Source organism: Furipterus horrens, unplaced genomic scaffold (genome assembly GCF_987537825.1).
Source record: "Furipterus horrens unplaced genomic scaffold, mFurHor1.1.pri manual_scaffold_11, whole genome shotgun sequence".
Taxonomy (NCBI): Eukaryota; Metazoa; Chordata; class Mammalia; order Chiroptera; family Furipteridae; genus Furipterus; species Furipterus horrens.
Genome location: NW_028327181.1, coordinates 5,499,673 through 5,776,747, shown reverse-complemented (window position 1 = coordinate 5,776,747; position 277,075 = coordinate 5,499,673). Strand labels below are relative to the sequence as shown.

Sequence of the window (277,075 nt, the reverse complement as noted above, 5' to 3'; positions counted from 1 at the left end):
GAGGGCACCCCGCACTCCCCAAACCCTTGGCGCCCTGAGAGCCTCTCTTCCCGTGCCCTAGGAGAGCTCACACTTGCACACCCATCTTGCACACCCTGCGTGTGCACGCAGCATCCACTCCGTCGATAGCATTCCCCATCCCTGGCGGGGCACTGCCCCAACCGGCTGACCCGGGATCTTGAAAGTGCAGGGAGGAAAGGAGAGACAAGGTGACTGCCACCTCTGAGCTGGCTTCAGGAAGACCCATCGGCCCTGGATCTCCCCGTCCCCACATCTCTTCTGGAGCCCGTGGGCAAGGCACTCAGACCTGAAATTCCGGGGTCTGGGACCAGGCCAGATAACACGCCTGGACCTGGGCCTGTTTGGGCGAAAAAATACGCAAGTCTAATGGCTTCCACTCACTCATTCATTCATTCATTCTCTCCCGCTCGCTCTCTCTCTCTCTCTCTCTCTCTCATTCTCTCTCTCCCCACCCCCTCCCCTGCCCCTCAAGGCCACCTGGGCCCTAGCCCCAAGTCTGACAAAAGAAGCTGCCCAGAGCTGGGAGCTCCTTGAACTGCTCTGTCACAGCTCCAAGACGCAGACCCCAGGGACGCGCCGGGAGAGGGACTTCAATCTGGGCGGGCCAGGCTGGGAAAGAGAAGGCGGGTGGAGAGCGCGCTGCGGCCCTCCGGCAACTTCTGCAAGTTCTAGGGATGGCGAAGGGGGTAGGGGTCCCTCCCACACTAGGCCCAGGAATCCTGGCCCCCAAATACTTGTGAGGCGAGAGAGAGAGGAAAAGAGAAGCAGTTTTCAGATCGCGCGGCCCCCAGCCCCTAGCCCCCAACTGGACGGTAAATACTTACTTCGCCTCCGAACCAGGTACAAGCTAATACTCAACAATACTGATGCCTTGTTTTTTTTGCTCTGTCCGGACCGCAACGCTGTAGCCAATTTAGATATGCTATAAATTTAAGAGGTTGCCATGGCCACCGTGCACCTATTGGCCGATGGGCCCCCTACGTGCTGCGCCACGTCACCAAATCTGAATAAGGGTGCGCGAATTAGGCGGCGGCCAGACAAAGATGAGGATCTGGACCGCCTGAAAGTGGGGGAAAGTGCGGGCGCCTCCGCCACCGGGGAAAGCCGCTCAGCAGCGCCGAGGCCAGCAGCCACCCGAGACACCTGGGGGAGCTCGTAACAAGCGCTGGGGTGCGCGGCCCGGGGCATGAGGCTCTGAACGCCACCACTCCCCACCCCACCCCTGGCGGCCCAGCACCAGGCCAGCGATCACCCAAGGACTTGACCGGCTGAGTCTTGGTCGGGACCGGACTCGCTCGGCAGCGGCTCCGAGGAGAGGCGGAGCGCAGCGGCGGGGCCGGGAGGGCCCAAGGGCCGGGGGCCCAAAGGGAGGGTAAGGCGGCCCGAGCCGCCAGGACGCGGGGCTATGATGGTGCACTGTGCCGGCTGTGAGCGGCCCATCCTCGACCGCTTTCTGCTGAACGTGCTGGACCGCGCTTGGCATATCAAATGCGTTCAGTGCTGCGAGTGCAAGACCAACCTCTCGGAGAAGTGCTTCTCGCGCGAGGGCAAGCTCTATTGCAAAAATGACTTCTTCAGGTAAGAGGCCATGCAGCCTGTGCGCCCAACCTGCCGTGCGCTACTTTGGGGCGCCAGGGAAGGGGGAACCACGAAACCCATCCCAGCCTCCCAGGCTCACCAGCTCCAAAGGGGAGCGGGACAGCGCACTGCTCTCCCTGGTCCCTGGTCCCTGGTCAAGGAAAGGGCCTGAGCCCGGGCGGAGCAAAAAGCAAGCTGCTTCTCTGCCTCACGGAGCTCCTCCAGGCCGGCTTGGATGGGAGGTGCAGCCGGGGAGGTGGCCCCGACAAACTTGCTCCCCACCCATCTCTGCTCCTTCCCCGTGGCTGCAATTCCCGGGTGGGAGCTTCAAGCCCAGTTCTGAGAAAAGAAAGGTTTTTGCAAAGTTAGGGGTGGCTGGAGGCTTCTCCCACCAGTCGAGTACATTTGCCCAGAGGTGGCCCTTCTGACGGGGCAAGCTGGGTTCTCAGATTCCCCCCTGAACAAACAAAAAACTTCCCAACCCAGAGGGGGCTCAGCCAGGACTGTTTCCTCTGATGATACGCTGAAGGAACCTTTACCTCCTCATGCCCTTGCCCCAGCTCCTTAAATATTTTCTCCCATATTGAAAAGTAGCAACAAAATCCAGGCAGAGAATTAGGACCCCCGGGGTCTAGCCTAGGCTGCGTTACCTCCCCATGCTGCCCACGGGAGGCAGGCCAGGGATGATCCCTTCTCTGAGCCTCAGTTTCCCTGGATGAGAAATGCCGAAATGTGGCTGGGAAGGCTGAGGGCTTTTCAGCAGCTCAGCCCTGCCAGCTTCCACCCAGCACCAGAGAGCGGGCTTTGTGAGTGCGGATTCCGGCGGCGCCCAGGGAAGGGGGGCGTGATTAACACAGAGGAGCAAGGCTGCCCGCCTGCCCCAGCTGCTTGGCACGGGGGAATTTGAATAGGAGAAAATGTCAGCCGCGCCTCTACACGTGTAAACTCCCCGGCCCAGAGAACCGAGGCCCCTAATGTGGCGATGCTTGCAAAGCGCCTAATGGTTTTTGATAAGGTACATATGGCCAATTACGCTTGCCGGATAAGGCCAAAAGTGAGTTATGGCTTCTAATGCCCTCACTACATCAACGTCACCCAAATTTGCCCTGTTTAGATACCTGAGTGTGAGTAGATGAGGGACCCCAAAGTCCTGGGTGCTCTCCCTCCTCCAACCTGCGCCTTATCCGTATTAGTGCTCGGTCTGCACCAACCACTCCAGAGGAGGCTGGCCCTCTCCCTGCACTCAAGGAAAAAAAGAAAAGAATTTAGACCAGGAACATGGGGAGGGGGATTTGAGCGATCAGTGTGCTGGTCTTGTTGGTGTAAGATTGCTTTCTAGCCATATTTTCCCACTGCCTACCTGGGCCAGAGATTTGGGGAGGGCTGGAGACCCCGTCCAGTCCCTGTTCTGAGTCCACTGTTCTGAGGCCCTGCTGTCTGCAGGCTCCTGACTAGCTCCAGTGTGTCCCAAACTGGGGACTGAAAGCCTCCAGTGCTGGTGGTGCTGGGAATCAGCAGAAGGTTCCCCTCTTTCTATTCAGGTCCAGGTCTGGAAAGGGGCTCCCCGCCCCATTGCTAGAACCTGCCAGTTAGGTCGATTGGTCCTTCCTAGGCCCCAGCAGACTGGAAAGGATCCAGGAGGCAAAGCTAATAAGTGGTCCAAATCCTGCCTGCCTGGCTCAAAAGCCCTCGTGACCTGGAGAGGCGAGTTTGCCTTGAGCATCCCAGATGGATGTGGGGGTATGGGGAGCATCTTGGACTGCTCCAGGCCCTCTCCTTGGCTGAAGGTGGTGCTCATTGCTCTAAGCCCAGTGGGGTCCAAATAAACCTGAAAGAGGCATGATGGTCCCAGTGCCAAGAACAGCCCAGGACATTTGTCTCACTCGTGCCCAGCCAGGGAACACTGGGTTGGGGTCTCGGACAGATATGGACATGGAGACTTGTCAGAAGCTAGGGAGAATGGGAGGAGGTCAGGGGCTGGAGGGGATGGGACCTCAGGCTGCCCCAGGTGACAGGCTGTGCTGTGTCTGCAGGCGCTTTGGCACCAAGTGCGCGGGCTGTGCACAGGGCATCTCACCCAGCGACCTGGTGCGCAAGGCCCGCAGCAAAGTCTTCCACCTCAACTGCTTCACCTGCATGGTGTGCAACAAACAGCTGTCCACGGGCGAGGAGCTCTACGTCATCGACGAGAACAAGTTCGTGTGCAAGGACGACTACCTGAGCTCCCCCAGCCTCAAGGAGGGAAGCCTCAACTCAGGTAAGGGGCCTCCGCTCCTCCGCCCTGCCCAGCCCGGCGCTCTCTGCTGTGCCCCTGGGTGTTTTCTGTGCCCACTCAGGGCTCTCCACTCCGGATCACCCACCAGGCAGTCCTAGGGGAAGGACGGAGCGGGGTGCTGGGGGAGAGACACTGCGCTCCCAGCCAGTCCTACAGGACCCCGGGACACCAGCTCTTTCTCTGCGCTCCTCCAATTCGGGAGCCTTTTCCAAGTTGCCACCTTCCCTGACTTGGATCTGCGTGATTTGCCTTTCCTTCTCTTTTGAGCTCCTGGTCATTTCTACCTGCACGGGGAGGGCACTCATTGGAAGGAAAGAGGGGAAAGGAAGATTCGAGGCCCCGAGGGCTTCTGTATGCTCCTTCTGGCCCCTCTCGGAGAAGGCCGGGCTCTCCCGAGGGCGTGCCTCCTCTTACCCAGGCGATCAGGGTTGAGAAAGCCCCTCCGAATGCCCAGCCCGCCTGGAGGGAGTGGGCGGAGTGGGCGGGCCCCAGGCCCCTGGGGGAGGGGCTGTCGCCGGGTTTGGGAGGGAACCCAGCTGGGCTGGCGGCGGCCTGGGCCGGCTAGAACCGGCTACCGGACCGGAGAGGCCCGGGCTCGGCGCTCACGCTGCTATCCCCTTCCCGCTCCGTCCGCCTGCAGTGTCGTCCTGTACGGACCGCAGTTTGTCCCCGGACCTCCAGGACCCACTCCAGGACGACCCCAAGGAGACCGACAACTCGACGTCGTCGGACAAGGAGACCGCTAACAATGAGAACGAGGAGCAGAACTCGGGCACCAAGCGGCGCGGCCCGCGCACCACCATCAAAGCCAAGCAGCTGGAGACGCTCAAGGCCGCCTTCGCTGCCACGCCCAAGCCCACGCGCCACATCCGCGAGCAGCTGGCGCAGGAGACCGGTCTCAACATGCGGGTCATCCAGGTGCGGCCCAGCCTGGGTCCCGAGCCCCCTGCCCAGCCCCTCAGCGTCCTGGAGCTGGGACGCTCCGAGGAGGGACGCACGCCGACTTCCATTTCCGGGCAAAGGGCAGATGGTGCGCTCCAGGTCGCGGCAGCTGGTCCCACTCCCAGCCAAAGTCACTAGTCACTGCCCCTCTCTGAATCTCGCCCCTGCCCGTTCTCCAGGGGTTTTAAGCCTTGAGGGGGGACAGGCCCCTCCCTTCCTCTCATCTACCAAGCAGAGAAGGAGGCGGTGTTCCTCGAATGTCTCCTCCCTGCTCCCATGCTTGGGCAGACAGACAAACAGCCAGAGTCCGGCTGGGAAGCTAAGGGGCCCCAGTCCAGAGCCAGGCAGGGCGGGCAGGAGGGAGGCCTTTATGAAGCTGTCAGGCCTCGGGCCAGGAAGCCCAAGTCTTTATGAGTCGCCCCAAGGGTCCCGAAATCCTTCACCCTTGGCTGGTTCACGGAGGGCCCTCCCCGCCCCTCTGGCCTAATCCGCCCCCCCCCCACCCAGGGCAGTCTTCGAGGAGGAGGCGCTAGGACCCGCGGGGGTGGGGGCAGCCCAGGCAGGGAGAGGACACCCCCCAGCAGAGCTCACAGCCCCCTCCTCTGTCCCAGGTTTGGTTCCAGAACCGAAGGTCCAAAGAACGCAGGATGAAACAGCTGAGCGCACTGGGTGCCCGGAGACACGCCTTCTTCCGGAGTCCGAGACGCATGCGTCCCCTAGGTGGCCGCTTGGACGAGTCTGAAATGCTGGGGTCCACTCCATACACCTACTATGGAGGTAAGGGGCCCCAGGGTGCTCTGCCCTACACTGAAGCCCTCTCCCATTTTGGGGGCCGAGGACACAGGGCCCATCCCCAGCTCTTGGCTGCCCAGGGACCCGCTCCCTCCCTGCTACCCATGCAGGACAATCATGGACACACCTTAACAGACACACACCAACACACACCCACTCTCACCCACAGATACTTCCTGGATGCAAAATCAGACACATGGGTTCACTCACCCATACAGTCATACCCACTATCAACACATCAGACAAGCAGGAACACACACCCACACAGGACACATGGGCACCCTCCCTGGCACACACACTTGAGTTCAGAGACCTCAGAGACACACGTCTAGGCATAGGATCACACATGACCACACACAGGCATACTCCACCCTAGATACACTAACTGAGAAATACACCCAGAGAGACCCACAGGTGTACACACTCCCACCCATCGTACCAAGTTGGGGACTCACAAGTCCGCATGCACCCTGCTCCAGCCGGACACACGGCCTCCCTCGGCCCTCGCCCCAGCCCTGCTGTGCTTGACACTAGCAGGAACTCCGGCACTGGAGGGCAGTGCTGGCGGGAAGGCTGGAGGGATCAGGGGCTGTCCCCCCTCAGCCTGCTTGCTAGCTTCCAAGGCATTAACTGGGGTTCTGCGGCTGCCTGCGGGGTCTGTGCACAGGGCATCTGCCAGGGGTAGCCCAGATGCGGGCAGTTGCTCAGGGCAGGACTCAAGCCCACTCTCCAGCTCCAAGCAGACCAGCATTTAGTGGAGGCTCAAGGACTGGGCCAACCCGGTGATCCACTCTGTCTCTGCGGCCTGCACAGGCCGGTAGTGGGAGTTTGCAAAGAGCAATTCTGCGGTTAATGTTACCGGCTCAGGCCTGGGTGAACTTCCATCTTGGTCACCCCCTTCTCTTCTTCCATCCCTGTTTCCTCCTCCTCTCCTCCTCCCCACGCCTTCGTTTCCTCCTCCTTGCTTGGCGGAGACCCATTGCAGCTGCCCCGCCGAGGTTTTTGGAGACTCCCGGTGCGCTGGAGCCCTCCAGCATTTGCTCACCATCCTCCGCTTCCCAGACGTGTGAGCTCAAGGAAGGCATTGCCCCCTCTGTTCCTAGCCCTCTGAATTTGGGGAGCACTCAGGAGTGCCTATGCTGGGGTCTCTGCTCTGAGTTGCCCAGTGCCGCAGGCCTGCCTGGGTTGGGGGACTAGTGGCTCGATTTGGGAAGAGGCAAATTCTCGTAGAAAGTGGGTCTGATGGCAATATGGAGGAAGGCGAGGGCCAGGCGCCTGGTGTGCGCAGGCAGACCCAGGAAAGGAGATACCGGCTTTGGTACATTCGCAGGCCTGGGAGGTTAGATTTTCAAGTCTGGCCAGGGTCCCCAGAAATTGTGGACAAAATGCGTGACTGTGCTTTGGGGGAGAAACTCTGCGATGTCAGGGCCCAGGTTGGGGGGCCGCAGATGCCCAGGACAGCCCGGATGGTGGACTGTCCTGGAGTCTTCACTCAGGGGATCTTCTCCACCCAACTTTGTCTCCTTTCGTACAAAATCTCGGCAGGTGCAGGGAGCTGGTGGGGCGGTACCAGTCGCGAATTTTTCCCCGCCTGCGTAATTAACCAAGGCTTCCCGAGGACGGTGAGCCCCCACCCATCCTGCTGCCTCCTTTAACCTTGCTTCTGCTGGCTGGGATGGGGACGTGGACATGCGGGCTCCCTCTTCCCCTGGAATGAGGGGGGGAGGATCCCCCAGCCCCAGTGAGGCAGCCCCGCCTAATCCGCGCTGGGAGATCCCGGCGGCGGCGGCAGCGGGCGAGAAAGGGGCCGGGCAGCGGGCCGGCGGCTCCCCGTGGGAGCGCGGACAAAGCCCCAGCTGCGGCTTTTGTGCCCTTTTCAGACGGCGTTTGTTCCAATTACCTCCGGCCTGGCCGCCATATGGGCGGAGGCGGCGCGCTCTGTGCGGGGGCCGCAGTCCTCGCCGGCTGACCGGCTCGCTGCGGCCCCGGCCGGCCCCCATCCCAGTCCCTTAGGGGCCCCACAGTCGCGCTTCCAACCTTTTGCTTCAGTTTCTGCGAGAATGGAAGGAGTGGTTCTTGAGAAGTAATTGGCGACTGTTTTTAGCTGTTGCCTAAACCACCTCCAAGCATCACCTCTAGACACCTCCATTTGAACTGATTTCAGGGTTTGGTGGGGGTGTGGAGGGAGCATCCAGAACTCACTCGTGGACTGAGACCCCAAGAAAGAGCAAGGGTTGTGGGTTTGCTAAGCAGACTCCAGCCTCCGGGCGGGCTGGTTTTCCCGCCGTACAAAGCGGGTTATTGTCACTAGTGAGGGGCTACAAGGTGCTCTTTTTGTGGGGTCTCACACCCCAATCCTTCAGGGGCTGACCTGGGGGAAGGCGAGCAGGCTGTCCGGAAGGACCTGGGCGAGGGAGCATGGAGCGAAGGTCCGAAACGCTTTGTTGAGAATGGGCAGGCTCATAAGCTGGAGTCCCTGTGTGTCCTGACTTTGTGGGCAAAACGCATATTTGTGCATTTTTCTGGAGCGAGAACCCCAAACTATCACCAGCTTCTCAAAAGGGCTCAATGTGCCCCAATGCTTCAGAACTTGGGGGTCCTAGCCAACCCACCCCGGAGTGAGCCTGGAGGACCGGGCCTTTACCCCAGCGCACAGATGGAACTCTGGACGTAGTGACCCAGAGGGTGCTTGAGCCCTCCTCCTGGCGTCCCCAGTCACCAGGGCTCCACTTTCTGGGTTCCAGGCCAGGTGACAGTGGACAAGCAGTCAGACAACAGCATTCTCCCGGGCGGACACAGGGTTGGGGTGCTGGGCCAGCCCTTGCTAGTTCCAGCGGGTGCCCAGGTCCTGGCTTGTGCCCGGCCTGGTCGCTGCTGGGTCTCAACCACTGGGGGCCCCGGTCTCTGTCACCCCTGCATCCCCACCTTGCTCCTCCCCTCACCTCTCAGCCTCTGTGTGTCTAGCTGTCTCTCTGACACATCTCCCGGTCTCTGGGCGCATCTGTCTCTCCTGACCTTCTGCCCTGCTCACAGGTCTCTCTCACTGGGCTTTCCGCATGGGCTCTCGCCGCGGACCGTTCATTGGTTTCTCTTGGTAGCTGCTAGACTTCCTGTCTCCCTTGACCTCAGTCTCTCCGCGGCGCCCCTCTCTGGGTCTCTTTTCTTGTCCTGCACCCTGTCTCTCTGACGCTGGGGGCTCGCAGCTTGGTCCCCTCTTTGGTCCCCGTTCACTGTCCTCTGCTGATCGCTCACTGTCCCTGGCTCGCAGTTCCCGCATCTCCCACCCTCCGTGTACCTCTCACCAGCTCTAACACACTGTCTCTGCGCCGGGGCAGCCACGCCTCTGTCCATCTCTGCGAGTCAGGGAACTTCCCACCGAATTCCGCAGGCGCATCTCTGCGTCTCTCGTAGTTTAAGTCTCTCCCACGTCCAGAGTGTCTCATTCTCTGCCTCCCCAGCTTGTCTCTGGGTCGGTGTTGCCGAGGCTTCTGCGGGGACCCCCTCTCCGTTGGTCTCCACAGGCCTCCCCACGGGTCTCTAACCTCGAGGCAGTGTCTCGTTGTCCCCCATTAAGGTCCTCTCCAGGTGGCCCCAACCATGCGTCTCATGCGTCTCTGGCCCTTGTCCCCCGGGTCCCCTTCCCCACTCCCACAGCCCCTTCCCACCCTCACCATCTCTCACCTCTCCCCATCTCCGCCCGTCCCCTCCGCAGACTACCAAGGCGACTACTACGCGCCAGGAGGCAACTACGACTTCTTCGCGCACGGCCCGCCGTCACAGGCGCAGTCCCCGGCCGACTCGAGCTTCCTGGCCGCCTCGGGGCCCGGCTCGACGCCGCTGGGCGCCCTGGAGCCGCCGCTGGCCGGGCCGCACGCCGCCGACAACCCCAGGTTCACCGACATGATCTCACACCCGGACACGCCGAGTCCGGAACCGGGCCTGCCGGGTGCGCTGCACCCCCTGCCCGGCGAGGTGTTCAGTGGAGGACCCAGCCCGCCTTTCCCCATGAGCGGCGCCAGCGGCTACAGCGGACCCCTCTCGCACCCCAACCCCGAGCTCAACGAGGCCGCCGTGTGGTAAGGCCACCGGGCCGCCCCCTCCCACCCCGACGCAGCCTCCCCAAAGCAAAACGCCCAGTGTAGCTCGAGGCCTGGGGCTCTCTCTGGGCTCCGCACGCAGCCGGCTGCTCCCCGGCGGGGCAGCGGAGGGGACACGACCGCCATCGCCACCCCGCGGGCTCTGCTGGCCCACCAGCCCTCCGCCAGCGCTCTCCTGGCAGCCGCGAGCGATTTCGTGGGACCAAAGTCAATCCTGCAGAGAGTTGAGAGATCTCAAGCACGTTCTAGACTTCCCGCGACCCCCCTCCACCACCTCTTTGGACCAGGAGAGAGTTGAGGCCAAGGGGCGCAGACGAATCCCCCCACCCCTGCAAGCCAACTGGCGTTTTTTTTTTTTTTTTTCATCGCATTTCTCTGCTTTCCCCGTCTTTCAAACGGGGTGGTAAGAAAAAGAGAGATTGGAGAGAGAGGAAAGGAAGCAAAATGAGAAAGAGAGGAGAGACGGAGAGAGCGCGAGAAACACGCTTGAATGGGGGTGTCACTGGGAGGAAGACAAATCCACCTGCAAGCTGGCGCCCTCTAGTGGCCCACGTGGAGGCTCAAGGTCAGCTTTTCTAGGAAGAGGGGGCGATCTGAACGTTGGCTAGCTCTGGGCCAGACCACCCCTCCTTCCTTCCATTGACATTTACTTGGAGCCCGGGGGTCCAGGCCAGACTCGAGCACTCGCCCACCCTGCTCTCCCCCCGGGCAGGGCGCCAAGATTTCTGGGCTCCGGCCCACAGCCCCGCGGCCTGGAGGCTGGGTCGTCAGGATGTACAGTATTATACTTTTTTGGAAGTTGGACGCTTCTAGTTTCCTTATTTTGTATAAAGAAGAAACAAATAAAGTATGTTTTTGTGTTTACTGTTTATTTATTGTACTCTAGTTATCTGGGACTGGACATTTTTATATTTTTAAGAGGAGGGCGGGCAGAATGAGGGAGGGGAAGCAGAAAGTTTACCTAAAAAAAAATCACAAAAAAACAAAAAATCAACTTTTCTAAAAAGAAAGATTAATAAAAAAAATTCTTTTTTTCCCTCAGTGCCGTGTGGTTTTCTTTTCTTTTCTTTTCTTTTTTTTTTTTTTTTTCTTGTTCTGTCTTCAGAGTCACTCAGAGTGAATGGGAATTATTCTTTTCTCTAGTTCTTGTTTCTAACATAAAACAGACTTGATGGGTGCAAAGACCTCCCCTTGTCTAAATGAGTTCTTTTGGAAACCATCAGGTAATGAAAGGGGCTGCCATTTTTTTTGACAGGTACTGTGCGCCGGGCACAGCCCCCCTGTGCTTTCTGTGATACCCCAATCTCACAGACCTGCCTGGCACACAGTAAGCCTTCAAAATAAGTTGATGAATAAATAGATGTGTGATTTGTTTGTGCCCAGGATGTAAAAAAAAAAAAAATTCTAGCTTCACTCTTAATTATGCCCCATAAAATTCCAGGTGGCAAAAATAAATAAATAAAATTTTAAAAACACCACGCTGATAAGATGCTTGTTATCTGCAAGGCTGTATTGGGACAGACGTACCCCTCCCCCCAGAAGGTGAGGCTGGGATGCTCTGCCATTCTTATGCACTGTGCGCTGTCATGTATGTAAACCAGCATGCTAGGTGAGATTTAGGGGGCCTGGGGCCACTTCCTAAAGACAAGTCCCTCCCTCTTTGCCTCAGTTTCCCTACTCACAGAAGGGATCAGAAAGGGTGCTTCTTACGTTCCCTTCCAGCTTGGACACTGCTGACGAAGGTGATAAAACTAAGTGGGAGCAGGTCCCGCATTTGGATGCCTTTCCCCCCAGCTGGGGGAGCAGTCTTGCCCATTTTAGTGACGGCAGGGAAAAGAAGGGGGTGGGGAGACGGGAGAAGTGAACCCCCATGGAATGCGCACATGCTGAGAGCCCACTCTTCTGTTTCTGTTTTCTGTGGACTCACAGCAATAATGCGAGGCGGCCTGGCTTTCTGGGTTCTTCCCTTATGGTGCCTTCGTCTTTATCTGACACATGCTACTTGCTCATTGTGGAAAATTTAGAAATGTCAGGTAAACAAAAGGAAAGAAATGGAATCTCCCCAGACCTCAAGCAGCGTGGTAATGTAGTTGATGCACTCCCTTCCTGACTTCTGTTTTTTTTCATTTTAAAACAAGAGACGGTACGCCCACATACACGGAACGTATTTCTCCCAGACAACTTCAGTCTGGGAGAAATGCGGGGAGAAGCCCACTTGCGTGTCAGGGGACACTTGAACGATCCTGGGAGAGGGGACATAAGGTCTCAGAGAGTGGCTCCAGAAACCAGATTTCAGGAGGGATGCTCATTTCTGGGGTCATGATCAGTACGTGGGGCTAACACCCCATGGGCCCTGCCTGTGAGCAGTCACAAGGGAGAGCGGTTGGGAGCAGAAGTCACCTGGGAGGGGGTTGGTGGCAGAACAGAGCAGAGCCTTGGGGTCCAGGAGACCATCTAGCTGGCCACATCATCACCTTCCTGAGCTTTGGTCTGTGCCACTGTGAAATGGGGTCACAATGGCCTTTCACCCATAATTTAACCCGTGGCCAGGGTTCAGGAAATCTAGGTCCTGGGTTCAGTCCCCACTCCTATTGTCACCCAGACCCGTGTGTGCACATGTGCATGTGCGCACAAACACACACACACACACCAGTTTCCTTGAAGGATGACAAGGGAAGAGAGGGGGGACCCTTGTCAAAATCAGCTCAAACTCACCCCCATTCCTGTGAGCTCATTTCAACTTCTGAAGTGCCTCCTGGGCCCAGGGGCTCAGGGAGGGGCCAGCCCACCCCACCCCAGGGCAGCTGTCAGAGTCACTATGTCCAGTGCCCTAACCAAGGCTGAGTGGGGAAGGGTGCAGTCAGGAAGGGAGCTTTATCCCTCGAGGCCCAGAGCCAGCTCTCCAAGTGTAATCAGAGGAGGATTAAACACACATACCCCCAGGCCCCACAGCCCAGGGCTGGGATCGCTCTCTGGCGTGGTGCCAAGATGCTTCACATTGGTCAAGCCCCCCAGTTGATTCTGAAGCCTCCAGACTTGCAGGACCACTGCCCCACGGTTTTGTTCAGAGTCTAGTTCAACCCTCACAATGCCCCTTCAGGGTGAGTGTTGTTATTCCCATTTTGCAGATGAGAAGACTGAGGCCCAAGAGAGGAAGTAAGCTCCCTGGGGTCACAGAGCCGGGAGGAGCAGAGCCAGGTTTTAAATCAAGACCATCTGCTTCCAGGACCCACATTGTCCCTGGACCCAGGACAGAGCCTGGCACAGGTAAAGCCTCTTTCTGTGTCTAGTCACTACATAGATGAATGAATGACTGAATGAGAGGAATGAATGAATGAGAGGAATGCCCTCCCGCTGCCATGAAAGGAGATTGTTTAAGAAAGGGTCTAATGAATGCTAATTCTTACTGCCGGCACCTTCACTGGGTTTGTTTAAACCCCTTCCTGGGGGAAGCAAAGCCAGCCAGAAGGGCAAAGGGCCCAGTGAAAACGGTCAAGGTCAAAAGACACAGGACTTCCCCTTCTCCAGGCTCGCCCTTGTTTCTTTCTCTCTCCCCCCTCCTCACCCCTTTCCTCCACCGTTAATGTATCTGTTCACCTCTATCTCTTCATCGCCTGTATTTATTATCATTTAAAAATAAAAGATGCCGAGAGAAAAAAAAATACTTTGAAGCATGCAGGTAAGGAGGCTGGTCAGCCCCTGGCTCTGACCTCCGGCTCTGGGGAAAAGGGGACATTGCCTCCCCCTCCCTGCCCCTAGGTTGTAATTCTGACCAACCCTGGAGAGTTAAACCACATAATATTCTGCCGCCCCACCCCCCATCATGCATACTGTCCCCGTCCCCATTCCCGTCCTCATGTCCTGAAACAAACACCCCACAGAGCATGAGAGCTGACCCACTGTGCTTAGGACTAATATTTAAAATGCAGAATGGCTGTGGAGGGCCCCTGCTCCCAAGCCTTGTCGCGCAGTAAAAAGATATAAACAGAATAAATTACCTCTCCAGCTCGGATTATGAGAATACCCATCTCCTGACCAGAATTTTAAGTCCTGCCTCCCTCGTAGCTCCGCACACGGCTGATTTATGGAAACCCGAGCGCTGCTCTGCATATTTCTTCTGTTCAGCCAAGTGACCGAGTTTACCCTTCCTATGCCATTAGCGTTATTAACACCTGGGCAACCGATCATTGCAAATGGGCCATTTCTGTGATGAACGGGAACTCTCCTGCCGCTTCTCTCAGGCCGAGCCACCTCCGGCCTCCTCTTTTCTGCGTTTTGTGCCAGGGCTTGGGACCACCTCCGCTTCCCCCAGCACCTGCCCATGGGCTCCTGGGAGCTTTGGGAGGAAACCCCTTAGCCCAGCAGATGCCAGTGGCTCTCTGGCATGCACACAGAAAATGACAACTTCGCTCCTGTTTTTTATTCTTCAGAGAATGTTCCAGATGGAAGGCAATGAATGCCCCTATTGACCAAGGAAAGAAACTGGGAAGGCAAGAGACTGGTCTAAGGGGCCACAGGGAGTTTACTACGAAGCTGGGATCAGAATTCATATCTCCTAGCCCCTCGATACTCAGAAGTATGGCCCATGGACCAACGGCGGCGGCGGCAGCATCAGGAAGCTGGGCAGAAACGGACACGCACGGGCCCAGCCCAGAATTCAGCACCAGAATGCGCATGATCCCAGGGGACAGTGTGCACGTTGGGTTTTTGAAGCATTGGTTTAGAAACACACCCCAGATACTCAGCTACCCCTTTTTTTACTGAAGGAAAACCTTCTGGTATAAATTCACCGTAAGCAGCAGGGACCCCGAGTCCATGGTCAAACTAAATGAAGAAAAGCAGCCAGCCAAGCTCGCGATGCCTGCCTGGGCACCTGCACACTCCGTCCACTTCTTCCTCTGTCCTAACTCCTCAACCCTCGTTGGATCTCTGTCCCCATCTCCAAGCTGTGAGCAACCTCTCTGAGCCTCGTCTTTGCCATCTACAAAAAGGGCACAACAATATCTAATGGCAAGGGTCATCGGAAGGGTTAAATAATACCATATGTGAGTATGTCATAGTCTAAGTACAGTGCCTGGCACAAAGCAAGCTGTTGAGTAATCAACATCAAATTTAATAGTAATAATAATAATAATAATATAGCAATAATACCAATAACTATTTATTGGATGCTGTAATTATTATCAATATCCTATCTTCTTCGTTAAATCATTTTTTAAACTAAGACAAACTTCACAGCCTATTTAGACAGAAATGCAGCCTTATTACTTTCCAGAACATACATTAAAACATTTATATTGTCTAACGGAAAATTGCATGGCCTGTGAAGATAGACTGAGTCTGGCTAGAGCAGAAGGTCAGGGCCTGATGAAGAATATTTTGCTGATCTATTTTAAAAGAAATGCACCATCAATGAATGAGTGAATAACAAAATGTGGTACATCTATGAAACGGAATACTACTCAGCCCTAAAAAGGAATGAAGGGCTGATACATATGCTAAGATGTAGATTACTATCAAAAACGTGATGCTAAGTGAAAGAAACCAGTCACAAGAAGACCATGTATTGTCTGATTCCATGTATTGAATATGTGAAATGTCCAGAATAGTTTTAAATTCATAGACAGAAAGCAGATTGGTGGTTGCCGGGGCATCAGAGGAGGGAGAATGGAGAGTCACTGCTTAATAGGTACAGGGTCTCCTCCTTGGGAGAATGAATTGGAACTGGATGGAGGAGATAGTTGCATAACATTTTCAATACACTAAATACTCCTGAATTCACTTTAAAATGATTGATTTTGTTATGTTTCATCTCATTAAAACAAATATGAATGAAAAACTAATACAATTTCATTATAATCCAGAACCTGCAGAACACCCAAACCTAGCTATAAAATAAATCCCAGTGCCTAATGGGGTGTTAATGCAGGTGCTGTGGCTACAGCACCCCCCCCCCAGCAACCCCCACCCCCACCGCTGGCAGATACTGCTGAAGGAGGGGGGAGCTTGCCTCGAACACTTTGTGGGGTCCCTGAAGTCAAAGTCAGTACCACTGTGTGTTACTGCCAAGCCATTATTTAACCAAGGCAGGGATTCCCGCCATGTGGGACAGGGACCGCCGGAGGAGCTGGGGAAGTTCACAGGTGCCTGATTTCTCACGAGGAAGCCACTCTTTTCAGTTCTTTTTTAGCTCTTCTGATTGTGTTAGGAAGAGTCTCTGTGTGGCGCTGGTAAATGCCCCTTGAATGCTCGCAGATGAAGCATACAACAGGCAGGCTCGCAGACTCGGCCCCGCAGAAGCTGGGTATGAGGTAACGATGTCATTTTGTTTGTTCTTGTGCTGTATTTATCGCTACACTTATTATCTAATTCTGGGAAGCGATACTGTTTCCCCATTTAGAGTGGTGATAACATTTTCTTTCTCAAAAGCAGCTAAGGCTTCAAGAAACATATGAATTAGGTCCCAGTAAAGATGGTGGATGAACCTGGCACAACCCAAGGTAGCAATGAGTTTGGGGATGATACTTCAGGGGTGTGTGTGCCCTACAAGCCCCCTCTGGGGCACCAGAGACTTCTTGGTGCTTAACAGAACCTCAGGAGTTTCAGTGTGGGACCGCCTATGCTGTGGCTGTGCTGAGTGACTGTGACTAGGTTACTCACCCTCTCTGGTCCTCCGCCTCCTCAGCTGAAAAACGGGAGCAGGAGATAGACCAAAGACCCTGCAGCCAAGTCGTACAGAATTCTACCTGACTTTCTGAACATTCATTCATTCAGCAAATATTTGTTAAAGGTCTAGTGTGTACTGGGCACTTTTCTGGACTCTAGGTTACAGATGGGACTAGACTAGATTGGATGCCAACCCTCACAGGGTTAATGTATTTCTGGGAGAGACACAAGGAAGACATGATTGCTAATTTCCGTGAATGGCTGGGAAAGAGGGTGATAAGCTGCAGAGTCTCTGGCTGGTGAGAGAGACACTCAGCCAGGCTGGTCGAGGATAAGGTGCTCACTTTGGGTGCAAAAATTAAGGGGGAAGGAGCATCTAAAAAGCTCAGTAATCAAGATAAATAGCATTTTACTATAATATTTTATAAAATCAAAATTAATGCAAAATAATCTGTAATGAATAAAATGATGACTTTTTTTTAAAGACAGAATCTGATGGATTTGGAGTTCAGGTAAGGGTGAAATACACAAGGGCCAGGTGAGGTCTTATCTTTCTTTAAAATGTAGGTATTTTATTCATTACGAATTTCTTCTGCATTAATTTTAATTAAAAAATATTTGTATTACAATATTATTCATCTTGATTTCTGCATTACTGGGCATCCCTGACATTTGGCTCCCAAAGCCAGTGCCTCCCCCGCCTCCTCCTTGCCTGGTCCTGAGAGGCAGACTGTGAGCCAGGAGGGCTCTCTGGAGGAGGCAACATGGGAGCCAAGGCCTGAATAAGGAAATGTTGCCGGCTCTGCTGAGATGTGGGGGAAGAGGATGGCAGGCAAAGGGAACAGCACACACTATGGCCCTGAGGTGGAATCAAGCCTGGTGAGTTCTGGGAGGGGACAGAGGCTGGTGTGGCCTCATTTCAGGGAGTCTGGGCAGAGAGAAGGAACTGAAGCCCAAAAGGCAGGCAGAATCCAGATGATACAAGGCCCTGTCAGCCATGGTGAGGGGCGTGGGAGGGTTTAAGCAGGGGTTGGGAGGCAAGGACCTATCTTGGGCTTCATTCAAGGACACCCTGGCTGTTGAGTGCCAAACAGATTGGGGGTGGGAGTTGGGGGAAGCCTCCAGACTGGCAGCAAGGAGACCAGCGGGGAGGCTTCTAGTCACCCAGGCAGGGGTCCTCTGAGTTTGCTATTGCCTGTCTTCTCCCTGGAAGCCTTCAAGGGGTGCTTTGATTACAGGAGAGGAAATTAAGGCTCAGAAAGGTTAACTCACCTGCTCAGTGTTCCGGCGAGAAAGAAGCAGGGGTGGGGTTTGAACTCAGGTATTTGAATACCCAGCCAGGCCCACTTTTTGCCCACCTCCCTCAGAAAGAAAGGGCTTAGATCCTATAACTTGAGGTGAGCCTCAGTTTTCCTCATCTGGAATATGGGACGAACTGTAACCCTAGAGTCTGGGAGTCAAGGAAATGAACTACGCTGTGCTCCGAACCTTTTACCTTAAAAGGAAGGAAAAGGGCCCTTTTCCACCCACTTCTTCTGCCAGTTCTCCCCTAAAGAGGGAAACTTTGGTATTTGTTCTGCAAACATTTATTGTATTCTTTAGGGTTTTGGTTTTTGGGTTTTTGGGTTTTTTGTTTTTTCTCTTTTGGATGGGGGAGGATTGGTGAAGGTAATCAATTTTCAGCCTTAAGATAAAAAATCGCAGCAAAGGGTCTACTTGACTCTTTATAATTAATGGGGCGGCTTGTAATAGGATTCTCCTGCCCCTGGTGCTCCCGGGAAACACCTTTTTACATAAGATATTGCCCACGCTGGAGTGGCAGCGGGGTGATTTATGGGGTTCCTTGCTCCAGAAAACCTCTCCTGGGGTTGCCCAGCCAGTGGAATTTATCAGGGAGTTTGGAAGCCAGGCGAGAAACCTGCCCGTGACATTTTTGGTGGAGCTTAAAAAGGACAAACACAGGGGAAGGGAGAGGCCGGTGGGAAGGGGGAGGGGCAGAGGGTCCATACGGACTGGGTTGCCCCTCGGAGAGCCTGAGACGGGGATTCTTGGCTGGTGATTTCTTAAGGGAGGACGCGGAGCAGAGGGAGCAGTGAGCATTGGCAGTGGGGGGTAGGGTTTCGGGTGGAGTCTGGCCCCAGCCTGATCCCAGGGCAGCTCCGGACTTTGGGTGGTGCCACAGAGCTGCCCTGCCTTGAGGGTGCAAGGGTGTCTGACTCTTATACCCTGCTATCATCAGTCATTGGCTGTGGGCCACTGCAGGGGGGCAGGGGGCGTAACCTCCCCCCCCCCCGCAAAATTTAAGGGGGAGGGAGCATATAAAGGGTGTCTCTGGACACGGTGGCATCCATGGGGTCATCTCGTTAGCTTCCAGCACTCCCAGCAGCTGGCTTTGGCAGCACCCACCTGGTAAAGGGGACTTCAGTCAAGGTGGGGGCACCACTGCAGGGGCAAAGGTTTCTGGGGACAGGCGATTAAAACTATGGCTGGGGGTCAGGGCTAAGGGAGGCAAGCAGGGGGTATGTGGTCTGATGCTCCCCTCTCCCAGGGCCCTGCCTCATGCCCAGAATAAAAAATCAAAGTATTGACCACAGGAATTCAGCAGGCCCTCCACGATCCGGTGCCCCTCCCCTGAACCTACACACTCTTTACCACCCTGTTCATCTTCTACCATCTCCTACCACTCTCTCCCTCCCCCTGTCCCCTGCAGCCACCCGGGCCTCCTCAGATGATCTCACCTCAGGCCCTTTGCACATGCTGTTCCCACTGCTCTTCCCCACTAGCCCCACATGGCTAGCTCCTTCACTTCCTTCAGACCTCAGCTCAAATTTCCCCTTTTCAAGAAGGCCTTCTTGGACCATCCTTCCTCAACAAACCAATAGCTGAAGAGACTTAAGAATCAGACCAACCGCAAGCCACGTGAACACTTTGGATCCTGATTCCAACAAACCAGCTCTAACACCTGGGAAAAGGTGGATACAGACTGAATCCCTGGTTACTATTCAGGAAAGATTCGTTAATTGTGATGATGTGGGAATGGTATGGTGCTTACATTAAAAATGTTTCTCCTTATGTGTTAGGAATCCGTACTGACATGCTTCACAAGTAAAACAATACGACACCTAGGCTCTCTAACAAACTCCGGCACGGGCACGGGGCACACACAACCACACACAGACGGCTTGGTGCACAGCTGGCCCGGGCCGCCACCTCCCCCGACAGGAGGGTCAGCCCCCGCTGTGCAGGCACTGGGGCGTGTGCCCAGGCTGGGAGGGTGCAGCAGCAGAGGCCTGAGCCCGGTCCTGCTCCTCGCACCCCTACCTTGCCTGGGCCAGCGCTGGGGTAAGATCACCTCCTTTGCCAGCCAAGGGCTGGATTCCAAGCCTCTGTGTCACCCTGGCTTAAGGCCAGTGTGAAGGACTAGACGGAGTTGAGGCGTCTGGAGGCAGAGGTGGCAGAGTCAGCCTGGGGAGGGAACAAAGGAACCCTCAGCTACTAGTACCCACAGGAAGCCAAAGGAGCTCCCAGCCCCAGGACAGGGGCCCCAGCTAGGGTGGAGAAGCTGGGAGTATCTCAGGCAGGTACACACATGTGGCCCAGTATAAAGCACTCTCTGCACAGCCCCGGACCAACGCAAAGAAGTCCTGCTCCCAGAAGCCTCCTGGCAGGCTCCCTGTTTTCCCACTGAGCAGTCCGAGAGGACAGAGACAGAGTGGTGAGGCTCTGTGCCCAGCGCCCCGCTCACTGCATCAGGTTTCAGCACCCGGGGCCTCGGCTTCAATCATCCGCACCCTTGTTCTCTCCCTGTGCCTCCTCCCTGCCCTTGGCGTTCCTTGGGTGTCAACCAGGAAGGGCTAAAGCAAGGCAACTGATGTGCGGCGTTATCTGGACAGAGTCGACAGGCCCCTCAGCTTCTTATCTCCAGCTTGCCGAGAACAAGAGAGAAGCAAACAGCAGCTGACAAGCCTCCCAGGAGGGCAGCCAAGGGCGGAGGCCTGCTTGGGAGACAGAGCACCTGGAGGGTGTTGAGCTCTGCTCCTCACCTGGAGGAGCATGGGGTTGGGGAGACCGTTGCTGGCTGAAGCAATCCTGGAAGGCTTCAGGGAGGAGGGTGCCCTACAGTGGGCTTTGAAGGATGTGTAGGAGTTAGAATCGGATAGGGCATGGCAAGCAGAGGACACAGCTTAATAAAGGAAAAGAGGGGTGAGAGCCGTAGGGGGTAGATGCAGGAGCCTCGGATATATACATTACAGGGCTCCAGTCCGGCTGGTTAACTTGGATTAAGAAGCTCACCAGCTCTGTGCCTCAGTTTCCTCACTTGCAAAAATGGGGATAATAGTAGTATCTACCGTGTGAGTAATTGTGGGATTAAATGGAATGACTGCTAAGGCCCAGAGCACACAGTAAGTGCTCAATATATAAATGAATGCTAGTTCCTCCCCACCCACCCCTTGCTGCTGGGTAGGCATACTCAGGGGGTAGTAAGAACTAACATTTATTGAAAGACTACATGTGCCAGGTCCATAGTAATAACCCATAGACAGCCCATTTTATGGATCAGAACACTGAAGCACTGGAAGGGAACACCGTTTGCTCAAGGTCACCAGGCTAGCAAGTAGAAACAGAGTTCAGGTCCAGGTCTGTCTGAGTCTGCCTTGGCGACTCTCAGTGTCCCTTCTGTTGTGGGGAACTCACACAGCATGACCCCAAGGAAACGGGCTGAGTTCTGCTGGCTTCTGGAGGGGCACCCCTGGCACAAGGTCTACAGGCAAAGAGGGAACAAGACGAAGGCAGCAGGAGAAGCTAAGGGGGTCACTGCCACTCACAGACCTCCCTCTGGAGGGAAAGGAAGGGGCGCCTTGGGGAGGGCACAGCTTGGGCAAAGGAAAGGGAGTGGGAAGTGGCAGGTGGGGTTCCTCCAGCACGGAGGTGCAGCTTGAGGCTCAGAGAGGGGAGGACACTTGCCTAAGGTCACGCAGCCTTCATGAAGCAAGGGGGACTCAGTGGGACCGGGAGGTGGATTCTGCCAGGGGCTGTGGCGCTGGGTGGACCCCATATTCTCTGAGTCTTGTTCCCTGCAGGGCCATGAAGGGTTGGGTAGAGGTCCCCACGCCAAGACCTTGGGCCTCAGGCATCTCTGAGGCCTCAGCACCCTCCAGCTGGAGTGAAGGGTCCCATGAGGGCTAGAGCCGAGGAAGACCAGAGGGGCAGGGCAGCCTCCCCTGCCCGGGCCAGGAGTCCCCATTGGAGGCGCTTTGCTGCCCCCTGGTGGCTGCAAGGGATTCTAATTTCCCCTCCTGTTTTCTAAGACATCCAAGCGCGGAGGTGCCAATTCCGGACCAATACCCACCCTCCTTGTGACCCACAGGTGTGTCCAGACCCACCTGGAGATCCTACCTCCTTCCCCAATGTATCTCCACACAAAGAAGCCAAAGGTTCGAGAAATATAAAGTCCTATTGAAAATCACAGGGTCTTAACTTGACTGGGCTGCATTCCAGTTGTGTGACCTCGGCTGGGTTAAGTCAACTTCCCATGTCTCAGTTTCCCCAGATGTAGAGCAGGGACATTAATAATGGTTTTATTTCATAGTGCATTGTGAATGTCAGAGAGGACAATGTGTAGAAAGTTCTCAGAAGAGTTTCTGGCATATCACCAGCACCTGATAACACTGGCGATATTGTCCTCACCTGCCCATGCCTGAGACGTAACAGAGCACGTCCTCCTCTTCCTGTCCCCCAGGTGAGGGAAGCCCTATGAGGCCAGATTCCCTTACAGACCCGAGTTTTGAATTTTTGGCTTTGTTTCTCAAGCTGGAAAGAGTTGCTTCATCCCAGAGCTGGGCTCGAGGCTGCCGTGAGCCTTCTGTGAGCTCAGGGAGATGGAAAGACTGGAACCACCACAGTCACCAACTCAACTCAGAAAGGGTTTATTGGCCAGGGTTGCAGGGCAGCCCAAGGGAGCGGTTCAGGAGGGCTTCCTGCCGGAGGCAGCCAGCACAAAAGCACAGGGCAGCTTCCTCTGCCACCCGTGAGCACAGAGGCCCCTCAGCCAGCTGCAGGGGTGTCCGTGAGCCTCTTGGGGATCTGAGGGGTGCGGCTGGCCCTCCCAGGCCAGGAGGCCTCAGCTCTGGCCCAGCTTGGCTTTCAGAGCCCGCAGCTCTTGGCTATCAATGCTGCTGCCTCCACACACGATGACCACCACGGAGGCCAGGGAGGGGCGCAGGCGGCCCTCCGCCTGGAGCCTCCCCAGGACGCCTGAGTAGATGGCGGCTAAGGCAGCCCCGCAGGCAGGTTCCACCAGCATGCGCTCGTCATCTTCCCAGAGCAGGGGAATGAACGGGGTGAAGGAGAGAAGGGAGGGGCCGGTTAGTGCTCAGCAGGCCTGGGCCCTGCAGACCCCTGAGGCCAGTCGGTCAGCCGGCCAGCCCACGGGCTCTTTGTCTGACTCCCTCTCCATCCATCAATCTGACCGTCTCTCTCTCCGCCCATCCACCTTTCGTCTATCTGTCCATCCATCTACTCCTCTATCCATCATTAGACTCTGTCTGTCCATCTATTAGTGTAGCCATCAATCAACACATCCATCTATCCATCCATCCACCCTTTCATCCCCTATCCATCACTCGGCTGTCTGTGTGTCCATCCATCAATGTGTCCATCCATCTACTCATTTCTATGCCATTCATCAGTCCTTTGCCTCATCCATCCATGCACCCATTCATCTGTCCATTATCTACCTTTCACTTACACATTCATTCATTCATTCAACACACCTTTGCTGAGCGCCCACTCCCTGCCAGGCCCTGTGCTAGGAAGGTCCCAGGGACACAACTGTGAGCAAGACGCCCCAGCCCCTGCCCTCATTGAGGTCACAGTCTAGTGATGTAGACAGAAAAAAATCAGGAAGTTTATGAGATCAGTGGCATTGGTGCACAGGAAGTCGGGATGAGGGTGAGAGATCAAAGGAGGCTTCCCGGAGGAGGCACCGTGATGGCTGAGCGGCCTTTAGCCATGTGAAACTGATAGGGAGCAGGCCCAGGGATGGACAGCAAGAGGGAAGAAGAGCGCGTGCGAAGGTTTGGAAGCTAGAGACAGCACAACACGCCCCTTTTCTACCCCCACCCCTTCCATCACTCAGCCCACACTTCCTGCACAGTCACCGCACACCCAGCCCTGTGACAGGCGCTGGGGATGCAGGTGAGAGAATACGCTCTTGCTGAGGGGGTGCAGGGGCCCTGTAGGTTTCAGGGCCAGGTAGGGGACCGTGCACACTCACCCAGGAACCGCTGCACAGCATTCACAGCCTCACCGTCCTCCACCACCTCGGAGAAGATCTCAAACTCCTGCGCGCATGCCAGGGCCTGTGCCGCCACCGTCTTGGCACCCAGGCACCTGGCCACACTGCAGCAGGGGACAGGGGAGGCAGAGAGTCCAGGGGTGCAGGGAAGAACTGAAGGATCACGCGTCCTCCTCACACGGCCCCAGCCCTTCCCTGGCCCCGGCCCCCTCCCATCCTGCAACAAGCTGGTTCTTGGCATTGCAAGAGTCTGGAGCAGCGCCTGGCACAGAGGAGGGGCTCAAAATTGGGTCCCATAAGTGGCTGATGAAGGCACGTCACACCTTCTGACCCTACAGCCATGACTATGCCACTCTGTGCCCAGATGCCAGAAAGCCAGACATAGGAAAAGATTGTTTTTTAATTGTTTTCATGGATAGCCACATATCACGTCTATATTACAGCTAATATTTATGGCATATTTACAAGGTGCTGGATGCCTGGATTTTCTGTCTTAATCCCCACGGCCACCCTCTGAGTTAGAAACTTAGGAGCTCCACACCTTGCTGTCATTTGCCATTATATCCTAAGTCCCAGCCTCCGATGGGCATTCAACAAAATGTGGGCGGGCACTGATGGCATTGGTAGAGGGCTGAATAGTGCCCCCCACACCCATGTCCACCTAGAACCTCAGAATGTGACCTTTGGAAATAGGATCTTTGCAGGTGTAATTAGTTAAGTTGGTGTCACACTGGATTAGCGTGGGGCCCAAATACAATGACTGGTGTCCTTGCAAGAAGAGTATAGATACGCCGAGAAGAAGGCCAGGTGAGACACAGGCAGGTGATATGGCTGCAACCCAGGGAATGACAAAGGTTGCCAGCCATCACCAGGAGCTGGAAAAGGCAGGGAAGGGTCCTCGGGGCTTCAGAGGGCGCAGGGCCCTGCCCGGAGCCTGGTCTCACTCTTCTAGCTTCCAGGCTTGTGAAAGAACCTGTGTCTACTGTTTCAAGCCACCTGCAAGTAACTCGTGGTCGTCGCTATGGAAGCCCGTGATGACAGATGGGGGTGGCGGTGACGATGAAGAATATAAGCTGAGGTGGGGCCTGGGGACGACTGGACCACTCTCTGTTCATTAATTAGTTTATCAGAACTTCCCCTCGGTTGAATTAAGATCAGTTACGAAGTGTAACTGGGGGATGGGGATCCGGTCAAGATGGCGGCGTCGGTAGGCATGCCCCGCCTCTTCGCAAAACCACATCAAAATTACAACTAAAATGTAGAACAACCATCAGCCAGAATCGTCAGAAATCGAGTGGAATGGAAGTCTGACAAATACAGAATTAAAGAAACCACATCCATCCAGACGGGTAGCAGGAGCGCAGATATGGAACGGGCTGGTCCCACACCCTCGTGTGGTGGATAAAAATTTCGGAGGGATGACTCGGGAGTGAGGAGTCTCAGCCCCACACGAGGGCCCCCTACCCAGGGTTCCAATGCCAGGAAGATAAGTCCCCACAATCTCTGGCTGCAAAAACCAGCAGGGATTGAGTCAGTGGAAGAAAACTGCTGGAGCCCCAAGCAGTTCCTCTTAAAGAGCCCACACACGGCCTCCCTGTTCAGACTCCCTCCCTCTCAACTCCAGCACCTGGGAAGCAGCTTGAAAAGCACCAATAGCATCCAGGGAGAAACTGAAGTGTCTGACATCAAGGCGAGCAGAGGCCACTGTCCCTGCGCTAAACCCTCTCCCCACAGAACCAGCAAGCTGGTGCCATATCTGAGACTCCATCAACCTGGTTAACTTTGTTTCACCTGCCTGGGAAATCCCCAGAGACTCCACCCCACCCAATTTAAGGCCCCACCCACACTGCGTTTCCATAGGAATGGCTGGGCTGGGCTCCTGCTTCACAACTTCCTGAATCCTATCAAACAAGCAGCAGCTGGTCTCCATGAGCTCAAGACCCGGCACTACCAGCAGGCAGCCTAGCTTCCCAGCTTGGCTTCACCTGGGAATCTCCAAGCCCAGCAGAAGGAACAGCCATCTCAGGTTGTTCTACAGCTCAGGCCGGGTGCCCCCGGGCAGAACACAGGTGGGGGCTCACCTTGGCCTGCACCACCCAGGAAACCCCAGGGCCTGTGCACCCATTGGACAGCTACAGACCACGTCGGAGCACCAGCACCCTGACCTTGCACAGCTGATGCTCCACAGAGGGTGGAGGTAGGTGGTCAGTGGTCACAGCCAGTCCTTGCAGCTGACTGGCCTGGGTAAATCCCTCCCATTGATCTGCCAACAGCAACCGAGGCTCAACTACAAGAGGAAGGTGCACTCAGCCCACACGGACGGAGCACCTTGAGTACCGAGCTTGGGTGACAGGGGCGGCACTGCCACTGGACCCTACAGGACACCTACTCCATGAGGCCACACGACCCAGACACAGAGTCCAAGCAGCTCTACCTAACACACAGAAACAAACACAGGGAGGCTGCCAAAACGAGGAGACAAAGAAACATGGCCCAAATGAAAGAATAGAACAGAACTCCAAAAAAAGAGCTAAACAAAATGGAGATAAGCAATCTATCAGACACACAGTTCAAAACACTGGTTATAAGGATGCTCAAGGAGCTTAGTGAGGACCTGAGCAGCATAAAAAAAGATCCAGTCAGAAACAAAGAATACACTAATTGAAACAAAGGCCATGCCCTGGCTGGTGTGGCTGAGTGGATTGAGCGCTGGCCTGTGAACTGAAAGGTTGCTGGTTTGATTCCCAGTCAGGGCACATGCCTGGGTGGTGGGCCAGGTCCCTGGATGGGGGTGTGCCAGAGGCAAGCGGTTGATGTTTCCCTCACACATCAATGTTTCTCTCCCTTTCTTCCTCCCTCCCCCCCTCTCTGAAAACAAATAAATAAATAAAATCTTTTTAAAAAAGGAAATAAAGAACAATTTACAGGGAAACAACAGTAGAGTGGATGAAGCCGAGAACCAAATCAATGATTTGGAACACAAGGAAGCAAAAACAGCTGATCAGAACAATAAGAAAAAAAATCCAAAAAAATGAGGATAGGGTAAAGAGCCTCTGGGACAACTTCAAGCATTCAACATTTACATCATAGGGGTGCCAGAAGGGGAAGGGAAAGGGCAAGAAATTGGAATTCTATTTGAAAAAATAATGAAAGAAAAGAAACTTTGCAGGCAAGAAGGGACTGGCAAGAAGTGATGAAATGCAAGGACCTACAACCAAGATGACTCTATCCAGCAAAGCTATCCTTTAGAATGGAAGGGCAGATAAAGTGCTTCCCAGACAAGGTAAAGCTGAAGGAGTTCATCATCACCAAGCCATTATTACATGAAATATTAAAGGAACTTATTTAAGAAAAAGAAGATCAAAACTATGAACAGCAAAATGACAATAAACAACTATCAACAACTGAATCTAAAAAACAAAAACAAACTAAGCAAACAACCAGAATAGGAACAGAATCATAGGTATAGGGATCATTTGGAGGGTTATCAGCTGGGAGGAGGGTGGGGGAGAAATGGGGAGATGGTACAGGGATGAAGCATAATTGGTTGGTACAAAATAGACAGGGGGAAGTTAAGAATAATATAGGAAAGGGTGAAGCCAAAGAACTTATATACATGACCCATGGACTTGAACTAATGGAAGGATTGCTGGAGGGAAGGGGGGTACCAGTCAGGGGGGTGCAAAGGGAAAAAATTGGAACAACTGTAACAACATAATAAAATATACTTTAAAAATAAAACAAAGTGCAATGGGTAAAAAGTTATCTAATGATGTTGCAAATGAAAAAAAAAAACTACATTTATTTTATATAATGTGAATAGAAAAATAGAGGTTACAAACCTGTCTGAAGGCTGTAATCTCAACTTCGGTAAATATATAATTGATTCATTTGTTCATTTCACAAACGTTTACTGAGCACTTACTATGTGCTGAGCACACTTCACTTGTATGTAATGACACATGGATGGGGGTGGGGGGGACAAAAATTCGGAAAAATGCAACCCACTCTAAGCAACGTCCACCTTCGGTAGGTGGAATGGTGCCATTTGGTTTTCTGTTGCTTATTGCTTGCCTACACTTTTGAACTGTAACACATTTAAATTGCTTTGGCCATGATACAGACCAGCGAAGGCTTGTTTTATTAACGAATGAGGCTTAAATGATTTAGATCCTTCACCACTTTTTTCGGCACCCCCCTCTTATTTAGATCCACATTGCTGTGGTTGGAGCACACAACTACAGTGTCCCCACCTCCACTAGTTGGGGCTGGGAGGCCCCAGGGCAGCTACATCCTCACCCCCCAGCCCTGCCCAAATGCCCAGCCCGTGCCTACCTGGTGATGTCCGGCAGTGTGACCAGCCTGCCCGCCTCGATGGCTGCATTGAAAGAGTGTGCCCCTCGGGTCTCCACAGCGACAATGGGCACATGCTGCCAGCCCACCTCTGCGAGGCCTGCCGACACCCCGGCCAGGAGACCCCCACCCCCCACTGCCAGCACCAGGGCCCCTGGGGGCGTCCCCAGGGCTGCCTTCAGCTCCCGCACCAAGCTGGTGTGGCCTTCCCTGGTGAGTAGGGGAAGAGGGGGAAGGAGGAGCTGGGTGAGGGAGACAGCCCCAAAGGCTCACATATACAAACCACCCCCCATCACCATCCCCTCCTCACCCACAGCTAAGGGAGAGGAGACCCTGTAATGCTTTCATCACTAAATTTATTCACTCACTCATTTTCCTCCTTGGCCCCGATCAACCTCCCAGAACCAGTATATCACCTGGAATCAGCTCAACTCAAGTTCTGGGCCTGGGACCCAATGTCTCTGTCACTCACTAGCTGTGTGACCTCAGGCAAGTTGCCTGACCCCTTAGTGCCTCAGTTTCCTCACCTGTAAAGTGGGCATAAAACACCTACCTCTAGGGCTTCAAGAAGGATTCAGGGGATTAAATGTGCCCCAAAGTCCACATTCAATAAAGGGGATTTATTATTAGCATTTCCATGATACACATGTGAAAACTGAGGCACAAGGTAGTGATGTGTTTACAGAGTCACACAATTCTCAAAGGGGGGCAGAAGTGGGGTCAGAACCCCAGAGTGCCTGGAGTCTATGCCTCTTCTACTCTCTGGGTCTCAGTTTCCCCTTTTGTCCAGGGGAGGACCCCAACTCAATGAGGGTTTCTCAACTCTGAGCTGCATGGGGGGATGGGCACCAATCTTACCATATCAGGGGGTGGTCAAACGGGGGGACATTCACCCACCCATCCCTCTTGGCCAACTCCTGCGCCTTCAGGTTGGCCTCATCCCAGACCTGAAAAGACACGGAGCTCAGAGACCTGGGAGTCAGGTTGCTGCTGATGTTGTCCCAGAAACTGCTTCGGGGAACACAAATTAAGCATTTTGGAGCCCCACCCCCACCCCACCCCCGCCAAGCCAATCTCGATGATAACTAACAGTCTCCTGGCCTAAGGAAGGGGACCGTAATCCTGCTTACAGCCTGACGCAGAATCACCCAGCCCACTCACAAACCCATGAGCAAGAGAGATCATGTTTCTCTTAATTAAACCACTGCCATTGCGGGGCTGTTTGTTACACAGCGTTATCAAGCAGCAGTGCTGACTGAAACAATGGGCCTTCTCTGTTCCTCCCCAGTGTCCTCTGCTTTCTCCATCACAGCACACATCATGGTCTGTTACCATCATCCGGTCTCCTGCGTGTCTCCTCAACAATACTTTGAGCTTTGTAAGAGTAGAAATCATGGCTTATTATCTTTGTTTCCCTGACTCTGTCTAACATAGTGCAGGCGCAGAGTATGTGCTCAATGAAGATCTGTTGGAAGAAAGGAAAGAAGGAAGGAAGGAAAGAAGGGAGGAAAGGAAAAAGGAAGGAAACTCTATATGCTAAACATTTGGAAACCAGCTTTCGGGTACTGCAATATGTCTTTTAATTTAAATTTTGATGGTTTTTAAAAATTTGTTTTCCAGGGATGCATTTGTTTTTCTTTCCAGGGGGGTAGAAGGATTGCATGTTTGTGTCTCTGCTTGTTTGGTTTGGTTTGGTTTTGGTTTTGGTAACCAGGTAACCAGGTGACCAGCGATACCCTTGTCAGGGGGCCTCCCATCGGGGTGGCCTCAGAATGGGACCTGATGCCACCATCATTCTTTATACTTTTTGTATAAGAAAATATTAAAGTGGCCAATACCAGATGTTACTGAGGCTGCAGAGAGACAGGAATGCTCTTGGCAACTCCTGTCTCTTCCCATTCATTAGGGGGAAGTCTTCTCAGGGTGGGGAGAGGCAAGTGGAGAGATCGCCGCCCTCAATACCCAGCACTCCTCACTGCCACCCCTCAGCTCAGCCATCCAAAGGCAAGCCTGGGTCCCAGCCATAGTTCATCAAAAGGAAAAGGGGACGATCTCTTAGGGGGGAGGGAGAGTGAAAGGGGAACAGCCCACTCCTGCTGAGGTCCTTACCTTTCCAACCAGCTGAACCTCGGCCCCCTCACCCTGCAACCTCCTCACCACCTGCAGGGAGGCGCCCTCGGGGAGCACAACGGTCGCAGGGATGCCCAGCTTCCGAGCACAGTAAGCAGCCGCGATGCCCGCGTTGCCCCCTGCGGAGGCAGCAGAAGGGGGCGCAGTGGGCGGTGCCGCATTAGCCGGTTGACAAACCTTTCCCCCCTCCCACCCCATGTCCCTTTGCGAGTCACCTCTTCCCCATACTCACATGCCCCCAAACTGAGTCCTCTCCCTGGCCCCAGAGATGGACACGTGATCCAGACTGAGCCAATCAGAGAACTCAACCGCCCGGCCCATGACTGGTTCAGGGATGAGTACATGACCCAATTTGTGGATTGAGGGGAGCGGTTGGGAAGGGGCGCTCCCTTCACTGGAGTTGGCAGGATGGTAGAAAGCAAGCCTGAAACCTCCCAATGGCCCTCTTGCTACCATGAGGGCTGCATGGGAACAAAGCTAGTAGAGAGGACAGAAAAGCCAAGAGCGAGGAGAGATACAGATGCAAGCTTCTGGATTCAGCTGTGCCTGAAAGCCATTTATCCCAAGAATTTTCCAGTCTTGGAGCCTATCGCTTACACCTGTATGCACTGGGCCTCTGTCACTTCTACTATAGATCCTGAAGCATGGGAACAGGACTGGGAGGGGACATACAAAATGGCCATCTGACCGTGGCCTTGATGAGGCTGGACATTGAAGAGGAGGCCAAGCCCTGGGCATCTATTACTGCTGCAGCCAGTTTCTCCTCCCCCACACCCAGCCCTGAGGACCCCCACAAAGCAGAATGGGGTGGGTTCACCTGAGGAGCACACCAGGTGTCTGCATCCCTTCTTGGCCACCTGGGAAGAGAAGGAATGGGGTTGGGGGCCGGTCCCGGCAGGAGTCACGGAGTTAGAACCTCACCATCTCGATACAACACCCCTCCCCCCTCCCCTCCCTCCTGCACAACGTCGCTTCGCCCCTCCTGCCCTCAGCCCCTGCCAGCCTGCACCCCTCCCCCCTCCCCTCCCTCCTGCACAATCTCACTTCGCCCCTCCTGCCCAAGTACCCTCACCTCCTGGCAGAAATGCCCGATGCCCCGGATCTTGAAGGAGCCAGTCGGTTGCACATTCTCACACTTAAGGAAGACAGGCATGCCCGCCACCTGGGACAGTGCCCAGCTCTCCAGCAGAGGTGTGACCGTGTGGAAGTGCTCGCCATTGGCATGTTCTGCCAGAGACCTCTCCATCCCAGCAGCCACCGCGTGGGCCTGCACAAAGACATGGATGGCATGACTCAGGCAGCTCCAGTCAGGAGTCCCCTTCACCAGGACGGGAGAGGGGACAGTGCAGAAGCTCTTCAGCTTGGCTCCCTTAGCCCCCCATCTGGCGGCCAACCTGTGAGACTCCAGGCAAGTATCTGGGCCTCGGTTTCCCCATCAGGACAAGGAGGTTTGAGCAAGGGGTCCTTTGTTCTATAACCGTGGCTGCCCACGGTGTTGGGGACGTAAAACATGGCCAATACGAAGTGGTGAGTGGGTGAAAATGGGAGAATTCATTCATTCATCATTCATTCGTTCATCATTCATTCATTCAAAGAAACATCTATGGAGCACCCAATATGCGCCAGGTATGTCCATGTCTGGGGACCTGGACCAGACAAGTCAGAGGGCGCCCCTGCTTTGCCAGAGCTCACATTCTAGTCGGGGAAACAGAGCCACAGAATTTCAAACAGGAGTGACAGGGGAAGAAGGTGTATTTGGCAAGGGTGGTGGGGAAGGACCTCTCTCAGGAGAAAAAAATTTTTAAACTTTTATTATGGAAACTGTAGACACAGCAAGCGCATCAAGAACCGTATAACGAATCTCTGGTGCAGCCGTGTCTCCAGTGCGTCCGTCCTCAAATCGTTTCACCCACATCTGCACCACTCCCCCTTTATTTGCCCCTCCATTATTATTATTCGATTTTTCCTCTGTAATTTTCCATCTATAAACATTTCAACACGTAATCCTAAAAGTAAGGAGCCCTTTTATTCTGGCAAGATTTATTTTATTGTCCTTAAAAATCTTTTATTGCAATATAATTGACGTGTGAACACTATATTCGTTTCAGGTGTGCAACATAATGAGTCGATATTTGTATATATTGCAAAATAATCAGCACAATAAGTCTAGGTAACATCTGGCACCACACACAGTAACAGAATGTTCTTGTGTGATGAGAACTTCTAAGATTTACTCTCTTAGAAACTTGCAAATCTGCAACCCAGTGTTCTTAACTGCGTAGAGCCACCACACTGTACTTCCATCCCCAGGACTTATTTGTCTTTTAACTGAAAGTTTATACCTTTCCACCACCAAGCACTCTTTAAAAAGAAAAATGAAGTCGTGTCATTTTTCACAACAGTGTATCTATCTTCCCAAACTCACTGAATTGAATCTGGAGGGTTCATTTTATTTTAGGTAAATTATACTTCGATGATGCTAATTTTAAAATATAATCACGCTTGAAATATTAACAATTTCTTAATGTCAAATATCTGTTCAATGTTCCAATTTCCAGTTGTCTCGTTACATGTGCTGCGTGGTGGGTTTCGCGTGAGGTTTTTAACCGTCGGAAACAGGGTGCGTTTCGACCCTGCGCATTTTGCCTGGCTGAGAAATCTTTTAATTCATTTTTGATCTGCAAGTTCTCAAAGAGGGATCTCTGAGAGGCACGACAAGAAGAAAGCCTGATATGGACATGAGCTGGGGTGTTGCGGGTGCAGCGGAAGGATCGCGCGCGGAAGTACAAGAGGTGGGCGTGGCCGTGTGAAGGGCGTCCCAGCCCAAAGGGCGAACTTGGGATGTTATTCTGTTTGTACTTGCAGAGGGAAGCGATGGGGAGTGTTAAGCCAAGGCACGGGTGAATAATCGGTGAATGAACCCGTGGGTCAGGAGAGGCTGAAGAGAGGGAGGAAATGGGAGGGAGGAAAAATAGAAGGATTCCTTTTTTTTTTCAGGAGCAAACTCAGCCCCATTTTTGCCCTCTGGGGCAGAAAAGCAATAGGCGGCCCCCTGCAGTTACACTATTTGCCACTAAGAGGAGCACTGCCATCTGCACCACGAACCACGAGCCCGAGCTTCTTGTTCCCCATGAAGAATTCCAGGTCTGCCAGTCCTGCATTCGACCTGCCGGCCTTTGTTGAGATAGGCCTGGGATTCCCCAGGCAGGGCCATCTCCACCCACTTCCACCCAACATCCCCTAGCCTAGGCCTCATCTCAGCCCCAGAACCCAAGAATGAGGGCTTTGGGACCAGAGACCAAAGTTAGAGACGAGCTATGACTTCCTGGCTGTGCAACCCAGACAAGTGTCTCAACCTCTCTGTGCCTATTTCCCCTTCTGTAAAATATGAATAATAACAGTCCTTAACTCACAGGTTGTGGTGCATATTAATATAATTATAGCTATCTTTTGTTGAGTCCCTGTTATGTGCCAGACTAGGAACTGGGGATAACACAGGGAGCAAGACAGACATCTGCTCTTGAGGCTGGCTGACTTGTAGTCTGGTGGGGAGACCAGTATTCAACAAATAACTGTACAAACGAACTGCTAAGAGAGAAACATGTATATAGGGAGCCTTGGAGAGAAGAACAAGGGAACCTACCTTGGGTAGGGAGGTCAAGGAAGACCTCTGGGAGGAGGTGACCTTTACAGCTGAAACTGAAAAGTGAGAATGAACTAGCCACATGACAAACTGGGAGTAGAGCTTGTGTGTCACAGGACCGTTGTGGTGAGAAAGTGAGGCCACAGAGTAAAGGCATCACCTCTGTGCCTGGCATAGGACAATGGCTAATATCATGTGGTACTTACTGTAAGCCAGGCATCTGTCAAATGAACAAGCCCAGAGAATGCCCACAGCCCGATTGAGCCCAGATGCCCATAAAACCTGGGGCCAACCCCAGGCCTCCGCCTAGGGACATGTAGCTCTGACTGCGACTGTCAGCCGCTGGGACTGAGGTGGGAGCCCTGGGCCCCATGTACTGTGGAGCCATGCAGTGTGAAGCCCAGGACTTGGACTCAGGTCTCGGCCCGCATGGCCTTGGCCAAGTCACTTTCCTGCCCTGGGCCTCACCTGTCGCCTCCATAAATTGGGTAAAGACCAACTACCTTTTCTACCTCCCTGTCCCTTAGCTTTTTCCCCAGAGACCACTGGATGACCCTGCACAGCCAGATCCCTGGTGCCAGGGCCGGGGAACCTCAGATCGCCCCTGGCTGGCAGAATGCCCAGCCCTGCCCCTCTGGCAAGCAAAACCTGTTCCCCTTCTTTCCGCAAGGCAGGCTGGGCCCAGGGCACCCTGAGTTGAATCGATATTCTTGGGAGGGCTTAGGCCTCTGTCACCCTCTCTCACGTCCCAACCACTCAGCTGGGACTTGGCCCCAGAGCCCTTCACATGCGCACACAGAGCCCAGAGGCCCTATTTGGGCCCCAGGCCCCTCTTACCTTCCTGCTCAAGAGTCCCCGGACCGGCGTGGCCACAGCCTGCTGCCCACCAACCTAGCTGGGCACCAGCTCTGCCAAGCTTCCTCAGCCTCCTGTGGCCTTGGCCCCTCCTCCCCTGTTAAAGAGACAGCACCAGCTGGAGAGCGAAAGAAGAGGAAATCAACTCTCACCGCCTCCCTGTGCGCTGTCCGCGGCACATACGCTACCTGGTCCCATTTGACAGATGAAGAAACTGAGGCTCAGAGAGGGAAATTCACTCCCAGCCAGAGAAACAGCCTTTATCGCTCACCCTGGACCACCTCTTTCACGGCGTAGACATTTCCAAGCAAATGCTTGTCCTGAGAAAACAAGGACAAAGAAGCTATTGTTATCTGTCACATGAGAAAGGCGTATTTTCCTAAAGCACTTTGTCATCTCTGGTATTTCACACCCAGCACAGGAACCCAACAATTATTTACCTTTCAAATGAATGACTCTGGCAATTGATTCACTCATTCAACAAATATTTCCTGGACACCTACTATGTGCCACGTCCTGGGATCTTTAACCTCCCCCAAAACGTGTTCCCTGCCCTCTTGGAGCCCCCAAGGGCCACTGAGTGGTTACAATCGGTGCCACCAGGTACTGGCAGCGCTGTGGGTGCCCAGAGCAAGTACTTCACTTGGCCCCTAAGGGCCGGGAAGACTTCCTGGAGGAGGAGAAGGCTGAGCTCAGCCAGGAATCAGGAACATGGAGTACAAAGGTCTGGAATTAAAAAACATGGTGTGTTCCAGGAATGGAGAAGTGTCCAGTGGGACTGGAACAGAGAAGGCGGGGGTGGGGCAGCAGGCGGGTTTGAGGCCGGAGAGGTGGGCTGGGACCAGAGTCCACAAGGATGGCTGTGCCCAACCAGAGTCTAGACCTTACCTAAGGGCACTAGGGAGCCATGGAAGGTTGTGGCCTGGAGAATGACGTAATTAGATTCACAGCTTGTCTCTTCCACCGTCTTGCTGGGTGAACCTCAGCTAAGCACATCCATCTGGGCCTCAGTTTCCTTCTTTGTCAAATGGGAGGTGAGGTCCAGGAAAGACCTTGCAGCCCAGATATTCTGTACCCTTCTTGGACCTTGGGTGACCTCCTCAGGTTTGATGATTAACTCCCGGACACTTGGGGTCAAGTTGAGTTGCTTAGCCGTGATCCCCAATGAGAACACTGGCAGCTTCATCCCCGTCCACACATTAAACATGCACCATCATCTGATGGTCTGTCCTGAACTGGGCGCCAGGAACATAGGTGGTAAAACCCAGTTCATGCCCTCAGCTGGATCCCAGCCTGGAGGGGAGAAGAAGTCACCCAGTTCAGTGACAATTCTAACACCCCCTAGGAGGACAGAGAGCAGAAGATCCCCACAGGACAGCTGAGGGCAGGGTGGGATCAGGGAGGGCTTCCTGGAAGAGCAGGGCCTTAGCACGCAGCTCAAGCTTGGACAAGAAGCACAACTGCTGCATTTATTGCATGCCTACTATATACATGCCCTTTCGTGTTGACCAGCATATCCTAAAGGTTTTTTAGTAGTTGGGTATTTATTTGTGTGTGCAGAAGGAGATGCCAAACCCATAATTTCATGCATATTATTCTTTAAGAAGAAGTTAGGCAGGTATTAGAGTTTAAAAAGTCTGGTGTTTTTTTTAAAAAAAAAACAAACAAAACCTAATTAGGCAGTAGCAATAAGAATCAGTATAGTGAGAACAGAGGCTCCAGTACAAATAGATATCAGCTCTGCCACTCCCTGGCTGCGTGTCCTTGGCCAGCTACTTAACCTCCCGGCCTTGTTTCCTCAGCTGTAAGATGGGGATAAAATACTCCCCTAGTGGAACTGATGGGAAGATCAAATGAGTTACTGTACGTAAAACATTTAGAACAGTCCTTGCTGTTGCTGTTATTGTTCCTATCGTACAAGAGGTGAGAAAACACTGTGACAGAAAAGTCAGTGTCCGATGTTTGGGAACATGACATCATTCCATCACGGAATGTTTATGGCACTCTGGGGGAGGTGCGCATTGTAATGTGCGCCACATCGTGGAACCAGACTTGGTTCAGAAAGGTCAAGTCACTTGCCCAAGGTCACACAGCAGCAGCAGAGCCAGGCTCACACCCAGAGGAGCCAAGATCCAGAGCTCCTGGCTCGAAAGAGGATGGGGTAGGGAACGCCGGGTGGCTGCATCAGATGAGGTGGGAGAGATGGGCCAGGTCACTGACCTGTCCCCTCCCAGGGCCATCTTCGTCAGCCAGCCCCTGTCCCTGATACCTCTGGCCCTGGCCAGTCCCTTGGGTTATTCATTAAACCTTATTGCATCATCATCCCCCAGCCCCACTCAGCAGGGTTTCTTGTTTGCTGGGCGAGGGAACTACAGGGAGAAGAGGGAGGGTTTCTCGGACACAGGCAATTGGCCGCCCAGACTGGCAGGTGTAACTCTGGACTCAGGCCGTATGTTTTCCTCGCCACGAGGCTCTGTTCCATTCCACGGGTGAGAGAGCAGGGGTTCAGGCGGTCATGCAAGCAGCCTAGCTAGTGAGTAACCCAGCTGAGATTTGGACCTGGGTCCCCGAAGGCCCAATACACCCCAGGTAGCTTCTCAGACCCTTGCCAAGATGACAACCGCTCTGGAGCAGAGAGGGTCTCCAACTAAGGGGCCACATTTCTTTCTTCCTTTCTTTCTTTTTCTTTCTTTCTTCTTTTCTTTCTATTAAGATTTTATTTATTTATTTTTAGAGAGAGGGAAAGGGTGAGAGAAAGAGAGGGAGAGAAGCATTGATGTGAGAGAGAAACATTGATCGGTTGCCTCTCACATGTACCCCAACTGGGGACCAAACTCGAAACCCAGGCAGGTACCCTGACTGGGAATCGAACGAGTGACCTTTTGCTTTGCAGGATGATGCCCAACCAATGGAGCAGGCCTAGGTCAGGCCTAGGGAGCCACATTTCTGCTGGCTGGAGCCGGTGCACTCTGTCTTCTGTAGAGGGACTTGGCTGTCCATTTGTGACTGTCCCCACCTCTTCCTATTACGTTTTCAATACCCAACAGACCCCCTGCCTGTCCCTATAGATATTTGATGTTGAGACCCTTGAACAGAGGAACTCTCCCTCTCTTCTCTTGCCTCTGGAAAGAAAAGGAGTTGGGTATCAAGCAAGAAGCTGAGGCACAGAAAGGTTAAGTAACTTATCCCAGGTTGCCCAACAAAGAGGCCATGAGGCCAATAGTCGAGGGACCTCACATCCATCCTGGATGCTCTTGTCCTCAGAGACTTACAAACCCATAGTCACAGGGTCTGAGCTGAAAGAACCATCAAGGGCCATAGGATGTACCCTTTTGGTGGGTGAGGGAACTGAGGCCCACAGGATAAAAGGAGACAGTTTCACATCTGTCCTCAAGGCCAAGGGAAAATCCGGTCCAGGTGCACCAGACTTTCGGAATTAAGCCATTCATTTATTCCTTCAGCAAACATGACCCCAAACTACCAAAATCTAGGCCCTGTGAAAGGAGAGCTGGAGACCAGTGAGATTCATCCCCGGCCCTCGAGGGGCTGACAGTCAACATGCCAGGCAGTAAAGCACTGCAGGGCAGCAATGGAAAGATGCACATTTGAGCAACAGTAAAATGCCATTGTGTTAAAGCTCTTCGGCTGGTAAACAAATTTTTAGGGCTGGTGTGTAGGAAAGAGGCATCGCGTATGTTGCTGATGTGACCAGGCATTGCTATAGCCTTTTGGAAGACGAATCTGTCGATAGCTATTACAATTTGATAAATGCCTATTCCTTTAACATACAAATCTTAATTTGGGGGATTTATTCTAAAAAAAAGAAAAAGTATCAGCGAGTAAGAATAGGGGTATGAGAGTGTTCTCAGGCTGGTGTTTAGAGGAGCAGAAACAGACAAAAAAAAACCCACTGGCAGCTGGGATGCCCCTGAAGTGGGAAATGGTTGACTTGTCCTAATATACCCTAGCTGTGAATTGATGCAGCATCACCAAGAATCAATTAGATCTAAACCTAGCCACCCAAAGCGATAGTCACAGTGCATTTTAAGTGAGAAAAGGGGAAAAAAATATGGACAATGTGTCCTGACTTTTATTTAGAAAGAACAATGAGTAGCACTGGCGGACATGCGGGACTTTGATGGTGTACATGCCTGTAGGCTCGTGGGGAACAATGCTGATAACATGGGTTACCCTGGGGTGATGGGGGAGGTGGGGGAGGGGCGGGGGGAGGGAGCAGGGCGCCTGATGAGAATGCTTCCTAATCTGCGCTCTCCAATATGGCAGCCCCTCCCCCCACTTCCACCGTGGCTACTGAGCCCTGAGACTGAGGACTTGAACTGTAACTTTTATTTAATTTTTATCAATTTAAATAGCCAACAAGTGGCCAGTGGCTATGTATTGGACTGGTCGAGAGAATCTGTCTCGGAGGCCTTGTGGGTCCCACGTGAGCCCAATCAGGGGAGGGAAAACGTTAGTAAATCTTTGGGTTTGTGTAACGATTTCCCCATTCAATACAGATAGATCCGAGTGACATGCAGACAGAAAGACAATGAACAAACAGGGACAGTACATACCCCAAAATAAACAGTGGGTTCATGTTGTATACAGATGGACGCAACCTCCAAAAAAGCCCCCTCCCAGAAATAAGGAGGAACTTTGCAGGGGGACACCTGACAAACCCTACCTGGGCCAGGTGAGCAAGGTCAGCATCAACAGCGTAAGTCATGTCGGTGGTTGACGTGGACTTGACGTGACGTGAGGACGGTGGCGTTTCACCTCCATGGCCTTCTCCTCCCCGAACCCTCTAAGCCCAGTGTACTCATGAAAAGGAACATGAAATCTATGACCAGTGCGGTGCACGACAGTCAAGGTCATCTCTCACAGCCAGGAGCCCAAGGAGATGTGACAGCTAAATGCAATGTGGTGTCCTGGGGATCCTGGGACAGAAGAAGGACACTTGGTAAAAGCTAAAGAAATCTGAGGAATATATGGACTTCAGTGAATAATAATGTATTAATAATAGTTCAATAATTGGGACCAATGTATCATATTAATGAACTTGTTAATAATAAAGAAACTGGGAGGGGGTGCTGGGCACTTAATATGGCGCTATCTATGCGGTTTCAGATTTCCATGTCTGTAAATCTACAACTAGTCTAAAATTAAAAGTTTCTTTTTCACACCCCTGCCCCCAAATGGGTAAAAGCAGTGGGAAATAAAAATACCTCTTCTCATAAGATGATTCTTTGCTTTGCAGAAAGTTTCTCCTTAAGAGAGTACCTAAACGATGAGGCCTTCTTCATTCTCATTAAAACACAACTTAGTTGACCAAAGTCCTCTTTTCCAAAATGGAGAGAGAAACAGGCCCACTTCTTGGATATAGATGTTGAGAAGCTTGCGGTGGACAGAAAACGCTAGAAAAGAAATCGTCTGCAACTGCTCGCTCAAGAAGGATCAGGCCTCCATCCCTAACGCGCCCCGGGCTGCCCGGTAGCAGCTTTTCCCCCTTGGCCGTAATTGGTTGCCCGCCCAATCAGAGGTGAGGCCTGTGATGGAGGAAGAACACTTTGGGAGTTAATTTATCACTCCCTCCTCCTCATTTCCCTCCCTAGAGGAGAGGAGAGAGAGACAGACAGAGAGACAGAGACAGAAAGACGGGGAGAGAGAGAGGCTGAAATAAAGACAGAGAGGAGGAAGGCAGGGAGGAAGGGGGGCGAGGGCGGCCGGCCCAGATTTAGAGCCCGCGCTGATCATGTCAGCATTCCCGCGGCGGGCAGTTCCCAAAGGTTTACCCACCGGCTCCTAAACTTCCTGCAAATTCAACAGTTGGTAGGAGTCCCCTCCAGAACCCCATTGCTGGGGACCTGGGAGGCTTCCTACACAGGGTGCTCTTTGCCTCAGGGAATGGAGGGGAGAGCAGAATAAGGGAAAGAATTTATGGTAGTGGCCCGAACCCTGGGATGGTCACCACAGGCACAGACTACAGGGCGAGGACCCACGTGGCTGGGAATGAGAACGCCTCTGCGCAAGCTGGGGCGGGGGCACGGGGACAAACAGCAGAGAACCAGGCGGCCCGAATGCCCCGCCACCGCTGAGAGAAGAGGAAAACCCTCCTTGCCTCCAATGAATTGGCTGCTTGAAATGAAAACTAAGCCGAGTTAGGGAGAGGTCAAGAAGCCCTCATGCGCCGCCTGCCGAGTTTGTGGTCTGAGACAGAATCCTGCTGCAAACGTCTCTGTTTGGTCGATGAACTCTGGACAAAATCCCTCCTAGGCTGTTTGGTCCTCCCCAGCTCTTCCTGTCAAAGGTGAACCGATGGGTGATGACCCCCAGGGGGAGACCCAGCGTGGCCTGGGGTCCTGACCTTGGCCATGACCAGCTTTAGCCATCAAGGCCCACCGAGAGCCAGTGTGAGAAGCTGCATTTGGGGAAGCCGCAAAGCCGGAGGTGTCACTGTAGACAGCACCGTCACACGGGGGCTTCCACGAGGTCCGGACCCGAAGGAAGGGTGAAGCCAGGCGAAGGAAAGCGAGGAAGGCTGGCTGCCTCGTTCTAGAGCGAGGGCCAGAAAAGCTGAAAGCATTGATCCAGAAACAATGGAGACCTGGTCCCCTTGTATCAGTGTCACCAAGAAAAAAGATCTCCTCACTTCTCTGGGGGTTGATCAAATAGCAGTTGGACACAGAGCAACGGTTTCTTAGACCAGGACCTTTTGCCCACGTTGGGTTAAGTCCTGACTGACCTTGGCACCATTGACATTGGGGGCCAGATAATTCTTTGTTGTGAGGGGCTGGTAAACGGATGGAGGAGAGTGGGGGACCCAGCAGGGATGGGTCAGTACAGACCAGCCTCAGGCTGCTCGTGGCCCCCCTGGGGAGAGACTCCTGAGGCTGCCAGACTGCCAATCCCAGAGAGGCTCCAACCCAGACTTGCTGGGGAGGAAATGTGAATGAGGAACCAGGTCTGGAGGAAGGACCCAAGAAAAGAGGACTGAACGAGGTGGGAAAATCGTGGATAATAATAACTCTAAGACCAAAGATAATCATGAAGAGCAGCTACTTAGCACTGGTCTGCTGTTATCTCTAAGTCCTGCAATCCTCAGGAGCCATCGTCCCCATTTCTAGGGGCAGTTCACTGGAGCTAAGGAAAGTCAGGTGACTCCCCCGAGGTCACACAGCTCGGGGGTCAGTTTCAGCCAGGGTGCGATGGACTCAGGAGCTCGAGACCTTAACTAATCAGGAGTTCGGGGCTGGCTCCACCAGCCGAAGGGCAAACAGAGGCAAGTGCTGTCCTGAGCTGTGAAAACAAGCGTCCAGGGCTGTGAAAACAACCGTCAGAACCCCCACCTCCCGCAGCCAAGGACACTCCGATCTGGCCGCCCTCGGGGACGCTTCCCGGGAGGGTGTGATGTAACAGGGCTATCCACACCTGCCATCTGGAAACAGACACAGCTCGGGTGCTAGAGTCCCAGCAATGAACTGATGCCCCTGCGGTCACACACTGAAGTGGCCAGCCTTCCCCCTTGGCCATTTGACAGTGCTATCTACAGTGATGCCCTCCAGCAGGTGACTGGTGAGAAGGTCTCCATCGCATTGAGACTCCACCTGGTTCTGCTCCATTTCCTCCCCAGGGTGACCCTGGGTGAGGCCCCTGCCCCGTTAGGGTCCCGGATTTCTATCCATGTCATAGGGCACAGAACTACATATTTTTATATATTTTAAAATGAAGATACACCCAGATGGCACATATTTATCAATGGATGATTAGATAAATAAAATAAAGTCCATCCATACAATGGAGTACTATGCAGCCATAGAGGGGAACGAGGCACTGACATGTGACAACCTGGATGGACCTTAAAAATATGATACCAAGTAAGAGAAGCCAGACACAACATGTCACATGTTGTCTGATTCCACTTATATAAAATGTCCAGAATAGGTACATTCATAGAAACAGAAAGCAGACAGGTGACTGCCAGGGACAGGGAGGGGAGTGACTTCATGGGTGTGCGGTTTCTTTTCAGGGCGATGAAAATATCCTCAAACGGGTCCTCTGTGAATGGGTGAGTTGTATGCTAAGCAAACTATATCTCAGTAAAGTTATTATTCTGAAAAGGAAATGCCCGGCCCTGAACGGCGTGGCTCAGTAGGACTGATTCCCAGTCGGGGCACATGCCACCTCACTTCAGCTCCGCACCCTGAGCGCCCAGCATGTACCTGCAGATGTCCCACTGGGGAGGGGGCTTGGGCATGCCTGTGGAAGCTCGGTGGGGCGGCAAGAGGGGACAGCTTGTTCCACCGAGAGGGACGGCTGTGCAGCCCGTTTGAGCCCTCTCTGCCCTTGGTCTCATCGATATTCTTGTCCCGGCCGACCAGACAAGAGAGCTTTGTTGAGGGGGCCAGGGAGAAAGCAGGCCAGGGCTGGGAGTGCAAATGTGTGTGTGTGTGTGTGTGTGTGTGCCACCCTGCGTACAGACAGACCCTTGCACACAGCCAGGGAGAGGCAGGAGGCTTGGCGTGGGGCAGGGAGTGAGTTCAGGGGCAAGACCCTGCAGTTCTGTGACGATGATGATGATGATGATGATACAATGGCTGCCAACACTAACTGAACGCTGAGTTCTGGGTCCCTTACATACATCCTCGTACATTATCATGTCATCTGTTCCCAGGAGAACAGTACTGTTATCACCCCCATTTTACAGATGAGCAAAGGGAGGCCCCAGGAGGCGAGGTAACTGCCCAGGGGCCCACAGCTAGTGAATGGCCGTCAGGATGTGAACCCTGGTCTGCCTGGTCTTACCCATAATGCCATCTGCCCCTTTATAACAAGAGTCCTAAAAGCGTGGGTGGAAGGCAGTCACGAACTGTGTTCAGATGCACATTTGGGAGTCAGACTGCTGGGTTCCAATGCCAGCCCAGCCCTCTGACCGGCTGTGCCTCAGCTTCCCTTACTGTAAGGTGGGGCAAGGATAGTACCCGTTTCTTTAGGGGTTTGTTCTTGGGTGCCTACTATGTGCCGAGCACATGCTAGTCCTCGGGCAGCCTCCTCTCCCAGCAATCCTTGGGAAATAGGTGTGGTCCTCTTTGCAAATGAAGAAGCTGAGGATGGGGAAGGGGAGGTGGCAGGAGGTTCGCAAAGAGGGCGTCAGGGAGAGATGGGAGAAGCCGCCACAGGAAGGCGATCCAGCCTCCCCTTCCCCTCCTGGCAGCAGCGGGCCTCAGGCCAGGGGGCGTGTCCTGGCGGGGGTGTGACCGGCCCTGTGGCCCTATTGGCTGCCCAGAAGTGCCCAGGGAATAAAGCCAGGGACATGATAGTCCTGGGACAATTCAGAAGACCGTCTACCTGTCCATCTACCCTCCATCTCTCTGTGGATTGTCCACCCATCCATCCACTGAGACCATCTCCTATCTGTCCCTCGCTCTCTTGGTCAAGACACCCCGCTCTATCTTCTCCCCTGCGTTCTCCCAGCAATGACTTCCCGAGAGCCCCTGCACGTGAAGACCCCCGTCCGTGACAGCATGGCCCTGTCCAAGGTGGCTGGCACCAGCGTCTACCTCAAGATGGACAGTGCCCAGCCCTCAGGCTCCTTCAAGATCCGGGGCATCGGACACCTCTGCCAGACGGTACAGGACAGCTCCGGGTGAGGGTGGCAGGTCCTCTCTCCTAATGGGGTAGGGCCAGTGCCGTCTGAAATCCAAGGAGTTCCTGGCTAGGCCCTGCTGACTCCCCATGAGGGCTGAGTGCTTCCTCTGGATAAAGGGTGCCCGTCATGAGGGTCCCCTATGGGCTGACCCCAGAGCTATTGCTGCCAGCCTCTCTCTCACCTTTCCCTGAACTAGGCAGGCTCTTTGGGGAGGAAAAGTGGCTTTTGAGAGGCTAGGGTAGTACAGGTTCAGTTAGAATCACGGGGAGGTATTGCAGGTGGGGGGACGGGCTGAGGAACAGCCTGACCCCTCATCCCTTATCTCCACAGTGGGCTGAGCGAGGCTGTAAACACTTTGTCTGTTCCTCAGGTAAGTGGATGCCCCACCTGTCCTCCGCTGTGTGTCCCGGGGCGAGGAGCGCCACCTCTCTGGGCCTCAGTTTCCCTAGCCATGAGCTGCTGTGAACATTTGCAGCAGGTCCAATCAGGGGGAGGCCTGAGGTCACTCAGGGGGTGGGGGTCAGAGGCTGGAGATTGGGCTCCTAGACCCTCCCACACTGACTGACACACTCTCTACCCTTCACCCCTGCAGCGGGCAACGCAGGCATGGCGGCTGCCTACGCCGCCAGGAGGCTGGGCATCCCTGCCACCATTGTCGTGCCCAGCACCACCCCGGCCCTCACCATCGAGCGGCTCAAGAGTGAGGGCGCCATGGTCAAGGTGGTGGGTGAGGTGAGTGCCGACCTGGGGCAGGGGCCACGGAGGGCAGCCGGTGGCAGAGGAGGGTCTCACAGCCCCTCACCCGCTCCCGCCTCCCCTGTGGTCTTGCAGATGTTGGACGAGGCCTTCGAGCTGGCCAAGGCCCTGGTGAAGAACAACCCAGGTTGGGTCTTCATCCCTCCCTTTGACGACCCCCTCATCTGGTACGTGGAGCCCGGGGTCACCTGGTGTGGGCAGCACCCACCTCCTATACCCCTGGGTGGGCACCTGCTGCAAGGCACGCCATCACATTACCATGTATAGCAGCTGCACATGTGTGTGCACACACCATCACATGGAAGCACACACACCCCTGCCCCAAGGCCCATTCTCCATGGCCGTGAGTGAACACGTGAGCTCAGGTACACAGGTGTCTGCCATCGGATGCGCCCGGAAGCAGATCCCAAGACAAGGGTTTCGGGGAGAGCAGTTTACCTGGGAGGTGACTCATCGGAAGAGTGGGGGAGGGAGATGAGAAGGGAGGACGCCATTGACTGGGCCTCTGGTGGGCAGGTGACTGCCGTGGGCAACTGGAGCTTCAGTGCTTGGGGGCCCCTGGGGCCCAGCATGGAACACAAACCAGGGTGACCCACCGGCAGGGAAGGGTGTTGGGGTGTTCAGATACCAACACCCCTTATTCTTCATTCCCATGGTCACTGGTGAGGGACATTCTCAGGGCTGTCAGTGGTTGGCACTGCCAGCTGGAACATTCCTAGGCAGCCCCAGGGGCCAGAGGAAGCCTTCAGGTGGAGACGAGATGCTGGCAGCTGGAAATCAGGGGGTGGCGTCAGGGAGGAGGGGACAAGAGAAAGGGCTCCTGCCTGGTGTCTCCAGAAAGCCCAACCCTGACCTGCCCCCCCCCGCCCCCGCCCCCTGCAGGGAAGGCCACACTTCCATCGTGAAGGAGCTGAAGGAGGCGCTGCACGCAAAGCCGGGGGCCATCGCACTGTCCGTTGGTGGCGGTGGCATGCTGTGTGGAGTGGTCCAGGGGCTGCAGGAGGTGGGCTGGGGGGATGTGCCCATCATCGCCATGGAGACCATGGGAGCCCACAGCTTCCACGCTGCCACCTCTGCCGGCAAGCTTGTCTCTCTGTCCCAGATCACCAGGTGAGCAGCCGGGGGTGCCTCCCTCCAGGGTTCAGCAAGCACTGGGGACTCCCCCTGGGAGCTGGCTTCCGGGTAGATCCCAATGCCCTGTTTTACAGGTGAGCAAATGGAGGTTTTGTTCACTTGCCCAGAATCACAGAGCCAGTGGGTGGCACTGCGGGGACTGAGCCCAAGCCTGTGTGACTCTGTACCATGAACGCCACACTTCCTCATACAAACAGTCTAATATTGCTCATTTATTGAGTTTCTCTGAGGCAGGGTTTTGCACTCTTCATTAATTTGCCAGCTGTTTCCTGAACCCCTAATATGTGCAGGGCACTGGCTGATCCTGGGGACAGAGGTGGATAAATACAGCTCCTGCTGCCAAGGAGTTTATATCCCAGCCCTAAACCTTTGACACGTGGTGTTTAATTAGAATTAGGTTTGGCTGCTTTATACAGGAATCCAAAATAATGGTGACTTAAACAAAATTGAATTTTATTACCTCTCTTATTAAAATAAAAGTCTAGAGGTACACAATCCAAGGGCAGCTCCATGAAGCCAGGGGCCCAGTTTCCCTGAATTTGTGCTCCATCACCCTTCTTCTGTAGCCTCGTGGACCAAAACAGCTGCCTAAGTGCCAACCATCACACCCACATTCCGTCTGGCAGGGAGGAGGAAGCAGGGCCGAAGCTGTGCCCTCTCGCTTTAAAGGAAGATGCCACACTTCCGCTGACCTCTTGTTGGCCAGAACTTAGTCACATGGCCACACGTGCTGCAAGGGAGGCTGGGAAATAGCTTCCTCCCAGGCATCGCTATGTGCAGCTAGAATAGATTTTGGGTAGACAGGTCTCTGCTGCAGATGGGGAAGACTGAGTCTAGGTAAGAACTTCTTCCAGACTCCTAAGGCCAGCACCCCAGAGCTGTCTGTCCGCCTCTGATTCAACAGCGTCGGAGTGAAGAAATAACCATGGAGCACCTGCTAGGGGCCCAGGGCTGGGCTAAGGGCTGAGATGGCCCAGGCAAGGAGACGCTCGTGGGCAAGTGGGGGGCGTGAGCTGGGACTGGAACCAGTGACCTCGCCAGGGAGGCAGGGTGGGTGCAGACCCACTGACTGAGTGCAGGGCCTGGAGGTATGTGGATCCTGTTGGCTGCCCCAGCACCACGGCTCCCTGGGCAAGTGACAGCACATGCCCTGCCCCCATTTTCCCCTCTGCAAAATTGAACCAATGAACGAAAACTGTTGTGAGAATTGCTAATACTTGCAAAGTGACTGGCACCTGACGCTTCCTCAGGAAGTGGTTACTACGTGTGTTAGGGGAGGACCCTTTGAGGATTCCACGTGGGGCCACCAGACTGAGCGTTCCCCTTGGAGGACTGACTCCTTGGAGGAGGCAGCCTTAATCCTGAGCCTTGAAGGACAGGCTGGGGCTGGGGCAGGCAGGGTGGTGCTAAGCTTCCTGGGGATTAAAAGCAGGTGAAGGGCACACCTGCAGCGAAGGCTGGGAGTCCCATCAGAGAACCACAGGGGGCTTCTCAGGCATTTGTTGAGTCATGTTGAACAGAAAATGATGCTATTTACCCCCATTCTTCCAATAAGTCTGTGCCTTATTAGAAGACACCACTCTGGGGATCCCCTGGGACTTCCTGGTGTACAGCTGCACAGGGCACCCCCATCCCCATGCCCACAGACCCTAGTTCCTCCTCCCACTCACGTCCAACTTTCTGTCTCCTTCTCTCCCCCGCCCACCCTGGTCTCCATCTGCCTCCTCTCTCCTCCCATTTGCCCTGCACCACCCCCCACCCCCAGTGTTGCCAAGGCTCTGTGCGTGAAGACCGTCGGGGCTCAGGCCCTGAAGCTCTTTCAAGAACACCCCGTTTTCTCGGAAGTTATCTCAGACCAGGAGGCTGTGGCCGCCATTGAGAAGTTTGTGGGTAAGTGCCAAGTCCTTTCAGGACCCTACCTGCTGGTTCAGGAACTAAGGGGCTGTCCTGGCCACTTGATATACCAAAGGATCGCATCGCTGCAAGTTTAAGTTCTGTCTCCCATCTGTTCCTAGAACTTCCCATTGAAGATGGTATAATGCAGCAGTAAAAATAGAAAGGGCAAAGGCACAAATGGAGAAGTAAGCCTGATAACCAATGACAACAGAAAACAATAACTGAGTATTTAAAAATATTGATTCTGAGCTTCATGGCAGCCAGGGTGAAAAAGGAAAGTCTACGCCCCAGTGATGGATTCAGAAGTGGGTCTGTAACTAGGTCAGACATTTTCTGGGTTCAACCTAGGACAATGACGGCACACATTCACATACATGCATGCACGCACACACACACGAATTTAGGCTGCCACTTAATTCTCCTGTACCAGCATCAGTTTGGTCATCAGCCATGGCACTCTTGCTCAGATATTGCCTCCAAATCCTCCTCAGTCCACTGCTCAGGCCACAACAATCGTTTCATCAGTGTTAGCACTAATGATGGAACCCAGCCCTGGCTCAGGGCTTGGAAGGTCAATCTAGGGTAGGGATGGAAGGCCCTGAGTCTGTGGCCAGGGCTGCAGCAGATTGGCTTTTAGCCCCAAGCTTTACCCATGGCCCAAAGGCTCCCCTGCACCCTGCGGAACTCGGGCCCTGCCCTCACCGCCCCCTCCTCTGGCAGATGACGAGAAGATACTGGTGGAGCCCGCCTGCGGAGCAGCCCTGGCTGCCGTCTACAGCCACGTGGTGCAGAAGCTGCAAGGGGAGGGGAAGCTCCGCAGGCCCCTGCCCTCCCTCGTGGTCATCGTTTGCGGGGGCAGCAACATCAGTCTGGCCCAGCTGCAGGCCCTCAAGAAACAGCTGGGCATGAACGAGCTGCCCAAGTAAGGATTCCCCCCCTACTCACCTCCCTCGCCAACCTGGGAGCCCCTGGAAGTGCTGGAGTTTTATCCAGTGCCACGTTGTACATATTCTTGTGTCTGGGAGTGAGCCGGCAGCCGGGCCAGTCAGTCAGTGCCTTCCTGCACCCACAACCCCACTGTGCGGAGGGACTCATGCTCCATCTGAGACGGAGGCGGGTGGTCAGCAGTCAGCAAGGCTGTGAACTGAACCCCGGCTATCAGTGTGACTGCCACCTCCGCCAGGGTGACAACTGCCCACAGGTAACATATCAGGTCCCTGGAGCAAGGCGGGCGGGCAGGACCAAGATCACAGCAGGATGCTCCTCCTCGGAGTGAGGTGTCACCACCCCAGACTTTCAATCTGGGAAGGTGCACAGGGCCGCCGCCCAGGGTTGAGGAACCATCTTGTTTTTCCTCCCAAGAAGCCCAGCTCCACCCTTACTCATTTTTCTAATGTGCAAACATTTTCTTTGAAAAAGAAAAATACGTATTTATGAAGCAAAGGTCCTCTGAGTTTTTCCATCATCACTGTCTTCCTCCCTCTCCTCCACCCACCCCGTCGTGCCTGGTCCCAGCCCTTCTCAGCAGCAGGCGCCCCCAACCTCCACCCCAACCCCTAGGAATCCTAGGGCCCCACCCCAGCTGAGCCTGCATGCCAGGCGGAGGCAGCTGTGAGGGAAGTGACGCTGAGCAGGAGGGGCTTGGGGACAAGGGCTGCCCCCAGGGAAGGCAAGTTTTATCACAGAATGACTTAATCCCAGGACCACTGGGAGCAGAGTAGTGAGCCCCTTGCCCCTGGGTAAGCTGACACTGGCCAGTCATCTCAGGAAGAGGGAAGAAGTGCCCGTGAGGTCAGTGTCAGGCAAACCCTCTAGAAACACGAAACCCTCTCCTCCCAGGTGCGCTGAAGCCAGCATATAAAACGGAGGAGCCTTGAGGTCTGGGAGGGCCCCCCCATCACCACACAAAAATGTTCCCATACTACCTATAGCAGCCACTGGGCACTTCATTGGACCCCCAAGTTCAAAGTGAAGTTTGCGACCACTACCCTCTCAGGACACCACAAGACGAGCCCAGGCTTGCAGAGCCCCTACCCACCCCCCAAAAAGCAGAAGCTGTGAGATTTCGGGGGTGGGGTGGGGGTAGAAAACCCACCCTAAGCCCACGCCGGCCACCAGCCTACCTACTGAGTTCCACATGTACTTTAAACTCCCAGGGGACAGGACACCGAGGAAGGGCCGGCAGGGACAGGAAACCATCCGCCGCATGGCTCCAGAGTTGCCCCTGGGGACAGAGTGGACCTACAGCGGCAGCCAGTTCAGGAAAACCTGCTCAGAATAGGGTCGCTTCCAGCTTCCACTGCCTCGCCTGGATTGGGCACGAAACCCCCCAGGAGGCAAGGCAGACACCTCTGCCCCCCAGAAGAGAGGCCAAGGCACTGCGGGCTGGGGCCCAGCGGTGGGGTAGAGCCTCGCCCGTCAGGGAAAGGCAGAAGCCGCAGGGGAGCCGGCAGCTTTGGTCTGAAGCTGAGGGTTACGGGATAGTCCCCGTCCCACGCACTGAAAGCGGCTGCCGTCCTGGTTGCCTCTGCAAAAGTGGGTTCTGCCGTTGCTAGGTCAGCTGGAGCCCCATTGGGGCGGCCATCTGCACGACACCCATACCCCTCAGAATCACCCTGCCTACATGACTGTCCCCAGCTCCCAGAAAGTGGAAGGGGCCAGGGTTATTCTGGGGAACAGGTTGGAGCTGCCCCTGCCTATAGAATGGCCCTTGGGGAGCCCCACCGCCACCCGGAGCCTTCCAGTCCTACCTGACTTCCCCCAGACTATTTATCAACAGCTTACGTACCTATTTCATTTATTTTGCTGACAGTCTCACCGATGTAAACTTCCTAAGAGCAGGGACGTTTTGGGTACCGTTGGTCATAAGGTAGCCACAGGACCTTGTCACAGTGCCTGGTCTGCACCCAGGGCTCACTAATAGTTGCTAGTCCACGGATGTTGACAGTGCGAGGCCCTACGCAGCCTGCGTCACGGCCACCACCGCAGTGAGCCCTAACGTCCCCCGCCCTCTCCGGAAGCGTTGCTCACACCATTGTCCCCTTTTACAGAAGAGGTCGCCAAAGCTCAGGGAGCTTGGGTTCCATTGCTAGTGAGAGATGGTGGCAGGATTTGAACCCAGGTCTCCGATTCCAGGGCTCCATGCTGCCCTCCCCACCAAGCGCATAGCACTGGGTAAGCCTTGTCTCCAGCGCTGGTTCTGGGGTACAAACAGACAGGCCATGACGCTGTTCTGGGTTGATCTGTACCCCACGGCAGGGCTTGGGAAGGTCTTGTGGTTAACAGAGTCCCCGAATAGTACCCAGAACAAAGTAGGTGCTCAGTAAACATGCAGATGGCTAGGTGAACAAATGGACAGATGGACAGACAAAAGGATGGACAGGAAGATGCATGGGAGGAGAAAAGGCGCGGCCCCAGCCTTCCCCAGTGCCCCAGAAAGCACAGCAGAGGCCACGGCCTCTCTTGTTTAATGACGTCACAGCCTGCGATTTGGTACCTGCCGCAAGGGAGCTGCGGGCGCTGCCCGGAGGCCGGGGGTGTGCCCAGGCTGGGGGGCAGGGGCGTGAGGTGGACACTCCTGCCTGCCCCTGGAGAGAGAACACTCAGGCCCCTCCAGCCACAAGTCGCCAGAAACTTCGGGTTTTGTTTGTTTTCCAGTTTCTGTCCTTAAAAAAGCAGTCCAGAGGGGCAACAGCGGGCTGCTTCCTAAAAGGGGCAGAGCCGGGGCTGGAGGGACGATGCCAACCACAGGGCATGCCAGGTCTCGAGGCTGAAACCCCCCAGCTACAAAGCCACTGGCAACAGGCCCCTCCAGTGCCCCTGGGGGCCCAGGCCCTGCCCCCGCAGAAGGGGAAGCCTGAAGATGGGGCCCCAGGGCGGGGAGAGAGAAGAGAGAAGGGAGAAAGAGACCCAGAGGGGCAGAGAGAGACAGAGGGCCCTCAGCCACTTCCGGGGAGAGGGAGACAGCTCCGGGCCCCCGTGGGTCCCCTGCCCCGCCCAGGAGAAGACACCCACACCAGAGTGAACCTGGCAGACCCAGGTCCCAGCTCTGCGCACAGCAGGGGCAAAGGCCACAGAGGGGAGGAGCAGGAGGTCAAGGCGGCGGCGGCAGCAGCGTGGCCCCGCTGAGGTCGGCAGGGGCAGAGGGCGGCCGGGCAGCGGGAGCGCCTCAGTCCCACTGGACCTCGATGGGCGAGAACTTCCAGAGGTCGGGCTGGCCCATGTGCAGCAGGCCGCTGAAGGGCGAGGTGCTCCACTGGAACGGCGGCACCTGGTCCCACGTGGGGCCGCTGACGGCCACGAGGCGCAAGGCCTTGGCCAGGGCCGCGCCGGTCACCTGGCAGCAGAGCAGATCACTGAGCGTCAGCCCAGGCTGGGCTCCCAGCAACCCACCCCGGGGGTCCTGGTGCCCGCCCTGATCGGCACCCCAACCACAGCCCAGTCCTGGCCCTGACTCCCGCCCTGCTGCCTGCCTTGACCCAGCCTTCACTGCCGTGCTCTGCGCAGCCATGAGGATGGCCAGGCACACACGCCCCCGCCACCCCCGGGCCCGGTGGCAGCACCTTGACGTCGATGCCACCGTGGGAGCGCTGCTGCAGAGCCTGGAAAGGGTAGGAGCCGTTGGCCGGGTTGAGGTCGGAGCGGGCGGAGATGGCGTTCTCCCCATTGGGCTGGGGGTCGCAGGCTTTGCACAGTGACAGGGGGTCGTGCAGGAAGTCATTGTATCTGGACGTGGGAAGGGAGGGACCATCAGTCATGCTGGGAGGGGAGGCCGAGGAGGGGACCAAACTCCTCCTGGAGCAGCCCCCCGACACAGCCACCTGCTTTCAATGTGCCCGCATCCCTCCCACGACTGGGGTCCCTCGGCCCCTTCCCCTGGTCACCTCATCGCCATCCCGACCTCCGGGGACGCCTCTGGGCTCCCTCCCAGGGCAGGCCAGGGGCCCCACCTGGTCCCTCCGCGACACCCCTGGGGACTCGCACAGTCCTCGTTACACATCAGTGTGAGTGCCTGACGGATTTCTCCATCTCCAGGGCGCAGGGGGCCCCTGAAGACAGTGGGGGACATGCTTTGCGCCTGCATCTCCAGTACCGAGCATAGCGCCCTGCACAGGGGGTTCACTGAGCAGCAGTTGCGTGTCCCCATCTGAGCGGGGCCACAGCCCTGCTGGATCGGCCATTGCACACGTTTGCCCTGCCGGTCCCCAGGCGCGTTGTGAGTGACAATAAAGATCACAGCCTGCTCGCTGTCCCCACGCACCTCATGAGCTGGATCATGGAGGCCATGTCGTGCACCAGTGACTGGTTCCGCTGGAAGATCTGGGCCCGGGGGCTTCTGTCATAGGAGAACCAGTCCCCATACTGAGCCACCAGGGCCTGCAGCCCACTGGCATTGAACACAGTCTCGAAGGACCTGCCGGGGATGAGGACGGTCACTCATTACTCCCACTGACCTCCCTGGCGTGGCTGGGGAGGGGGAGGGGCAGTCACGCCAGAACATGAGCACTAACGACCGTGACCATGAGGAGAGCAATAAAAATGTCTTTTGTTCGTGCTGGGGGTGGCTTGGTGGGGTGACCAAGCTTGGGCTCCGGGGGTACCAGAGACAAGGCTTCAAATCGTGGCTTCACCACTGCCCAGCTACAGAACCTGGCACACCCTCAGGGCCTCAGGGCCACCACCTGTGACACGAGGACAGGGACCACGTTAGCACATTTTAAGGACCAAATGACACGGCCCAGCTAAAGCACAGTGAGCATCAGCAGGGTATGGAGGAGCGGCCCAGTTAAAGCAGAGCCAGCCGGGGGGCCACGGCAGGGCCAGCACCTGAGACGGGCCACCCCCATCACCCTGCAGACTGAGAAGTCATATGAACGCTGATCTAAGCCCTACGGCTGTGCCCCAAAACTGCCAGGGCCTTCCTGGCCAAGAAGGGGGTTGGGTGGGCTTCTTGGCTCTGTGGGTTTAAAGAATCACTTGGGCAGGGCCCCTCACCAGCACAGAGAGCTGAGCGAGGGGTGGGACAGACGCAGCGCGGGGTGGGGCAGGGAGGAACACGTACGGTATGTTGTAGCTGGCCCAGTACGTCTTCTGGTAGAGCTCTGAGGTCTTGTCGGCCACCACGACCATGCCCCTGGGACCAAGAGGGACGGGGCAGGAGTGGTGAGAACAGGGGCTCATGCGGGCCCTGCCCTGCTCAAGAACCCCCGATGGCTCCCCACTGCCTGGAGGTAGATTGTGCCCTGAATGTTTAGTCCCAGTCAGGGCTGCCCTCCCTCCCAGCCTCGCCTTCCGTAGATTTCACTTCCCGGCTGGGCCCGCCTCCAGGCCTTCGCCTCGGCAGCTCCCTCTGCCTGGAGCGCCCTGCCCCTCTCCCCGGGGACTCACGGGATCTGCTCCAGGACGGTGAGCACCCTGCTCCCAGGGCTGGGTCCACTGGGGACGAACGCCTTGTAGTCCACAATCATCCACTGGTTGTTGTACCTGCCAGGCCCAAGGAGGGAGGACTGAACGGCCGTGGGGGCCGTGGGCCCAGGCTCCCCTGCCCCTAGCACCCCACACCGCCAGGGACCACAGGGCACAGGTGGTCTGGGGGGGTCTGGCCACCTGACCGTCACTCTGAAACTGCAGCTTGACCAGGTGTGCTCAAACTCTTCTCTCAACATGCTGTCTGCCTGCTCCAGAGGACTCTGTGGCTCCCCAGTGCTCGCTGGAACACAGCTCAGTTCTGCCCGACCTTCTAAGACCCTCGCTATCCAGTCCCAGCGTCTCTGGTTCACAGGGCCCTCATCCACCCAGGCCCACCCCCTCGGATGGCCCTCCCTACTGTCCCCAGAGCTCTCAAGTTCCAAATTCTCTTCCTGTCCTCCCACTGGGGGCCTTTCCCTGGGTGGAGAAGCCTGCAAGACAGGGGCAAAGGCTTCCTCCCATGAGCCCCAGTTGCCCCACGTATCAAACAAGGGAGGCAACTCTAACGAGAATCCGCGAAAGGGTGCTGCAGTGGGTGAGGGTATACGGCTCTGGTGCCACTTAGGTCCCTCCGGGTCTGAGTACTGGTGGGGAGATTGGTCCATTTCTTGGGTGGGCAGGCCACTGTGCCAGAAGCTCACGCACGTGCCGCTGTTGAACCTCTTGAAGACGTCTGCCCAGGTGTCCCCGTCCACGGCCAAGCGGTTGGCCACGGTGTTGCGCACCCACTCCATCACACAGTCCTGGGGCCGCACGTACTTCCACAGGGCCGGGTTCCTGTTGCCAATGGTGGTCTCCAGCGTCACCTGTGGGAGAGCCGAGGGGGCGCCGCATGAAGGGCCGCCGGACTTACAGCTGGGGTACGCTGCCACCAAGGGGCCGTGCTGCGTCAGTCATAGCTCGTAGGTTGGCTCACAGTTTTAAAACCTCCCATTCTGGTTCAGGTGCATGTTGCTCACTGGTTCCCTGGATGAGCGCTGAGGGGGATCCATGCCCCTGTGTCCAGCTGGGCCCTGGGGAAGAGCCCCCGAAGAGCCCAGGGTGCTGTTCCTAGGGATTCACCCCCTACCAAGTCAGCCAGCTCTCCCCCCAGAGACAGCAGCCCTGTCTACCCCTTTGCTGCAGTTTCACAGGGCAAGCTGGGCGGCTTGAAACTGTCAGCCTGGCAGACGACCATAACCGCCACGAGCTCACAGCCCCCTGGGGAAAACATAGCACAGCTACTAATGCACCTCCCGGCCGCAAGGGAAACAGGGCTGAGGAAGCTAAGAGATTTGCCAAAGGTCATGGCTAGTAAGTGGATGGGCCAGGATTTGATCCTCCAACTTCCAGCATTCAAACCATTGTGTTGGTGGAAATAGAGTCTCTGGGTAGGAGCATTTCACGCCCCCCTGTCCAGGTGTCCTGTGACTCAGTTAAGCGAGCTGGACTTGCTAACGCCGGCAGCTGCGAGCTGTTTCAGGCCGCTGAGCTATGGTATCCTGAGGACAAAGAGACTTTGCTGAGTACTCCATTACTCCCTTGTCCTATCATCTTGTTAGGAACTTGGCCTTAAGGACTTACAGTTCTGTTTTGTACCTAAGCAGTTAATATCTGAACCCCGGTATCCTGTTTTCCCTGTAAGCAATAGGATGTGTATCCTGTAATCGCCACCCTCAGATTTCAATAAAAGGAAGGCGCTTGCTTGCTCAGTGCCGATCCTGCCTGAGCGAGCGGCAGCCCCCCGACCGTCCCACAGTCTGTCTGCTGGAATTGCTTCCGCGCCCTTGACCACTAAGTACTGCGACACATGGCTTGTTCCGCGCTACAGCAGGATATGAGCATGCTTCTCCCTTTTTCATACAAAGCTGGAAAACAGCTAAAAGACAGCAGTAGCCAGAAATGGGATGTTGAAGAGGGACCTGCAAGGCGAGCCTGAGAAGCCATGCCCAGGCAGGCACAGCCTGTTCCCCTCCCTCCACCCCGCTGCTCTTGGCCACCCAAGCCGTGGTCAGAATGAGACCAGCTTGGCCCCCAAAGCCCCGGGGCGAGGGGGGCGGTTGCCCCTCTCTACAGCAGGGGGGTTCTTCACGTGGGGCAGTACCCAGGGAGTCTGCAGACATGGATGGGAACAACATTACATTTTCATGTCCACCAATGTCACACTGAAATTCAGCATCCCCTCCCCTGTTAACACTGGTCACACACCACAGAGGTACTAGCGTTCCCTGAGACTGTCACCCCCAGAAATCACACGGTTTCCCACCCCATGACAGGGCTGCCCATGACTCAAAACATCGCTGATGGCCCTCATCACTTCCGAACGATGCGAGGTGGCACCTGATCCCACGTCGTGCTAATAAAGCAGCATGTATATTTCCAGGGGACTTGGGCACTATTTTGATAAACACGTTGGGTCTCCTTTCTAACTCCACATGTTTTGGTTTACGCACTTAAAAACCTTCTTTTGGGATGGGCTTCAGAGCTCCCCAGACAGCCCAAGGGGTCTGGGGCACAAAACCAGGAAGAACCCGGGTGGAAGGTAAACTTCCCACCTGGACACTTCCCAGGTAACTGGAGCCAACCATTTTGACTGTTCTTCCCCACTGTCCCCACCTGAGACGGCAGCAAGGGGGTCCCCTCACCCGCTGCCAGGCCCTCTCGTGCCTCTTTCAGTGTAAGGGGGCTAAATCCCATGCTCCCTTCAAAAACTAAGATGAAACAGCCCCCCCGCACCCCCAGGGAATCGGCGTCTTCTGCTCCAGGGCCTCTGAAGCCTGGCTGCCTCTCCTCCCCAGCGTCGTCCTGGGGACCGCAGAGCTCACCGCCCGAGCAAAGGCCACCGGGAACAGATTTCTCAATGACTTTGGACCCCGGCCAGGAAAACCAACCAAAACAACACATTGTAAACAACATGTATTCAGAAAACCTGGCCAGGTCAGCGGGGTTTTGCGGAGAGCAGGAGAGAAGGTGGTTCAGAGCAAGGCCGTGTGGGAGGGGGGAGGCTTCTCCTAAACGCTTAAGAACAGAACGACGTCGCTGAGGTCAAGGACATTTCATAAGGGCCCTAACACCCGTGATTTCTGAGGGGCTGCGTTATACTGCAGAGTCCCGGGCCCTGGAGGCCCAGGCGGGGCCTGGGGATCTGCATTTATGAAGCCCCATGGGTACTAGATTCATCGGGCGATCACTTTGTAACTTATATAAATATCTAATCAGTATGTTGTACACCTGAAACTAATATAATAGTGTATGTCAACTGTAAGTAAGTAATTTATTTTTTAGAGAGACAGGGGAAAGAAGGGAGAAAGAGAGGGAGAGAAACATCTATGTGTGAGAGAACTATCCATCAGCTGCCTCCCATCCCCCACCCCCAACTGAAGACCTGGCCTGCAACACAGGCATGTGCCCTCACCAGGAATTGAACCGGTGACCTCCCAATTTGCAGACCGGCACTCAGTCCACTGAGCCACACCAGCCAGGGCTAATTTTTCTTTTAAATAAGCCCCACCCCATGGCCCAAGTGCCATCACGGGAGGATGCGCCTTGTCCCTGGGGTGGCGGTGGGGGCTGCACCACGTGCCTGGCCAAAGCTGCTGGGTGAGGAGCACCCCAGGGAGAACGGTGACAGGAGAGGGAGACTCACCAGCCCGCTGCCCAGGACGTAGAAGTCATCACAGGAGAAGATGCTGCCAGGGTAGGACGAGAACACCACTTTGTTGCCAGGAGCCAGGGGAGAGTCCTCTGTAGGGGGACAGTGTGCCATGGTTGGAGGGATACTAGTCAGACAAGCCCGTGTGGGGGTCCTGCACCCCCACCCATCGAGACTTGGGAGTTCCCAGGTGGGGAGCAGCAGGCCCGGAGCCCCCACACCTTTCTCTTTGCTATTTAGCACACCAGGCACTTGGGTGTGTGTGTGTGTGTGTGTATGTGTGTAAAAGCTAGTAGCAAAATACATATATATTTTTTGCTTGTTTACTAGTACTTTTTTATTTTTTATTACAAAGACCTATTGTAAAAAATATGATTCATCCCTGGCTAGTGTGGCTCCGTGGATTGAGCACCAGACTGCGAACTGAAGGGTCACAGGTTCAATTCCCCATTGGGGCACATGCCTGGGTGGCAGGCTGGACCCTCAGTTGGGGGTGCACGAGAGGCAACAGATTGTGCATCTCTCTCACATAGATGTTTCTCTCCCTCTTTCTTCCCCCTCCCCCCTCTCTAGAAATAAATACTTAAGATATATATATATATATATATATATATATATATATATATATATATATAATCAGAGGGCAATACCCAGAAATCTGAGAGCATGGGCTTTGTTTGGGGAAGTTCTTTTTCCTAGCTTTATGGAGATATAATTGACAAATATTGTCATGATTTAAGATATTCAATGTGATGATTTGATACAGTGTGAAATGATGACTATAACCCAGCTAATTAACACATCCATCACCTCTCGGCTGGTTTGAATTCTGCATAGAAGTGGTATAGGGCTGGATTTGTCTTTTGCTGTCTGGCTCATTTCATTGATCACAATGGCCTCAAGGTCCAGCCACGTTGTTGTAAATGGCAGGATTTCCTCCTTTTATAAGACTGAATAACAAGCCATTGTGTGTGTGTGTGTGTGTGTGTGTGTGTGTGTGTGGTGTTTTCTTTCTCCATTCACCCCTAGATGGACACTTAGGTTGTTTCTGTATCTGAGCTATTGTGAAGAATGCTGCAGTGAACAGGGAGTGCGGATATTAATTTGAGATCCTGATTTCATTCCTTTTGGATAAATACCCAGAAGTGGGATTGCTGGGTCATGTAAGTGCATGGGCTTTGGAGGGAGGAGACCTGGATAGAATGCTGGCCCAGTTTCTCATAAACTGTTTGGCCCACAGCAAGTTACTAAACCATTCTGAGCCTCAGTTCCCTAATCTGGGTCAGAGGGAACTTTCTTTGGTGAGGGAATGTTCTCTACCTTTATTGAATTGCAGTTATAAGACTGTATATGTTTGTCCAAACCCATCAAATTATCCACTCTAAAATGTGTATGTAAGCTATCTATCAATAAAATTCATCCAAAATGAAAATCAGTCTGAGATGTTATTTATCACCCATTAAAATAGGAAAAGTGGAAATGAACCATAATACTCAGCGCTGGCAAACTTGCGGTGAAAGTCGACACCCTCATAGACCGGTGGTGGAAGCGTAAATGGGCCCCCCCAATTTTGGAGGCAATGTGGCTGTATTTATCTAGAGACTAAAATTTTAATTGTGCCCGTCTATGAACCTAGTGTTTCCACTAGGAAACATCTCTCGGGGGGTCTCATGCCCGCCGCAGTGGTGTTTCACACAGCAAAGCCCTGAACATGGCCCAAATCCCACACTGGGGACACGTTAAGTTTAACAAGCAGCTGTTAAAATGTGGACCAAGGGGTATCCAGGGAGATGTATTTCTTCACCTGTGTGGCTGGAATTTGTGGCAGCAAGTATGTATTCACATATCACTAGTGTAATAAAAAGAAATGAAAACAAATGGAAAATTGAGGCACATTTTTTTTAAGTCTAGAGAAAACATAACCAAATGTTCAGAGAAAGGATCTCTGGCGGGTTCTGGGGTGTTCGAGTGATTTTCCTTGCATGTGCATGTTTTGCTATAGCTTCCAATTTCCTGTCACGTGCATGCATGACTTACGTGGTTTTTTTTTAATATATTGAAATGTTAATGGGTACATAGCCATGAGGATGATAAATCTACAGCCACCAACAACCATGTGGATGACTCGCAGAGACATCCTGCTGAGCGGATACAAACGAGGACATTCTGTGCACTCCCATTTATAGAACATTCGCAATCCGGCAAACCTCATCTGTGCTGCAAGAAGCCAGGAGAGACCCTATGCTGGGCTGGCAACAGTACCTGGAGAGGGACAGGAGAGAAGCTTCTGGAGGCTGGGAGTGTTCTGTTTCTTAGTCTGGGTGCCACACTTAGGTGTGCGTTCACCGTGCACAAATTCCAGCTCCACCCTTAGGATGGGCACACTTTCCGGCATGAATGTCAAGTTTGGAAGTTCACTTAGATTTCAATCAAAGGGCATTCGGTTGACATCCTTATGCACACTCCCTGGGCAGAAATCGCCACACTTCTGCACAGACAGATCTGAGCCAGAGAACTGCTGGTCATGGGAGTGACAGCTTTCACATTGTATTAGATGCCGGCCGGGTTCCTCTGCAAAGTGGCCATGCTCAGTTCCAGTCCCATTAGCACTGAGTGAGGGGGTACATTTCCCCGCCCTCTTGCCACGTTCTGGCAACAGTAAGTGTTTAAGTTTGGCCAAGAGGGAGGTACTACAACATCCGGCAGGGCTACCTCCGGGGTTGGGCCAGGCCCTAGGGATGGGGAGGCACGCTGGGGTAGGGGGCCTTAGCCGCCAAGTTTCCACCTTTGACAGGAAGAGTGCACTCATGCCTTCCTCCTGTGGTTCGCAATAAGGGCTGTAACTCTTCCCCTGATTGCACCCACACCATTGCAATGTGACACTGCAGTTCCTTATACCAAGTAGCAGGGTCTAGTGCCCCGGCTCTCGAATCTGAGCTGGTTACCCGACTCGCTCTGAGCATCAGGATGCACTGTCAGTTGTGTAACTGGCCCTCATGAGTCCCTCCACACTTCCCTGCCCGCATGTCACATGCACAAGCCTGAGCTACCCTGCTGGGCTAGCCAAGAAGCTCAGCTACCCCATCGTGCCAGCTGACGGCCAACCCCCGGGCCCGGGAATGAGGCCATGCTAGGTCAGTCAGCTGGCCCTAGCTGACCCCACAAGCATCAGTGAGCCCAACAAGATCAGCCAGGCCGGGCCCAGGACAAAAAAGCATGCAGTTAAAGCTTCTTGGCACTTCCGGCCAAGATGGGAGGCCTAGACAGACATGCTTCAACTCCCTCCACAACTAAGAAGGAATACAACTACCTCAAAACTAGAGACAACCAGAAGTTCCAGAAAATCAAGCTCCATGGAAGTCCAACAAATGAAGATATAAAGAAATACTCATCCAGACAGGTAGGAGGGGCAGAGAGGACGTGGTGTGGTGGTGGCAGCGGCGGCGGCAGTGGCAGGTCGACAGAAAGCGCAGTCAAATATTTTTAAAAAGTCGAGAGGGACACGTGGGGAGCGCTCCCAGCACCAGACCAGACCGCGCAGCTCACGGTCCCAGCACCGGGGAAAATAAAGCCTCATTGCTTCTGACTGTGCAGACCAGTGGGGGTTGGGACGGAGGCAGAAACTGCTGGTTTCTCAGTAGAGTTCGCTTATTTAAAGGGTCCCCACCATCCTGAACGTCCACAGACTCATCCACTCTGGGAACTGCCAGGGCAGCAGCTAGAGAGGCGCCAGTCCCACACGGAAGTGGGAGAGGTGCCCAGAGAAGGGGCGAATGCTGAGCAAGCGGCATTGTTCCCTCTCAGACCCCTCCCCCACATACAGCGCCACGATGTGGTGAAACGGGTCGCCCTGTGCTGATGAATATCTAAGGCTCTGCCCCTCACAATGTAACAGGTGAAACAGCTCTACCTGGGACACAGATGCAAACACACACAGGAGCCTGTCAAAATAAGGAGACAGAGAAGTATCGCCCAAAAGAGGGAACAGATCAAGACTCCAGTGAGAGAACTAAGCGACGAGGAGATAGCCAACCTAGCAGATGAGGAGATGGCCAACCTAACAGACACAGAGTTCAAAACACTGGTGATAAAGATGCTCACAGACTTGACAGATATGCTTAAGTACGGCAAACGCATAAGAGAAGAAGTGAAGGCTATGCTACGTGAAACGAAGGAAAATCCACACAAAACCAAAGGTGAAGAGAAGGAAACCAAGGTTCAAATCAATGATTTGGAATATAAGGAAGAAAAAAACAGTCAACCAGTGCAGAATGAGAAAACAAGAACTGAAAAAAATGAAGAGAGGCTTAGGAACCTCTGGGACAACTTTAAACGTGCCAACATCCGAACCATAGGGGTGCCATAAGGAAAAGAGGAAGAGCAAGATATCAATAGCTTATGTGAAAAAATAATTAAGGAAAACTTCCCATATTTGGTGAAGGAAATAGACATACAAGTCCAGGAAGCACAGAGAGTCCCAAACAAGCTACCCAAAGAGGACCACACCAAGACACATCATAATTAAAATGCCAAAGGTTCAAGATAAAGAGAGAATCTTAAAAGCAGCAAGAGAAAAGCAGAGAGTTACCTACAAAGGGGTGCCTATAAGACTGTTAGCTGATTTCTCAAAAGAAACTTTGCAGGCGAGAAGGGACTGGCAGGAAGTATTCAAGGTGATGAAAGCAAGGACCTACAACCAAGATTACTCTATCCAGCAAAGTTATCATTTAGAATGGAAGGGCAGATGAAGTGCTTCCCAGACACGGTAAAGTTAAAGGAGTTCATCATCACCGAGCCCTTATTATATGAAATGTTAAAGGAACTTATTTAAGAAAAGGAAGATCAACACTATGAACATTAAAATGACAACAAACTCACAACTATCAACAACTGAATCTAAAAAATAAAAACAAAACCAAACTAAGCAAACCAGAATAGGAACAGAATCATGGGTATGGGGATCATTTGGAGGGTTATCAGCTGGGAGGGGGGAGGGGGAGAAATGGGGAAATGGTTCAGGGATTAAGAAGCGTAATTGGTTGATACAAAATAGACAAGGGGAAGTTAAGAATAATATAGGAAAGGGTGAAGCCAAAGAACTTATATGTATGACCCATGGACATGAACTAATGGGGGTGGGGTTGCTAGGGGAAGGGGAGTACTGGGCAGAGGGGAGCAAAGGGAAAAGAAATTGGGACACCTGTAACAACATAATCAATAAAATATACTTAAAAAAAAACAAACCCCTTGCAGTCGACCCATAGACGTGACAAAAACAAATGGTTGTTTTAAGCTTTTGTTGTTTTAAATGTGGAGGTGATTTGTTATGCAGCAAAACCTAACAGATACACTTTGTGAAATAAAACCCTAGAGGAAATTAAAGTGTTAAAAATAAGATGAACTCTTAGAATGGCCCTACAGTGGCCATGGTGTGTCCGGGGCCAAGGCCCGCATCTCCTAGCAGCCCCCACCCCCGCCCTGTGTGCCCATATCCACGCTCACACACAGATACACCCACATCCACCCACCTTGGGGGCCTTCCCGGAACTGGAACCAGTACTTCTTGATGATGCGCAGCATGTTCTGGTAGGAGTTCCAGGTATTATGGGCGACCAGGAGGTCACTGTGGCCGGGCAGCAGCTTGATGAGGGCAGAGCAGGAGCCAGAGCCCACAGTATGCCTGGTCTTGGTCTTATTCAGGGCCAGCTCTAAATCTTCCAGGTCCCCAGAGAGCTGCAGCAGTCTGAGGAGGCCGGGCACCACGGGTCACCACGCCTGCTCAGTGCTGTTACAGACCAGACCCGTGGCGCAGCGGAGGACGCTCCGCCTCTCGGAGGTTAGGGGATCGGTCTGAGCCCATGTAGACAGGAAGTGGCAGAGCTGGTACTAGAGCCCAGGTCTGTCTGACTATGAAGTGTGCGGTCCTCTCCCCTACCCTGTCCACTCTGGGGGTGGCACTTACAGGAACCCCAAGGGTTTGATGGTGAAGTTCCCAGTTGGAAAGGTCACGCTGCCTTCATAGCTGTCCTCTAGGCCTTTCAGCTGCAGGAGGGTCAGCCGCACCTGGGGAGGGGGGAGAGGGAGGGTGAGACCTCTCCCCCAGGCTTATGCCTTTTCCTGCAGTGGGAGGGGCTCTGGCCTGGGAGAGGCCCAGGTGCTCTCTCCAGGCTCCAGCCAGCCCTGACACCCCCTTAAACCACCACCTACCCCTCCATGCCAAGTGCCTTCCTGCCTTCAAGTAATCAACTGTATGCTCCTGCCCTGTGCCAACTCCCAAATCACACCCACTTAAAGAGTCCAGCACAAAGTCACCTCCTCCAGGAAGCCTCCCGGGCAGTTCTCACTTTAGCTACTGGCTGCACTGCTGTGTCAGGGCACCTGTCTCATGTGGCTGACTTCTCCCCATCGTCACTGTCTTTGCTCTGTAACCATGGAATATCATCACTGTGTCCCCACGGGGCCTTGGCCTGTGCTGGGCATCCACCAGGCTTTCAATAAGCATCTGCAAGATGGATGGTGTGTGGAGCAGTTGATAGATGGGTGTGTGGGTGGAGAGATGAGTAACGGATGGGTGAATGGGTAATGAGAGAGAAAGAAAGAACCTGTCTAGTGAGGGTGTGAGCAGGTGGGTGGGTGGACAGTGAGAAATTCTTATTAGCGGCAGGTGCACACCTGGCCTAGGTGAGGTGCAGGTGCCCACAGACACTGACAGCCACTGTCTAGAGACTGCCTGGGGTGTGCACTTCGCAGTTAAACTCTGGACGTGTTGCAAGGAACGCATAAATAAATTACTTCACTGGTGACCTGGCCAGTGGCCCAAAGGCAGAGTGCCCTACCTGGGTCTTGGCTGAGCAGGAGCTCGTTCAAGCAAAGGAAAACAAAACTTCCTGGGATTTCCAGTTCGCCCCTTTCCCTTCCTTTTTTATAAAGACTGTTTTCTGATGTAATCAATTGATCAAGCCACCTCCCTTGTTTGCAAGTAAGACAGCATGCTGACAATGAACTACAGTGGTCCTTTGACAGCAGGGGGCAGACGGGCTGGAGAGACAGGCGGGCGAGGCAGGCAGCTGGAGTCCCAGCAGAGGGTGGGTGGCCAGAGGGAAGGAAGGACAGGTGGCGGGTAAACAGACGGGTGAGTGGCAGGTCAGCTAGGAGGGACGGTGACGATGAAGGACACATTGAAGGGCCGGCCAAGAGGGGCAGGAGACAGATGAGTCACCAGCAGGAAGAGCAGCAGCCACAGAGGTGGCAGGTCCCCAAAGGGGACCCAACCCTCCACCCCATCCCACGCCCACCTGGTGCCAGTAAGCAGAGTCCTTGTTCAGCTCCATCGCCCCCTGCACCCACTCCAGGTTGGCTTCCAGGAAGCTCTTGAGCCTCTCACAGTAGCCGACTTCGTACTCGAAGGGGCCGCAGTAATTCACCACCGTGTTCATCCAGTGCATGTAGATGAGCTGCAGGGAGCAGGAGGTGGGCGAGGGCCGGGCAGCCCGGCTGCCCTCTTCCCTGAGGACCCCACGCGCTCCCCACTCAGGCTACGATTCCTCACCCCCACCCAGGGCTTGAAGGAGCCAGGCACCATGACAAGGCCGCCTCTGCACCTTGGCTCACGCTGGTTCCTCTCCCTGAAGGCCCTTCCCACCCACCCAGCTCTCACCCCACAGGGCCCGATGCCTCTGCACATCTGCCTCCTCTGAAAGCCTTCGGCATCCAAAGTCTGCCCTAGATTACACCTCCTCTCTTACCGGGGACCCCAACCTACCGAAGTGTTCACTCAATCAGTCAGTGCGGCACAGGCCCGGCCCAGGGTCTGGCCACCTCCCCAGACATGGCGCCCAAAACTGCCACCGGGTGTCAGAATGAGAAGTGTGGGCTTTATAAAAGACTGTCACACGGCATGCTGTCCTCTGTGACATGCCTGTTCCCTCTCGCCTTCTGTCATGCTGCACTGTGTGACTGGCGTGTACGCTCTGGTCCCCCATTCACCAGCTGGTGGCATCTGGGTGTTCCCACCTCGGAGTGGCTTTGAACACCTCGTGCATCCTCAGTTCACCTCTAGGGACTAGGGCACGTGCGTGTCTGACTCTACAAGTTGATGCCAAATTATTTTCCAAAGTGGGTGCCGCCCAGTGTGGATGCATGACGGTCCCACCACAGCCTCACCCACTTCTGATGCTGTCTGACTTCTGAAATGTATGACTATCCCTTTCATAAAGTTCTAAGTCAAGTACAGAAAAATAATATGTTGTTTAAGGCTTCATCACGTGTTGTAAAACTAGTGTAACAAAACTTAGGTAGTGGGAATAACCCAAATGTCCATCCACTGATGACTGGATAAATAGCAAATCCATGACATGGAATATTACTTGGCCATAAAAAGGAATGAAGTACTGACACCTGTTACAGTGTGGATGGACTTTATAAACATCACGCTCAGTGAAAGAAGCTCGTTACAAAAGACCAGATACTGTAGGATTCCATTTATATAAAATGTCAAGAATAACCAAGTTTATAGACACATGAAGTAGATTAGTGGCTGCCAGGGGCTGGGGTGAGGAGGGGAAAAGGAAGGTGACTGCTCATGGGCATGGGGTTTCTTTCTGGGGTGGTGAGAACGTTCTGGAATTAAATAGTGGTGATGGCTGCACAACCTTATAAAGATATTTTAAAAACCACTCAATTGGGCATTTTAAAATAGTGAGTTTTATGGCCTATGAATTGTATCTCAATATAAATGACTAACTGAATTAATGGATGAATGGAAATGGTAGTTGCCACATTGAGGGTTGGGGTGCCTCTGGGGGAAAGGGAAATGGGGGATGGGCTTGGGAGGGGGCTTCGATAATATCAGTAACAGCCTAGGTTTCAGCCTGGGTGTTCACTTTATTACTATGCTTTGTAACTTGGAATATGTTATGTGTTTTTTATATGCATTAAATAGTGCCTCGTGTAAATTTCTAAGGAATGCATGTGAGCCTTTTCTCTCCAACTAGATGCAGGGCTGGGGGCGGGGGCGGGAAGCCCACTCTGCACATAGCTCAGCACTCTCCACAGCTCCATGGGGAACACGTTGGGTGGGGTGGGGGAGACGGGAGCCCTGGGCCTCCCCACCGGGCCCTTACCTCCTGGGACACGGCAGCCTCCACCACTCCTGCAGCGTAGGCCTGCAGGCTGTCGTTGTAGCGGCCATTCGTGTGCAGCTCCAGCAAGGCCCACCTGGACAGGGAGGAGAGAGGACACTGGGTCAGCATGGCGACAGGTGCGACGCTGGCCCTCAGCTCAGCAGACAGCCGTTGCCAGTGTTAAGCCATCATAAACAGGGATGAACTGTTTTTCACGTGAACGTCTGTCTGTCTGTCTATCTGTCTTTGTGCACTTGTCTGGCTAAATCCCTAAAAGAGGAAATATTGGATCACAGGGAATATGTAGTTTTACTTTTAATGGATCTTGACAAGCATCCTCCCAGCCAAAGCTGTACTAGTCTCCATTCCAATCCCACAGGACCTCCAGCTGACATCTCTTGAGGGCTTCCTCTTTGCCAGGCACTGCCCCAGTTACTCGGACACCTATGAACTCTTTCATCCCCATGACAACCCTACGATCCTACAGAGCCGGCACCGTTAGGTGCCCGTCCTACAGAACAGGAGGAAATTAAAGTACAGAGCTCCATAACTGCTGCGGTAGAAGGCACTGCTGTCCCCTCTGCCCATGTCCATGCCCTTTGTTGGGTCACTCTGCCGTCCCTACCGCAAATGACCAGGATCCTTGCCCGCCCCCTTCATCTGGGCTTGGTCGTGCCATGTGACTTTGGCCATATGGGGAGTCATGACTGTGGGTGGAAGGGACGGTGCCAGTGTCAACCTTAGCTTTCAGGAGACCTGTGCTGCCCCCTGACCTCCTGTGCTTTTGCTATCGCCACACAAAGAACACGCCCTGCCCAGCCCACTGGTCCCTGGAGGCCTTGGGCAGATCACTGCACCTCTTAAGACACACAGAGCCGACCAGGTCTGCAGATCTACAGCACAAAGCAGAGCTGCCCGGTTGCCCCATGGACCCACGAGGTTACACGGTTGCTGTTTTAAGCCACCAGGTGTGGGTGGTAGTTTGTTACACAGCATGTTGCCCAATACTAGCTGATACACTTGCCAAAGGTCAGGGAGCTAACAAAAGGCAGAGCCAGGATGCAATTCTAGGCGGCCTGGCCCCCACTGCCCCTGTGCAATCACACTTCTCAGACACTAATGTGCATGCAGGTCACTGGAAGATCTTATGAGGAAGCCGACTCTGATCAGGACGTCTGGGGTAAAGCCCCAAATTCTGTATTTCTACCTGCCAGTCCCCAACCACACTAGGGTATATACTGCCTTTCTAGAAGGTACAAACTGCTGTCCGCCCACTTCCTTGCTTAAAATGATTCCTATCAATCATTTTCATCTTTGCTAAGGTGATAGTTAAAAAGTTCAATCGTGCTATTTTAATTGTAGTCCCTTAATTAGTTGTTACGTATATCTTCTTATTTTTATTGGTCATTTACAATTCTTTGGTTGGGTCCTCTATCCCATTCTAGGTGAAGAGTCAAATGCCCTTCACTAACTGAGACAGTCACCCACAGATCAGAGGTTCTTTCTTTCCCCTTACCCCTGAGTTCTCAAGACGGTGTCTTTGAGGGCCTCAGTTTCCCTGATTATAAAATGGGGCTTCTGATATGGTTTTCCCTACATCACAGCCCCAAGTGCTGTCAGGCTCAGAGGGGAAGGGGCATGCGAGTCTAAGAGGAGGGAATGAGGGACCGGACAGAAAAGATGCTGGAATGCTGAAGTGAGAGAGAGAAGGGTGAGGCCTGGGCTGGCATCTCAGGCCTCAGTTCTCCCATCTGTAAACGGGGGGCAATGGGTACGTCCTCCTTTCTTTTACTCATTCCTTCCTTCAGTAAATAAACAGAGGTGCTTTCTGCAATCCCAGTGACTTTCCCTTTAAGCTATATCTTCAGGTGAAGAAACAGGTTCAGAGAGGTGCAGTGATCTGCCCAAGGTCACAGAGCGGAGAAGCTGGCCTGCAAGAGCCTTCTATGCAGCACAATCAATGAAGCCCTCTCTCCACTTGTTCTCCATAACTGAGGGCAAGGCAGCCCAGTGAGGGCCTTCTGGTGCCAAAGCCCCCTCCCCAGGCTGGGCCTCGCCTCTGTGCTTCCTCTTGTAGCTGGCATCCAGGCAGAGATGTGCCATGCCCTCTTGGCTCTGCTAAGCAGGGCCAAAGACATGTGAGTCAGCAGAGAATGGGTCTCCAGATTCCAGAGTCACGGTGCCACAGAGCTCTGGTTCCCTCCAGGGATGCCAGCCAACCCTGTGGCCTCTTCTCCCTGGGAGCCTTTCCAGATTAGCTCCACCCAGCTCCTGTGTCTACAGCAAAACTTCCCTTCTATCTGAAACCATCCCAAGTGCCATAAAGCACCAGAACGAGGATGACATGTGTCCCCCCCAACACCTGCAGGAATCTTTAATGCATGCCAGTAAATGGGATGTGGGCAGCAGCGGCCATGCCTGCTGGAGGGGTGAGCCCAGGACGGGATAGGAAGCCGAGTTCCCTAGGAACCCCAGGAAAAGCTGGATCCAGGGCCTGTACCCTGCTGACAAGGTTTGAAGCAGATTTCCCCCTCCTGCTGACTCAGGCTTCCCCTCCGGAATGGTCTCCGCCACTGAATGGGGAACCCTCGCCTGCGCAGTTCCGTGTCCCCAAGGCCAAGTACACCAGGCGAGTGAATGAATGAATGGGCCCAACCCCTGATACAAGGCCTGAGAGGAGTGTCCTGCCCAACCTCCCAGCCGAAGCACATCCTCAAAACCTGGGCCACAGAAGGGGAAATGGGAGCGCAGACAGGCAGAGGAGGTAGGTGGGCGTCACACAACACGATGACAGTCCCAGAGAGAAGGGTAGTGACCATGGCCGCCAAGGATGGCGCACTTGGCTCCACACGATGCATCTGACCAAGCGACTTTCCCCTGGACCAGGACAGAAGGAAGGGAGGAGCCAAGCCCAGGCAATGACACTGTCCGGGTCAATGTGAACGTAGGGTCCCTGTTTTCTGACTAGCCTGTAATCCAGGCTCAATCCTGAGGCCCTGGTTCCGGAACAGAAGGAAGGGGCTGGTCCCCATGGTGTAAAGTACAAAATCAAGAGTGAAAGTTTGTTCCCCGGGGAGCTCACCACCCCACGTGCCCAGGCGGTGCGGAAGTGAAGTACGGGGGCTGGCCTCCGTGGGAAGAGAAGTTGTTGCGTTACCCACCAGCCACGGACCTGGCCGGGATGGGGGTACTGCGGCCCTGATCACAAGGAACTGGTCTCTCGGGGGACAGAGGTGCTGTCACTCCAGGCTAAAGGCAAGGAGCTGGTGGTCCCCATGAGTTGAGGGATGCTCCGTCGGCTCCCACCCAGTCAGGGACCTGGTCCAGATGGTGGTGCTGCCTCCTCAGAAGCGGGAAACTGACCCCCAGGGAGGCAGGGGCACCGTCACCGGGAAGAGGCTGGTCCTAGACAGGCGGGGCCCGGCGCCCACGCCGCCCCGGCTCGGTCCGCTCGGATGCGGTCAGCCCTTACCCGGTCTCGTGAATGGCGTTGGTGAGACTGGCCCAGGCCACAGCCTCAGGGTGGCGGCCATCCACCAGGCGCAGCTGGCCCGTCTCGGTGTCCAAGAGCACCGAGCGGCTTCGGGAGGCGGGGGGGACCGGCCACTCAGGCCCCCGGGAGTCCTTCGGGGTCGGGACTGCGCCCGTCAGGCCGCTCAGGAACAGCCCGACCAGCAGGGCCAGCGCCCGCGGCTGCGCCAGGGCCAGGCGGGCGCTGCGGGTGACGCACACTGGGGCCACCATCGCCGCGCGGAGCCAGGCACCGCAGCCCGGCGGAGGTGACTGCACTCAGCCGCGCCGGGCGGGGAGAGGGCAAGCCCCGGGGAGAGGCGGGACTTGGGCCGAGCTCTTCCGGGTGGGCGGGGCCCGGAGTGGGGCTAAGGGGCGGGGCCCATCTTAAAGAGCCCGGCACCCCGTCCCCCTTAGAAAACTGCCTAGCACGCTTGCCCCAACTTATTATTTTTCAAAATTCAAACATCGAGCAAAGTTGCAAGGAGGAGAGTAAATATCCATATGTTTGCCACCAACTGCTAATACTTTGTTACATTTAATCAATTTATCTTTATATATATTTTTGCTCAATCATTTGAGAGTTCATTGAAGGCGCTGTGACGTGTCAACCCTAAATGCAGCAGATGGGCAGTATCTTGTAAGAGAAAAGACATCACCCTACATAACCACAATATACCATTGTAATAGTCAGGAAATTTGCCATTCCTTTAATACTATTATCTCATACAGAGTTTTATTCAAAATTTTCCAGTTGTCTCAAAGAAGTTCTTTACTTACTTTCATTTATTTAGATCCAGGATCCACTCTTCACACAATACACAAGAATAAACTTTTAAATGATGAAAATCTAAATGTAAAAATGAAACTGCAGTCCTAGAAGAAAATATGGGTAAATTCCTCCATAACTTATCAATGGAAAAAGGTTTTCTAATTATGACTCAGAATCCAAATGCAATGAAACATGAATACATTTGACTACACAGAATTTTCTTTAACTTCTCCATGTCCAAAACAAAGTCAAAAAACAACTGACAAACGGGGAAAAAATATTTACAACATTTCATAAAGGGCTAATACTACTAACCTATGAAGAACTCTTCAAATTTGAGGCGGAGGACTGAAAACCAGATAGAAAAATGGGCAAAAAATATAAACAGACAACTTGTGAAAAAAGATGTAAAGATGACTCTTGAACTTACAGAAAACGATTGCTTCATTCGCTGTAAGAGAAATGCAAACTATAGCTACACTGAGGATAAAAGTTTGGAGAAATATACACAGAAAACAAATACGTGCATGAAAAAACTGGTGAGATCTGAATAAGGTCTGTAATTTAGTTAAAAGTATACCAAGTACAGTGCCAGGTGGTTACTTGAAATGCCGCGGGGAACACTATGTAAAGTATATGATTGTCTAACCACTAAGCTGTACACCCGAAACCAACAAATAATACTTAAAGTAAACTGTAATTTAAAAATAAAAATAAGAATAAATTATATTTGATTCTTTAATCCATTAAAATTTATTTTGGTATACAGTAAAAATAGAAATAAAATAAAAAAATTTTAAGCTCTGGCTGGTGTGACTCAGTGGGTTGAGTGCTGGCCTGCAAACCGAAAGGTCGTCAGTTCAATTCCTGGTCAGGGCACAGGCCTGAGTTGTGGGCCAGGTCACCAGCTGGGGGCGTGAGAGAGGCAACCAAGTGTTGTTTCTCTCTCACATCAATGTTTCTCTCCCTCTCTTTCTCCCTTTCTTCCCCTTCTCTAAAAACTAAATAAAATCTTTAAAGAATAATAATAATAATTTTTAAAAATTTAAGTATTGTATTGATGTCAATTTCCGTATTTTAAATCGTACTCTGGTTATATAGAATGTTATCATTGGGAGAAACTGGGAAAAGGTTACACAGAAATTGTACTACTTTCAAAAAAAGTTTTTAAGAAAACCACACTGAAATATCACTGCTCACTTATTACATTAGAAAAAAATTAAAAGCTTGCCAATATACTCTCTTGATGAGCCTGGGGAAGTGGGTACCCGTGTATCGCTGGTAGGTGTGCGGATTGGAGGGGAAATGGGTAACATCTAAGAAAACTGCATATGACTTTACTTTCTTTTTTTCAAGAATTTATTCATTTTTAGAGAGAGGGGAGGGAGAAAGAGAGGGAGAAAAACATCGATTGGTTGCCTCTTGCAAGCCCCCAACCTGGGACCTGGCCTGCAACCCAGGACTGTGCTTTGATCAGGAATCAAACCGGCAACCTTTTGGTTCCCCAGATGGTGCCCAGCCCATACCAGTCAGTGCTGATTTTACTTTCTGACAGTGCAATCCCACTTCTAATTGTTTATGCACAAAATTACTCACTGCAGCATTGTTGGTAATTTTAAAATATTGGAATGTTCTAAAGGCCTACAAAGATGATTCATTAAATAACTGTGGAGACTTCTGGTCAAGAGGGAGGCTAGCTAGACATGCTCTGCCTCCCTGCGCAACCATAGAAAGAATTACAGCCAGATCTCAAAACGAATGACACCCAGAACCGTCCGAAAATCAAGCTGTATGGAAGTCCAACAACCAAAGCTTTGAAGAAGACACATTCATCCAGACAAGTAGGAGGGACGGAGTCGCAGAAACTGGCATGACAAGGAAAAGCAGCGGTGGAACTAAACAGATGGGAGGGGTAACTTGGGAACGAGCGACCCCAGCCCCAGGTCAGACCACATAGCCCAGTGTTCCAGCGCCGGGAAGGTAGACCCCCTTACCTCTGGCTGTAAAAAATTAGTGGAGGTTGGGGCAGTGGAAGAAACTGCTGGATTTTCACTCCTTAAAGGGTCACCACGGTCCTAGACCATACACAAACCCACCCCCTCGGGGATTCACCACGGGGGCTGCAGCTGGAAGGGTGCCAGTCGAACACGGGAAGGGCGTGAAGTGACTGGAAATGGGGTGAACGCCGGGTGAACTGTGAGAAGCCAGGCAGCGGCACTGTCCCCTCTCTGATCCCTCACCACACAGCCACAAAGCGGTGAAGCAGCTTGCCCCACCCTGGCAATTACCGAAGGCTCTGCCCCACATAATTTAAAGGTGCCTTTCCTACACAGCCCGCACTACTGAAACAGGGAGTAAAAGCAACTCTCCTTAATACACAGAAACAAACCCAGGGAGGCAGCTAAATTGAGGAGATGAAGAAATACGGTCCAAATGAAAGAACAGAACAAAACTCCAGAAAAAGAACTGAACAAAACAGAGATAGCCAAACTATCAGATGTAGAGTTCAAAACACTGGTGATCAGGATGCTCAGGAAACTCACTGAGTACTGCAAACGCATAAGGGAAGAAATGAAGGCTACACTAAGTGAAATAAAGAAAAACCTACAGGGAACCAACAGTGAAGGGAAGGAAGCCAGGGTTTAGGTCAACAATGTGGAACATAAGGGAGAAATAAACAGTCAACCAGTACAGAATGAAGAAAGGCACTGGCAAGAAGTATTCAAAGTGATAAGAAGCAAGGACCTACAACCAGGATTATTCTCTCCAGTAAAGCTATCACTTAGAATGGAAGGGCAGACAAAGTGCTTCCCAGACAAGGTAAAGCTAAAGGAGTTCATTGTCACCAAACCCTTATTATATGAAATGTTTAAGACACTTATTTAAGAAAAAGAAGATCAAAACTATGAACAGTAAAATGACAACTAACTCAACTATCAACCACTAAATCTAAAAAAACAAAACAAAGACAAACTAAGCAAACAACGAGAATAGGAACAGAATCATAGATATGGAGATCATATAGAGGATTATCAGCAGAGAAGGGAAAGGGGAAAATGGGAGAAAAAGTACAAGGATTAAGAAGCCTATTTGATAGCAAAATAGACAAGGAGAAGTTAAGAATAGTAAAGGAAATGGAGAAGCCAAAGAATTTATATGCAAGACCCATAGACATGGAGGGGGGGATTCCTTGAAGGAAGAGGGGTTCTGGATGGAGGAGGACGAAAGGGAAAAAATATTGGGACAACTGTAATAGCATAATCAATACAATACATCTTACCCCTGGCTGGTGTGGCTCAGTGGACCGAGCACTGACCTGCGAACCAAAGGGTTGCTGGTTCGATTCCCAGTCAGGGCACATGCCTGGGTTGCAGGTCGGGTTCCCAGTTGGGGGCACACGAGAGGCAACCACACATTGATGATTCTCTCCCTCTCTTTCTCCCTCCCTTCCCCTCTCTCTAAAAATAAATAAATAAAATCTTTAAAAAAAATAAGTAAAATACACTTTATAAATAAATAAATAAATAAAATCTCTAAAAAATTTCTCTTTACTCCCAACTTCAGCCACATTGGCCTTTCTCTTCTAGAATAATAATAATAATAATAATAATAATAATAATAAATTTAAAAATAAAAAATAAAAAAATATATTAATGCTGAAAAAAAATAAAGGAACCACCCAAGTCTCTGAACCTCTTGGGCTAAGACTGGAAGTTCTGATTCTCTCTCCTTCCTGTTTCAAGTTCCCCCTCACCCCTTACTACTTCTGCTCATGCTTTTCCCAGATACTTGCATGGTGCCCGGAGCTGCCACCCACCCACACCCTGGACCTCCTGAACAGGGATGTTCCGTGTCAGGCTGAGCTGGCCTTATCTTTGAGTGATAAGGGATTGTGGTGATGAAGGGGACTCACTCAGTGTCACACAGAGCTGGGTGCAAATCCCATCTCTGCTTCTTCCCAGTGGATGCTGTGGGGACAGGTCATTTCATCCCCTGGAACCTCAATTTTTCTCCTCTGTGAGATGGGATCCTGATAGCCCTCACTCCCCAGGGCTGTTATACGGGACAAGCATGGGAACACTCACTATAAATGTAAGTCTTCAATAGTATCATTACTTCTTTGTATTGGCTGGGGGTTTGTTCGTAAAAGGCTGAGGACAGGACCAGCCTGCATGTGAGGCTATAAGCAGTTTTCCATCCAATGGGAGTTGAGGGTCCTTTCTCCTCCTACCTCCAAAATATAACTCCCCTCTGCTCCTTATTATACCGCCTAAATATCCACCATTAGTCACCCCTGTGGATTAAGGCCTGCTGGCAGATTGCGTTTTCCAGACAGACACATCAAGAGCTCACGTGACACAGTGTCACTTCCACCACTAAGTCATAGAAGGCCATACGGCATCTGCCTTGTTCCCCGGAACCCTTCCCCGGGTCCCTGAGCTGTCTCAGGTCCTGGCTCTGACATTTGAACAGTCAGTTGCCTGAGGCCACCATACTCTGAGAAAGACCAGAAATCAGCGTATGCAGACAGATTTCCACAGAGACACCCTGAGACCCCAAGAAGGAAGAGAAGTGGGCAGGCAGCTCCGAGCCACTCTTGCCTGCCACCATGTGACTGCACCCACATGACAGACCTGGGCCAGAACTGCCCAGCTGAACTAGGATGGTGATATCAAGTCCTCACTGAGGCTGGGCCCCTGAGCACCAGGGTCAGGGCCCGTTAGGGAAGGAGGACTTGGCTCCAAGCTCAGCAATTCTGGAGCTTCCTCCCCAGGCAGCAGGTGACCCAAGGAGCAGCTGCCCCTGGCTCAGGCTGTTATTCCCACACGGACATCAGATGTGAGAGCCCATGTGGGGCTCCCAGCTTGGGGAGGGTCAAGGGCAGGTAAGTCACTATAATTGTACAATTAATGGAATAATAGCAACAACAAGGCTTTCCATTGAAAGAGTATTTACTCAGTACCAGGCATGGGGCCTGGGCTTCATCCAGCCTTGTGTTTCATCAGGCAAGAACCCCATGAGATAGGTACTATTGTCACCCCCATTTGACAGGGAAGGAAACTGAGGCTCAGAGAGTCTAAATGTTTATCAAAGGTCACACAGAACCCTGATGCTCTGAGATTCTAACCACATCATGTGGGGAATTAGAGGTGTGCTCTCACTAAAGGTGAGAAACCTCAGAGGCAGAGGGGCAGGGAGGAGGGTGGAAGACCACCTGGAGGCGGTGGCATTTGAGCTGGGCCTGAAACAGGAGTAAGTGTGTCAGGTGGAGAAGGGAAGGGCTGGTCTCTGGGCAGAGGATTCAGACGGAGCAGAGGTGTGGCCGTGTAAGTAGCAGGGTGTTGAGAGAATGGGCTTCCAAGGCCAGAACAGGAGGGGATGCAAGTGGGGGTAAAAGAAGTCAGAAAGGGGCGCTAGGTGAAGGGCCTCAGACGCCAGGCTCAGAGCTCAGCCTCCATCCTGCGGGTGGATAAGGGAACAGGCTGACTTAGAGGTCGTGGGATTAGATGTGTGCCAGTTGTGGAGGCAGGTGCGGGGCTGGAGGAGCGGCCCGGGAGGAGATGCTGGCTCCCAGCTTCATCTCCCAGTTCCAGCCCCGGAGCTCTCCCCAGACAGAGATACCCAGAACTTCCCCAGGAGCCTAGGAAACTGGGGAGGGGGACTCTCGTCGGTCAGGAGGAGCAAATCACTAACTCCCTGTCTTGACCTGTTTGCCTTATTCATCTCTTGAAAGTGATGCTACCTTAAAATCTTTTTTTAAAAAAGATGATGCTACTTATGTGAGTCAAACCCTCAACACTAATGACCTCATTCAGTCTAGTAAGAGGGAAATGCTCAACCCAGTTCGGGGATTTCTCAGCTAGAGGCATTTCAGGCAGGACACCTGGAATATCTGTGGGCAAGGCGGGGCCCTCCTCACCTGGAACCTTCTCCAATACTCCTTATCACCATCCATTACTACAGGCATTTTGGCATCTTCTCGCCTACCCCTCCCTCGGGAATAGAACCCCTTAGTTTCACCCTCTAACTTCCTCTCTCTGGCCTCCTGCTGTCTTTACCAATTTGATTTCAGCTTCGCTTCTGCTTCAGCGGCGAAAGCAGAACCGATGGGCATGGGTCTCAGAGGAGAGAGGCAAGTTAGACCCTCGGGACTGCCCCAAGGGCCTGTGCCTTTAAGGGAGGGGGCGGGGCGAGGCCCAAGGGGCGTGTCCTGTGGGCTGGGGCGGGACGAGCCCTGGACCAGCTCCGGGAACAGCCCCGGACGCTGCAGCGGGCTGGGCGCCCCGGAGGGCGGTGTTGGGGCAGGAGGTAGGACTGGGTAGGCCATCGGGCCGAGACTAGGAAGGCCGTGAAGCCCCGAGAGGTCGAGGTTCGAAGGTTACGGGTCCCAGGCCCGGCACGAGGTAAGAGGAGCCTGCCTGCCTGCCCGCTGGGGCACAGCGGGAAGACCCGGCACCGGAGCTCAACTTCTGAACATCTGTCGGGATTGAGAAACTAACTGAGCACATTGATGTTCTCGGGAACGCGCATCTAGAAAATGCGGTCGCAACGGTGGCGGCTGTCCTGATTTTCTGCGTCCGCACCTGCCTGTTCTGTTTCCAGAACTTCCGAACTTCTGAGCGCTTGGCACCGGCTGGGCGCACAGGAAGGCGCCCCCGTAAATGCCCCCCTGTGAATGAGGACAAGACATACGCGACCCATTGAGAGGAGCTGTGTGCTGATCCTGAAGTTGGAGGCACCAGAGGCGCGAGCACTTACTGAACACTTACTGGATGCTCTCGCGCGCCAGCATTGGCCTCCATCTTACGGAAGAAGCACAGGCTCAGAGAGGTGAAGGGATCTCCCCGAGGCCGCACAGCTCGTTAAATGGCTGGCACTGAGCTGCAAACCTGGAGTTTCTGGTTGCAGGTCAGCGCTTCCAAGTCGGTGAGAAGCGAAGTTCTGGGGACCAACGAAAGAGGTGAGAGTCAACAGGTGAGGAAAGACCGCTGGGACTGGCCGCCTCTGCCCGCTTCTCTCCCCTTCTCTGCCTCCGGGCCTCCTCCTGCTCCTGCCAGGACGTTGAGAAACAACCGCCTGTGCAAAGGATTGCAAAAAAAAAAAAAAAAGTTTTCTGGGCTGTTTTTCTTGATGGCAAAAATAAAACATGCTCGTCTACAACGTGCGGAAGAGCCAAAAGAAGGAAATTAGTGTGCCAAACATTTTTTTTAAGTTTAATTACTGTAGAGGAAAATGAAGTCGTTTTTGTCCCGGTGTTGGGGGGCTGGGGAGGCGGAGTCCAGCCAGAATCTGCTAACAGGCTTGTGTGAATGTGAGCAATTTACTTCTCTCTGGGCCTCGATTTCCCTAACAAAGGCGCTGTTGGAGCGCGGAATTTCCTCGCTGTGTGACCTCGGGCAGATTACAGAACTCCTCTGAGCCCAGCTCCCTCCTCTGAAAAGGGGTGGAGACCTTAATCTCTCCACAGATTTGTTCTGAGAACGAGATGAGGGAGGCAAGGTGCTGTGGCTGAGGGTGAGGAAGTGACCTGGCTCTTCGCCCGAGTTTGCTCATCTGTAAAGTGGGAAAAATAGCATGGCCTCTCCAGGCAACTTGTGGGGACTGAATGAGGTCATTAGTGTTGAGGGCTTGACTCACTGTAAGACCCAGATCGGCAGGGTTGCTTAGGAGCCTCGAACTGGTGGCCCAGAAGACAAGTCCACTCCCAAAAGGATGTTTTCTTCGTTATGAGGACTCGCAGAGTCCCCACAACTGCCCACTTCCTGTCTATATCTCACCCAGCCGGCCCCCGGAGGCAGCAATCTGAATTCTGAATTTTAGGATCGGCCCTTCCACCCTCCATATTCTGGCTTCAGGCTAGGGGGGAGGGCCCTAGGTTTCCATGGAGACATTCCTGGGGCACAGGAAGAAGGGCATATCTAATCTGTTGCATGAGCTGGGGGTAGGGGGCTGGGTTCCTCCAGCAACTTGCATCCACAGTGCGTGTTTCTACATTGGTTTTGCTTTGGTGGGGGAAGGAGGGAGGGCATTGCCTCAGTTGAAAAAGTTTTCAGGCCTCTCCTACTGGGTCTTGTGGTCTTCAGTGAAACTGTCTCTCTCCTTCTCACCCCAACCTGCAGGCGTCTGGAGCGGCTAGCCATTTGGAACTGAAAACTCTGAAGAAGGGGAAGCAGAGAGGGTGAAGGGCAGGCCCCCGAGGCTGATGGCAGGCGCTGGATTGAATCTGCACTGGGCGCTGCATTCTGTCTGTGTGCTGCTGATGGTGGAAACAGTGTCCGGGGCCAGTGGCCCATCTACATGGGCCCACACCAGCCTCCCATTTCCAGCCTCAGGTGTGAACCAGACCCCCGCTGTAGACGTGAGTATCCAGGGGGGAAGCTGGCATCATCAGGTGGGAGTGTATTCATCCAATCAACAAATATTTATTGAGTACTTACTGTGTGCCAGGCACTAAACTGATCCCTGGGATAAACCAGGGAACAAGAGCGACCAAAATCTCTGCCCTCATGGAGCTAACAGTCTTCTGGGAGGTCAGATAAAGAAGTAAACATGTAGCCGTGGCTGGTGTGGCTCAGTGGATTGAGCACTGTCCTGTGAATCAAAAGGTCACTGGATTCTTTTCCCAGTCAGGGCACATGCCTGGGTTGCGGGCCAGGTCCCCAGTTGGGTAGGGCGCAAGAGGCAACCAATCAATGTTTCTCTCCTTCTCTTTCTCTCTCCCTTCCCCTCTGTCTAAATAAATAAAATAAAATAAAACAAAACAAAATTTTAAAGGAGTAAACATGTAAAGTTCAGGTGGAAAGATGCTGCAATGATAGGATCACGTGATATCGGGGAGGTGGGGCTGTAAAGGTGAGGGTAGTATTTTTACAACGGTTTCAGGTGGGGTGGTCACAGATGGCCTGTCTGAGGAAGTGACCTTTGAGCCAAGCCCTCAATGAAGAAAAGAAGCCACTTGTACAGACGGCTCGGGGTAGAGCATTGCAGGCAGAAGAGAGCAGCCAGTGCAAAGTGCCTGATGCAAGAACGAGCCTAGTGTGTCCCTGTAGCAGTGAGGAGGCCTGAATGGCTGGGACAGAGTGAGGGAGGGGAAGAGAGTTAAGAGGTAAGGATGAAGAGGTGGCGGTGGCCAGATTATAAAAGGTCTTATATGCTGAGGCTAGGAGGTGAGATTTATTTTACCATAGTGGGGAGCCAATGGAGAGTTTTAAGCAGAGGGCTGTCAAAATCAGATGTAGTTCTTCAGGGGATCTCTCTGGCTTCTCTGGGCAGAATGGAGTGAGAGGGATAAGAGTGGCACCAAGGGGACTGGGGGGAGGCTCCTGCAGCCATCCAGATGAGCGGTGGTGGGTGTGGGGGATGGGAAAGAAGGGGTGAGATTCGGGATGAATGTCGAGGCACCTGAGTGAGATATGCTGATGGATTCGAGGGAGGGGCGTGGTGGTGGAGGGAGAGGGGAGTCAAGGGTGACTTCAGATTCCTGGCCTCAGCCACTGGGGGGATGGTGGTGGCGCTGACTTGGATGCGTGGAGTGAGAAGCAATGGGGTTCCTTGGGCGGGAGGCAAACATGCTTCCTCCCGAGGCGGGGAGGGTGTGGGCCATTGCATTCCTCCATCCTGAGGTCTGTGAGAGGAGGAGAGGTCACAGTGGGTCTGGAGTGAATGGCTGAAGGTTGCAGATAGGACCCTGCTCAAGATGATTCCCCCCCCAGTCCCCTCCAGCAGCGGGGGGCTGGAGTGCTGCCTTGTACTTTCTTCAGCAGGAGAACGAGATAACATTCCTCCTCACTTGCGCCTATGGGCTAGACGTGTTTAGCACCCACACCAGCTATGTGGGGCTGCAAAGTGCTTCCGTGCCCACCCTCTGTCTGAGGCAGGCGAACAGCTAAATGTGCTGTTTTTCAGTTGGGAAAGTGGTTTGTGGTCACTGGTTGTAAAATCGACTGCTGCATCTTGGTCCTGGGGTGCGCTCCTTGGGGGCAGGAGAACCGGGGATAACTGTAGTTTGTGTGAGACCATCTGAGTCACCGAGCACCCTGCCAAGCTCACCCCGTCCTCCATCAAGTCCCCTGAGACGCATGTGATGACCTCCGCGCTGCAGATGAGGGCGCTGACATTCGGGGAGGGGACGCTGGCCACAAGGGGAGGGACGGAATCAAGATTTGAACTCGTGGCCACCACATGCTGAATTCATACCCTTGACCTTTAGTCTATCACCTCCCAGGAAAAACAAGGCAGCTGCAGGCTGGGAAAGGCCACCCACTCTTCACCTAGGTCCTTTTTGAGTAGTCACTCATTCAACCAATATTTATTGAGCATGTACTGTGTGCCAGGCACTGTACCACATGCTGGAGGTATAGCAGGGAGCAGATAAACATGGCCCCTGCCCTCATGGGGCTTCCCCTCTCATGGGGGACATGAATGAAAAGCAAGTCAACAAGTAAACCCACGGTATAGCTTCACTTGGCCATCAGGAAATAGAAAACAGAACGGGGATGTGACTGAGTGACATGGGGGGGGGGTGACTGTCAAGAAACACCTCTGTTTTCTCATCTGTGAAGTAGAAACAGCTGTATCAACCTCCTAGTTCTGTTGTGAAGACTGAGTGACATGGTGCCCAGCACAGTGTGTGGCAAAAATAGTTATGAGGACCTACTATGTGCCTGGCACTGTGCAGGACTTTGGTGGGAGAAGCAGACATGTACCAAATCTGTGATTCAACTGTGGGATTTCAAAGTCCTGGGATCATGAGAACTTATAACTGGGGGATCTGATGTAGGCTGAGGTAGTCAGGGAAGGCTTCCTGGAAGAAGCATCTCGGGAAGTAAGAAGTGGAGGATGAATGTAGATTAACTGAAGGAAAAGAAGGAGTGAGGCACCAGACAAAAGGAATGGCACAAGAAAAAGGTACAATGTATTCATTGTTGGATCAGTAGAAAACCAGTAATTGGGGGATGAGGAGATGGCGCGAGGGTAGGAAACAAGGAATCTCACCTCTGTTTAGTGCTAATGGAAGTTCAGAGTGGGCTTGTGGAGGAGGTGGAACTGTGATTGCAAAGCTTTTTAAAAACTTTATGGTAAAATATACATAGCCTAAAATTCATCATCTTAGCCATTTTTAAGTCTACAGCTTGGCAACATTCACACTTTTGTGCTACCTTCTCCACCATCCATCCTCAGAATTTTTTTATCTTGCTACACTGAAACTCTGCACCCATTAAATAATAGCCCCCTGTTTTCTCCTCCCCTCAGCCCATTGGAGCCACCATTCCGGGTCCGACTGAATTTAATTATTCCAGGTACCTTATAATAAACAGGACTGTTGTCTTTTTATGACTAGCTTATTTCACTTAGCATACATGACATTCTCAAGGGTCATCCCCGTTGTAGCATGTGTCAGGATTTTCTTCCTTTTTAAGGCCAAATGATATTCCATTGTATGGAGACGCAACATCTTTTAAATCCGTTCATGTATGATGGACACTTGGGTTGCTTTCAAAGCTTTGGTCTGTTGTCAGCAGAGCCGCTGTGAACATGGGTGTACAAATATCTCTTTGAGACCCCACTCTCTCTTCTTCTTGGGATGCCCAGAAGTGGATGTGCTGGGTCATCGGATAATTTTATTTTTACCTTTTTGGGGAACCGCCCTGTTGTTTTCCGCAGCAACGACATCATTTTATAGTCCTCCTGACAGTGCACGAGGGCTCCGATTTCTCCACACCTTTGCTAGCACTTATTTATCTTTAATGGCAGTTGTTCTAATGGATGCGAGGCAGCTTTGATGAAGCTTTTGAGCAAAACGTTTGAGAAGGGGGACCTGGGCTGTTGATGTACCTGTGGAGAATTTTAATAAAAGTTTATTTGAGCCAAACTGATGACCTGTGCCAGGGAGCAAGATTTTAAATGCTCTCGAGAATAACAGTTTTGCAGCTTCTTTATAATTAAGGAGGGAACTAGTGGAAGATTGGAGAAAGGAGGCGGGGATTGGATTACAGGATAGTTAACGAGATTAGGTGATCTCTTGAGGTTGAATAGGTTCAAGAGGTGTTACTTCTGGTATTTCAAAGGTGTGTTAACCTAGATGCACAGAATGGACAGGGCTGGTTTAAAACCTTTCAGGGAAGGGGTGACAAGCCTGGGGCGTGGCTACGCACCAAGACCGGCCCCCTCGGGAATTTATGATCAGATCACCCTGTGAGGCTCCTTTCCATAGAACCCTATTTTTCAGTCCACCGGGCCAAAGGAATCGCCTAAGCAAATGCAAGGCAGGACGTGACAGACGGTAATAAATAACCATTAGATAGCTACTCCAAGTCAATAAGAAAAAGTAAACATTCCTATTGGGAAAAAAAATAGGTTTGAAGAAGGAATACCAATGGCCATTAACATATGAAAAGCGCACCTAACTTCACAAGTAATCAGACTTGCTATTGAAGTAGGAGGTTGCTACCCCGTTGACCTGAACCAGACCGTGGCAGCCAGTGTTGGTGTAGATGCGCTCCTTTCCCATTGCGGGGGTGGGGGGGAGCGGGGCTAAGCGGAGCTTCGGGGAGGGCACCTTGAGATACTGACCCCTCCGCAGCAGACACTGTCAGAGCCTGCCCATACCCTTTGGCCCCTACCATTCTGATGGGCTTCTGTGGACCTCTCCTTGCCGGGATCTTTTTGCACAGCCCCCAGGCAAGGGAGGCGGAAATGCTGGGAAACGAACACCTCTCTCCCCAGTGTTCCTCCCTGATGACGGACAGTCAGTGGGTAAACACCCAGCTCCCTTGCCCGCAGGAGGACTGGCCCCAGGTGGGAACAGTCTTGCTTCCCCTTCCCTGTCCCACCTCCCCACTTCGGGGTTTGTACCCCCTACGCCTCCCAAATACATGACTTACCTATACAGACGTGGCCTCGGAGATAGTGCAGGTCCGGTCCCCAACCGCCGCAGTAAAGCAAACGGTGCCAGAAAGTGAGTCAGGGCAAGTTTTGGTTTCTCAGTGCATGTCCAAGTTAAGTTTATATTGTGTTGTATAAGGATGAAAAAGTTAGAAATGCTGCAAGAATTACCAAAATGGAACAGAGAATGAGCAAATGCTGTTGGAGAAACGGTGCCAATAGGCTTGCTGGAACGCGGGGTTGACCCCCAGACCTTCAATCTGTAAAAATGCAGTATCTGCAAAGGGCCCTAAAACAAGGTATACTTGTTAATTCTTGTCTCTGGGTTGCTTCTGGAGGAACCCAGATTAGGATCTGTTCTGACTCAGCGTTTTCACTTCTAGAATTCTCTCTGATGAAATAGTCTCACATGTGCTCAGAGAGTCATGTGCAAGGAAGCTCATTGTTGGTATTATTGGAAAATTAAACACACCCAAACACCCACTGGTAGGGAAAGGTTATTTTCACTACGTATCATTCATAGTATAAATATACTGTACTGCTGTTAAAATGACTATAGTGCCCTGGCCGGGTAGCTCAGTTGGTTAGAACACCATGCTCATACACCAAGGTTATGGGTTTGATCCCTGGTCAGGGCACATACAGGAAGCTTCCAATAAGTGCATAACTAAGGGGAACAACAAATCGATGTTTCTATCTTCTCTCCCTTTCCCTAAAAATCAGTAAGTTAAAAAAATTAAAAATAAGACTAGAGTCAGGCAAGAGGGTGTGGTAGTAAGAATGGGGGTTTTAGAGTCTCAAACAGCGGGGTTCCAACCCTGATTCTACCACCACGTGGACCCAGGACACTGCCTTAGTCTCTTCATCTGTATAATGGGCCTGTTAGTAGTACCTTCCTCACAAGGTGGTTGTGCAGATTAGCAGAGATACATTTAAGCTCCCAGCACTGTGACTGGCATGTAGAAATCACTCAGAATGTTTTTGACTTCTGTTGACCCTCCTCATTGTGTATCAATAAAGCAACATGCAGAAGTAAGAGATTTAGTATGGGTCCATTTCTGTAAAACAAACCAAACTGTAAAATAGGATATATATGCAAATGTTATCAAACTGAGAAATGTCCGTAAGGGTATCCTTCAGACTGATCGTGGCAGGACCACTGGAGAGAAATGGGGTGATGGAAGGCAGGGATAAGAAGGAGGAATTTAGAGATCTTTATATATTGTTCGTTTTTGTTTGAAACAAACATGGGTTCATGAATTGCTTGTGTTAATTTCTTTTTAAAAATTAATTATTTTTAATCTTCACTTGAGAGGAAGAAAGGTGGGGTGGATGGAGAGAGATGTGAGAAAGAAATATTGATCAGTTGCCTCCCATATGTGCCCAGACTGGGGATCGAACCGGCGACCTTTTGGGGCATGGGACGATGCTCCAACCAACTGAGACACTTGGCCAGGGCACCTGTGTTAATTTCAAACACAAGTTGATTATTTAGACAATTAAAGTGTGCCGCTGGTACCCAGAAGGTGTGGGAGGCTTAGAGGCCAGGCTGCAGGAGGCTGTCCTCAGCTGCTTCGATGGGCCTGGTCCCTGATGACCCCTCATTCCTTTCTGCAGTGTCGTGATGTGTGTGGCCTGAACGTGTCTGACCGCTGTGACTTCATCCAGACCAACCCCGACTGCCGTTGCGAGGGGGGCTACCTGGACTACCTGGAGGGCATCTTCTGCCACTTCCCCCCGAGCCTCCTCCCTCTGGCCGTCACCCTCTATGTGAGGCCCTGCCTCCGGGAGTTGGTGGGCTGGCTGGTGACCCAGTCTGGCCTTAATGCCCCCTTTCCCCTCTGGCCTCTCCACCCAGGGTTTCTGGCTGCTTTACTTGTTTCTGATTCTGGGAGTCACCGCGGAGAAGTTGTGAGTTGGGCCTCGGGCTCGCGTCCAGCTTATAGATGGGCACACGGAGTCTTGGGAGGGTGACATTTGGGTGACCCTAGGTTTGGGGGAAGGGTGGGAACGGGCCATGTCACTCACTGTGGAGTCCTCACCGTTTGCTCTTTCTCCGCAGTTTCTGCCCTAACTTGTCAGCTATCTCCACCATGCTCAAGCTGTCCCACAATGTGGCAGTATCCTTTGGCCGAGGTCCTGCAGCCTGGAGGGGCGTGGCGGGGACACAGGGTGGCAGCATGGGGCCCAGGAGAGCCCTGGGCAGGCTGGGGCCTCTGCACTGATCTCCCCTTGACATGCCCTCCCATGGCGTCACCTTTCTGGCATTTGGGAACGGTGCACCTGATATCTTCAGCGCCCTGGTGGCTTTCTCGGACCCCCACACAGCTGGCCTGGCCTTCGGGGCACTGTTTGGTATGAGCAGCCCCAGCTGTGGGTGGGGGCGCAGCAGGAGGACGCGCAGGGTGGGCTGAGGTTGGTACCCTCTCCTGCAGGTGCGGGTGTGCTGGTGACCACCGTGGTGGCAGGAGGCATTGCCATCCTGCATCCCTTCACGGCTGCCTCCAGGCCCTTCCTCAGGGACATCATTTTCTACATGGTGGCAGTGTTCCTGATCTTCTTTGCGCTCTACCTCGGCAGGGTGACACTGGCATGGGCCCTGGGTGAGTGGCCACAGGGCCAGGGAGGGGTGCACAGGGGGACAGGAAGGCTGGTTAGCAGGGCACAGGGCTCCTTTGGTTCCAAGTGACGGAAACCCTACTCAGGCCGGGTGGAGCGTAAAAGGGAACTTACGGTTTGGGTAACCAGGGAGGGTCAGGCCGAGCCGGCGGTGATGTTCAGAACGTTGACAATTTCAAATGTTCCCAAGCAGTAGAGCCAGTTGCTCCCAGTGGCCATATTGGGGTACCAGCGGCAGACACATTCCGTTCAGATGGTTCAAGTGACGTGGGCAGAGGGACAGTTTGCAGAGGGATAAGGAAATCAACAAGGTACCCTGAGATGCACAGACATCCCGGGACAGCAGGAGCTGTCCCCCCCGTGTCTGAAGGGGCAGGGAATGGGGTGGCTGGAGCCTAGTGAGGGCTGCAGGCCCAGAGCTGGGGCCACCCTGCATGAGCAACAGTCACGGAGGCCCTGCTGGAGACGGGCCACCAGGACAGGAACGCGCGGGGAAGAAATACTGCAGACTCTCTCCCGCTGCCTTCTCATTGGCTGCCAGGCCTCCCGGGGTGCAGAGCAGGACACCGACCCTCAACACTTGAATGGGGTTCTGGAGGCCACTGTCTGTGCCAGGCATTGTGTCCGCCATTGCTGGATGATTAGGGTAGAGGATGGGAAAGGACCATGTGTCAAGGAAGGCAGGGGCGGGGGTAGGAGGCGGCAGGAAATGGCTGTTTATACTGATACGGGGCTGTGTGAACACAGAGCCCCTGTTCACAGGCACCAGCAGTGCAACGGGCAGCCCTTGGCCTCTGGGCCCTGGAGCCAGGCTGCCACTTGGTGACAGCGTGCACCCTTGTCTGCAGGTTACCTGGGCTTGTACGTATTCTATGTGGTCACTGTGATTCTCTGCACCTGGATCTACCAGTGGCAGCGGAAGAAATCCCTGGTCTACTCCATGCCAGCCACCCCAGGTGAGGGTCTACGTGGACTCCGAAGAGGACCAGTGGAGGCTGGTACCCTCTGCGCCCTTCGCTGCTGCCCTACGTCTCTGGCGGCCTCTGCCGTTGCCCATCTGCTCCTGGTAGTTTTCCCACTTGTTCTACCGAGTCCCGCCTGCGCACCTCTGCTTGTCTCGGCTGACTAGCTGCGTCGTTGCATTTGTTTGCGAGTTAGACTTTCTCGCCCTAGGAATTCCTGAGTGTGCATGGTGATTGCTGAGAAGCCCCAAATGCAGAGGGTCTGGCCCCTTGCACCCTGCAGGCTGCCCAGAGGGGCCCTGCTCTGGAACGGGGGTGGGGAGGCTGTGGGCTCTCTGGATGGCTTGTGTGGCACGCTCCTCTCTCCTACAGAGATGCTGTCAGAGTCCGAGGAGGACCGGGTGTCTTCTCCTGCCAACAGCTATGACTATAGTGAGTCAGGGCCCTGTGCCCAGCTGAGGCAGGGCGGGAGGCGGGGGGTACCAGGCCTGGGTTGTGGGTAGAGAGGTTCCAGGCCCCAGGAAGGAGGCTGCAAACCAGCCTCCCCTCTCCCTGCACCTTGGCTGAGCTGTGGGCCAGGTTTACCCGCCCCCTGCCGGGGCAGTGGTTGGTTGTTCCTCCCTCCAGGGGTTGGGGGTCGGGGGGGAGACTGGTGGGAAGGGAGAGGCTTTCTGGAGGCTGAGCCAGGCTGGACACCTGCCCCTCCCCCCTTATACACCCAGGGGAAGAGTACCAGCCGCTGCTTTTCTACCAGGAGACCACGGCTCAGATCCTGGTCCAGGCCCTCAACCCCCTGGATTACAGGAAGTGGAGGAACAAGCCAGCACACTGGAGAGTCCTCAAGGTGGTCAAGGTAGGAAGGGGACCCTGGAACTGGGCTCCTGGCTGCATGACAGCGGCCACTCAACCTTCTCTCACTCAACAAGGGGGAGGGAGGTCTGCTGAGGCCCTTTGGGAATTAGCTCACTGGGGACTTGATGAGGAAACTGAGTCATGGAGCTTGGCAGACGGCCTGACCTGGGGCTCTGCCCCCTGCAGAATGAGAGCATCCGCGGAGGGACAGAGAGAGGAGGGGGGGCCCCTCCTGACGGGGGGAGGGACGGGATCAAGGGGAGTCCTAGTGAGAACAAGATTGAGTTTTCCTGGTCACCTGTCACTTTCCTGGGCTGGATGTCCCCTGAGGTCTGGATGGGAGCAGGCCTGTGTACACAAGACGCAGCCCCAGCTGCCTTCCACCTGCCAGACCAAAAAGTCAGCGGTCCCTGATGGCCCTTCTCTCCTCCTGGACATAACTTGGAAACCTCCCTCGTGGGTCCATTTTAGGCTTCCTCGGTCCTGGGGGCAAATAATGAACTATGTTTGCACCCTGGCAGTGGCTCTGGCTGCATCATGCCCACGGGCAAGTCCCTTCACCTCTCTGAGCCTCAGTCTCCCCAACTATAAAATGGGGGCGATGATGGTGCCTTCCTCTGCAACGGTCGTATCAGTAAGTTATTGCTGCAACAAAGCTATGTAACAAATGACCTCAGAATCTCATGGACTTACAGTGACAATATTTTGGGTCACCGGGGGTGATTGTTTTCTGGCTGTGGTCAGCATTCAGGTCTGGGGCCAGTGGGTACTTGGGTCTGTGCTGTTTTCTTGACAGAAGAGGCCAAGGCAGACTTCACAAGCGCATTTTCAGCCTCTGTCCACATCACAGTCGCCAGCAGCCCTGTGGTCAGAGTAAAGGACATGACCAAGGTCAACAGCAACGGGACAGGGAAATACATCCTGCCACATTCTAGTCCCTTGACCAAGTGTGTGGACGTTTCATTCTGTTACAGGAAGGGGTTGAAGAGCTGCAAACGGTACCCAGAATACTGCAGTGGTTGTGACAACTCCATAAACTCCTGTGTGTGAAGGGCTGAGTCCGGCCTGGCATGGAGTACACACTCCATAAGTGTTATTACTAATGTAGTAGTTGGCTCAAAACAAGGTGTGGAGTCTGTCAGAGCCGGCCCTGTAGCCCAGCTGCACATACCCTCTGTGTGGCTTTAGAGAGGTTCCTTCACCTCTCTGAGCCTCGGTCTTTTCTTCTGTAAGGTGGGAAAATGACAGTTCTACGAGCAGCGTTAGTGTCATGATTTTTGGATGAGGTGCTGTGGTGGACTAGATAATGCCCTCCCCAAAGATGTCCCTGTGGACATGTCACCTTATGTGACAAAAGAGACTGTCTCGATGTGATGAAGGATCTTGAGATGGAAGATCATCCTGGGTTATCTAGATGGACCCACGGTTACCACAAGGGTCTTTATAAGGAAAGAGGGGGGCAGAGGGGCAGACTCGGAGCAGATGTGGCCACAGAAGCACAGCTTAGTGACATGGGGCCAAGGAACGCAGGCAGCGCCTGAGCTGGGAGAGCAGAAACGGGTTCTGTCCTCCAGCGTGTCCTCCGGAGCCAGAGGGAGCACGTCGGTGTGGTCTGCGGGCCTCGGGGTGCCGCACCCACAGTCGTGCTCCTGAGAAGCTGAGCCCCAGGGGCAGCCAGCCGGGACCCAGGTCTCCCCAGTGACGCCTTCCTGCCATCTCAAACCTGACAGCTGCCCGTGGAATTCCTGCTGCTCCTCACTGTCCCCCTCGTGGACCCCGACAAGGAGGACAGAAACTGGAAGCGGCCCCTCAACTGCCTGCATCTGGTGGTCAGCCCCCTTGTCCTGGTCCTGACCCTGCAGTCAGGAGCCTGTGAGTATCCCCTCCCCTTCGTGCATGCAGCCCCCCACATAATTCTTGTGCCCACCGAGGTTTGAGAGCCAGTGAGCCAGGCTAAACCAGCAGCCAAAGGAAAGCCTTGTTGCACGTGGCCGGGTCGCCCAACCATCGCCTCTAAGACCAGCACCGACTCTAGCGGTGAAAAGCGTGGTGTGTGGAGAATTCCGTGTTCTGCCTACATGCGAGATGTCCTCCCTTTAGCATTTTCATATGAAGCCTCTGGAATCTTCATAACTATAGTGGACTGGTTTGTGGAGGGGACTTACCGAGAGCAGGTGCTGGGCTCCAGAATCAATGGATTGGCTGCGGCTGTGCAGTTCAGCTCATGCAGCGATGCCCGTCCGTTGGTAATGCCTGTCTGGACGGTGCTACCTTAAGCTCAGCTGGACAGAAGCATCATGGTCGATGAATGATGTCTGCCACGGACGGGTGTGGGGTAGGGTAAGAGTAGTGTGTAGTCTCAGCTCTCCCCCTGCCAGCTCCATAACAGAAGGCTGGAGGGAGTCTGTTTTTCACATATCTGTCTTATCTCCTGAGGGCCTAGCTTGAGGGCAGGAACTGTCTTTAATTTCTCTGTCTCCCTGAAGTGTCTAGGACAGGGCTGAGCACATGGGAGGTATCTCTTCTATCCAAACAACTGAGTGTATGTGGGTTTTATTCGTGGGTCTCGCCCCAAGACCATCTCAGTCATCCTGGGAGGGCCTCCAGGCGGAGGTGTCAAGTTGAAGCTGTGGAGAGTAGCAGTTCCCTTTCTCTTCCCTCTGCAGATGGCATCTATGAGATAGGTGGCCTCTTTCCTGTCTGGGGCATAGTGGTGATCGTGGGCACAGCCTTGGCTGCCGTGACCTTTTTTGCCACATCCAACAGCAAGCCCCCCAGGTTTCACTGGGTAAGAATTCTGGGGTCTCCAGGCTGGGAGTGGGGACACTGAGGTCTTCCAGACAAACGTCCTGTCTGTGCCTCTGGGGTAGTTAGGGCAGTAATCATTTTCTGCAATGACAGGTCTTTAAAGCCACTTTTGAGGGTTATTATGCCCCTTCAAGATCCTCTTTTGGTGGGGGGGTGGGGGGGCGGTAACAACTCTATTTTACTTAGATAAATTCGCTCATGTTAAATGTGCAATTCAGCGGTTTTTAGTATAGTTGACCCTTGAACTTCTACATGGACCTACATAGTTCAAATCCATGTTGTTCAAGGGTCAGCCGTATTCTCCATCCGCAGTTGGAAACCCGTGGATGCAGAGGGTTGGCTATAGTTATACGTGGATTTTCCACTGCAAGGGGTCAGTGCCCCTAACCCCTGCATTGTTCAGGGGTCAACTGCATATTCACAGAGTTGCACAATCATCCCCCCTCCCCCCCCTGAAAAAACCCATATCCAGCAATCATGGTACATCATCATCTTCCTCTGTCCCCTGGCTACTGCGAGTCAGCTTTCTGTCTCTATAGATTTGCCTGTTCTGGACAGTTTATATAAATGGAGTCCTACAATATGTGGCCTTTTGTGGCTGGTTTCTTTCACTTATTAGCACAATGTTTTCAAAGTGTATCCACATTGTAGCATGTATTAGTAAACAGTGCTTTTTCACAACTGAGTAATATTCCACTATATGGCAATAGTACATTTTATGTATCTATTCATCTGTCGATGGACACTTGGATTGTTTCCACTTTGGGGATATTATGAATAGTGCTGCTGTGAACATTTGTGTAAAAACTCTTGTGTGGACAGGCACTTCCATGTCTCTTGAATGTATTTTTAGGAGCAGAACTGCTGGGTCCAGTGGTAATGGTGCGTTGACCTTCTTAAAGACCTTCCAGACTCTTTTCTGCTACACCAACCAGGATGCACCTGGGTCCCAAACGATCTCACGCCAGTGATGGAACTGTTTGATCTTTATGGGGGCCTTTTCCTCATCTGTTTACTCTGCAGCACTCAAAGGAATTTTTAGGCAGTTTGTCCACAGACTTTCTCTTTAGAAATGTACTTAATAGTTTTATTTTTTACATTTTCATTGTTACATTTCAGTTTTTGTTGATAAAAAAATTGTGGTTTTTATCTTTAGAAACTCTGAATGAATGCACCAACCCAAAGGAGGTTGAATTTTCAGCCAGCCAATTGATTGTTTAGAATTATTATTTTTTATTTTTAGAGAGAGAGCAAGGGAGGGAGATAGAGAGGGAGAGAATCATTGACATGCAGGAGACACATTGATCAGAGGTCTCCCACACGCCCCCAGTGGGGTCTGAACCGGCAACCCAGGCATGTGTCCTGACCGGGAATTGAACCGGTGACCTTTTGTGTTGCAGGATGACACCCAACCCACTGAGCCCCACTGGTCAGGGCAACAAAGTGATCGTTTAGAGAAATGGTTTCCAGCCAGTGCTTCTTCCTAGTCTCTGAAGTCCTGACTCATGGCTACAACATGGGTGTCCCTTGAAAACATTGTGCTTAGGACCACATATTGTATAAATATATGAGGCCACTAGAACAGGCAAATCCATAGAGACAGGAAGTCCAGTGAAGGGGCTGGCGTGAAGGTTGGGGGGACGGGGAATGACTGCTAACAGGGAGTGTTGTTTTGTGGTGATCAGTGGCCTGTAGCCTGGCAATCTGATGCAAGCTGCGGGAACCTCTTCCTCACAAAGTAATATTGAGCTAACAGTTTACTGAGTGCTTGCTATGTGCTTGGCTTTAATTTCTTTGCATCTATTAACTCATTTTATGCTGATGACAACTCACGAGGTAGGGGCTGTTGTTGCTGTGTACCTGTCGGGGGCTGGCCTTGCTCCCATCCAGACACTGTTCCCTCCCCAGATGTTTGCTTTCCTGGGCTTCCTGACCAGCGCCCTGTGGATCAACGCAGCCGCCACAGAGGTGGTGAACATCTTGCGGTCCCTGGGTGTCGTCTTCCGGCTGAGCAACACCGTCCTGGGGCTCACGCTGCTGGCCTGGGGGAACAGCATTGGAGGTGACTCGGGGCCTGGAGGGGTGCAGGCGGGAGCCCCATCCCTGCCCTCTGCTCCCCCAGCCAGAATTGCCTTTGGGTAGGAGCGGCCAGGGTGCATGCCCCCAGTGTGTGCTCAGTGCCCGCTGTCCTTTTGGAGTGCCTGTCACTGGGCGTCAGGACTGCCCCTGAGCTGGGAGGTTCTGCAGAAGCCCAGCCTCTTCCCCACTCGCTGAGGCACGAACTCTGTGGCTCCCCGGAGTGCAGGCCAGACGCGGAGCCCATGGCAGCCAGCCATGCTGGATGTGTACATGGGTGTGTGTGGCGTGTGCAGGCGTGCACACACGCCGCACACCACACACAACCCCCTTCTCGGACTACAGCTGCCAGGTCGGGTTGTGCTGCTTGAGAACATCCAGACAAGGGGTCGGGGGCCAGAACGTAGCTCCCCTTGCACTTGCCTTTTGGGTACCTTCCCCTGATGAGCGTGGAGGTGCTGTATGTGCTGGCAGCAGACGGGACCAGGTGGAAAATTGGTGGTGGCGTGTCATACCCACAGGTGCCTCTGCTGGGGTTCAGAGGACACAAGGAGGGAATTGTGCCTAACGGGACGCTGTGGCCTCTCATAGCAGCCAGCCAGCTAGTGCCAGCCCCTGGGGGTGTCCCCACGTTGGTTGACTGAATGACTATGGGCCAGAAGGAAGGAGTGAATGGCCCAGGAGGGCCAGGAGGAGCACTCACCACTCCCGGTCCCTCTCGTTTCCACGCAGATGTGTTCTCCGATTTCACGCTGGCCCGCCAGGGCTACCCGCGGATGGCGTTCTCGGCCTGCTTCGGCGGCATCATTTTCAGTATCCTTCTCGGGGCGGCCTGAGCCTCCGTGCTGGTGTCACGGGCTCTGAGAGCCACGGGCGCGCTGCACGGCCATCCTCAGGACTGGCTGTCCCTGGAAGCCCTGGGCAGCTAAAACTGGCTGGGGGGTCCCTCAGGTTGGGTTTTGGGGGCTGGATAGATTATAAAGAAAGCCAATGGGCTGTGTGGTCGGGGTGATGGGGTAGCTGTTCCTGCAAACTTCCTGAGCCGGGCTGCAGACGTCCTGGTGGGAGTGGGGCTAGGCTGCCTGCTCCAGATCTCCAGGGGCCACGCGGAGGTGAAGGTGAGTGGCTGGACACTTCTGCGCTTCTGCCGGGGACCTCCTTGCAAGGCTCCCTCCTCTCCTCTTCTGGTCCTCTGGCCCCCTGGATGGGACGCCGTTCACACCTAACTACTTTACACTTCCTGGGCGACTCATCTGAATCTGTGACAAGTCTGATCTGTGGAATGTCTTTAACATATTTTGTATGTAGGATTCACAGTAATAAGATGTAGCTCTGGGGGAAGGGGCAGGAAGTCCCTGGATTCCGAAGGTGTAGGTCCCATCAGTTAAGTCTCACTCATGACTTTGAATGAGTTAGGACATCTCTGAGCCTCAGTTTCCTCACCTGTGAAATAGGGTTGATGACAACACCCCCCCACCCCCGCACTCCCCCCAGTTTTCTGGATAGGTACGCATGAGGTAAGGGCCAGGCTGAACACCTTGTCCTGGCATGGCCCACACAGGACGGGCCAGCAGGGCAGAATGAAGGTGCCCTCTGTCGGAGACAGGCCTGGCACGGGGAACCCAGCAGATTTGGAGACGGTTCTGAGGTTCTGAAACAATTGAGGGGCAGAGGTTCCCACACTTCAAGAGTATCTGAGAATTTCCTGGGGGCCCGAAGAGACCTCCTGACCCAGGCATTCCAGGGGGGATGGGGGCTGGAAATTTGCATTTTAAAATAAGCTCCCTGGGGACTGATGAAGGTAGGACTTCATTCTAAGGTGGAAAATTCCGATACTGCCCAGGGCTGGCAGGCCGTCAGAATGCACTGACGATTTAGGTGGCCTCATGTGGCCTGATAGTCCAGACTTTCTTAAAGAAAAAAGCAAGATTCCTAGGTGAACTTTTTCTATTTTAAAATATTGCACAGGGCAACTGCACCCCACTCAAGGCAGCAAGTTTGCACCCCCTACCCAGCTTCTCTGTTCTGAAGGACTTGAATTCAGAGACCAAACCAGGGAAGGATAAAGATGGGGAGGGGATGTCGCCTAGGGTTGGTTTCAGGGCACAGCATGTGAAAGTGCTTGGAATGTCCCCAGGCTGACAGATGGCCTTACTGATGGGAACAAAGCCCCCCACCTCTTTTCCCCTAGCCTCTGGGTCTTGAATAGACCCTTGGGGCTGACTTTAATTAGCTCACAGGAGGGCCAGCCTTTTACAGTGGCCATGCCCAGAAGCAAATAGTTACTTACTTTTGCTTGACAAGTTTGCTTTCCTCAAAGGTAAACACCCTCTGCAAAATTTGGTTACACTCTTGACGCCTTTAATGATTCCTGACAATGGGGCTTTAGGGCGGGCCTCCTGAGGGGCCTGTTTCTTTTATGCTCCTTGTGGACAGTGTGTGCGCACATAGGCATCCCAGCATCCCAGCATTCCAACGCCTTTGTGTCGAGTTTAGAAAATGCTCCTGCTGTTAAGACATCAGGCACCACAGAAGGTCAACATCCACAGAGACCTGTTGGGTGCAAAATGGGTTGCTCTTAACCACTCGCTTATTTGAGCCCAGTTCTCAGATTTGAGGTACAGGTCTATATGCATGTGTGCCCCACATGTGGGTACATATATGTCACTGGACAGGGAGACAGGATGATATCGGATAAGAGCTAGGACTCCCGTTTGGGCTCTGTCACTTGTAGTTTCCTCAACTGTGGACGAGTGGTTAGGAAGGTGAAAGGCTTTGTCAGATGTGCACGAAGTCTCGAGGGCAGAGAGGCGGGGAGGGGACAGTTTCACTTCCTTTTACTTTTCTGTGTTGCTTGCGAATTTTTCAACAACTTCATGTTACATATGTGTATATGTGTAACATGCTGTATTAGTTTTCTAGGGATGCCCTAACACATGACCACAAAGCAGGTGGCTTGAAACACTGAAGGTCAAGGCGGGTCATGCCACCCACAAGGCAGGCCTTCACTGGCCCCTAGCCAGGGCCCCTCAAGCATCGGTGGGCTGTTGGCTGCAGTGACCCAGCCTCTCTCCCTCCGCCCCTCCCCTCCGCAGCTGGAACCAGACGGCTTGTTGGTGTGGATCTTGGCCGGTGCCCTGGGCCTCAGCCTCGTCTGTTCCCTGGTCTCCGTCCCGCTGCAGTCCTTCCAGCTGAACAAGGTCTACGGCCTTTGCCTGCTCCTCTTCTACGTGAGCTTCCTCATCGTGGCCCTGCTCACCGAATTTGGGGTGATTCACTTGAAAAGTGTGTGAGTGAAGCCATGCCCAGGTCCACCTGGTGGTCGGGAGGTGTCACTGCAGACGGCGAGGTGGAAGATGGATGACGATGATGATGGAAACCAGAGGTGCCTTCTGCAGACCCCGAGGCGCACGCATGGGGGGACTAGGGTGAGGGCTCCACGGGCCGCTCTCTCTGCTCACGGTCCCCGGGCGCTGCTGTGTTCAGGGAGAAACGCTGAGCCTCGTTTCTGGGACTTCGGAGGCTGCGCTTCATTGTGGGTTGACAGTTCCAAGAAGGTAGAAGACTTCTTGAATTACCTCCAGAGCCTCTCAAAGGTTGAGATTTAGGGTGAAGGGGTGACTGGTGCCTTCCCGGCTGGTGTTGCAAGACTTGCAAAAAGGGTTTGGGGCTGGAGGCAACCAGAGGCCCAGGCCCCTCCCTGTGGGGGTCCCCTGCCGCCTCCCTGCATTTTCTCAGGGCTCAAGGGCTGCCAATCCCAGCTGCAGGGGGCCAGGGTGACGGGAACCCGGTGGGCAGAGCCACTGTGGGCTGAGTTCTACACCCGCACCGTCTCAGCAGAAGCGGGATGAGACACACGCCTGATCATACATTCTCTAGTCACCACATTAATAAAGCCAAAGGAAACGGGAACTTTCCATGGTCATCTCTTCTGCGGAACCCAGAGGCCCCCCGCGCGGCTGCCTCACTGCATGACACGGCTCTGGGTCCGGCCCCTGGCACTGCGTGCTGGTGATCGGCCAACTGCCCTTCACCTTGCGCCTCCTCCGCTGCGGGGGGCAGTCTGTGCCCGGTGCCTGCCTGGAGTTCCCGTGCCTGTAAACCCCTGGGAGGAAAAGGAGTCCCCAGCCTGGCCCCCAACACCTTCTGTCTTAAATGGCCTGTTTCAATAAGCAACTGAAGCATTTGCCCCACTGTCTTATGCCAGCAGTAAAGGGATTCAACTGTCTTTTTTTTCCAATGGAAAACTTCTTAGTTTGAGTATACAGAAAACCACACACTATCTTACCAGTTCTTCCTTACCTGGGCCACATGACAAGTGGCCACTTCTAGGGCTGAAGACGCTTGGGCCTGAGATTTGCCTTTGTGGCACGTCTAGGGGTGGGGCTGAGCTGGGGTCAGAAAGGCCATGGGTGGGACTTCCCTGCATCCCCCATGATTCCAGAGCCACCGAATGGCACCTGACAGATGTCACAAGGCGTCAGCTGCACTTACAAAGCAGAGGTGCTTTTATTAATATGCCAGAAGTCCAGGTTTTTCTAGGAAACAAAATCACCAATGTACAAAATCTTACAGGGTTGTTCCCGCTATCCGTACAAAATGATTGTCGCATGGTGTGGAATAAGGCTGGGTGAGGAGGGAAGCAAGGAGGAGGGGCTGGATGGCATCCCACCCAAAGCAGGGCAGGGGCATAGGCCATGTGGCCACCAACAGGCTGCTTGGCCCAGGGCAAGTCGGTGTCTGAGCTTGGTGTCACTCAGTTGACACAGGGAGTGAGGGCATCTGAGTTGGATGATGTCCTGGGCCCCTCAGAGCTCACACCCTTGGGTGACGCCCATTCTTGCTCCATGAACCTATGTGCAAGGTTGAGGATCACCTGGACGAGGCCATAGGTGACCCTGTGGAGACAGCTGTCCTTAGCCTTAGTGACAAAGGTGCCGACCAGTGGCTGGAGTCTGGCCCGTCAGCACTATTGGCCCTTTGCATTCATCCCGTTTGGCCTTTCCCAGGACAGGGCTGGGGGGGGGGGTGGGTTAGACCCCAGCCTTCCTGGTTGCAGCTCTCACACCGGGGGGGGCCTCAATGACCCTGGTGCTCCTCCCAGGCCCCTGGGGGCAGAGGAAGGACTAGAGTGAGGCCTCAGAGGCTCAGGTGGGAGGACTCCTGCCTTCCTTTAGAAGCTGCCCCTGGACTCCTGCTTCCAAAATGCCTGTCTCAGGACACAGAAGCTACAAGGCACCCAGTGTGCAAACGAAGTCCCTTCTCGGACAGGGGAAGGGGTCTGGCAGGGGGCTCGCTGATGAGCTGCCCGAGATGGCTGTGTCCCTCCAGAGACAGGATGTCAACCTCCTGATCCCTATGGGGATCTCCGTGATTCCATTTCCCCATAAGGCTGTGCTGTAAGAACAAAAAGTGCCCACACTCCTCCCTTGGGGAGGGGCAAGGCTGTGCAGCGTAGGCTGGGGGGTCGGGCTGGGCTTGGAAGGGAGGGTGAGGCGAGCTGGGGACTGCGGCCTCAGGGTCAGAACCTGCCCGGCTGGCACGAGGACATGGCACTTGGAACCTCTGCCCACCTGCCTTCCTAAGTCACGGGAGGTGGTGGAGGCAGCCGGGTTGGGTGGGAGCTATCCCGGCCCCGCCCTGCCCCTGCCTCCTGCAGCCTCTGCCCCCCTGCACTGTGAGGTTTGTAGCCCAGGAGAGCTGAACTGAAGCTCCCTCCTCTGACCCTGTGTGTGGTACGACCACCACGCAGCAGGGCGGCCACCCCGATGGCCTGCTCTGGATTCCAGTGCCGGTCCTGCTGGACCACACTGATCTCAGGGAACTCCCCAGGGGACCGGGGGCCCTCGGGCAACTGTGGGTTCTGCAGCAACCACTTCCCAGTGAGGGGCCCGACGGGCTCGGCCACAGGGCTGCCGCAGGTGCCCTGCGCCCTGTTCCCGGCGGTGGAGCCTAAGGCGCGCGTGTGAAGCATGTGCTGTCTTCAGAGAACCCTGACTTAACCGACAGGCCTTTTTGCTCGGCCAGGACAACCGCAAGCAGGAGATGGGATTCCGTGGAGAACGTCCATGTCAGGAACCAGTCTGGGTGATAGCTCTGGGCTGGCCTCTGGTTTGCCTTCCTCCTCCTCCTGCGGGGCCGGGATCCCAAATGGGGCCACGTTAGGACTTTCAGCAGCAAGAATTGAAACTGATCCAAAAGGGGTGTGGACGGAGGCTTCCAGAGCCAGGGCACGAAATGTGTCTGTACAACCTCTCGCTCCCAGCCCCGGCTGAGATCTGACCACATGGGATTAATCACACTTCTCGATTCCTCTTTCCATGAGGGCTGAGGCACGGGTCCCCAAAGGAGCGTTCTGTTACATTATCGTGTATATAGAAATTCGGCCCCCAAGGGTGTGGGTTCTTTCCTTCGTGAGTGGTTTTGTCCCTAAAGCAAGACACAGAAACCCATGGCGCAGCCACAGGGGAAGTTAGTGGGGAAGCTGTCGGCCGGACATGTTCTGAAAGCGGCGTCAGGACGGCTGCGGAGTGGATATGGCCTAGGGAGGGCTGGCCCACTTGGAAGCCAGGCCCTGCAGAGGTGGGCAGAGTCCATTCCAGCGGTCCTCTTGGAAAGGGCTTTCCAGAGCTTTCTGTCCTACAGGGTGCCTAGGGGCCTGACCGCCCCCCAAGCAAACCGACTCCTGGGGTTAAGGACACCGGGGAAAGGTGTTTACAAACCAAACCCCATCTGGTCTGTCTTCCTTTTTCTCTATATAAATAGGTGCATATATATGAATATGTGCATATGTATATACACATATTTCGATACATCATAGTAAAATGATACTATTGTGTTATTGCATAGAAAAGATGGCTTGCGTGTGCTGGGCTTAGGTGATGGTCTGGGAGCGCTGGCGGCTGCCTGGGGGCTGCTGGGTGGCGGGGACGCCACTGCCGTCCCGCTGTCGCTGCTGCTCCTCCTGCTTCCGGGCGTGCTCCTCGTACCACTCCTAGAGCACAGGGCAGATGGGGAGCTGAGCGGGCTGCACGCCCTCTGGCCCGCCCGGCGCCGCCCCCTGCCTGCCAGTCCCCTGCCAGCCCCACCCAATGGGGACTGAAAGGTCCTTTCACTCCCAGAGCTGCTGGGAATTCTGAATGTGGCCCCAAACAGGAAAATGACAGCGCTATCAGCCCCTAATGGATGAGAGGTTTGCACACAGCCTTGCGAAATGGGCTTGATGTCAGGTAGTGACATCGCCTTCTACTTGTGACCGTCATCTTTTGTCACCTCCCCTCGGGCAAGCCCTTTGAGCAGAGCAGCAGTTGTCCTCGTTCTGTACCCAAGAACACCGAGGCCGAGACTGCGGAAGGCCAAGTGGGCTAAGGGCTCTTCTAGCCCCTGCAGCGCTGCAGTGAAAGCAGCCTGAGGCCGTCCTCTGCCATTTGCAGGGACAGAGGTATTCAGGTAATTAAGGAATTAAGTAATACGGAGTATGTTTTGAAAAGAATCTGAACAACAGAACTTAAGAGCTGAAAAAACACTGCAATGTCTTGTTTCTGTGTCCCTCACCTTGCGGAGGGGCACCCGAGGCCAGGAGTGGAGGGACCCGCAGAAGCCAGAGGACAGGACAGCACCCAAGTGCGGGCTCACATGGTCGTCTCCTCTGCTTCCCGAGGCAGCTGGCCCCCCTTTCACGGGTGTGAAGTCACTGAGTGACTTGCCCAAGGCCACAGAGCCAGGAATCAAACCCAGGGCTTGTGACACCGAAGCTCCTCTTAGTTGCATGTCCCTGGGACACCCACTTCAGCGAGCCATTATGTATCCGTAACCCTCATGTTTAACAGAGAGCCTGTGGTTCATGCCAGGGTACCGCAGCGTCCCAGCCTTGTGTGTGTGGACATTGGTCATGCCTGTCCCAGTGACACAGAGGGCTTCCAGCTGTGAGGATGCCAGAAAACAGGTCACCGTGGCTGGTGAGGGAGACCATCCTCGAGCCTTGGGGCCATGAGGTGGGAGCAAAGACCCAAAGCTCATCCACTGGTAGCCCGGGGCCCACGGGCTCTGTCTGGGAGGCCGAGTGCCTGCCCACGTGGTGCTCTGCAGGGTACTTAGCTGCCAATGTGGAGAGAGGGAAGATTTTGAAAAAAAGAAAAAAAAAAATTGACTTCTTCTTTCTCTTAAATTAGAAACACCCAGTCAGAGACCGGCTGGGCACAGCAGGCCTTACTGCCATGGCCACGTTCGCTGGTCTGGGAAGAGGCCGTGTCCTCAACAGCTCCGCATGGTCCCCTCCCCCCACCTGTTATGTCTCCTGCTGTGTGCATGTCAGCAGGAGGCTGAGGTGGGGCTCTGGCGACTGCACAAGTGACAGATACGGAAGGCCAGACAGAAGAGGTGACTGTGCAGGAGAACGTGGTGAAGGGTTCAAGGTGAGCCCCATGGGCATCCCCAAACCTGCCTCCTGACCTGTGATCCCGCACCCCCGCACCGAGCCTTCCCGGCCACGGAAGGTAGGGGCCGGAGAGCAACCACCGCCCAGGAGCACGACCGCTTCCTGGCGAGGACCTGGGTGGCGTGGTCAGCGGCACTCCTACCTGGATCTCCTCTTGGTACATCTTCAGGCTCAGGTCGCTTTTAGTCCTTGATCTCCGTCCCAGAAACACCACAGCGTTTTGCTGTGGAAGAGCAGAGGCTGCAGGCTCCGCTGTGTTGGCGCCTGGTACCCGCCCATCACACTGGCCTCACCCAAACTTGAGTGATGGACTACACTCAGTGGGGGAGGGGCTACATCCGGCTACAACCTGCCCCCTCGCCACACTCCCTCCTCACCTCATTTCTCTCCATCTGCGAGAGGATCTTGAGCAGCCGGGTGACGTCCGAGGTGGCTCCCTGTGCTTCCCGGTACAGCTTGAGGACAGCCAGCAGCTCGTCCTTGGACATTTCCTTCTCAACGGTGATGCCGCCGTCAACTGCAGGGGCAGGGAGCCTGGGCTCAGAGCCCCCGTCCGGCCTGTCCCGGGTTAGCCACCCTCCCCGCTGTCCCTACAGGGGTCCTCAGTCAAACTTCCTCGGTGGACATGCCCTCTGCCTCCTGCCGTGAGAAACTTCCATCCCTTCCACCCACCGCCCCCACCAGCCCCAACCTCTGCCTTGGACGGAGGGGACCCATGGTCAGGCCGGCAGCTTCCAGGGGACAGAGGGTTTCGGGAGGGAGTCTCTGAGCAATAAGAAAATGGTCAGAGAGCCTGATATGACAGACTTGGAAACAAGTAGGAGCAGGTACGTGGCCGTTTTGATGGAGGAAAGAACAGAGGATCAGTGTGCAGAAAGCTACGCAACCTGGGAAAAGCCAGGCAAGTGAGAAAGCTGGGACTGCCGAGCTGCAGAGGGCAGGGCTATGGGCGCTGCAGTCTGCAGTATTTATGCCCTTTACTTCCAGAACCAGGGTGTGCAAATGTGACCTAGAAACGTGGAGGCAAAAACTGAAAGGAGGAACAGCTACGAGTGAGAAGCCTCTGGGAGATGGGCAGATGGGACACACGGCTGCTACGTCTCCAGTAAGACTGCCTCTGCTGCGCGAGTCTTCTTAAGCTTTGACGTGCACTATTTTTACTTAAAAAATGAGATCAAGAGCATGTTTCTGTCATTAAATATTTGAAAATCAATGAAAATGAGAGATCTAGAAAGATAACATAAGCCAGATGCATAAGCTGAACTGTCAGAAGGCTGGACAACCAGACACGAATTGCCAGCCAGCCCATAGCTGACCCCTGGGTGGCCAGCCAGCCAGCTAGACAGACAGACAGCCAAGCAGCAGGAAGTGATGCTCCTGCTCCTTGCACAGACCTTCCGAGTCCTGGTTCTTGCGGCTGAAGTTCATGCGGAAGACAAAAGCCTCGAGGATGAAGGCGACGATGATCGTCATCACCACCTGCCAGACAGACAAGGGGTCAGAGAGGAGGGAGTGAAGGGGTGAGCTGCTTTGGGGCTCCACCCCCAGCAGAGACGCAAAGGTGTGTGCCCGGCCCTCTCCTCCCTGAGCTGCCCCCCAATGATCAGAGGCGACAGCAGGAAGAGCATCTGTGGCCCTAGACCTACCATGGTCACGATATAAAAGGTCATGAAGTAGAGGCGGCTCCAGTGGGAGGTCTGAGAGGTGATGCCTTCCTGCAGACGGGGGGAAGCACCCAGTAAGCAAGCGCAGGGTTGGGGTCAGGGAGGAAGTCAGTGTCTCCTTAGGCTGATCCATGGCCCCTGGCATTGCCAAGCTTTTTGCAGACCCTCCCTGGTTTGCCTTTGGCTGTGGGAGACACAGGACGGGGACCTCGGTCCCCTGGGTCTAAAAATTCCCCTTTGCTGCATAGGCCTGCATGGTCCCTAGGACTAACAGTCTTTTTCTTAAGTAAGGGTGGCCCTTGGAAGAGTTTAAGGAATTGAAAACAGTAACCAACAACCCCTGCCACAGTGCTTCTTGACTGAAAAGTCTCCGCCACAGTGGAGGGCAAAGGACAGAGACCTGGAGGCAAACTGGCAGTTACTGGCTGCTGGGGATGTGTGGAGAGCAGGGACGGAAGCCAAGGCCAGCCAAGGAGGTGGCTCCTGAGCCCACGCGGTGGCCCTCCCGGCACAACGCCAACCCAGTGTGCCCTGGGACCCCACCCCCGCAGGGACTGGGAAGAGCCAAGTACACCTCACTGGGCAAGGGGAGACACAGAGTGGGCCTCAGAGAACAACGGGAAGACTCCCATAGGAACTAACAAGGTCCTTACCATGATGATATACCAGTTGTTGACAACTGTGAGCTCGAACAAGGTCACTGCCAAAGGGAAGGGAAAAAGAAAAGCATCTTGATCAGACCCACTTTTTCCAAGTCAGTTTCAAGTAGCCTTTCTCCAGAGATCCTGGGCACCGTGCACCTAAATGATGGGGTCCCTGTCTGCCAGCTTGGGCTGTGAGCTCCAGAAAGATCCACCAAGGCCCTCCCTGAGTGCCCGCCCCACAGAAAGTACTGCCATCCTGGTCTGAGCCCAGATGGAAGCGCCCTTTGCCTGAGCGGCCTGTGATGGACCAGGGCTGGAGGTAAGGGTGGGGCACTGGGGAAAGAGCACACAGATCTGGGGTCCCCTTCCTCGAGGAGCTGTGTCTGGCAGAGCCATACAGCCCAGGTGCAGAGTCCCATGGGCTTGATCTGAGCAATCAAGGGCACTGTGGCAGGCTCATGGCTGGGTCCCACCTGTGACTGCGGGGTTGAGACCAGGAGGGTGGTTCCCTAACATCAGGCTGAATTCCTCCCAGCAAAGCATGGAGCTCTCGGGCTCCCTGACCCTGAAAAAGTCTCAGAAAAGAAGTAACCCTGGCGGCGGACTGAGCCCGGGACCTGGCCTGGCCTGCGGCCCTGAGGCTGCACAGCACATGCTCCCTCTGGGCTGGGGAGGGCTCGAGGAGGTGGGAGAGGCTGCACACAGCTTCGCTCTTCCACCTGGGACCTGCAGTGACAAAGGCCCAGGAAGTGTCCCGCCCAAGATGTCTGCACTCACCAAAGCTGTTCAGGAGGTTGTCAAAATTATTGAGATAATAGTAGCCGTCCTCCACCACGGTCCTGTTGCCCACAGTGTGATTGAGCCGGCGGTAGGCATCTGCCACTGTGCTTGTACTGGCCGGGGAAACAAAGGGGCAGAAGGAGTGGTCACAGCACCATCGGTCACCTTGACGGAGGACCAACTTTGAGCTAACCAGGGTCTGACCAAGGAGCGCCGGCCCGGCCCGGCCTGGTTTCCTGCTCGGCACGCCTCCCCTGAGGCTTGAGGCGGCCCTTGGCTCCCCGCACCTGCCCCCGGGCTTGCCCCCCTGATCTGCCTCCACTTGGCACTTCTCTGCCGCTGGCCAGGCCTCCTCTCTCTGAGCTACCCTTGCAGGACACTGCTGGGCGGGGAGAGGCTGCTCCTCCTCTGCCCATCCCCCGCCCCCGACCTGGGATTTGCTCTTAAGACCAGGTGACGGGCAGGCAGCAACCTGGGGAGGGGTAAGCTCCGTGTAGGGCTCCCTCTGGCACCTGGCCAGCTTTTCTGATAGGTTGTTGCTGCTGTCCTGAGAGCCAATTTGCTACTTTTATTTAAATCCTTTATGGCTTATCTGTTAAAATCCATGCTGATGTTTCCGCCAGGCCGGTCCTTGGGCACCCAGGAGCATGTTCAGAAAGCAGGGTGCTGAGCGTCTGGCCAGGCACACTCTATCAAATTTGCAGGTGGGGTCTGGAGTTTGCACTTTTAAGTAGCTACCCTGGTGATTCTGAAAGTCTGTGAAGGCGTCTACTTTCCAATTCAGCCTGACACTCAAATCAGGTGCCAGTGTGTCTCGAAGGTGTTTCTTTATCAGCGCGTGAGGACATGAGGACCAAATAGAGACGAGAACACTGGACGGAGAATTAGCGGCACAGGACACTGATTTCATCCCAGCAGCTTGGAGGGAGGGAGGAGGGAGGGGAGGAGAGGCCACAGGGCTTGGCTCCCCACTCTCCATTCCTGTCCCCACAGATGGGTGTCCATCTATCTTATCCTAACTGGCTGCCCCTGGTTGATGTGTCTGCCCAGGTCCCCAGCCGCCCCTGGAGAGACATGGAAGGCAGCCATGGGCCTTGGGCCACAGGCCACACTTGGTCCTTGAGAGCTGATGGGGGCCTGGCTGAAGTGCAGCCCCTGAAGTGGGGGGCAGGGGCACTTGCTCAGATGTCCTCACTGCAGAGACAACTCCTTGCCTCCGGGTCCCCCACTGGGCTACCACACTGACTGAGCCCTGAAAGCAAAGCAAGGGGACTCCGGGGGCTTTCATGGGCCTGTGGCTTGGACGGGCGTGTCCCTGGGGACCCAGCGGCCAGGGGCAGGAGGGCAGCCTGTCCAGGCGCTGATCCTCTGGAAGGGCAGGCGGCCAGGGGCGGGCAGGCAGCGCCAGCAGCATACTCACTTGCAGCAGTTGGGGTAGAGGATGCCACAGAAGAATTCCATGCCCACGATGGCAAAGGAGTAGTAGAAGATGAGCAGGGTGAGGCCCAGGCTGGGGAGGAGGCCAGAGGCACGGGTGACCGAGGGCCAGGCCAGAGCGCCCGCCTCCTCCGGCAGCCCGGCCTCCGCGGACCCACTGAGCTGGCTGGTGGAGAGGCATGCCCCGAGCCAGGTTTACCGACTAGAAAGTGCCTGCGGGGAAGGGGCCTCCTGACTCAGGTCTGGGGCAAAAACGGCCTGGAGGAGGACTCTGAACAGACGCCCCTTGACCAGAGATTCACCCCTTACCTGTGAAGGTAGACTCACAGGTGACCCCTTACCTGTGGACGTAGACACAGGTGGTAAGTGAGGTGACAGCTCCCTGCCCTCCCTACTAAATATTTTGGATAGGTCAGTGGAGAAAGTGACAGGGAGACCTGTGGTCAAGAGTTCAGTTTCCTCAAACGCCCATCAGCCTCTTGACTGCAGCCCTTTGCGGGGCTCCTCCTCTGCCCCTGCCCCCGCCCCCGCCGCCCAGCTGCCTGCCCCCAGGGGCAGGGGCACAAGCCTTGGGACACCTTGCCCTGGGGCCCAGAAGTAGGGCAGTACCTGGCCATCCGGGGCAGCAGCTCAAACATGGTGTCCAGCACGTTGCGGTAACGCTTCTTCAGCTTGAACAGCCTGAGCAAGGGAAGGAGGCCAGGTCACTCGCAGGCGGACGCAGGGTGTGGCCACAGCCCCTCCTGCCACAGGCCCAGGGCTTGCTCATCCACCTGATCCTCGATTGCCCTCACTCGGGTGACTCACCCCCTGGGGGCGGGGGGGGCCCAGGACATCGGGCTGGATGGGCCTGTCCCTGAAGGGACACACAGCTGTCTGTGTGGCAGTGTCTTCCTCTGATGCGGAGGGAGCACGTGGCTGTCCACCACATGCAGCCAGGGGCTCAGAGCAGGCGTGGCCTTGCTCAAGACTGTGCAGCGCACGCAAGAAGGAAGGGAACAGCAGCCCACGCTATGGAGGAGCCCCGGGTGGCGGCTCATTTGGCAAAGGAAGGGCGGCGGTGTGCAGGGAGGAGCTGACATCTGCCTGGCCGGCCGCCACCACCGGGCATGGCAGCAGGCTCTGCTAGAGACACCACCCTGCACCTGCCCCAACCCCCACCTCTCCTGCCAGGAAGGGGGGGACGGGACGAGGGGCACGGGTGGGATCGCAGCTGGACGACCCAGAGGAAAACCAGGCTCCTGAAGGGACAAAGAGCTCAAGATCCCTAAGGAGTGAGGGACACCGTCCCCGGAGCCAGACCTCACTGAGTCCCTACAATGGTCCCTGGGAAAAAGGTGAGACCAAGTGAGGGGTTTTCTTAACAAGAGGCCGTTCCAGAAAAGCGAGGGAGGCCCTCAGAAGTCCCTTTGAACCCTGAGAGGCTGTGCCTTCTGACTTGAGACTGTGAGCACGTGTGTTTCTACGGCCATGGCGGGTAGCACGAAAGGCCAAGTTCCCCGAGCCGTGTTTCTCTTCCACAGTGAGAAGTGACCGGTCCCAGTGACATGAGGAGACAGTGGCCCCTGGGTGCTTCTGTAGGGGGTATGGCAGCCTCTGACCCCAGGCTTGTGAGTCTTCTGGCTCATTCTGGTCACTTCCCAGACCAGTCCCCAGGCTTTTCCCACCTTCCCCTTGCCCGCCTGTCCCCAGCCCCAGCCCTGCCCGTCACCTCAGCAGCTGGAGAGGACGCAGAACCACTATGAAATAGAAGGGCTCCATGTTGAAGGCCAGAGCCAGCAGTCCCAGGAAGGCGAACGCCGTGACGGAGAAGTCAAACCTAGGAGGGACAGGGAGAGCGGTCCACTGGGCGCGCCGGCCTCCCTCACCACGACTGGCATCCCCATCCCATTCTTGGCGTGTCCTTCCACGGCGCCCACTTGTCAACCACAGCAACAGCAGAAGCATGCCCAGTAGGGTCCGGTGGCCGGCCAGGCAGGACACAGCCCCCTGTCACCCTGCGGTTTCTGAGGTCAGCGTGGCCAGGTACCATCACAGCCACATCTTGGGGGTCAGAAATGCCTGGCACCCACCCCCCAAGGTCCTGCACTGGTCTAATGACAGACATCGGTTATACTGGTGACTGTCTGCCTTGATGAGGTCCCTGAGGGAAGGGACAGGGTTGGCAAGATTCCACCGGGAGACTGGGGAACCCTGAGCAGGGCAGAGGCCCCTCTCCCGCAGAGCCACACGGAGACCCTGGACTGTGCTGCCCGGGCCCTTCTCTATTCATTACCTTGCTTCCCTCTCACAACCCAGACCTGGTGGGTGTAGCTCGGTTTCATGGGTGAGTTAACTTTAATGGGCAGTAAGTGACCTCTTGAGGTCTCAGTGGGACAGGGAGAAAGGGCTCAGTGAGGTGGTGGCACTTCCTTCTCTGTGGGCACCATGGATTTTGGGGAAAAGAATTTAGTTGTGTGGGGGATGGGGAAGATCCCGCCAGCCTCAGGACCCTCAGAGGCCACGAGCAGAAGGAATTGGCGTGGGTGGCCTGAGATAGTTAGACCACAGCCTGACCCTCGGGAGTCCCGGAGCCGTGGGCAGAGCAGCAGGAGACAGAGGCCGTGACCTGTCCTCTGTAACTGCAGACATGGCATGTGTGCTGTGGGTGTGAGAGGGCTGGCGGTCTTCACTCATGTCTGAGATGGGGGAGACATGCCTCCACTTACAGATTCCATCCGGAGGACAGGTATTCAACAGGGCCCAGGCCGGCCACCTTCAGGGACAGCTCCACCCCGTAGACTGTGGACAGAGTGGGCCATTAGCAGCGGTCCCAGCATGGCCTCCCACACCTGGCCTGGCTCCGTTCCCTCTTTGAGACCCTTCCCCCTCAGGCCACGTGCCCGCCAGGCATCCATGTCACATACATGCTGCTGTCAAGTGCAGGTTCCAGGAGAGGAATGACTTGCTGGGAAGGAAGGCCCGCCCTCCCCTCTCTGGGAGTGGCCCAGCTACCCTTCCGTCCACACACAGGTATGTCCTGCACTTCTTCTGGGCCAGGCACTGTGCCGGGTGCTGGGCACGCACAGGGGGACAGCACAGGGCAGTGCCCACCCAGCAGGGCTCCGAGTGCAAATGGGAGCCAGGACTGTGAGCGGGTCATGACGACCCAGTGTGCGCAAGGACAGAAAAGGAGGCGGCGGGATGTCGGTCAGTGCAAAGGCCCCAAGGTAAGTAAGGGCGTGGGGCACGCAGGAGCAGGAACACCAGGCTCCTGGAGGCACAAAGAACCCAGGGGGGCTGCAGGGTGGGGCACGGGTGGTGGTACTGGCCAAAGATGAGGCCAGAGAGAAGGCTGAAGGGACCCTGTATGGCCAGGCAATGTGAACACACCCAAGAGGGGGACTGGATCTGGAGGGCAGAGGAGAACCGTGAGAGACTTGGAAACAGGGGCGGACGGAATCAGACTTAATGTCTGCTCGCTTCTTGGCAAGTGTCCCCATTTTAGAGCAACGAGGTCCTAAACCAAAGGAGAGTTCTCCTAGCTAGACACCATGTGACAGACTTACTAGTCAGAAAGACGAGGGAACTCCAGGGCACGCGCTTGGAGAAGAAGTTCCCGCCTGTAGGACAGAGAGGCAGCCGCTCAGGACGCCAGCCAGGTGTGCCCACAGGACAGGCCAATCCCCCAGCCGGGCTCACCTTTCAGCATGAAGGTCTCCACAAGGACCCAGACCCCATTGATGGCCACAACCAAGTCTGCAACAGAAAGCACAGGTGGGTGTGAAAACCCGCAGGCCACCGTGACAGCCTGTGACTAATTTCTGGGCAGCTCTGGGAAATTCGGAGAGCGGCCATTCCATATGCCCAAGTGACAGGTGACTTCGTCCCCTTAGCGCTTTCACCACGGGAACTAAATCAAGAGGTGGTTTCCCTTAGAAACAGCTATGAATTTCTGAAAACAACCCCCATGGCACTGTATGGGTACCGGTAAAGACATTTTGGTAAGACCTACAGCTCATTCTAAGTCAGTAAAACTGTGGACAATATACAAAGGGTCTGAGTATTAAAAGAATTTTGTTTTTCCTTAGAGATGTCTGATTTTAAAATGACTACATAGTTAGCAAAATGCACATGCATCTGGCCTTTCACTAAGCAATCCCACTGCTAGGAACCCAGCCCAACGAGACACGGGCAAATACCCACCATGGTGCACACAGAAAGCTATTCACTCGAGAGCTACTTATGGTAGCAAAACACCCAGAAACAACAGGGAACCGGTGGATTAACCTACGATATGGTCATGAAAAGGTACACTACCCACTATACAAAGAAATGAGGGACATCTCCATATATTATTATGCAGTGGTCTCTGGGATACATTGTTAACTGAAAAAAAAAAAAAAAGCAAGGTAGGAAAAAGCACGAGAGGTATGCTATCGTTGCAGACAGGGAGAGGTACGCATATATGCATCTATTTAATTTTTTAAAAATGGAAGGATAAACCACTTTAAAAAAGTTACCCCACTGGAGGTGGTGACAAGAGGTAAACAAGACTTCTTTGAAGGATCTGACTTGGAACCATATAAATATTTTACTTAATTATTAAACAAAATTAAATGTAAAAGAACAATCCATAAAAGTTAAAAATAAAATAAAATAAAGAAACCTAAATGTATATTCAGTTGGTGACACACTGACATGGGGAAGAACCATTCCAGGGCACCTTAAAACACAGCACTCTGCCCAGGGTCCCTGAAGCGGTGTTTCTAGAAATGACATGGCTGGGGTGGGGTGGTGTGGTTTTTCAGGGACTGCAGTGTGTGTGCTGTTGGTTAAAGCAAATGAGCCATTGCGTCAGTGTCGCTGGGAACCAAGATTTTACAACTGAGAATCGAGACAGGAAAGGATGCCGAAGTTAGGGAAAAACTCCACAGTCCTAAATGTGAATTAGGAATATCAGGATAAACTCATATTAGTTTATCTTTAAAAATACCAAGACCCTACCTCTGTCCAGGAAAAGGCCTGGCAACAATAATGGGCCCCAAGCCCTGAGCACCTCCAGCACCTCCGACTGTGGTCTCTAAACACCATTCCCCACTGCAGGGACCAGAGCTCCTTGGAGAGACTGACCCCAGTCAAGCCTCGAGATCAGTACTGTCTAAGAAAATGCTCTGTGACGATGGAGATGTCCTCATCTGGGCTGTCCTATGGGTCGTCATTAGCTGTCTCTGGCTACTGAGCACCTCAGATGTGGAAACTGAGTTTTTAATTTTAATTAGCGTAAATGTAAATCGCCACCTGTGGTCAGGTGGCTGCCACACAGGACAACACAGCTCTGCACAGAACTGCTGAATTACACAAAACAAGTCACAGAGGAAATGCAAAAACGAAGGCTGAAGGACACACGACTCTGTTTCTTCAACTATGTATTTAAAGTGGGAGAAGAGGGATGGAGGGGGAACCTACAGGTTAAAGGACATGGAATTGGCTCCCGAAACTATCTAGGTCTGCAGAGGGTATAAGGAGCCAGAGTGAGGGTGCAGATGCACAAGGAAGACTGGCCACGGGATGATAATGAAGTTGGGCGGTGGGTACGTGGATGTTCATTATACCCTCCACTTTGATACATGCCTGGAATTTTCTATAATGAAAAGTCAAAACCTGTAGAACCAACCTCCTGCCTCTCCACCTCCCGGAAGAGTGAGGCTCAGGAGGAAAGGGGCCCAGAGCTGGGATATTTTGCACTTACACATGAAATACTGAAAGGCTTTGGACTTCACGAGGATATTAATTCCTATTGGGAGAGAGGAAACGTTAGCACTGACGCTTGCATATGCAGGCACACATTCCCCAACTGCGTCGTTCATGCATGAAAGCAACCAGGGTATTCACGCCCGGGGTGAAAAGGAGGGGCCTGTTCTGCGAGCGGCGCTCAGGCGCCCGGACACCTGGACACAGCTGCACTGACCACAGCTGCTCTGGGACAGCCTGGAGCCGGGACAGCACGAACCAAGTGTTGCGGCCCGCTGCTGAAACCCCGCGTCACTGCTGACCTCGGCCCCGGACAGGTTATTCCTCCAGCCGAGTACTATCACCCCAGTAGGACTGAAAACCCTCCTGAGAACACGGAGTAACAGCTGTGCCCAAAGCCCCAGCTGTGGGAGAAATCACACAAAAAGGATGTATCGTCTTCACTCGTCATCAGAGTGGCCCAGACCCAGACTTCTGGCTTTTTGTATGAGCTCCCTGTGAGCTGACCACAGCCCCATGTGGAACTTCAAAAACTGGCATTAAATAACAGGGCGACTCTTAGGTAAATAATACGGGCACTCTGATTTAAAATATTCGAATTTGACACTATGCAAGGGATCCTATACATGAGGCATATATCCTGCCACAGGAGGATGGGCGAAATGCACTATTAGATAAAAAGGCAGGTTTCAGAACAAAATATATAATGCAATCGTGTGACTGCTTTTAAAATGTACAGGAAAAAATAACCAACATCAGAAGGCAACACATTAGAAAATGCACAGTGGTTATCTTTGGATGGGAAAATTTCACTGTCCTCTAATTACCAGACTTGGTCAATTTTCTTTAATAAATGAATATTCCACAAATGTCTTTTGGTTTGGTTTTTAAGTTACCAATTTCCTTCCTAGTCCAACACTTATTCCCCTGCGGGGTAATCACATTCTCTCTGTCTCTTTTACACACTCAGACGTTCACACACACACAACCTCTGAGCATGCTCTTCCAGTGCCCGCCTGTAGTCTCTGGAAACTTCCATCTGTCTCCAGCTGCCAAGATGCCACATTCAGGTGAGCCTTACCTTTGAAGATGAGGAATGCTGTCCTGGGAAGCTCATCAAACCAGTGTTCTCTGTTTCTCTTTGCCTGGCCAGGAAATAGGGCCATGGGGAAGGGTGTTAGGACCAGGGGCCAGAACCTAGCCCTGGGGGCCAGGATCCCCTTCCTGCTCACCAGGTGAACTTGGGGAACAGTGAAAACACTCAGGGATCTAAGTAACAACAAGGCCAACCAATGTACACTGGGCATTTAAATGGGCCACGTGTGTGCATTATTTTTATATGATCCTGAAAATAACTCTGTAGGTTGGAACTATCATCAGCCCATTTCCCAGGTGAGACAAGCCTGGGGAAAGTTAGATACGTGGCCTGATGTCACGGGGTGACCAGGACACTGCATCGCATGTGTACAGGCAGAGGGGGGGCTGGGGCCCCCTGGTGTCCCTGCAGCACTCAGAACGGGGCTGTTCCGGCCGGGAAAGAGCTGGACCTTCGGGGCCTCTCGGCCTCATGCCCCCGTGGAGCCGTCTGCCCACTCCCTCTCTGGTCTCACGCATGTAGCATGTACTCACCTTCCACTTCAAGGCGGTGACTTCATAGATATCATAAAAGTCCTTCAGGCTGCCATAGCAACAGGAAAAGGCAGAAAAGTCAGAACGCTCCCAATGAGCTTCGCTTCTCCCTCACCCACCTGTGGTCGCCTTTAAGGGGTGAAGGTGGGAAGCGGAGCCGAGACATCGGGGAGCCCCGGCCCCTCAGCGCCCAGGGCCCCTTGGCCTCCTCCTTCCTCTAGTGCTTAGTCTGCACTGAGTGACAGCTTCACTCCCCTGGAAACTAGAACTCCTACAGGGCGGGGGCCTGGGCCTCCCCTAGCAGAGGACTTAAGGGAACAAAGGGGCTGAGAGTTCAGCCCAAACAGAGCTCCCTCCCGTCTCTACAGCCGGCCAGGCCAGCTTCCTTCCAATCGGAACCGAAGAGGAGGCTTTGGTCACTTGCAGTCCAGAAGAGTGAGACGGCCCCAGAGATGCCGGGGCCAGTTCGCCAAGGCTGAGCAAGGGGTGTGTGTGCACATGCGCCCCACTCTGTGGATCTGCTCACAGACGGCTGCCCCCTCACTCTTAGCTCGAAGGGGAGCAGCTGGCTCAGTCTATTTCATGATCCCAAACACTCCTTTTTTTGTCAATGCAGCTTGAATTAAATTGGAGTGGGACTTCTGTTGCTTGCAGAGAGACTCCTGACAAGTACGGTCTACGTGTCTAAGAATCTCAAAGAAAACTAAAGTCTCTAAGAGGCCCCCTGCCCGCCCACCTCCCAGAGCCTGGCATGCCCCAGCCCCGTCCTCCATGCCTCCTCAGGCCACAGTGCCCCCCCGCCTGGCCTGCGTGCCCACCTGAGCAGAGGTGTGTTGCTCTGATTCAGGGCCTTAAAGGTAAGATAGCGCTCCCCGGCACTCATCCGGGGCTTGTAGAAGCGCAGCAGGCCTTCAAACTGCCTGTAGGAGATGCCGGCGGGCCTCTGGGGGAGAGGAAGGGCGGCAGTGTCAACACAGGAAAATACAGAGCCCAGACTGCCCCTTCCCCTGGGGACAACCACTCCGGGTGCCCAGCACAGCAAGGATCCCAGGGTGCCTGGCTCCCTCTTGTCCTCCTAAGGGCAGGACTCCTGCCATGCTTAGGGGCTGCCCAGGGCAAGGGAGGGGAAGCAGGGGCCAACGCCCTCCCAGCCCAGCCCCCACTCCTCCCTACCCGCTGGCTGATGAGCAGGCCGTAGGCATGCTGGATGGCAGTTCGCTTGTGCAGCAGCAAAGACTTGAACTTGCGTTTCTCGATGTCATTGAAGGTGTCAAACACCACGGCCAGGAGCTGTGAAGGAAAAGCAGAGACCTGGCTCCCCTGCGTGGCGGGGCCTCAAGGAGTCAGGAATGTATCCTCTGCCTCCGGAGGGCGCTCCTCCACATACCCCAGACCAGCACTTGGGGTAACCTCCTGCCTGCCTCTCCTGGAGCAGGAGTCTGTCTCTAAGTCCCAGCAGGGGAAGGCGATGCATTGCCATTTGTGAATTTTCCCTCTTCAGATATGTGAAGGCGCTGTTAATACATTTCCCCAGAAATTGTTTCTCTCCACCTACAGCTGGGCAGTTGTGTAAGGTGAGAAGGAAGCAGGAAAGCGGGTACTGGCCTCAAAGCCCAGTTCAGTTCCGTAGGATGGGAGAGGCTGCATGTCCATCCTGCGCCCTCCCGACCTAGGAGCAGGGAGGGGCATCATATGCCAGATGCTCCCTGGGCTCCGTCCTTGTTCCCTGTCCTGGTGGGTCACAGCTTCACGCACTGGCCCCAGGAATCGGGGGAATGAGGACGCCCGCCGTAAGGGCACAGCATTCTGGAACCGCCCAATGCCAAGGTCAGCACATTAACAACACAGCCGGCATTACCAGGGGCGATGGTAGGGTGGAAGCAGAATCTGAAAGAAGCCTTTTTCGAAGCACTTTCTTTTTCTTTCAAAAATATGTTGGGAGAAAAATCTCTTGTTCTTTCCATCCCTTCAAATTGTACCTGCCCCCTGCCCCCATTTTTTCCCCTTTAGATCAAGAAAAGGCCAGCAAACCTTTTCTGTAAAGAGCCAGAGAGCAACTATTTTAGGCTCTGGAGGCCAGATGGTCTCTGAAGAAACTATTCGATCCTGGTGTTGTAGCAAGAAACCAGCCACAGAGGATATGAAAACAAATGGGCGTGGCTGTGTGCCAATAAAACTTTATTTATAAAGGCAGGCTTTGGTGAGCAGGCTGTGATTTGCAGACCCTTACCCTGGATTTTAACAACAAATTAAAATAAATGAATTACACATAATACATTGTTATGATTCAAAACTAACTGCAAGATATAAGAACTGTAATGTGCATGAAGACTTATCCAACATATTTCTTTTTGGTTTTGAGGAATAACATTTTTTTTTCCTTTTAGAGACTTGTAAATTTTTAGCTCTCACACAGCTACTCCAGAGAAAGTGTTTTCTATTTCTCCACCGGGCCTGACTATGATGATTGGTGTGAGAACGCTCTTCTGAGGTATAAAAATAAACACAAGGCTTGATAAAAGCCTTGGCCTGATAATCCTGGCACTGACATGTGGCCTTGGCCCCGGCCTAATGGTGATCAGCTGACGGTAGGGACATGCCTGGTGGCCGGCCGAGCCTCCCTGAGCGCCTCCAGAGTTCCCAGCGTGTACAGGGCTTCATGTCCTCCTTAACAGAGCATGTCATCCCGTATTGGACTTTCTGATGGTTCGTGATACACAGAGTGTGAATATACAAGATGCCCCAGGGCGTGGGTGTGGTAGGGCCGAGTGGTTAAGAGCAGGGCTTAGGCCCAGACCAGTTCGCCTGGCGACCCTGAGCTATGCGGCTGTGGGCAAGTCATTCTGTCCGTCTGGCCCTCAGTTTCCTCAACTACAAACTGAGAATCATAACAAGACCTCCAGGGTTTTCGTGTCAAATCATTTAATCCACTTTGCATGGTGCCTGGGTAAGGCTTCCTAAGTGCCAGCTTTTATAGTCACTCTATTATATCATCTGTCTGCTGGGAGAAGGCACAGGTCCCAGGAGAGCCCTGGCTTAAACCCCAGCACTTTCATCAGCAGCAGCGACGGTAAGAACCCAGGGAGGCTGCTATCGCTGGGGGGGTTCCACACTGCACTCGACTACAGTCTGGGTCATCGGCCGATGGCAGTCCCTCCTTCGTCACCCCCATGACGGCCAGCACTGTGCAGGCCGCTCCAGCAGAGCACGAGACAGGGCCACTCACCAGGTTCATGATGAAGTACAGCTCGATGGAGAGGTACACGATGAAGAAGACGCAGGACCAGGGGTTCCGGGAGTAGGAAGGCATCATCACGTCTGGGAAGCTGCATTGGCGGAGTATTACCCGCAGGGCCCCGTGTCTGCCACCTCCGCCTTCTCCAAGGACATCTCTCTTTCCTGCCTTCCCAGCCCCACCCTGTCCTCCCCGACTCCCAGTCACCAGGCTATTCTCACTGCTCCCAGGGCCCTGAGCCCCTGGCTGGGCACTAGCAGAGGGCAGGTGCCAAAGCAGAGCCCAAACTCACTTGGCCGTGGTCAGAAGGACGAAGAGACTGACGATGCTGCTCTCCAGGGTGCTGAAGTACTGTCCAAGGAAGAAGGCACAGGATGCGCTGGCACCAGCCCGAGAGCCGCGCCAGCCTGGAAGAGGCTGCAGTGGGCCACCTGCAGCGCCCTGCCCCTCTCCCTCCCTACCCCACCCCACCCCACCAACTCTCCCTCCTCCCACAGACTCCCAGAGTGATGGCAGAGGGATAAGCAAATGTGGAGGAAGGATGCCGTCTTCCTGAACTCTGCTCCTGGCAGAAGCAGACAACCAGCTTTGGGACTTTTCTCCCAGAGAATCACGTTTGCACAATTAGCTTGACTTTCCTTCACTGTAACCTCCACCACAATGTTCCCATGTTCCAAATCTGATCCTGAAAACATGACTCTTAGGAAGGGAAAACATGCCCCTAACACTCAAGGAAGGAAACAGCTCAGGTCTGGGTGATGGGGACATTCAGGGGCCATAGCTGTGATGAGAAGCCAGGAAGGGCCTCCCTTTGTAATGTAGTTAGGGAGTCAGTCCAGCCACCTTGCCAGAGGGGTAAGGCCTCACATAAAGGAAGAAACAGACAAAACATATTGATTACTTACTGGATCTGATGGATTTGGGGAGAACAAGTAGAAACCTAGGAGGTAGCGGAAAACATTGAAAAGAGGGTTAGAGCAGAGGTCCCAAACCCAGATGTCAAAAGACTGGACCAATAAATGTAAATGAGAGCAGTGGGCAGAAGGAGGCAATAGGGAGTGGTGAGGACTGCGGCACTCTGGGCAATATGTGTTCTATCTAATGGGAACGGGTGATATTGGGCACTGGGTAATTGCAGCTATTTGGAAATGTGGCCCGAGTACCATCAAGTCTAGTATTAAAAAGGCTAGAAATTTGTACTTTTGTATAAAAATCCCATTTTAAAATGTCACCTCAACATTGTCAGACTAAACAAAACTTATCTACAGGCTGGATTTGGAATCCAGACTGCCGGTTTGCAACCTCTGGTTTTGAGAACGTGATGGCCAAGTAATAATTCCAAAGGGACCCCATTGTTCCTCCCCCTAGGAATGGACTATTCCCTCCAGTTCTTGAAATCCTGTAGGAAAAGTGAGAAAGTTTAGCCTCAGGGGAAGTTAGCCCCATCTTGCAGCACAAAGAAAGTTCCTCCGAGAGTGGGTGGAGGGGGAGCCAAAGGTTTGGGACAGATCAGTCACAAAGGCTGGGGGTGGGGGGCTGCCCTTAAGAGTCAGAGCACTATGGTTCCACTGTCTTCATCACACTAGGACTAGAGAAGGGACCTCAGGCCTCCTTGTCATGTTCCAGGATCCCCACTAAGCCCTACGTCTGCGTGGGGTGCCATCATGTTCCAGGATCCCCAGGGTCTAAGCCCTATGTCTGTATGGGGGTGCTGTCATGTTCCGGGATCCCCACTAAGCCCTAGGTCTGCATGAGGTGCCGCACAAACACTTGGCCTTATTTGAAGAGGCAAGGCCTCCGCAGGGCTAGAAAGGCTGTGATCTTGCTTTTCTATCTGGTGATGCTGAAGTGTGCAGACCTTAACGTCCTCCATATGCCATAAAGAAACTGACACATGTCCACCAGGGAACACACGAGGACGTTCACTGGGGTGTGACTTGTGATAGTGAAAAATGGCACCCGCAGAACAGATAAACAGACCTGGGTATATTCACTACACTCCAGTGAAAATGAACACGTGACATCTACATATATCAACACGAATGAACATCAGATGAGCACCCTGCAGAAGGGGACGTGCACATTACATAATCACTTACATAACAGAATGCGCGCGCTACTGAAGGAAACACAAATATAAAGTGAAACTCTACAGACATGCATGGCAATGCTGAGCGGAGGACGCAGGCGGTTCTTGGGGGAAATTGAGATCATGAAAGACAACAAAGGGGGCTTCTATTTTATTTCTAGTTCTTCATTTCGTAAGCTGGAGTCCCTGGGTGTTTACAGCACTTGGAGAACCTTTCTGAATTTCCAAAACTGTCAAAGTAAATTGCAGCCCCTCCACCCACCGTGACTTTGCTTTTAGAGGCCACCTGGTCCTGGGGTGCAGGGAACTCACCGAGGATGGCGAAAATGACCATGAAGAAGAGGAGCAGCAGCAGGATGTCCATGAAGGGTGGCAGGGACTGGAAGATCTGCCGGAGGTTGCTGGGGAGACACAGGGGCCGGGCGGAGTGAGTGAGGTGCAGTCGGGGGCAGGGCAGGGCCCGCATATGTGCTTATAGAGACCGGGGCCTGGTGCCCCCGACTCACAGAACACTAAATCCCGTGGCATCCCAGCCTGTGACATTATACTTAGTGTTGTCCTGAAAGATTTCCACTCATGGGTGACAGGGAGAACGGAGGTAGGTGTAGCACAAACAGCCACCTCTTCCTGCCCACAGAATTCAAGCAGGCAAGTGCCCTGCAAGAGAGGGAGGGAGCAGCAGAAGGCCAAGTGCATGGCCTCAGGTGCAGAGGTCAGCTTCCACGAGAAGCGGGATGCATGAGGACAGTTCAGGGCTACCTGGTCCTCAGACACTTGTGTCCAGCTTTGAGGATGGGCACAGAGAATGGTCTGCTAGCCCGTTCTTATCAACAGCAGCCCCGCCAACAGATTTTCCAGGTGGAGTCTTCAAAGCTGAGTTTAACTCTAGGCTGATAGCCTGGTTTGAGGGCCGTTCCCTGGTCTCGGGGACAGGACCAGGACAGGTTGCCGAGTCGTGTGGACTTTGTGCCAAGTTGCCCGCTTTGGCGCTGCTGTTGCTGTGTTCAGGCATGTAACATGCTTAGGGAGAGGAGCCGGCCCCAGAAAGCCGCGAGTAAGGTGGGAAACAGACTTGGACCTGGAGGCAGGACAGCTAAACTTCAGCTGGAACACTGCCATCCTCTCCGCGGGGGTCAGCGGCAGAGAGGAGTGAGTGTGCTTAGATTCTCCCGGAGTGTGCGGGAGGGACCACACTGCGACTGGACTCTCTGGGTCCCGCCCCACCGGCCCAGAGGCCCAAGCCGGGCCATGGCAGCGCCTGTCTGAGCAGCCCCGCCCCCGGGCCTTACCGCCGGACACCGCCGCAGTACCGACAGTCCACCAGGAAAATGCAGCGCAGCGCCCTGGTCACCCGCACGTGGGAGGTCTGCCGCACCAGCACCACGATGGCCTCCACGAACTGCACCGCCAGCACGCAGGCCTGGGGGTGCAGGAGCACGAGCCCCGTCAGCGCCTCCTCCCGGACGTCCCCCCAAACACCCCGCACTCAGGGCTGGCTGGATGCTGCTTGCTCGGGTCTCGAGGGGCCCTCCCCCAACGTCAAGCAGCCCATGGAGAGGAGCCCTGGGCGCTGGCACACAAGTGTGGTCCCAGGAGAAGGGACTCACGGGGAGTGCTCCCAGCAGCTCCTCAGACGGTATCACGGAACAAAACCGCCGTGTCTATCCACCCCCACGTGTCGGCTCTCCTGACTGACACTGTGAGGACCCCTCAGGGAGGTCTGCAGCGCACCTTGATCTGATTCCTCGGGCACTTTCTCTGGACAAGTAAGCGTGCTTTTTACACCGAGAAGTGCCACTCCGGCTCCTTCCTACTTGTGCTTCTTCCTCTCTGTTGCCCAGAGAGAATGTGTGCAATGCTGGCTACAGTCAGTGTGGGCCTGGAGGCCACAGACCTGGGTTTGAATCCCATCCTCGCTGGGATTTAGACCCCATCCTCTGCCATCTGGCAGGATGTCAACTAGGGGCAGTAACGCATCTGCCGCAAAGGTTGCTGGTCCAGGGCTCGCACGCCCCGAACACCGAACCGCATCAGCTCCTGCCCGCATCACCGTGACCCCAGATCACGGCGAGGACAGGGACCCAGGGTTACACTTCTGAGCGCAGAGGGACTTGGAATTGAACTGAAGAGACAGGCTTGAGGCTGACTCGGGAGAAAAAGGCTGTAAGGAGATGGACATATCACCTTGACCATAGTCCGCCTGTGCCGGATGAAGGTGTGGAGGCCCAGCCACCGCAACTTCATGCAGAGTTCAAAGACGACCACCATCAGGGCGAACAGCTCCAGGGTCGTGTGGACCTGCCACCAAAGGGTGTGGAGATGTGGCATCACTGGTCCCCTGCCCTCCCCACTGTCGATCACACCTGACTGCCTCTTCCTCTGAGGTTGGAAAGAGTGGGTGCTGCCCACCTGGAGCCAAGATGCGGCCACTGGTCCTATGGGAGGCAATCAGAGGACTCCCTCCCTGGAACTCGCAAGGGAGCAGAGTCACAGACAGACTGAGGACCCCAAACAAGACCCGTGAGCCATTGCTGCTCCCAAGGCCTCTGTGACCTCCCTGGGCCTGTCTGTTTTAAATCCATTCCCATTGTCTGCCCTTCTAGAATGTTCCCTTCCAGGCCTGCGTTAGCTTGAGGACAATTTCTGGTGCTTGCCCCCTGACAGGAGTGGCTCCCAGCCATCCGGACACTCACATAAATGCCAAGCCGGAGCGCGGGGACGGCGGGGGCCTCGCACAGGGACAGCAGCAGCAGGAGCAGGGCCGTGGACAGCTCCATCAGGTAGAAGAGGTGGTTGTGTGCAAAGAGGTAGGCCGCCAGCGCTTTGGCGTTCTTGGGGTGGGTGAAGAACTTGTCATTATTCTCACCTTCCTGAAGAAACACAGAACCACATGGGCAGGCGAGCCTCTGAGACACAGCACCATGGACGTGCCGTGGGCCAGGGAGACAGGAGGGCACTTGGTGGATAAGAGAAGATTCAGACCAGAGATGGAAGATGGTGGAAATTCAAGAGTATTAGGGCCACAAAACTGCGCCACAGCCACACCTCCCCACAGCCAGCCGATGGGGCGAAAAAGACTTGCCGCGTCCTCAAAACTACTCAGAGGAATCCAAGAATAAAAAGACCAGAGAAAGTAGAGATGTGGGTACAAGTGGTCCCTTTAGAGGCCAACTCCTCACTCTCAGAAATGTCTGCAGAATGGAAAGCCCTGGGGTGGAAGATTCTGGGGTAAACAAGCATAGGCCTCCCCACACCTCCTTGGCTGACACTGAGGTCTCTTCCCCAGCTAGCAACGAGATAACGCTGGCCCTTCCTCGTGGGGGTCCTGTAAGACACTTAGGACACATAGTAGGTGTTTACTAGATGTTTGGTAGGATGAACCATTGTTGCAAGAGATTGCTTCTCCAGGCCCCAACCCAGCCCCGTGACTGCCCAGTAGCCCGGAAATAGGGAGCTCTGACCTTGACTGTGGTTTTCAGAGTAATTGTGATCAAGTTCCTTCCCTGGAGCTGGGTACGTCACTACCCTCATTACCAACAAACAAAGACAAACCACAGACTCGACAGGGGCAGGCCCCACAGAGGGAACAAAGATCCTGGCAGTCACACAGAGGCAGGCTGGGCGAGCCTCGCTCCGGGTCCTGTGATCTGCGCAGGGCTGTGGTTTTTCACCACTGCCGCTGTGGCCGGGGACACCCACGGCGGCCTGGAAGCTTCTGGTTTGGATTACTAAAAAACGCAGTTCTTGGAAAAATCTCTTCGCACAAACAGCCAGGAATGAAGGTCTGACTAGAGGAAACCACTGACTTGCGGGGCTCGGTTTTAGTTGTGGGACTTGGAATTGCCACAGAGGAGGTGGAGGGTGAGGTCTCCACCAATAAGGACGGAGTGAAATATGACCCACGTCATTGGATTCTGATCCAGACCCCAAGGAGGACACTGGCCTTGTTTCCTGGCTGCTGATCCTAAACGAGATTAAGAAAAATAAGAGGGCAGGCCAGTTGTAGGCGGCTCCTAGGCCTTTGCTCTCTGCTCCCTGGGACAGAAGTCCACACAGAAAACAAGGACATCTTGGAGGCACCGGAACCACCGAGCACACGGCTCCTGAGAGTGAGTGAGTTAACAGATAAAAATGTGGGAAAAGAAACTGCAGGGACCAGGTACCCTTAAAGCAGTGAGGGGCCAATTATTCAAGGACACCAGCAGCCTGGGTCAGGGTCTGGGCCACAGCTCAGCTGCAAAGCAGAGAAAGGAAGACCACCGGCCAGTAGCTAAACCCAAGTTCTGCTTTGATTTAAAAATAATAATAATGCATTCTTGGTAAAAATCATTCAAATGATTCACAGGATTATAAGGTTGTGAGAATTCCATCAGCTAAAGATAATCACCTTTCCTACTGAGATAAACCACCTTCCAGAAGTGAATGGGTAGCTGTGCAAACACACATACATACACAGATATTGGCTGCTATGTACATATATACACCTACATGTGTGTCTGCGTGTACATAAATGTTATACAAAACTGATCATGTTACAACTGCTGTTCTGCGACCTCTCCTTCTACAGCTATGTGGCTCATCTGCAGGCGGATGCACGTGGTATAGAAAAGAGGCAACAGCGTATAGAAGAAAGAACATGATTTGGAGGCTAGACAGGCACAGCTTGAATCCACGCTCTGCGACTTACTAGCTGGGCAGCTCTGGACTCATTTAGCCCCTCTGAGCCTCAGTTGCTACTCAGTACAGTGGGAGGTAATCAAGCCACCTCTGAGCGTCATTAGAAAGATTAGCAAGTGCCCACTGCGAGTTAAGTCTTTTTATTACTCGTATTCCCACCTGCTTAAGGAAAGAAGGAATGATCAGGTGTCTGAGTCTCCCAGGCCATTCTAATTCCGGGCTTTGACCCATCGCATACCCTATCGAGGACCTGGGAGAAGGTGACAGTGCCTAGAGTGACCGTGGGTGACCCTGCTGGATCAGCAGGCTTGCCTGAGCTCAGGGAAAGTCCCTGAACACTTCTACTGCCTCACCCTGAGTTGACACTCATTGCTGAGGAGCACAGCTGTGACTCAGTGTAAAACCTAGAACCGTCCACTCAACTGAACCACCATCAGACAAACTTTAAAAATAACAAAACAAATAGTTGCAAGGGAAAGCTTTCGTATCCCCTGTGGAGAATATTCCATACTCCACATCAAGGGCCCTAAGCAGTGTTGACTCCTTTCACGCAGTAATTCCACATCTTGAGTCTTTCCTAATAAAGTGACCCTAGATAGTAGAGAGAGAAAGAGAAATAGCTCTGTGTATAGATTGCCCTTGGATTGTAATTTATATAGTAGGGAAATGCATAATACAAAATAAGGGAAAATATCCAACCTTACCAGGATAGTTAAATAAGTGAGGCTACATTTGTCTAATATAGTTATAAAATTCATTAAAACGTGTTTACAAGAGTTATAGTAACATGTGAAAAAAGTTTATGCTACATGTTATTAAAAAAAAAAGCAGGCTATACAACTATAAACACCATGTGGCTGAAATTATCTTAGGAAACACATAAAATATGTATTATTCTTAAAATAAATGTTGACAGTGCTTGTCTTGGGTGAAAGTATTTTTTTACATTCCCTTTGTATCTAAACTTACTGTAATAAGTATGTGTTACTTTTATTTTAAAAAGGCTTATTTTTATTAAAAAAGGAAAGAAAACAAAACAACAAAAAAACCCAAACACCCAAGCACAAAACAGGAAACACAAAAGCAGCAGCAGGTTAAACAGGAAAAGAATAAAGCTCTCTCAGTGCCCCACGCTAGGTCAGCACACCCCGGTTACAGAATTACGCACAGAAAGAGGAGTTCCCTCCCGAGAAGTGGCCTCTCTGCGAGCCTCTGAGAGGAGAGGGAGGCAGAAAAGGCCAACTGCACACACTCTGGGAGCCTCAGGGGGCCTCAGGGGCAAGTGGGGCCACACACTGGGGTCACGTGACAAACCCGTGCGCATCGTCCATCCGGTATGGGCACCCTCAGGTTGGTCCCCATCGTACAGGTGAGAAGCTCACGCACAGAGAACTGAAGCAGGAACTGAATTTCTGGGCCCCAGCTCCCCTCCTCCACCAACAGCTGCCGCGAAGGGCCAGGTCCTGACCTGGAGGTACTCACCTGGAGGTAGATTGCTGCCTCTTGATAATTCATCTCCCAGTTGTGTCCAGGGGGGCTGGAGGGGAAACTCTCACCCTCTGAGCTCAGGCTGGGGGCCCGCAAGTCATGGATGGCATAGCTGCCTCCATCTGCATTGGAAGAAGGGAAAGGTTCACTTACAAGCCAGGCTACGGGAATAAAGACGCTGTCCACCAGAAGAAAAGGCTGGCAGGTGCCTCATGGGCTCGGATATATACCCTGTTATTGATGAGGCAATGCTCCATCGCATGTAATAAGACAGCAAGAGTTAGTATGGCTAGTTAAAAATATTTTTCTTTCTCGTTTAGTCAAAAAAGCAAGTGCAAAAGGACACATACATCTTTTGTGTAAAAAAGGGAAGAAACAAGAAAACACACAGCTATCCACTTATCTTTACCAAAAACAAAACAAAACAAAAACAAAAAACAGGAAAGATCATTAGAACTCAGTGACACCGGGCACCTATAAGAGAGGAGGGGACGTGAGTCAGTGTGTCACTCAGAGGAAGTGATCTTTTTGTTCACTTTTGACTTTGGGAAGCATGTTAATATTCCACTTAGTGAGAAAATAAAATAACTGGATTTGTCCCCTGGTGCAGGGTCATTTGTTGCTTCTGCCTGCTGACACCAATGTCTTTTCCTTCACTGCCCCACCTGCCTTTGGAGAACATTCTTTGGCCGTGGCTGACCCCACCCCTGGCTCCCGGGCCGGTGACCCGGGTGCACTGAGAGCCGCTCACCTCCCCTGGACAGGGCTGGGTTCGGGCACGGGTGCTGACCCAAGCCTGGCCAGCTGCTGCTGGCGGCCGCCACTGCCACCCTGTGGGGACAGCCTGCGTGAGAAGGACACCAACAGAGAACAAAATGGGAACAGAGGTACCCACCCCCGGGGTCGAGCTCTGCCTGAAATCTGCCTCTGAGCGTTTCCAAAACCTGAGTCCAAAAAGATCCCTTTATACTTACGGCTGTTTGTCACAACACTCAAGTGTCTCCACTGCTGCACGGTCAGCAGTGACCCCAGGAAATGACTGTCAGCTTGTTAAGTCATTGGGACGAGGAGCATACATGTTGAGAATGTGGGGCCTCATAGTCCACACCCCTAATAACCCCCCTATAGCAGGATAAAGAATCCCACAGATTTTATTTTCCAAAGACAGCCCCATACCCTTCTGGAACGTTGCCGCTTCCCTACGAAGAGGCGGAGCCTGAACCAGCGGAGCCTTTGCGGCTGCCTCTTGGCCAACAGAGGACAGAGGACAGAGGACGCAATGCTTCCAAGGCTGGGTCATAAAAAAGCTTCCACCTCTTCCCCCTGGGACCCTTGCTCCCAGAACCACATTGAGGGGAGGCCCATGAGAAGAATCAGGGTCCCTCCCCCACAGCCAGCACCAGCTCGTCCGTCACTTGAACGAGCCACCTCTGTGCCAGCCAAGTGTGCAGACTGGCACCGTGAGCAGCGGCCCCTGCCAAGCCCCGCCGCGCTGCAGGCTCGCGTGTGAAGTAACCGAGGTTGCTACCGTAAGGCACTAGGTTCCGGGGCGGCTGGTTACACAGCAACAGGCAACGTACACATCTAAGCGCTTTATACCAATCCGCCTCGTTAATTCTCCCAACAGTCCTACAGGAAGGGAAGAGCATTAATCCCACTTTGGGCTCGAGGAAACAGAGGGGCAGAAAGGCAAGGGGCCTCCCTGACGTCACGCAGCTAGCGAGGCACAGGGCTTGGAGACCCATCCAGCTGGCTAGCTCCTAAGCAGGAGGCTGCATGCATGCCTCTCAGGAACTGGAAACCCAAAAAGGAACCAGGGAGTGCTAAAAGGACCAAAACTTAGCAGCAGCAATCACTACAATGGAGTTACAGGCAGGAGAAGGGACATGGGCTGCCGCCTGCACTTGGGGATGCTGGCCCTTTGCTACCTACCCGAGGCCAGCACTCCCCGACTCCGACCCCAGCACCCGTTTCTGAAGGAACAAAGCCCCAGTCGCAGAGAGAAGGCCAAACCACCTTCCTCGATCTGCCCGAGGGCACCAGGGAGGCACGAGCCGAGACGCGACTCGGAAGCAGGAGCGGCCACGGGCAGGCGGCAGGACGGTGCCGCCCCGTCGGGTGCCCGCACCCCGTCCTCCATGACCTTCACACACCACGGCAGGAGCCGGTGTCCCAGACACAGCAGGCCTGGTGTGGGGTGGCTGCGATGAGCTGGCCCAGGCGGCAGCGGACATTAGCCTCACGCTCCCAGGACTTCCTGTTCCCTCTGCCCTTTCCCAGGTCTTTAACTGGCCGCCTCCTCTCACCTCCCAGGGGTGCTCCCAAACACAGTCCTCCAGGGGGCTGCCTCTGGCTTCCCGAGAGGTCACACCATTGTCACTGTCTGTCCCCCTCATGCTGCTCTCTGCTTCCTCCTGGGGTTGGACCCCCCCGCCCCTGCCCCGTTTCCCACAGTGAGTTTATTTATGTGTGGGCCTGTTCACTGCCTGTTTCCTGGCTTGGAACGTCAGCCTGTGAGGGCGGGGGCTTTCGTCTTATTTGACAAGGTGTTCTGAGAGCCCAGAACAGTGTCAGGCATGATGCAGCAAGTGCTCCACAAATGTATCGGAAAGGGAAGCTCTTGCACACTCCTGTGGGGCCTCAAAGCCGGCCAGCGGCTGGAGGGCACAGCAGGTGTGAGCAGCAGGCCCGGGGGGTACCCTGCAGCCCTGGGTAACCGGCTGCCCGAGGGCAGGGTGCGTGCCCGAGGGCGCTAGGAAGGGGCTGACCTGACCTCTCTGTACTTTCTAAAGATCATCCTTAAAAGGGCCTGCTGAAGAGCGACTATGCTGTATAAGAGTAAATCAGAGCAGAGCCTTAAATACAAAAGCAAGAAAAATTATGACCAGACTGCTGAGGGGAAGAATGGAAAATTCTCCCCTCCAGGGTGGACTTTGTTCAGGGCTTCTGACCACTCAACCTCGCACTTGCTCAGAACGCAGACCTCGGCTTGCTGACGAGGCCCCAAAGGCAAAGCCTGAGAGCTTGCTGTGGCTCTTACATGGGGAGGGGGCTGAAAGGTCGTGGTGATGAGGGAGACTGGGGCCGCTGAGGGGCTTTTCAAGAAGGCCACAGGTGATTTCAAAGAGCCGCCTTCATGCCAGGCCTGAGTGCATTTAGGGGCGATAGAAGGGCATAAACGGAAGGCAGGGAGCCACGGTCCCTCCCATTCCTTTCATTCACAGCCTCAAGCAGAGGCAGCAGCCTCATTGCCAAGTTCAGAAGCACTCTGAACGCACTGCAAGGGTGGGGCTGGGGGCATGGCGTGGGGGTCCTTCTTCCTGCCCCCTTTGCTCTGTTTCATACTTCCTAGGTGGGAGAAGTGGCCAAAGAGGTGATGGACGCACTCCAAATCCCACGCGCTTTATTGTTGCCATTATAAGAAATGCTTAAAGGCTCAGCCGTCTCCTAAAGGAAAAGGACAACTGTGACCCGTAAAAGAGAGGAAGGCAGGGGGCATAGGGGCACATCAGAGGTCAGAGGGCCACCTGACTGTGGTCTGTAGTTCAGGTCGGGTGGAGTCCAGGGTACAAGGCCCTGCTCACTGGGGAACCGATCCCAGGGGCTTCGTCAGAATGAACTCCCTCAAAACAGGAGGGGAAAGCTACGAGGGACTCCCCGTTCTCCTAGTCACCACTAGGTACGAAGTGCCAGGGGATGGTCTGTCCCCACATCCCCGTTGAGGCCCACCCAGTCTGCCCCAGCTCATCTGCCTGGAGAGTCTCAGAGCCCCGACAGTTAGCACCCACCTGCCCTGGGGATCTGTTGCCCCGCCCTGACCTACTCCTGCCCATCTGGGCGGAATGTGTATCTCCTGGGAGAAGAGGTCCCTATGCAGATGATCGGTGCCTGATTTTTTTGGCGCGTCCCGTACTCAGGAGTCCTGGCCACCAGAGTGGTCAGGTGGGCTCCCATCACAGCACCCCAGATCCAGCCCCATCCTGTGTGCCACACCGGCCCTCACACTGGTGCCTCTGAGAGACTAAATAAGAATCAGCAAGTGCGACCTTGGACTTCAGCACCATCCACACCGGGGCAGGGCAGGTTCTCCCAAGAGGGCTGGGAAGGCTAGATGGAGGCACACTGTGACGGGCCCGCTCAAGGAGATGGCGTGACCTCACCACGGGGCCATCGGGGAGCTGGCCCTCCACTGCCTCCTCCAGGAAGATGACAGCTGACCCTCGCCTCGGCATTTCTGCCTCGGCAGCTGGGCTGGGAACGGAGGGAAGAAGGGGAAAGACGGGCAGCAGGCAGGACAGGGGGAGAAGCCGTAGTCCCGGCTCACACAGCAAGCCAGTTTGTCCACTTGCAGGTTTCGAGAGGGCCAGAAACGGCTGACCAGGAACATTCTTGGCAGCCGGGAGATCCCGTTCTAGGCCTCCGGGGACAGTTCCCCTGAGGGAAACATCTTGTTCTGCACTTCTGGTGCCCTGGGCGGGGAGCGCTCATGTGAAAACCACTCAGCAGCCTTTTCAGGCCTGTGGACCTCAGCCACTAAAGATTTATGCAACACCTACTCCTTTGCTCCCTTCCCTGAAACCTGGCAACCACCCAGGGAGGCGACCTAAAACCACTGGCAGGAGAAGAAACTAAAACAAAAAACAAAAAACCCGGAACTGACAAGCATCAGGAGACGAAACAGTCACGGAAACTCTGCCTCCAAGTATGAGAGAAGCTCCCCGTCCCGAGGACAGGCAGACAGACCAGGATGACCTGTTTGCACAGATGGCAACGCTGATGTAACAGGGCCCAGACGCTCCCTGCAAAACAGCTGGCTGCTTTGCATGCGGCCTCCGAAACGGCCCTGCGGGGAATCCGAGGCTTCCGTTCGCTGGAGCACAGCGTGCAGCAGCGCCCTGGCGGTGCCGGGTAAATAGAAACAGTTTCCATATGCCGCCATAAAGCCGCGCCAGGGAGCACCGGGAAAGAGCAGGCAGGGGGAGGGCTCCTGTGACCCACCTCCCACCCAGCCAGTGCCGAGTCTGCTGGGCTGGGGAAGCCCCCGGGCCTTCCTTCCGGGCCTGGGGTGGGAGGCTGCTTTGGATGAAAGGCCCATGAGCTCCTTCCCCACAGGAGGCAACACTGATCAGAAGGAATGCAGGGCAACAATGGCCCTGGGCAGGTTTATACTGAAGACGCAACCCCCATGCAATCCTCACTCCCTTTCTTTCTCTCCTGTGTGTACACAGCCTCACACATTGGCAAACACATGCACACGCATGGGCACACACACGCACACCCTCACATCCTCTTCAAGACAAAAGGTAGCTCTCTTCACCCAAGTTCACTCCCAGCTGTATCCCTCCCCACCCCCTGGATCACAGTCTAATCCCCGGAGCCTCAGTTTCTTCATCCACTAACTGGGACCAGTGCCAACCGTGCTCTGGGCACGGCAGAAACAAATGCTAATACCCACAGAGCACTTGGAGCCCTCCGGAAACCGGTGCCCACCAGAATGACAACGAGCAATCGCCCAACCATTTGCCAGTTGTTGCTGAGAGCCCCACTCCATGGGAAAAAGCTTGAGGAGGAGAGGAAAATAAACCAGAGACACTTACGCGTTTTCCAGGCACGGCATCGCCACACGGCCTCTGTGCCGGCCGGCTCCGCAAAGGCCCCCAGACAAAAGTCGGGCAGGAGACGCTTTGCCGAAAGAGAGTGGGGCGCGCGTTTCTTCCTGCCCGGCCTTCTCTTGCTGGCGACTGGTTGCAAGGTGGTGTGGGAGGTGGACCCACATTCTCCACACACATAGTGAGGGCTGCAAACGCGGGCAGAGCCCCGGGCCAATATACCGACCTCCAGAAAGGGGAGAACTGGCACACAGCCTGCCCAGCTGAATTGCTGGACTCAAGCCCGAAAAACGTCTTGCCAAAGGCTCAAGCCAGAGGCGGAAAGGAAAAACGAAAAGCTCACCCAGGCCGGTCCTATGGGTCAAGCGCTGCTCTAGAAAGAGGAGGTCTGGCCTGGAACTGGCCAGGACAATGCCCGGTGCCACCTCCAACTCTGTTTCCAGCCAGCTGACAGGGATCTAAGTGGCCACAGGGATTCCCTGAAGGTACATAAGCCTGGCCATGCAGGGGCCTTGAACCTGCTAGAAAGTTGAGAACAGTAAGTAAGGAGAAGAACGAAAAGGCAGGAGGGGTTGGGAAAATGAGCTCCCCTTAGTGACGGAGGGTGGTGGCTACTGCCCAGGCACCCTCTCCCACAACCATCACTCAGGAACCCCCATCCTCGGGTTGCAAACATGACCTTGAGAGCAACTCTCTCTTCTTAAGAAATCACCGGCCATTTGGGGGAGGAAAGGGGGAGGGTGGGGTTTGCAAAGGCTGACTCTCTAGATGCAACTAAACATGGTTTAATTTGAAGAGATGTTCATTCAGCAACCACTGTCCACCAGGCATTGTGCTACATGTCGGATTTTTGAAAATGGAAAACCATGAATTTCGCTTTCATGGGGTTCACTATCAGGAGGTAAAAGAAGAAATGTGATTCCAGTACATTCAAGTCGTTTGTTTGTTACAACAGCCTGAAAAGGATGTGACATGCTGCTGGGCAGAGGCAGGGAGGGATTCGGGGGGCTGTCTGCACAGGTTTTTGAAGGATCAAGAGGTGTCCCAGGGTAGATGGGGTACAGTGGGGATGCCTTCCATAAACGGGGAAGATCATGCATAAAGCAGAGACGCAAACAGCAGGACGTTTGGGAACCCAGAAGATTCAGTAACCCTGCAGTTTAAAGAGTCAGAGACAGGGCTGATGTCCTGGGAATGATAACAGGAACTACAGCTCACACTCAGCACTTCATGTGCACCAGACAGAGTGCTAAGCGTCAAAAAAGCCCTGTGAACCAGAGACTGTTGTCATGTTGTTTACAGAGGGGGAAACTAAGGCCCCGAGAGGCTAAGGGATTTGCCCAAGGTCACAGAGCAAGGAAGTGGCCAGGCTGGGGTTCGAGCCCAAGTAGCCTGAGCACTCATCCTCGTCCCCTCACCTGCAGGGACAGCAGGTGGCTGTGAGCCACATTAAGGAGACTGGACTTGAACCAACGGGTTCTAACAAGCAGGGCCTCTGGACCACGTGCGCCAACGGGAAACACATCGCCAGGGCAGTCAGTCTTGGTAAACATTGTGACCCCACCTACAAACATCCTGCTCGGGCAAAATGCAAGTTTCTCTTCCCAGGGCAGCCGTGTGAGCTCACATTTAAAGGGCAGTTAATCTGAGGAGCCACTGAGGTCACTTCTACTACCCAATCCTCCCCAGCACCCTCTGCGTAAGGATCTGTATCTTGGCACACCCTCCCCCACACCTGGGCCTACGCAGTGAGGGAACACGTGGTCTGCAGATGCCTGCAGGTGACTTCTGGTGAGGCAGGACCTGATTTCCAGTTGGCGAATTTCAAGGTTTAACTTCCATTGTGCTTCCCGTTCCTGTGCCGCTGGGCTTATTATGAAACAAAAGGCCTTCCCTCCCACCAGTCGCTCCTCACACAGTATTTACTGAGCGCCTACCGTGTGCAAAGTGCTTCAGATGCTTTGAAAAAACACTTGTAAAGACGACGCACATGTCAAAGGCCCCACGCTTCACACACACACACTCAGAGGCACGCAAACTCCACGCTGTTTACCCAGCGAAGAGAGCAGCACCTGTGTGAACATCTGTCCGTATCCACTCGGAAGCATCAGAAATGCTAATTGTGGAACACACGGCGGGGGCGGGGATGGGGCAGGGAGCAGCAGCAGAGGAGCAGACAGAGACGAAAGCCATTTTTCATTGCACACGGGCCCTCCGGGGCCCCTCCACGGGGCCAGCAGACCAGAAGTGCCAGAAAAACGTGGCTGGCTGGGAGCCATGCTCCCCATGCAGGCTACTGATGTGTCTGCTGATGCTGCCCACTCAGCCCGGACCAGAGGCCGCCCCAGTCCTACCTGGGAGCAGCCAGGGGGCTGGCCGGATCTGGGTGAACACTGGCCACACCCCAGCACAGGATCTTCTGCCACAGCTACAGCTCTGCTCAGAAGAGCAGTGACAATGTGGCACAGGCCCTTGGGGAAGTGACAGTTGGGGAAGTCTATGTCCTGCAGAGAGCCTGGGGGCCGAGGAGTGCCACTTCGCCAGGGACTTGGGCTTCCTGGCTGCTGCTCCCCCTGGACTCAGCTTCCTCATCCTTGTCCTCAGTTTCCCTTCCTAGCGAATGGGGAAGGCAGCCCCAAAGAGGCATGAATAAAGAAAAATACAAGAGAAACCAAGAGGCCATCTTAAAGAGTGGGCAGAAGATGAAGCTGATGGGGCTGAATTATCTCTGCAGTGCACCTGGGTGGTGGTCAAGGAAGTTAACGGACCGTTCCCCAGATGGGGGAGCTCAAGTCCTCAATTCAGAGAGCCCTTGGATTACCTACTGGGGGGGGGGGGGGACGGGACTCAGGAACAGCAACTTTACTGCTATATTGAAAATGGAACCCTGATACTTTACTATTATTAGAATTTCCCCTTACTGAGTTGGTACTATGGAATGCTCTATGTAATTTCCCATTTAACCATTATTTTAAAACTTTTTAAATTTTATTGATTTTTAGAGAGAGAAGGGGGCATGGAGAGGGAGGGAGAGAGAAAGATCAATTTGTTATTCCACTTATTTATGCATCATCGGTTGATTTTTGTATGTGCCCTGACTAGGAATGAAAACCACAACCTTGGCTTATTGGACAATACTCTAACCAACTGAGCTACCCGGCCAGGGCTCCCATTGAATTTTACGTCAATCCTGAATGGAAGTATTCTTATCCCCATTTTACAGATGAAGAAACGGAAACTCAGGGAAGGAGCTGAAGCTCAGCTCCTCACTCCAGGTTGCACAGCTACCAAGAGGTGATGCCGGAAAGTCAACCCCATCGTTAGCTACAGATGGAGACGGAGGAAATGTTAGAATGCTGTAGGGTGTCCGCAGATAGCCTCCCCAAACACACACGCATTTCTGGCAACCTGAGAATTCTCCCAAGCCACCCCATCTCCAGGTTTGTGAGCCTGGTACACCCTGGGACGGTGTCTGATCCAGAAGGAAACAGCATGCCCTGGCCAGATAGCTCAGGTGGTTAGTGTCGTCCTGATACGGCAAGATTGCAGGTTTGATTCCCGATCAGGGCACATATAAGAATAAACTAATGAATATATCAATAAGTGGAACAACAAATCAATGTTTCTCTCTCTCTCTTTAAAAATCAATGAATTTTTAAAAGTTCAACTCTTTCCAAAAGGAAACAGCACAAGACGACACGCAACAAAACCAAATGAGCTAACGTGCCTGGAGGCGGAGGGGGCTTTGGTTCTGGTAGCATCTGAGCCCTGTCCAGGCGACCAGCCTGGCTCCGGGGTGCGCAGTCAAAGCTGTGATTCCAGACAACAAGGCAGTCAGGCCAAGTGTGAACAGCCGAGCCCGCGAGAAGAGGGGACCCTCGAGAGTCACAGAGAGAAGACATCACATCACGCTTGTCAACGACCACCCACAAGTGAAAGCCAACGCATCCGGCAGCTTGGAATGGCTCCAAGCCATCAGCCAGCATAGAGCACAGTCGCTCTGCTCAGGCTGGTTTTCAGAAAGAGCTAAAAGAATAAGAAAAAAGCCCCAACCTCACAAAAAGGGAGCTGACAAGACTGAAAGGCAGCCTAGGGATGGTAGGTGGCAGTGGGGCGAGCTCGGCTGTGAGGGAAGGTGGGAATCAGCCACCCGGGGCAGAGACAGCAATTATGGGGCACGTGTGGGTCCCTGGAGAACTGAAAAGCCCAGAAGTAGAGACCTAAACATCCAAAAAGCAGGCTGCTCCCAAAGGAAGCAGCGACAGGCCCTGCCTGGGCTACTTCTGGCCTGATCACATGTGCATGAGTCTCCTTGTCATCCCAGATGGTTCCTGGGGCAGGCTTGGCTATGACTGGCAGAGTCACTTGGGACCCTGGGTGTTTTTAGAATCTGGTGACTCACTCCCAGATATGTTATTTGACGTCTATTTATTAAGTGCTCAGGGTATGTGTAGAAAAGACACGGTCCTTGCCTTTGCAGAACTCATCCTACCAGAAAGGGGCACAGTTAGAGAAAATATCAGGACCCCAAACAATAGCACCTCCTCAGGCATCACGCTGGTTTGGGCACTGCACCTTCCTTTCCTGTCCAACCTGGCCACCTTGCGTGGGCATCACAGAGGCACCAGAAGGAAAGCCACACACAGGCCCTGGCCAGGCGGCTCAGTTGGCTGAAGCAAGCATTGTCCTGATACATGAAGCCTGTGGACTTGACCCCGGGTCAGGGGACATACAAGAATCAACCAACAAATGCATAAATAAGTGAAATCACAAATTGGTGTTTCTCTCTTTCTCTCCCTCCTTCCCTCGCCTCTCTCTCTCTCTAAAATCAATCAATACATTTTAAAAATCCACAAATACTAAACTTTGATGGAAGGGAACGAGGTTTACAAAACCCACCTCGACACTGGACGAGCCGAGGGGGATTAATCATTCTGTGAAAGGATGCTTTGCCAGACTCAGTGCTCCTGCCCATATTTTACATTTTCTACTTCACCAAAAGTCCATTTTCTCACAACCCTTGGGAATCCATCACGGCCCAAAGCAAACCCCGACTCGGTACATAAGCATTCATCAAATCTACCACATGTAGGTGCTGGGGGCGGGCAGGCCCCTGCGCTGGGAGAGCAGGGAGAGAGGAGCAAACGGAGTGTTTGAGAAGGAGAGGGTGTGGTGATACAGCCGCACCCCGACCGGTTAGGGGGGTTAGGGGAGGCTCCACTGGAAGGACAAAGGTCTTCAACTGAAGCGGGGACAGATCAGAAGCAAGAGACGAGCAGCCCTCAGCAGCTTTGGCAGTGAAAGTGGTTTAACTAAGAAAATCAACATTATGAGATTATAGGAGCAGCCCCACACTTTAAGATGTTTGATTCTGGGGTGATTCTGATTTCTGGGGCGGAGGAAAAGAATGGAGGGCAGTCGGCCAGGAGTGTAACTGAGGCGAAATGTCTCATGACCTGGAAAGTCTGGGGCCAGGGAGGGAAGGTGGGTCAAGGCACTCGGTCTTCAAGGGCTTCGTCTGTCACTTGATCCAAGAACTTGGCCTGACTCTCACCAGTGAGCAGGTCTAAATTGATGGTTTCCTTATCTATATGCGGAGGTTAATGAAACTTTCAAGGCCACTACAGCCTGGGCGGAGAAATGCTCCCTCTGGGCGGGGCCTGAGACAGAGGTGGCAGGGCTCTGTGACCAGGGCAGGCCCCACACCTGCCCGGGCGCCCGCCTGGTCGGTGGCAGACCACCAACACTGGCTGAATGAAGCAGCCCCACAGCTCCACTGTACATCTGCGCAGGTCACTTCCTTCCCATGCCTCAGACTGCACATCTGAAAAACGGGGCCAAATCCCACTATTTCACAAGGCTGTTAGGACAAGCCCTCTCCGTGACCAGGACTGTACATATCCTTTCTGACTGCAATTGGTAGCTTGCTGCCTCTAGTAAGACAATAACAAGACTGGCTCTGAGGGAAACTAATAATACTTTAAGGTGGCAGAAAGGACACTCTGATTTGCAGCTACTGGGTTCACTGCCAGGCCAGGGAGCAGGGGTGGACCCCACAGAGCGCTCATGGGAGACATTTGTGAGTGCTCCAAATATAGGCGGAAGCCACTAAGACTTCACCTAGGAGATTCCCCGAACACAGTGGAGTTCTCCATAGAAAAGCAAACCCCCTAAATCATGCCTTAAAAAAAAAACAAACAGCCCTGGCTGGTGTGCCTCAGTGGATTGAGCGCCAGCCTGCGAACCAAAGAGTTGCCAGTTCAATTCCCAGTCAGAGCACATGCCTGGGTTGTGGGCCAGACCCCCAGTTGGGGGTGCACGAGAGGCAATCACACATTGATGTTTCTCTCCCTCTTTCTAAAAATAAATAAAATCTTTAAACAAATAAACAAAAAAAGCTGCTGTAATACTATGCTATTGCTTGCTTCTTTAGTTAAAATACACTGAGAATGAGATCCAAAATTTTTAAAAAATTTGTAATCCAAGTATCCCCCAAGATCTGGATCCAATCTCTCCACCACACCCTCCACCTGAAGCACCACACCCACCCGCCCACCCGCTCTAGTGCTTCTACCCCTCTGTTCCCCTGCTCTTCCCTTTGGGATGGTCTTTCACTTCCCGTACATCTTCTCTTTCAAGGCCCAGAACACTCAAGTATAATCTCAGGACTTTCCTGACACTTCTCCATCCCTGAGTCGTGCAGAATGACTCTGTCTCCTGCCCTAAGTTCCACCTCCTTAGGAAGCTGCTCCTCCCTCCCTTGTCCATCCTTGCTCGTCCCTCCTCTAAATCCTTCCACAATTGTGACATACACCACAAATGCAGGATGTCACATGCTTGCGTGTCTCACTGCCATCCAGACCGTGAAGTCATAACCATGTCTCCTCCATTCCTTATAACCTCCAGGGCAGTTGTTCTAAGTTCTTAAGAAACATGTGCCGGCCAGTTGAAACACTGTTAGTTTTCCAGCTGACAGGAAGGCAATGATCAAAAAAAAGAATTTGAAGACGAAGACTAGATATTAAACTATTACTTCTTTTAAAACTCCCAAGGACTGCCTGAATCTATATTACACATCCTAAAGTCAAAATGAAAATCAACAGCTAAGAACAGAGAAGATGGTGGTGAAGCTGGATAGAATGCAGATTAAGACGAAAGAATGGGGAAAAGGGCCCCCCAGCAGCGAGAATCCCATGAACCACAACACAGAGGAAGAAAAGAATAAACAGAAAAGGAAGAAGAAGGGGGTTGTGGGAGATGCGCCCACCTGTCCCACTCCCTCATCCTCCCCTGCCTGGATCGACTTCTACCCTCAAGGTCCATCCTTGATTGCACATGTGAATGAAATCTAGTCCTTCTCTAGGCAAAGCACCTAGAGTCAGTGAGGACGTCCCCCAGCCAGTTCTGATTGCCACTGAATGCCACCACCCAACGGTGAAGAGTACCTCCCGGGCCATGGAGCGTTCGTTAGTGGCTTTGTACTGTTTTCTTATTCTGAAGTAGTTTGTTTGAACAGAAAACTAAGGCCAAATTGGTACGGTCTATATCAGAGATCACGAAGGGGCAGCCCCCTTGACCAGACTTGACTCGCTGGGTTTAACAAATACGAATTAGTTGCCAGTATCTAAAAATCAGAAGACTTCTGATGAAAAGTATATCATCTGACTTCTCTTGAAACTCTGGAAAGAGGTGGTCACAATCAGCCTGTGACCCCATGTGGTTGGAAATAGCCGGGGGGGAGTAGCAGCTGCCCCTGCAGAGGGTGCACACACTGGGCCCAGGACAGCTCAGCTCTCAAGGTCACTTGCTCCAAGGCCACTTCAGCTCAACCAGACCCTCACGAGTGGTCTGAATAGAGGAGAACTACACATTTTTACAACGAGATAAGAACCTTTAACAAAAAACGAAGGAGGCAAAGGGGTCCCCAGTGCAAAAGACCCCCCAAGCACCAGTGACCTAAGTTGGTTACCCAGTCCCAGAACATTCTCCAGGCGAGTCCCAGCGTGCGGCCACCTGCACCTGGGAACCTGTGACCTTGGGAGGCGCCCTCTCCAGCAACCTCAGCTGGCCTCGTGAGTCTCATGCTCCAATCCTGGTCCTCCTTTGTCCTTCCTTTCCCGTTCGCAAATCCTGACTCCTGCGAGTTCCCATTTTCAGTTCAAACTGTCTTGTTGCAACCACCATGATGGGAAATTTAGCCAAATGCCTATGCAGCGAAGAGCTGGAAAAGGGCACACGCTGAGGCCAAAGCTGCAGATTTCACAGCGGGGTGAAATTGTGGCTGTCCTCGTGGTGGTCTGGTTTGGTTTCACTTGCTCATGTCTTCCAGTTTCTCGGCGATGATCCAATACAGCTCGTACAATGAAACCCAATAGTTTTGCCAGTTTTATGATATGAAAAGGAAGGTCTAGGTACAGAACTCCAATGAAGAACAAATGCCTTGTAGAAAATAAGTTTGATTTAAAAAAAAAGAAAGATGAAGATAAAGATAGACACCAGCTTTCTTTTGGAAAGGCAAAGTCACCCTAAAATTCTGCTTCTTCCACAACGCTTTCCTTCCTGGCGTGAAGCACATGAGTTAAGAGCCCGAGTTTTGGAGCTGGAAGGCATGGTTTGGTGCGGCCGCTGCCCCTTCCTGGCTGCATGAGACGGGGTTCCAACCTCCGAGCCTGTTTCCTCTTAATCTGATGAGGATGATGAAAACGCCAACTGCGCAGAACTGCAGGGAGGACCCAGTGAGAGAGACAGCGCTGCCCGGCCCATGGTAGGAGCTCAGTCCCTGGGAGCCATTATCGTTCCTGTATATGACCATCCTCAGCACGGACTGGAGGGAGTGTCAGGAAATGTCCAAATCGGGGCGTTCACCCAGCAAAGGGTTGAGGATGGGGAGCTGCCCTGTGGGCTGCGCAAGCACGAAGGTGGGGTGGGGGCAGTCTTGGTGCCCTGGTGCTCCCTCTAAAGAGCAAGGACGTCCCGCCTGGGCCACTGTGCTCGAATCCGAGGCAGCCCCAGGGAGGGCACTGCGGCCGGAAGCCACCAGAGGCGCCCCGCTGGGTGCCATCAGAACCTTGCCAGGCCCCCTCCCCCGCTCGGAGGCTGAGCAGCTGAGAGTTCTGGCTCATGAAGCCCTCTCAGAGCAAATGTGAACTCAGAACCCCCTAAGGCGGCGGGGAAAGAGCGGTGCGGCGGGCGCTCCCGCCAGCACCCAGCTGTCACTGCTGCCATTTTGACACGGCAGCTCTCTGCATGTGGAGGGCAGAGATGGCATTTCATGGCAGGGGGCCCGAGGCAACAGATAGGATCCCTCATGAAGACACGGCGGGCCGAGGAAGTGAAAGGCTTCGCGTTTCAGTTACGAGGCTGGAACCCAGCATGCCGGGTGCTTGCTCATTTTAATTGGTGCCTCCACCGGCCTGGTGACACCCGGCATTCTGCCTTGGCGAGGCCCTAAGAAAGCCAGGGGAATGACTCTGGCGGAGCCAAATGCCCACGCTCCCTGGGAGGCTGTGAAAGTCTAATTGCTGCTTGGGCTCCAGCTGCCATGCTGTCTCCGCTTCCCAGCTTGGCAGTGGCCACCTGCTGGGCCAGGAGTGAGGCAAACAGGATTCAGATCTTGGCCCGGGTTCAGGATCCTGCTTGTGTGCCATGATATTCCAAACCAGCCCAGTCTCTGGCCGTGATACAAACGCTTATGACTGGTCGAGCACTGATGTGGGCATCACCCACGTTAGCTCACTAGATCCCCCCAGGAGCCCTCCAGGGAGATGCTCCCTGATTCCAGTGTGCAGACAAGGGGGCTGAGGCTTGGAGAAGCTAAGCCCCATACTTAGCTCGGATGCGAGGCCTGCCTGGCGCTGGACTCCGGAGCCCACAGGCTTGACCCCTCCACCGCCCAGAATATCACAAATGACAAAAGCTATGTAGGTCTCGAGGGCTTAACTCTCAAGCAAGTAAGCTAGGGACACTGGGGCAGGGGAAGGGCCGCAGGCACCGGTTTATGCAGCACAGCCCACTGGGGGCTGCTCACCCTGGGTGGTATGCCCCACTGCTCTTTCCAGTTCATCCTGGCTACATCTGCTCTAAGGCCAAGAGCGCAGGCCCTCCTCAACTGAGCCTGGTGCCAATGGGCTCTGGCTGCCTAAACACCCTGGAAAGGGGGGCAGAGCACTACGTGTTGACCCCCCTGCAAAGGGACAGTGACCTTTCACATTGCTAGATGCCACACTGGGTTCCAGGTAACTGCCAACGGCATACTAGACATCAGGAGGAAAAAGAGAGGTCCTCATCTGCTCCATTACCTTAAGCCTTATCCAGGTATGGCTTGTCACCTGCCAACCAGAACTACCAGCACCAAAGTAGCCCATGAGATTAAGTGCTCTGCTCAAGCCTCAGCCACCTCCCTGGCCCCTAATCCGTTTTTCACCCAGAGAAGGCCCATCTTAAGCAGCTGCTGAGTTTAAAGACAGTGAAAAGGCAGAAACTGAGTGTGACCTGAATTCCCTTGGAAAATCCCTTGTACTGTCCGTGACATTCAGGCTGTGTCTAGTGCCAGTCTAGACCACAGCCTGATGCCCAGTGCATGGGCCAGCTCTAAACTGCACCGTCAAAAGGCCAGCCCTGCTGAACTATGTTGAAGGTTATTCCTAATTGCAGGCTTTAAATACCTCTGCTCATACCTGCCTCCTTTATCAACCTGACATCTTCCGCCTATGAGTCACTCGTTAGCATTCCCGCAGCCACCCTTATAGCCCAGAGACGTCTTGAGTCATGGAAAAAATCCATCCTTGCCCACATAAGGAAAAAAGAATCCCAAACCCTCCTGTTTCCTGCAGGGATAATACGCCATCATACGTCATCCCTAGATAGGATCAAAGGTCATGGGCAGCACAGGCAGGGTACCGGCATCTGAACAAAGGGCAGGTGGGCTGAATCATGGCTTCCTAGAATTCCTACGTTGAAGCCCTAACCCCAGGACCTCAGAATATGGTTGTATTAGGAGACAGGGCCTTTAAAGAGGTAATAAAGGTGAAATGAGGTCATTTAGGTGGGCCCTAATCCACTCTGACTGGTGTCCTTATAAGAAAAGATTAAGACACAGGCACAAAGACCGAGGGGTGAGCATGTGAGGGAACAGTGAGAAGGAGGCCATCCGCAAGCCAGGGAGAGAGGCCGTGGAAGAAACCGAACCTCCTGACCCCCGATCTTAGACTTTCAGCCTCCAGGACTGGAAGATAACTTTCTGTTGTTCAAACCCCCCAGTCTGTGGTCTTCTGTCATGGCAGCCCAAGCTGACAAAGACAAGGGACATGGGGGACAGAACCAGAGGAAGGGGCACTGGCGACAGCTGCCGGCTCAGGGTGAAGGCCAGGGGCGATTAAGGCTCACGCCCTTAGAAAGCTCACTTAGTTCCCAGCGCCTCATGTCCAGGGAGCGCCAACTCTGCTGAAGACTTCCGCCTGCATTCTGCCCGCTCCTTACTACCTTAAGGGTTATATCAGGCACAGACGGGGGACGATGGGGGCAGCTTTTAGGACAATCGGCTCTGTTGGGAGAAATGAGACTCAAACCACTGGTTAGGAGAAGAGGCAAGAGGGGCTGCTGCCCATCTCTGACCGGGACCCTCAGACAACAGCCACTCCCACGAGCTAAGGTTCCAGAAACCCAACTCGGTGATAACCAAGATGCATGGAACTCAGGTCTGGTTGGTGAACAGATAGCTCAGTAAGTAATTGCCACACAGTAAGCTACTTGTCATAATGGAAGCCTAATCAAGATATCAAAGCAGAAAAGGGTAGTCTTTAGCCCCGTCAGAGAGGAAAGGTTCAAAGAGATGGGATTATCAGCAGGATTTTCAAGACTGAATTGAAGCTCGGGGGCAAACATGAGGCTGGGAAAGGCATTCCAGACTGAGTTACCAGCCAGCTGGAGAGGTTTAAGAACGCACAGGGAATTCACAGAACTGGAAGCCGTGTGACCTTGTGGGCTAAGGCAGGAAACAGGACACGTCAGGTTAGAAGGTGCTAGAACACACAAGGCCTCGTATTTGGCCTAAGGAGCTTGGTTTTCTCCCTGTAGGGGACGGGAAGCTGCTGGGGAGCTTCAAGTGGGGGAAATGACCAGGTTGGAATTGTGTTTTAGACAGAATGCTCGGACAACAGGGAAGGGGGACGCTGGGTAGAAGGCCAAGGCCAAAATCCGAGCATGAAATAACAAAGGCCTATACTAAGGGAGAGCAGGCCTCCTGTGAAGTCTTTCCTCAGAGAGGTCCTGCTGTTTGCCCAGCCAGGCCTGGTGCATTACACCCACTCGTTCTTAAGGGGTTTTAGCAACCGTCCCGGTAAGAGGGTGAGAGGAAACTGAGGCACTACCACGTTGTGTGGTTTTATATTTTGTTTTTCTTTTCTTTTTAAAACATCTTATTTACTTATTTTTAGAGGGAGGGGCAGGAAGGGAGAAAGAGAGGGAGAGAAACATCAGTGTGCAAGAGAAACATCAATCGGTTGCCTCTCACACGCCCCCAGCTGGGAACCGGACGGCAACCCAGGCACGTGCCCTGACGGGGAATCAAACCAGCAGCCTGCTGCTTTGTGGGATGACGCTCCACCAACGGAGCCATGCCAGCCAGGGCTCTTTTGTTTTTCTTAACAAACAAATTCAAATAAGCCACCGACTTTGCCAAGATAAGAAGAGTCCCACTAGCGGCCATTCCAAGGTTAGCTTTATTGTATTTCTGGAATCTTTCCTACTCATCAAGCTCTGTTCAAAACCTGATCTTGACACAGAATCAGGCTGCTCTTCCCACTTTGATCCTGCAGGAGAGCTGGACACCCTGCCATCAGCTCCGGTACTTTGGAAGGACTTAAAAGTAGCACCCAGAAAAAGAAAGAAAAATGTAGCACCCACAACAATGATCAGGATTCCAGTTTAGAATCTTGAGCCCCTTTCCAGAACGACCCACAGCCTTAGCACATCAACCACCCTCCCGTGCAGGCCATTCCCTTGTTGGCCATGACGGATACCCCCCTCACTAGGGGGTGTCCTACTCTGAAGCTGGGACCATGTCACATTCATCACACCCCTTTCCCCAAGCACCTTACACTGTGGCATGAGAGGGAAGATCAGAGAAGCACTGCTGCTTCATAGCTGTGTGACCTTAGACAAGTTACTTAACCTGAGGCTGTTTCTCCCACTGTAAAATACAGATAACAATAACTATCTTGAGATTGTATGATGAAATAATACATGTAAGTGCTAAAGGCCGGCGCTCATATTTACTAAGGGCATATGAAGAAGAAGAAGAAGAAAAGAGAAGCGGGAATGAAGCCGGAGGAGGAGAAGATAAAAGGGAAGAAGAGCAGGGGAAAGGAACCTGGGAGTCAGGCAGTCCTAGGTTCAAATCTCTGCTCTACCACTTGCTGGCTGTGTGACATCAGGCAAGTTACTTACCCTCTCTGACTCACTGCTTCCTCCTCTGTAAAGCAGGGATGATACTGCCTACCTTACAACAGGATCTTAGTTAAGGTAACAGATAAAAAAGAGCCTAACACTACACTTGCAGGCTTGGGCCATTTAAGAAGTGTGCCTGAAATCAGAGTCACTGCTTTCTCAACACTGGTGGCATTCTAACCCTCCTAGACCATCCAGCTCTGCCACCCTAGAAGACACGAACATGCCAAAGCAAGGAGAGGCCTGTGTACAGGGGGCCAGGCCTCCCAGACTCCCATCCACAGGGACACCGCTCTCCTCATCACTTCCAAGGGGAGCTGCTGAGCTTCCTGTGACCCAACTATATTCTCTCTGGACAAGGAAGATGGGAGGACCTGGCTCACCTTTCCCTGGACCCAAGTATCTTCACTTTTGAACTGGAGGAAAGTAATACCCCTCCATCCTGGCTCAGGCACATAGCTGGCGGGTTAAATACCTATTTGCTAAAGAGACCCTAAAGCACTAGTCCCTGACATCTTAGGACCCTTCATAAAAGGCAAGTTATTTTAAGCCTCTCCTGGACCCAAGGCCTGAGCAAATGAAGCAAATGGCTTTGGGACAAGCACCAGAAAGGTTTTTAAAGCCTCTCATTCTGCCAGAAACACACTTAAACTTTAAAAAATTTAAAGCTCACAACCTCCCTTGGGTTCACTTTGTGCTAGGCTATGGTTTAGAGGAAAACAAAGCAAAACCCCAAACCCTCAAATCGATGGATCACGACAAGTGTTTGCCCCCTTCCACCCTGTCCTAGGCAATGCAGGGATGGAGCCCTAGTGTGAAGAAGCAGTCAGCTCTGCCTTCCTGCCAACGGTTTCAGATTGGAACAGACGGAGGCCGGTGTTGAAATCTATTTCTTTTTTTAACCTGGAATGGGGCAGGGAAGTTCGCCAAGGAGCAGGTGTGCGGGAGGTCCTCCCCGCAGCATCCAGGGGTAAAACCAGGATGCCTCAAGTGCAAGGGGGGCAGGATAAGGCACTGAGGGAGACAAGTGCCCCTGGAAGCATCCCTAAATTGGGGGTGCAGGATTAGGACCCCCACAGTCTCCCAGAAGTCTGTGTCAGATCCTGGGGATCAAACAGATTCAGGCACTTGGGTACATGTGTCTAATATCAGACCACTAAGCCCACAACTCACCCCCTCCTGCCTCCCACCCCCAGCCCACCCCAACCGTCTTACTTCTGCTAGGCAGCTCCTCTTGACCCAGGCCATCGGAGGGAGCTAGCGGGCCACTGCCACTCTCGTCCAAGGTCAGGATGAGGGGAACATCATCATCTAAACTCATGGCCATGGTCTTCTCTCCTGCGGCCCTCAGGGTGTGATGTCCAAGGCTGTACAGAGTCTCTGCTTTAAGCTCCCTTTCAAAGCCACTGACGCAGAGGTGCTTCTCAGAAACTCCTCCATCTGAAGCATCTTCTAGGGTTTAGGGATAAAAAGAAAAAAGACAGTTATTAAAATGCAACTACTATGGATGAAAATACAGTACCGCAAAAGCCTGCAATATAGCGAAAAATCCACGACAAATAATTAAATACAATATTTTTTAAAATCCCGCGACACAGTGAGGCCACGATAAGTGAACCACGATACAGAGAGGGACCGCTGTATATAATAGCATGAAAAAAATTAGGGAAAAACTCTACAAGAACCAATACTGAAGTTAATGGTAATTATGTCTGGAGATTGAGATGATGACTAGGATGGCCCACCTCCACCCCTCTCTGTCCTTGTTTGTGTGTGTTTTATAAAGATTTTAAAGACTTAAAAAGTACAACCATTGAACCAATAGTGGTTAATACTCAATGAGTGATTACTAGGTACCAGGGACTCTCCTTGCAATTTTTAAGTAAAGCTGATTGAAATTTCATAATAGGTAGGGTTAGTATCCACCACTACAGAGGGGGAGACTTTAGGCTCAGAGAGGTTAAGTAACTTGCCCAAGAACCTACAGCTAGAAAGTGAAGCGCTGAACGACACACCCGGACTCCAGCCCCGTGCTCCCGGCCACCACGCTACAACTCCCCCTCATCCGAGCCCCAGTATTTAGGCAGCACTTAGCTCCCATGTCCGGCCAGGTCACCTACACTTGGCCATGGCACTCTCAGAGACGTAGGTCTTATGGCAGGAGGGGATCGGCACCAGAATATTTTTTTTAAATGATACCCCGTCAGGCAGCAAAAGCCCTCACCCTGAGTTCCCAATTTAAAACCCTCACAACGAGGCTGTTACAGTTCCTGTTTGTACGCGTTCCCATTTCCGCGGGGAGGACCGAGAGGAAAGCCAACCCTCAGCAGATCGGAGGGCAGACCTTTGAACTTGAAAACAACAGCAGGTCCCTTCCACAAGCTGCGGCTTTCGGGGCTCAATCAACCTTTCCTCCAGACTGACCCATGAATGGCAACCCCGCCATTGATGCCTTTCTCCCATTATCAGAATGATCCCAAGCAGGCCCCTGGGCATCAATCAATATCCTCTGAAAACAAGGCAGGAAAAGTGAGCCTCGTGCTGCTAAGCCTGTACGGCTCTGCCCGGCGCCCGGCAAACTTCCTGTGAGATTTTTTTTTTTTTTTTTTTATGTTTCCTCCAGATCTGGGGATTTCTTTTGCTTTTAAACCTCAGTAGCGGGGAGACTGAAGAGGAAATCCCAAATGAGACGCTACCGTTCGGCTGTCTAGAGAAGGATGTTTCATTTATTTTCCTTTTGGTGTAACTTTTGACCAGCAGATACTCCCAAACCCACGCAAAAGCAGAGAGACTAGGTAACTGAATACGCGATGGTCAGTTCTGACGATTGTAAACATTTTGCCGTTCTCTCCTGTTTTTATTTTGAAGGCAGGAGCATCGACACCCCTCCTCACGTCATCAAGAAGTTTCCTAATTTTATCGTGACTATCGTAACGGCCGGGGCGTTTTAGTTTAGCTGTTTAACACAGGACTGTCTCCTTGCACGCCTTGTTTCAGCTCACGCCTCTCCACCGGGGTCACTCTGCCCCCTTTCCCGGGGGACACCGGCATTTTTTATCATCACAGCGCCGGCGTGGGGGTGCCAGGAGGGAGAGGCCGGGGCTGACGCTAAACATCCTACTGACCACAGGGGTCAGTGGCTCAAAATAGCACTAGCGCTGCTGTTGAGAAATACCCACTACACAGATGAGGAAACTGAGGCTCAGGGGGTCCCCCAAACTGCCCCTTACAAGTGAACAGCTGGGAAGGGGCCGAGCCCAGGCTTCAGCCCCGGCGGTCTGCATCTCGGACGGGTCTGAGGTTAGGGACGCAGCGTCCCGGCCTCCAGCTTAGCCGTTACCTAGGCCTCCTCCCCTCCCGGAACCAGGCCACGGCCGCCGTGGGACTTCACGCAAGCCCATCCGTTCAGGGAGGGAAGGTGGGTCCCGGGCCGGTAAGGGACTTGCACAAGGTCACACCGCGCAGGGCTCTGGAGCCCAGCACCGGGCTCCTTCCACGGGGCTTTGCTTCTCGCTCCCCAGGGGACACAGAAGGGAAGGGTCACCCTTAGGGACAGGTCCCAGGAGACGGCCAGCGGCCGCCACGCTGTCTGCTCCAGCCGCCTCTCCCGGCAGGACTCTCTCGGCGGGGTCGCCTGAGGGCGCCACGGCGCAAAGCAAGGGAAGAAGGAGGGAAGGGAAAGGAAGGGAAGAGGAGCTGGGCTCCGGCTCCACGTGCTCCCAGCCCCCGTCTGGGCCCCCCACCCGCGCGCGGGGGTCGCCCCAGGAGGCCGAGGACGAGGAGAGAGGGTGCAAAGTCCCGGCCTGGACTGGAGGGAGAGAAGCGTGCGGTGACTTCCCCGCGGTCCCGCTGGGCCCGCCCTGACCGCTTCCCAAACTCCAGTACCCAGCGGTAACCCCTTCCTTTGCGCCCCCTGACCCCTGACCCCTGCCCTCTCTTCAGGCCATCCCTGGTACCCCTCAAATTCTTACACGCGCTGCCCCAGTAACCCGGACCGCGCGCCGGGCTCAGCGCCGTGCAGCCCAGCCTGCCAGCGCCACCGTCGAAGCTCGGAACCCGGAGCTGTTGCAGCTGCCGCTGCCACCCGCCGCCGCCACTTCAGCCGCTGCCACCCCGGCAGCTGCGCCAGCGCTCTCATCCACCGCCTACTGTCCCCTCACCCCGCCGGCCCCGCCCCATTTCCCCTTAGCCGCGGTCTATTGGCTAGTTAGGAGGCCATGATGAGCTCTGATTGGCCAAGCCTCAAGTCCTTCCTCAGTTCTCGCCCGCTGCCCGTGCGGGACTCTCAGCCCGCCTCCTAGGAAAGGAGCGGGACGAAGAAGCTCCGCCCCTTTACCCTCCCATCTTCCCCGCCTTACTCTTTCAGCCCAACGGGGAGGCAGTCTGAGCCTTGCAATTGGTGGAGGGTCAGAGAGACGGTGCTTCTGATTGGTCATACCTCGAAGTGGGAGGAACTGAGTGGAACTGAATGGTGAAAAGGAAAATCAGTCAGGCTCCGAGTCCCGCCTTCTGAGATTGGCGGGTAACCTAGCAACGTAGGTAACAGCGAAGGTAACTTTGGGTAGAGAAACCTGGAGCCCTCGGAGCAGGTGAGTGACCATATGGGGAAGGACTGGGGTTGACGAGGGGATGCGGAACGGTGTCTAGCCCGCTATCCTTTGGTTCTCCGAGGAATCAGTAGCCCCCGTCGCGATCCTGTCCCTGCCCTGGGTCTTCGCTCTCCAGCCCCAGCGTACAAGGATCACTGGACATCTTCGGTGTCCCTTCCTGGACTCTTTCTCTCTGCTTATCATCTTCATGGTCCCCTCTCTCATCCCTAAAAAGTGGAGTCGAGTGGAGTGACATCGTAGTTAACTAATTTCAAATCAAACATACGTGCTGGGGGCGCGAGGGTAGCCCGTCTCTAAGTCCCCTACCATTTCACCCAACGGCCATGTGTATATTCCAAGGTAAGCATGCAGTGAAAGGCATCTCAGTTGAATGAGTGATCAAATTAATCATTTTGATTATGCCGATTTTTGCCTTTTGTATTAACTTTAAAACTTAATTCCCGTCTGTCCTTAAAATGTGATTTCATTCACATACTTAGGACACAGTTTGTTGTGAGGATTAAATGAGGTTAGGCAAGGAAGAGCTTGCTGGGCATGGAGCTGAGGAACATAGTAAGTGCTCAGTGAAAAGTAGCATCCGGCCCCGCCCCCCAAAAACACGTCCGTCCTTGGCTCTTCCTGCTTAAAATAGTTCCAACAGAGTTCTCTCTTTCCATGCCTTAAATATTCCTATATTCAACAAGTATTTGCAGAGTGCTGACTACTGGGCGCTGGGGTGGAGCGATCAATCAAAGAAACCTCATTCCTCCCCTCATGGAACCTGTCTCAATACTTATGCACAGGTAAATGTCGAACTACACCTGCAGAGATGATGGAGTGAGGAGGTCAACAAAACCTCTCAAAAAGCAGTGAGGGCAGCTGTGATGGCTGCATTTTCTAAGCAATCAAATCAGGGAGACTTTTATTTCTTAATCCCCCTGGAAGGTGTTCAAGAGGAAGTGAGAATCATAACCAAGATAACCAGGCCAAAGACTGCAAGTGGTGGGAAAGTCAAGAGCGAGAAGCAGAGATTCCGAGGTCGCCGATCCTGTCTTGTGTAAACGTAAAACTGCTGTCGGCAGAAGGCAAGAATGTAGCCCACCCTTCCCTTTTGCCAGTTGTCACCCACCGCTCATAAAGCCTTTGATTGAAAGCAGCTGTAACAGAGGCTGCAAGGTGATAGCATCCATCTCCCCACCTCCAAGCTGGACTGGCCTGCCCAGGGCAACCCAGACAGAGCTCTGCCCTGGCTCCGAGGGGTTGTCCCTCTGGAATACATTCCAGTCGTATGTGGTCCAACGTAAATGCCAGTTTTCCTTGGGGTTTTCCCTGGGTTTGTAGGGGAAAATTGTGTCAAAGGGCTTAGTCTTCCCTGCCTCCTCAATTGCCGGGTGCCACCACACACTTTCCTTTTCCCCTGGGAGAGAAGAGCTTAGGGCAGTGAGGCCAATATGCCACCTGAGTCATGCCTGAACTTATTATAATACTTCCCTTTGAAGAGGGCTTTTAACTCAGCAAAGGGCTTTCCCATATACATAATCATCCCTCCTCCACCCAGCTCCCTTTGATGTGGCTAGGATAGGTGTATCACCAGGTGCCAGGGAGATAAGGGACACACCCAGACTTATTCCCAGAGCCGCTGACAGGGGCGAGTCATGCACCCAGGTCTCCTAACACCAGCTTGTGACTCTGAGCTTGATTCTGCAACCGATGGTGGCTTCATTTATTTATTTACTTTCTTACTGATGAGAGAGAGAGAGATTGAGAGATTTGTTGTTCTACTTACTTATGCATTCATTGGTTGATTCTTGTAAGTTCCCTGACTAGGGTTTCAATCTGCAACCGTGGTGTATCGGGATGACACTCTAACCAACTGAGCTACCTGGTCAGGGCTGATGGTGGCTTTAGATGACACAGATGTCAGCTTGTCTGACAGAGCTGGGCCACTTTCTTTGAACTTAGGTGGAGCACTAGACGTGGGATGGCGAGGCCCGGAGTTTTATAGTAGAGCAAGGCCATTGTGGTCTAGACCAGTGCTTCTCTAGACCAAGGGCACCTCCCCACACACACATGCCCACCCCCGCAGGGACATTTGGCAAGAAACCAGTAGTGGGAGAAGGATGCTACTGGCATTGAGTAGGTGGGGGTCTGGGATCCTGCCAAACTCCCTACAATGCACAGGACAGCCCCCACAACAAAGAATTATTTGACCCAAAATGTCATTGGGGTGGCAGTTGAGAAACCCTGTTCTAGAACACACACACAGACACACACACACCCCTTTATCCTTCAGGTCCTAGTTGGTGGAACTGAAAATAAAAGTGATTGCAAATCACGACGGTTTGAAATACAGAGAATCAGGGAAAAGTATCTCTTTGAACTTAGCTCGCAAATAATAGCAGCCGGTTATATCCTACAGCCAGTCTAACGCCTTTAACATGACGGCTTTCAAACACACATTGTTTTTTAACCACAAACCCCAAAAATACATTTATTTTCCTTCTCAACCCAACTGACACGTATTTAATTACAAATGAATAGTTACTATACACAAGGAACTCTGATATTTTTTATTCTCTTCCATTTATTTTTAACTGGCAAATTGATTTCATTCACTAAAGGAGCACAACCCTCTGTTTAAAGAAGAATCTTATTGCCCTGGTTGGTGTGGCTCAGTTGGTTAGGGTGTCATCTCCTAACCAAAAGATTGCAGGTTCGACTCCTGGTCAGGGAGCCTGTGAGAGGCAACCAATTGATGTTTCTCTGTCACATCAATGTTTTTCTCTCTCCCCTATTTTCTCTCTAAAAGCAATGAAAAAGGGTGAGGATAAAAAATAAATTAAAGACACTCATTCAACATAATCTTCCATCCATGAAAAGCCAGTGTTTTTGCATTTTATAAGGTTACAATTTAAATATTTTTTAAATAGGGGAACTTTATTTTAGAAGAATTCTAAGTTTATTACTAGGAAATTCTTTCTTTGTCTAAAACAACCAAAATGTTACTATCCGCAGTTGGATGTAACTAGAAATAAACACTTCCAAAGCTACACTTTAACCAAAAGAGGAGCTAAGAAATTGTGATGAATTAATGTGTAAGAAGGAGGAAACTGGAGGATGGTGAATAGTTTAATGAATCTTTGCTCTCCTCCATCACTCACAGAAAGACATGAATAATGCAGAAACCAGGAAAATTCAAAAGAAATAGTAAATAGGAGTAAAAAGTGATTCTATTTTGGTTCTTTATAAATCCTTTTCACAAAAACATATAACTATTTGAAGAGAAAATACTATCTCCTAACTTAAAAAATATCCAACTGTTAATTTTAAATTACATCATTTTTGAGGTCATAATAAAAGTGATAAAAGTTAAACATTATTAAACCAGGACTTTATTTGCTACTCACAGCAGTTCTAGCAGGTGCGGGTCCCCTGACTGTCCCCATTTTGCAGATGAGAAGCCAAAGCTTAGAGAGGTTGACTGACTGCTTCAAGCCACACAGAGAGGAAATGGGTGTTACCAAACAGCAGTTGGGGTCCTGCTGCCCTATGCCACCTTCTAGGCAAAATTCCAGAGGCAAAGGTTTGGTGCTAAAGGAAAAGAGCCTTTATCAAAACTTCACAATTTTGGAGTAACAGCTTTCCACATGCCTTAGTCACTTAGGCCTATCAGTTAAGGCTGAACTCTTAACACCTGAGTTCTCCTAACACTTCCCCCTATTAGTTTTAATTATCTTATTACTATAGGGTTAGTTTACAAACTCGCCCCTGGCTGGTTTGGCTCAGTGGATTGAGCGTCGGCCTGCGAGCTAAGTGTCGCTGGTTCGATCTTCCAGTCAGGGCACATCAGAGAAGGAAAACTCTGACTCCAAAAAACCTCCGCTGCCTTGCGGCATACCTCTTCAGGGGAAAGGCTAAGGGAGTAAACCCCGACAGAAAATCCGGAGCCGGAGTCCCTAAGGCAGTTTGACGTTGCAGTCAACACCGGCAACTCCTGTGGCGCACCTGAAGCCAAGCTGTATTGACTCCGTCTTTCCCTTGGACCCTTCAGCTGCGAAGAGAGGGGGGGTCTGCTGCATGGGCAACAGCAGACCCTCCATATCACCCTGCCCAGGCTCTGTAGCTTCAGCTCCACTGGAGAGGACACTCCAGCGTCATCGCAAGATGTCGATTCAACACGGGAGGAGACAGATACCGTGTCACTCCTGAGTCGGACTGCACAACCATTCTCAGCGGTGCAGATAGACTCTTAAGAAGCTACACCATCGTCTCTCGAGACGGACGGCTGCTGACCGACCGACCGAGTTTACAAACTAAAACAACGTAAGATACAAAAGCTACACAATTTTGGAAGAACAGCAGGTTTCTTTCCGCCGCAGAGGTCATGCCCGCTAGAGCACCCAGAGAATAAACCTGCCACCCTCTGCCAGGCCAGCACCCGGAGCTCCTTCCCATCCAAAATACCTCCCGTTGGGAAAGTCGGGCAGCAGCAACGTGATCATCCAGCCGTCCTCAAAGAAGCCAGAGAGAGCCCAGAAGCCAGCCCCTCTGAGAGCCCAAGAGCGCTTCTTTTATTTCAGGTCATCTGGCCCATAATTCCGTGTGCTCTGGAGGCACTCAGCTTCTCAGCTGAATTCGGTCTGAGGCTGTTTACCATGGCCTCGGGCACCCGCCCCCTGCTCCCCCTTACTCCTTCCCAGTGATCCGATCTCTCTGTATCATGGGGATGCCCTGGGCTTGAACTCTAAATTCGTCTGACACCAGAGCCCACAAACTTAATCACTGTGCACTAGGCTCATGTTTTTCCTTTCCACTTCAGAGATGACGGCCCAGAAGGCCAAGTGCATTTGCTGTGGCCAGTAGCAGGCAGAGGGATGTTCATTGTCACCAGCATTTTAGAAATCTGTTCTTGAGAGCACATTCCCTCCCGACCTCCGTCACTCCTCAGTGTCCTCTGTCTCCGAAGCACTGGGTAACGTTGGCGCTGTGGCCACAACGCCATCTCCACAGTCGAGACCCCGTCTGTCATGCCTCCAGTGGTCACTGCTGCAGCCCAAGCCTAGGAATCATTTGGAAACTCAATATAATCCACAAAATACAGTTTCTCACAAAAGGACAAGAAAGGATTGGGGAATTGTTCAAAAAGGGGGATAACAAAAATGCAACTACACTGAAAAAAACCAAGTTGCTTCCAAATCTTTTATTTTAAAATTCCAAGCCCTGAGTACAGGAATGGGAAACGATGCACAGGCCACATGTTGGCCCACTGTTAAAATACGACACTATTGTCTATTTTGTGAAATAATGTTATCCTATTGTGCCAACACCTCCCTATGAGAATACAGGCCTATTGGGAATTCTGGGTTTGCCATGTCTTCGTACTGAGCACCTACTATGCGACAGTTACTTGTGACAGCAGTCTTCCTTGTGAATTGTCGGCCCCCTTCGAGCCCCTGTCTTCCCTGGAAGGCTCAGATAAAGCGCATGGAGTTCTCCCAGAGAAGACTCGATGTGTGGTTTGCAGGCCATGGGGTCTCCCTGAGGCCAAAAGGAGAATTCCTGGTGCTTTAGGCACAGCTTCTGCCTGTTAACTCAATCTGAGACTATTTCGTTGAGGACTTTTGCATCTGTGTTCATGAGATACGTATATTGGTCTGTACTTTTCTTTTCTTATAATGCCTTTGTTTTGGTATCAGAGTGATGCTAACCTCATAGGATCAGTTAGGAGGTATTGCTTCTGCTTCTGTTTTATGGCAGAGATTGTAGAGAATTGGTGTGATTTCTTTCTTAAATATTTGGTAGAATTCACCAGTGAAATCATCTAGGCCTGGTGCTTTCTGTTTTGGAGGGTTATTAATTATCGATTCAATTTTTTTTTTTAATAGATATAGGCCCATTTGGGTTATCTGTTTCTCCCTGTATGAGTTTTGGTAGATTATGTCCTTCAAGGAAATGGTCCATTTCATCTATATTATCAGTTCCTGCCATACAGTTGTTCATAACATGTTCTTATAGTCATTTTAACATTCGTGGGATCAGTAGCTATGACCCTTCTTTCCTTCCTGCTAACAGTAATTCATTAGTATGTCTTTAACATCTCCTTACCACTTACTAACCTTGCTTTTTGACAACAGAGACCTGGCCTCAGACTCCTTGTTCCTGCCCGACTAGTATCTAGCTGGAAGGGAATGAGTATCAGGATGTAAACATTGTTATCTTCTACTTAAGGAAAGTGATACAGATTTTGCAGTTACACAGAGGATATAAAGTTTCCTTTTCAATGAAAGTACTTCAGAATGACAGTATGTATACTTTTAAAAAAATTTAAGTTGCCAATAGCACAACTTGGTCTGGAGATTTGGCAGAAATCACAAAGGCGGCCTGCCAAAGAGACCTTCGGGCGGCGCTGAGCTAGAACCAACCCTCACGAGGGCCGCTCTGCTGCGCGTCTGGTGTGGCGCCACGCTGCCCCCTGAGCCCTGCGTCCTGTGTCCTGGTAGTTACTTAAGTTCCAAAGTATATGAATCGGGGACTCCACATACGCACGTCAGTGAGAGACGAGCCAAAGCCCCCCCGACAATAACTCGGCCGTTCTCGCTCACTTGCATCCTGATGAGCTTTCTTAAGGAGAAAGGGATGGGATGACGGCCCTGCTGTCGCAAACTGTGTCTAACCCGGGGTGCCCCCACGAGAACAGGACACCAGTGGGCATGCTCCGTGGCAGCAGAAAGATCCAGTGGTGTGTGTGTGTGGGGGGGAGGCGGTACCCTTACCTGTATAACATAAATGCAAACATTCGTATCTGTAGTTGTTAAGTGCACTGGCTGCTCTAGGAACTGACTCGTAAACACGTCTGTTCTCTAAGCCCCTAGTCAACAGGACCCATTGAAACGGGAGCAGCACAGAATCATTCTACGGGGTCCTCCACCGAAGTCAATCTTAACACTGGGAGATCGGACGGAATAGTGGTTATGGGTCGCAGGCTCCTGAGACAGACTGGGCTGAAATCCCAGCTCTATCGCTTTCTTGCTCTAAACTAATAAAAACACCTAACCTCTCCCTTCCTCGATTTTCTCATCTATAAAATAGAGGTAATGAAAGCTCCTGCCTCTTTAGGGTTGTTTGGAGGAATAAAGGAGTTAATTCAAGTAACACATGTAGGGTAGTGTTTGGCACATAGTATGTCCTCAAAAATTAGCTAATATTAAAATGACCTTTCTTAAAACGAGACACCCCCCTGCCCATACACACACACACACACACACACACACACACACACACACACTCTCCAGGTCTCTTAACACCCTCTGACTCCTCCATGTGCCGGTGTTGGATTTGTAAGGCTGGATTTTCTTCCTCTTTTTCTCCCAAGGGGAAAAAATATATAATTTACCTCAACGCCCCCCCTTTTTTTTTTCCAAAATATTCTGAGAGTGAAAGTAATAAAACACCCAACCAGCCCACTTGAATGAAGATGAGGGGTAATTTGCATGATAAAGATATATTTCCATTTATAAAGTTCATCAGCAGAATTAATGACAAATAAAGGGAAGGTCCAATTAAAGTTCCCCATCCATTAACAATCCTGCTTCAGCTCTCAGGGCAGGAATTTTCAAAGGAGATGCCGAAGTTGGAAATGATTTAAATATTGAGGTTGGTGGCATTAAAAAGGACATGAAATGATCATATTAGAATTCAAGGAGAGGAGATTTTCCAGTGATTTTTGTCATCAGAGTCAGACGCGTCTCCCCCCAATCCTGGTTCCACGGGCATTTTCTTGTTCACCCAAATGAGCTGTCAAGAGCTGATGGGTGTCATCATAATCAAAGAAAACAAGTTTGCCCTTTAAAGCAAAAGAGGTAATTTGGCTGAAAGCAAATTGGAAACATTTTATGTAACGTTGCATTTCCAGCCGCCATCCCTGAAGAACCCGGGCGTTTGGATTTATGCCTGGGAGCTTTGGGGGACCACGGGGAGAAGTACTTTCATTGAACACTTTGCTCACATTCATCCTGTGGCCACGGGGCAGAGATCCTTCATCCTCAGAGAGGACGCTCCATGGCTGTCCACCGGACGTCATTTTCAGGAAAAGCCTTAAAGGAACCCATGAGACGGAAGAAGAGCAGGAACTGGGTGGGAGAGGAAGTGATGCCCTCCGCACGCGGTGCTGCGCTCCCAGAGGCTCCCGGTTTGGGACCCGTTCTGCCTGGCCAAGGAACAGCGCAGCCTCAGCACCTGATCTGGCTACCTGTCTTCCTTGTTCGTCAGCAGTTTAGGTGATTCTTTGATTCCCTCCCCCGCCGTCCCGCTGTTTACTCTCTGGTTGAGAGAACTGAAGATATCCTGGGTGTCTTCAGATCTCACTTCCTTCTCCCCTGCATTTGTATCTCCACCCCCAAGGTCTCCCTGGAGCCCCCTCAGTCTTGGGCTGTCCATTGCCTAGACTGTGTTTGTCAGCTAGGGCTCCTCCATTGACGGCGCTGGAGACGAACCCTGGCTAAACAAAATGGTGATGGGAAAGCTGACGCACGAGGCCTCAGCGAGGACAGCAGCGGGGGAGGTTCTGGGGCGCTTGGTAGCAGGCCCTCCCGGATACCACCAGCAGCAGGCAGCAGCCCCCACCGCCTCCCATCCTGCGTTCCTCTTCAGAATCCCCAGGGGGAAGAAAGCAGCGCTCTGTGATCGGCAGGTCCACCACGGCCGCACGCGGTGGGAGAGAGGATGAGTTTCTCAAAGGCAAACTGGGGTGCTTTCACCTGACAAAGAGGAAATGGATCATGGGAAGGCTGAGACGTCCTGGCCACTGCCTGCTCTCGTTACGGCACCTGGAACTCAGTGGGTTTAAAACTGAGCTTTTTGTCTGCCCTTTCCAACAGTCTCTCCAGTTTCCCTAGTGACTCAAGGGCCCCGACCAGCCTTCTTCCCTAATCACCCAAACTGGAGACTGTCCTTCACTCAGCAAGTCCTGCTGCTTCTTTCTTCTTCGGATTTTCATTGGCTTGAACCGTGTCCATAAGCGACCCCTCGATGTAGAGGAGGCTGAGAGGGTGAGCACTGAGTATCTCCAGCCTCTACAATATAGACAAGGAAAGAGAGAAGGAAGCTGGGATGGGGGTGGGGGGTACCTGCCTCAAAGGGGTTCAGCATTATGAGCAGCTGGCATGAGAATCCCACCAAGGCTGGAAGCCCGGGAAAGGCTTCACTGAAGAAGTGACGCTCGAACTGAGGTCTGAGGATAAGGAATTAATTTAGCAAGAAAGAGAGAGAGGTCATTTCTGGAGAAAAACAGGAGGTACAAAGAAAGGTCTAGAGGTGGAAGGTTTATAGTATCTCACTTTACTTGCCGGGCCCCCGCCCTTTCCCTATAAATCATCCATATAACAGATCTTTTTCAAAAATCTAATTTTATCTTGTCACACTTGTCCTGCAATCTCCTATGAGATAGAAGCCCCCTCTCCATGTTGAATAGGTCACAGTCTCGACCTATTCTGTGACTACAACTTCATGTGTGCATGTTTTATATCCTGAACTAGGTTATAAACTCTGGGAGGACAGGAGCCACACCTTGCATCTCTTTTATATCCCCAGGGGCTCCATCAAGGCCAGATTAGATGACTATAGGGATGATCTTTATCGCGGGGAGCAGGAGCAGATGTAAGCAGACCAGTTAAGGAGCGCTTAATCATCTAAGTGAGAGAGTACAAGGCCCTCCTCGGTCGCAGAGAGGCTACTGAGAAGGAAGGATGTGGAGTGGGAGCTGTCAGGGAGAGAACACGATGGAACTGGGTGGCAGATTGAATGTGGGGGGTGGGTAAGGAAGCATGAGGGGCGGCGCTCAGGTTTCTGACTTTCGCAGCCAGGGTGGCTGATCAAGACAAAGGGTAAAGAAGGAGCAGGGTGAGCGGCGGGCCCATGGTGGGGTCCATCTCAGCCACGTTGTGCTGGGAGCCCAGCTGATCCTGGCAGTCAGCATTTTTTAGATTCATCTGTACCTGCAGCGGGGCCCAGAGACTCAGACCGGGAAATCCCTGAAATCCTGGACTTGGGATTTCGGTGTTAATGGGCTAAGAATATTAGTTATTATTTACCGAGCACTCCCAAGGTCCAGGCCCCGTGCCAGAAACTTCCCATTGAATTAGAAGATCCCTGTCTTGTGGCCGATGAAGCCCAGGCTTAGGGGGATTAGAGAACCAGCCCGAGGCCCCCCAGCAAGTATCTGAACCCAAGTGGGGTTGCTGCAAAGACAGGCTCTTAGCCATCATGCCTTGTGGGCCGTGTCAATTCTTGATTTCTGATGGCTCCCCAAAAGTTTCCCGAAGCAGGCTTTTAACAAGGCTTTTTATTTTGTCATAGGTGTAGCGTTACAGAAAAGTCGCTTACAGTACAGAAGGCCCGTATGCCCTTCATTCGGCTCCCCCTACTGTTAACGTCTTACATGGCCGCCGTGCGTTTGCCCAGACTCGGAAATTAACATCGACACATGCTGCTGGCTACGCTAGCCACTTAATTTGGATTTCACCTTCCAGGATACAATCCCAGATGCAAGGTAAACACTGTGTTTCAAAGGCATTGTTCATCCCGCTCCGGTTTTTAAAATCCGTGCTTAAATACCAGCGCAGGAGTGCTGTGCTGGTCCCAGTGCCGTGTGCTCTGTCCCTTTCTGCTCTGCGTCGGGGGCTGCCCCACGCCCCCCGTGGGCTGCACTGCGCCGGCCCCCTTGTCAGTTGGTTCCAAACTGGGTTTGACTGATGAGAGGCCCTGGTGTCAGATTGGAGGGCGGGACGAAGGGAGAACCCGGAGTATTTCTCCCCTCCTTGCATTGGCTCTGTTTCTGGCAGTGGCCACAGGTCCTCTGGGGCTGGACAGGAAATGGCTGTGGTTCCAGCTTCCCCTTGGCGACCAAGATTCTGAGACTCACCACCTCCTCCTTCTGAGATGGCTTCCTGCCACTAACAATCGCAGGGGCGAGGGCGGGGGTGGGGGGCTTCACCTTGCCCTGGCTGGCCTCTCAGCCCTTCCATCACCTGTATCACCGGTTTTCTGTATTGAAATATTTAGAATGATGTCGGCATTCCTGGTTGGTCCATGCCCGACACACGTGCCCAAGACCCACCGCCACACTTGGCCTTCCTACCCTTGTAGCCCCGACACTGTCACAGAGCTACCAACTGCTTTCAGTGAGAGGTTCTGTATAAAAGCTGCAGAGTGCCTGAGATGAACCCCCAATGTCAAGTTTGTGGTCGCTGTGGCCCAACCAGCCATACCAAGGTCTGCACAGCTTTACTAACTGCTTCCTCCTTCCTTTCTCAGGGTATCTAGGGATAACAAAAGCAGGAGACCCATCTAGTCTATGAAAGTCTCAGTCTTCCAGGGCAGACAAAGACACAGAAGGCTGCTCATAAAATGGCCTTAGACATCCTCGCCGTGGGCCCTCTCTACGAAGGCCCTGACATCAACCAAATAAGGCTGATGGCAGAGCCATCCAAAAAGCCAGCCTCTCCCCTAAAAGCCTTGGTTCCCTCTAAGACCAAACTCACCACCGTTGAGACCAAGAGGATCATGTCCGTCCTGGATGAGACCATCCACAAGGTGGAGTTGGTGACCCTCTTGTCGTACATGACATCCAATCAAGAAGATCTGGAGGGCATGCTGGGAAAGGACATCGCGAAGGCAGTGCAAGAGCACGGGCGCCTCTGCCAGGTTCTCCTGGACAAGGTCAGTTACCTGCAGGATGAGGGGCGTCTGCTGCAGGAGGAAGAAGAGTCTGAGGAGGGAGGGCAGTTCCGAGACCACCTCCTCTCCATAGAGCAGCAGAAATGCCACCTCCCACCACTTATGCAGCAGATCAGAGAATCCACCAAGAACATCCTGAGACTCTTGCTCAGTAACCCGCAGGCTGCCAGGCTCTTGCAGGTGCACACACGGGGCAGAAGTGCCGGAGCCCAGAGCTTCATCGATAGCCTGATAGAACTCCGGGGTTTCCTGTTTGAGAGGCTGCTCACTAGTCCCATGGAAGCTAGAGACAAGGCTCAATTCATCCAGGATGTCACCAGACGGAACAAAAGGAACCAAGAAGCCATTGATGCTCTTGAGAATGAATTGGCAGCGAGGATGAAGGACAGGGCTGCGGAGGTATTGCTTGCAGGGTTGGTCGGGTTACGGAAGGGGCCACACAGGGGAGCCTGAAGGTTTTGACAGCTGGGTTTCCCCTCCAGTGATTTAAGTAGATGTTTTCATTCATTTATTCCACGAATATGGTTCTGAGCACTTACTAGGTGCCAGGCCTTATAAATAGCCCACACGGTCCCAGCCTCACAGAGTTCACAGCAAGGAAGGTAGGTCTCAAAGAGCCAATTTAATTACAGTTTTGAGACATGCAGTGAAGGGTAAGTATAAGATGCTCTAAGGGAGAGTCACGGGAGAGCTGAACTCAGGCCAAAAAGGTCAAGGAAGGTGAGACCAAGACATGAAGAATGAGAGGGAGAAAGCCAGGCCGGCGAGAGAGGAAAGAAGCTTCCAGGCCAGAGCAGGTGAACTTTTTCTACGAAGGGCTGGGTAGTAAATATTTTAGGCTTTGGAGGCCAGGCAGCCTCAGTTGCAACTGCTGGACTCACCTCTGCCAGTATAGTGTGAAAGCAGCCATAAGCAATCCATAAACGGGTGGGCTATGTCCCAATGAAACTTTATTTATAAATACAGGCAGCCAGCCCGATTTGGCCCGTGGGCCTGTGTTTGCAGACCCCTGCCCAAGGGGGAAGGGAGGGTGCGTACCTAGGCCCTGAGATGGGAATAGGCCCAGCTGGGTCAGGAAGCTAAAAAGTGCCAGCGAGCCGGAGGGGCGGGGCAAAGGGGGGCCCGGAGGGAGGGGCGGGGGGTGGGTCACACAGGAGTTGAGGCCTAAGAGCAAGGGGCAGGTGAGAAGGGTGGAAGCTCTGGGAACATTTTTAAGAAGGAAAATAATCCCAACCTAATAATAACCCTTTCAGGACACATATTATGTATAGTTGACCCATGAACAACCCAGCTTTGAACTGCAAGGGTCCACTTATGCATGGATTTTCTTCAATAAATACTGTAAATGTATTTTCCTTATGATTTTCTTAGGAACACTGTCTTTTCTCTAGCTTACTTCCTTGCAAGATTATAGTATGTAATACACACAACATATAAAATATGTGTTAACTGTGTTACCAGTAAGGGTTCTGGTCAATAGAAGGCTATTAGTAGTTCAGTTTGGGGGGAGTCAAAAGTTATATGTGAATTTTTAAGCAGAGGAGAAATGCCCCTAATCCCTATGTCATTCAAGGGTCAACTGTATTATGCTTTCCGTATATTTTCTCACTAAAAGCCTTCTCAAGTCTCTGCTAGATGGTGTAAAAGTATAGGTTTGGCTGCTAAAACAGAGAGACCCACACAACAGTGGCTTAGTCGAGATGGAAATATATTTCTGTCTAAGATGGCACAGAGGCTCTGCTTAGTAACATTGTCAGGGGTCCAGGCTCCTTCCCCCTGGCTTCTCTGCTGTCCCCCACGGGACTTCTAACTGGGGACCTAAAGGCCGCTCCAGCTTTCCCTCATAATGCGGCCGCTGGCCCAGCCAGCAGGAAGGAAGGAAGGGAAAGAGGGTCCTGCCCTCTGGGGACACCGCATGGAAATAACACATAGTACAGTTCTTAGCCACACCCAGAAGCCAGAGACCTGGGATACGTGGTCTGCGCTGGGGCCATGTTTTCAGCAGGACATTCTGCTGCACAGCCTTTCTGGGAGAGCAGATCCTGGGGACAGCCAGCCAGCGCTGCCACAGGCTCTTCCGTGTTCATGCCCATGAGACGGGAGGATCGAGGCCCTGTGACGCTGTCTGCACCCCCTCACCCCCCCATGCACTAGCTCAGGTGTCCCCCTGCCTTATGTTGTCACTGCTTTTGTCCTTCAGGTCATGCTCAGAGATTGCTGGCAAACATTTGTATGATTATTTGAACATTTGACTTGGGTCCGGCTCCCCCACAAGAGGACAGGGACCTTGTCTCTTTGGGCCCTCCGTTCTGTCCCCAGTGAGCCAGGTACAAAAGGCAGGGCACAGTAACTGTTTGCTACAGGGAGAGGTGACAGGCTCCTGTGTGCTCAGTCAGGGGAGACCACTCATAGGTTGGAGAGGTGCCACCTAGGGACAGGGAGAGGGCCCCAAGTGGTCCCATTTGGGTGGTGGAATGAGCTTAGGGCTTCCAAGCTGGACAGATCGAGGGTCAAATTCCATTTTTGCTAGGCAGGCAAATCACATCACGTCCCTGGACCTCAGTGTAAAGTGAGGGGCCGACACCAATCAGGCATGTATGGTGCCCACACGGAAAGCCAATGATACTGCCTGCTCTACGGGCCACCCCCAGGGCAGGAAGCCTTGCCCTGGGGATAAGGTTGCCCAGTAGGTGCCCCTTCCCTCCCTGCTCCCTGTGTGTGGGGAGTGAGCTCAGATCCCCAGCCCACCCCCACCCCGGAGCCCCGCTGCCAGCTGGCCCCAGCCTGAACCGGCCTCGGCCCCGGCAGGTTCAGGGGGAGACCCCAGGGCCCGTGATCAGCCTTCTGAGTGTATGTACAAAACAGTCCCATCCTCCTCCCTCATTCCTAGTTTTGAACCAACTGAGGGCAGGGGACAAGCCAGGCCCTCAAGGAAGAGCAGGTGGCAGTCCTGACCTTCCTGCAGCCCGCTGTGTCTCTGCCAACTGGGCACCCCAGCAGGAGTGTTGCTGCTGTCCCCGACCTCTCCTGTGGCCTCACCATGCACACCTGTGTCCTTCACTCATGCCAGGAAAGAGGGGGTGGGCACCAAGAACCCGGGCCCTGGATCACAGACAGACCTGGCTTCAAATGCCGACCCAGCTGCAACACCCTGGACAGGAAACTAGACTCCCTTTCAGCCTCAGTTTCCTCACCTGGGATCAGGCGGTCCCTGTGCCCGTCGGGTCGGCGGTGGGACCAGGGAGGGGATGATGCAGCGGTGGCCGTCTCCGGTGGTGATCCCTGGTCACGCAGGTATTAACGGAGCCTCTCCTCTTCCTGACCCAGGTAGAGAAGGAGAACTTTGTGGTCCAAGAACTGAAAAACCACCTGCACCAGGTGCTCAAGTTCTCGGAGAAGAGCCTCCTTCGCACCAAGCAGGAGGCCGAGAAGCAGCAGAAGGCCGACTTCCGGGCCTCACAGGACAGGGTGGCCAAGATCCAGCAGGAGATCATGCAGCTGCGGTCCCAGTTCCTCAACCTGGTCACGGAGAACCGGGAGGCGGAGCAGGCGCTGAGGAAGGTGCGCTGGCAGGCGGGGAAGAGGGGACAGTGGGGCCACTGGGCAGGGGACAGGGTGAAGGAAGGTCCAGCGTGTAGGGCAGGGCTGCCGCAGCCACCCAGGAAGCCCAGGGTTGAGCCAGTGTCCTTTGGGGGGCAGGAGGGTACAGCACGCAGGCCCAGGGGCAGAGAGACGGGGTCCTGTCCTGCTGCGCACCCGCTCGGTGATCTTGGGTGGGCAAGGTCTGAGCCTTGCAGGGATGACGACACACCTTGTCGGAAACCGTGCGAAGGAAGGAACGCATAAACCGCAGGCCAGTCGCCTCCCTCTGAGCCTCTGCTTTCGCTTCTTTACAATGAACGTGATCGCTTCGGCCTTAAAGAGTCAGTACAAGGACTCGGTGAGAGCACAGGCAGCGCGCTGGTGCAGAAGAGGTGCTCGGGAAGCGCCGTCTCTTCGTTTGCCTTCCCTACCACCTCAGCCAAGTGCCAGGCCCCCTGGGCCCCAGCGTGTTTCCAAGTCCCTTCCCTCACCGAGGGCCCCTTCCGAACACTTGTTCCTGGTTTCGTTTAGTGTCACGACTCTTCTGAGCATCTGACGGAAGCCAGGGCTTTTCCCCCATAAAAAGTCATGTCGCAGATGCACACTGGTGGATGATCCCTGGGGGGTCACAGGCCCCCTGATGCCAGCCCATCCCTGATGCCCAACTTAAGAATTCTTGCTCTGTAGGACTAGGAAGCTGGTTTATTATTATTATTAAGTTAAAGTGAAATTCACATAGCATAGAATTAACCATTTTAAAGCCAACCATTCTGGGGCATTTTTAGTACACTCAGTGTTGTACAACCACCACCTCTAATTCCAAAACATTTTTATCACCTCAGAATAAAAGCCCACAACCATTAAGCAGTTTCTCCTCACTCCCCCTACCCTCCAGCCCCTGACAACAATTAATCTCCTTTCTGTCTCTATGGATGTGCCTGTTCTGGACATTTCATACAAAATAAATCCTACAACATGTGGCCTTTTGTGTCCGGCTTCTCTCTCTCAGCATCGTTTCCAAGGTTCATCCCCATTGTAACATGTATCAGCACTTCGTCCCTTTTTAGGGCTGCATAACACTCCGTTGCATGGATGGGAGCTGATCTTTTATAAGCAAAATTGGATCGCATCCCTCCACTGCATCTAAATCCAGCCAATGGCCTCCCCGCCCTCTGAGACACAGCTGCCCCCCTGCCCTCGCTGGGACCTCACTCCTCCTCAGCTCCTTCGTTCCAGCCAACTGGCTCCGTTTCTGTTCTTTAAACACCACGAGCTTGTTCCGACCAAAGGGCCTTCGCACCTGCTGCCGCCTCTGCTTAGGATGAGCTGGAGCCGGACTGCTGGCTTCCAGTGCAGCTCTGCCGCTCATCAGCTCCGTGACCTTGAGAATGTGCGTTAGTGCGTCTGATCCCCACCGTCCTCGTCTGTGAAATGGGGGGAGCCTGCCTGTGTGGGTTCCTAGGCGAGGCACGCAAAGCACCCACCAGAGGGCCGGCTGCTGCAGAGAGTGCTCAGTCTTGTTTCTTGCTAATACTCGTCCATCAAACTGACTAATTGGCGTTTTTTAAAAAAATTTTTTTAGAAGAAGTATAAAGTGGAGACGGAAATCGAGAACTGGATCCAGAAATACGACATGGAGATGGGTGAAAAACAGGTATTGTCGCTGCATGCGTCTCCCTCAGGTGTATTTCCCGAGAGCGTCTGGAAATGGGGGATGGGAGGAGAGGCCCCAGGACGGTCCATGGTCTCAGCCAAGTTCTGGGCCTCCCCAGAGAGGCCTCGGAGCACAGACCTGCACCAGGCCCTTCCCTGCGCCTTCCTTAGGCTCAAGTGTTTATCTGGCCTGGGGCAGGGAGGGCAGAGGTAGGCAGGAAGGATCCAGAAGCTGCGAGCCACTAAGAAGTGCTTGACAGTGGGCCCAAGGATTCTGGCTCCATCTAGTGCCCGCATCCCATACACTGAACCTTCCTTGCTAGGCTTCCACGGGCACCCGGGCCAGGGCTCATCCCGCCGCACCCAGACACGAGCCTGCCTCCGCCTCTTCACGCAGGCGCTCAGAAAGGAGTGCCGGGCGCTGGGACCCAGCAGTGAAGAAAGGCCCCATTCTCAACTGGAGGTTCTACTCTGGTGTCCCTTGCCAGCTATATGACCTTAAGCAAGAGGCCTGACGTCTCTGAGCCCTTTCCTGCACGTGATCAATAGAAACAGTCGTACCCATGCTATAGGACCATTGTCACCAAGCACTTGTAGCCGGCATGGGATCTGGCCCAGAGGAAGTGCTCAGGAAATGGTAGCCTACAATATGGGTGCCCTCAAACCCTCCACCCAACTCTGTGATCACTTCGGTGGCCCACAGCCTTGGCTTTGGCCCAGGGAAGGAACCTGGTGAGCACGGGAGAAGACAGCCTCTGACGGGTCCCAAGTCAGGTGTGCTGTTCAGAGAAGGGCAAGTCAGGGTCTGGCTGTCTGATCACCAGAGCTCCAGGCAGGGGACACTTTGGAGGCTGTGCTCTCGTTTCTCTGGTCCCAATGAGGGGGGTGCATTCCTGGCCAGCTGTGTGTCCTCTGAATGTGCTTCGCTTCTGGTAGAAGCTTGGTAAACGTTAGTGGAGGGGAGGCTGTAGTTAGACCTAAGGAAGAACTGGGGGGCTTGGCCATTGGAGCAAATGCCACTCACCGGACCTCTGAGTCGGATGGCTTCAGTGGCAGCGTTTTCTACGTCTTCACGTGCACCTGGCACCGCACGCAGTGATTGTGTCCGTCCCGTCATTGAATCCTGGAAACAGCTCCCAACCCTCCCTCCTGGGTTTGGAACGGTCCCCATGTTTCAGAGATGACAAAATGAAGGCCTCAAAGGTGAAGCCTGTCCAGGTGTGGCTGAGCTGGGATTTGTCCTCCCTCTGGCCCACCCATAGCCACGTTCTTTCCCCGTTCCCAGAATTATGTCAGTCGGCTCCCACCCCGAGCTAGGATGGACCTCATCACCTCTCCCCTTCTCATCCGGGCCTCGGGGGCAGAAAAGCTCAGTGCAGGCGGCAGTGCTGGGGTGGAAGCCCCTTTGGGAAGGGTGGGGGTGCATGCAGAGGAGGTGGCAGGTTGGCCCGATGCCTGGTGACCCCACCCCGACCCTCCCCAGAACGAGTACGAGGAGCTGGATGTCATACACAAGGAGGAGAAGCTCCAGCTGGATGAGCTGAAGCAGAGGCACGACGTGCTGGTGAGAGAGTTCACCCAGATCCAGGAGGAGCGGGAGGTCAGCTCCAAGAAGAAGCTGGAGGCAGAGCAGGAGCTGCTGCGCATGGTGCGGGCCGCCACGCTCATCCAGGCCATGTGGAAGGGCTACCTGGTCCGCTCCATGCTCAGGTCCAAGAAGAAGCGCGGCAAAGGCAAAGTGAAGGCCAAGGGCAAGAAGGCCAAGGACAAGAAGGCCAAGGGCAAGAAATGAGCCCTCCTCCCCCCGTCCTGCTCTGATCCCATGTCCTCACCCATGTGCCCCACCCCCCAGAGAGCAGGCTAGAAAGCCACCGGGACAAGGAAGCCCTGTGAGTGTGGTTTTAACACTTTTTCAAAATTATAAACCATTTTAAACCACAACTATAAATAAACCTCATTTCACACAGAGCTGTTGGCTGCGTGCACGTCCATATCTGCAAATGCCGCTTCTGTGAGGGGAGCGTGCAGGCTGGGTGCCATCCTTTAGCCTCCATGGGAAGCCAGACCCCAGGCTGCAGGCCCCTTGGTCCCAGACCAGAGCTGCCATGGCCACGATGGACACGTCACCCACCAGGACTGCCCACAGAAGGGAGGGGCAGGCAGAGGACCGCAGGAGGAACAGGGCTTCAGGCTGCCCTCAGCCCCTGCCCTGGGATCGCCCATTTGCCTACAACTTCCCCTCCAGCACTGTGAAAGCTCAGGAGTCCCAAGGTCAGAAACCAGCAGGCTCACATTGCCTCTATTTGGTGCCCAGGTAGTTGAACAACGTATCTTTTAAAAAATTCATTGTTGGCATTGAAAAAATCAGAAACCCAGCTTCCTGCCTTTTCCGGAAACATTTCACTTAGATATCCCAGGGCCTGCATGTCTTCCAGAGCTGAGCTGTAGCACCTGTGAGACGGCAGAGACGGCAAGTTGCCCCAGTCCCCGCCACTCCCAGCAGTCTTCCCAGACACCACGGCATCATGCCAGTGGCCCCTCATCATCGCACTCAAGCTGTGGCCTCTCTTAGTCTAGCCAGGAGGAAAGAGGCATTTCTGGCCCATGTCTATTAAAAGGGGAGGGGATAAAGGCAAATGAAAGCTGGGATGGGAGGGTGGTGACTAATTCTTTATGGAAGTTCTAGGAAGTTTAAACATCTTACACATTTATAATGAAAAGTGTTTGTGCCAAGAGACCAGCTGACTGTCCTTTCCCTCATGCCTGCCTGCCCGTAAGAATGGCTGGGCTTGGCTCCTGCTGCACAACGTCCTGAATCCTCTCAAACAAGCACCAGCTGGCCGCAGTGAGCCTCCGTCCCCCGTGCCTCTTGCTAAGTGGCCCCAGGCCTGACTACCAGCAGCCAGCCTAGCTTCCCAGCTTGGCTTCACCTGGGAATCTCCAAGCCCAGCACGGGTAGCAGCCATCTCAGGTTGTTCTACAGCTCAGGCCGGGTGCCCCCAGGCAGAACACAGGTGGGGGCTCACCTTGGCCTGCACCACCCAGGAAACCCCAGGGCCTGCGCACCCAGTGGGCAGCTACAGACCATGTCGGAGCACCAGCACCCTGACCTTGCACAGCTGATGCTCCACAGAGGGCGGAGGGTGGTGGTCAGTGGTCACAGCCAGTCCTTGCAGCGGACTGACCTGGGCAAATCCCTTCTCTTAACCTGCCAACAGCAACCGAGGCTCAACTACAAGAGGAGGGTGTACTCAGCCCACACAAATGGCTCACCCTCGCGTACCCAGCTTGGGTGACAGGGGAGGCACTGCCACTGGACCCTGCAGGACACCTACTCCATTAGGCCACACGACCCAGACACAGAGTCCAAGCAGCTCTACCTAATACACAGAAACAAACACAGGGAGGCTGCCAAAACGAGGAGACAAAGAACATGACCCACATGAAAGTACAGAACCAAACTCCAGAAAAAAATGTAAACAAAATGGAGATAAGCAATCTATCAGATACACAATTCAAAACACTGGTTATAAGGGTGCTCAAGGAGCTTAGTGAGGACCTGAGTAGCATAAAAAAAGATCCAGTCAGAAACAAAGAATACACTAATTGAAACAAAGGCCATGCGCTGGCTGGTGTGGCTGAGTGGATTGAGCACTGGCCTGTGAACTGAAAGGTTGCTGGTTTGATTCCCAGTCAGGGCACATGCCTGGGTGGTGGGCCAGGTCCCTGGATGGGGGTGTGCGAGAGGCAAGCGGTTGATGTTTCTCTCACACATCGATGTTCCTTTCCCTTTCTTCCTCCCTCCCCGCTCTCTCTGAAAATAAATTTAAAAAATCTTTTTAAAAAAGGAAATAACAACTTACAGGGAAATAACAGTAGTGGATGAAGCCTAGAACCAAATCAATGATTTGGAACACAAGGAAGCAAAAACAGCTGATCAGAACAATAAGAAAAAAGAATCCAAAAAAATGAGGATAGGGTAAAGAGCCTCTGGGACAACTTCAAGCATTCAACATTTACATCATAGGGGTGCCAGAAGGGGAAGGGAAAGGGCAAGAAATTGGAATTCTATTTGAAAAAATAATGAAAGAAAACTCTCTAATTTGGTGAAGGAAACAGACATGCAAGTCCAGAAAGCACATCCAAACAAGATGGACCCAAAGAGACCCACTCTCCAAGACACGTCATAATTAAAATGCCAAAGGTTAGAGATAAAGAGAAAGTCTTAAATGTAGCAAGAGAAAAGCAGTTAGTTACCTACAGGGGAGCTCCCATAAGACTGTCAACTGATTTTCCAAAAGAAACTTTGCAGGCTAGAAGGGATTGGCAAGAACTATTCAAAGTCATGAAAAGCAAAGGACTTATAGCCAAGATTGCTCTACCCAGCAAAGCCATCATTTAGAATCAAAAGCAGATAAAGAGCTTCCCAAAGAGAAAACTAAAAGAGTTCATCATCACCAAACCATTATTATGTGAAATGTTAAAGGGACTTATTTAAGAAAGAGATCAAAACTTTGAACAATAAAATGGCAATAAATACCTATCTATCGACAATTCAATCTAAATAACAAACTAAGCAAACAAGTAGAACAGAGACAGCATCATGGATACAGAGAGCGTTTCGATGGCTGCCATATAGGAAGGCGAGTGTGGGGGTGAAGAGGTGAGGGGATTAAGAAGCACAAACAGGTAGTTACAAAATAGCCATGGGGATGTAAAGTACAGTGTAGGAAATGGAGCAGCCGAAGAACTTATACACATGACCCATGGACATGAGCAATGTGGGGAGGGGGGTTGCCTAAGTTGGGGGTGCTGGGTGGAGGGGGGGCCAAGGGAGAAAATTAGGACAACTGTAATAGCATAATCAATAAAACATAAAACAAACAAACAAACAAGTACAAAAGGCTCTTTTGGAACAACAGAATGAGTTTCATATTTACCAAAAATAAAAAAAAAAGTAATGAAATAAATCAACTCAGGCCTAACATTGGCCTTTCTGCTAGGAAAAATAAATTAGTAAAAGTCATGGTTTTGATGAACTACTGACACATTTAATAGAAGAAAATAAATACATGATTATTAAAATAAAAAGTCCACCCACTTACATCACCCAGACCCTCGCGTCATGCTGTGGTCCACACGCCATGCCTGGGAAAACTCCTGAGGCCTCTGCACTCTGCTGGCAACTCCTCCTGAGCAGGGAGTTTGGCCTGAAGGGGCAGGGAAGGAAACCTCCCGATTGGCGACCGTACCACTTACTAATACTTGGCGGAGAGACCATGTGTGGGGGCGATGGGGAGTGGAGGGCCCTTCCCTGGGGGCATCCCTGGGTTGGCACTGATACAGCACGGGGCTATGACAGGACTGAGAACAAGCATCGCAAAGGGTGGCCCTCAAATCCACGTGGGGGGTGGGGGGAAGCAGGGAGCAACGAGACTGTCAGGGTAGAGGGAGCCCCTGACTACCCTTGCAGTGTCTGCCTCCAGGAGTGCTTCTCCAAAGCCTGGGGGTCTCCCCAGAAGCCCCCTACCTGTGCCACTCTCTGCAGCTGTGGCCCTTGCTGTGACCCCACAGGCAAACCTGATGAGAGCATCAGGAGACTCATTTCCACGGGGGCTTTGGTTTCTGGGTGGTCCCAGCGCGTCGGTGGGGAGCTGGCCCTGAAGCACTGCCTGAACGAGCCCTGGGAGTCACCAGGGGGCTCCGGAAGGTCACCCCCAACGAGGGAGGCCCGGGATCCCGAGGCCCATCTGTACGGGGGCCACTGGTGGGTGGGCGGCCAGGGGTGGGGATACTCAGGCGGGTGAGGGAATGGGACCGCTCCCGCCTCGCTGGGCGTGGAGCATCTAACACACCCAGGGACAGCCTCTGGGAGTCTGCCCCCACACTGGGCTCTGTCTTTGAGGGGCCAGCAGGGTGAATGGCGCGCAGTGGGGTCTCCCTGGGGTGGGGTGAGTGGCCCCCAGGGGTAGCTGGGGGTGTCCAGAAGAGGGAATGGAGTTTTGCAGCATCCGCCTTCGCCATCCGCGGGGCCTCCAAGCTGGTGCCCTCTGGTCGGGAGCCAAAGAGTGACTCATCACAGTAAGAAGGAGTGCGGCTGATCAGTCTGGCCAAGGGAGGAGAAACACAGTGAGCCGAAGGAGTGAACAAACCCTGTAACCTTAATCCCCACCCACACCACCCCATGCCCGCCGGGCACCTGAGGCAGTAGAAAGGGTTGCCTGTAGGTCTCAGAAGTCCCTGTCTCCCAGCCTGGCACCCACAGTGAGGCCACAGCCCCCTCATGTACCACTGTCCCCATCTCTGTGATTTTGCCCTTGCCAAGCATCCAGTCCCCCCATTCCCTGGTATGTGCCCCGGGCCGGGTCAATCTGCATACTTCACCCTCCTGGCCACGTGACCCATCCTGTCCAATGAGAGTCTGCCTTAGGACTTTTGCTGGAACTACTAGGAAAGAGATGTTTTTCTGTCTCCTGGTCTTGAAAAGCTGGCAGAGGTAAGGACAAAGCAGCTGGTGGCCATCTCACAGGAGGGAGATATTGATAATCCCATTTTACAGACCAGAAGACTGAGGTAGAGGGAGGACGGAAGAGACAACATTCAACTCCAGCCTGGCTCAGAGACCTGAGCTCTGGTCAGGAAGTCAGACACATGTATGTGCCTTCCAGGTTTCTCATCAGCAATTATTATTTTTAAATTAATCCCACAAGTATTCACAGCATACCTGTGAGATCCATGGTTTCTGGCTGGGGCTGAAAGTGCTCAAATTTCCAAACCTCAAGTCTTTGAAAAGTCAGCCTCCTGCCACTGAACTTCTCATTGAAGAACATGTCTGTCTGGTGCCAGTTTTTGCTTGCTAACATCTCTACCTCTTATGCACCTTCTCAGGTGACACCCTCTACTCGTCAGCATCCAGCACCAAACGCCACCCTCTGGGAGAGCACGGGGTTAAACTGTAACCTCCCTTGTCACAGACCCCTTACTCCTCTTAATGCAGCCTATGTTTACACGAGCGTTTTCAGCCACGTTGGGGGTGTCAGTACTGCTAATGTCAAGCTGACCCTTGTCAGGTTGTGGTCCACAGACCTTGTCAGGAACATCACCTTCAACTTGATATGATAATAATAAGTCTTGCTTTTATCTCGTTGAGTTTTATCTCCTTACACAGGCATCATTCCTTTCTCTTTTTTTAAAATAATTTGTTTGTTTACTTATTTTTAGGGGGGGGTGGAGAAAGAGAGGGAGAGAAACATCACTGTGTGGTTGCCTCTTACTTGTGCCCCCAACTGGGGACCTGACGTGCAACCTAGTCATGTGCCCTGACTGGGAATCGAACCAGCGACACTTGGTTCGCAGGCCGACGCTCAATCCACTGAGCCACAGCAGCCAGGGCTCTTTTTTCTTGAGTAAAGTATGTCCCTCCTGGCTCAGAATGGATTGTAAATATGATGGCTAGTTGTTAGGAACTGAACGGTGTCTTCCCAAAATTCACACTGAATTTTAAAGAGGTAATTAAGGTTCAATGAGGTCATGGGGGTGGGGCCTTCTTTAAGAAGAGACACCAGGAGTATACATGCACCCAGAGAAAAGGACACGTGAAAACATAGTGAAAAGGTGGCCATCTGCAAGCCGAGGAGAGGCTTTGGGAGGAACCAACCTTCTTGGCTCCTTGATCTTGGACTTCAAGTTTCTAGAACTGTGAGAAATCAAATTTCTGTTGTTAAGCCCCACCCCCCGATCTATGGTACTTTGCTATGACAGCCATAACTGATTACTACACCAGTCTCCTATATCTTTGTCCAAACCACTGATGAACAAGGACTCCCCTGTGACCCACCACTAGATACCTCCTTCCAGGCTGATATTAATCCAAATAATCTAAATCGAACCTAATTACTTTATAACCATTAGCACTAGCTTCTGTTTTTCTAACTTATTCATGAAAATGCAGCAAGAATCATTTTCAAAATGACTTGCTGAAACTGGGAACCACTACATCTACGTCATTTCAGGAATCAACCACCCTAATAATCTTATGCAAACTGCTCTGTAATCTTGGGCCAATCCTGAGCTCTCTGGGCCTCAGATGCCGGTGTGACCTTTCGGGATGTGTATTCCACCATCTCAACCACCATCACTGCCATTTATCCAGGGCTAAGTGTCAGGTCACTGTGTTAAGCACAGTACACACCGCATCTCATTTAATCCTCTCAAAAATCCCCACACGAGAAAACTGCTGCTCAGAGAGGTCAAGGTGCTTGCCCCAAGGTCACACAGCACGCACACAGTAGGGTTCTAATAGGAACCTAGGTGGCTACCCTGATACCCTGAGTGCAGCAGTGCATCTGCCCATGCTGTTACCTGTATTTGTTCTTCTTCCTTGGTGTGAGGGTTGGGGTGCTGCCCCTGGAGGTGGTCCCACAGCTCCCCAAAACCTGCGAAGCCTCTGTGCCCACTCCTTTGGTTCTGTTGGCCTTCTCCACCCAGGGTGGGTCAAAGTCTGGTGGTGTGGGCCGGGTGCCTGAAGGGCTGCCAAACAAAGTCTCATCCACGTATGATGCCTTGGCCTTGACCTGAGAGCCACCCCGGCAGCGGTACGGACGGTGAAGGGCCTGCATCCCACTGATGGCCAGCTCCCCAGGGGTCTTCATGCTGTCTGTGGTCCCAGATGACAGCAGGCATGCTCTGCCCACCAGGCCCTGCCTCCAGGGCTCCCTGTAAAAAGGGGGTCAGGTGCCATCCCTCTCTCATCGGCACTGCCACCACAGAAAGACTGGCAGTCTCTTCAGTCCCCATCCCTCAAGCAGTTCTCAAAGGGGAACTGCCAACCTCAGGGGACATTTCAGAAATTTGTTGGACATTTTTTTTTTTTTAGTTGTAACAATGATGGGGAGATGAGTACTACAGGCAAATATTGAATGAACATGTATTCTTAGCATCCAGTCTATACTTAACACGTTGCGTTCAGATGGCGAGAATTCTCGTCATTTGATTGCGTAATTTTAAACAAATAAGGTTATTTAGAAATTCAGTAGTAATTTTTCATTTGCCTTTTTTTATTAAGGATAGTAGTAGCTTGTTAATTTCGTGAAGTCATTTCATTAATATTAGCCATATAACCATATTTAAATCTTAAAAACCTGCCAGAACAGAGTATTAAAAGGCATTTAAATACCCCGGTACGCAACGTGTTAATAAATGTTGATAGAATGCTAAGGGACGAAGGAGAGATGGGGCTCGTATCCCTTTTGGCATCAACCACAAAAAACTGGCGGGGGTGGGGCTGGTGAAGACAGGGAAGTTCCCTGTATTCTGTATATATTTACAGGGTAGGAAATAATCAGTTTAAATCTCATGCCTACCTCGTGCGAAGAGCTTCAGAAACATTGTCTTATTTAATCCTCCCATCGGACCTGTTAAGTAGCTTTATGTCCATTCTACAGATGAGGAAACTGAGGCTTCAAAAGGTGACGTCACATGTGTTAAGTTACAGCTATAAATATAAAACTGAAAGAGGAATTTGAACTTAATAGGAGTCCAGAGCTGGTGCACTCTGCCATTCTACTATAGGGGATCATGTCCCCCCAAGTGCCCCCCATGCTCCGATCCCCCTGCATTCTTGGGTTATTTCCTACCTGAGCTCCCGATGTCGGTCGGCTGGCTGCAACCTTCACTGCTTCCTCCCCACCAGGTCTGGACTCTTCTGCGGGGGTGCTCGGGCACCCGCTGGGCGCGGTGCATCCGTGATCCCAGTTTACCAGGGGCCCGGAATCCCGGAGCCCAGGACCCCCGGCTGCTCAGGCCGTCCCGGGTCCCCGGCCGGAGAACCGCGCGAACGGACTCACCCGGGCCTGCCAGGCCCTAGCGACGTGTGCTCCGCGCGCATTAAACAGCAACCCGCCGGCGTCTGGGCGGTGCGGCCGGAACCATTCACACCACGGGGAGGGCGCCGGTTCCAGACGCCTCCCGAGTTCCCCAAACCCTGGGAGAGGGGCCTCCCGCGCCAGACAGCGGGGTGCGCGCGCGCGCCATGCCTCCGGGGCTGCGAAGGGGCAGGGAGCGCAGCCCGGGCCGCGTGGGCGCGTGTCCCCCGCCCGGCCGCGCCGTGGTACGTCCTCACGCGCCCCGCCCCTTCCCGTTTTCCCGTCCCCCTGTCCGCATGGCTGTCGGAAAGCGCTCGGCGGACTGGCCGCGGGCCGGAGCTGCCATGGCCCAGCGGAGGAAAAAGAAGGGGTTTCGGAGGCGCCGGGGCGCGGCCTCCCAGGCCCTCAGCAGCGATTCGGAGGACGGCGAGTTTGAGATCCAGGCGGAAGACGACACCCGGGCTCAGAAGGTAGGAGCGTGGCGCTGGGACACCAGTTGGCGCCCGACGCCCGGCTCCGTGCGATCCCCGCGGCCTCAGTTTCCCCAGCTGCGGAGCGGGCAGTACCGAGGGTGGGGAGCGATCGCCGCTGTGAGCACGTGTCTCGGGGCCCATCTTGCCCACGGTCCTGACGGCCCGAGCCACTGAGTTCCAGGAGCTGGGGCCTGCGGCTCTTCCTGGCCGACGTTTGGTTGAGCGCTCCTCATTGGCTACCTCTTACTCAGGGGGCGGGTCTAGTTCTTATTGGTCCAATGAAAAGTGCGGGTGCTGAATATCTGACTTTGAGAATTTAGGGGATTATCGAAAGGTTGAATTAGGGGAGTCCGGACCCCGTAGCTCGGGACAGTGATGCTTCCAAAACTCTGAGAAACTAAGTAGCAATTACTCTTGGGTTTCTTGACAGCTTATTGTGTTCCAGGCTCCGTACTGGGCACTGTTCTGAGCTTCACGCTTACCCGTTTAGTCTTCACACACCCTTTGAAGCATATGCTCTCGTCATCGGTTTCCCAGATGTGCAAACACAGACTCAGGGAAGGTTAAGTCTCTTGCGTGATGTCTCCCAGCTGGTACGTGATAGAGTTGGAATTGAAACACAGGCAGTCTGTCGGCAGAGCCCCCTCTGCCTCTGCCCTGTCCTGGCCCAAAGGAGACCCCTGTAGCAGAGAAATCATGTGATCTGGCAGGAGCGCCATCAGCTGGAATGGTGTGCAGACTGACAACAGGACAGACCCCCTCCCTGCCCCCGGGGGTCTAAGGTTCCGGAGTGATGCTGTCTCTCTGTTCCTCCCTCCCAGCTGGGGCCTGGCAGACCCCTGCCCACCTTCCCCACCTCGGAATGCACTTCGGACGTGGAGCCGGACACGCGGGAGATGGTGCGGGCCCAGAACAAGAGGAAGAAGAAGTCGGGAGGCTTCCAGTCCATGGGTGGGTGAATCGGGCACCCAGTTGTGGGAGGAGGAGCAGCAGGGGGTCATACGACCTCTGAGTTCTGCTCTGGGCCCAGCACTGTGGTCGATGTTGGGTAGACTGAGGCGGCAGACACAGTCTCAAAGCCTGTAAGGCCTACTTGTGGGGGCGATGGGACTGACACCACGGGGGAACAGTGGGAGCGGGACACTGGCAATGCTGGTACAGGAACAGGCATTTGGGGAGTTACTGCCTGATGACAGCATTTCAGAACAGAGGGGAGAAGGTGCAGTAGTTGGGGGGGTTAGGATACCCGGCTGGATGGAAATGAAGTTGAACTTACTTTCTTGCTGTTTACAAATCGGTAGTATCTGGAGCAAAAATGTAAATACTCACTAGTATAAACATTTTTATAATCTCAGGAAGGAAAAGAAGGCCTTTCTAAGTGAGACCCAAGCACTGTTTGACTCTTTTCGATTAGCTGTGTGTATGCCAAAAACCACTGTAAATTAAGTTAAAATAAATGCTACATCAGGAGCATATTTGAAACCTGTGGGATAGACAAAGGATAACTCTCCCTAATATGCAAAGAGTTTTCACAAATCAGTAAGAAAAAGACAGACACTCTAATAGAGACTTGGATGAACAACACGAATCATCAAAGAAAAAAAGCAAATGCAAACATTTCCATGTAGCTGTTTTTGCAGATAATTGACCAAAAAGCAGCTACAGTAACACCATGCAGCTTTCCTGTCTCAGGCCTCCCGCTGTCCTCCCATCTGCACAAGACCAAGTCACGTGTTGTCTCCAAAGGCCACCTCCTCCCCCTTATAGTAGCATGTGTCTCATTTGTCAACACCCATGCCTGCATGTGTCATGGGCCCTTGTCACGTAACACCCTTTTCTTCTAGTTATACATTTCAAATATATAAGTAAAAATCAGAACCCAGTGAGTCTCCACCTACCCATCACTAGCTTCAACTATTCTCAGTCTTATTTTAGCCATGTGACACTCTCTTGTCCCCAACATCCTGGAGGATTTGGAAGCGAGCCCCAGACATCCCCTCCTTGTGTCCCTCCATACTTCCTGCTTACCTCCGAGAGAGGCAGGACCGCACATAGCTGAAGCCAACAGTGCTCAGTGTCATCCAAGGCCCCCATCATCATACAGATCTCCAGTTGTCTCATGGCATTAAGAGTGTGTTCACATCATAATTCACGTAAGGCTCATATCCCATAATCTGTAGATTTGTCTCATGAGTGTCAATCTTTCGGTTTCGCTCTATCGCTTTTCTCTCTTTCTTGCTATGTATTGGACGATGTGAGAGTCATTTGCCCCTGGGTGGTATTCTGAAGTGTGGTGCCTGACCCCCAGTCGCTCCCGTTCTTTCCCAGGCTTGAGCTACCCGGTGTTCAAAGGCATCATGAAGAAGGGCTACAAGGTGCCGACGCCCATCCAGAGGAAGGTACGCGGCAGGGAGGGCTGGTGCGGTTGGGCGGAGGAGATGAGCGACTTGGCCCTTCTCTCAGCCTCCTGGTAGACACCCCTTGACCCGGCCGTCACATCTATTGTCCCTCTTATTCTGAAACCCCACCAGCTTGCCTGTTTCACAGGTGGGGAAAGTTGGGCCCAGCAGAGAAGAGACTGGACTCTGGGCCTCTTTGCCGTTTAAGGCTGTTCACTGCGAGCCCCTGCGCCGGAAGCGTGCGGGCACCCTGTTATCTCCTGGGGCTTGTGATTGATGTCCTCAGACGTTTAGCCGAGAGGGAAACATTCCTTTGGGGCCCCGAGGAGGAAGAGTGGTCAGGGAGGTAGGGTCTGGTTTAAGCTGAAGGCTGATGTTCAACAGTAGAAAGATTTGGGTGTGGTGAGCTGCTTGTCCTCAGAGGTGTGCAAACAAGCTTTGGCAAGAATGGGATCAGAGCTGGGTGACAGGCCCCTTCCTATTCAGTGAGATCCCCTAGGTCATCCACTCTTCGGGAACTTGACGCTCTGGATCACGTGGTGTCTGGGTGCAAGAGCTGACACCCCCCCTCCCCTCCACCCCAACTCATTCCTCTGCAGACGATCCCGTTGATCCTGGATGGCAGAGACGTGGTGGCCATGGCCCGGACAGGCAGTGGCAAGACAGCCTGCTTCCTTATCCCCATGTTCGAGCGGCTCAAGACCCGCAGTGCTCAGACTGGAGCCCGTGCCCTCGTTCTTTCGCCCACCCGAGAGCTGGCCTTGCAGACCATGAAGTTCACCAAGGAGGTGTGTCAAGGCTTGGGCGTGGGGCGCAGCAGGCTGAGCTGGGACCAGTGGGGAGGCCTGAGTGGAATGAGTCACCCCCCTCACCCTCTGTCAATCTTTCTGTCCCCACAGCTGGGCAAGTTCACCGGCCTCAAGACTGCCCTGATCCTGGGCGGGGACAAGTAAGAGCCCCCTTGCCCCCGGCCATGGCCACCCACACCCCTGTGCCCCCATCCCCGTGCAAGCCCACCCGCTGCCTCCAGGGCATCAGTGAAGGAGCCTTATTCTCAAATCACTCACCACTCGCTCTCAGTTCAGAGTGTTTTGCTGTCCTGTGCTCTTTTGTCTACATTGTAATTAATTATCTCTATAGTTCATGATTGTGAGCAGTGCTGCCCTGGGCGAGGCCTGGCCAGAATTCTGGCTCCTACAGGTGTCCCGAGGGTGCGTCAGAGGACAACTAAAGTTAGGGATGTGTGTGCTCAAAAGGTTTAAGCATAAGGACAGGGAGACCCAGGGAACAGGTGCAGCCGGCAGTTCCAGGGTTAGTTGCTAGGTGGCGCTGTGGGGCCACAGCGTGCTGGTATCTGAGAGCCTGCGGTGGGTTCTGAGGCGGAACCCCTCTCTTTGGGGAACTCCTTGTTGTATCAGTCCTTTTGTAAATTTGAACTTGTATCTCTCGTCAGGGCAGTGCCTTTACCCAGGGTGTCACCAGAAGCCTCTCCCCAGCTGCAAGTCTGGGGTCAGGGAGTGGCACTCACCTGGGCATTTGGTATGGGAAGCGGGAGGGACTAGACGGAGACCCGTTCTATCAAGATGACATCACCTCTTCTCCCTAGAATGGAAGACCAGTTCTCAGCCCTGCATGAAAACCCTGACATGTGAGTTCGGATTGGGGATAATGCTCTGGGGTCCCTTCCCAGATGGCCAGCGGCTGGGGAGCGAGAGGAGGGTTCTGCTGGTGGCCCTGGGTGACCTGGCCCGCACACACCTTCCAGAATCATTGCGACCCCTGGGCGCCTGATGCACGTGGCTGTGGAGATGAACCTGAAGCTGCAGAGTGTGGAGTACGTGGTATTTGATGAGGCTGACAGGTGAGGCTGCAGGCCCGCCCCACGTGGTGTCCCGGCTGGCCCTGAGGCTGCCTGGGAGGAAGGGCTTTGCCAGAAAAGACCTGTGTCCCGGGGTCAGAGCGGTGTTTCTCCAGGTGTGGGCCACACACCGCAGGGTTCCCCAGAGCAGAGGGGCTCCCGGGGCCCACAGTTCTTCTTTGTATTATTTTTGGGAATATCGAGAAGAAGAATAAAGCAAACACATGATTTCAAAGAAAAAGCAGCACAAAGTTGAGCACTCGGGGGGATCAAATCCCAGCTCTGTGAACTTGAGCGACTCACGGAGGGTCTTGGGGGCCTGGGTGGCCTCAACTCCAGAGTGGGGATAAGCTAGCCATGTGCCTCCCAGGGTGCCGTGAGGACTCCGAAGCTGCTATTTGTAATGTACTCAGGACGGTGCCTGACAGAGCAGGGGCTGCCGCCGTTTATTTCAATATGAATTCGTAGGAAACAGCACAGATCAGACCCAAGATTTCAAGGTCATTATTGCTTAGGATGAAGTTGTCAAATAGGGAAAAAGCGAGCTGAGTTCAGGAAACGTGAGGCAAACCCCAGTCCGCGTGGGAGGAAGTGTGGCGGGCGAGGAGGACCGAGGTTTGGCACTCCCTGGAGCAGAAGCCCCTCTCCTGACCCCGTCTGCCGCTCTGCCCTCCGCCGTCCCAGGCTCTTTGAGATGGGGTTTGCAGAACAGCTTCAGGAGATCATCAGCCGCCTCCCCGGGGGCCACCAGACAGTCCTGTTCTCCGCCACGCTGCCAAAAATGCTGGTGGAGTTTGCCCGGGCAGGTGAGTGGGCTCGGGTGCGGCCGGGGCCTGGGAGCCTGGGGACCGCGTCCTTCCGTGACTCAACCCCCTCCCCTCCTCTGCGCCCCCCGCAGGCCTCACAGAGCCCGTACTCATTCGGCTGGATGTGGACGCCAAGCTCAACGAGCAGCTCAAGGTGAGGCCGTGCCTGTGCCCCTGTCCTGGTCCCTGTCCCGGGCCCCGAGAGCCGCACCCACACGACCCCTCTGCCTGCAGACCTCCTTCTTCCTCGTGCGGGAGGACACCAAGGCCGCTGTGCTCCTTTACCTGCTGCGCACTGTGGCGCGGCCCCAGGACCAGACGGTGGTGTTTGTGGCCACAAAGCACCACGCCGAGTACCTCAGTGAGGTGAGAGGGCCTGGCGGGGAGACACACCCGCGGGGACCCGTCTCCTGGGACCCATCTCCTGGGAACCCGCCCTTCCTTGGCTTGAGCTGCAGTTCCATGTCCAGCCACCAGAGGGAAGCACCAGAGCGGGACATGGGCTTGGCCGGGGTTTGGTACTTCTTTTTTTTTTTAAACTTTTTATCATAAAAATTTTAAACGCATGATACAGTTAGAAAATAGCATAATGAACCCCCAGGTACTCAGTTATCAACTCATGGCCAGTCTTGATTCATCTATTACTCCCCTCTTCGGGTTTTTTTGAAGTATTTCCCAGTCGTTCTATCATTATTCTATAGATTTTCAGTGTCTCATGTGTTCTGCTTTTTAAAAATGAGGTGTGCCCTGCATGCATTAAGCTACATAAAGTGCCTTGATCTTACATGATGACCTTGATGAGTTTTATTTTATTTTTATTTGTTATTTATTGCTTTTTAGAGAGAGGAAAGGAGAGAGAGAGAAACATCAATTGGTTTTTTGACTTATTTATGCGTTCATTGGTTGATTCTTATATGTGCCCTGACTGGGGATCGAACCTACAACCTTGGCTTATTGGGATGACGCTCTAACCAAACTGAGCTGCCTGAGCAGAGCCTTTAAAAAAATTTTTTTAACTTACTGATGTTTAGAGATTGATGAGTTTTTCCTTATGTGTACACCCGTGACACTCAGCTGTATCAAAGTGTGGGGGTCCCCAGGCCCCAAAGGCTGCTGGGGCCTCTTCCCTGGTCCGCCACGCCTGAGGTCTGTTGTCTAAGGACACAGTTCACTGGGTTTCACTTACTTGTTATACATTTAACGGTGCTTCCTCCTTGTGTGCAGCTGCTGGCTCACTGATGAATGAGACCAAAATAGTAATTTTCAAAAAGCAGTTAACACTTTCACGGTGCTTCCTACGTTCCGGGCCATGTTCTCAGCACTGTATATGTATTAACTCATTGAATCCTTATAACAAAGGTACAGAGAAGGAGCTGTTCTCCCCATTCCACAGGTGAGCAAAATGAAGGCACAGAGACATTAGGTAACTTGCCCAAGGTCAAGGTCATGCAGCTTGTTAGTGGTAGAATTAGGGTGAAGCCTACCACCAAGTCACAGTGTCCCCACCGTGGCCTGGACTCCTCTCTCTCCTACAAGTCTTCTCACGCCTCTCCTTCCATTCCGTCTTGGCTGTGAGCAGCTGCTGACGACCCAGCGGATGAGCTGCGCCCACATCTACAGCGCCCTGGACCAGACGGCCCGCAAGATCAACCTCGCCAAGTTCACCCACGGCAAGTGCTCCACCCTCATCGTAACCGACCTGGCAGCCCGGGGCCTAGACATCCCGCTGCTAGACAACGTCATCAACTACAGCTTCCCGGCCAAGGGCAAGCTCTTCCTGCACCGTGTGGGTAAGGAGCCAGCGGGGGTGCTGCAGGTGCAGGTCCTAGGAAGTAGGATCTGGGGAGGCAAGGTGTCAAGATTCTGCCGGGCAGCCTTGCAATTCTAAGGAGGTGATTCTCGCTTTCTGGATTCCCCAGTCCTGGGCTTCTTTCTCTTTCCTGTCATGGTACTTGGTGACATGGCCCTGCAGCCCCCTCCTCCCTGAAGTCTTCTCAATAAAACTGTCCCATAGCTCCTCTCCTGGGAACCCCTGCACCTTTAAATAACACACTGGCCCCTCTGCCTCCTGCGCCATCCCCGCAGACAGGATCTCCCAACTCCCTGCTTTGTCGAGTGAGCGTGTTAGACCTCACCTTCCCCTCAGCCCTCCCAGGCGAAAACACTACATATAATTTTTCAGTTATAAAAGTAAGACACACACTTGGTAGGCATATTGGAAAAGGAAGCAAGGCAGTGGTGACGGTGACGGTTGCCAGCCCTGTCCAGCACTTTATTGTAGTAGCTCCTTTTGTGTTCCCAGCAACCCTGTGTAATGGGTCCGGCAGCATGAGATCCGCTTTGCAGGTGAGGAACCCGAGACCAGGAGGTTGTTCACTGGCCGGGTCTCAAATCAGGTGGCAAAGTGGGGTGGCTGGGATTGGAACCCCCTCTTCACTATCATTGCCTCTCTGATGACACGGCTGTCACTTCGGTGTGTCTTTTGCCCCTGCCACCTTCCTTTTTTCAATTGTGGTAGAAGACACATAACATACAATTACCATTGGAACCATCATTAGGTGGCACTTCAGTGGCAGTAAGGATGGTCACATGGCTGTACAGCCGTCACTACCGTCCAGCTCCAAACCTTTGGCGTCCTCCCAAACTGGAACTACCCACCAAACACTAACCCCTGCTTCTCTCTCCCCAGCCCCTGGCACCCACCATTCTACTCTCTGCCTTCTTTTAATTCATAATTGCATTTATAAATATGGGTAGTGGAATGTGTGTGATAGAAGAAGGTGGTGGGCGGGGTCCTTTGGGTTGTTCTGCATACGATTAGACATCACTGAGGAAGGCAATTCCAGCTGCCCACGGGGACCCCGGGAGAAGTGGTTCAACCTCCAGTCAGGGCACAGGGGAGGCCTCCTCCTGGTTCTGGGGTCCCTGTTGGTTGGCAGCTTACTGTGCCCCAGTTCCCACTGCTCTGGGAAGAGCTGGCTCCGTGCGTTCCTTGAAGGGACCGCAGAACCCCACCAGGGGGATTTCTCATGTACCCCACGACCGGCAGTGTAAATCAGACCACCCCAAATAAATCTCCCGAACGTGGTGACACTGGTTTTGCAAGCTGCAGAGATAAGCCAAAATGTCCTGCTATGCCCGAGGTTACTCCATGCAAACCTAGCATCACACTGGACGTTCTTGTCTGTACCCTTTTTCTCGCATCTGGTCCATCATGCAGATTTTCATTCACCGGTAACTGTCCGTCTGTGACGGGTCAGCAACTTGTTTCTGTAGAGGCCGGAGGGTAAACACTGTAGGCTTTGGGGCCACATAGTCTCTGAACTTGGCCCTTAGAGCATGACAGCAGCCACAGGCGGTACGTAAATGACCGTGTGCCAGGAAAACATCATTTACACAAACAGGCTGTTGGGGGATCTGGCCTCTGGGCCCACTGGCCAGTCCCTGTCCTCTGCTGTAGGATCCCCGCCATATGGCCTCCAGCCAGTTAAGTTCCCTGTCCTCTGACTGCGAGCAGTGCTTGTTTATTTCTGCTAACTTCCGGGGCCGTGTCGGCTCCTGCGGTCTTGCACCCTTTGGTGCCCCTTCCCCTTTTGTAGGGCGCGACCCCAGCTCAGCGAGGTATGGCCTGGGCCCGGTTTGCACCCTTAGGGGTGGGCAGGAGGGAGTCCTGCTGGGCCTCTGGAGATTCTTCCTTTGCTGAAGCTTGGCCTCCGCCTCCTGCAGGTCGTGTGGCCCGGGCCGGCCGAAGTGGCACAGCCTACTCCTTGGTGGCCCCAGATGAGGTCCCCTACCTGCTGGACCTGCACCTGTTCCTGGGCCGTGCCCTCTCCCTCGCCCGCCCCCACGAGGAGCCCTCAGGTGAGTGGAGGCAGGGATGGGGCTGAGATCCTCCGTGGTGTTCTTTTTTTTTTTTTTAAAGATTTTATTTATTTTTAGAGAGAGAGGGAGAGGAAGGGAGAAAGAGAGGGAGATAAACATCAATGTGTCATTGCCTCTCATGTGCCCCCAACTGGAGACCCGGCCCACAACCCAGGCATATGCCCTGACTGGGAATCAAACCAGTGACCCCTTGGTTCACAGGCTGGTGCTCAGTCCACTGAGCCATGCCAGCCAGGGCCTCCGTGGTGTTCTTGATGTGGGCGAGGGGCAAAGCTGTCCTGGCTTTGGTAGGGGTGGGGCTGGATTTGACCCCAAAGGGAAAATTCCTATACAGTCTTCCTTCCGTATCCAAGGTGGATTAGTTCTAGGACTCCCTTGGACAGCAAAATCTGCAGATGCTCCGAGTTCCCTTATATAAAATATTGTTTAGAGAATAATGACAAGAAAAAAAGTCTGTACATGTTTAGTACTGATGCGGCCATTGTAGGCCTCGCCACGGAGTACATGTCAGCAGCCATGGGGATAATTCTGTCACTCGGCGGCCAGCGTGGGGCGGGCAGGGGGCGCCGGCTGCAGGCCTCTGACCGGGCCCCGTGGGGGCGGCAGGTGCGGTCGGCGTGGACGGCGTGCTGGGCCGGGTGCCGCAGAGCGTGGTGGACGACGAGGACGGCAGCCTGCGGAGCACCCTGGAGGCGTCGCTGGAGCTGCGGGGCTTGTGCCGCGTGGCGGACAACGCTCAGCAGCAGTACGTGCGCTCACGGCCGGCGCCCTCCCCGGAGTCCATCAAGCGGGCCAAGAGGCTGGACCTCGCGGAGCTGGGCCTGCACCCCCTGTTCAGTGAGTCCCCGTGCAGGGCAGGGGCGGCGGACAGCCCTGCAGAGCCGGGCCCCGGCCTCACACCCCCTCCCCTGCACCAGGCTCCCGGTTCGAGGAGGAGGAGCTGCAGCGGCTGAGGCTGGTGGACAACATCAAGAAGTACCGCTCGCGGGCGGTGAGCGAGGGCCGGGCGGGGGCCACACGGGGGCCACACGGTGCCGGGACTCAGATTGAGCCCCTGAGTCCCAGCGGGACCGCAGCAGGGATTTCCATCTGAGCTTGCAGCATCTTAATTGGTGTCTCTGACTCTGTCGACATCTCTAGAGATGCCCCTTTCACTGGGACCTTCCCTGCTGGTCCACAGCACGTCCCTCATGTGGCAGCCATTTCCTCCCACTTACAGATGGACAGACTGAGGCTCACAGAGGGAGTGACATGCCTCAGGCCTGTTAGAGCCCGAGGAGCTGGCTTTCCATTGCCGTTTACCTCCTTTGCCTCCCACGGAATTCCCGATCCTGTCCCTAGGGCAGGTGTGTACGAAAGCAGGGGCACACCTGCCAGCCAGCCAGCATCGGGGGAAAGGAGCTGGAGTGTCATGGTTAAGAGTGCTGGTTTCATAGCCAGTTAGACCTGGGCCGAAATGCCAGCTCTGGCTCACCCCAGCTGTGTGACCCTGGGCAGCTTACTTGCCCTCTCTGGGCCTCCCTTACTAATTGCGAAACACTGATAACGAGAGTATTCCTGGTAGGACTGAAGGTACTTGGGGAGGAATTGCAGAGTGTACCCACAAGGATGGTGAGCATGGAGTTGGGGAGGAGACGCCAGTGCGTGAAGGACTCGGTGTCACCTCCACAGACCATTTTTGAAATCAACGCCTCCAGCCGGGACCTCAGTAGCCAGGTGATGCGTGCCAAGCGGCAGAAGGACACCAAGGCCATTGCCAGCTTCCAGCAGGGGCGGCAGGAGCGGCAGGAGCGGCAGGAGGGCCTGGCCCGCCCAGCCCCAAGCTGCTCAGCACCGAAGGAGGAGCACCCTGAAGAGGAGGAGGCAGGAGACAGTGCGGAGGTACAGGCACCACCTGGGGACCTGGAGTCTGCGCCTGGGTTTGGGGGGGAAGGGGTGGGGTCAAGTCTCAGCAGCCATGAAGTTGTCCCCAGGGCTCTGAGCCATCACTGGGGATGGGCTCGGCGATTCCAGTCCCCTTTCTGACACTCGTGGGAACCAGCGACTCAGATCTCAGCCTCCCCGTCTGTAGGATGGGTGCGCGGTGCTCGTCTGGTCTGGTGTGGCGGGAAGGGGCAGAGCAGGGGCTCTTGGCAGCATGAGGGCATGATGCAGGCTGCGTCAGAGGCAGGACAGGGGACTGCAGAGGTGCCCCACTCACCTGGTGGGCAGGTCCTGGGCCTGCTCACCGACCTCCCTTACATTTGGTTTGGATAGGGGTTCAGTAGCCAAGGCATAACAGTTGAAAACCCTGGACTAGTCCCTAACACACAGAGCAAGGCCAGGCCCAGAGAGGGCCAGGGCCCTGCCTTGGTCACACAGCCTGGGGGACCAAGTTAGGACTGGAAAGTGAGTCCCTCCCTGGCACCCCGCCCCCCCCCCACCTCAACCTTTTCTGACCCTGCTGGTGCTGGAGGCAGGGTTGTGCTGCACATGCAGAGGAGGACATGGAGGGTCTAAATGGCACCACTGAACTGGACTGGTGCTGGGGGGGCAGGTGGGCTCCCAGGGGCTACAGGTGTGACTGGGCCTGGGTCTGCCAGGACGTCTTCACAGAGGTTGTGGGCCGGAAGCGGCAGCAGCCAGGACCTGACTGTAGAGCCAAGAGGCGGAGGGAGGAGGCCCGGCAGCGGGACCGGGATTTCTACGTCCCCTATCGGCCCAAGGACTTCGACAGCGAACGGGGGTGCGTGGCTGGCGGGGGGGTGGGGGGAGAAGGGGCGGGTATATATGTGTGTGTGCCTGTGTGTGTGTGGTAGGTGGGTCCCCCATCAACCCTGTTGTGTCTCCCCACTTTCTTCCTGTAGCCTGAGTGTTGCTGGGGATGGGGGCACCTTTGAGCAGCAGGTGGCTGGCGCTGTCCTGGACTTGATGGGGGATGAGGCCCAGAACCTGACAAGGGGCCAGCAGCAGCTCAAGTGGTAAGTGGACTCACCGGCACAGCCCTCCCATGCCCACCTATCTGCCAGGTGGTCCCACCCAGCTGGCATGTGACCCCCTGCCTGTTCTGACTCCCCTTTGACCCCTAGAGCAGGGACTATGCCACCCTGCGCCCTCGCTGGTCCTGCACAGCAGGAATTATGGTCTGTGGCCCCCTTCCCGTCCTGTCTCCACGTGAGCACACACAGTAGGGATGGTGAACCCCACCCCACCCTCATTCAGAGCTGAGAGGTGGCAGAGTGGGGGCTGGGAACCCTGTTCCTGACCCAGGCCCCCCAGTTCATGATGACACCCTCACTGCCTTTGAGCCCTGGGCTACCGAGGGAAGGTGAGGAAGGGCTGGGGCAAGCCTTTATTGAGCACCTACTGCATGCTAGGTGTGGTCACGCGGCTTTTCTGGGACCTATAACACCCCCGTGAGAGGGTCAGAGGAGGGAGCAGGCCACCCCAGGCCCCCTCTGTCCACGGCAGCCCTCACAACTTTCTCCTGCAGGGACCGGAAGAAGAAGCGGTTTGTGGGGCAGTCAGGACAGGAGGACAAGAAGAAGATCAAGACAGAGAGTGGCCGCTACATCAGCAGCTCCTACAAGCAGGACATGTATCCTGAGCGGTGGCGCTAAGTGGCTTCTGGCCACAGCTATTGGGGGCAGGGCCACACACCTATAAGTTCCATGTAGGGGGACCTTCTTCCAGCCCAGGGGTTTCAAAGGCTTCAGGATCCCACAAGCAACCTCCTTAACATGGCTTCCCAGCTATAAGAAGTGGAAGCAGAAACAGAAAATTGACGACCGCGACTCTGAGGAAGAAGGGGCATCGGGCCGGCGAGGCCCAGAGCGAAGAGGTTGGAAGCGGGGCCGAGGCCAAGGTAGGATGTACCTCAAAACACAGATTGGCACGTGGTACATTTGGTCTTCTGGGAACTTGGTCCTCTGATCCCACCTGGGCCCCTCAGCTGGTGGCAGGCAAAGGGGATTTGGACCCCTGCCCGAGCCAGAGTTTAATGGCCACAGCACGGCTGGCTGCCCAGCACACCAGGACCTCGGTCTGCCCCTCAGGGCTTTGTTGTGCTCTGAGGGAAGGGGTTAGGGCCTGTCCCGTCCCCCCGCTGCTGCGCACCCCCAGCTTGCTGGCAGAGCTCCCACTTGTACTCGCCACACATGACCGGGGCGGGGAGACTGAGAGCCTCATCTTACAGGTGAGGATGCCCAGGTGGGTCACGAGGGCAGTGACTGGCCCTGGGTTACCCAGCTGCCTGCCGCCTCCCACCCGGGCCTCTCATGGGGAGAGGGGAGCTCGGGGCTATGTCCTGGGCTCTCAGGTGGCCTTCGTCCTCCTTGGGTTCTGTCTCTTCCTCTCTTTCTCCGTTGTCTCTCTCTCTGTATCTCTCCATCTGCCTCTTGCGTTGCGTCTGTTCTCTACACGTCTGCAGGCCTGCGCGCACACACCCACCTCCCGGGCTTCGTCTCCCGTGGCATGTCTGTGTTTGTGTCTGTCTGTCTGTCTGTCTGTCTCTGTGCTCCTCCTCCCCGGGCCCTCTCACCCTCACTCCTCAGCGCCTGGTTTCACCTGGGCTGGAGCACCTGCTGCCAGGGGCTTGCTGGGCCTGGGGGGTGAGGGTAGCCTCTGGCTCTGGGGAAAGCAGCTATTCTTTCCATGCTTTGTCCTCACGGGAGGTGACGGGTCCTTGTCACCCACCCTGGCCCCAGTGGAGACATCTGGGGCCGCCCTAATAATTGTCTGTCTGGGAGCCCTGCAAAGGTCACTGTGGGTAGGGAAGAGCCGGGCGGGGGAGGAGGGGGCCGCAGGGCTTAGAGGGGAGCCAGGGATGCCGCAGAGACCTGGCAGGACGCGGACCTCTGCTACTGCCCTTCTGCTCTGTGACCTTGGACAGTCCCTTCCCCTCTCTGGCCTCTGATTTCTCTCCTGCCTAAGAAAGTTATGCTACAGCCTTTCATCTAACAAGCCTAGAGCATGCAGTCCCTGGAGGCAGGGGTGGTCTGAAGTATTTATAATCACAGTCGTCATGCCTCGGAGGCCCTTACTCTGGGCTAGGCCTTGTTCTGAGCCCTGTACGCATATTAACTCTCTCACGCATTAACCTGTGAGGTAGGTGCTGTTACTCATCATTCACAGAGGGGAACCGAGGCACAGAACAGTTACATGACTGGCCTGTGGTCTAAGAGTTCACAGCTAGGGTTTGAACCCTGGCAGTTCTGGCTTGAGGTTCCATGCTATTGACCAGTATAGCAGACTACGTAAGTTTTATTAAGCACCTACTATGTGCCAGAGGCTGGGCCACAGCAATGAATGCAGAATGGGAATGTGGGGCAGGGGAGCAGTCTGGAGGCTTCTGGGAGGAGGAGACATTGGAAGTCGACACAAAGGCAGAGCTCTCTGGTCCCCGTCCCAGCAGGTGCCCCCCAGTCCCGCACCGCAGGTGCCCCGGGAGGCCATGCGCGCTCAGAGCTCAAGACCAAGCAGCAGATCCTGAAGCAAAGGCGCAAAGCCCAGAAGATGCGCTTCCTGCAGCGCGGGGGCCTCAAGCAGCTCTCCACCCGCAACCGGCGTCACGCCCAGGAGCTGCAGCGGGGCGCCTTCGGCAGGGGCGCCCGCTCCAAGAAGGGCAAGATGAGGAAGAGGATGTAAAGACGGCCCAGCCCAAGTGCGGACATCAGCAGATGCTCCTTGCGTACCACTGCGCGCCAGGGCTGCACGCCCGGGAGTTCCCTGCAGGAACCGTCGTCCATGAAGAGGAGCGCTGCCCTGGCCGCGGAGGTGCAGCCGCTGCCTCTGTCTGAGACGAGGACGTTGGCGCAAGGCCTCGAGGGGCGCACAGGAGTTCGCCAGCGAGGCCTGGCGGGCCAAGACCTGAATTGGCAACTCGGCTCCTGCTGCTTTCTTGGGTCCTGGGTTCAGAGGTGGTGGCCACACGGGTCGGAGCCGTGACTGCTTATGGCCCAGTGATGTACTTTTAATGAAATAAACCTTTATTGGTTGCAGGCCGCTGGAGGAGTTGGATGGTATAGACCCAGACACTAAAATCCCAGCCAGCGGGCCGGGTGACGAGAGCGCAGGGGCAGGTCTCGCGAGATCCCCCAAGGGATCCCCTCAGGGTGGGTTCTGTTGGTGTCCCCATTTTGCAGATGAGGAAAATGAGGCTCAGAGGATGAGTCAGTTGCCTGAGGTGGGAGAGCCCCAAAGCCGGCAGTCAGCCCCCTTCCTCCCACCGGGCCAGCCTCGCAGCTGTGGAGGGGTTAACGTTGCCCCACCACACACCCAGAGGTCAGAATGGGTCCTGGCCTCTGTCCTGCTCCAAGGCCTGTGCTCCTCAGCCCCTGTGGGGTCCTGGGAAGGTCAAGGGCAGCCTCAGCAGCTGGATGATCAAGCCCTTGGTTACCGAGCACCAGTGCACGTGGAGGAGCCTTTGTGAGCAGGTGTTCTGTGGATGGGTATCTGCCCTGGAGACTCTCTTGCTGGTCCCGTTGATTTCACTTGACTAACAAACGCATCTAGAGTTTACCAGACCCCACTGCAAGTACCTGACAATACCTGCTTGTTTAATGCCCCCGACCTCCCTGGAGAAAGGACCTGGCCCTGGACCGGGTGGTAGATGTGGGGTGAGTGCTCCCACGTCGCCCATGTGTTCCGAGTGCTTGCTATGTGCCCCTCATGTCCCACTGCAATCTGAGTGGACCTGACCCTCCCATCTTCAAGGTGAGAGCCACTCAGCCCCCACCCTGCAGCAAATGAGCTCCTTGCCTCCAGGTGAAGAGGTCCCTCAGGGGGGTCCCCTCCTCCATTGCTCACCTGGGTCAGGCTATGGGGCTGGGGCCGGGGCCGGGGCCCCAGGCTGGGCCTGAGGAAGGCTGGCCAGCATAGCAGAGAGGTCCAGGATGAACAGCTTCACCTGGGGGTCCCCAACACAGCCAGTCACATCCCAGCCCCTGAGTGTCCATACCTACCCCCAATACATGGGATGCTGAGAGGCGGGGGTCAGGGTAGAGACCCTTCTTACAAGACAACAGTGTTGGTGGTCCCGGGGCAGCGACCTGGCCTGAAGTGTTCCGGGCTTTTAAAGCCTCAGGCGACCACCCAGACGATCCCTTAGCAGCTGCCCTCAGGTTGCTGGCTGGCTATCACTTATATTATGATTCTATTTTCACTCACATCAATTCATTTTTTTCCCCTTAAATTGGATCAGTCATATTCATTGACGTATGACTTACTCTCATCTACTCCATGGGCGGCCCTCCTTTATTATGTCTTAATTAACTTAACTGATAGGAACTTAATGAGCACCCCCGGATCCACTGCCAAGAACCAGAACACGAGGCGAACTGTCCCTTGGGCTGTCCCTTCACATGGCACTGAAACACACAGCTGAGAAGGAAACACCATCCCCACCCAAAACGGGAAAGCGTTTGTTGCCCCTGGCATCAGTAGGGGTAACTGGAAAATAACTACAATCAAAACGAAACCGTGTTACTGAATTCGGCCGGCTGGTGTTGCCGACAGGGTGGGTCCCACGCCTAGAGACCAGGGCGCCATTCGGGGGTGGAAACCTAGTCTCCCCCGTGGAGCCCCTTCTCCATGTTGGGATCAGGGCATTGGCTGAGAAGGGACCGGCGTCTGCTGGTACTGCACACCAAGCCCGTCCCTCCTAGTGTCATGTGGGTGTATACCTCGGGACCCGAGCCCCACTTGGGAGAGTAGTGGTCCATGCAAATCTACCCAACTCAGAACGCGGCCCAGGGGGGCTCCAGGGACCCCGTTCTTGCCCTTTGGTTGGGATTCTGGCCATCAGGTGCAGGGCAGGAATGGGATGGGTGGGGGAAGAGGTGGGTGCCTCCCTTTGTGTCCCCCACTTCTCAAGGGGATCATGCTATGGGAACCCCCAGAAACATAAGTGTCTGAAGTCAGAGACCCCCTGCTTTGGCTAGAAGCCTTGCAAGCCTGAATGACTAGAGAAACTGAGTGTAGTTGGTCCACAGCAACACAGGTGACACCACTGTTCAGAAAGGCCACTGCACAGCCCGTGCTCGCCCTCCAGGTGAGCCAGCCCTGCCTGTGTGAGGAGCAAGAGGGTCAGGGATCAATTAAGAGCGAGTCTGGAAGATGGAGGCCTAGGTAGACAAGGCTCACCTCCTCGCACAACCACAGCAAAACTGCAATGAAAATATAGAACCCCCATCACTCAGAACCATCAGGAAATCGAGCTGCATGAAGTCTGACACTAAGGAATTAAAGAAACCACATCCATCCAGACGGGCAGGAGGGACACGGGGGTGCAGAACCAGAGATGCGGAACCAGCTAGTCCCAAACCCATGCAGGGTTCCAGTGCCAGGAAGACAAGTCTCCATAACTTCTGGCTGTAAACGCCAGTGGGGGTTGGGTGCGGGGAAGAAACCGATTCTCAGGCTTCTCCTCTTAAAGGGCCTTGCACTGCACGGGGACTTACTCAGACTCCCTCCCTCTGAGCTCCGGCACCGGGGCAGCAGCTTGAAGGGCAGCAGCTTGAATGAAGGGCACCAGTGGCGTACGGGGAGGAACTGAAGTGTCTGGCATCAAGGCGAGAGCTGGGGACAGCTTCCTCTGCCATTGTATCTTGTCTGAGTCCTTCTCCACACAGAGCCACGGTGCAGCAGCTCCCTATCTGAACCTCCATCAACGGGGCTCCCCTGGTAAGCCCCGCCCTGGCAATTACCTAAGGGCCCGCCCCCATCCAATTTACAGGCCCACCAAGCAACCCTCCCACTCTGGTAACAGTGGCTTTTCCAAATGGAGGGCGGGGCTAGGCGCAGGCTTCAGACCCTCCTAAATCTGCTCAAACAAGCAACAGCTGAGCCCAGCCCCTCTCTCCTGATGAGCGACCCCAGGCCCAACACTAGCAGCAGCCATCTGCAGATTGCCTTACAGTTTACACCAACGGCCCCAGACAGAACACAGGCGGAGGCTGACCTTGGCCTGCATCACCTGGGAAACCCAAGAGCCAGTGCAACCAGTAGACAGTTACAGACCACGTCAGAGCATCACCCAACCACCTCCACAAGCCACAGAGGGATGTGGTTGCTGGCCAGGGGTCACAGCCAGTCCTACCAGCTGCCTGGCCTGGGTAAATCCCTCCCATTGACCTGCCAACAGTGAGTACTCAGCCCACATGGACAGAGCACCTTGAGTACCCAGCATGGGTGACGGGAGGCTGTGCCACTGGACCCTACAGGACACCTGCTACATGAGGCCACGCTACCAAGACACAGAGTCGAAGCAGCTCTACCTAATACACAGAAACAAACACAGGGAAGCTGCCAAAATGAGGAGACAAAGAAACATGGCCCAAACGAAAGAACAGAACTAAACTCCAGAAAAAGAACTCAACAAAATGGGGATAAGCATTCTTTCAGATGCAGAGTTCAATGCACTGGTTATAAGGATGCTCAAGGAACTCTGGGTACTTCAACAGCATAAAAAAGACACAGGCTGAAATGAAGGATATACTAACTGAAATAAAGAACAATTTACAGGGAATCAACAGCGGAGTGAATAAAGCCAAGAATCAAATCAATGATTTGAAACATAAGGAAGAAAACGACATCCAGTCAGTACAGTAAGAAGAAAAAAGTAACCAAAAAAAAAAATCAAGGGTAGTGTAAGGAGCCTCTGGGAAAACCTAAAACATTACAACATTCCCATCATAGGGGTGCCAGACGGAGAAGAGGAAGAGCAAGAAATTGGAAACCTATTTGAAAAAATAATAAAAGAAAACTTCCCTAACTTGGTAAGGGAAATAGACACACAAATCCTAGAAGCACAGGGAGTTCCAAACAAGTTGGACCCAAAGAGGACCACACCAACACACATCATAATTAAAATGTTAAAGATAAAGAGAGAATCTTAAAAGCAGCAAGAGAAAAAAAGAGAGGTACCTACAAAGGAGTTCCCATAAGACTGTCAGCTGATTTCTGAAAAGAAAGTAGGCTAGAAGGGGCTGGAAAGAAGTATTTAAAGTAATGAAAAGCAGGGACCTGAAGCCAAGATTACTCTATCCAGCAAAGCTATCATTTAGAATGGAAGGGCAGATAAAGTGCTTCCCAGACAAGGTAAAACTAAAGGAGTTCATCATCACCAAGCCATTATTATATGAAATGTCAAAGGGACTAATTTAAGAAAAAGAAGATCAAAACTATGAACATAACTATCAACAACTGAATCTAAAAACAAACTAAGAAAACAATTAAAACAGAAACAGAATCACAGATATGGAGAACATTGGGGCAGTGGCCAGTGAGGCAGGGGGTCTGGGGGAATGGGGGAAAAGGTGCAGGGATTAAGAAGTACAAATTGGTAGTTACAGAATAGGCAGGGGATTTAAGAGCAAGTATAGGAAATGGAGTTGCCAAAGAACTTACATGCATGAGCAAACATGAACAAAGGAGGAGGCATTGCCAGAGGGAGTACAGGGTGCTGGGTGGAGGGGGACAAAAGGGGGGAAAATTGGGACAACTGTAATAGCATAATCAATTGAAGAAAAAAAAAGAGAGAAAGTAAATCTGGCCCTGAGCAGTGTGGCTTGGTTGAGCACCCTCCTGCAAAGCGCAAGGTCACCTGTTCGATTCCCCATCAGGGCACACGCCTGGGTTGCAGATTCAGTCCCCAGTCGGGGTGCATTCTAGCACATATGAGGGGCAACTGATTGATGTTTCTCTCTCACACCTATGTTTCTCTCCCTCTCTTTCTCCCTCCCTTCCCCTCTCTCTAAAAATAAATAAAAGAATTTTTTTTTAAGTGAGTCTTGACCTGGTTTCTTATTGATGTCACTTGTCTGTGCTGTTTGATGCTGGGACAAAAGAAGGACTTGGCATCAATGTACACCCCGCATCAGCGAGGACACTGAGGCCCAGAGCAGCACGACTTCCTTCTGGCCACGTAGCAGATGACTGTCAGATCCAAGACCAACCCAGGGGACCTAAGCAGCCATCGAGCCCACATCTGTGGTGCTAGGAGCATGGCCTCTGATGGCAGTGGGTCATGCTTAACCCAGAGAGGTGGGAATCCAGGCACCATGATGTTCCCAAGATTTGGGGGCTGGAGGTGACAGTAGGGGCCCTCACCTGCTCCAGCTGCCCTTCGGTGTCCTCGACGTCCAGGGCAGGTGGCTGCCTCTGATGCTGGCACACTAACTGGAACAGGTTGAGCGCTGACATCCTAGTGCGTCCCAGGAGCAGGGTCTTCTCAGCGGCTGTGTTCTGGATCTGAGCCCAGGTGGATTCCTGGGGAACGCCCCGCCCTTTCCCGGTTAAGGTGAGATGGCCGGGGAGGGCGGGGCTTCATTCCCAACCGGGGCGCTCTCCAAGAGAGGAGGGCAGGTACGGGTAGGACTGGCCTCCTGTGCCCTAAAGCGCTTTTTGATGCCAGAAACCTGCGCATTAGTGCTGCTGTCCCTCTGGAGTAAGCATCGCCCATCTGTTCTTATCAGCCCTGGCACTCTGTCCCGGTGGTGGGAGGCTGGGGTCCCCGGGCCCGCTGCGTCCTACCCAGTGCAGCGTGCGCTCCCGCGCCGCCTCCAGGCGCTCCAGCAGCTGCGCTCGCTGCCGGCCCTGCTGGAGCAGCTCGTCCTGCCTGGTGTCCCGCAGTTGCTGCAGCCGCGCGCGCGCCTCCTCCAGCTCGGCCAGCCGCTGGCGCTCGGTGAGCCTCAGCTCGGCCAGCGTGTCGGCTAGGGCATCGAAGCGCGCCACCAGCTCGGAGACCTCCTGGAACTGGGATGGGGTCCGGAAAAGGACTCAACGGGCCCGCAGCCCCTGTGCCTCCCCCACCGCCACGTGGCGCGCCAGCGCCTCGACAGTTAGCCCACCTGTGAAATGGGGGCACCACACAGCCCCTGCTCCAGAAGTGGGGATTACTCCACCCCTACCCGTTAAGCCTCGCTAAACTCACTGCCTTTGATTAATATTCATTGTGTCATTCAACTAATATTTATTGAGTGGCTGGATCTACCCGCTCCCACCTGCCTGGGTGTCCTTAAGTAAGAGTTACCTTTCTGAAGCTCGATTCCTCCATCTCTAAAACGGGGTTGACAATAATAGGACCCACTTCACTGGGCGTTGGGAGAATTCAAGAACAAAGCGTGTCTCTGGCATACAGTTGGTGCTCAGTAAGTGGTGATTCCTGGCATACAATCAGCGCCCTAGGGGTGCACCCTGCCAAAGTCGTCCCTGGGGCCGCCCAGCGCTGCACGGCGGTCCTGAGCCCCAAAACTTCCTGCAGGGCGCTCACCTCGGGCAGCTGCTCCAGCACTTGCTCCAGCAGGTGTGCGCAGGGCGCCAGTCGCTGCACCCGGCGCCGCAGCCGCGCGCGCTCCCGCTGCAGCGCCTCCAGCTGGGCCCGAAGCCGCAGCGCCTCAGCCTCCAGGCGGTCGGTTCGGCGTCGCTCCTCCGCCGCCCTCCGCAACGTGCGGCTGCGCCGGGCCTCGGAATCCTGGGGAGGAGGGGTGGAAAGGGGGCGAGGGCCTTCAGGACTTGGGAGCCTGCGGCGCTCGCCGCTTCCACCTGGCCGGAGTATTAGCATGTTGAACCATGGGCTTAGCATGTTGAGCCATGGGCTGCAAATAGATGGCCCGCTGGCCAAAGTCAGTAAGAATCTGATTTTGGACCCTCACTCCTCCCCACGGTTTTTAAACATCTTGAATGCTTCGGACAGTGCGTGTGTATTTCCCACCACTTGCCTTTGCATCACTACACTCATTTTTAAAATTTATGTGACATATCTGGTCCCTACAGGACTGGGACTTCGTGGCCTTGTGACCTGCCTCCCCCGAGCAGGCTCCACGTACCTGCAAGAACTTGTCAAAACGGTTGAAGGACCTCTTTAGCTCCTGCTTCTTCTGTTCCAACCGTTCCCGGCGCCCTTTCAGGACTGCCATCGTGGTCTGGAAGACCTGGGGTGTGAGGAGTGGGTGTCTGTGTGTGTGTCTGCGGGTTCAGGTCATCTTGCATCTCTAGGTTCACATTTAAATTCTCTCATCTGTTGTTCCTAATCTTGTCACTGCACCCCTGCTCAAATCTACCCGTAATGAAGCCCAAGTGCCCTCCTGCAGCCCCTGCATGTCAGTGTCCTTGACCTTCCTTCAGGCCTCATCCTACGCTCAGTCTTCCAGCCACTTGACCACCTGTGTTTTGTCCTTGCCTCCCAGTCTTTGTATATGCTGTTTCCTCTGTCTGTTTCTTCCTTCTCACACTGTCTCCCTTTGCTGGATAAGCTGATTTGCCCTTCCGCAATCCCTAAGACATCACTTCCTCCAGAAAGCCCTCCTTGATCACCCCCATGTGGAAATAGGGGCTTCTTCTGGGCTTCCACAGTTCCTTCTCAGTGCTTCCCTCTTCATAGCATCACCAGTTGGACACTGGTCTGTGTACTTCTCTTGACTTCGAGCCCCATGAGGGCAGGAACCATGGCGAGACCTCTAAATCCCAGTACCCTGCACATAGATGCTCAGTGCACGCTAATTTGCACCAATGGTTGATCTTATCTGATCCCATCTGATAGATAAGGAATCCAAGTCTCAGAGTGGTGCAATGACTTGTCTCAGACCTTGGAGCTAATAAGTTGGCTCTATTATTTCCCATCCCCAGCTCACCACCTTCTTTTTTTTTTTTTTTTTTTTTTTGGTCTGGGGTCCCCAGTAGTCCCAGGACTGCGGTGGGAGCTCACCTCCTTCTGGGCCTGCAGGCGCCGGTCCGCATCTGCCAGCTCCTGCCTCTTCTCCAGCAGACTCAGCACCAGCGGGAAGTGGCCAGGATTCTGTTCCGGGATCTTCCTGGAGGGGCTCAAGGAGGAGGTGGGGGTGAAGGAGGCAAGAGCCAGGACCCTCAACTCCTCCCTAGTTCCTGAAAGGCTCTCATGAGCCACGTACTGGCTGCTGAATTCTTCGTTCATTTAACACATTGTACTGAGCACCTAACCCCTGGCTGGTTTGGCTCAGTGGATTGAGCGTCGGCCTGCGAGCTAAGTGTCGCTGGTTCGATCTTCCAGTCAGGGTACATCAGAGAAGGAAAACTCTGATTTCAAAAAACCTCCGCTGCCTTGCGGCATACCTCTTCAGGGGAAAGGCTAAGGGAGTAAACCCCGACAGAAAATCCGGAGCCAGAGTCCCTACGGCGGTTTGATGCTGTGGTCAACACCGGCAACTCCTGCGGCGCACCTGAAGCCAAGCTGTATTGACTCCGTCTTTCCCTTGGACCCTTCAGCTGCGAAGAGAGGGGGGGTCTGCTGCATGGGCAACAGCAGACCCTCCATATCACCCCGCCCAGGCTCTGTAGCTTCAGCTTCACTGGAGAGGACACTCCAGCGTCATCGCAAGATGTCGATTCAACACGGGAGGAGACAGATACCGTGTCACTCCCGAGTCGGACTGCACAGCCATTCTCGGCGGTGCAGATAGACTCTTAAGAAGCTACACCATCGTCTCTCGAGACGGACGGCTGCCGACGACAACGACTGAGCACCTAGTAAGTGCCAGGCACCATTCTAGGCTGAGAACCAGACAGAAACCAGCCCTGCCTGCCAGAGCTGGCACCCTGCTGCAGCCACAGGAAATAAAGCTGACAAATAATAAGGAATAAAGTTAGGACATGGTGGGCGCTAAGGTGAGAATTCCTTCAGTGGGAAGTTCAAAACATCTCTCTGAGGAGGTGACAGCTGAGGAGAGATTGAAAGGGGACGAGGGACCGAGCCCTGCAGATATCTGCCCGGAACAGATTCTAGGCCAATGGAACAGACATTGCCAAGGCCCCAAGGGAAGGGCCTTCGTGAGCAGGAGCAGCCAGGAGGGGAGGGAGGGAGGGAGGGAGGAGAGAGATGGGAATTAAAGTCAGAGAAGCTGTAGGGGTCAGACTGTGGCAGGGGAGGACTTTGGCCTTGACTGTGAGTGAGATGGGGTCCCCCTGGTTGCTGTGGGAGGGGGGGCAAGAGCAATAGGAGGACCGAGCAGCTACAGGAGACCAGTGACAGGGTAATGGCGGACACAGAGCCACGATGAGGAGGGATCAGTTCTGGACCCAGTTTGAGAGCTGAGCTGACGGGAGTCATGAGGGAGGAGAAAAAGGAGTCCCAGGTGAGCCCAAGACTAGGAACTGGGAGGATGTTGCTGGTTGCAGAAGGCTGAGTCAGGGGCGGGGGAGCTCAGCTCCTAGCTTGGCCAAGTCGAGACTGACAAACATATTTGACTTCAGGGGAGGGGCCCAGGAGGCAGCCCCGTAGGGCCGGCCATGTAGGGAGCAGAAAGGACACACTGACTCCATTTGGCAGGCTTTCCCAGCCTTGGTTCAGGGGAAACCCTGCCGTTTTACAGATTCTAAGACTGAGGTTAGGATCCTCAGTCACTCCACTGAGCACAGACAGGCATGGGACAAGCTTCCTCTACTCTTCCGTTAAAATGCAGTTTGCAGGCACAGGGGGGCAAGAGATCATAGATTAATTCCTTCCCACCTGGCTTCAGGTGATTTAATCTCAGCTGGATGTCAGCTGGGGGTGGGAATCAAGGGCAGGTTAGAGACCTTCGGGAGGTTGCGGGGTTTTTTTTTTTGTTTTTTGTTTTTGTTTTTGTTTTTTGCCTATCTCCCACCATGAAGAGTCCGAGGAAGCCAGAACCCAGGGTGGGGGACCCCACCCACTCCTGCCCTCCTTCCGCCCTCCCTGCCACCCTGTGCCACTCACGTAGGCAGCTTCTCTTGCGAGGCCGGATGGGAGTATTTCTTCCAGGGCACTGCCATTTTCCCAGCTACTGCCCTGGCGTTCTTCCCACCTGGCAGAAGCCTGGGAGGCTGTGGGGGGTCTCTGATGGCGGGCCTGCGACAGCGTGTTCAGTACTCTCAGGAGGCAGCCACCAGGCAGGCGCTGGTTCCCCAGGCAACCGTCGACACAACATTCCATTGCCTGGCAGGGGCCAGGGGAATCCACCCTGGGAGGGAAAAGAGAGGGGATGCAGGGAGGGGAGCGGCCTCTGCCCCTTCTGGAGAAGGCTTAACTCCCAGTCTGACTTGAGGTGCCAGAGGAGAGAGGACATGGGTCCCTCCACCAAGAATTTACCCCTCTTGGCAACTGTGTCCAGTCAAGCCCCTTCCTGGCTGGGTGGGATGGGGTGGGGCCTCATTAACGCGGCTCTGTGCCCTCATGTCCGCTCTAAAAAAAAATTATGGGGCACCCACTGTTGCCAGGTTTCGGGTGGGGTCATTTACTCCCCAGCAAGGTGCTGAGGGCCTGACATGTTTCAGCCGTTTGAGGGTCCACTTTGTTTGCTGGCTGCGTTTCTCGGAACCCCCCAACCTGCTTAGGGAGGTAAAGAGGGCTGGCTAGAGACCAGCTCAGAAGAGATCCACGATCTAGATGCGGAGGATGGGGGTAGGGGAGGAGCTGCCACGGTCTGAGAAATGACGGTGGGGCAGTCACTGTGCTGAGCACTCTACTTAGAGTATCCGATTTAATCCCTAAAACAGCACGGCGGGGGGAGCATTAGGGAAAAGGACCCCGAGTAAAATTACAAATACCCACTGGCCTTCCACCCGGCAACAACAAATGCTAACATCTTGTCATCTTTGCTGCTGATCGTTTTATTTTTTCAGTTTTAAATAACATTTTTTCATGTAAAGAAATGCATTTTCTTTTCTTTTGAAGTACATTTTCTTATTGCAGGCGACACTATTTGGAAAACCTATGGTTACTTGTAATACCTACATTGCTTAAGACAACTCCTAAGCATGTTATCAGAGCATATTAAAAAGGGAACTAAAATAAAATGCACTTTATCTTGGAGCAGTTTGTATCAAATGGCACAGACTGTCTGCATAAATTGATGTGAAGTTACAAGATACACGATCTAATTTTTTCTTGATTTAAAAAGATATTGAGGTATAATTTACATAAAGTACAATTTATTTTTTCACACGCAGCTCTCCGAGTTTTGGTAAATGCATAAAATCGCGTGTAACCACCACTGCAGTCAAGATACAGAACATTTCCACCACCACCCCCCAAAGTCCTCAGGTCCCTTTGTAGTCAACCCTTGTCCCCACCTAAGCCCCTGGCAGCCACTGACCTGTCCTCTATCCCTATAATTTTGCCTTTTTCAGAAGGTCATAAATAGAATTATACACTGTGTAGCCTTTTGAGTCTGGCTCCTTTCACCTTGCAATATTTGCTTGCGATCCATTCACGTTGGTGTGTGTATCAGCAAGGTACATTCTTTTTCATCGCTGAGTAGTAATTCATTGTACACGATGGTTTGTTTATTCATTCTCCAGTTGGGTTATTTCTAGTTCTGGGCAATTATAAAGATAGCCTGTATTCACGTGCCGTTTTCTTTTGTGTGTGTGAATAGAAGCTTTCGTTTTCCTTGTGTAAATACATCAGAGTATGATTGTTGGGTCTTATGATAAGTGTATGTGTAACGGTGTAAAAATCTCTGCGAGCGGTTTTGCAGTGCGGCTTACCATTTTGATATTCACCCTAGCAAGGCACAAAGAGCTCTGGTCTCTCTACCTGCTCTGGGGGAGTTGGTATTGTCAGTTTTTTAAAAAGTCCTTCTGATAGATGTGTAGCTACATGAATTACTTTTTGATTTTGAGATCATCATAGATTCACCTGCAATTTAAGAAATAATATAGAGAGATGCTTATCCCTTCCGCCAGGGCTGCCCCAGCGGTGACTTCTTGCACAATGAAGGGTCACCATCACGACCAGGAAGTCGGCATTGACACCATCCCCTGACCTCACTCAGATCTCACGGTTTCACACGCGCTCGTCTGTGTGGTCGTGTGTTTAGTTCCACGCAGTTTTATCACACGTAGACTCTCATGATCACCACAGTCAAGAGACAAAAGATTCCTCTCAAAGATCCCTCCTGCTGCCCTTTAACCGCTGCACCCAGCTCCCTCCCCGCTGCCTTCCTAGCCCCTGGCACCCATCCATCTGCTCTCGGGTGGTTTGGTCACATCCAGGGCGTTACAGGATTGGAATCACATTGCATGTAACCTTTTAAGAGTGGCATTCCTCACTTAGCACAATCCCCTTTGAGAGCCATCCTCAGGCTAACCTCATTGTTACATGTGTCTGTTTGTTCTTTCTTTCTTTTTTTAAAAAATATTTTATTTATTTATTTTTAGAGCGATGGTAGGGGAGGGAGGAGGAGAGGGAGAGAAACATCAACTAGCTGCCTCCCACAGGTTGCAGGGCCCCAACCCAGGCATGCACCCCGACTGAGAATTGAACCGACGACCCTTCAATCCACAGGCCAATGCTTAATCCACTGAGCCATGCCAGCCAGGGCTGTGTTTGTGCGTTTTGGTTGCTAAGTAGGATAATGTGGATGGGCGATGTTTGTTTAAGCATTCAGGTCGAAGGACACTTGGGTTGTTTCCAGTTTGGGGCTATTATGAATAAAGCCACTCTGAAGATTCAGGTCCTGGGTTTTGTGTGAACATCAGTTGTCATTTCTCTGGTACAGCAGATGCCCAAGAGCACATCGTTGGGTCCTATGGTAAATGCACGGTTCATATTTTGGTTTGTTTTTTAAGAGAAACTACCATATTCCTTTCCAGCAGTGTGTGCGTGATCTAGCTTTTCTGCATCCTTGTTATTACCCCTACTTTTTTAAAAGACATTCTGATAGGTGTGTTGTGATATTTCATTGTGGTTTTACTCTGCATTTCTCTAATAGCAAATGATGATGAACACCTCACATGCCCATTTGCCATCTATCTGTTCATGTCTGTTGCCTGTATTCTAACTGGGTTTTTCTTTTTTTCTTCCACTGTTGAGTTTTGAGGCTTCTCTATGCATTCCACATATATGTCTCCACGTTCCAGGTAATCCTCTGTCAGATATTTATTTTCTCCCAGCCTGTAGCTTCTCTTTACATCCTCTTCACACGCTCTTTTGCAAAGCAATGTTTTTAATTTCAATGAGGTCCAATTTGCCACCTTTTCCTTTATGGATCATGCTTTTGGTGTCAAGTCTAAAATGGGATTTGAACTCAGGCCATCTGAGTGTAGAATCAGCCTTCTTAACTGCAACACTCCAGATACTGGTGAGTTCTTTTTAGGTCCTTCACTCCTCAGGCCCATTCCCTATCTTCCCTCCCCAAAGGATGGCATCATCTTCAAGTCAGTATACATCCCTCCTTTCTTGATTTCTATTGTTTTAGAGGCGCAATTTTGCAAATGTTTATTGAGCACTTACTATGTGCCCAGCACTGTGTGAGGATGCAGCAGTGGATAAGACAAGACCTGCCCTCATGGGGCTTGCAGGTTAACAGGGAGGCCAGGTGAATCACATAGTCCTGTAAATATGTCATCACACTCTGATATGGTGAGGAGGAGAGGTCTAGAGTCTAAGGAGGAGACAGGGAGGCCTTCTCGAGGAAGTGACATGTGAACCCAGACCTGAAGGAGGAGGAGGAGTGATCAGTGGAGACAGAGAGTATTCCAAGTAGAGAACACAACAAGTGCAAAGGCCCTGAGGCAGGAAGATGGGGCCCGTCCTAGAAAAGAACAGAGGTCTGTAGGTTGGTGTGCAGAATTCAAGGATGATGGGGTACATCAGGACTGGATAGGGCCAATGAGTGGCCAGACCTGTGCTCCAGGTGACAGATGAGGGAGTTAGGTGACTCCTCCAAGGACCCAAGGCTGAGAAATGATGGGCTGTGGCGTTTGTTTATATAGAGATCCCTGCACCCATCCCGGTTCTGAAACTGTTCACAGCATAGAGGAAAGGAGAGACGGTCCCTACACGAACAGCTTGTCTTCCGGAGCCTGGAGCTTTAGCGCTGGGGCCAGCCACACCATCCCAGCCTCAGCATTTCTCTCTGTTAAACGGTGCTGCTCCCAAGTCCTGTTGGTGCCCCTCTGCCACACTGCTGAGGCTGAGACCCCATCCTCCCACTTGTCTTTGTCCCCATGTCCTGGGGGTTGGGTTGGGCGGGGTTTCTGAATGACAGGACACAACTCCTCAGCTGCTCTTGCCCTTGGCCAAGAACCCACAAGCTCTGGAAATATCCACTCTCCCCACTCCACCCCCATGTCTCAGGCTTCAGTGGCTTTCCCCTTCCTGCTTCTCCATTCCAAGGCAGGGGTGTGTTTGTGCAGTGGGGGCGGGGGTGCTGCGGAGGGTAGGACTGGGGAAAGAGGAAGCAGGGTATAGACTGACAGACACCTTATTTTTGGGCCGTAGGAGGAGGGGCGGTACCACCGTGCTTCCTCGGCCGCCAGCCCGCAGGAGGGGATTTTGGAAATCCAGCCCACTTCTTTCACCGCTGCCTCCGTCCCACGTGGCTCTTGGCCCAGATTCGTGCCCAGAGTGCACAAACAGGGCTTTGTGTTCCCAAGACAAAGGACACACTTCTTACCCCTACTTGGACCAGGGCTTGTCTGCCTTGCTCCGATGTTGGCCTCAGAAGAGATGGTGCCACTTTCCAGGAGAGGAAACTGAGGTCTAGACAGGAACAAATCTGTGGAGCCAGAGGAGGAGTCTGCCTTCTGGTTTGGGGGCGAAGATGGAGAGGGGAGTGGCAGGTTGGCAACGATCAAGCTGCCATCCTAGGCACTGCGGGGAGAAAGGAAGTAAGGAATAATATGAATGCTATCACGTTCCAGATCCCAACCCTCGAGGGGAACTGAGTCCTGTTTAACTCGGCAGAGCGCGTGTTGAGTCTTTCTTATGTGCCAAGTGGTGTGGGAGGCACGGCATGAATCAGACACTGTCCCTGACATTTAGGAGATAAGACAAGCATGAAAATCACCACAAAACAAAGGGACAAGAGACCAAGGTCACAGAGCGGTGCCAATGATGGGGGTGGTTTGCAAGGTGACATCGCTGCCTTCCCAGTCCCCATCCAGGACTTCCCGGAGGCTGGAAGCTGAGCTGCAAAGCAGGGGCAGCGGCGCCTTCAGAAACCAGATGGAGCAAAAATTATTTTTTTATTATAAAAGAAGTATGTGCCGTGATGTCAAAGAAAGCCCTCCAGCTCTCCCCCCATGCCTGCTTTATAGCTTCATAATGCTTCCTATTTCCTGCTGAGAGGGTATTCTTTCCTGCACATCACTCTTGTTTGTTTCCTCACTTGACTGAGAGCTCTGAAGAGTGGGACTGTCCCATGCTTCCCCTGTACCCCCACCACCAAGGACAGAGTGGGTGCTCAAAACATACTTGTGAAATAAAAAAAAAGAATACCTTATATACAAGTACACTTATGGCATCAGCATTAGGGTGCATATATAGCGTTTTCCCCACGGGTTATGTGGGGTTTGTAAAAATTTTTTAGCATTTTTCTTGTCATTAAATAGTCTTTGGGAATATCCTTTTTAACTGCTGTATAGCATTCCATTGCCTTGATACATTGTCTGTGCTTTATTTTACCCTACCCTCCTGGTCTTTATTCAATTGCATCCATAAGACTTAAATAAGGAGATGGGTAGAAATAGGAAGAACTCTGTGGGGACAAGGGTGTTGAATTCAGGAGTGGTGGCTTAGAAGGCCACGTGTCCAGGAAAACTTATGGCCATGCTTTTGTTGTTAAACTAACTCTCCAAAACCCCCCCAAAAATTATAGCATTTGCCAGTTTCCATGGTGTGAATCTCCTACCATGGCTTAGTTGTCACTCCCAACATAGCAGTGCTGAGCGTGGAGTTGGGAGGCAGGAGCCCAGCCAGCTCTCCGTGCCAGTAAGAGCGGCTCAGCCCACCCCAGCCGGCTCCCTGCTCTGGGGTGAGTAGCCCTCCCTGCTCCGTGGCTCTGAGCTCTCCCAGGGCCCCAGGTCCAGCATTTCAGATGAAGAGGAGAGCTCCGTGCTGGGCCATGGGGCCCATGAGGGCGGCAGGAGCCCTATCTTGGGATCTCTCTATCAGATTTCTCAGCTGGGTGCAAACCCCCAGATTCCCCCAGCTCAGCAATCCGGAGCCACACTGGCCACTGAAGTGTGGCACCTCCATCCATCCCTGGAATTCAGGGCCGGGCCCAGCACCCTGCCCCAGTGTCAGAGCTCAGCCGCCAAGTGGGGCTCAGTATCAGGCACAGCGGTGGGTTCAGGATGTCACACAGTGGCCGTGACGCTTATCGCGCACTTGCTGTATGCCAGGCTGTGGTAAATGCCTGATATTTATCTCATCTCAGCCTCATACCCAGCCTAGGAGGTGGGCGCTGTTATCATCTCTAGTTTACAGATGAGGAAACCGAGGCATTGAGGAAGTAACTCACTCGCACAAGAACATGCAGCCTGTAAGCATAGGGGCCAGGATTCAGTCTCAGCCTGGCTGGATGCTAAAGCCTCTCCCAACCTCAGCAGCTCCTCCTGCTTGAGGCTTTTTGAAGCACCTGCTGTGGTGCTAGACTATGCAGAGAGTTGGCAATGACCATGGCTTTGTCTCTAAGGATCTTAGCAGAAGAGGAATGGGAGGAGGTTAACCATTTCTTGAGCACCAGCTGTGTGCCAGGTATGATGCCAGGTGTCTTACGGCACTGTCTTAATTAATTCTCACCACAACCCCAGGAGAAAGGTGAGACCCTTCCCACATGACAGCCCAGACCAAGGTGCTCACGAGCCCGCCTCCCCTCTCCTAGCTGGGTGGCCTCCAGCAGGTCACGAGCTTTCTTTGGGCCACCTTTCCCTCTTTGGTCCCTTGACAGAGGCTGTTCCAGGAGACCTCAAACCCTCTGCCAGTTTTGGGTCAAAGCTTCTCACAACAACAGGAAGCGGCCAGGCCATTCGGAAAGTTTGGGGACTCTGGCCACAGCCCCAGGAAAATTGCAGTGTCAGATGCCAGATATGGGACAGGCGACAGAGCTGACTCCCTGGAGTCCTGGTTGGCGCAGTCCATAACCTTTGTAACCCCCCCACCCCTGGCCCCTGGGAATGTGACTTCCTGCTCGGCTCCAGAAGATGGGCTCATATGGCTGGTGGCAGTTTGGCTGGCAGCCCAGTGGTCCTAAGAACTAGGCCCCCCCAGGCTCCATCAGGGGTCCCCAGGGGCTAGATAGCCTATCTGAGGTCTCTGCAAGATCTCAAAAGAAAAGGGTTCAGCCGAAAGCTCCCACTTAGTTGTGGGGAGGAAGGCTGGGATGCCTGTCTTGAAATAGCACTCACAAAGTAAGTACAATTTTCCTGTGGTGAAGGATATGGGGTGACTGATTAGAATCGTGGGGTGCTGGAAACAGCCAAATGCCCATCAGTGGATGAGCGGACCAAAAACTGTGGCACATTTACACAATGGAATACTATGCAGCAGAAAGAAAGAAGGAACTCCTACCTTTTGCGGCAACATGGATGGAACTGGAGAGTATGATGCTAAGTGCAGTAAGCCAGGCGGCGAAAGACAAATACCATATGATCCCACCTAATACAGGAACCTAATGAACAAAACAACAAATGAGCAAAATATTATAAAACCAGAGGCACGGAAACAAGACTCCTGACTGACAGTGACCAGAGGTGGGAGTGGGGTGGGGAAAGAAGGAAAGAAAGGGAAGGGTCTCGTCGTCAGCAGCCGTCCGTCTCGAGAGACGATGGTGTAGCTTCTTAAGAGTCTATCTGCACCGCCGAGAATGGCTGTGCAGTCCGACTCGGGAGTGACACGGTATCTGTCTCCTCCCGTGTTGAATCGACATCTTGTGATGACGCTGGAGTGTCCTCTCCAGTGAAGCTGAAGCTACAGAGCCTGGGCAGGGTGATATGGAGGGTCTGCTGTTGCCCATGCAGCAGACGCCCCCTCTTTTTGCAGCTGAAGGGTCCAAGGGAAAGACGGAGTCAATACAGCTTGGCTTCAGGTGCGCCGCAGGAGGTGCCGGTGTTGACTACAACGTCAAACCGCCTTAGGGACTCCGGCTCCGGATTTTCTGTCGGGGTTTACTCCCTTAGCCTTTCCCCTGAAGAGGTATGCCGCAAGGCAGCGGAGGTTTTTTGGAGTCAGAGTTTTCCTTCTCTGATGTGCCCTGACTGGAAGATCGAACCAGCGACACTTAGCTCGCAGGCCGACGCTCAATCCACTGAGCCAAACCAGCCAGGGGTTTAGTATAGGGAACTAATATGAATGACCCATGGACATGGACAATGGGGTGGGGATGGACTGTGGGAGAGGGGGGAGGTGGATGGAGCAGGGGAGAGCAAAGGGGGGAAAATGGGACACCTGTAATAGAAAAACAGTAATAAAAAAATAAGAACTAGCGGGGGGGGGGTGCTTTAACTACTCCCTTGGGGCAACCACTGTTCTGGATTCTGCCCTGGATCATTCTGTATCCCCATCTGAAGGATATTGCAATCGTTCTATGGCTTGGGGCCAGCTCTGCTAGACCCATTTCCCAGACGGAATAACGGAGGCTCAGACTTTGGAAGGTGGAGGACTCACCAGACAGTGGCCAACTGGGGAGAGAATTCCAGGGATCTGAACCCCTCATGAGACTGGCTAGGTGCTGAGTGGGAAGTCAAGGAGGAAGATTGGGAAGCAGATCTCTAGGCTGCTGCTGTGGCTGAACAGGGCCCTCCCTGTCCCGCCGGTCTGGGCGTTGGCTCCCACACTCACTCAGCAGGGGCCTTCCCATTGGTGCCTGGCCCTGGGCTGACCAGAGTGACTCAGGCTCGGCACCAGCTCTCCTAAGACCTCTCAGGCAGGTAAACAAAAAACTCGTGGGGAGAAATAGTGTGTGTAAGTTCTTCCCTGGGACAGGCCTTTCTGGTCATATTATCTCATTTAAAACTTGAAAAATGTACAAACCTGGAGCTCCAAGAGCAGAGAAAAAGGGAAAAAAACCTCTGCCAGGGTGGGAGGAGATCCTGGAAGACTTCCCAGGAGAGGTGACATTTGAGCTAGGCCTTGAAGGATGATAATAATAATATCAAACACGTTTTGAAGCTTCCCAAGTGACTGTCACTGTTCTGAGACCTGTATCTGTTTCCCTCATATCTCCTTTATCTCATCTAATTCTCTCAAAAACCCTGTGAGTGAGATACTATGTTCTCTTGGAACAGATGAAAAAACCAAAGCAAGGCACAGAGAGGCTGACTTGTCCAAGACTACACAGCTACCAAGTGGTCTGAGTCAGGATTTGAATCCAGGAAGGCAAACCAGTTACGGAGACCTGCCTGAAGTTCTTTAATCCCTCTGAACCTCTGTTTCTTTATCCGTAAAATGGGGGTAATGGTACAATCGCCCCTAGAGCATAGAGTTATTGTGAAGAGGAAGAGGAGATAATGCTGGTAAACCGCTTGGAACGGTGCCTGGCACTCAGTAAGTGTTCAAACAATTGTAGAGGACTTCTGTCATCGCTGGAGTGGCTGTTCCCCTCCCCCTCCGGCCGCGGCTTCCTCCTCCGCAGTGCCAGCCAGTGACGTGGGTGCTGCCGCTCGCACAGTCTGGGTTTAATTGGAAACTAAGAGATGGAAGGGGATGTTTGAGGCCCCTCCCTTGAATCTGAACAGACCCCCAGGGAAGGGGCGGCTCTCTCTAGCGACATCTCCCGCAGGCCGCGGATACTGCTCCCGGACAGGGCAGGGAGGCTGGACCGAGGAGGCTGCCCCGGGGTGGTAGGCAGAGGACGGCCGGGGAGATGTGAATGTGTTGGAGGGAGGGCAGGCAGGGGACACACCACGTTTTCTGAGCCCGGTGCCAACTCACCAGGAACCATTGGCCACGCCCATCATGGCCGTGGGCCGCTCCCCACCTGGCTGTCCCAGCCTCGGCGCGCCCTGGTCTCCGCGGCCCGCGCGCTCTGGTGCGCTTGGCTGGGTGCCGGCAGAGAGCCCGCCAGAGGGCCCAGCGACCGGCAGGGGACCCTGCGGGAGGCGGGATTGCGGGGAGGGCCCTGGGCCGCCCCCTTCCGCCCTCTGCCCGCCCTGCCCGCCCACCAGGAGCTCCTGACTAGGAGGCAAAAGCCTGTGGGCTCCCTGAGTGCTCTGCCTGCTCCGCGCGGTGCTCCTACCTGTAGATTCCGGGGACTTGTGGGCGCCCCCTTCCCGGACATCTATCCGTTCTTCTCCTTCGAAAACCTCCTACCCAGCTACCCGCACCTCGGACGGGCGGCGCTGGGATCCCAGGACAGGACATCAGGCTCGCAGCTGGTGACACATAGACTCCCTCCTTTTTCCCCACCACGGTCCAGCCTCGGAACCTGGGCGCCCTCCTGCCCGGAAAGTTTGGGGTTGGGCGCCATGGCCAAGAGCAGCTCCCTGAATGTCCGCGTGGTGGAGGGCCGGGCGCTACCCGCCAAGGACGTGTGAGTACTCCCGGAGCGAGCAGGGGGTGAGGGGCGCACGCGGCATGGGATGGGGTGGTGTCGCCCATGCCGTGTGCTAGGGAGGGTCGCGAAGTGTGTGTGTGATTCTTGTCTAAGACCCCGTGTTGGGGCAGATCAGCTTTCATGGGGCGAGAGGCCTCATGCCCATTGCTGTCCTGGTGGGAGGGGTTGCCCAGACTTAGCAGATGCCTCCCCCCCGGCTCCTCTCTCTTGGAAGGGGGGATGATTTTGTTCTTGGGGTGTACTAAGGGGGGTCTTCCAGAGCCTCAGCCTGCTGATTGGAGGGCCGGATTCTGCTGGAGCTGGGGAGGTGCATGGGAAGGGGGGGGTCTCTTCTTTAGTCCAAGCCAGCGCTGAAGGTGGGGCTTCTCCAGGCTTGGGTGGGCTCCTATCAACAGAACTCTGGGGAGGAGCCCAAAAGGCAGGGGATCCAGGTGGCCCCAGCATTCCTGTGTGCATCTGGGATTTAGGTTTGCAGAGTGTCACCAGATGGCCGGTGGTCCAGCCTTGGGGGAAACGGGGTCCTCTTTGACCCAGGGCCCTGAGCTTCCCAGCCAGTACCTCCCAGCCCAGTGTGAGCCTTCCCTGGAAGCTGAGTGGCTTGAGGAGCCAACTGCCCCTCTGCAGCCCCCTCCCTGGCCAGGTGTGATGGGGCTGGAGAACCCTGGGCTCCTTAGGACCAGCCTTGGCTTTGCTTCCCTGGGCCGAGTCAGCAGTTGCCTAATCAGCAGAATGGTGGGAGGGGTCGCCCTCCTGCTTGGCCTGGAGCCCAGAAGGGGCTCTGAGGGTGTCAGCACCTGGGGTAGGTATGGGATCTCTGGCAGGACATTGGCTGTTTGACCTTGAACCTAGTTGTTTCTGGGTTGCATTCTCCCGTCTGTGCAGTGGGAGCTCCGGACAGGGTCTCCAAGCCATGAGTGGCTGTGTGGGTGGAGAGCCTGTCGGGATCTGTCCCCTGGCCAAGGCCAGCAGGAACCTGGATTCCGAGCCTTTGCGCCAGTCGAGGCTGGGTCTTCGCTCTGCCCTAGCTCCCCCAGCTGTGGGTCCCCAGCAAGGAGTAGCCTGTCTTGGATTTCATGAACTCCCCCTCCCCAACACTGCAGCTGTGTCAAGGGTGGCGGGGAGCTGCTGAGAGCTCCCTCCATCCTCATCAAATAAACACACCCCTGAGATGGAGAGCTTGCAGGGCACAGGCAGCATCTGGGCAAGCCCCCTGCCTCCCTCCTTCTGAGATGTCCTCAGAGCCCACGAGGATGAGAGATTCTGGAACCACCGGGGCATGCAGTGAGGCCAGCAGCAGGGGCTTGGCAGCTGATGGAGGGCTGAGGAGGGATCCCGTCCCGAAACCAGGTTTCCATCTCATTGTGCTCTGCCCCCTGCCCCCCACCAGTCCTGGCGAGGCCCGTGAGGAAGCGCCTTCGGCCTCTCTGGAGGAGGGAGTTGAGTCATGCCTGGTTCCTTAGCCACCCCCTTCCCCATGTTCCTGGGCCAAGGTGAGCTCTGGGGTGGGCCACGCCCCAGAGCAAGAGTAGGGAGTCACTAAGCCCCAGCTGGGGATCCAGCCACCCTGCCTCAGTTTCCCTAGCTGTTGGCTCCCTTCATCAAAGGGGCTCTCCTCACAGTGTGCTGGGATCTCCCCACCTGTGGGGACTCTTAGATAGGGCGTGTTCTCTTTCCCTTTCCTGAAGCTTCACGAGGTTTTAGGGGAGCTGGACCTGGCATAAGAGGAAGACGCAGCGAATAATGTTCATGTTCTCACTCTCATTCGTAATAACAGCTGTGAGTCGCCAAGGGCTGACCATGGGCCAGGTGCTGTGCTTAACACTTCCTATGGTCCTGTTAGCATCTCCATTTTACAAATGGGGAAACTGAGGCCCAGAGAGGCAAAGTCACTCGCCTAACACCACACAACTGGGATGTGAAGGCTGACTGTCCCATGGGCAAACCAGACCGGCCAGGCAGTGGCTGCGGGGCCTTCTTTCCCACGCTTGAGGTGGTACAGAGGCCGTGGGAGAGGCCGAAGGTCTGGAGAGATCAAGGATCTGGAGGGGGCAGCCCCTCCCGCCACGGCTGCCCCTACCTGATAGGAGCCTGATAAGGCCCTTGTGCGTCAGAGCCCTGCAGCTGACATTTGAGCTTGGCTCCCATGAGGGGCTGGGTGTCAGGCGGGGCCACCAGGAGGGGCTCTGCCTCCCAGCCCTTTGCGGGTGGGGGGTCCCAGCCCACATCTGCAGTTGAAGAACTGAGGAATGGGAACCTGCCTTAAAGAAGCTCAGGGATAGAGAACCCAGAGGGAGAAATGAGGTATAGGGGGTTATCCAGCCAGGGGCAACCCAGGGGTGGAGCCAGTTGGGGAAAGTGAGGTTCCTGGGGTTACTCAGCCCAGTGGGCCAGAGGAGTAAACTGAGACCGGGGGTACTACGCATAAGGGGGATCAGAGGTAAGAAAGTAGAGAGTAGCTCGGAGACCCAGGCCACTGTGCAGGCTGAGGTGTGCGGGAATGGGCACCTCGCAGGGCACTAAGGCACTGGGGCACCCAACCAAAGCAGCTAAGGGAAGGACTCCAGAGAAGAAACTGAGGTACAGGGAGGGCTCAGCCAGCTGACAGGCCTCAGGGTGGAGCCACCTCCCGGCACCCCTGTCCCTGTTCCTTGGAATCCCTGAGGCTTTTGCGGATCAGTGATAAGCTGAACCGAGAAGGGGTAGTAGAGAGAGAAAGGGGGTGGAGGGTGGGGTGTCGAGGGAAGGGCCATTTGGGGAAGGTGTTGTGAGGGGTGCTGGAGGCAGCTTTGGTTAAGAGGATGTGCGTGAGCCCTACAGACCTGAGTTTGGATGCTGACTGCCAGGTGGGGGTAGGGGAGGAGGATACAGGCCTCCCCCAGGGAGCTCACAGTTCAGAGGTTGCAGAGAGCCAGGAGACAGACACTTAGCACAGAGAGAAGCAAGGGAACAGGCTAATTTCAGATGCTCAGGGGCATCAGAGGTCATTTTTACACTGAACGGTGATGGTCAAAGAGGGGAGGGTGAGGTCTGAACACAGGACGAAGCCAACCATGACGAGATCAGGGACAGGGTAGCTCAAGCAGATGGAACAGCAAGTGCAAAGGCCCTGAGGCTGGACTGAGCTGGGCAGCAAACAGAGGAGGCCTGTGTGATTCGACAAGGGGAAGGGCTGGGCTGGGCTGGTAATTCTTATTGTGAAGAGGGGATGGAGTTGGCTTTGGTGGGCTGACGACTCATGGCTACTGGAGGGGATGGGGCACATCTGTCCTGCTGGGTGAGTTTTGGGGTCTGGGTGCCCTGGCCTGTGCCTGCAGTGAGCCTGCTGAGGTCCGTCCCTGCTGAAGGCTGAGCAGGGTGTGCCCCCGACCTAGGAAATGCCACTGAAGTGACCAGCTTGGAGAGGGCAGTGCTCATCCCCGAGGGTGGCGTTAAGGCCCCTGTGGGGAGAGTTCTGGGGGAGCCCGTGATGCCTCCCACCACGCACTATCTTTTTTAGTTCCTCCAACTGCCCTGGGAGGTGTATGTTAGTCTTATGCCTGATTTATAGAGCAGAGGATCTGAGGACCACAGAGGGGAGGAGGCCCGCCCGGGGCCCACAGCCAGCACGCACTCCTGACCTCTGCTCTGGGCTTCCTGGGACCGAAACGCTCACCTTGCTCGCTTTGTGCCTCAGTGTTCTGTGTGTGTGGGTGCACACCCAGGGAGCCCATGCATGGGGGGCAGAGTCACAGTGGGTGGGCTGTGCAGCCATGACAGCTCCTGCTGGTCCCCTGAGGTCCTGCCTCATCGCTGGACCTGCCGAGGGGCCCTGGGCCAGCCTCCCCTCCTGGGGCCTCAGCCATGCCTCTCTGTGTAGTGAAGGTGGGCTGGGGCCCCCACCCCTGGCGGCCCTCTCAACACCCTCCCCAACCCTTTCTCCATCCGCAGGTCTGGGAGCAGTGACCCCTACTGCATAGTGAAAGTGGATGACGAGGTGGTGGCCAGGTGAGGCGGGGAGAGACCGGGCCTGGGGTGAGGAGGGCAGGGCGGGGGGTGTGGGTGGGGCTCCCCTTAGACCTGGGGAGTCCAGGCTTAAGAATTCACAGGGTAAAGAGGGGCTGGGGAGGGCGATGCTCACCCCAGGGGTGGACTTGCGGGCCTGATGGTGGTGCTTCGTGCCCTGGCCTTGGGATGGGATAGCTGGGGCTGCCAGCCTTCCCCCCGGACTTGACGATGTCCCTGCTGGCTCCCTGGGGCTGACTCAGCGGCTGCCAGCCCGTGCCTCTCATGGTGGCCTCCCTGGGGGCGGGCATCTCACGCTTGGCTGGGCTGGCAGGTTCCGGGCCCGCTTGCTGGGTGCTGTGGGCTCCAGGGCGCGTGTGCGCGTGTGCCCAGCTGGGCCAACTCGCGTGTGTTTGTGGGGGTGTGGGAGGGCTGGTGTCCAGATGCACGTGTCCCTGTGGGTGTACGAGCTTACAGGGTCACTTTGTGCACCAGTGTGTGGTCTGTGCACATGTGCGGATGTGCGTGCGCACACATGGGCTGCCCTGTCCACACGTATGCAACATGGCCTGCTTGTCTGGGTACACAGGCGCCAATGTGAACCCCTGTGAGGATGTGAGGGTGTGAGGGTGTTTGGTGTGTGAGTGAGTGTGGGCTGGGAGGTCATGCTCGGCTCCCACCCCCGCAGGCCGATCAAGGGGCAGCGCTCGGCCCCCGCAGGCCTGAGGGGTGCGGGTGGGTGGATGGCTGAGGCCTCGGTTCCTATGGAGACAGCAGGAATCAGGATGCTGCTGGCGCCGGATCTGGTCCAGATGGGGGGAGCTGGGGGCAGGGAGCCCACCTGGGGGAAGGTCAGCCTGCAGCACCCCAGCCGACCTCCATCGTTCTCTCTGCACTCATGCTGCCCCCTTATCCACGAGCCCGCAGATGGGCTCTCTGTTACCTCTGGCTGCTGTCTCCCCCTCTCCGGGGTACGCCCCACTCAGGGGCTGGGGAGCCTGAGGGACCACCAGCAGGGAAAGGGCCAGGGCGGGGGCTGTGGAGGGTGTTTGGGAAGGAGGGCCCACCTGATGGGGGTGCCCTGGGCAGGGGTTGAGGGCAGAGGGTGCATGCTCGTGTGTGTGCGTGTGCGTGCGTGTGTGCACGCTTACACTCGTAGCTGGGTCAGAGGGTATGAAAGGAAGGAGGACGGCAGTGACAGGTGTGCGACCAAGTCTTGCAGCCATAAATCTGGGTGTGTCTTCACTGAGCAAGTAGGTTCTTTGTTCCTTGTTGGGGAAAGGGAAGTGCGTCTGCAGGGCTGTCGGGGGGAAGATGCTGTATGTGTGTGTCTGTTCCCCAGCGTGGCTTGGTCCTAACCCTCCAGGGGTCCCTCCTTGCTGGCCGAGGGCTCTGGCTCCTGCTGACTTAACAGGCTTCTGGCCCCCACACTCCTGCCTGTCCCAGGCAGCACCTTCCTGCTCCTCAGAACTGACAGGCTCATTCCCGCTGCAGGGCCTTTGCACATGCTGTTTTGCCCATTTGGAATGCTTGTCCCTGTCCTTCCTCCCCACTTTGCCTTTCTTGACCCCTTCTGTCCACATCCCAGACCCACAGGCACCGCTGAGCTAGTGACAAGCACAGGACTTCCCTCACTGTGTCCTCAGAGCTCAGGAGGGAGCAGCTGCCTGCTGGGGGTCACGGGGCCCCAGGGGAGCAGGGACCTTGGTCTCTCTCCCTCTGATCCCCTGTAACCCGTAAGGCTTGGCACCCAGTTGGGGTGTTTATGGAGTGAATGAATGAATGGCTGGATGGAATTGTGCGTGTTGTCAGTTACTGTGTGTTTGTGTGATTCTGTATGTGAATCTGCTGTGTCTAACTGTATGTATGTGAGTGTGTGTCTGAGCATTTCTTTTGCCTGCGTGTTTGTGTGAATGTGTGTTCTCTTTGTGTGTGTCTGCACATGTTGGTATATAGAAACATAGAGATGTGTATTTCTAGAAATTTCCAAGGCTGCATGTTGTGTATCTGTGTAGGTGTGAATGTGTCTGCGCCTCTGGCTTCCGTGGTGTGTCTGTGTCTGTTTCAGTGAGCGTCCCTGTGAGAATGTGTGTGCGCTTTTCTGGGTGCTCAGGTGTCTGCTGCCTGTGTGGCCCAAGTACCCCTAGCCCCCTGTGACCCCTTTTGCAGGACAGCAACTGTCTGGCGGAGCCTGAGCCCCTTCTGGGGGGAGGAGTACACGGTGCACCTGCCCTTGGATTTCCACCACCTGGCCTTCTATGTGCTGGACGAGGATACGGTGGGGTGTGTGTGCTGGGGACCCAACCTGGGCATCTGAGGGGAGGCAGATGCTCCACCCACCAAGCCCTTGATGTCTGCCCCTGGTACTCCATGGGCAGGGCGGGTGGACTGACTTGGACCCTCCCCTGCCTGCCTTTCCACAGACACGATGACATCATTGGCAAGATCTCACTGAGCAAGGAGGCAATTGCAGCTGACCCCCGAGGTGGGTGAGGGGCACTGGTCCTCAGCCAGGCAGGAGGAGGAGGGGTGGCCATGGCCAGGGCACAGCAAGGGTCATTGGAAGCACAGAGCCCTCAGTGGAAAGCTTTTTCAGTTTTTGTTTTTAAACAGGACAGATATGTGGGGGCAGAGGTAGTTGGAACATCACTAGTATGACAGTGGATGAGGAAAAGAGGGCAGTGTGATCAAAGAAGGCTTCCTGGAGGAAGGGGAATAAGTGGGTCCTTAAAGGTGCTTTGGCAAAGATGCTTGGGCACATCTCCATGGGTTCTCTTCTAGGGTCAGGTGCAGGCCAGGCCAGGTGGAGTATTTGGTCGGGGTTGATTGGAGAAGGTCCTAGGTGCCAGATCAGAGTCTGGACTTTTTTTCTGGAGGTACTGGGGAGCCATTAATAGTCTCTGAGCAAGACAGTGAGGAGATTGGGGCCATATTAGAGGAGGAAGGACCGACAAGAGTGAGTAGATACATCTCCAGAAGATCTCTGTGTTGCTTTATGGATACTGGATCATGGTGGGACAGGATAAGCTCCGGGAGATCAAATAGGAGTTTGTGCAATAATCACATGAGGGGACGTGGGCAGCATCCTGGACTTGGGGGTAGGAGCGGAGATAGAGAGAAGAGAGATTGGACTTCCACTCCCAGCAGCACAGGACACTACATCTTTAGAAGGGCCCCCCAGCCATGTAATAGTGAGATGCTGAATTAGATGAGATCCCTAGTACGTCGTTGGACTTGCTATAAAGAAGAAAAATCCCTCGGTGTTTTCCCATGCCCTACTCGTGAGCAAAACCTGACAGAATAAGGATTTCCCCAAAGGTAAATGTCAGTATCACACCTGCCGTCAACAGAGTAAATCTTGAGCTAAGGCCAAGGCGGACGGCATTGACCCTGAGACTTCCCATTGGACCGAGACCGTTACAGAGGCCCAGAGTAAGCAAGCACCACTCTTCCCCAGGGGTTAGCATCCTCATGTTAGGTTTCCCACAGAATGAGATCAAACAAACAGGAATTCACAGATTACCACACACACACGATGCCTAGGACATGGTAGGTGCTTCATAAATGTTAGTGCCTGTCTGTGCCCTCCAGCGGTGGGCCCCCATGAGCAAGTGTGAGCAGAAACAGTAAGCCTCAGATTTAGACCCACAAAGACTTTAGAGCCTGTACCTATGATACACAGAATGAAAAAAAAAAAAAAAAAAAAGATATTCAGGTAAATAAAAAAATGTAGTCACCAGGAAGGACCAGTGATAACCACACCAACCTAAAGCAATGCATTAAAAAAATAAATGGGCAGACTTGAAAAAGAACCAAACCAGACTTTTAGAGATGAACAGTACAATGGTCAAAGTGAACGACTAAGGAGGCGAGTTCCGTAGCAGACCACTTAGAGAGGAAGTGAGAATTAGCTGGAAGAGAGACCTGAAGAAGTTGTTTAGATTTGATCCCAGAGGAACAAGAGGGAAAACGTAAAAGAGAAGTTTGGAGACAGAAATAACCGAGGCGGCCCAGCCTTCGTTTAATGGGAGACCTAGCAGGAGCATATAGAAAAACAAGGGAGACCAAAGAATAGCGATAAACACTGGGGAGAGGAGATGATGAACAAAGTTGATGACCCAGAATTTTCCAGAACTCAAGGAAGAACCTGATTTTCCAAGTAGGGGAAGCACAACCTGTACGAAGCAGGATAAAACACATCGTTCCCTAGACACATGAGGGTAGAACGGCAGAGCATCAAAATAGTCCTTGAAATAAGAGGAAAGGCAGAGCATTTACCCAAGAACAAGTGTTAGGCTGAAATGACTTCCCGGTAACTACAATGGAAGCTGGAAGTCAGAGGAACAATTTCTTCAAAGCACTGAGGGAAGCGAGAGAGAGAGATTGAGGTTGACATGGAGGTTGACTTGACTGATTCAGGCAGGGAGAATGAATGGCCCAGATGAAGACTCAGAGATAGCAAAGCCCAAGATCTTTTTTAGGGGAAAGCACATTGGGACTCAGTGGGCCCTAGGATTGTGCTGTCTGCATTCAGACCTTAGCTCGGCTATTTAGCAGCTGTGGGATCATGGGCACAGACAGCTCTTTCTCTCTGGACCTCATTTTCCTCATCTGGCAGTGGGGATAATTGCAGCATCTAGCTCAGGAGGCTGACATGAAAAGTCCATGCTTCCGTACATTTCTAACATTAATTGAATTTCTAAGTGGATGCAATGCTGAATAAATGTTAGCGCCTCTGCCCCGCAGGCATTGACAGCTGGATTAACCTGAGTCGTGTGGACCCGGATGCAGAGGTGCAGGGTGAGATCTATCTGGCTGTGCAGCTGCAGGAGGATGCACAGGGCCGCTGTCTTCGCTGCCACGTGCTCAGGGCCAGGTATGGCCATGGTGGGGGTGGCGACGGGGGTCTGAGAACTAGCAGGAGTCCCCTGGTCAACCCCAGCTGCCTTGGCCTCTGGGACCTTCTCACTCCTGGGGCACTTCTGGGATCACAACCAGGATCGCAGGGAGGCAAACCGTTCAAGCTCACTGGATTGCAATTTCCTGGGGTCAAAGCACAAGCCAAATCCTTGTTGTGTCCCCAGTGGCCAGCAACCAAAGGCTGTACACTCAGAATGACCATACAGATGAGGATGGAGGTGTAGTAATCAAATTGTAAGTGGTAGATACCCAATTCATACTGACTTAAGCAGACTGTCTCATTTAATGACATATAGCTTCAGGCATGGCTGGATCCAGGTGCTCAAATGGTGACACCAGGAATTTGTAGACACAGATTCCTTGGCTGTCTCTTGTGTTAGGCTCATTCTCAGTCTCTCCCAGGTTATGGCAAAATGGCCCCAGCAGCCTTAGCTGCAATCCCCACAGCTTGGCAGCTCGCACTGAAAAATAACTTCTTTGTCTTGTTGTTTCCAACCAATGTTTTGGGAATATTTCTTATTGGCTTAGTCTGGGGCACATGCTTGTCTCTGAATCAATTACACGGACTCTGATTTGTCAGGTGTGAGTCACAAGCGCATTCCTGGAGTGGAAGGAGGGATCGGCCCACCTAAGTCGTGTGGGCTGGGAGTGAGGGAGGGGAGGTCTTGTCCCAGAGAAACATCAGAAGGAAGATGGATGCAGGGCTAGTAAAATCCACAAATGACCCCCCAGGGGTGCCAGCTCGAGGGATGTCCACCTTTCCTCCCACCTGTTTATCGCTCTGAGCTCCCCCATCATTCTGCTTCCTCAAATACTTTTCCCCTTTCCCCGTCTTATCTCCCATCTTGTCTTTCTGTGTTTTTTTTTTTTTTTTTTTTACACCTTACTCCCCCAACCTTCACTTTTAGGCCAATTCTCACCCAGGTTGGGGAGGATCTCTATTTGTAGCTTGCTGTGTGATTTTGAAGTCCTTTCTTGCCCTCTCTGTGCCTCTTCTACCATCTCCAGATTCCTGCTGGGGATCCTTGGAATCTGGATGGAGTACCAGGGGGGCAGGGGACAGGAGAAAGGACTTGGCATGGGGCAGGGGCTCCTTATCTGCTTTTTGCTCAGGGCCTCCTCCCCAGCCACATGGCTGTGAAGGATCCTTGCAACAGTAAAGGGACCGTTTGCTGTTGCTTAGCAACTGGACTGGCTCCTAGGAAACCAAAGAAGGCTTTGGATGCTTAACAGTGGTGGGAGAGGAGCAGCAGAAGAAAGCAAGCAGACCCTGGTTGGGGGTGTTATCCTTGGATTTGGGAGACCTCAGGAAGGAGGGGTGGGGTGAGACTTCTGGGTTGCCATGACAACCAGAGGCAGGGGGTCTCTGCCTCATGCCTTTTTTGGGGTCGTAGGCAGGGTGTGGGCCTGAGAGTTTGTTGAGTGAATGACTGAGCTGAGCCCTTGCCACCCACCTGCTGCTATGCTAAGCCTTTTACACACAGCATCTCATTCGACCTTGACCCTGTGAGGTTGGTCTGTTATGACTCTCATTTTCCAGATGAGGAAACTGAAGTTCAGGGAGGAGAAGTGACTTTTCCCAGAGTCACCAGGCAACGAATGGCAGAGCCAGGCTTTGAGTCCTGGCATCTGGTCTCCCATCCAGGGACTTCAAAGAAACTGAGGCTCCCTTCTCCTCTCTACTACACCTCTGCCTGCTGGGCTTTGTGGTGCAGGACTTGACCCTTCTGCGCCTCAGTTTCCTCATCTGGGACATGGGGACGTAACTAGTGCCTCCTCCTAGGGTGGCATTAGTCAACAGGAAGAAACCCAGGCTGCACGGGCAAGGTGAGGGTGCTCCTTCCTGGGTCCCTGCAACGTAGCAGTTTATTACCTTGGAAACCAGTGGCATTTGAATGGCTTACCCTGAGCCCCTTTTCCAAAGTCCAGCTTGGGTCTTGGCCCTTGAGGGTCCTGTGTTCCCCACTCCTGTTCTCATCTATCCCCAGGGACCTGGCACCCCGAGACATCTCTGGCACGTCTGACCCATTTGCACGTGTCTTTTGGGGTAACCAGAGCTTGGAGACATCGGTGAGTGGTGAAGGGCAACTGGGAAAGAGTGGGGCACCGGGAGGGGCGTCCCAGTCGGCTCTCTCTCTCACCCCCTTCTCCCCCAGACCATCAAGAAGACCCGCTTCCCACACTGGGATGAGGTGCTGGAGCTGCGGGAGACGCCGGGTGCCCCCTCCCCACTGCGGGTGGAGCTCTGGGACTGGGACATGGTGGGCAAGAATGACTTTTTGGGCATGGTGAGTGCTCCCTCCAACACCCTCCATGGCTCTCTCCTGCCTCCAAGGGAGGAGAAAGGGTAGATGGATGGGGTGTCCTGGGGCTCAGGAAGGTGGGTGTGAAGGCTGCCTCATCAGGTCCAGGGTAATTGATTCCTATTGTCCCAAAGGTGCAGGAAACTGCCCAAGGTCACAGCTGGGGTTCAGACTCCGATGCTGAGCTGAGAGTACCCAGGGTGACAATGTGCTAGCTCTCTTCTAAGGACTCCTCCAACATAACCTCATGGCTACCCTAATTGGCTGGGACTGTCGTCTGCATCTTACAGATGGGGAAACTGAGACTCAGAGAGGCTAAGTGGCTTTCCCAAGGTCATATGAGCCAGGATTTGAGTGCGGGTCTCTGACTCCAGAATCTAGGCCCTTAACTCCAATTCCTGGAAGCACTGGGGTCAGGATTTTCCTCTTAGAACCTCCGCGTCCCCATCTCTCCAGTGGGTGGGCTGTTTCTGCCTCTCGGTAGCAGTGGCGGTATAACAGAACTGACAGTTTTTAGAAGGAGGTGCTTAGAGGAAATAAGGGGGAGGCTTGGTTGCGCAATGCCGGCTGGGCCTCAAATGGTTAAAGATAAGAGTTGCCACGTGATCCAGCAATTCCACTCCTAAGCTGGAACCCAAGAGAAGCGAAAACACAGGTGTTCACACCAAAACCTGTATGTGAGTGTTCATGGCAGCATTGTTTGTAATGAATAGCCAAAGTGGAAGCAACCCAGATGTCTATCAACAGGTGAATGACACACAGCCACACAAGGGGAATACCACTCAGCCATGAAAAAGAACACAGGACCAAGCGACGTTACAATACAGATGTGAACATCATGCTAAGTGAAAGAAGCCAGTCCTCCCCCCAAATCCCATGCACATTATGTGATTTCATTTCTACGAGAGGTTTAGAAGTGATGATTATATCTACGAAGACAACATAGATCCGTGGTTGCCAGGAGCTGGGAGCAGGGCAGTGGCTGCTAATGGCTTTTGGCAGGGCTCATGGAAACGTTCTGAAGTCAGTAGTGATGTTGGCACAGGTCTGAATACACTGAGAGCCATTGAATGATGCGCTTTAGGTGAATTGCATGGGACAAAAATTACATCTGGGGGGCCTTCTGGATTGTATTTAAGACTTTTGATGGATGCAATGGTGTCCCTGAACAGAGCTGAAAAGACACACAGTCCGACATGCCATATCTAGCAGCTCCGTGGCCTTGGGCAAGTCACTCCACCTCTCTGAGCCTCAGTTTCGTCAAATAAGTGTCCCTGGTGGCCCTCAGTGCTCTGGCAGGACTAATCATTTGGGACTGGGGGACGGAGTGTCACTGCCGTTGTGTTGATGGGATACAGTGGGGGAGGAAGAGGTGGCCCCTGGCAGGCAGGTTAAGTGCTGTTCTTCCAGGGCTAGGCGGGGTGGGACAGGGCTCCGCTGAGGGGGTGTGTGTCCCCCCCGACACAGGTGGAGTTCCCCCCGAAGGTCCTGCAGCAGAACCCACCCAATGGCTGGTTCCGTCTCCTGCCCTTTCCCAGAGCTGAGGAGGATTCTGGGTAAATGTGGGGTCGAGGGAGGAGACCAGGCTGGAACTGCGTTGGGTGCCATCTCCATGGGTGCCCACGTCAGCCCACAAGCGATCACCCTGTCACTTTGTTCCTTCGTTTAACCAATGTTTGTGAATGTCTCACAATGCGCATTTACATACGTCCAAATGAGTTCACCGTACACCCATCTGCCTGCACACCTGGCAATTCACACTGGTTGATGTGGGATCAGAACCCTGGGTCTTTCCACACCTGCCCACACCTGTTCACACTGTCCATTCCTGTCCATTTGCTTATACCAGCCACAGTGTTTACACTGTCTGAGCCTGTGCATCTCTGCTTGTGCCCGTCAGTATCTGTTCACACCTGTGTAGACGGGCCACACCTGTTCACGCCTGCTCGTACCTGCCCACGCTCACCTTGTTTGGCAAATACCCACGCTCCTCTCTTGTGTTCACACTTGCCCATCTTGGCTCCCTGCGCCTGCCCGTATGTACTTCCATGCGTCGCGCATACCTGTGATCTGACCCCGTCAGGGGGAGCCTGGGGGCGCTGCGGCTGAAGGTGCGTCTCGTCGAGGACCGCGTCCTGCCCTCACAGTGCTACCAGCCGCTCCTGCAGCTGCTCAGGGAGTGCGTCCTGGGGCCGGCAGAGGTGGGTGCGTCGGACGAGCAACTGCCCTGGGTGGGGGAGGGTCTGGGTCATGGCCGCCCCCCGCTTCAGGGATACCTATCTGGGCTCTTCTGCTTTGGAGTCCCAGGGCCCTGGGCTACCTCTCCTGCCCTCTGTCCTTGTCCAGGAGGATATTTCTAGCCCCCTGGCTGTGCTGGAGGAGCTGACCCTGGGGGACTGCCGCCAGGACCTCGCCACCAAGTTGGTGAAGCTCTATCTTGGCCAGGGTCTGGCTGGGCCCTTTTTGGACTATCTTACCCGGCGTGAGTTGGCGCGGACCAGTGAGTTGGCCCCGTGAACCCCAGACATCACTCCCCCAGGATGAGTCTGCAAAAGGTCTCTGGGCGGATACGGGGGCTGCTTAGAGGAGAGGAGCTCCTGCGTGTGTGCACGTGTGTGTGGAAGGTTCCCCATGCTGTGCGTCCCAGCCAGCGGGTTTTTGTTACTTTTGAGCTGTGCGACCCTAGGCAGATTGCTTAACTACTCTGGGCATCTGTACTGTGAACGGAGTTGATGTTGCAGGTCTCGATTTCTGGGGCTGGAGGAATCCTGACCTCCACCTTGGGTGGGTGTGGGGTGAGGTGGGTCAGCCCCCCATGTCCCAGCAAATACTTCCTTCTGCCCTCCCAGCTGACCCCAACACCCTCTTTCGTTCTAACTCCCTGGCATCCAAGTCAATGGAACAGTTCATGAAGGTGAGTAGGTGAAGGCCCGGTGGGGCCCGGCGGTTGCTTCCTCACGGGGAGCCCCTTCCCAGTGTTGATCTGGACCCGAGAGCTTGGCTGGGTTCAGGTGGCAGTGGGTAGCTGAGCTGGGGTGCTGGTGGTGGGTGCCTGGCCTTTCACCCCAGCCCTTGGGCATGCCTTGGCCTCCCTCTGAACCTCTCCCTGCACGGTGCCCCCTGCCCCTAGCTCATGGGCACGCCCGGCCTCGCCCTCAGCCCCACCCCGTGTGGTGCCCCCTGCCCCCAGCTCGTGGGCATGCCCTACCTGCACGAGGTCCTGAAGCCGGTGATTAATCGCGTCGTCGAAGAGAAGAAGTACATTGAGCTGGACCCATGCAAGATGGACCTGGGCCGCACCAAGTGAGCAGAGCCAAGGGGTGAACTCTGACCCCCAGACAGCCCCCTTATGCCCCGCAGCCTTATCGGGCTGGGTCTGTGCCGCCTGCCACTCTCGGGAGCCCTGCATTCCACTTCCTAGTCTCACCTGTGAGCAGCTGGGTCCTTAGGCCGTTTCCTCATCTGGTAAAGGGGCCCTGACGCCTGCCTTTGGGGTGGTTGGAAGGTGTGGGCAGCCCTTGTTGGGCAGGGCCCAAAGGAGAGGTAAGACCCTCTCCTGTCCTCACCATAGTCCCCAATGGATTGCCCAGCAACCGCCTCGCATGGCCAGGCGGGAACAAGCCCGCCCACCCTGGCTGGAGTGGGAAAGGGTCCTAGAAAGAGAAGAGGAGGCTCCCAGCCGCCCCTGCTCTCTCCAATCTCATCAAGTGCTGCAGGCCCCACCTGTGCACGCAGGCCCACACGGGGGGCCCTCCCGGAAGGGCGTCAGCCGCCAGCACAACCATAGAAACACCTAGTACACAGGGAATGTTAGTTAACGCTGGGCTGTGTGTGCGTTAAGTCTCACAGCCCTTGGGCCCTCCTCCGCCTTAGGTGGCACAGTTGGGAAGCTGCACAGCAGGGGTTTGAACTCGGGTCCTGAGCAGAAGGGCAGGGTCCGTCTGTGAAACCCCAAGTCACAGGCTTTTCCCAGCATATCTGGCGAGGATGCATCAGGGGCATCCGGGCACCTGGGCGGTGCAGGGTGGTAGCCAGACCCGAGTGGAGAGTCCTGAATTCTAATCTCGGCTCTGCCCGCTATTTGCAAGGTGACCTCCTTGAGCCTTGGTTTCCTCACCTGTTACTTTGAGAATCATCAGGCTGCTTAGTCCATCAGGTGGCCGTGAGGATTAAATGCTACAATGCTAGAGACCTTAGTTCAGGGCTCAGCTCCCTGGGTCCAGGCCACAGCAGGGCCGAGAACCTGCAGCCTGGCTTCTGCGGTGTTCTGTCTGAGGGTGGGCAAGACACACCCCTAACCTGGATGGGAGAAAGAAAGGAAGGAATAAGATAAGTGCAGAGAGGAAAGTGCTACTCCACCATCCACTCAGCAAAACAATTGTTGAGCACCTACTGTGTGCTGCCCACCGGCTGAACACTGAGTTCACAGCAGAGGACAGATGGACACAAATCCCTCTCCTGGGGGGAGACAGAGCATAAACTAAAGAAGAAGGTTCTTGCAGCTGATCAGTGGAATGGAGGAAAATAAAGCTAGGGAATGTCACAGGAGGTGCCAGGAGTGGGAGAGAGGCTTGCGATCTTCCCTAGGGGGGCTGCACAGACAGCCTCACAGAGAAGGGGATGTTTAAGCAAACACTGGAAAGGGGTAAGGGAGAAAGTCATGTGCGGAAGAGCGTTCCAGGCAGAGGGAGCAGCAAGTGCAAAGGCCCTGGGGTGGAAGCGTGGGTCTGGCATGTCTATGCTGAAAATGCATTTTGCACCAGGGTCTGTAATGATGTGCGATGAGGGAGGGATGGCCCCTTTGAGAAGGTGACATTTAAGCTGCACGCGGGGGCAGGAGGCAAGAGTGTCCCAGGCAGAGGTAACGTCATGTACAAAGGCTCCCAGATAAGCATGAGCCCCATGTGTTTAAGCCGCGGCAAGGAGCCGGTGGGAATGGTGGGAGTGGAGGTTGCCGAGGTGGGTGGGATGGGAATGTGGGTGCTGTCTGAGCCCGGCGGGGGCCGGGGGAGGGTTGTGAGCAGGCAGGGGCTGGGCTCTGAGGCAGAGCTGCTCTGCTTGCTCCCCAGGAGGCTCTCCTTCAAGGGCACGCCCTCGGAGGAGCACGTGCGGGAGGCCAGCCTGGGGCTGCTGACCGGCTACCTGGGGCCCATCGTGGACGCCATTGTGGGCTCCGTGGGACGCTGCCCACCTGCCATGCGCCTCGCCTTCAAGCAGCTGCACCGGCGCGTGGAAGAGCGCTTCCCGCAGGAGGAGCACAAGGTGGGCCAGGCACTCCCTTTGGGCAGAAAGGGAGACTGAGGCTGGGGAGAGCCGTAGCTTTTCCAGGGTCATGTGGCAAGTCCAGGGCAGAGGTGGGACGGGAACTAGGCTGTTGTGCTAAAGTACTCTGTGTCCTGGCAGAAGTGGGGACCACATTCCTGGTAGGGTCTGGGACCCCCCAGGGGTGGTGGTAATAATAATAGCAACAACATTATATGCAGCGTGAGTCAGACCTTGTTACGCATATATATGACCTCACCCAGTCCTCACATTCACGCAGTATTATTCCATTTTACAGAGGAGGAAACTGAAGCCCAGAGAGGTGACGTGACACAGCAGAAAGGGGTGGTGCTGGGATAAGCACCCAGCCAGGCAGGCCGGCTCCTGAATCTATGCTCATAACCGCCAAATAATAGTGTGGCACAAAGTGAGTGCTTCCTCAGTTCCAGCTGTGTGTGTGCGCGTGCACACGCGAGGGGCGGGGGAGAGAGAGAAAGTTTACATGAAAGAAAGCTCGTGCTTTCCCAATATTGATACAAAAGTTGAAAACTCAGGTGCTGCAGGGTTTAAGCAGGTGAAGTAAACGAACAAAGCAGTCCAGGTGTGGGGCAGTAAGGAGTGGTAGGGATTGTGGCAAACTGGCGCTCCCACAGCTGTCTAAAGAGGACAGCTGCAGGCAATCAATTACTGCCATGTAAAATTGCCAGATCTTCAGAGTTGTTTTCTTAAAGCCAACATTCTGGATTTTATGTGAGATCCCTCATTTTAAAAATGTTGGCACTAATTCACCTGGAAAAAAAAAAAAACAGCAACAAAACAACAACACTTTGCGCTGATCATTACACATTGGTGGCTGGAGTGGTCCATAGGTTATTAGTCTGAGACTCCTGGGTTTAATGCTCAGCACACTTCCAAGGTGGCTGTCATCCTTGCTCATGAATGACATCAAGTGAGGCTAACTTACCTGGTGCTGATGTAACAGAAATGTGGACTCGGCTTCCCTCTGCAGCAGGACCCAAGATTTAAATGTTGGAGATGTAATGGCCCATTCCTGCAGCCTGGGTTATGAGTTCTTGACTTATGTCACATTTCTCCCCACTTCCTGTTTACTGAAGGGGAAACTGAGGTGCAGAGAGGTAAAGAGCCTTGGCCCAGGCCTCCAGACTCCCAGCTGGGGTCTTTCCTTTCCCCCTCTCAGCCCTCACAGTGGGAAAGGCCTTGGGCAGGGAACAGGGACTTTCTCAGGCCCACAAAGGTGGGCAGGTCAGGGGACCTGGGGGAGCCCCTTTCTCTGCCTCTCTGCCACCTGTTCCTCCTTCTCAAGAAAGGAGGAAGTCACAGGCTGATGTCAAAGGCTAAAATTACCCTTGAACATGGCAGGCGGGGGTGGGGTGGGGGGTGACCTTGGGGGCAGTTCAGGGTTCCAGATGAGTGAGGTAGGGGCAGAGACCCTCCCTCTGTGCACTTCAGGTACCCAGCCCCTGGCAGGGCTCACTGTCAATGCAGAGGCGGCCCCGGGAATTGGCACACACCCAGGGAAGGTATAGTCTCAGGTGTGACTACGGCCCCTCAGTAAACACTGGAGCACATTCTCAGGGTACATATCGCAGGGTGAGGTTGAGAGGTGAATGGGGAGTGGCTCAGGGGCAGCCAGATGCACCCGGAGGCACACGCTCTTCCTGAGTCCCCTCTGCTGACATGACTTACGTGCAGGTGGCCAGGCCTGGGACTCACGTGGGCAGGCACCATACTTTACAGTTTGTACAGGGCAGAGGCTGGGGCTAGGGGTGCACACGGGACAGGCTCGAGCCAGCCCAACGGGGTTCACTACTGAGCCTCAGTGTGGTGGAGAGCTGGGAGTTCAAATCCTGCCTGGGCTCAATCTTGGTTTTGCCACTAACAGCCGTGAGGTCTTAGGCAAGCGACCTTCCCTCTCTGGGCTTCAGTTGCCTCCTCTGTAAAATGGAGATATAATACTTCCTGGGGTGAGTATTAAATAAACAAATGTATGGGGAAGATCTGGCTTGCTGCTATTCATTATCATAAATCGTAGATCTGGGTGTGAATCCTGCCTCCTTTACTCATCAGCTGTGTGACCTTGAGCAAGTCACTTGACATCTCTGAGCTTCTGCTTCCTCATCTGTAAAATGGGAATAATGATGGTGCTGCTTTCACAGGACTGTGACCTTAGCAGACTCAGGATGTTTGGCTAAATCTGATTGTGCAGCCTTGGTATTATTACTTCACTTTCCAGACAGAGAAACTGAGCCCCGCGCCCCAAAGGCCTCCTTGGCAGACCAGGATGGCCTCCTGACCTACCTACCATTTCACTTCCTCTTGCACCACCAGTCTATAGTCCTTGCTGCCTCCGTTCCCCCAGTGTGGAAATGAATTTTGGGGGGCCCCTCACCTGCTGCCTTTCTCGGCAGGACGTGCAGTACCTGGCCATAAGCGGCTTTCTCTTCCTGAGATTCTTTGCGCCTGCCATCCTCACCCCGAAGCTGTTTGACCTCCGGGACCAGCACGCAGATCCCCAGACCAGCCGCTCACTGCTGCTGCTTGCCAAGGTGCCCCCACCCTGGGAATGCCAGGGGAACGCACGGTAGGAACAGAGCAGGGAGGCCAGACCTGAGGAAGAGCCAGAGGGGACCCAGACTAACCTGTCTGAGACGCCGCTTGCATGCTGAGTGCAAAGGCATTTGTTATGCTCCCTCATTTCCTTCTTGGAAACAAAGATGCTGCTCTTCCAGGAGCCAAGTGGGAAGCAGGCTAACCATCCTTCACACCTGAGTATTCATTAGACTACCCTTTGCAAAGTGGCCATGTTTGGAGGTTCTGACAGGCACCAGAGTACGCATGATAGGATCGGGCAGTCCTGGTGGGGAGATCTGGGCTCAGGAGGGAACAGAATAATAAGGACACTGGGGGTGTGTATCTGTCCACAGGAAGAAACAGACATTGCCCAAAGCAGGTGCTGCTATGAGTCCTCTTTCTTTGAATACTGATTTAGAAGCCAGGACGCTGGGGCTGTGTTCCGGGTCCACAGAGGGCCCTAGCCCCTGTGTGACCTTGGCCCTGGCATCCCCTGCTTCTTTGCTCCAGGCTGTGCAGAGCATCGGAAACCTGGGCCAGCAGCTGGGCCAGGGCAAGGAGCTGTGGATGGCCCCCCTGCACCCCTTCCTGCTGCAGAGTATCTCACGTGTGAGAGACTTCCTGGACCAGCTGGTGGACGTGGAGGGGGAGGAGGGTGAGTTCCTGTGGCCCTGCCACGTCTGGCTTGTCACTCCCTTAGACCCTTGGGACCCACCCTTCCACCCCTCCCCCACCCCTGGCACTGAGACTGGACCTGTGTGTCAGTGAGTCAGTCAGCTAACATTTCCTGGCACCTACTGTGCCATTCCTGCTGTGGGAGGGGCTTGTGGCATGGTGTTCATGCAACTGACAAATGTCTATTAAGAGCCTACTGTGTGATAGGCACTGTTCCACGTGCTGGGGAAACCACCGTGAACAGGACTGGAGAAACTCCTGCTCTCACGGAGGTTTTATTCTAGTGGAGACAACAGGCTGTAAATAAGATGTATTAGCACATCACGGCATGGTAGGAAGTGACAAATGCTAAGGAGAAAAAATAAAGGGGAAAGGGGATGTTGGAGAGGAGGTGGCAGGTCAGACTTTCAGCTAGGGTGGCCAGAAGCAGTCTCACTAGCGTGACGTTAAAGTCCTGAAAAAGAGCAGAGAGCAGTCCATGAGGATCCCAGGGAGCAGTGCTCCAGGCCGGGAACAGCATGTGCAAAGGCCCTGAGGTGGGGGCAGAGAGCAGCTGTGAGGCGCTCAGAGAGGAAGAGAGAATGGGGAGGAGCCAAGGAGAGGTGGGGGGCGGGGCCAGACTGTGCGGGCTTTGTAGGCAGTGGGAAGAATTTTGTCTTCAACTTGGACTACAGTGGAGCCCCAGGAGAGTTTTAAGCAGAGTTGGGGTTGAGTCCATATAACAGTGCGGGGCCAGGTCATGAGATAGTTGGGGCCAAGTCACGTAGGAGCAGAGCCTGTTGAAGTGTGGAGCCCTGGCTGTGGCTGGAGGGGTCCCTGTGGTGACGGGGAGGAGCCTGTGGTCTGGGCTCCCAGGAATGGCTGGTTCTCAGGCCCTCCCTGGACTGACTCCATAGACATGGCTCCCCCTGCTGGCAGCCTGTGCCACTGCCCGCAGATCCCTCAGGTAGGAGAGGGGTCCCCAAGGCTGTTTGTGCTCCCCGCCCAGCCATCTGTGACACCATTCCCCAGGGAGGGAGCGGGCTCATCCTCCTGCCTCTAGGGGAGCAGAGAATCATGCTCATCCAGGAACCCTGGACAGGCTGAGCCCGGGCAGGAAGGTTTCACTGTGCCTCCTCCCCATTTCCCAGAGGCTGGGGGCCCAGCCAAGGCCCTGGTCCCGCCCTCAGCGACTGTTCGAGAAGGCTACCTGCTGAAGCGCAAGGAGGAGCCCGCCAGTCTGGCCACACGCTTTGCCTTCAAGAAACGTTACTTCTGGCTCAGCGGAGAGACCCTCTCCTACTCCAAGAGTCCCGAGTGGCAGGTGGGGCTCCAGTCCACCGTGGAGGGGGTTCCAGTGGTGCCCCCCCCCACAGAGCAGCCTTTTTGCACCCCAGGGGGACAAAGAGGCCCAGGATGGGTCAAGGACTTGCCCAAGGCCCTGCAGCAACTTGACAAGTTCAAGTTGTCAGGCCAGGCTCTGCTCACACCCTTGGGCCAATGTGGGTCCGGGCCAGGCACAGCCATGTGCGTACAAACGCTCACCATCAAACGTCCTTCAGAACGTGCACTCGGAGTGGCCCAGACATACCCTCCCAGGTGTGGGCACGCACAGGACAACGACAATGCTTAAGCACCCTCAGGTGTTCCCAGCCAGGTCTATGCCCACATACTGTAGAGACTCAGAGGTACATCCTAATAGAGGCTATCAGGAGCACACGCCGGGCATTCCTTCATTCATTCATTCATCAAACATTTATTGAGTGCCTACTAGGTACCATGCAGGTTCTAGGCATGGAGGTACAGCAGTAAACAAGACAGAATCCCTGTTCTCATGGGGCCGCCATTCAAGTCTATGAGAGACGCACCCTGGGACGTGCCCACTGCTGCGTATGCACCATCAATAATAACAGCTCCCACTGGAGAGGGTGCCGATTCCAGAGGTCAGCTCCCTGGGTTCCAATTCTGGCTCCACCAGATGAGTGACCTCGGGAGGGTCATTTACTCTCTTTTGCCTCAGTTTCCTCATCTGCACATTGGGAAGAAGAATAGGCCCAGCCTCAGAAATTTGTTGGGATGCTGAAATAAGTTGATAAATGTGAAGTGCTTAAAACCACATCCCAAGTGCCATGTCAGTGCTGATGGTGACAATGATGATGATGGCGGTGGTGGAAACTGATGCCCAGAGAAGTTGTCACTTACAGAGGGTGGGACAGGACTTCAGGACTCGAGGAACAGCTGAGTGGACATGCACACAGGCCACAGATACACGAGGTTGAATGTCCCCACTCCCGGGGACACCACGTGATGCACACACCCAAAGGAAAGCTGTCCCTGGGGCCCCACACCCCGGCCCCAGCCCTTGGCCCACCCTGCCGGACATTCCCCTCTCCCAGACGCGATCCTCCATTCCCGTGTCTCACATCCGCGCTGTGGAGCGCGTGGAGGAAGGCGCCTTCCAGCTGCCGCACGTGATGCAGGTGGTGACGCAGGACGGCTCCGGAACGCTGCACACCACCTACCTTCAGTGCAAGGTGAGGCACTGCAAGGATGAGGGGCGACGGGCGTCCCTTGAGTCCCACTTCACCCTGACTGTCCCACCCTCCCCACTCTACAGAATGTGAACGATCTCAACCAATGGCTATCGGCCCTGCGCAAGGCCAGCGCCCCCAATCCCGACAAGCTGGCCGCCTGCCACCCGGGTGCTTTCCGCAGCTCGCGCTGGACCTGCTGCCTCCAGGCAGAGCGCTCAGGTGAGGGGGCGGGGCGGACTTAGGTTCCACCTTCCCTGCCTGTCAATCAGCTGTCTGGGCTAGCTGTGCAACATTGAGCAAGTTATTTAGCTTCTCTGTGCCTCAGTCTCCTCAATGTGAAATGGGGTTGATAGTAGTGCTACCTCCTAGGGTTTTGTGAGGTTAAAGGAGAGGCATTATTTTGCAAGCACCCACTATGTGCCAGGATCTAGTGGTACACAGACAAGCATCAGGTTTGCTCTCAAGGAAGACAAATGACTAACCAAACAATTGTAATACAGCTTCCTAAGTGCCCAGATGAGGCTTTTGAGACTCCAGAGAATGACTCTGACCCAAACCCAGGGTAGGAGATCAAAGCAAGGAAGGCTTTCTGGAGGAGGTGCTGTTTAAATGGGATCTGAGAAGAGTAGGAGTGAAGCAGTGAAGTTGGATTCAGGAATGGGGTAAGGAAGAATGTTGCAGGCAGAGCAAACATCGGGAGCGAAGGCCTGGATGGGAGACAGAGAGGGCAGAAGGAGGTGAGGCCACTGCTCATCCCACAAGGGTGGAGGCAATGGGGCTTGAAGGAGGTAGGGTTTGCACAGTGATTTTAGAGGCAGGAGGGGCGGGGCTTGGCAAGAGCCAGCCACGGGGGCTTCTGGAAGGGGAACAGGAAGGGTTATTGATGGCGCTGGGTCCGCTCAGCTGCTGGTTGCAGCCGCACACACTCGGCCGTCACCCTGGGAGACTGGAGCGACCCGCTGGACCCCGATGCTGAGACCCAGATGGTGTATCGGCAGCTGCTCCTGGGGCGGGACCAACTCAGGTGCGTGCCCTCCTCTTCCCACTTCACCCCCTAGGACCGGTAGGGCCGGCCAACCACAGTGGCCTCCCTTGTTCATTTAGTCATTCTTTCCATGTGCGTTGGCTGAGGTCGGGGCAGGGGAGCGGGCAAGCTCAAGGTGAGGATGGGAAAGCGTCATCGAACCGGCCCCCATGCAGAACCAGATCTTAGCGTCTTTTAATACCTCCAGAGACATGGGCACAGGCCTTGGATGTGGTCCTCCCCGTTCCTGGCCTCAGGGTCGTTGTCTTTCGGTGACAGGGATTTGTTCCAACTCATTGCAGAGTGGGTTCTGAAGCTGGCCTGCATGGGTTCAAATCCTGGCCTGGCCACTTACTGGCTGTGTGATCTTGGGCAAGTAGCTTATCTTCTCTGTACCTTAGTTTCCTCCTTTGGAAACCAGGGTTAGTAATAATGCCTACCTCATGGGCTTGTCCTGAGTATCAAATGAGCTAATACAGGTAAAGCCACATAGTCAGCTTTCAATCAATGGTAAATATTACGATGCTGTACAACCTTAGGTGAGTTATTTTACCTCTTTGTGTCCCAGTGTTCATCTGTGTAATGGAGCTAATAGTAAGTACCTACCTCAGATATGGTTTTTTTGTGATCTCTGAATGAGTTAATTCATGTGAAGGGCCTAGAGTAGTGTCTGGGACTCTATACATGTTGGCTGCGATGAGGATGACCGCAGTGCTAGTGAGTGAGAATCCACAACGTCTCCTACAACCAGCAGAGAATCTCTGGGGTAGAGAGTAAAACTGGGAATCAGGAATCAGCCTTGTCTTTCTCCCTCTCAACTTCTAGGCTGAAATTCCTGGAGGATTTCAGCATGGATATAAGTCCAGAGGAAGACTCAGGGAAAGACTTCAGTTCCGTGGAAGGTAAGGCTTAAGTTCAGGAGGTCCCCTTTCCTTTGCGCTCCCTGACACCCCCCATAACTTGCCAAGTACACCCCTGAGTCCTCCAAGTCACTGTCCTGTTTCCAGTCCACCAGCAGCCCAGGGGGCCGTCTGTGTGGGTTCTGGCACCTTTTAGGATTCTCAGGGCACGAGGCAAGTCTGGAGCCCAAGGAAGCCGTTGGATGTGGTTGGGACCGTCTGCCCTGGCCTGACTAAGCCCCTGTGGCCCCCTGTCTTCCTCCCAGGGCCCTGTCCTGATGCCCTGACCCGGCAGAAAGAAGCAGCTGCCTGCCTGCTGGAGGTGCTCGAAGACCTGGATCGAGCCCACGAAGAATTCCAGTGGCAGGAGCAGCGGAAGCCGGTCCCAGGTCCCCTCAGGCCCTGAGGAAATGCCACAGGCAGCCTGGGAGGAAGATGAAGGAGCCATTGGGCCCGTCTCAGTGTATCCTGGCCCAGGGGTCTCCTTGTGGCTGTCCTGTACCTCGTTGATGCTGTGGCTTGGAGGCTTCTGGAGATCTCCTAGCCCCATGTGCTCTTAGCCCCAATTCTGGGGCATGGACGCAGGGGGCCAGCCGTGCACTGAATGAGTCTCACTCTCTTGGGTGAGGCAGACTGGAGTGACTTGGATAAGGGACCTGACTCATCTGGCTCAGCCTGAGGTTGCTGCTTCCCTGAGCTGGCCTCTACCCACTCCAATGAGGCCAGCCTGACCTGGAGCTGCTGGATACAGCTGCACCTAGATCCCCGGTGCCCACGTGGCCTTGTTGCCCCAGACAAGCACTAAACCAACTCAGACCTTCCTATTTTCATGTCTGCCAATTGCTGTAACCTCACTAATCCTCCTGAACCCTGCCGGTCCTAACCACAAGCTTCCAGAATCAGGTGCCCAATGTGCAAGACTCAGACCCTTGGAGACTGGGAGACCTTGGGCCAGGCTCCTTTCCCCTCTTTGAGCCTCAGTTTACCCTGGCTTAGATGTGCGGTTTTCAAATTTGGTTCCATAGAGGTAGCTCAGGAGCCAGCGAGGAGTTTCTCACACTGGCCCAAAGCTCCCCCGACCCTGGGGTGTCTGCTAGAAACACAGGCCCCTGGGCTCCACCTAGACCTACTGCATCAGAATCTGAAGGAGTGTGGGGCAGGAAGAGTTAGGATTCTTGACAACACGAAATTCGAGGATCACAGGGCTGGGCGATTTTATATATTAGGGTTTTGGGGTGAGAGTATGAGCATGAATCACAGAAGATAAAATGTTTGGAAACACTCAGTGGTCAGAACTGGAAGGGGCTCCAAGCACTCGTCTCTGATTTTGCGCGACTATAGTGTGGGACAGAAAGGAGACCTACCTGGCTCAGGAGCAGGTGGACGAGGATGCAGCGCTATCCCATGGGTGGCCAGTAGGGGTCGCTTGGAGCCGCAGCATCCGCAACAGCCATCTGGGCTTTCTGGAACTTTGCAAAGGCTGGTCAGAAGCTTGTTGCAGGTCCGAGTCCTTGTCTCTCCCTAGACAGAACCCGGCCCTCCTCCCCAAGGGCAGAGGCTGGGGCGCTGTAGTCCCAAGGAGCTGATCACAGTGTCTCCCAGCTTTCTCCCGTATCTTCCCAGAGGCTCTCAGCTCCCAGCCCGAGTTCCTCATTCCTGGCAATTGTACCAGGGAGCATGGTGTACATTGCCTGGTGCCCGGGCCGGAGAACAGAACTTGAACCTCTGCCCTGTAAGGTACTAGGAATAGGAGGGTCTGCCTCTGCCACCGCCACACCCCCTGCTCCAGGACAAGGGAATCATGGGGACCCTACATCTCCAGCTGCCCAAGGCTTAAAGAGGCCATGGTCCCGGGGTCATTTGCTGCAAGGTGCTTTATGAGGTGAACCAAAGGTCCCCAAGAACAGAGCCACCCCCCTTCCTTAGCAGGAAAAGACAAAGCGAGGAGGAGAAAGACCATTTATTTCTCCACCCACAGTGGGACTGGTAGGTTTTCAAAAGAGCAATCACAGGCGTCCCTTTAAATCTTGGCTGACGTCCACCGAGGCAGCCAATCAACAGAGGCAGAGCTGGTGCGTTGCCTGGGCAACAGGCCCCTGGTTGGCCGAGACCATCGGCCGCCCCACTGCCCACTTCCAAGCCAGAGAAATGGACTCTTTGCTCTCCAGTCTGCTGTGTAGGCCCGCTGGCCTAAGCTGGGCCCTCTCATCTCCCTCCGGAAGCCAGAAGCTCCGGCCTTTGGATCTTCACGTTGGGAGCGATTTGATGGACGGGGTGGGGCAGGGAGGAACGGAGAACAGGGCCTTTATGTGGGACAGACAGACGTAAGGCCTGGGGATGGGAGGGGATGGGGAGGCCGGGGTCCCAGGAGGATGAGACAAAGCACGAAATGATGCCTCTAGTATCCCCCTCTGTGGCCTGCCCCTTTGCAAAACTGTTCAATAAGCTGGGGGCAGAGATGGGGGTTGGCGGAGCTTCCCAAGGGCCTCCTTCTCCCCTAGGAGCCCCAGCAGGTCCCTAAGTGTTTGACCCGAATCCTCCTGCTGGCAGACAAGCCTGTACAGATGTGACAGAGACACAGATGGGATCCACATGGAGTGTGACAGGGGTCTTCTGTCTCTTCCCCCCAGATTGGGGGTAAGTAGAGGCACGTGGGTGTGCGTGCATGTGTTCAACAGGACACGTGTGTTTGTGTGTGGGGTGGGCTCTGTCTTTTTGGTAGGGAGGTTGCCGTGGTTTCTGGGTCTCTCTCTGAGACCCTCGCAGGGTCGGAGCTGGCTGGCCTGCGGTCTTCCCATCATTCTCCAGGGCCACCAGCCAAATCCCCGGGATGCTTCCGGCTTCTTCTGCAGGCTCCTCCCTAGCCCTGAACCTGGGCCACCAGGAGGACACACCTGGTGGATGGAGGGAGGCCTGTGCCAGACAAGGGGCAAAGCAGGAGGGAAGGTGGGCAGCCTGGGGCCTCAGGCCTTGGCCGTGGCCTCGGACACACCCTGGGCTGTGAGCTCGGCCAGCACGTTGTCTAGGTAGCTAGCATCCGGGTAGCCATGGCCTGTGAGGTTGGATCCAAACTCAGTCTTGTGGTGGATCTCGTTCCACACCACGGTGTCCGACTCGCCGGTGGTGTTAGATGTGCCGATGGTGAAGATGAGTCTCCGTTCCCAGGCGGTGATGAGCAGTCTCAACACCTGGAGGGCGGGTGGTGGGGCGGGGTCACAGGAGCCCCTGCCCGTGCTTGAGCCCCTCCAGCCCAGCCTCCTCTCCCCTCCCTGCCACACTGTGGCTCCTTTGGGCCTTACTGAGCCCAGCAGGCTGCCCTGTGGCTGCCCAGCTTGGCTACTTCCGTCCCTGGACTGACTCCTAGGAAAAAGCTCTCTCCAATTTATTGGCCTGTTTCTCCTGGGGTTAAGAAAGGGTCTCAAACCGATGGCCTCTGCTGTGTTTGGTTTGGACCTGACGCTATATTAAATAGCCACTTTGTGACTTCAGTGGCAATATTTAAATACTTGGAGATTTCACTTGAAAATCAGAATTTCTAGCTTCTCTTGAAAAACAAAAGGTGAAAGCAGACAAAATCTGCAATGTAGTGGTGAAGAGCCTGGACTGCTTGGGTTCAAATCCAGGCTCTGCCACTAATTAGCTCTGTGACTTGAGCAGGTTACTTGCTCTCTCTGGGGCTCTGTTTCTTTATCCGTAAAACAGAGTCAAGGCCTTGACCTCGGCAGTGCCCGGCAGGGCTAGATGCACACTGGATGTCTGTGGTCAATGCTGGTGTGGGATGTGAGGACAGGGACTGGGGACAACAGGCACCACAAGCCCGGGCCGACTGTGGCCGTGGCCCCGGCCCGCGGCCCCGCACCCACCTTCCGGCCCTTCTCATTGTTGGGCAGGTAGCAGTGGCGTGGGAAGCCTCTTGCGGTGAACTTCTTGCCTGGGTTGGGGTGCTCAGGGCCCTGTGGGAGGAGCAGCAGGGGCTTGAACCACAGACAGGTGTGGGGGGCCTCTGAAGGGGTCAAAGGCGTTGGGGTCAGGGGGGCGAGGGGGCTCACCTGGATGCCTGTGGGGATGTCATAGACAATGCGGATGGTCTGGGTGTCAGCGAAGCCAGGCAGCGAGTGGGGGATGAGGTGGAACTCCATCTTCCCAGGCGGCTGGGTGCCCGTCTTCTCCCCATAGATGGCCTTGCAGGTGGGGCACTGCAGGCTGCCATCCTGGGGCAGGGGAGGCTGGAGATGAGGTCCCCAGGTGTCCCAGCCCCTCTGGGCTCCCTTGCCTGCTGCCCACCCACTGCCCCCACCAGCCCACCTTGTTGCCATTGGAGTACATGGCCACGAGGCACAGCAGGTGGTACATGTGGCCGCAGCGGCCCAGGCGGCCCACGAGCTCGGGCCGCACACCCTTGTGCCGAAGCACGCCCTCGTAGCCCGACGCCGTGACCAACCGCTCCATGCAGATGGTGCAGTCCTGCAGGGAGGGCACAGTGGGGAGACTGAGGACCGGGGAGGGCAGGATGCCGCCCCTCGGGCAACCGCTCGTCACAGGAAGAGGACACCTCTATACACGGAATTCAGATCTATGGCTCCCTCACACCCTTCTCCGGAGGGATTAAAGGACGAGCTATCAAAAGCAAAACTTAAAAAAAAACATATGGGTGAAAATAAGGTACAAAAACTGCTGATCACAGGAAGGTTGATGCCTGTGATTCTATTAAACTTCAGCATCTCTGTTTATCCAAAGACATTGCAGAGAAAGAGGAAAGGCAAACCCACAGACTGGGAGGACAGACTGTAACGCACAGAACCACGAGAACTTCCTACTGCGGGCAGGGGAGAGGGGAGGAAGCGGGAGGGAGAGGAGGGAGGAAGAGGAGGGTGGGAGAGGACTCTATTCCTGCAGGCAAGGCCGTGCCACCCCCCTGCCCCCACCCCGCGCAGCTCCCCCGGACTCACCTCATCAGGTGGGTTCTTCACCTTCTGCATGTACCTTCGAACCACATCCTCAGGGTTCTTACCTGCAAGGACACGAGCGAGTGGGCTTGAGGGGACCTTGAGGCCTTAGCTCGGATGGAGTCATGGGTCAGAGAGGTGGGGTCGGCAGGGGTTAAATGTTGGTGGCAGACGGGGTCAGGGAAATGGGAATTGAGATCAGGAGGATCAGGAGATGGAGGTGAAATCGTAAATCCCAAGAGTGAATTGGAGCTGAGGGGTCAGAGGAACTGTGGTCATAGGTGAGTGGGGTTCAGTTCAGGGGTCAGGGTGGGGTGCGGAGGGCGTACTCTTCTTGAGGTGCTTCTTCTTGGTCTTGCGGCACACCCCAGGCACGCCGGGCACGGGCTTGACGTCGCTCTTGCTGACTGGCGGCGGGTGCAGGATAGGTTTGGGGGCCCTTGTCAGGCACACGGGCAGCCCGGCGGCGCATAGCAGGATCCCGGTCATTCCTGGGGGGGTGGCCTGGGCAGTCAGGGGCGGAGCGCCCTCCATGCCCCGCCCACCCAGCAGACCCCGCCCACCTGCTCGGTGCCCCGGTCCTGGGGTCCTTGCCCCGGGCCCCACCCTACTCAGCCCCAACCCAGGTTGAAGCCAAGTGGAATGCCTTTTGTGGGCCCAGCCCACCCCGGTTTCATGGCCCAAGGGGAAAGGGCATTTCCTCTGGGTGCCCCCCACCAGCTCATTCAGGGGCTGCCTCCTCGTGCATTCCGCCCCTCTTTGGAGTCCCGGGCTGGATCTCACCTGCCAGGGCCGGGTGGACTGGTCCGGTACCATTCAAGTTCTTCACGGGAAGCGCGGGGACCCTGAGGGGAGAAGAGAAGAGGCTGCAGCTGGGATTCCAGCCCCTACAATAGAGGATCAAAGGACCCTGGTTTGCCTTCTGGCTCTGGCTCCTGGGCCTAGTCTGACCCCTTTGTGCCTGTCCCACATGTCTAGAATGATCCCCAGGGAACTCGATTCCTACCCTGACATCCTTCCATAATAAGGAAAGGTGTGACCAGGACCCCAGTTATAATGGAATGAACCCCTAGACTTGGTACCGACTTGCCCCCATTCCGCAGCTGGCCTCCTCCCTAGCGAGAGCACGTGGGTTCCAAAGGCTCCTTCTCACTGGCCACTGTTCCTGAAACCCAACTATTAGAGATTTAGCCATTCCAGCCTCTCTCCAAGTTCGCTGTCTGAAGCACCAATCCCCGTTAAAGGTCCTGGGAAAGGAGTCAGGAACTCCATAAGTTAGGGAATACTGCAAAGTCTCCCTCTCGGAAAACTCACAATATATATAAACACATTAAAGCCTCTGATCAGTCCTGCCTAAGGAAATGTAGTTAGCGATGGCAAACCCAGGTTTCCCAAAGGCATGTGACGATGAACTTTGTTGTTGTTCACCTCTGCAATACCCACTGATGTCGCTTCCTGAGACCAAGGCACTGTCCTCCCTTTAAGTGAGGAGACCGTAGGAAAGTGTGGTCTGCTTCTCCTCTTCGCCCTCCTTCAAAAGAGCTCTGACTTTTGGAACCAGCCAGGGCTGCTTTCATATCTCCGCTCAACCACCTGCCAGCTGGTGCTTCTCATAAGCATCATTATATTTCTCCTAAGCCCGATTCCTCTATAAAATGGGATAATGTGGCACCTTCCTTCTGTTCCTGTGGAGAGTCAGTGAGATTCTATACGGCAAGGGCCAAGCACCATTCCCAGTAACTAATAAGGACCTGGTAGCATTAATCATCATTGTCACCATCACCACTGTCCCTGTGTAACCTTGGATGCGTAGTTTCACCTCTCTGCACCCCAGACCACTAAACCATGGTGTGACTTCTCCTCATCTGGGGGAGGAACCCATAAATGTGCAGCACTGACAAGCTGGGGCAAGTCACCTAACCTCTGTGACTCTCAGTTTCTTTATCTACCTCACCCATAAGGTTGTTGGGACAGCTGCATGAGAAAGCCTGCTGGGATCTGCACCGTGTGCCTGCCTGAGTCTTCGGGACCTCAGTGCTTGGCTCTTGATAGGCATGGTCCCTGGGTGGATACGTTCTTATAAAGAGGTGTGTTCTGAAAGCCAGGGGGCAGCCTGAGGGGCCTGTGCCAGGAAGGGGTACAGGAAAGAGTCGGGGCAGTGACAGCTGGGGAAGAAGCTGCTGCAGCCCCTGTAGCCTGCCTGCTAAGGACTGCCCTGTCACCTGCCCCTGGCAGGCACGGTCAGCACCAGGCGCTGGCTTCAAGCAAACAGTACACCTGGCAGGCTTGCGTGCAGCTGCAGTGGGTCCAGAAATACACACACACACACATACACACACACACACGGGGAACGTGTGCTATATATACATGCACACATATACAGATATACACATTCATGGAGAACATTGCACAAATAGGCACGCCCCCCCTGAGAACATGCCTCCGCCACATGTACACACCTGGGCACACAAAAACACACTCTCCACGGAGCACCCTCCCCACACACAGATACAGACACAGGCACACATATACTTGGGGAATATGCCATACATGTTTGCACACAAACACATGTACCAAGGAATACATAACATGCACATATACATATAAAGATACATGCAAACAACATCAAGGAACACACCCCGTGAACATATACAGATTCAGGCACAGACACACACACACACACACTTCTGCATGAAAAGCACCACAGAAACACATACACATACCCTCCAGGGAACACACCGCACATGAGAGATACACACGTGGTGGAACGAGAGATGCCAGCTCATGCAGAGTGGTCCACCTCCAGCTAGCCCACCTCCCAAACACGCATCACTGGGGAAAAACAGACGGCAAACTCAGGGGCAATGCACCTCGAGACCTCACAAGCACCCAGCACTGCGCAGCCTGCAAGGGGCCCCTGCCACCTGCATGTGGGGACATGAGCAGGCACACCATGGCCCACAGTCACCCACCATGACACACAGATGCTCAGCCTGGAGGCCCATACTTTACACGGAATCACACGCACAGTAACGCACATACACGCACTGCACACAGCTCCTCCATTCTGACTGCTCGGCGCACGGGCTTAATCACGGTCAGCCAAGGCACTCTTCCCAGACCCCTCTAAGGGTCCCTAAACAGTTTAGTGACCTGGAGTCACAGAACACAGCTCCTGAGGGAAATGCAATGGGAGGGCCGGCACCATGGGGCCCCAGGGCCTGGTCAGTTGAGGTATGTGTGTGGGGAGAAGGGTGTTGTGCCTCAGTTTCCCCATTTGTAATGGGGACAAAGTCTTGTGAGGGTTTGATGAATTAAAACATGCAAAGCTCAGTTTGGTGCAGGGGTAAGGGAGGAGGTCTTAATTCTGTCCTTCCCGCAGCCTGCCGGAACCTGAGAGGTGGGACTGAGTGTCCCTCTGAGCCGTGTCAGGGTCTGCTGTAACCCACCAGGACCTCCTTGGGGATGTCACCACCCTAATCTTCTCTCTCCCCATAATCTTATAGGAAAGCAGAGAATCGTGTACCCTCAGGCTTCTCTTCCCTGCCCTGTCCTTCTAAATGCTTCTATTGGAGTCACACTGTCAACATATCTAGGTCTCCCTGCCCCCTTCCTTCCCTTTTGTCTCATGAGAAAACATCCCTCCTTCTCTCCAGGGCTCTCTGTAAAATGGGTGGAAAGATAACTACTTAGCATGTGTATCCCCTCATCTCGTCTCCTGCCTGTGGCAGACATCACTAATAGATCCCAGCACACTCTCAAGCTGAGCAGAATCTTCAGCCCAGGGCTTTAGGCAGCCTCTACCCATTAGTGACAGTGTGCTAGCCCAGGTCTGCTGAATGCCCAAAGTCTGGTCCAGCTCATGACCCTGGTCTTGCTGAGCCTTTGGCTTGGGAGCTGGGCAGCAGGGTGGGGAGGAGGAGCCCCAAGGGGTGAGGCTGTAGGTCTCAGATGCCCTACGATTTCTGGCATCCCTTAAAAACTACAGAGCACTGGGTTGCAAGTCAGTCTTGCTCCTGGGTGGTGAGTGGGGCGTGACAGTGTGGCTCTTTTTTATTTACCTAACAGTAGACTGGGGGACAGTCCCAAGGCGGCTCCCAGCCCCCCTCAATCTGCAGGCCCCGTGCGAGAACCCAGGGTAGCAGTGTTCCCACGACGCCAGAGCGTGGGAACCACCTGGGCCCGCTTTTGATGTGGGATGCGCTGTTTCCTCAGTGAGAACATCCTCCTGCCCTGGACACAAGACTGCTGCCCGCAGGTCTCCCGGAAGGGAGGCCGGCCTTCTCTCTCTGCTCCACCCTCTCGGGGCCCAGCCTGGCAAAGGGTCAAAAAAAAAAAAAAAAAAAAAAAATCCTTCAAGCCCCCTTGAAATCTGCTCTGACCAGAAGCCAGGCCTGACCACCCCAGGGCAGAGATGGGTCCCGCTACCAAGCTGGTCTTCCCGCTGCCTTTCCCACCACCCCCCCCCCATCAGATCCTGTTGGCCCTCGGCCCTCAGTTCCCTATGCATGGCTCCTACCTTGCCCAGGGTAGCTCCAACCCCCTTACACTCCATAATGTAGCTAATACCTACCCATGGAACTTTATTTCCCCCATGCTCACCCTCATCCCTGCTGTCCTTCATACATGCCAGGCACACTCCCACCCCAGGGCCTTTGCACCTGCTGACCCCTCTCCCAGTATGCTCTTCCCCAGATATCCTCATGCCTTGCCTCCCTCGCTTAACACGGGCTTCTGTCCCAATGTCTCCTGTCAGAGACCTTCCCTACTACTTTACTCTAGAGACACCTCTGTCTTTGCCCTTAACATTTTTTTTTTCTTTTTGGTCATAGCACTAATCATGACCTGATATCATAAAGTCTTTGGCATGACCAGGCCCTCCCTACCTCTGTGACCTCATCTCCTCCCTCACTCTACTCCAGACACACCTGCTGCCGCTCTAATGTGCTGAGCATGGTCCTCTTTCAAAGCCTTTGTATTTGCTGTGCCTTCTGCCCCAAATGCTCCCCCCACAAGATGCTGAATGGCTCACTTAGGTCTCTGCTGCAATGCCACCTCATCTTTTCTCCTCCTGATCACCCAGTGTTGACACTGGTATCTAGCACATAGTAGATGCTCAGCAAACACTTGTTGTGTGAATGAATGCAGGAAGCAGATTTGTGTGGAGGTCCCTAGCAGAGGACTCATGTGCACGTGCTCAGACATACTGTCCCCATGCATTCTTTGCACACATTTGAAGTGAACCTTGAGCAGGAGCCCCAGAGAAACACCCTCTGCAGCTGCTGGTCCCTGGGGGTTTTCTGCCAACATTCATTCCCAATGAACTCGCTACATGGGATCCTGTGGGAACAGCCCAAGGAAACTTCTCTAAGAAATTCCCAGAAATGCTCCCCATCCAGTTCAAGGCAGGAGTTCTATGGGTTTGGGGGACCCAGACATTTCACAGATGCCCTCTTAAGACAGGTTCAGAGGTCACTGTCTTCAGGAAGCCTTTTCCCATCTACCTCAAGCAAATTCATATCTACTCCTCCTTTTAATTCCCAAGGGGCTGTGTTTATCTTGTTTGGACCCGGAAAAACTCACAAGCCAGCAATGGCAGCTGTCTGGAGGCCTTGCTCACGTACCCTTTCCTCGAACACCCCAATCTGCCTGGACAAGCTGTGGAGCTTCTGTGGGCCCCCGCTCCCCCTCTGTCAAATAGGGCCTCTCAGCTTGGCCCCTATCCTTCTGGGGATGAAAGGATACGAAGTTCCCTAGGGAGACATTTTGAGGTGTGGTTTGCCAGTTGGGGTCAGATTTGCCCAGAGGCCTAGGGGCTCAGCATCAGTCTCCCCTACCCTCTTGGTCTCCCCCTGTGTGCCCAGGGCAGCGCTCTGCGGGGGGAGCCTAGCACGGGAGGGGAGGGGAGGGGAAGGGAGGCCTGGGCTGGCGGTTCCCACGGCCCTGGTGTGCAGACAGGAGTGTGTGGTTTGGCCTCCCAGGGAGTGGGGCAGGAAGTGCTTCAGGTCTGTGGTGTGGGGTGGGGATGTTCGGTTTGACCTTGTGATGAGGCGGTGGGGAAGCTACAGCGAGGCAGAGTCACAGCCGCTGCACGCCAGTGAAGCCAGGAAAAGGGGGAGGGTGGGCAGGCCAGAGGCCAGGCGGGGACACAGGGAGGGCGAGACTTTTCATGTGGCGCTTTTTAGTACCTTTTTTTTTGGAGCATCTAGATGTAATACCTATTAAAGAACTGCAGAAACAGAATGTGGACTCTTTTAAGTAAAAACGTAAAATCACTGCTAGAAATTTTTTTAAAAAAGAAAAAGGAAAACACTCAAACACACCCACCACATCAAAGCCCACCTTTCCCAACCAGGCTCCTGCCTCCTCCGTGAGCCTCACCTGCAGGCTATTCTCAATATCCAGGATGACCCTATTACAACAAAGTTTCACACCAGTCTCTCTCCAGCGCACAACTCCCCTGGTTCCCATCTCACGCACAAGTAAAAGCCGAAGTCCTTGCTTGACACAGCCCTCAGGGCCCCAGAGGACTGGCCCCATTTCATGGCGGACCTCCTCTCCCACTGCTCAGCTCCTGCAGCTTCTCCGGCCACACTGGTCTCCTCAAAGGTACCAGCTGCGCTCCTGCCTCAGGGCCTTGGCCCGAGCTGTTCCCTCTGTCTGGAACTCTCACCCCGGTTCCGTGAGTGGATGGCTGCGGAACCTCCTTCAGCCTTTGTTCAAATATTACTTTCTCAGTGTGGCCTTTTCTGACCTCTTCCTTTAAAATTGCATCCCTTCTTTTTCACTCTGTAGCAGTTACTACTCTCTCCCACATTCTAGAATTTATTTTGTTTATTGTTTATCTCTCACTACAATGGGATCTCCAGGCGGGCAAAGGTGGTCTGTTTTGTTCAATATTCTACCTCCAGGACTCCGAAGAGCACCTGGTACACAGGAGTTGCATGGCATATATGGCTTAATTAATTAAGAAACGGATAAACACCGGGTAGAAAGAAGGTAAAAAAAAAAAAAATAGCAAACTGGGAAAAAGGTGACAGATAAAGCGTCAACACCCTTCATGCAGAAGGAGCGCTTGCAGATCAATGAGGAAGCAACAAACAGCCGAAGAGAAGGACAAGCAAAAGAAAGAAACAAGTAATTGACAAAAGAAGGGCCCACTGGTGCCCAGCGGGCAGGAAGAGGTTCTGAGGCTTGCTAAGAACCAGAGGTATGAAAGCTCACATGGCACCTCCTCGGCGTGACGAGGTTGGTGATGTTGTACACGTCCGCTAGGGTGGGGGAGGGAAGCACCCTTCTCCCACTGCTATGAGTTGGATGTAAAGGGCGCAGACTTGAAAATGCAGCCACTTGGACATCTGGCCTCAAGCTGGACAATTGCCTGTTTTGCCAGCCCCACTTCACAGGTGTAAAAGGTGAGGGAGGACCACAGAGGGCATTGAGCTCAGCTGAGGTCACACAGCAGGGCCCAAGCTCAGTCTCTGCAAGCCCACCCTCTCCTCCAGGGTCCCTGAAACCTGTGCAATTAGGACTGGGGGGTGGCTCTGGGATGGGGCACCCCAATACCCTGGCTGATGGGGGAACTTTGGATCAGAGTCCTAATTGCGTGACCCTGAGCAAGTGCCAGACTTTGGGAGCCTCAGTTTCCTCACATGAAAAATGGGGATAGCAGGATCTGCCCCCTTCGGTTTCTGTGGGAATTAAGAGAGGTGATGTATGTCAAAGCCACAGAATGGAGCCTGGAACGAGAGAGTGCGTGCTCAGTCCAGGGAAACGGGCCGAGGCTGCCCCCTGCCCCGCCCCGCCACCACGTGGGATGGAAACTCTGAGTCTGCCCCACAGCTGTGTTCCAAAGTGTTGGATGTTACCCTCTCAGGAGACAGGGCGGATCTTCCCCACCCCTGCGTGTCCCCCGGGCCCAAGCTGCCAGCTGGCTCCCCGCCCTGTCACAGGGTCCAGTGGAAAAAACCCCTGGCCATGGAGACGCACGGCCTCCACTGGCTGTGTGGCCTTGGGCAAGTCAGTGGCCCTCTCTGGGCCTCCATGCTGTTGCCCAGCCAGGGCAGAGATGAGGCTGGGATGTGAGAACGGAGTCTGAGCTCTCTGAAGAGTCCACTCCTCCCTTCCACGCTGCTCGTGCGCAGCCAATTTAAATGCCCCTGGTGGTAGGGGCAGTTTTCACTCCATTTGGCAGATGGTGAAACTGAGGCCAGGGAGGGGACGCTGTTCACTTGAGGTCAACCCAGCCAGGAAAGGACCGAGGTAGGACTGGACTCCGGCTCTGTTGGAGTCCTGTGTCGGAGAGAGGGAGGGAGCAGAGGCAGGGAGAGGCTGCTGAGAAGGGAAAGTTGGGAGGGAAGGAGCCACAGACAGAGACAGAGACAGGGACAGGGAGACGCGGAGAGACACAGGCTGGGAGGGACCAAGACTCAGCTGTGAGAGAAGCTACAGAGACTGTTCTCCAGAGCGCCTCTTGTTGAATTCCTGACGCCCAGTCCCTAGACGCCTCGGAGCCAGGGTCTTTGCAGAAGTGATTCCAATGAGGTCACTGGGGCGGGCCCTAACCCGCAGGACTGGTGTCCTTCATAGAGAGGAAATCTAGACACCGTGCACACAGAGGTGGACACTGTGGGAGGGGCCGTGAGGGCTCTTGGGGGTGTTAGGCACCAGGCTGGGGGCGAGGGGCCTGGCTGCCCGGCTGCTCAGAGACTCCATCCCTATCCCCGGCACCTGGGCCTCCATTGCCTTGGCAACGGGAAGCTTCAGCTGGAAGGAACCAGGGTCTGCCAGCCCCATCCTGCCTTCCTCCCATTCCGCTCCCTCGGTGGCAGACTTCGTGGGTCCTGCGCCCACGCCCTCTCTGAGCCAGGGGTCTTTATAGCAGGCGTTCCTTGGAGATCAGGGTTGGGGGACCTCAAGACAGGCTTCTCTGGCTGCAGAGGGTCGGTTAGAGGGACAGAGGTGACACTGGGTTGGGTCTGCATGGTGCGGGAAAGATGAGGGAGCCTTTGTCGGTCCCTATTGCCCTTTTCCAGGACAACGTCTGGGGTCTGAGAAGGTCAGAAACAGCTCCCAGGGGAGGAGGAACAGAAAGATATAGATGGGGGGCGGGGTGGGGCACACGGCTGGGGAGAATGGAGTTCTGGCATGTCACAGGGGACCTGCTTAATGACTAGCACCCCCAGGGAGTCATCTTCCTTCTCCCCACCGCCCTCCTGAGCTCAAGCATACTCTATAGCTCCCCACTGCCAGCAGCACCAAGTTCCCCAACACCCCACAATCTGGCTCTGCAGTTCCATTTGGGAAAAATCTCAGCTCCTACTGTCCCAGCAGGGAACCTCCACCCCCGTGGGGCATCCGGAGCCTGCTGGGTTCGCTCCCACCTCCACCCTTGGCATGTCCAGTGCCCCTGCCTGGGTGCCCTTGTCCTGTGCCAGCCCTCCTCACCCCTCGAGCCCTTCCCTGAACGTGCCATGTCCTGCCACTGAAGCTGTGCACACAGTTCCCTCTGCCTGGGACGGCCTTTCTCCAGATCCGACTCCCTCCTCAGAGGGGTCTGCCCTGACCACGCCATTCCCTCTTGGCCACACCGCCCTGTCCCACTGCCTCTCCAGTGACCGTGTTCATTTACTCGTCCGCTTGTTCTGTGTCTGGGCCCCATCTATCCTGATTGCTCTGTGAAGCCGCACCCACAGTACATATTTGGGGGATTAATGTTTAGCAATAAAAGCCAAGTAGCTTTCACACATTTCACCAGTGACTAAGAAATTCATTTCACCCAGCAACCCACTGAACACGCAGAAATGAGGCAAAAGGTCACGGAACAAGTCTCGCCAGTACCATGTATGATACAGACCAGCATTTTCTACTCTATACTCTTCCACTCCATTCCAAGAACATTCTGGTTACGACCTCCTGATTTCATCACCCACAGAAGGTGACCGCAATACAGCCCCAAAGAGAAGGTTCCCAGATTCCAGCTGCAGAAGTCGCTGGAACTTCTGCGGTTCTGCCCCTCCCACGCCCATCCAGTTAGTTGTCCCACACTTCTCGTCATTCTGGGGCCCTGCATCCCTCCCTCTTACCAGGGAGCCGGAGCCAGGTGGCTGTATACCAAGAGCCATAATGACCATGCCAGCGCCTGGGTCCCCAGGCCGGTGAGGCCCTCCCTGACCCCCTGAGGTCTCCTCTCTGTTGGCACTGGGCCGGCCCGAGAGGAGTGACCTGGGGGAGAAGGGAAGGGTGGGGTAGGCAGGTGGCCGCTGCTGATCTTCCCGTGGAAAGTTACAGCCCTGCCCCCCACACCAACCTTCCTCCTGGATAACAAAAATAGTCTTAACTGCCGCTGCTGGGCTATTGCGACGCGTCGCTGCTATGTTCAGGTACACAGTGGCTCCACGGGATGCGGAGTCCTGCTCCCATTTGACAGATGATAAAACTGAGGCTCCATGAAGGGGAGGGACTTGCCCCAGACCTCACAGCTCAGAAGTGGCCAAGAGGGGATGTGAACCAAAGGAGACTCTCAGAGGGAAAGGAGGCACCCTGTTTTAGGGTCCCTTCCCTTCCCAAGGCCTCAGTTTCCCTTAGTGGAAGGGGAGGCCAGCAGGAGGTGTCCTCCAAGGGCATCTCGGGCCCTCACGCTCAGTCCCCCCAGGGGCCAGGCCACGGTGATACAAGCAAAGCTGGCAGCTCCTCTTGGGCATCATGATCTGAACACTCCACCTGGTCTTATCCCTCTGGGCTGTCCCAAGGTCAGAGTCTTTGCTCCTCTGTCTCATTCCCATTCCCTCAAGGCCTGGTCCCTGGCTGAAACTGGCTGAGTCCAGAAAAGCAGCTGAGAGCTCATGGGGTCCCCATCCTGGGGCTTCGATGCCTTAACTCGGGGAGTTCCAGTCTTGGTGGCCCCGGGTTCCCTTCCTCAGTGAACTCCCACTGGGAAATCTTGCCAGTTCATTCAAGAGATTCCAAAAAGGGCTGCGCTGGTTAAAACAAGAGCCAAGAAGCCAGCTCTTGTGTGCCTGACTTCTTACCCACCACGGTCTCCTGCCACTATCTCAGGTCACCCCAGGAGTCCCCGGAGCCCGGTTTTAGCCTGAAGTGGTGGTGACAATTCAGGCATGGCGTACAGGGGACATATTTTGGACAACTGCTTGGTGTTTGCTGAAGCCACCACATGAGATGGGCCTGGACTGGGGCAGGGGCTGGAAACCCTCAAAAAATCCGAAGACAACACAATAGACTCTGGAACCCTGCAGGCCTGAGTTTCAATTCCTGCTCTCCACCTGGGTGACGCTCAGGAGGTACCCCCTCTCCCCGCCTCAGCCTCCCCACCTGTAATTTGGGCACAATAGAATTATTTGGAGCAGGAAGCAAGATACAGGCCCACCACTTGTGAACTGTATGATCTTGGGAAGTTGTGAACCTTCCCCCATGGGTGTCTTCATCAATTGGGGATGATGGCGGCACCTGCCTGACACGGTGCTCCTGCACGGAGATAAACGAGTGGGAACACATTAAGGTGCTCCGTTAGGGCCTGACATAAAGTGAATGCTTAATAGGTGCTAGATATTGCTTATGATCATTGTTACGATTGTAATTCTTTGCTCCTAGCCCTGTCGGGCAGCCACCCCCGTGCCAGGGGCCCGTCTTACCCAGGTGGGATGGAGGCACGGGCGCTCACGCTGGTGGCACGCTGGGGTCCCGGCCTGTTGAGGTTGTTCTGGCCCGGGGTGGGCGCACCGCTGGGGGCGCTCGGGCTCCGTGGGGGCGCCCCGGAGGGCTGCGCTGGTTCCGTGGGGCCGGCGGTGGGCGCGGCCCAGAGCGCAGCGCCAGCGAAGGTGGCGCTGGGGCGCACGGCAAGCGCTCCGGGTGGCCCTCCAGGGGGCGGCGGGGCGGCTGCGGGCGCCTTGCGGCGCTGCGAGGCGAGGATGGCGTTGGAGGCGGCGCGCGTGCTGTTGACCAGCAGGCACTGCTGGCAGGAGCAGGGCTGGCCGGAGTTCGCGCCCACGGGCCACGACTGCGACTTGGGGATGGAGCCCACGGTGAGCGGGTAGGCGAGGTCCAGGCGGCGGCGCAGGCGGCGGCGCCGGCGCGTCTGGCGGTTCATCTGCGACATGCTGTTGAAGTAGATGAGGTAGCAGAAGCCCAGCGAGGAGAGGTCGAGCCACGGGTGCTGCTTCTCGTAGGCGTTCTGGATGGTGATGCAGATGTCCATGTCGTAGGCCGTCCAGGCGCCGCCGTCGTTCTCCCACTCCCACACGATGCCCTTGCCCGGGGCCGACGACGGGTCGTAGAAGTTGCGCCGCACAGGCCGCATGGTACCTGGGCTCACAAAGGGGAGGAGTCAGAACCGGGGGGTGCGGGGACGCGGGGAGGGGGCAGGCGCGTCACCCAGAGGGGCCTGGATGGTCAACAAAGGCGGCATCAAGACAGCGAGACATGGTGGGGGCAGGGGCCAGGGCAGGAGGGGCCAGCTCCCCCACCTCTCAGGGTCAAGACAGGCGCTGAACGAGGGGTCATCATGGGCCCCCGGGGCGGGGCAGGAGGGTGTGAGGGCTGTTCAGGCAAGGCGGGGGAGCGGAGTCACCGCCTGGGGTGGGGACAGGGCTCCAGGCATGCACCCCTTCATTCATTCACCCCACAACCCTTTCACTAGCTCATTCATTGCTTCACGCCCTAGTTCACACCCTCTGTTCCTCAGCGCCTTCCCGCAGGAATTCTTATTAGTCTGTCATCCGCGAACGAGAGCCCCGCACGGTCCTTCCCGCCTGCACGTCTCTCTCGTGCTCACGCTCCTTCACCCCGGCGGCGTCACCCCATTCATTTCAGACCACCCTGTTGTCCCATGTGCGCCCCCATCCGCGTTTCCCTTCTCTCTCCTTCCTCCTTCGCTTTCTCCATCTGGTAGACTTTCTGCTTTACCTGCTGATCTCGTTTTCTGTTGTCTCTCACTAGAATGTCACCGCCGCGAAGCAGGGACTCTGCTTTAGTCACTGCTCTATCCCCAGGGCCTACACACAGTCTGCGCTCCAGAGATGTTTGCTGAGTACAGGGATGGATTCCTTAGTTCACACACAGACTCGTCCTGGACTCAGTTCTCATGCCCTTTGGTTAGCCCTGCGCCGGCCCGGGCTCTGGTCCACTTGTTTGGTTTTTTTTGTTCGTTTGCGCCTTCCTCTCACAAACATTTGCTCGCTCTCTGCTCTTTGGAGGACTCCATGCTGAGTGCTCATTTGAAAAGAACATAATAACCCCATGATAACCCAGCCAGCTGGGTATTCACGCCCCCATTTATAAAATGAGGGCACTGAGGCTTTGCGGCCAGCCACTTGCTTCACGACTCCCAGAGCTCTACGTGGTCGCCCGCCCCCGAGACTGGGCTCCACGGGACACTGGGTGAGGCAGAGATGACCCAACGTCCAGGCTGCGGGACTTCCCAGAGCCTTCAGCCTGCTCTGTGCCTGGGGCTGGTGCGGAAAGACTCTTTCGCTGGGTTCATTTGGCACACCTGCAGGAAAACGGCACATGTGACTGCTCCTCAGCTGTGGGGAAGTCCCTTAAGTGCCCCCCAGTCTTGGTGATGCTAATTCGGGACTCACCCGCTCCTCACCCTGCTGGATTCGGAGAGACTAGCCACAGAGCACAGGGCTGGGAGGCAGGCAGACCTCATTGCAAGTCCTGACCACCTGACTTTCCAGCTCTGTGACCGTGGTCAGGTGACTCAGCGTCTCTGAGCGTCACTTTTCTCATCGCTAAAATGGGCACAAGCAGACCTTCCTTGTGGGGCTGATGAAAGGAGCCATCAAGACACATGCAATCTTGTCTCTGATGATTCCAAGATTTGTCCTTTGCAGTCCCATCCTCCTCAGTGGAAGCCAGACTCGCGGGTCCAGCTGCCTCTGTAGCACCTTCCCGTGGAGGTGCAATAGGCACCTCAAAATTAGTTCTGCCCAAGTACACCACTGCTCTCCCCCAGCCCCAGCCCTGCTCCTCCTGGAGTCTTCCTTAAGCTCTGCCCTTCTAGTTGCTTGGGCCTGGCCCCCTCCCCGCCCCCCAATTGGACTTTGCTTCTTCCCTCACACCCCATGTCTAGTCTATCAGTCCATCTAGTCACTTGTAGCTTCAAAGACATTCCACCTCTGCCCACTTCCTCTCCCTGCTGCACCGATTCCACCTGGGCCAAGCCACTGCATGTCCTCCGCCTGGACTGCGCAGCAGACCCCTGGCTTCTCTCCGCTTCTGTCCTTGCCCTCTGCAGTCCGGTCCCCATGTGGCAGCCAGAGGGATCCAGGTCAGTGCAAGTCAGATCCCATCCTTCTTCCGCCCCAAATCCCCCCATGGTTCCCCCTCACTTGGAGTAAAAGCCAGAGTCCTGGCCACGACCCACAAAGCCCCACATTGCCTATAAAGTCCCCCTCTCACTCCACTCCGCTCCAGCTACCCCAGCTTCCTGGCTGTTTCTCAAACATCTCAAGTGCTGTCCAGCCTCAGGGCCTTTGCATTTGCTGTCCCCTCACCTGGAGTATGACCTAGCCATACCTAGATGTTCCCATAGTCCCCCCCCCCCTTTCTTTCAGGTCTCTGTTCAAATGTCACCTCTTTAGAAAGACCTTCCCAGACCATGGGAATGGATGCCCTTCCATTCCCACCGTCTTATCTTGCTTTAGTTTTCCTCCTGGAACTTAGCACTGCCTGACACGATATATTAACCTGCATGCTTTCTTTATTCTCTGTGACCTCCCACTAGGCAGTGAGCCCACTGGCCAGGGATCTTGACCACTTTGCTCGTGGCTGTATCCCTAGCACCTAGCGCGGTGCCCAGCACACAGCAGGCCCTCATGACCGTGTTTCCATTGTTAATTGGCATCCCCCAGGGTGCCTGGCCCAGGAACCTGCAGCCAGATGGCTGGGGACCCACCACGGTCCCCCACCCCCACCCCCACTCCACCTTGCTCAGGGTTCTTTCTCCTGAGCACACACTCTGACTGTCCTTATTTATGTCCCTAGTCAGGGCTGAAGCAGCTGGTCCTCCTCTCTCTCTCTCTCAGTTTAGAATCTGAAGGGCTGTGGACTTTCTCTGTCCTGTGCCAACTGTCCAGACCCTGAGTACTGGGGAAGTTGAGGCACAGAGCTGTAGCTGCTGATATAGAGAAGCAGGGAGGGGCTGGGTCCCCGGGCTCCTGTAATGTTCCAGCCGATCATATGAAAAGTTCCCCGGGGCCTCTGGGGCAGTCTCATTCTGATGTCTGATTTATCATTTAATTGAGTGTGTGCATATTGATTTTTTTCCCTTGACAACAGTGTTCTTCCAGGGCAGACCCAGGAGGGGATGAGTTAGAGGGAAAATCCCGGGCCGCTCCTGCCTCTGCCCCTCTTGCTGGTCTGCTCCTCCCAGGTCCTCAGTGTCCCTGCCTGCAAAATGAAGGCTTGCGATAGATGGTCTTTAGGACTGATGTGCCTGAAATACCTCCATTAGCCTCCTGCTGAGGGTTAAGGTGCTGTGTTACCTGGAAGGTGTGACCCCTGGAAGGGAAGGGCCGGGAAGGGATGGGAACTTAATTTATTTAACCACCTCTGGGTGCCCTGTCTTGAACTGGGCAGAGCAGGGGCAGGGGTGGGAGGTGCAGAGTGAAGTAAGTGGTTGAAACAACTCACAGGCCATGTGCAAGTTCTGAGGCCTCGTATAGCCTCAGTGTTTGCATCTGTAAAATGGGGGGCAGGAACACCTACTGTGGGCCAAAGTAAGGAAATGTACGTCACAGGTGCTTTGCAGAGTGCCTGGCCATAGTCAGTGCTGACACACGTTGAATACGACGGCTGCTGTTATTACATACATTACCCACATTCACCCTTCCCCCAGCCTTGGTCGCTTTCTGAACTCCTATTTGCCCAGCAAAACCCTCCACATGCTCACCTCCTCCAGGAAGTGCTTTCCTGTTCTGCTGCTGTAGTTGGCACATGCAGCTTTCTGTTGCACGTCTATCCTTGCACTGTCCATCAATGATTCCTTTTTGTTTTTAATCTTCCTCACTGGTGGATGGCTTTCAGGAGGACAAGGACCAGAGCGGTGTTACTAGCACCAGGCACAGAGCCGGGCACAAAGGAGGTGTCGGCACTGAAACAGGCAGCCTACTTGGCACAGGTCAGGGCTCAGAGGGAGGGGGAAAGAGGAGGAGTTGGTCTTGATGGAGAGGGAGTGGAGGCTGTAGCAGGAGCCAAAGCACACATGGGGCCCCGGGCCGGGGATGGGGACATGGTTCAAAGGGCAGCGCTGGCCAGCTCTGCAACAAAGGACTCTGGGAGCTCGTCCGGGCCAGGTCAGGGCCGGCCAGCCCAGTCCTCCCTCCCTCCAGGGCTCTATTTACCAGGTATCGATTTTCCTGCCTGTTTACTGGTAGTTATTAAAGGCTGCGTCCCTGGAGTCCTTTTCAAACGAGATTGGAACCTGGAGAGTTGGAGTAATTAGGGCAACTGCTCTCCTCCCTGCCGGGCCCCGCACCCCACAACGCCTGCCACTGCTGCCCGCTCGCCCGCCCGCCCGTCCACCTCTCCCGCTCACGCTGGCCCTGGACCAGGCCGAGGGGGGCCCGCTGCTTCCCTGGTGACCTGCCTGGGCTGCGATCTCGAGATTTCCAAGGGAGCAGAGGCGGAAATATTCCTTCTCCTCCACAGCGGCCTTGGCCTAGATTTCCAGCCAGAACAATGGGTCTAAGATGGGGCTGGAGATTCTTCAGCCTGGGAGACATGGCCGGGCTTTCTCACCAACCCACTCTGCTCGGTGTCCTTGCACAGACTGCCCCCCCCGCCCCCCCCCCCCACCGCCCCCCACTTCTCGGGCCTCCTGGGCACTGAGTCACGCTGGCTGCGAGGGCCTGCATCCCCATGGCGGTCAGAAACCTGTGTCAAGCCCATGCCATTTCTGGGCCTGCTTTTGTGCATCTGCTGTTGTTGTCTGTCCCCCCCCGCCCCCCCGTTTCTTAGGAATGTTTGGTTGAAAAATTCCAATCTTGTTCCAGCTGAACTGGGGGGGAAGGGGCTCTGGCCAGCTGTCAGCTGGAGGACTGCAGCCGCTGGGCCCCTGAGACTGGGTGTGGGGGCGGCCACCGCCCCTGCAGCCAGTGACCAGTTCACGCTTGGGACAGAGACCAGAGAGGCCGAGGCCCTGGGGGAGTGAGAGATAGGGAGAGACAGGCGCGGAGACAGAGACACACATGCCAGAGAGACTGCTGGAGAGGCCAAGATGAGCGTGGGAAACGCCGCGGCAGAGCCAGGGCAGCTGGGGGCAGAGAGAGAGAGTGCGTTTGGAGACGTAAAGAAACAAAATTGTGAAATCTAGAGGCTGAGGTGGCCGTGGAGAGTTAGCACCAGAGAGCAAGGCCTGGAGACGGGGAGAGCGGGAGAGAGGAGAGCCCGCAAGGACAGATAGTAGCGACCAAAGTGTCAGCAGAGCCAGTGCTGCCTGAGCACCTGCATGTGCCAGGTGCTGTGCTCAGTACTCTCCTCGCTCACACGGCTCCCTCCAAGGAAGGACCAGAACTATTCCCATTTCACTGATGAGAAAACCGAGGCTCGGAGAAATAAAATGTTGGGAGGGTTGGGAAGGGTATTGCATTCATGCAGTGAAGGTCAGGCCAGGAAGGACTGCTTCTAAGGGGTTCAGTTGCATCAGGTGGTAGCCCAGCCTAGGTTACCTCCAGTGACGGGGAGCTCACTCCCTCAGCTTTGCCCTCTGTTGTTTTGCTGTGGGAGTTTCTGCCCTGAGAATATGGTCCTGATCTGAACCCCTGCTTACATTTGGGTGTGTGGGTGTCCCAGGGCCCAGCTCTTGCCTTAAGAAGAAGCTGTCTCTGCAAAGAGAGGGGAGGCCCTGACTCTCCTGCCTGCCCCTGGGCCTCCAGAAGTTTCCTCCCTGGGCTGAGCCAGCCTCCAGGCCCAGCAGGGGTCCCCTCCCCTTGGGGTGGCTTCCTGGAGGGAAGTGACCTCAGCTTGGGGGCACCCAGACCGTGACGGGAAGAGGGGCCCATGGGAGGCAGTCATGGGACATCCTGTCAGGTGGGGGAGTTCCACTGCAGGCCGAGGCCTGGGACTAGAGGTTGGGTAGAGGGTGAAGCATGTATTGAGCACCCCCTGGATGCTGGGCCCCAGGAAGGGGCTTTACTGAGTCCTCCACCAACCCAGAAGTAACCATAACAACTGCCTGCATTCCCTCTCCCTAACTGCCCCCACCCCGGCCGACTAGTGACCTACGTAGCTGGCCAACTCCCAAGGCTTCTTGGGAAGACATGGCAGTCCAGCTGGGGCAGTGGCTGAGCTGGGATTCGAACCGCAGTCTAAGGACAGGGCGTCACCCCTCCTGCCCTGTGATCAATAAACCCGCAGTGTTCTGTTTCCCACCAAACTCTCCCAGGGGCCTCGTCAGGCTGAGCAGCGGTCCATTAGCGGTTTCTGCATGTTAGAAGCTGGGGCAGGCTCCCCAGGCCCGCTGCCTGCCAGGCCAGGGCAGGGGAGGCGGGAGGAGGGGGGTGGCCTCCAGCCGGGCCGGGGAAGGCGGAGGGGCTGCAAGGCTCTCACAGACGTTAGCACCTTGAAATCGGTTTGGAAACGCCCTCACCCTGGAAGCTGCCGGCCGCTGGAAGCTGGCTTCGCCCACTTTATGGGCTGTGTGGGGGCTTCCCAGTCACCTGGCTTCCAACCCATTTGGGTTCCTATGCCCTGGCACAGTGGCAACATCCATGTGCGGAAATGAGGGGGTGAGGAGCAGAAGGAGCAGGCAGTTTTCTGTCTCCTGGGGCCCTGTGTGGCCTTGGGCAACCGACCTGACCCTTCCAAGACTCTCCTCCCTCATCTGTGAAATAGACGTAGTAGTAGTCGTAGCAACAGTAAACACAGAGCGCCTACTGTGTGCCAGGCCCCGTTCTAAGTGCTTCACGCATACCAGCTCAATCCACACACTTCTCTGCAGAGCAGGGACCATTATCACCATTGCCTCGTACAAATGCTGAAGCGCAGAGAGGTGAAGTGACTTTCCCAAGGTCACACTGTTACTCATCTGTGAAGCCAGCACTTAACCCAGCCGGGTTTGAACTTATCGCCCCTTTTACTGCCACCGTGGTCCAAGCCACCAGTACTGATCGCCGAGACAGTAGCCTCTGTCCTGTGTCCCACCGTCCACCCTTTGTGCCCTGTAACACGTTCCCCCATGGCAGCCGGAAGGATCATCCACAGGCGCCAATCTGCCCACGTCACCGCTCTGCCTAACACCCATCAATAGCTTCCCAGTGCCCTTAGGAGTAGGTCTAGGCTCTTGCGCTCATCTTTGCGACTGTCACCGCAGTCCTCACAGCTTCACACTCGAACCACATGGCTATGCCTTTGTGTATTTGCACGGGCTGTTCCCTCTGTCTGATATGTCTGTCCCCCAGCCCACCCCATTTTCCTTCCTGCTGAGTTTCTACACAGTCTTTATTTTTTTTTAAGATTTAATTTATTTATTTTTAGAGGGGAAGGGAGGGAGAAAGAAAGAGAGGAAGAGAAACATGAATGTGTGGTTGCCTCTTGCACACCCCCAGTTGGGGACCTGGCCTGCAACCCAGGCATGTACCCCGACCGGGAATTGAACCGGTGACCCTTTGGTTCGCAGGACGGTGCTCAATCCACTGGGCCACACCAGCCAGGGTGCTATGCAGTCTTTAAGGTTCAGCTCAAGCACTCTCCTCTTGGAATCTTCTCCGCCATCTGTGGGGAGACTCGCTCCCACCTTGGGCTCCCATAGCAACATGTACCTGTAGTACTCCCGCTAAGGCGCAGAGCTCACTACGCACTGAGGCATCTGTGTTCCCTCCGCCTGGGAGCCTCTCAAAGGCCGGGCTGGCTTTCAGCCACCTTGGCATCCAGGCACACGGGGAGGTTGGCACTTGGAAAATGCTCGCTGAAGGAATGAATGAGTGAATGAATGAATGAATGAATGAGAGAGAATGACCAAATACACATGCGTGAACCTGAGTGTGACAAATGACTGGGCTGATTGCAGGTTGGTAGTGAACATGATTTTGGTCCACACACAATTTGCATTTTAAAAAGATAATGATCAGATATTTAAAAATGGCATTGGACTCACTCAAGTCTGGATTTCAACAATCCCAAAATAACTAAAGTTGTGGCCGCAAGGATCGGCCTTCTTGGTGAGAGTTTAGCAGAAGCTGAGTCACAGTCTCCTCCTTCCTGTCCTCAAGTATTTCTTGAGCATCTACTGTGTACCAGCTACTAGAGAGCAACAGTTGAAAACCTTTGCCACCCTGGCTGGTGGGGCTCAGTGGACCGAGTGCCAGCCTGAGAACCGAAGGGTCACGGGTTCGATTCCCGGTCAGGGCACATGCCTGGGTTGCAGGCCAGGTCCCTGGCTGGGGGCGTGCGAGAGGCAACCCATCCATGGCTCTCTCACACATCACTGTTTCTCTCCCTCTCTTTCTCTCCCTCTTCCCCTCTCTCTAAAAAATATATAAGTAAATAAAATCTTTTAAAAAATTATCACTAAAAAAAGAAAAGAAAAAAAGAAAGAAAACCTTTGCCTTCCCAGCTACTGCACACACTTCTGTTAGCTGCCCAGGCCCTATAACCCTCTGAATTTTCACTCTCTGCTTAGGTGGGGAAAGGGGGTCCGAGAGAGAGAGAGAAGGACTTGGCCCAGATCACCTGCAAATTCGAGCTGCACCCTGACTCCAGGCCCCGGACTCTCGTTTCTACAGTGCCAGGTGACTAACACCTCGGAACAAAGGAAGCAGATGAACTGGGGAGGGCTCCATAATGGCATGATCTCTGGTAAATTCTGTGTCCTGGCGTGCTCCCCTTGCCGTCAGAGGGAGAGGGGACACGGGCTCAGTGGCGGAGGGGGCCCAGCCTGTCACCGGGAGAAGAGGTGGCTGGGCTGCGGTTGCTGGCAGGACTGTCCTGGCCGCCAGCACTGCCTCCCTTGATTGGCTCGTCCTTTGTTCTGCATTTCAGGGCGTTCAGCTCTCGGGCCTGGTGCCAGACTCCCTCCAGTACCCCATCACCCACCTGCCACCGCTGCCTGGGCAAGTGGAGGTAGCACCCAGAGCAGCTCCAGGGAGACAATGGGAAGAACCCAGAGAGGGAGAGCGGCTTTTGGCTAGAACGGACGCAGCCACACAGGACCCTGGGGAGGCACGTCCCCAGCCTGGCAGCTGCTCAGGCTCCCAGGTGAGGAACAGCCCCACATCCTGGCACCTCCCCTGTGTCTGTCCTCCTGTATCACACCTGACACACCCCCTCCACACAGTCTGTGTCTGTCCTATTTGCTGCAGCATCCCTGGTGCCAAGGACAGTGCCTGGCACACAGTAGGTGCTCATTAAATTCTTGCTGAATGAATGAATGAATACTGATCACAATCCCATGAGACAGATCTTCCTGTTGGACCCACATGACAGAGCAGGAAACTGAGGCTGAGGGAGTGCGGCTTACTCAAAGCCCCATGCCGCCCTCTCCCATCACTAGAGAGTGGCTAGGAAGTCTGGGGTCTGGGCCTCACCAGCAAGGCTCCCTGAGGCAGACAGCTCCAGATGTGGGGCCCCACGTTCTCAGCTGGTATCAGGCAGGGGCACCGGATGGTCTGGTGGGGGCAGGCTGTCTAGGGGCCTGGAGGTTATCCTGGGGAGCGGTTCCCACTGAGTGTGATGCAGGCGTGAGTGAAAGGAGGGGGACACAAGTGTGGGGGGAGGGAGGGCTCTGGGCATGCTGAGGGGGTGGCTAGGGACCCCATGGTCCATGGCCTCCACAGCGACCAGTCCTGCCCCGTCGCCTCCCCATGCTGGCCCCTGCTCATTACTCATTCACCACGTCCTCTATCACCTGCCACTAGAACCGCCATGCCTCCCCTGTCCTCTGTCACCTCCTTCGCCACCCCCCATCACAGCCCTCACGGCACCCCTAGCCTATCACTGCCCCCAGCACCTCCCCACGGCAGGCAGCCGCTATTGCCCTTCCCATCCAGCACCCCCATCCTGCCCCCCGCTCCAGCTTACCGTTAATAGCTCCAGCCAGAGCCCCCATCACCTCCCCGTCTGCTCTCCCGCCTCAGCTCCCGTCACCTTCCCTGTCACCTCCCATGCCAGTCCGCCCCTCCCATCACGGCTCCATCGCCTCCTGCATCTCTAGGTCAGATTCTACAGCTCCCTTGGACCTGAGGCTGGGGGGCTGGGAAACAGCAGGAGAGGATGAAGAGGGGAGCGGAGGGGGCAGGGAGTGTGAGAGGAGAGAGGGGGGCCGGGAGGAGGACCTGCCCCGGGACCCCTCACCCGCAACCCGGCAGGCGTGGGCCAGGCGCTGGTGACGCTGTCCAAGGTGCTGGGACAGCCGGGCCGGGTGTGGGGCGCGGGCGCTGCGGACCTGGATCTGAATCTGCAACCCACTCCTTCCCAGCTTGAGCAGGTGGCTCCCACCCTCTGCACCTCAGCTGTGCTATGTGTTAAGTGGGGTGACGCCCGCCGGCTGGGTGAGGGAGCCGGACAGGCTGCCAGGAGGTGTCTGCGTCAGCCCCCGCTGCCCAGTCTGCTCTAGCTCTGGCCTCTGAGGACCCACATTAATGAGGCTGGTTCTGCAGCACGGCTCTGGGTCCCCCAGGGCCTAACCACTAAAGAGCAGCAGCTGGCAGCCCAGCCAGGCCCCATGGGACCCAAGAGGCCTCCCTTACCCCCTCCCTCCTTCTCGTCTCCTCTGTCCCAGCCTCCCTTTTCACCCAAGCCTGAGGTCTTCTCCAGGACCTTGCTGATGCTGTTACCTCCACCTTAAAGTGTTCCTCAAACCATGCAGACCCTTGGAAGACTCCTCCTCCAGGAAGTCCTCCCTCTCAGAGGCCTCAGGCACACACTGCCCACATTACTTGGCCAAAGGCTACCTATACCTCTCCTATGAGGCATTTACATCTCTTTCCTACTTGAGCATGAGTGCCAATTATGTGCAAAGTCATATTCTTTGTGCTTTACCTGCATTATCACATTTAAATCCTTGCGACAACCCTCTCAGGTAGGGACTATTCTTATTCCCATTTCCAGAGGAGGAAACTGAGGCGCCAAGAGGTTAAGGGCCTTGCCCACGGTCACCGAGCCAGCCACGGGTTAAGCTGGGATGCAGATCTCTAGCTGTGGCCTCGGAGTCAGGGGGCTTGGCTGCCATTCCCACCATAGGCCTCTGCCTCTGCCTCCACTGGGCTCCGAAATCAATGAGGCAGGGGCCTGTCCTCTCTGAGTCCCCGGGACCCAGCCCTGGGCCTGTGGCTGAGCCGGCACCACTGACTATCAAATAAAAGTGAGGATGAACGTATGGTATCAAAGGGGGCTCCTGGAGCAAGACGAGCGGCCAGTGGCCAAAACAGGGGGGTCTGCAATGGTGGGAATGGAGGCAGCGGGGCAGGTGGGGGTGACAGACACCCACGTATGGATTAGTTGAACCCGCACCAGCATGTGACGGACACCTCCCCACCCAAACATGCATAGTCCTTCATGCCATGATGCCAGCCCCAGCCCCAGGGGCCTTCAAGGTTGGCTGGGAGAGGGTCCCAAGGGGTCCTGTAACTAGGGAGCTGGCCCCGGAGGCCTCTGGGGTTGCACAAGCTGTTCTTGCCTTGGTAGACACCCTGACAACAAGTCCCAACAGAGCTTTCAAGGGAGAAGGGGGAGGAGCCTTTCTCAGCCGGCACTGACTGTGACCTTGTTCTGCATCCCTGAGAACTGTCTGAGAGGCCTAGATTCCAGCTTGGGATGGGCTGGCTGTGTTACCTTGGACAAGTTACTCACCCTCTCTGGGCCTCAGTCTTCTATCTGTATGATGACCTGCCTAGGAGTCTAAATTCTGACAGTGTTTTCCCTGCTGCTGACTAACTCCTCCTCCATCTGGGTGGCCCCACCTAGTCCCCCGACATCCTGAAAGTGTCTTCAGACAGGATGTTCCCATATGGGCAGGGACCAGGCCTGAGGGGAGCGCAGGCCACCTACAGAAGGGATGATGTAGGCCTGGGAGCTGCTGAAGCCGGCCACCACCTGTTACTCCAGCCTGACAGCTTGGGAGCGCGAGCAGTTGTGTTTGGAGCCTTGGGGACAGCCGTTGTGTATGGTCCCGAGCCTGGCCTCCCCCAGACTCAGCTGTCCCATCTACAGAGTGGGCAAAAGGCTCCCGTAGTGCCCCCAGCAGCAGAGGGAGAGAATAGGGGACACCTGTCAGTCAGAAAGGCAGCCCTCCCCTCTGTCCCCAGCCATGTGAGTCCACGGTAGAATCTGGAAAGTGGCTACGTCACACCTCTGCCCAGATGTGGGGACTGGGTGGAAAATCCAGGCTCTGGGTCAGGTCTTCGGTGGGGGTGGGGCAGTGGGGTGGAATGGCCAGTGACCCTCAGGAAAGTTATGGCCTCACAGGGGACACCCCTGTAGTAATCTAAGATCACATGGCCCAGGGTCACAGCGTTCCCTGACCACACGGGCTCCGGACCTGTCTGCCTTCAAAGGGAACCTCGCACACTGTGGGGCAGTAAAAACAGCCCAGTAGGGGAGCGGCGAGGGGGCAGCAGCTGAACAAACAGCATCCCCCAGGGGACCTGGCCTGGCCTCTCCCCTGTGGTCTGAGTCTGACACCTGGGCTTTCTTTTACTGGCTGCATGACAGCCATGTAGACGGGCATTTGCATGTCACTGGTGTCCAAGCGGGTTGGTGCTGTGTGTCTGCACACGCACGCGCCCCTCTCCCAGCACGCACCGCCAGACAGGGACTTCTGTGCGGCAGCGCCGTCCTCCCCGAAGCGGGCAGGGGAAGAGCGTGCTGGGTCAGGGGCTGGCAAGCTGCCTTCCGCCTGCCTCGGCACAGCTTGGGAGCTGAGAGTGCTTTTTACATTTTTAAATGGTTGAGAAAAAAGAAACATAGTATTTCATGACCCGTGGAAATTATATGAAATTCAATATTGGTGTCCACAGCTAGTTTCAGGAGAACACAGTCGCATTCATTCCCTCACGTCCTGTCCTGGGCTGCTTTTAGGCCCCAATGGCAGAGTGCAGCTGTTTCAACAGAGACGGTGGGACCCACAAAGGCTAAAACCTTATCACAAGGTCTGCTGGCTCCAAGTCGGGGCGCTGGCAAAGCTGGGCATGCTGCTTCCACCCCCAAAGTTAAAGTGCAGCTTCAGTGAACTTATCAAGAATTTTACAACGAGAAAATCTAGATAGAAGCTGTGCTCATTACAGTACACACATGCCAGCTTTGGGTTTTACAACTTTACACTGTTGAGAGAGAGAGAGAGAGAGAGAGAGAGAGAGAGAGAGAGAAACTATAATCCTTTTACAATTCAGAATCTCCCACTTGTCTCTTACGCACCACCGTACGACTCAGCACATGCCATGCACATGGCCGGTGCTTAGTGAAGGTTTGTGGGATAAGATTACAGCCTTGGTTCTCTCCATCAACTAAGAACCTTGCTAACAAAGTGACTTTTGCCCATTTCATAGCTGAGGCCTGGACAGGTGAGGACACCTGCCTGAGGGTCTTCCCTGGAGCATTAATATTGAGGACGAGATGTCCTTTCTTGATACTTTTTCCTTCTGGGGGAAGTGGGCGCATACTAGGACGTGTCTGGCAGGGAAGCATCGTGCCCATCCCTCCGGTAGTTTTCCATCCCTTTAGGTTCCATCCATAGCCCCATGGGTTTCTGGGCTTTCCTCCCTTGCGTGGGGTCTGGGCAGTCACCCAGGAGCCCATGGAGGGAAGAGTGCTCCCCGCGCCCCCTTTTCCGGCAAACAGGGGCAGGTGTGGAGTGAGCAGCTCCAGGGCGGGGCATGTGAGGAAGTGACTGAAGTTGAAGGTCTGGGGGATCCAGAGAGGCTATAACATAACAGAGGTGCCTGCTGAAAGGGGGAATGAAGGGAGCTTGAAGAGCTAGGAACCCAAGTGGGGTGCTGTGAATAGAAAAGGACCCCCAAGGAGAGGGAATCAAAGACAAATCAGCCAGCTAGGCAGCCTTGGGTGGGGTTATCCATCTTCGAAGGATCCCCCTGCCCCCAGCCAGGCCCTTAAAAATTTCCACCTGGCACTAACTCTGAATCCGCACCACCCCTGACATTGGGCCCATGAAAAATCCCATGTCGTCGATGGTCAGACCCCGGCCTTCCACCCGAGAAGGTTCCGGCAAACACCTGAGAGAGTGTGGCAGAGGATGCCTGGTGCCTCTCCTTTCTCTGTCGGGCACTTGGAGCCCCTCTGGAAGAAAAGGCACGAGGACTCGATGGTGAGCTGCTCAGAATATTGAAAGCCTTTTTTGTGGCTGTTCAGGCCACGCTCCAGGCCCACGTTCTATCACCTTCCTCACATTCGTGGTGCTCCAAACACAGTGGATGGAATGCACTCTGCTCCTTCCCACCACAGGGCCTTTGCACCGGCTGCTCCCTCTGCCTAGGACACTGCCCCACTCACTTAGTCTTGAGACTTGCGGTCTCACAACTCTCCCTCAAATGAGTCTTCCGTGGCCACCCCCAGGTCAGCTTTATGTCATGTCCTCGGACCTGAAACTGAGTATCTGTGAGATTATGTGTTTGTGGGCTCCCCGACTGCACCGGGACCTCCTGCCAGGCCCTCCAGGGTAGACCACTGCTCTGGACCCTGTCTGCCTGGCTCCGGGCTACAGTCCGGTGCTCAGCACAGGGCTGGACACACAGCAGGGAATCAGTACGCGATTGTATGGTGGCATGAATGAAAGCTTGGCCCCCCAAGGGACTGCGGTCAATGCCTGGAGTCACGGAAACATCGATGTACCGAGAAGGAACATCAATAAACCATTTTTACGGATTCACCTGGGTTTCCACACTCTCTGCAGGCACCGAGCTGTGTTCTAGAGCGGAGTCACCCACCAGAGCTCTCTGCGGTGATGGCAACGCTCCAGGTCCATGCCGTCCGGTGCGTCAGTCATGTGACACATGTGGCTGGTGGGACCGAAGACGGGAATTCTCAATTTTCTTTAATTTTCATTAATGTAAATGTAAAGAGCCACATGGCATGAGCGGCTGCCGTATTGGACGGCGCAGCTCCAGTGAGAAGGGACAGGTCCTACTGTCTCCAAGGCTGTTACATGCAGTTCTGCCACCCAGGGATTCACAGGAAGGCCCCCCAAACTTCCCTGGCTAGTCCTCAGGATCAAACATGACACGGATTCTTTGGCAGCCTCTGTCCCCCACTGCCCACCATGCTTGTCACAGAGACCACAGTGAGGGCACATCTCCAGAACAAATATGCCAGGACAGGGCCTCCCCATTTTTATCACCAGCATCACCTACCACATGACCACCAAACTACTACCAACCTCATTCTCTCCATCAGCACCATCCCATCTCACCACCAACAAGACAACCACCGGGACAGCCACGAGGACGACCAATCCCACAGTCAACACTCCCCTCGGCGTCACCACCACCACCACTCCCCCATCGTTACCACCCGCCCCACTGTCAGCACCACCAGCACCCCCTTGCCCCACCAGTACCATCAGCACGATTCCACCCCAACACCACCGACACCTAGAGGCAGCACAGTGTACCAGTTAAGGGCCTTGGCTCTGGAATATGGTGGCCTGGGCTTAAATCCCAGCTCCGAGTTTAAATCACTTAGCTTCTGTGAGACTCAGTGGCTTCCTCTGTAAAGCGGGACTCATAATAATCACGATACAATAATAAGACTTACTGTTTGGTTGTTGGGAAAATAATGAAAGGAGGAAGTAGATGGAAAGTCCTTTCACTAGGATAACTGTCCCACATTCTGTGCTCTGTGAGCATGGCTTTATTTCATCCTTCTGTGGCAGCGAGAGCTATTAACCCATTCATTTTACAGATGAGGACTCTGAGTCTAAGAGGTGATGATGTAACTTGCTGAAGGTCCTGTAACTAAGAGGCTGCATTGGAACCAAAGTCTGTCCCATTTTTGGGGGTGGGGGGGAGTGGGGAGGCTGGATCAGCAGACTCGCCTTCCTGAAGTTCCAGGCTCCCTCAGGGAAGAGGGGGGTTTAGCACCCCACTGCCAACGGTGGTGCGGGGTAGGGTGGGGGCAGGAAGCGAGACCACTCACCTGTGTCCTGACGGAACTGGTGCATGGACTGCAGGTCGATGATGTAGGGCACCAGCTGGCTGTCCACCTGCCCCAGGACCACGGAGCCGCGGGCGTCCTCCTTGAGCACATTCTCAATGTGGTGGCACACGGTGGCCGTGTAAGGCCGCCAACGGCTGTGCTCATTCAGCCACTCCCACACCACGACCCGGGCCGCATTCTGCGGGGGGAAGCCCAGCCCGTTGACCGGCATCATGACGCCCTGGCCTGGCCGGGACATGGCCGCTGCCTCGGGGGCCAGGACCCCCCTATTACTGGCCCAGTGCGTCCTGGGCCTGCGGGCAAGCAGGGGACTTCCTTTTTCCCCCGGGGGGAACGGCGGGGGCTGTCTGGCCTCTTTTCTAGCTCCCTGTCCTCTGGGAGGCCCAGAGGCCTCGGTGAGATGAGTGTGGGGTGGTCTTCCAGGCTCCAGCACCCCTTCCGTGCAGAGCTGTCTCAGAGAAAGGGCGCCGCTGCAGAAAGCAAGTGTCTTCCTTACGATGGGGAAACGCTGCTCTCAGTTTCCTGGCTCCCACCGCTCCAACAGGGAGGGAGGCGGTCGCCCCTACTCTCGGTCCAGTCTCACGCCTGCCGGTCCCTGTCCTTCTTCCAGGTCAGCGCGGCGCCCGTCACCCAGGAGGCCCGGCCCAGCCTGCTGCTCTCTGCGGCGCGCGGCCAGCCCTCTGCGTTCCAAACTGCAACGGCGCCCCGGACCCTGCGCCTGGCTCCAGTGGGGCTGCTTGCCTTGTCTCCGGCCCGCCCCCCCGACGGCTCCTGCTGAAGGGGGCGTCCCTGTCCTCCTGGTCCCTGCTCCACGGCGTCCTGGAAGGCCTGGGTGGCTGAAGAATGCACGGGGGAAGGGTGCGGCGCGCGTCCCCAGCTCGCCCGCCCGGGCTGCAGCTCCGGAGCTGCGCCGGGGGGACGAGGGGGGCGGGGGCCCGTGGGCACGCCCCACCCCACTCGTGCTCGCGACTTGCCTGGAGACAAGAAGGAGAGAGGGCCCTTTAAGAATAGAGCGCGGCACCCCCTCCCCCTTCCCAGGAGAGCGATCGTCTGAGAACAATGGGGAACCGATGGGGTGGCGGCAGCAAGGGGGCTGAAGGGGGTCGCCACCGCGTTCCCGAGGGGCAGGCCTGAAGGCAGGGCTGGAGCCGGGCGAACGATTTCCTGAGACTCACGCCTGCGACGCCCCCTCCTCAGCTTCCCGAGCGCTCTCCTCCCCGCGGCCGGGGATGCAGGGTGCGCGGGGGTGCGCGGGGATGCAGGCGCGGCCCAGGCCCCTCGGGGGTAGCGTCACGGAGGACGCGAAGCCGGAGCTGGGGCGTCGCTGGCTCCCGCCCTGGGGGTAAGAGCCGCGTTCCCGAGCCCAGACCTCCCCAGGGCGCTCGCGGACCCCCGCAGCAGCCGGGGGTGGGGCCCCGGAGCACCCCGCGCTCTCACCGCCTCGCCTCGCCTCGCCTTTCCCCCGGCTCGCGCTACAGCACCGCCGCCTCCTGGGCTCCCCCCGGAGTGGGAGGGAGCCGCGGTCCCGCCTCCGCGGCCGCCGCGCGCCGGACGCTGGGCTTTCCACGCGCGGACAGACTACGCCGCCGACCGACGGACGCGTGAGCCGGCTGCCGGACGCCGGGATCCCGCGGGTGGGAGGTGCCGCGGCGGCAGCGCTCCGGGGAGGGAAGGAGGAGGGGGCGGAGAGGGAGGAAGGGGAGGAGACAGATCGCGGCCGTAAGCGCCGCCAGCGCCGACACGCGATTCCCCGGGGCGCCCCAAATCCTCCGCTAGGCCCACCTGGGACCCCAGGAGGGCTCCTTACCCCATGCAAGGCAGGGAGTGAGGTGTTTGTTGGTCGCCTGCTTGAATCTTAGTCATCTTTACATTCCAGTTGCCATGTCCAGGGCCTGGCACACACTAGGCATTCAATAAATGCTTGAATGAATGGATAAGAACCAGAGATTGTCTAAAGAAAGATCTTAACACATTCTAGGGCAGCTTTCTCTTCTCCTTCAACTCTTCGGGGCGAGGGGAATGAGGTCGGCCTGGCAAGGCCTATTTCAGAGCTGAATGGGATCATGGAATCTGAAGTGTACATATAGGGAGACTGAGGCCCAGAGAGGGTAAGAAATAGGCTTAGAGACACACAGCAGTTTGGAGCAGGGCCCCGACGCCAACCCAGAGCGGATTCTCCTCCTAGGACCCAATTAGCCAGCCCAGAGCCTAATTCCCCAAAGCCCCCACCTGCTCCAGGTGAATGGGGTAGCAGCAGTACCCTTCCTGGGGGGTGGTGTGGGGGACCTTGGCCAGGAGGCAGAGACCTTTAGAGAAGACGAGGGCAAGCACTCTGTCATCTCATTCAAAGATGCCTGCAAACAATAGGTGCTCACTAAGTGCTGGGTGAGGGTTGGCTGGATGGAAGGGATGCAGGTGGTAGCAGCAGCTCAAGTGTTAATGGGATGGCCAGGTCTCCCTGCTCTGGCAAGCTGGATGCAGCTGGGGACACACATCAGCGCGGAGGGGGTGGACCACCCGGGGCCTGTGGGTGTTTAGATTAGGGAAGATGAAGGATGCGTCCGGGAACTCCAGTCTGGGCAGCAGATGGGGGTCAGCGGCCTGCTTGGGAGCCTGCCCAGGGCGGCCCACGCTCCTCTTCCTCCCTGGGGCAGATGGTGATAAACTAGGCGAGGTCATGGGCAGGCTGCTCAGGGGCGCTTTCCCAGAACTGAATGCTGGTTCCCCAGCCAGCTGGGGTGACCTCCCCGCCCAGGCCCCTGCTCTGTCCTGCAGCCCGGTGCCTGATGGTCTTTGCCGGACTGGGTCAATGATTCTGCTTGCTTGCGCCTGCTGCAGACTAGAGAGAGGTTCTGTCTGAGGACAGGGCGGGCTCTGCAGGGATAATGCTCCAACAGCATCGCTGGGAATTTAACCCAGGGTCCACCATTGGCTTTCCGGGGTTCCATGAAGGCCCCCACTCCCATTACAGACTAACATGTCTGTGCATTCTTCTGGGAAGAAGAGCTCTGACTTTCAGAGATTCTTCTTAAAGGAGGCTGTGATTCAAAAGATTCAGAGCTGATGCTCAACAACCTTAGGTTATAGAAGGGGATCTGGGGACCCCAGGGTGGGGAAAAGACTAGCTCAAGGTCACATGGAAATTTAGCAGCCAGTTGGAAAGAATCCAAGAGCCAGACTGCATAAGGCCATTTAAGGTCTGACTAAATGTCACCTCCTCCAGGAAGCCTTCCCTGAACTCGTTCCTTTGTCCTCTGTGCTCCTCTGCCCAGACCTTGATGTGACACCCTGTATCACAATTCGCCACTTTAGTGCTGTCCCTGCCAGACTGAGATGCTCATGAGATCAGGGACTGTGTACTTTTCATCTGGTACGGTGTGGCTGGTGCTCACTGAGTGATATTTATCATGTATTGAGTACCTATTACGTGCCGAGCACTTACCTAAGACTCACGGCTCTTCACAGCTGCACCACAAGGTAGGTAATATTGTCCTCATTCTACAGATGGAAAAAAATCCTGAGGTTAAGTGGCTTGCCCAAGTTCCCAGAAGGAGTAAGTGACAGAGCTGGGATTTGAACCTCAAACCCTTTTGCACCTTCCACAGCAGCATGCTGCCTCTGGGTTTGTTTAGTAGCCTCCTGATGAATGACATCCAGCTGTACGTAATGCAACGGAGTCAGGGGAGGGGAAAGGAATCTGGCTTTTAAGGGGCCCATGCCCTGCTGGCGAGATGGCTCAGACACCAGTAGAGAAGCCAATGGAACAAACACGTTCAAGCATGAATTGTTTTGTTTTGTTTTTGTTTTTGTTTTTAATTTGTATGTATTTGTATGTATTACATCCCTAGAAAAAGAATCCCGGGAGGTGACATTTTAGCTGCTCCCCAATGTGGATAAGCAGAGGACGAGCAGAGGGCCATGCAAAGACCCAGAGGTGGGAAAGAGCTTCGTGTGTTAGAGCAACAGAGAGGAGGCCAGAGTGACCACTGAGGTGGAGCAGGAGGGTGGAGTGAGACGAAGTGGGCAGGGCCACCATGCAGGGTCTTATACACCCCAGCATGGGGCTGGGAGTTTTTGCTGAAGCCATAGGGAATTACTGAAGGGGAAGCCCTGCCTTCAAAAACTCTGGTCCCATTGGTCAATGGTCCTTTCCCTGAATGGGGGGCCAGGGAGGATTGAAACTGAGAGAGGTCTTAATTAGCCCACTTCTGGGTAATTGGGCCAATAGTACAAGTATGAGCTCTCAGGTCTTGTATTGGGCCATCACCTTGTTCATTCAATCAGAAGGTGTTTATTGAGCATCTACTATGTGCCAGCCACCAGTCTCGGTGCTGGGGATACAGCAGTGTATGAGTCTAAAATTTCTGACCATCCCCTTGTGCTGACATTTTACTGTGCTTGTGTGTGTAGGGGGGATAGAGAGTAAACAAACAAGTACGAAAGTAAAACACATCATATGTCATCAAATGTAAGCACCCTGGAGGAAAATAGACATTGGATGTTGCTGGTGGGATGTAAATTGGTGCCACCTGTTAGAATACCGTCTGGCTTGACCTCCTAAGGCTGAGCACGTGCATGTGCCCAATGACCCAGCAATTCCACTTAAAGTACGGGCCCCGGAGTCATGTGGAAGAATATTCACAGGGGCTGTGTTCACAGCGGCCAAAATCATGAAGCAAACCAAAGGTCCAGCTGTGGGAAAGCAGACGAGTAAGTTCCCATGATGAAATATTACATGGCAGTCAAAATGAAGGAACGACAGCCACACATCACGAAACGGGGGGATCGCTGAAATAGAAGAGCCAGTGAAAATTGCCCCATTACATGACCAGGAAACCTTTTATGTAAAGCTAAAAGCAACTAAAATTATACAGACATAGGTAACAATAAAACTTAAAAAGAATAAGTACAGGGTTCGGGATGAGGATTATGGTGGGGAGGATATGATGCTGGGGCGGGGGAGCCATATATATGGTTAGATGTAGATTATTGTCAAAATTCTGGTTTTTGTTTGGGGTGGTAGTTTCATGGGTGTTCATTATTAAAACTAATTAAAAGCTGATGAGAGTGGGTTATGAACCAAGGGTTATGATTAACCCCATTTTTGTGTGTGAACTGATGTAAAAAGGAAAAGAGCAGGCCAGCAGGAAGGGCACTGGGGCATGGTGGGATGAAGGGGGTTTGCAATATTCAATCAGTTGGTCAAAGGAAGCGCCACTGAGGGGACAGCTGAGCCAAGACTCGAAGGAGGGAGTTAGGGAACCCTGGGGAGATCCAGGGAAGTGTCCTAAGCAGAGAGCTGAACAAGTGCAAAGGCCCTGAGGTGGCATGTTCTAGGAATGGCGGTGAGGTCTGTGGGCTGGAGACAGTGAGTGGGGGTACCTGTCCTGAAGATGATCTGTGTGGAGGGGAGCAATCAAGCAGGCTTTTGGGGGCCAGGGGGTGGAGGTAAGGAAGGAGAGGGAGGATGTTCAGGATTCCCTGAAGAGCCCATATCTTGAGTCTGCTCTTTCTGAGACATTTGCTGTTCAATTTTTCCTTGGGTTCCATGAAGCACTTATGTTTCTTGGAGGTGGTTTAACTGGGTTTCTGTTACTTGCAAGCCAGTGAGTCCTACTTGGATTAGTCACTGACCCTGTGGCTGAAGGTCATGGTGTGGGTTTCTTTAGGAGGGTTTTTTGGGAGAAAGTGCGAAGCGGAGAGTAGATGCTGTGCCGCAGAAAACCACTGGGAGATGGGGGAGACCCAGGCCGGCATCCAATGTGGGTGCACAATGGTAACCAGCCCACTCACTGAGTGCTTTCTAGGCATCGGGGATTTTATTAAGCTCTTTCTGTCCTCCCAGGTGTTGTAACAGATCTTACCGATGAGGAAACTGAGGCCCAGGGAGGTTATGACGTCGTGCCCAGGGAGCAGCTGAGCCGGAAAATCCCAGGTCTGCTTGATCTTCAAGTGTTGCCCCTGGATAGGAGATCTGAGGTCCATTTCCATGGTGATGTACCTTATCTTTCAGTAACCTGGGGGCAGTGAGTCCTCGTCACCTCTCTTCTCCAGCGCCTGCGCCTGCGCAGTCTGGAGGCCTGAGGGCGGCGTGGCAAGGTGGGCACACAGCACCCAGGGCTGCTGTGTCTCCAGCACAGAGAGAAGGGACCCAGAGGGAAAACGGGGCTCAGAGTGGGGTGGGACAGGGATGTCCCGGGAGTGCTGAGCAGCTTGGGGCTTTTGCAGAGTTGGTTCGCCTTAAAAAGAGGGCGGGAGGAGAGAGGAGAGAGGGGAGAGGAGGGAGGAGCTCTAACTTGCTCCAGGACCCTAGTGCTTTTTCCCCCTCTAGAAACCACCACTGAAATGACACGCGAGTGGGCGCATAGCGCCCCCTGGTGGCCATTTTCTCTAATGCTGGAGGGATTTCCAGGTAATTCATTTTTATTTTAAATTTATTTTTATTGCGGTAAAAACACAGAACATAAAATTTACCATTGTAACTATTTCTAAGTGTAAAGCTCACATGGTTGTGCCACCAATCTCCAGAACGTTTTCCTCTTGCAAAACTGAAACTCTGTACCCGTTAAACCTTAACTAACTCCCCATTCTTCCTTTCCCCTGGATACCACCATTCTACTCTCTGTTCTCTGTGGTTTTGACTACTCTGGATACTTCATATGAATGGGATCATACAGTATTTGTCTTTTTGTGACTGGCTTTTTTCACTTAGCATAATATCTTCAAGGTTCATCCACGTCGTAGCATGTGTCAGAATTCCCTTCCTTTTCCAGGCTGTGTAATATTCCATTCTGTGGATATACTGTATTCTGTTTAGCCATTCATCTGTCCATGAGCACTTGGGTTGCTTCCACCTCTTGACCATTGTGGATAGTGCTGCTATAAACATGGGTGTGAAGTGTACATGACAGGCCTTGATTCCTAGAGTCTGTGAGGGGTGGGGAAGGATGTTGGGTGCCTGGCTCAGTTGGGGAATATTTTCTCAAGTAACAAGACATCTGGACATAGGTCTGTTGTATCAGCTGCTTAGCATGTCACAGAGAACCCATGCTTATACTTTCGTGTAGTGTCATACTTAGTGTGTTGACTTTGGAGGATCGTGCTTGTCCCTTATCCTCGCTAAGTGAATTATCACAGCTACAGACTTGATAAGAGTGTTCGAGGCAAAGTCAGGGAGACCCGGGTGGTGGTGGCCAACCAAGGCTGTCCCTTTTGTCAGGAACACAAAAGCTTTCTGAAGACCCCAGCAGACTTCCCCTCACATCCCATCTAGTCCCAGTGGTCAGCATGGAGGCTGGGAAGAGTGGCAATTTTTAGCAGTGAGAAAGCAGCAAGAATGAAGGAATCGGAGTGGCTGGTGGGTCAGTGAGTGACCATGTCTGCATCGGCTACACTGATTCCATTGGCACCTTGGGGCCACCACCTGGTACTTCTTCTGTCTTCCGCACCTCCATGTGGGCAGTCCTACATTTGCAGCTAGTGCTCAGCACTCGTCAGCTCTCAGCTACTGCTAGGGCCAGCTTCCTGGGCCCCTGGCTCAGAAATATACTTGGTTTAATGCTCTGATGTCATAGTCTTGAAACTCTAAATTGCTGTTGAGCAAGGTGTCTTGCATTTTCTTTTCACACTGGTCTCTGCAAATTATGGAGCCGGTCTTGTCTACTGCTGACAGTGCTATGGTGACTGTCCATGAGTCCAGGGTGCCTTTTGTTTTCCATATAGTTATAATCTCAGAGAAGCAAAGGCCTCCAGCTATAAAGGCATTCCCCAGTGGCCTGACGATTGGGAAACAAATTCTGTGTGCACCCAGCCCTCTGGGCCGGACACTCGCTGGGGTGTGTGTGTGCTCAGCTCTGTGGGTTTGTGAGTCATACAATCTCATTGAAAGAGGAAAGGAAGACCTGATGTTGTCTCTGTCTTGAGAGTTAGTAATTAATTAGAACATAATATAACATGCGGTAAAATGTTATTTTTCAAGAGCCTGTCCTTTCACCCCCATTTATTATGACAATTTCAGTTCTTGTTTTAAGTGGATTCATTGAAGTGTTTTTTTTTTTTCCTACCAGTGTTGTTTATTTATTTTTATTGTGG

General features: G+C 54.2%; 12 protein-coding genes and 1 long non-coding RNA gene across 17 annotated transcripts in view; 6 read left to right on the top strand and 7 right to left on the bottom strand.

The window, feature by feature from the left end:
• LOC149996840 (uncharacterized) overlaps positions 1-906 on the bottom strand; it is an 8,059-nt gene extending 7,153 nt beyond the window's left edge. Inside the window, exon 1 of the long non-coding RNA XR_016507200.1 lies at positions 846-906. This is a non-coding gene — a long non-coding RNA (uncharacterized LOC149996840). The remainder of the gene's footprint in view (positions 1-845) is intronic.
• Positions 907-1,426: 520 nt separating this feature from the next.
• On the top strand, positions 1,427-10,063 carry LHX5 (LIM homeobox 5). The gene is made up of 5 exons (XM_090291511.1): positions 1,427-1,599; positions 3,633-3,856; positions 4,515-4,792; positions 5,428-5,593; positions 9,321-10,063. The coding sequence occupies exons 1-5, from the start codon at positions 1,427-1,429 to the stop codon at positions 9,686-9,688; spliced, it is 1,209 nt and encodes a 402-aa protein (XP_090147637.1). The 3' UTR covers positions 9,689-10,063.
• Positions 10,064-22,282: 12,219 nt separating this feature from the next.
• Positions 22,283-34,966, bottom strand: SDSL (serine dehydratase like). The gene is made up of 9 exons (XM_090291421.1): positions 34,838-34,966; positions 34,632-34,746; positions 31,224-31,418; positions 30,969-31,008; positions 30,131-30,270; positions 28,880-28,968; positions 28,004-28,231; positions 23,648-23,772; positions 22,283-22,686 (listed from the first exon to the last, which is right to left on the bottom strand). The coding sequence occupies exons 3-9, from the start codon at positions 31,395-31,397 to the stop codon at positions 22,493-22,495; spliced, it is 990 nt and encodes a 329-aa protein (XP_090147547.1). The 5' UTR covers positions 31,398-31,418; positions 34,632-34,746; positions 34,838-34,966; the 3' UTR covers positions 22,283-22,492.
• Positions 34,967-43,963: 8,997 nt separating this feature from the next.
• SDS (serine dehydratase) lies at positions 43,964-49,125 on the top strand. The gene is made up of 7 exons (XM_090291391.1): positions 43,964-44,275; positions 44,626-44,665; positions 44,888-45,027; positions 45,127-45,218; positions 45,934-46,161; positions 47,951-48,075; positions 48,802-49,125. Exons 1-7 carry the CDS (start codon positions 44,123-44,125, stop codon positions 49,005-49,007), a joined length of 984 nt encoding a protein of 327 aa, XP_090147517.1. The 5' UTR covers positions 43,964-44,122; the 3' UTR covers positions 49,008-49,125.
• Positions 49,126-52,015: 2,890 nt separating this feature from the next.
• On the bottom strand, positions 52,016-71,106 carry PLBD2 (phospholipase B domain containing 2). The gene is made up of 12 exons (XM_090291831.1): positions 70,775-71,106; positions 67,303-67,396; positions 65,476-65,634; positions 64,143-64,243; positions 63,709-63,923; positions 58,175-58,272; positions 55,195-55,355; positions 54,469-54,564; positions 54,143-54,214; positions 53,342-53,494; positions 52,644-52,806; positions 52,016-52,417 (listed from the first exon to the last, which is right to left on the bottom strand). The coding sequence occupies exons 1-12, from the start codon at positions 71,044-71,046 to the stop codon at positions 52,250-52,252; spliced, it is 1,752 nt and encodes a 583-aa protein (XP_090147957.1). The 5' UTR covers positions 71,047-71,106; the 3' UTR covers positions 52,016-52,249.
• Positions 71,107-79,704: 8,598 nt separating this feature from the next.
• On the top strand, positions 79,705-97,627 carry SLC8B1 (solute carrier family 8 member B1). The gene is made up of 15 exons (XM_090292601.1): positions 79,705-79,943; positions 86,087-86,239; positions 86,328-86,380; positions 86,532-86,590; positions 86,720-86,824; positions 86,905-87,072; positions 87,937-88,044; positions 88,423-88,482; positions 88,773-88,903; positions 90,633-90,774; positions 91,569-91,690; positions 93,619-93,772; positions 94,519-94,599; positions 94,840-94,904; positions 96,882-97,627. Exons 1-15 carry the CDS (start codon positions 79,788-79,790, stop codon positions 97,077-97,079), a joined length of 1,755 nt encoding a protein of 584 aa, XP_090148727.1. The 5' UTR covers positions 79,705-79,787; the 3' UTR covers positions 97,080-97,627.
• Positions 97,628-100,157: 2,530 nt separating this feature from the next.
• TPCN1 (two pore segment channel 1) lies at positions 100,158-148,754 on the bottom strand. The gene is made up of 28 exons (XM_090292599.1): positions 148,626-148,754; positions 145,870-146,103; positions 125,594-125,721; positions 122,128-122,304; positions 121,619-121,732; positions 120,724-120,854; positions 119,747-119,835; positions 118,251-118,285; positions 117,638-117,696; positions 117,337-117,436; positions 115,284-115,400; positions 114,929-115,053; positions 114,111-114,159; positions 113,563-113,626; positions 112,480-112,524; positions 110,430-110,486; positions 110,297-110,350; positions 109,457-109,529; positions 108,460-108,567; positions 107,358-107,429; positions 106,732-106,821; positions 105,309-105,424; positions 104,541-104,587; positions 103,870-103,938; positions 103,618-103,702; positions 102,601-102,740; positions 102,366-102,446; positions 100,158-100,780 (listed from the first exon to the last, which is right to left on the bottom strand). Exons 2-28 carry the CDS (start codon positions 145,979-145,981, stop codon positions 100,661-100,663), a joined length of 2,457 nt encoding a protein of 818 aa, XP_090148725.1. The 5' UTR covers positions 145,982-146,103; positions 148,626-148,754; the 3' UTR covers positions 100,158-100,660.
• A 440-nt stretch (positions 148,755-149,194) lies between these two features.
• On the top strand, positions 149,195-168,169 carry DRC10 (dynein regulatory complex subunit 10). Its single transcript, XM_090292216.1, has 6 exons — positions 149,195-149,243; positions 159,597-159,789; positions 160,554-161,375; positions 164,304-164,537; positions 166,141-166,212; positions 167,695-168,169. Exons 3-6 carry the CDS (start codon positions 160,647-160,649, stop codon positions 168,001-168,003), a joined length of 1,344 nt encoding a protein of 447 aa, XP_090148342.1. The 5' UTR covers positions 149,195-149,243; positions 159,597-159,789; positions 160,554-160,646; the 3' UTR covers positions 168,004-168,169.
• Positions 168,170-171,665: 3,496 nt separating this feature from the next.
• RITA1 (RBPJ interacting and tubulin associated 1) lies at positions 171,666-176,302 on the bottom strand. Its single transcript, XM_090292427.1, has 4 exons — positions 175,847-176,302; positions 175,574-175,718; positions 174,573-174,926; positions 171,666-172,317 (listed from the first exon to the last, which is right to left on the bottom strand). The coding sequence occupies exons 3-4, from the start codon at positions 174,860-174,862 to the stop codon at positions 171,813-171,815; spliced, it is 795 nt and encodes a 264-aa protein (XP_090148553.1). The 5' UTR covers positions 174,863-174,926; positions 175,574-175,718; positions 175,847-176,302; the 3' UTR covers positions 171,666-171,812.
• A 60-nt stretch (positions 176,303-176,362) lies between these two features.
• On the top strand, positions 176,363-191,471 carry DDX54 (DEAD-box helicase 54). Of its 2 annotated transcripts, none has more exons than XM_090292422.1 (20): positions 176,363-176,544; positions 177,369-177,498; positions 178,876-178,946; positions 179,546-179,734; positions 179,846-179,895; positions 180,553-180,594; positions 180,712-180,807; positions 181,489-181,610; positions 181,703-181,764; positions 181,845-181,976; positions 183,190-183,400; positions 185,337-185,471; positions 186,099-186,329; positions 186,410-186,483; positions 187,164-187,373; positions 188,075-188,217; positions 188,339-188,452; positions 188,965-189,069; positions 189,224-189,336; positions 190,885-191,471. In XM_090292422.1, the coding sequence occupies exons 1-20, from the start codon at positions 176,371-176,373 to the stop codon at positions 191,115-191,117; spliced, it is 2,637 nt and encodes an 878-aa protein (XP_090148548.1). In that variant the 5' UTR covers positions 176,363-176,370; the 3' UTR covers positions 191,118-191,471. The 2 variants fall into 2 exon arrangements, with proteins under 2 accessions (XP_090148548.1, XP_090148547.1); XM_090292421.1 differs by having other exon boundaries at positions 190,882-191,471.
• On the bottom strand, positions 191,376-209,979 carry CFAP73 (cilia and flagella associated protein 73). The gene is made up of 9 exons (XM_090292429.1): positions 209,857-209,979; positions 205,865-206,061; positions 201,181-201,424; positions 199,177-199,282; positions 198,299-198,403; positions 197,743-197,943; positions 197,004-197,225; positions 196,581-196,739; positions 191,376-192,378 (listed from the first exon to the last, which is right to left on the bottom strand). Exons 3-9 carry the CDS (start codon positions 201,234-201,236, stop codon positions 192,289-192,291), a joined length of 939 nt encoding a protein of 312 aa, XP_090148555.1. The 5' UTR covers positions 201,237-201,424; positions 205,865-206,061; positions 209,857-209,979; the 3' UTR covers positions 191,376-192,288.
• Positions 209,980-210,902: 923 nt separating this feature from the next.
• RASAL1 (RAS protein activator like 1) lies at positions 210,903-236,737 on the top strand. Of its 4 annotated transcripts, none has more exons than XM_090292416.1 (22): positions 210,903-211,031; positions 211,505-211,720; positions 215,672-215,728; positions 217,895-218,008; positions 218,149-218,210; positions 220,472-220,601; positions 222,634-222,715; positions 222,802-222,933; positions 224,416-224,504; positions 225,032-225,149; positions 225,295-225,448; positions 225,798-225,862; positions 226,079-226,251; positions 228,018-228,210; positions 230,640-230,777; positions 231,313-231,457; positions 232,608-232,780; positions 233,853-233,990; positions 234,074-234,209; positions 234,894-235,014; positions 235,840-235,916; positions 236,180-236,737. In XM_090292416.1, exons 2-22 carry the CDS (start codon positions 211,656-211,658, stop codon positions 236,317-236,319), a joined length of 2,502 nt encoding a protein of 833 aa, XP_090148542.1. In that variant the 5' UTR covers positions 210,903-211,031; positions 211,505-211,655; the 3' UTR covers positions 236,320-236,737. The 4 variants fall into 4 exon arrangements, with proteins under 4 accessions (XP_090148542.1, XP_090148543.1, XP_090148546.1 ...); XM_090292417.1 differs by having other exon boundaries at positions 210,905-211,031; positions 226,139-226,251; XM_090292420.1 differs by lacking the exon at positions 210,903-211,031 and adding an exon at positions 211,078-211,219.
• A 1,121-nt stretch (positions 236,738-237,858) lies between these two features.
• Positions 237,859-270,011, bottom strand: DTX1 (deltex E3 ubiquitin ligase 1). Its single transcript, XM_090292423.1, has 9 exons — positions 268,964-270,011; positions 252,511-253,180; positions 241,643-241,704; positions 241,189-241,350; positions 240,863-240,924; positions 240,219-240,377; positions 239,963-240,124; positions 239,777-239,866; positions 237,859-239,101 (listed from the first exon to the last, which is right to left on the bottom strand). The coding sequence occupies exons 1-9, from the start codon at positions 269,220-269,222 to the stop codon at positions 238,877-238,879; spliced, it is 1,851 nt and encodes a 616-aa protein (XP_090148549.1). The 5' UTR covers positions 269,223-270,011; the 3' UTR covers positions 237,859-238,876.
• Positions 270,012-277,075: the final 7,064 nt, after the last annotated feature.

Bases quoted from the DNA above. Each gene is read 5' to 3' on its own strand.
- LHX5 (XM_090291511.1), top strand. From the start codon at position 1,427: ATGATGGTGCACTGTGCCGGCTGTGAGCGGCCCATCCTCGACCGCTTT. The intron at 1,600-3,632 runs GTAAGAGGCCAT...CTGTGTCTGCAG, and splicing joins TGCAAAAATGACTTCTTCAG to GCGCTTTGGCACCAAGTGCG. The intron at 3,857-4,514 runs GTAAGGGGCCTC...GTCCGCCTGCAG, and splicing joins GGAGGGAAGCCTCAACTCAG to TGTCGTCCTGTACGGACCGC.
- SDSL (XM_090291421.1), bottom strand. From the start codon at position 31,397: ATGGAGAGGTCTCTGGCAGAACATGCCAATGGCGAGCACTTCCACACG. The intron at 23,773-28,003 runs GTAGGCACGGGC...CCCCTGCTGCAG, and splicing joins ACACTGCCGGACATCACCAG to TGTGGCCAGGTGCCTGGGTG. The intron at 22,687-23,647 runs GTGAGTGTGCAC...TGCTCTGGGAAG, and splicing joins TGCTGTGCAGCGGTTCCTGG to ATGACGAGCGCATGCTGGTG.
- SDS (XM_090291391.1), top strand. From the start codon at position 44,123: ATGACTTCCCGAGAGCCCCTGCACGTGAAGACCCCCGTCCGTGACAGC. The intron at 44,276-44,625 runs GTACAGGACAGC...TTATCTCCACAG, and splicing joins TCGGACACCTCTGCCAGACG to TGGGCTGAGCGAGGCTGTAA. The intron at 45,219-45,933 runs GTACGTGGAGCC...CGCCCCCTGCAG, and splicing joins TTTGACGACCCCCTCATCTG to GGAAGGCCACACTTCCATCG.
- PLBD2 (XM_090291831.1), bottom strand. From the start codon at position 71,046: ATGGTGGCCCCAGTGTGCGTCACCCGCAGCGCCCGCCTGGCCCTGGCG. The intron at 58,273-63,708 runs GTGGGTGGATGT...GTCCCCCTACAG, and splicing joins GTTCCGGGAAGGCCCCCAAG to AGGACTCTCCCCTGGCTCCT. The intron at 52,807-53,341 runs GTGCGTGGGGAC...TCCCACGTCCAG, and splicing joins TCCATGATCCAGCTCATGAG to ATACAATGACTTCCTGCACG.
- SLC8B1 (XM_090292601.1), top strand. From the start codon at position 79,788: ATGGCAGGCGCTGGATTGAATCTGCACTGGGCGCTGCATTCTGTCTGT. The intron at 79,944-86,086 runs GTGAGTATCCAG...TCCTTTCTGCAG, and splicing joins ACCAGACCCCCGCTGTAGAC to TGTCGTGATGTGTGTGGCCT. The intron at 94,600-94,839 runs GTATCCTTCTCG...GCCGGGCTGCAG, and splicing joins CTTCGGCGGCATCATTTTCA to ACGTCCTGGTGGGAGTGGGG.
- TPCN1 (XM_090292599.1), bottom strand. From the start codon at position 145,981: ATGGCCATGAGTTTAGATGATGATGTTCCCCTCATCCTGACCTTGGAC. The intron at 125,722-145,869 runs GTAAGACGGTTG...CTTCCAATGCAG, and splicing joins AGAGGAGCTGCCTAGCAGAA to ATGGAGGCAGCTATGCCATC. The intron at 118,286-119,746 runs GTGAGTTCCCTG...GCTACCTCCTAG, and splicing joins GGTCATTTTCGCCATCCTCG to GTTTCTACTTGTTCTCCCCA.
- DRC10 (XM_090292216.1), top strand. From the start codon at position 160,647: ATGGCCTTAGACATCCTCGCCGTGGGCCCTCTCTACGAAGGCCCTGAC. The intron at 164,538-166,140 runs GTGCGCTGGCAG...AAATTTTTTTAG, and splicing joins CGGAGCAGGCGCTGAGGAAG to AAGAAGTATAAAGTGGAGAC. The intron at 166,213-167,694 runs GTATTGTCGCTG...GACCCTCCCCAG, and splicing joins TGGAGATGGGTGAAAAACAG to AACGAGTACGAGGAGCTGGA.
- RITA1 (XM_090292427.1), bottom strand. From the start codon at position 174,862: ATGAAGACCCCTGGGGAGCTGGCCATCAGTGGGATGCAGGCCCTTCAC. The intron at 172,318-174,572 runs GTAACAGCATGG...TCCCTTGGCCAG, and splicing joins AGGAAGAAGAACAAATACAG to ACTGATCAGCCGCACTCCTT.
- DDX54 (XM_090292421.1), top strand. From the start codon at position 176,371: ATGGCTGTCGGAAAGCGCTCGGCGGACTGGCCGCGGGCCGGAGCTGCC. The intron at 181,611-181,702 runs GTGAGTGGGCTC...CGCCCCCCGCAG, and splicing joins GGTGGAGTTTGCCCGGGCAG to GCCTCACAGAGCCCGTACTC. The intron at 186,484-187,163 runs GTGAGCGAGGGC...TCACCTCCACAG, and splicing joins AGAAGTACCGCTCGCGGGCG to ACCATTTTTGAAATCAACGC.
- CFAP73 (XM_090292429.1), bottom strand. From the start codon at position 201,236: ATGGCAGTGCCCTGGAAGAAATACTCCCATCCGGCCTCGCAAGAGAAG. The intron at 199,283-201,180 runs GTGAGTGGCACA...GAGCCCCTCCAG, and splicing joins TCGCAAGAGAAGCTGCCTAC to GAAGATCCCGGAACAGAATC. The intron at 198,404-199,176 runs GTGAGCTCCCAC...CTCACACCCCAG, and splicing joins GCCTGCAGGCCCAGAAGGAG to GTCTTCCAGACCACGATGGC.
- RASAL1 (XM_090292416.1), top strand. From the start codon at position 211,656: ATGGCCAAGAGCAGCTCCCTGAATGTCCGCGTGGTGGAGGGCCGGGCG. The intron at 224,505-225,031 runs GTAAATGTGGGG...TGACCCCGTCAG, and splicing joins AGAGCTGAGGAGGATTCTGG to GGGGAGCCTGGGGGCGCTGC. The intron at 226,252-228,017 runs GTGAGCAGAGCC...CTTGCTCCCCAG, and splicing joins ATGGACCTGGGCCGCACCAA to GAGGCTCTCCTTCAAGGGCA.
- DTX1 (XM_090292423.1), bottom strand. From the start codon at position 269,222: ATGTCCCGGCCAGGCCAGGGCGTCATGATGCCGGTCAACGGGCTGGGC. The intron at 241,705-252,510 runs GTAAGACGGGCC...TTCTCCCCTCAG, and splicing joins CGTGCCTCCATCCCACCTGG to GGTCCCCGCGCTTCCCGTGA. The intron at 240,125-240,218 runs GTGGGCTGGTGG...CCCCTGCCCCAG, and splicing joins TGTACTCCAATGGCAACAAG to GATGGCAGCCTGCAGTGCCC.